The sequence below is a fragment of the Sciurus carolinensis genome, chromosome 9 (assembly GCF_902686445.1).
Source record: "Sciurus carolinensis chromosome 9, mSciCar1.2, whole genome shotgun sequence".
NCBI classification, from domain to species: domain Eukaryota; kingdom Metazoa; phylum Chordata; class Mammalia; order Rodentia; family Sciuridae; genus Sciurus; species Sciurus carolinensis.
This window is the reverse complement of record NC_062221.1, coordinates 25353993-25556258: the sequence shown is the minus strand read 5'-3', so window position 1 is coordinate 25556258 and position 202266 is coordinate 25353993. Positions and strand designations below refer to the sequence as shown.

The window sequence follows — 202266 nt, the reverse complement described above, 5'->3', positions numbered from 1 at the left end:
TTTTTTCCCTTCCATAAAACACTACATGTTGCTGATTTTGGAGACAGCATTTTGGGAAGGAAATGGCAGTTGTTCCATCTTGCTTGGCAGAGCTGCTCATGGTGTGGGTGTGTGTATTCATTTTTTTTTTTTTTTTAGACAGAGTTTCAACTACCTGGGCATTTGGGGGCCACACTATCTATCCACAGGATGGATTTGATTTGAGTTGTGATTATTTTCCACTTCTGACTCCTCATCTGCCCTTCCCTTGTCCAGGAGTTCAGAACACCAAGGCAGAGATTCAATAACAAGAGGACCATTGGGAGGAGGCGTTTAATTGTGTTGGTTGTTGGCGTCCTCGGAACATGTATGAGGTCCAGCTGCAGTTCTCCCTGCATTTCCTAGGTGGTGGTATAACCCTTCCATGCAGCTTCTCTGATTCCCAGCAAAAACTACTCCATAAATCCCGAGGTACAGAGATGATGGACCAAGAGGCAGAAGCAATTATCCATCCCCACTCACAAACACAATTTCTGAAGCACTTTCCCACGTTATCTTACGTACTTACCCACTCCCACCACTAACTCCTAGACGTCTGCCTTGTTCTTATTTCTGGAATGAGGAGACTATCTCAGAGAAGTGGCTTGCCCCTGACATACAACAGAAACTGGCTTTGAACTCCTTTGGATCCTGAGACCCAGGGTCCCCTTTGCTGTACTCCACTCATTGTGAACCATTAGCTGCCACCTGAGAATTTTGAAGGCTAGAACTGCAGAAGTCCCAGGTGTTGTGGGGTGGGAAGGGACCTTTTAGGCAGCTTCACTCTCCTCATTGCCACAGTTCTGACCTGGAAAGAAGCAGGAATGGACTGATAGAGAAGTTGAATTGCATTGCAGGTCAATTTTAACTGCCTTGACTGACTCCATAGGAAGCTGTGGAACTAAAAGGGCTTTTTGGAGTTGCCCCAAGGTGTGCGGAAATGGCTGGGCCAGTGTCCTTTGCCTCCATCAGCCACTGGATATGGAAACCCCAGGAAGGGTACACTGGTGGACGAGGGAGCTCTGCAGCTTGGCCGACTCTGAATGGGGCCTGACTGAAGGGTCTCTGCCCAACACTCTCCTAGCAATGGGGCAACAAACAGGTCCTGCTTGAAGGTAGGTCTGGGTGGCACACACTACATCCCTCACAGTCCATCCACCTGAAATGTCCTTTTGCATGCTGTTTTCAAGTCTTCCCAGCTTCCCACACCCAACAGGACATATTCAAAAAATTTGTGTGTCATTCAAGGCCTCAGAGATCTATCTTTGTGTCAGTGGCTCAGGAGGCTGTGGTAGGAGGATTGTGAGTTCAAAGCCAGCATCAGCAACTTAGTGAGACTCTTTCTCTAAATAAAATATAAAAAAGAGTTGGGGAGTGTGACTCAGTGTTGGTATCAAAAAAAAAAAAAAAAAAAAAAAAAAAAACCCACAACAAAAATACCAAGACAAACAAACAAACAAATAAAAACAAAAGAGATCTGGTCTCTGTCTCTGCATTCATCTCTGGCCTCACTTGTTCTGTCCCTCCAACTGGAGCAATACCAGATAAATCACTCATGGTTTCCTGGAAATGCCATATTCCATCCATCTGTGCTGTTGACATGCCTGTGGGTAACATCTTTATTTCATTTATTTAAAAATACTTAATCGGTACCTGCTGTATTGGTCCACCCTCTGTGTTAAAACCCAGCTCAGTACTCATTGTCTCATTGTCTCTGTGAAAGTGTCCCCAAGCCTCCTACAGGCCACCTTGTACACCCCTCTCTGTTGCTCTTTCCCCACCACATTCACATCATGTCCCCATTAGTCTCCTGATTAGACTGTGAGCCTCCCAGTACAGGGGCTGACACTTGTCCTTTAGTTCTGATTTGCTTCTCTGCCAGTCCTATAGTTTGGATTTGGAATGTCCCCAGAGGCCCGTGTGTTTTACACTATTGGGAAATGGGGGGACCTTTAACACATGGGGCCCAGTGGAAGAAAGTTGGTCACTGGGGTGTGTCCTTGCAGGGAGTATTGCCTCCCAGCTGCTGCCATGTGCGCCCACTGTTGTGTTTTGTCTCCCATAGACCCCAGAGCAGGAGGTTGACTGACTATGGATAGAAACCTCCAAAGCCAGGAACCAAAATAAAACTCTCCTCCTTATAAATTGATTTATCTCAGGTATTTTGCCAGTTTTCAAAGACCGTTAGACACGTCCTTCAACTGTCTTCCATATTTGCTTTCCTTCCCCATCTCTTGCTCTATTGAAACTCTTTGTTTTCCAGATGATGGATTTGTTTTTATTCTGCCTTTATTTCAGACATCAAGGCATCTATTTCCTATCAGCCAAGTGGAAAAAGTTTTATGTGTTTTAAAAGTCTCCTTCAGATCTGTTGCCTCATTATCACCTTGCATTGCTTTGGGGATATTAATTTTTCTGATGAAGGTATTAAGACCCAGAAAGGTCAAGTGACATTGAGTCTCATGCCGTGAGTCAGTTGATAGTCTAAAATTTGAAGTAAAATGTGTTTTGAACTGATTTGGCAATCGGTTTGGTTCACTCTGCAAAGTTTAAGGGTTTTATTCATTATGTGAATTGACGACTTTGCACTTTTGAACATACAGTGGATTTCCTTGATCCTAAGAAATTGGAGAGCTTAGGGCTGCTAGACTCAGAACTTGGTTCCCAGCCATATATCAAAATGTAGAAATAAATCTGAGGATTTTTCCTGCACTCCCTTGAGTGGACATCTTGCTGACCGGGTACTATCCAGGACTTGTTTCTTCTTTGTTTAATTTTTGCCATTTTGTGACCTCTTGCGGTAGACTTTATTCCTTTTCATTATTAAATAACCTTGAAGGTATGCTTGTAATACTGCTGTGGATTCACTGTTGGGATTATGATGTTATGGTGCCTACCAAGGCTGGGGCACCCGAATTCAGCTTCTGGTTCCTTACCTGAATTCCCTAGTGACTTCACCTAAGATACCCCAATTTTCTGACCTTTGGTTATTTTCTGGCTGAGATGCCTGGAGATGACAGAAATCTTTCTCGCCCATTTATATTCTAAGTTCTGCCTTCAAATGAAATTGTTCTTTCTGTAACTCTTCTCTTATCTTAGGAGGCTAAAAGTAGCAAGTTCAGCGGAGGACAAAGGAACCACCCAGCTGAACTCAACCCCAAATTGTGATCCCCCAGAATAATGAGGTAAATAAATGGCTATTAAAAATACTAAGTTTTCTTTCCACACTACCCAGGAGGGATCCATAGGGCGTTGTTCTTGATTCCCGTTGTAACTTAAAGCGAAACTGTCACAATGTCTGGAGCCCTTGATGTCCTGCAAATGAAGGAAGAGGATGTCCTCAAATTCCTTGCAGCAGGAACCCACTTAGGTGGCACCAACCTTGATTTCCAGATGGAATAAGAGATCTACAAAAGAAAAAGTGATGGCACATACATCATAAATCTGAAGAGAACCTGGGAGAAGCTTCTGCTGGCAGCTCGTGCCATTGTTGCCATTGAAAACCCTGCTGATGTCAGTGTCACATCCTCTAGGAATACTGGCCAGCGGGCTGTGCTGAAGTTTGCTGCTGCCACTGGAGCCACTCCCATTGCTGGCCGCTTCACTCCTGGAGCCACGTCTTCTGGTGGTTACTGATCCCAGGGCTGACCACCCGCCTCTTACAGAAGCATCTTAGGTCAATCTGCCTACCATTGCTCTGTGTAACACAGACTCTCCTCTGTGCTATGTGGACATTGCCATTCTGTGCAACAATAAGGGGGCTCATTCTGTGGGTCTGATGTGGTGGATGCTGGTTGGAGAAGTTCTGTGCATGCCTGGCACCATTTCCCGCGAACACCTGTGGGAGGTCATGCCTGATCTCTACTTCTACAGAGATCCTGAAGAGGTTGAAAAGGAAGAGCGGGCTGCTGCCGAAAAAACTGTGACCACGGAGGAATTTCAGGGTGAATGGACTGCTCCAGCTCCTGAGTTCACTGCTACTCAGCCTGAGGCTGCAGACTGGTCTGAGGTGTGCAGGTGCCCTCTGTGACTATCCAGCAGTTCCCTACTGAAGACCGGAGTGCCCAGCCGGCCACTGAAGACTGGTCTGCAGCTCCCACTGCTCAGGCTACTGAGTGGGTAGGAACAACCACGGAGTGGTCTTGAGCTGTTCTGCAGACACTTATTAAGCAAAATGGAAATAAGGTTACGGAAAACAAAGCCAGTTTCTTAAAAAAAAATACTAAGTTTTGGGGGATAATTATTATCTGGCACAAATTGTGGCTAGGATAACTCGTGTCCACAGTTAGCTATCAGTCTGTCAGTTGGCCAGCCTAGGGTCACTTCCTAGTGATAAATAAAATGTATATATTTATATGTATCTAATAATAGAACCTTAAAAGAGATAAACCAACAATGTGATTGGGTCAGATAAAGCATTAGACATATAAGAATTAGAATGGAAGAAGAAGTACAGCCTGCATTTGTAGATTATATGAGTGTCCATCTGGAGAAGTTAAAAACCCTAGGAGAACAGCAGTGCTAGGCGTAGAGCCTATTCCATCAGCCCTGAGCCTGCAGTGATCATGCAACAGCTGTCTGTAATGGACAGCAAATTAGGGTGCTGTCACTCAGCATTACCAAGCCTCTCCCCAGTGATGCAAATAGAGGGCACTAGGAATCCCGAACAGGGCTGCGGAAATTAGAAAACAGTTTGGTGTTTTCTAGTAAAATTGAAAATTCAAATACCCTGAACCAGCCATTCCACTCCCAAGCACACACCCTAAATAAACTCAAGTGTGTGATCTCAAAGGTACACACACATCCCCATGCAGTGTTTACAGTGGCCATTTAAAAAAATTCTTAGGTTGTCAACAAGCTGCGTGTCCATTAAGAATGAAATGAGTAAATATGCTGTGGGGTATTAAAACAAGGTGTACAATAACAAGCATGAATGAATGAAACTGAATTAAGAATCAGCTACACGGCTGAAGCTTTAAAATTTTTTTTTAAATTAAAAAAAATTTTTCAAAGTATTCCAGGGATATTTTACTACTAAGTTACATTTGCAGCCCTTTCTATTATTTATTTTGAGACAGAGTCTCACTAAGTTGCAGAGGCTGGCCTTGAATTTGTGATCCTCCTGCCTCAGCCTCCTGAGTAGCTGGGATGACAGGCATATACCACCATGCCCTGTTACATGGCTGAATCTTAAAAGATACATTTTCGAGAGAAAGAGAAAGACACAGAAGGATATATGCAGTATATATTGAGTGTCTTGCAGCAACAGAGTTTTCTTAGTTTGTTCTCATCGGCTCAGGGCTGATGGAGCAAGCTCTGTATGTGTAACATTGCTGTTTTCCTAAAATTTTTTTATTTCTCTCTCTCTATATATTCATATCCTCTACAAATACAAATTATATTACTTCTTCCTTTCCAATTCTTCTGCTTCTAAATGCTTATCTAAGCTTAAAATCAGGCAAAATTTAATTATATAAATTAAAAACTAGAGATAAATTTATTATATAAATTTATAAATTTAATTATATAAATTTAATTATATAAATTTAATTATATAAATTAAAAACTGTGAGATAAAACTAGAAAAAAAATCCCAAAGATGTGGATAGCATGGAAGTCAGGATGGCAATGTGGCAGAGGCTGTGATGTTCCCTCCAGAATGGAGAAGTTGTTCCTTCCAGTGCTGTGCGTGCTGTTGGGATGACCTTCAGAGACTAGTCCTCACTGGGGATTGTCTCAGCTGATGAGAAATTCACATCCTTCCAGGGACAGATGTATCCAGTAGCAGATCAATACTGAGTTAACATTGCCCCAACCTCACAACTTGGGACAACTCTCAGGGCATCTAGTTCCAGAGGTGCCTCTGGGGTTGGCTGAGGCCTTCATTGGCAGCACAGCTCCGTTCTCTCTGCCTAATTCTTCTTTCTTTCCTTCTCATCCACAAATATTGATCTTCAGGCAATACTTTATAAATGTTCTACATATTAACTTCTGTGTCAAGGACTGCTTTCTGGGGACTCCAGTCTGTAGGAAGGGGAACACAGATGGTTGATATGCTCTATTCTTCTACCAGAGTTGTATATTCATAGGTATTCACTTTATATGTACACATTCAAGTATGCATTTATGTTTTATGCATCTCAATAATCCAGAAATTCCTCAGAAACACAAATTCACAACAAATGAGCTGATGTCATCTTCATATGATGCTTGATTTAGGAAAAAAAAATTCTATGTTGACCTAAGTGAATCTCATTCTTTGGAAGTTTCAGGGAACTCTTCATTATGCATTGGAGTGGACACACGTTAAAAGCATACTGTTTTCATTCATGAGAACACAGTAATTGTATCAGACTTCCTTCTGTTGGGAAAAGAACATCCAAGATTGGTTCCAAGTCTTCACTTCTTAATCACTTTCCTCTGGGAAAACTAAAGACTGATGTCAGAATATTTGATCACATTTTAATCTCAGGATCCTGTGGAAATAGCTTGGTTTTGATTCTTAGAACTGGAAAGAGGCTTAGAGAGAAACTTATAAGGAAGGGTAGCTAGAAGTAATACATATTATTCCTTTGATAAACATGGACTGAGCACCTATATGTAATTTGGTTTTTACTCTGAAAGAATTAGTGGTTGGTTTTTACTCTGAAGGAATCAGCAATCCCTTGCAGGACTTTTATGGGGGAGAGAAATGATTCGATTGATCTATCTATCTATCTATCTATCTATCTATCTATCTATCTAACTAACTATCTATATCTCAGTAGCTTGGGATGACTGTATCAGTGTAGAATAAAGAAAAAATTTCCTGCCTTGTGGAAGATACGTGGAAGATACATGGAAGCGGCAGGGAAAGGAATCCCAGAAATTGGAACATAGTAAATTACCTAACAAATTAGCAGGTAAACGTGCTAGAGAATAAAAAGGAAAGCTCTGCTAACTGCAGTGCTAGGGGAGGTTTGGGTGTGCTGCAGGATTGAAAAGGTGGCCAGGGCATGCCAATGACAGGGGGATATTTGAGTAAAAATTTGAAGGCGGTGAGGGAGATGGCTTTGTAGATATGTAGGACAAAGGTCATTCCAGATAGAGGTAGCAGCTGGCATGAAGACCTTAAGGTGGAAATATACACCTGCTGCCAATATGCACAAAGTGGTGTGAACAAAGTGGGTAGAGAAATGAGGTCAGAGAGGAGAGGGTGGGTTCACACTGCATATGTCCCCTTAAGGAATTATGTTTAAATTATCTATTGCTATTGTAATAAATTATTTCACATTTAACATCCCAAGTCAATGAAATCATTTATTTTTTTCACTATTCTGTAATTTGGGCAGGGCTAGGTGGGCACTCTTTCCCACTTCATTCAGCATTGCTGGTGTGGTGTGAAGACTAGGGCCAGTGTGGTCTCTGAGGCTCCCCATCTCCCCGTTCTGGAGGTTGATGTTGGTTGAAACCTTAACAGAGTCTATGGTCAGATCATCTTTCTGTGCACTTTGCATGCAGTCTGGGCTTCCTTGAGCAAGGTGAGGGAGGTTAGACACCACGTTGTTGTGGGAGGAGAGTCTAGTAGTTTGCAGATATATTTTTAAACTGCCATCGTTTATAAAGTAATTTGGTTTTTACTCTGAAGAAATGAGTGATCCCCTGCAGGATTTTTATGGAAGAGTGAAATGATTTGATCTGTGCTTAAAAGTATTACTCTGCTGCTGTGTTGTGAATAGAATGTAGATTTGCAAGGGTTGGAGCCGAGGAGATGAGGCAGGAGATAATGATGACCTGGGTGAGGTGGTAGCTGTGGTGGTCAGGCAGCGGGTGAGAGTAATCAGATTCTAAAGGTATTGATTTACTGAGAGATTGGATATGGGGGTTAAAGAAAGAGAAGCCAAAGGCAGCTCCAAGGATTTTCATATAATCAGCTGTGAATGAAGCAGGTCTGTGGGTTCTGTTGAAGACCAGCTTTGGGGATGTTGAGTTTGAGACATCTATTGGACATGCCCCTGGGGATGTCAGGCAAGCAGTTGGATATAGGAGTCTGGAATTTGGTGGAAAAGTACATATTTTATGTCATTAAAATAACACAAATACTGTTTAAAGCTATGAGGTTGGATAAGATTCTCAAGTAATTGAGTGTAAAGAGAGAAGGGGACCCAGAGCTGAGTCTTGGAGCACTCCACGAGAGTGGAGGCCAGGGAGAAGAGGAACCAGCAAAAGAGACGGAGATAAAGGACCAAAGCTGTAGGAGCAGCACGAGGTGATGGTGTCCTGGAAGCTCCAGGAGGAGAAGGTACATCAGGGAGAAGGAAGTCTTGGCCAGCTCTGTATTGTTGTTCTCTAAGTATGACAATTGCCTTTTTAGTTTTTTTTTTTTTTTTTTTTTTTTTTTGGCAGGGGGCTATTTTGGTTTCTTTTTCTGTAAACTGCCTATTTGTATCCTTTACATCAAATTTTCTACTGACTTGATCTTTTTCCTTACTAATATGAGGATCTCTTTGCAAAGAAACAAAATTACCTGTCATTTGTAACTGAGATTTTTTCACAATTTGTCATTAGTTTTTAGACTGGCTTAACATGTATGCGTGTATAATGCATGATATATAAAGTACATATGCTATTCCTTTATATATGTGTGTATATATATATACACATACATATTTTAAAATTACTACATCTCTCTGTAGCACCACAAGAAATAAGGGTCAGAGGGCTGGGGACTTACTCTGAGGTTCCCTTCATCTGGTGGGTGAAAACATATATATATATATATATATATATATATATATATATATACACACACACACACATGCACATACGATAGTTTTCAAATTTTATGTAGTCAGTTTATCAGTCCTTTGTGGCTTCTGAGTTTTTTCTTTTACCCTGTATTTAAAAAAATAAAAATCACATGAATAATATTGCAACTATCACTTTCTTTAGCCACAAGAGCCCCCCTCAATTCATACCCTCTTCCAGGAATCCACAACTGGCTGGGGGAGGGACATGTTCCAGCTAAGAGGACAGCTGGCAATGGAGCAGTTTCTATCCCTTGGGGTTTTCCTTCCTTTCTCACTGCCTCATGTCCTTATGGCCACCACCACTGTTTTTGTTTGGGTTTCAACCATTTCAACACCCTCCATTATGATGTCTGGAGATGGGAAAGCTCGACATTCTCAGACTCCACTCTTGCTAGGGAGGCCCTCTGTCTGAGTTAGGGCAAATGGAAAGTAAGTGGGAGCCTGCTGGTGCTGTGTTTCTGCTTCCTCATCCTTTTTTCCTAGCATGTGTACCTGAGGCTGGAGATGTAAGAGCCTTTCCCAAGAATGGCAGAAACCTGGAAAGAATCTAGACTCTTGAGGTCATGGGCCTTAAACCTACTACCCTGAACTGCCTGGTATAGACATTTTGTCTTCTGAGACAAATTCCTTGTTAGATTGAGCCATTATTTATCACGTTTTCCAGAACCTGAAACTAAGCAGGACCCTATTGAATTCATGGTGTTCAAAACCCCTCCTGTACACATCTACTTCAAGTTGTAGAAAAATGTTCTATTCCATTTGCTTTAGTTAAGACTCTTTTGGATGTAAGTGACAGAAGTGAAGCTCAAAATAGTTAAGGCAATAAGAAAACATTGGCTCACCCATCCCTTTTAAGAAATGTGTACAGCGGACTTCTGGAACTAGAGATACAAGTACTGATGAAGCCCCATATTTCTGTCTTCAATTCGATTTATCTTGGTGGGTCAGTTTAAGTTTTTTGGACAAAGTCTCTCTCTAAGCATCATAAACAGCCTTCCCAACAGCTCCTTGGTCTCATCTTTCCAACTAAACCACCAGAAACAAAAGTCAGAAGCCTGGAAACTGACTCTCATGTTCCCTTCATCTGGTAGGTGTTATCCAAAATCCACCAATAAGAAACCTCTTCTTTGACACTGACTGCACAATCAAAATTCAAGTCTACCCTGCATGCCACCTTGGTATTCCCTTCTCAGTCTTGGTCACCTTGGTAGTCCCTTCTCGATCTTGGTTTCCTGACTGAAAGACTTCTACTCTGGAGGACATCTGTAAGAGACCAACCAGTTTTTATCTTGCAATGTTAGGAGCATGTCTTGATGAATACAAGCATTTCCTATAACCATAAGTACATTTCTAGGTAGAAAGATAGGACATTATTTTCTCATGATTGCTATCCCCGCCAACCCTGCTCCCAGTTATGTGAGAATGTACTTTTCTAAAGAAAATCATGAAAGAAAACTCAAAACACTTGATGTGAATTAACCAGTACCCGAGGGAACTGGCCAGAGTTATGTGAGTCATAATGTGGTTTTGGATTCAGGTTGGAATCAGGATAGGGAAGGAATGGTTGGAGTTCTAGAGTTTCTCCACCTTTCATGTAGACAGAATGAGGCCAAAGTAGAAAAATAGAAAGGAATGTTACACTAGAAATCACCATAATTTATGAAATGAGTGAGTATATTGATGCAAAACAAGATGGTAGACTTCCAGTTAAGTATGGCAGGATCGAGATAAACCAACTTTATTCTCCTCTCTGAAACAAAAGAAAAAGAGCAGAGACAATATGAGAAACAAAACACCTCAAAACACAATTGATGCTGTATATATTGCTACCAATTAGATGCTGAGTAGCCATCTCAATTATCAGATTATTTTGCAATGTTGTGTTTCAGAAGGTTGGTAGCAGCTAATGCAATGTCACAATGCCTATGTCTTTCACCTCACAACATATTGTTATAATTGCTTTATTATTAGTTATTAACCTCTTACTATACCTAATTTATAAATTAAACTTTCAACATAGGTATATATAGAGAAGAAAAAATAGTACATATAGAATTTGGGACTATCTCTGGTTTCAGGTATCCACCAGGGATCCTGGAACATATTCCCATTGGATAAGAGGGAATTACAATATTCGAAAGACTTAGAATAGTACCTGGGATTTGGTGACCACTCAATAAATGTTTTGGAAAAAAGTGAATTTGCTTCTTCAGACCCTACCAGTACATAGAACTTTCCAAGAGTAGGTGATTAATGAGGATACAAACCATCAATATCTGATCTTGGTGCAGGTGGTTTTCCAGAATTTCCCTGAGATCCACTTGAATGGAACTGCACTAGACCCCCAAAGAACCAAAGAAATCCCAAGCAAAAAGAACAAAGATGGAGGCATCAGGATTCCTTATTTTAAAACATACTATAAAGCTATAGTAGCCAAAATAGCAAGGTACTGCCATAAAAACAGATGCATAGACCAGTGGAACAGAATAGAGAATCCAGACATAAATTCATGCAACTATATCCAACTGATTTTCAGTTCAGCAACAAGAATATACAAGGAACTCAGTAGTAAAACACCCAAATAATCCCATTAAACAATAGGTAAGTGACTTAAATAGACATTCCTTAAAGGAAGATAGACAAATGATGAATGAGTAAATGAAAACATGCTCAACAACACTAATTATCAGGGAAATGAAAATCAAAACTACAATGAGATTATCCTGATAATACATGGTATTACCAAATACAAAATGAGACAAACAAACAAAGAAATGGGGACAAAAATGCAGAGAAAGGGGAAACCTCCATACATTCTTATATTCTGTTGGTTAGAATGTAAATAGCACATTATGGAGAACAGTATGGAGTGTCCTCAAAACTAGAAATTGAACTACTGTATGATCTAGCAATCCCACTATTGGGTGGACACCACAAGGAAATAAAATCAGCATGTTGAAGAGACATCTGCACTTGTACGTTTATTGCAGCACTGTTCACACTATCTAGGATACGGAATCAACCTAGTTGACAACCTAGTTGTCAATTGAGAGATGAATGGATAAAGAAAACGCAGCACAAGCGAATACTGTTAAGTCACAAAATAATGAATCTCTGTCAATTGCAGCAATGTGGGTGAAACTGGGGAACATTATGTTAAATAAGTCAAGCACAGAAAGACAAATACTATATATTCTCACTTATATGTGGAAACTAAAAAGTTGATCTCATAAAACTAGAGATTAGAATAGTGATTTTCAGAGCTCAAGAACAGAAGGGGATGTAGAGGAGATAGTTAATGGGTATAGGGGTGCAGTTGGACAAAAGGAATAACTTGTAATAACACAGTAGGCTTGCTATATTTGAGAAAAATTAATTGTGCATTTCAAAATAGTAAAGAGGATTTTGAATGTTCTAAACTCAAAGAAAGGACAAATGTTTGAGGTGGTGGATATGCCAATTCCTTGGTTGGATTATCATATGTTGTACGCATGCATTGAAATGCTATAGTGTGCCCCATTGATATGTAAATTATTGTGAATTAAAATTTTAAAATGAACCTTTTAAAAGAAGTGTATTGTTAAATATCCATACATTTGGGGGCTTTCCAGTTATCTTTCTTTTGACATTTTTTAGTATGTTTCCATTGTGGCATTGAGGGCAGATTGTGTAATTTCTATTCTTTTAATTTTGTTATGTTTTGTGGTCCAGAATGTGATTGACCTTGGAGAATGTTCCATGTGAGCTCGAGAAGAATTTGCATTTTACTGTTGTTGAATGAAAGAATTTATAGATGTCAATCATATCTAGCTGATTTCTGCTGTTGTTTAATTCAACTATATCTTTGTGATTTTTTGTCTGATGGATCTGTCATTTCTGATAAAGGATTGTCAAAGTCTCTAGATATGGTAGTGGATTTATCTATTTTTCTTTTCAGTTTCTATCAGTATTGTTTCACATAGTTTGATGTGCCCTTGTTAGGTGCATACATATTTAATGATTATTATTTTTTGAGATTTGACCCTTATGTGGCCTGAATGTTTCTATCTCTCTGTAATTCATTTCTTGTAATTCTGGTCCCCAAGTGATGGGATTAGAAGGTGGGGGGATCCTTGAATGGTGATTAGCTCATGAGGGTGGAAATCTCATCAATAAGATTAGTGCCCTCATACAGGAGGTGCCAGAGGGCACCTTCTGCCTTGTCCCTTCTGCCTTGCCAGGTAAAAGGATTAGATGTTCATCTATGACATGGGCCCTCGTCAGATCTTAGACCTCCCAGCCTTGGGAACTGTTAGAAATAAATTTGTAGTTTATAAGCCACCCAGTCTATGGTATTTTGCTAGAATAGCCTGAATGGATGAAGACAAACTCTTCCTTGTTATGTACTGCCCTTCTTTGTTCCTGAATAATTTTCCTTACTTGGAGTCTGCTCTATCTGAAATTAAGAGAGCTACTTCTTTTTTCTTTCTTTCTTCATTTTGTTTAATTTTTTGTTTTTGTCAGTGCTGGGATTAGATCCAGGGCCTTGTGCATGCTAGGCAAGCTCTCTAAGACTAAACTATACCCCAGCTCTCCCGCTTTCCTATGACTAGTGTTAGCATAGTATATTTTTACCCATTTACTGACTTTTGTTTTCATATTATCAAAAGATTTTTTAGAGAGAAATTTTAGAATGACAGCAAAGTTGAGAGGAAATATAGCCATTTTAACATTAGTAATTCAACCTATCTAAGAACATGGGGTATCCTTCCATCTTCTAGAGTCTTCTTTAAATTCTTTCTTTATGGCCTATAATTTTTGTTGTAGAAGTTTTTGATTTCTGTGGTTATATTTATTCTCAGGAATTTTTTTGAGGCTATTGTGAATGGAATTGTTTTCCTCATTTCTTTTTCATTAGGTTCATTATTGGTGTATAGAAAAGCTATTGATTTTTGTATATTGATTTTTGTATTTTGTATCCCACTACTTTGCTGAATTTTGTTTATCAGCTCTGGAAGTCTTCGGAAGTTTTTTTTTTTTTGGGGGGGGGGAGTCTTTTAGGTATAAGATTGTATCATCTATAATTGATAATTTGATATTCTTTTTTACTGTTTTTATTACTTTTATTTCCTTCTCTTGCCTAACTGTTCTGGCTAAAATTTCAAGTACTATATTGAATAGAAGTGGTGAGAAAGGACATACTTGTTCCATTTTTTAAGGGAATTCTCTAATTTTCTCCCCCATTCAGTATGATGTTGACTTGGGTTTGTCATATATAGCCTTTATGATGTTGAGGTAGTTTCCTTCTATCTCTGGTTTCTTCAGTGTTTTTTTTTTTTTTTAAACTTGGGATTGAACCCAGGGGGGATTAACTACCAAGCTATAACCCCAGACCCTTTTTATATTTTTATTTATTTATTTATTTATTTATTTATTTATTTATTTATTTATTTTTACGTTTACATAGGGTAATGATGTTTATTATATTTTTCCCCTCCCCCCCACCCCTCCCACCCCTCCCACCCCTCTTTTCCCTCTACACAGTCCTTCTTTCCTTCATTCTTACTGCTCTCCTTAGCCTAACTCTAAACCTAACCCTAAACCTAATGCTAGCCCATCCCACCCCCCATTATATGTCCTCATCCGCTTATCAGCGAGATCATTCGTCCTTTAGTTTTTTGAGATTGGCTTATCTCACTTAGCATGATATTCTCCAATTTCGACCATTTGCCTACAAATGCCATAATTTTATCATTCTTCATTGCGGAGTAATATTCCATTGTATAAATATGCCACAGTTTCTTTATCCATTCATCAACCGAAGGACATCTAGGTTGGTTCCACAATCTGGCTATGGTGAATTGAGCAGCAATGAACATTGATGTGGCTGTATCTCTGTAGTATGCTGCTTTTAAGTCCTTTGGGTATAGGCCAAGGAGTGGGATAGCTGGGTCAAATGGTGTTTCCATTCCAAGTTTTCTGAGGAATCTCCACACTGCTTTCCAGAGTGGTTGCACTAATTTGCAACCCCACCAGCAATGTATGAGTGTTCCTTTTTCACCACATCCTCGCCAACACCTATTGTTGCTTGTATTCTTGATAATCGCCATTCTAATTGGGGTGAGATGAAATCTTAGGGTAGTTTTGATTTGCATTTCCCTTATTACTAGGGATGTTGAACATTTTTCATATATCTGGTGATTACTTGTACATCTTCTTCTGTGAAGTGTCTGTTCATTTCCTTAGCCCATTTGTTGATTGGATTATTTGTATTCTTCGTGTAGAGTTTTTTGAGTTCTTTATAGATTCTGGAAATTAGCGCTCTATCTGAGGTATGGTTGGCAAAGATATTCTCCCACTCTGTAGGCTCTCTCTTCACATTTCTGATAGTTTCCTTTGCTGACAGAAAGCTTTTTAGTTTGAATCTATCCCAGTTGTTTATTCTTGCTTTTATTTCTTGTGCTATGGGAGTCCTGTTAAGGAAATCTGATCCTGAGCCAACAAGTTGAAGATTTGGACCTACTTTTTCTTCTATAAGATGCAGGGTCTCTGGTCTGATTCCAAGGTCCTTGATCCATTTTGAGTTGAGTTTTGTGTAGGGTGAGAGATAGGGGTTTAGTTTCATTCTATTGCATATAGTTTTCCAGTTTTCCCAGCACCATTTGTTGAAGAGGCTATCTTTTCTCCATTGCATATTGTTGGAACCTTTGTCTAGTATGAGAAAATTGTATTTATTTGGGTTTGTGTCCATGTCCTCTATTCTGTACCATTGATCTACCTGTCTATTTTGGTACCAATACCATGCCGTTTTTGTTACTATTGCTTTGTAGTAGAGTTGAAGATCTGGTATTGCAATACCCCCTGCTTCGCTCTTGCTACTGAGGATTGCTTTAGCTATTCTAGGTTTTTTATTCTTCCAGATGAATTTCATAATTGCTTGCTCTATTTCTGCGAGGTACATCATTGGGATTTTAATTGGAATTGCATTGAATCTGTATAGGACTTTAGGTAGTATAGCCATTTTGACGATATTAATTCTGCCTATCCAGGAACATGGGAGATCTTTCCATCTTCTAAGGTTTTCTTGAATTTCTTTCTTTAGTGTTCTGTAGTTCTCATTGTAGAGGTCTTTCACCTCTTTTGTGAGATTGATTCCCAAGTATTTTATTTTCTTCGATGCTATTGTGAATGGGGTAGTTTTCCTAATTTCTCTTTCTGAAGATTCATCACTTATGTATAAAAATGCATTGGATTTATGAGCATTGATCTTGTAACCTGCTACTTTACTGAATTCACTTATGAGTTCTAAAAGTTTTCTGGTGGAATTTCCAGGTTCCTCTAAATATATAATCATGTCATCAGCGAACAGGGATAGTTTGAGTTCTTCTTTTCCTATTTGTATCCCTTTAATTTCTTTGGTTTGTCTGATTGCTCTGGCTAGAGTCTCAAGGACGATGTTGAATAGAAGCGGTGAAAGAGGGCATCCCTGCCTTGTTCCAGTTTTTAGGGGGAACGCTTTCAGTTTTTCACCATTTAGAATGATATTAGCCATGGGCTTAGCGTAGATGGCCTTTATAATGTTTAGGAATGTTCCCATTACCCCAATTTTTTCTAGTGTTTTGAGCATGAAGGGATGCTGTATTTTATCAAATGCTTTTTCTGCATCTATTGAAATAATCATGTGATTCTTAACTTTAAGTCTGTTGATATGGTGAATGACATTTATTGATTTCCGAATGTTGAACCAACCTTGCATCCCTGGGATAAAACCCACTTGATCGTGGTGCACTATCTTTTTAATATATATTTGTATGCGATTTGCTAAAATTTTGTTGAGAATTTTTGCATCGATGTTCATTAAGGATATTGGTCTGAAATTTTCTTTCCTTGATGTGTCTCTGTCTGGTTTAGGTATCAGGGTGATATTGGCTTCATAGAACGAGTTTGGTAGGGTTCCCTCCTCTTCTATTTCATGGAATAGTTTGAGGAGTATTGGAATGAGCTCTTCTTTAAAGGTTTTGTAGAACTCGGCTGAGAACCCATCTGGTCCTGGACTTTTCTTTGTTGGTAGGCTTTTGATGACCTCTTCTATTTCATTGCTTGAAATTGGTTTATTTAAGTTGTGTATGTCCTCCTTGTTCAGTTTAGGTAGTTCATGTGTCTCTAGAAATTTGTTGATGTCTTCAAGGTTTTCTGTTTTGTTGGAGTATAGATTTTCGAAATAGCTTCTAATTATGTTTTGTATTTCACTCGTGTCTGTTGTGATGTTTCCTTGTTCATTCCGAATTTTAGTAATTTGAGTTTTCTCCCTCTTTCTCTTTGTTAGTGTGGCTAAGGGTTTATCAATTTTATTTATTTTTTCAAAGAACCAACTATTTATTTTATTAATTTTTCCGATTGTTTCTTTTGTTTCGATTTCGTTGATTTCGGCTCTGATTTTAACTATTTCCTGTCTTCTACTACTTTTGGTATTGGTCTGCTCTTCTTTTTCTAGTGCTTTGAGCTGTAGTGTTAAGTCGTTTATTTGTTGATTTCTACTTCTTTTTTTGAATGCACCCCATGAAATAAATCTTCCTCTAAGTACTGCTTTCATAGTGTCCCAGAGATTTTGATATGATGTGTCTTTGTTCTCGTTTACTTCTAAGAATTTTTTTATTTCCCTCCTGATGTCTTCTGTTATCCATTCATCATATAATAGTGTATTATTTAGTCTCCAGGTATTGGAGAAGTTTCTGTTTTTTATTCTGTCATTTATTTCTAATTTCAATCCATTATGATCTGATAGAGTACAAGGTAGTATCTCTATCTTCTTGTATTTACTAACAGTAGCTTTGTGGCATAAAATATGGTCTATTTTAGAGAAGGATCCATGTGCTGCTGAGAAGAAAGTGTATTCATTCTGTGTTGGATGGTATATTCTATATATGTCCGTTAAGTCTAAATTGCTGATTGTGTTGTTGAGATCTATAGTTTCTTTATTCAATTTTTGTTTGGACGATCTGTCCAGTGGTGAGAGAGGTGTGTTAAAATCGCCTAGTATTATTGTGTTGTGGTCTATTTGATTTCTGGAATTGAGAAGGATTTGTTTGACGTACGTGGATGAGCCAATGTTCGGGGCATAGATATTTATGATTGTTATGTCTTGCTGATTTACGCTTCCCTTAAGCAGCATGTAATGTCCTTCTTTATCCCTTCTGACTAGTTTTGGTTTGAAGTCCACATTATCTGAGATGAGGATGGATACTCCAGCTTTTTTGCTGTGTCCGTGTGCATGGTATGTTTTTCCCCATCCTTTCACCTTTAGTCTATGGGTGTCTCTTTCTATGAGATGAGTCTCTTGCAGGCAGCATATTGTTGGATTTTTCTTTTTAATCCAATCTGCCAGTCTGTGTCTTTTGATTGATGAATTCAGGCCATTAACATTCAGGGTTATTATTGTGATATGATTTGTATTCCCAGTCAATTGACTCATATTTGTTTTTGACATGATTTGGTTTCTCCTTTATTTGGCTATTCCTTTAGGCTAGCGCCTCCTGTTGCTGATTTGCATCGTTGTTTTTCATCTCTTCCTCATGGAATATTTTGCTGAGAATGTTCTGTAATGCTGGCTTTCTTTTTGTAAATTCCTTTAGCTTTTGTTTATCATGGAAGGATCTTATTTCATCGTCAAATTTGAAGGTAAGTTTTGCTGGGTATAAGATTCTTGGTTGGCATCCATTTTCTTTCAGGGCTTGGTATATGTTGTTCCAGGCCCTTCTAGCTTTTAGGGTCTGGATTGAAAAATCTGCTGATATTCTTATTGGTTTCCCTCTGAATGTAATTTGATTCTTTTCTCTCGCGGCCTTTAAAATTCTGTCTTTATTTTGTATGTTAGGTATTTTCATAATAATGTGCCTTGGTGTGGGTCTGTTGTAATTTTGTATGTTTGGAGTTCTATAAGCCTCTTGTACTTGGTTTTCCATTTCGTTCTTCAGATTTGGGAAATTTTCTGTTATTATTTCATTGAATAGATTGTTCATTCCTTTGGTTTGTTTCTCTAAGCCTTCCTCAATCCCAATAATTCTCAAATTTGGCCTTTTCATGATATCCCATAGTTCTTGGAGATTCTGTTCATGATTTCTTACCATCTTTTCTGTTTGTTCCACTTTGTTTTCAAGGTTAAATATTTTGTCTTCAATGTCTGAGGTTCTGTCTTCCAGGTGTTCTATCCTATTGGTTATGCTTTCTATGGAGTTTTTAACTTGGTTTATTGTTTCCTTCATTTCAAGGATTTCAGTTTGGTTTTTTTTCAGTATCTCTAACTCTTTATTGAAATGATCTCTTGCTTCCCGTATTTGGTCTTTTAACTGTTGATTGGTGCGATCATTTAATGCCTGCATTTGCTCTTTCATCTCCTCCTTCAATGCCTGCATTTGCTCTTTCATCTCCTCATTAGCTTCCCTGATCGTTTTAATTACGTACATTCTGAACTCCCTTTCTGACATTTCTTCTGCTGTGCTGTCATTGGGTTTTATTGATGTAGTATCTAGGTTTGTTTGGGACATTTTCTTCCCTTGTTTTCTCATAATGGTCAGTTGTCAGTGGGACCCTGAGATATTGCAGTTTTCCACTATTGGCTTATAGTGTCCCAGTAGATTTCCAGTGTATCACCTCCCAGCCTTCAGTAGCCTGATGTCTTGGAGGAATCTGATAAAGCAGCTCATTCGAAGAATACTGCCCCTAGCCCCCTACTGGTTCCACGTTTTGGAACTGGCTCTGTGCGGAAATGCTCTCACTGTGGGCCTGCACCGTGCAGCTGGCCGTGTGGGAAGAGCCCACTGCCGGAGTGTGGAAGACTACCTTGGGAAGACTCAAGCTGCCCTGCGCAGCTCTGCTAAGCCACCTCTATCTGGGCCTGCCACCCGGGCTGAGCTTTACCCAGTGGGCAGACTCACCCGTGGCTCCACTTCAGTCCGAGTCTCTCAATGCCTCCCCTTCTTAACTCCTGGGTTCTGGAGCGACCGGGGGTGCAGTCTCCCTCTAGGCCGCCATCTTGGATCGCCCCGTGAAGAGAGCCCGCAGCCGGAGTGGGCAGAGCCGCCTGAAGAGGTCTCCGGCTGCCCTGCCCTTATCCCTGAGACTGACTGCAGATCGAGGCTCTCCGCTGGTTCTTTGCAGGAGTACACTGCACTGCAGGGGCTCCGGGACTCGGAGCCTGCTCTGTTCAGACAGGCTCTCACTAGCGGGCCAGTTCCGTTCCGAGAACCTGGAGAAGCTGGCTGTGTGGGCGGGGCCCACCGCCGGAGTGCGCAGGACTGCCTGTGGATGACTCTAGCTGCCCTGCCCGGCTCCGATAAGCCACCTCTATCTGGGACTGCCACCCGGGCCGAGCTTTACCCAGTGGGCAGACTCACCCGTGGCTCCACTTCAGTCCGAGTCTCTCAATGCCTCCCCTTCTTAACTCCTGGGTTGTGGAGCGACCGGAGGTGCAGTCTCCCTCTAGGCCGCCATCTTGGATCGCCCCGTGAAGAGAGCCCGCAGCCGGAGTGGGCAGAGCCGCCTGAAGAGGTCTCCGGCTGCCCTGCCCTTATCCCTGAGGCTGACTGCAGATCGAGGCTCTCCGCTGGTTCTTTGCAGGAGTACACTGCACTGCAGGGGCTCCGGGACTCGGAGCCTGCTCTGTTCAGACAGGCTCTCACTAGCGGGCCAGTTCCGTTCCGAGAACCTGGAGAAGCTGGCTGTGTGGGCGGGGCCCACCGCCGGAGTGCGCAGGACTGCCTGTGGATGACTCTAGCTGCCCTGCCCGGCTCCGATAAGCCACCTCTATCTGGGCCTGCCACCCGGGCCGAGCTTTACCCAGTGGGCAGACTCACCCGTGGCTCCACTTCAGTCCGAGTCTCTCAATGCCTCCCCTTCTTAACTCCTGGGTTGTGGAGCGACCGGGGGTGCAGTCTCCCTCTAGGCCGCCATCTTGGATCGCCTATATTTTTATTTTAAGATAAGGTTTTGCTAAGTTTCTTAGAGCCTTGCTAAGTTGCTGAGGCTAGCTTTGAGCTTGGGATCCTCCTACCTCAGCCTCCTGAGCCTCTGGGATTATAGGTGTACACTACACTGCTTAGCTCTGGTGTTTTTAACATTAGTGGATGCTGAATTTTGCTGAAGGTTTATTCTGTATCTATTGAGATGATCATGTGATTTTGTCTTTAATTCTATTTATGTGATGAATTATGTTTATTGACTTGTATATTTTGAGCAAGGCTTGCATCTCTGGAATGAAACCACTTGATCATGATATGCAATATTAATGTGATTTTGAATGAGGATGGCTAATACTTTATTAAGGATTTTTGCATCTATGTTCATTAAGGATGTTGGTCTAGTTTTTATTCCTTGATGTGTCCTTGTATGCTTTAAAAATCAGGGTGATACTGGCTTCACAGCATGAATTTGAGAATATTCCATTTCCATTTCATAGAACAATTTGAGGAGCAATTGTGTTAACTCTTCCTTAAATATTTTGTATAATTCAGCTGCGAATCTGTCTGGACCTGGGTTTTTCTTTTTTGGGAGGCTTTTTATTATTGCTTCAATCTCATTGCTTGTTATTGGTCTGTTTAGGATTTCTATATCCTCCTTGTTCAATTTTGGTAGGTCATATGTATCTAGAAATTTATTCACTTCTTCTGAAATTTCTAGTTCATTGGAATATCAGTCTTCAAAATAGTTCCTAATGATCCTCTAGATTTCAGTGGTGTCTGTTGCAATATCTCCCTTTTTTGTCTCTAATTTTATTAATTTGGGTCTTCTCTCTATTTTGTTTAGTTTGGTTAAGGATTTGTCAATGTTGGTTTTCTTTTCAAAGAGTCAATGCTTTGTTTCATTGACCCTTTGTATTATTATTTTATTCTCTATTTCATTAATTTTGGCTACTGATTTTGGGCTCAGTTCTTGTTTTTCAAAGACCTTGTGGTATATCATTAGGTTATTTATTTGAGATCTTTTGCAGTATCTAAAAAAAAATAATCTAGGCACTCTTAGCTATAAAGTCCTCTATTAGAACTACCTTTGTTATATACCACAGATTCTGCTATGTTGTGTTTCTATTCGCATTTGAGTCTAAGAATTTAAAAAATTCTCACTGATTTCCTTGATGACTCACTCATCATTCAAAAGTATATTGTTCAGACTGGGCATGGTGGTGCACACCTGTAATCCCAGCGGCTTGGGAGACTGAGGCAGGAAGAAAGTAATTTCAAGGCCAGTCACAGACACTTAGACCCTAAACAACTCAGTGAGATCCTGTCTCTAAAAAAAGGCTGGGGTTGTGACTCAGTGGTGAGCATCCCTGGGTTCAATCCCCAGAACCAAAAAAAAAAAAAAAAAAAAAGTGTGTTGTTCAATCTCCATATGTTTGTACATTTCTGTAGTTTTTCTTGTCCATTTCTAATCTAATTCCATCATGATATGAAATATTCTGTAGATGTGTATTAAGTCCATTTGATCTAAAGCATAATTTAACTTTATAGTATCTTTGTTGAAATTTTTTTTTTTTGTGTGTGTGTGTCTAGCTATTAGGAAGAGCGGGGTGTTGTGTTGGGAGTCTATCTGTCCCTTCATTCTAAGTAGTGTTTGTTTTATACAATTGGTGCACTGATGTTTAGGGTATAAATATATAACATTGTTATAGCATCTTCTTGGATTGTTCCCTTTAGCAATATGTAGTCACTTTGTCTCTTCTGACTAATTTTGGCTTAATATCTGCCTTGTCAGATATGAGTCCCACTTTGCTTTGGATTCCATTTGCATGGAATATCATTTTTCATCAGTTTACCTTTAGTTTGTGAATGTCTTTGATTGTGAAGTGTGTTTCTTGCAGACAACATACAATAGGGTCTTGTTTTTTAATCCTGTCTGCTAGTCCATGTGTTTTACTTGTAGAATTAAGACCGTCTACATTCAGTGATATGGTAGACAGGAATACATTACTTCTTGTAATTTTATTTTATTTCTAAGTTTAATTCATTCCCAATTTTTATTTGATTATTCTCTTAGTGAGATTTATTATCCACTGAATTGTTTTAGTTGTTTTCTTTTTCTTCTGTATGTAGGCTTTCTTTAGTATTTTCTGCAATGATGGCTTAATGGTCATAAATTCCTTTTGTTTTTGTTTATCTTGAATGGTTCTTATTTCCTTGTTGATTCCAAAGGATAGCTTTGCTGGATATAGTAATCTATGTTGGCAGTTACTTTCTTTCAGGGCTTGTAATACATGGTTTTATGACCTCTTATCCTTTAGGGTTTTAACTGAGAAATATGCTACTATTCTGATGAGTTTACCTATATAAGTGATTTGGAATTTCTCTATTGCAACTTTTAAAATTCTTTCTTTGCTCTTTTTGGCATTTTAACTATAACATGTCATAAGGAGTTTCTTTTCTGGTCTTGTCTATTTGAGGTTCTACAATATTTGAATGTTCATCTCATTTCCAATGTTTTAGAAATTTTCTGCTATTTTTTCACTGATTAGGTTATCTATGCTATTGACCTGTGTCTCTACTCCTTCCTCAAGATATATGAGTATTGAATTAGGTCTCTTAATGTTATTCCAGAGTTCTTATATATTCTTCTTATAGTTTTTTATTTTGTCCTTCTTATAGTTCTAGTTCATCCAATTTGTCTTCAAGCCCTGAGTATTTGTCTTCTGCTTGACTTAGTTTAATTGATAGGACTTTTCATTGAGTTTTTAATTTGACTTATAGAACTTTTCATTTCCAGGGTTTGTGTTTGGGATTTTTTTCAGAATCTCTTACCTTTTATTAAATTTCTACTCTTATCCTGTATTGTCTTCCTTAATACATTCAGTTATTTTGTATCTTCTTTGAATTTGTTAATAATTTTCATGATTAATTAAAAAAATCTTTGGTATTTCATCTATTTCAATATCTATGGATTCAGTTACTGAGGAATTATGAACTTTTGGAGGTGTTTTGTTATCTTATTTTTTCATGTTTTCTGTGATTCTATTTTGAAGTTTTCACATCCGTTTGGATGGATTTTTCTTCCAATATCAGTTGAGAGTCATTTTAAGTGAGTCATTATCTCTTTGCAATGTGCTCTGGGCCTGGATATATTCTTAGTATCAAAGCACCCACTCACAGTGATCTAAGTGCTTGGTCTAGCTAACGGTACCACTATTAGAGAAGAGAATAACTATTGTTACAGTAGTAATTTAAAAATAAAACATATTAGCATACAGTAAAAACATTATTTATGTCTCTAGAATTCCACTGACTAAAGAGAAAAGAGGGTGAGTAATAATATAGAATAGGCTGAAAAATTAGGCATTAATGGGAGTATACTTAAGACTGAACTATATAGATATCAAGGAAAAAGGGTGGGGAGGGAAGAAATACAGAAGAAGAAATGGGAGGAAGCATGAAAAAGGGAAAGGAATAAAAATGAGAGAGAAGAAAAGAACTATAGAGAAAAATACAATTAATTTAAAAAATAAATACATAAAATTAGATAGAAATATGAAAATAATTATGGAAAAGAGACTGAAACAACTTTTAAAAAAACCCAAAACACACAACAAAGATTAAGATTTCTTTGCTGTTTTAATTAAAATGGAGACACTTCTTTCCTCCAGAGCCTCAATTTTAGAATTCCCAGCTACAGATAGGTTTGTGGGACACAATTGAAGTTCAATATTTTTCTTATCACTCCCAACCAAACAGGCCAAACTTATTAGGGGAGTTTGTATGCTGAACTCTGCTTCTTGCCCAACAATGAATGCTGAGGGAATGTTGGCCACTGTGGAACTAAATGAACTCTCAGCAATTGTGAATTTTTTGTACCTGGGTATGGTGCCATGGCGTGGCTGCATTAGGGGCCATCAGACAACCTTCTCACCAGTCGAGCCTGTAGACTGATCCAAACTGTCCTGCACCCCATGTTCTTGGTTTGTATGTGACTAGTGTCCAAGTCATGGAGGTGAATCTTCCAAATACCTGTGAGCAGGGGATGTGTGGCTGGCCCATGGGGTCTGAGCTGGCTTGGAGTGTTGCAGGCTACATGTTTTCAGCTAGACCCAACAATGGCACTCCCATACCCTGCCCATCTCACTCTTGTCACAAAGCTCAGGCTACCAGCTTTGAAAGGCTGCACTCTTCACATTCATCTACTTTGTGAATAGGCGTCTTGCCTCCCGCTGTCCTGAGCTCCCAATGGGTCCGTGCTACAATCTGACGCCTGAGTCCTGATTGCCTCTGGGGTGGGTGTCCATTGAGCCAGCAAAAAGAAAAGAAGAAATGGTCATTTGGTCTTAAAGATACAGAAAAAAATTGCGGAGGTTTCTGATTTCCTCAAAGAAGGTCTAGACATTAAAGCCCCTTTTTAGATGTTTTCCCTTCCTGGCTTTCATGGAGTCCACAGGGAAGTGCAAGGAATCTCTTCTCCCAATCTGGCTAGCTTCCCAGGATCCAGGTCTCCTTTTCCTTCAGATCACGTATTTGCCAGATAGTGGAGTCCATATTTCTTGCAGTTGCTAAGAATTTTTCTTTTCATTCCACCAGAGGGGAGCTGAGAAAACTGGATATACACACATAAAAGAAAGAAACTGTACCTTTATCTGACACCACATACAAAAACCAAAGATTAGAGATTTACCTGTAAGACCTGGAACTATAAAACTACTAGAAAATAAACAGGGAATAGTGTCATGCCACTGGGATTGGGAATTCTTTCTTGGATCTGACACCAACAGTTTAGATGACAAAAGCAAAATTTGACAAGTTGGATTACATCCAACTGAAAAGCTTCTGCACAGCAAAAGAGACAATCAACAGAGTGAATGGCAAGCTATAGAATAGGAAAAAAATATTTGCAAACCATTTATCTATAAGATATTAATATCCAAAACAAGGAACTTATACAACTCAACAGTAAAAGCAAAAGAAATAACAACAACAAAACCTAATAACGCAATTAACAAATAACATAATTAAGTTCTATTGTCCCAGATGTATAACACATATAAAAACATAGAGCAGCAACAAATATACCACTTACGGTAACTTTTGAAATAAATATTATGGTTTTAGGGTTCTGTTCTTTGGAAAAAAGTAATCAATGAATGATTAGAGCATTTGAAAACATACTCATATGTAAATATGTACATATGAATATATATTTCACATATATAAAATACATATTTCCATATATATGAAAGTAAATATAAAGGATATGTAAACTCTAGATTATGATTACCAATCTATTTTAATGAATTTGGGTCAATTTCATTGAAAATATTTTCAGAATGTAAAACTCGGGACTGAATGGAAAATAGGCAAGGGCACTGAAAAGACATTCCTGCAAAGAAGACATACAAATGGCCAACAGATAATATGAAAAAAGTTCAATGTCACTAGCAAGGGAAATGCAAACCAAAACCTTAATAAGATCATACATGTTAAGGAGGCAATTATCAAATAAGTAAAAGAGAATAAGTATGTTGGTGAGGATCTGGAGAAACTGGAACACTTGTACACTGTAGGTGGGAATGCAAGATGACTGCATCCACCATGGAACACAGTATGTCATTTCCTCAAAAAATTAAAAATAGAAATATCATATGATCTAGAAATCCAGATGTGTGCCTGTGCGCGCGCACACACACACACACACACACACACACACACACACACACATGCACAGTCCCATGTTAACTGCAGTATTATTTACAATAGTCAAAATATGGAAACAGCTTAGTCAAAACTAAAATGAAATATCTTCTCTCTCTGATTAGAATGGCTATTATCAAAAAACAAAACAAAAAAGAATTATAAATGCTGGCAAGAATGTGGAGAGAAAGGAACTCTCATACCTATTTTCAGGAATGTTAATTAATTCAACCCCTATGGTGTTCTTCAAAAAAAAAAAAAAAACCTGAACATTGATATACTATATGACCCAGTTACTTTTGGGTAAATATTTAAAGGAAATTCACTTTTGGGTAAATATTTAAAGGAAATGAAATTTGCATACCAAAGAGATACCTGTACGTTCATGTTTATTTTGGCACTATTAATAATGGCCAAAATATGGAATCAGCTTAACTGTTCATCAAGGGATAAAGAAAGGAAGTGTGGTATGTATATACAATGAAATGTTATTTAGTACTAAAGAAGAATAAAATTCTATCATTTACAGCAAGATGGATGGGATTGGAAGACATTATACTGAAAGTAAAATAAGCCAGGCACAGAAAGCTAAGTACCACAAATTCTCGCATATGTGGAAGTTAAAAAAAAAAGTTAACTTGAATGTAGAATAGTTATTATCATAAGGGGCTGAGGGTAGAATAAGGAAGGTTGGATTTGGTCAGTGCATACTTTATGCAAGTATTGAAATATTGAATCTCATTATATGGACAATTAAGGTATGTTAATAAAAAATTTAAAACCCAAAATAATAAAATTATCATGACTATTTTAAACTGGGCTGGGAATACGGTCAATTCTCTGAGGGCAATACCATAGAGTGAACAGCTGGGCATAACTCAAACACTGCTAATGAAACAGTGACAAATTTGGATTTTGAGCAGGAAACCAATATTGTCTGTGTTCACCGTCTACTGTGAAATTCACAAAGAGCATGTGAAGTTTGATTGATGTAGAAAAATTTGAAATAGAAGTGGTAAATTCAACACAATAAAAATAGAATAAATACAAGATTTGTCAAATAGCAGCAATGTCCTGTTGAAGTTAGATAGCATTGCTTGAAGGACCTGATCAGCAAGGTCTTGAGAGATTGAATAGTACTCAAGACACTCATTTACAGGTGCTCATATTTGTTGAAGTTTTTACAGTCAGGGGGAAATTCAGGAGTCATATTTTTTCCATGATAAAATTACATTATTTTTCTTCATAGAGAAGGGCTTAGATAAAATTATTCTATTATCTTACTGAATAGAACCAGAAGATTCCTGACAACCCCAAGCACGATGTGGCAAGAATGCAAAAATTTACCTTATTATTGACTCTCACATGAGTATGATGAATGAATAATTCTTAATATGTGGTTTTCCTTGGAAGAGACATTATCAGCACAACCTTGGGTTTTCCACTATGTGGTCACTATATAAGGACAATGGGGTGTCACTTTCTTTATGTAAACCTCCTTGGTTTGGTGATAAGGGGGTAGTGGACAAGTTGTACCTGCCCAGCAGAGAATTGTTTTTCAGTCACTATGAAAGAGTGCTTCAGAATTTTCATTAGGATGTTGAAAATCAAAACAAATTAAAAGGATTTCATCTGTTTGGTTGCATAAAATCTGAAGCTTGAACATGATTTCTAAAATGTTCTTTTTTTTTTTTTAAGTTCTCTTCCAAGCTTTTCTTTTATCTTTTTTTGCAGCGGTGGTGAGTAAATGGCTTATAGTTAGGAACCTCAGACGATGTGAGCATAGATTTCATTTGTGTTCCATCTTTTAAGCACTTAGAGGGATGGGGATATAGCTCAATTGGTAGAGTACTTGCCTCACAAACATAAGGCCCTGGGTTCAATCCCCTGTACCGCAAAAAAAAAAAAAAAAAAAAAAAAAAAAAAAAAAAAAAAAAGAAGAAGAAAAAAACACTTAGACTTGGGAGGCATTTTAGAATCCTTCTACAAAATGCTTTCTAACAAGAACAACAATGATAAAAAATTTCCTATCCACTGAAGAAAACTTGTAGACTTATATGATAGTCAAAACATGAAGATTCATTGGCTTATACGTATTTCTTCTAATTGTTTCTGCCTCACTAAGTTGTAGTATTTCTCTTTTAGATAACTAATGAAGCATAGCATAGAAATTTCAGGTGTATGTACACTGAGTTAGGACCATCCTGCCAGTATATAAGTTGTTTATTGAATATATGCAGTGGAATTAAGATTGAGAATTTAAAACTTCCCATTCTTAACATCCGGTAGGGACATCTTTACACAATTATCATGCTTATGCTTGACAGATGTTTGGTGATTCAGCAATGAATAATGGAGAAATCAGATATGTAAACATAGATCTGAGTTACTCAATAAATCAGATGGGGAATAACTTTCTCAAGAAAATCAAGTAAAATAAGCAGAAAAGGTCCCAAAGCATTTTGCACTCCTTTGAAGCTTTTTTGCTTGCTTACATATAGACCCTTGGGTCTGTATTGATTTCTTTAGATTCTCAACATTCAAGTTAGTATTTATTGTGAAGCAGTCATAATAATAAAAGCTCAGAATATTTTCTTTTCTCCTTCCTTTTCTTTAATGTTTTCTTTTGTTCTTTCTTTCTTTCTTTCTTTCTTTCTTTCTTTCTTTCTTTCTTTCTTTCTTTCTTTCTTTCTATCTTTCTTTCTTTTTTCTGTGTTGCTGAGGATTGAACCCAGGGTCTCACACATGCTACCACTGAGCTACATCCCCAGCCCAGGACACTTTCAAAGGCAGAAGGAGAAGTTACAGAATTCTATAATGGAAACCATTTCAGTAGAATGAGCTCATATTGCAGTATATTTTTGCACAAAAGCCCTAGAAATGACAGAGAACTAAATAAATAAACCAATCAATACATACATCACTTGCAAATAGAAATGGAAACAAAGAACTAGAGTCTATTAAAATTTCCCTAAAGATGGAAACCATAGCCCAGTCCATTTGAAGAATATATTCCACTGAAAGATGAAAGAAGAACTCAGAGTGATCCGTGCTGAAGGAGATAAAGAGCAGAAGTTGTAACCAGTGATAGACTTGGCGGGGTTGGGGAGTGATGACAGAATGATTATTTGGGGGTGTTTTAGGGGGGAAACTGGGGAGAAAGAGGCCTGTGAGTCCTCCTCATCTCAGGCCTGGTGGCAACACTGGGGGGCATTCTTCTGCTTGAGGTGGAAGTTCTGTCTCAGGGATAGTCTTGCATGCTGGATGATGCTCTGAGAGAACACTAAGAAGCATGGCACATTGACGTGCCCCAGTCCTCACCAGCTCTCACTGAGAGCAGTGTGGTGGACCAACAAAAGCATTGACTTTTGTTTATCTCCCCACCCCCCACGTGGACTGTATGACAGGAAATCTCAACTACAAAGATAACTATACCCTAGATGTTCAAATACTCCCAACATCATGCAAGGAGAAATCATATGTGAAAACGGAAGAACAATATGTGAAAAAGGAAACAGAGAAACAAAGACTCCCCTTGGATTTGACCAGACTCTGATTCTGTGTAATTCTCTCACCTCTATTCTTCTGTTCTCATACTGACTTCCCATGTGGAAGCAAAATGGCAACAAGCATTTCAGGCCTATATATCACACCATCTAGAAAAAGAGAATACCTGTCCAGGAATTTCTAGAAAACATCCAGAGAAGCAAACTTCCAGGGCCACTTCTGAACCAATTCATGGGTACAGAGGAAGATAAGACACTGATTAGATTAAACCTGGATAACCAGAGGTAGCAAAGTGGAAGAAACTACCCTGATTTTTTTAAGTTAATCAAAGTCTGTTCCTAGAAATGGAAATTTTTCTTGCTTTTAGACTCCAACTGAAACTTAGATCTTTCTAGATCTCAAGCTTTCTTGTCTTTGAATTGGAACAGAAAAACCAACTCTCTGAGTTCTCAGGCTTTGGACAACATGGAATCTCCTGGGTCCCCAACTTGCCAGTTCACCTTGCAGATCTTGGGGTTGGTCAGCCTTCATAATCACATCAATCAATCAATTCCTTATTTTAAAAAAATCACACACACGCACGCACTATTGGTTCTGTTTCTCTGGAGAACCCTGACAAATACAACTTTTCATAGTATCAATCAAACTCAAGGGTATAAAGAAACAGTTTTCCTACTTATTGAAGGGTTAGTTGAAATCACAAAGCCCACAGTTCAGGACATATGCCTTTCTTGTACCTAAAAGGTAACCTTTAATTTAGTCTTCCATATAGATTATGGAAACTTTGGACTATTGTTCTCATTTCTTCATTCTCTCTGCATCCATGCCTTTTGCCACATGACTTGCTGAGTCCTTTCACTAGAATCTGAGAGTGCTATTTCTCTACCCTATTAATTTTAGGTTTGTCTATGTGAATCCACTGGTCTAAGGAGAATATTGAGATATTAGAAAGACCTGATATCAACCCAAAGCCTAGGTTCAAACCCTTAGTCCTCTCAGACAAACCTTTAGACCCAGGTGTGAAAAAAATAAAGTCTTGATGTAATAAGTCACTGAGCCCTGGAGAGGTTTGTTATGCATAATTATTCTAGTGATACATGAATAGCCATGTGTCATAGAAGTTTTAAGTTTCAAACCAAATTCACAAACAGGAATAAACTGGATGCAAAAGAGAAATATGGTGTGAAAATGTGATGGGTAGTTGTATAGCTATCTTTGTAAATAGAGGGAATCTTTATAATTCTTCTAAATCATTTAATTACAATTTTACTTTAAAAAGTAGTTATTGAGTAGTGCCTGAGCCAGCAAGTCCCTGGATTCCCAGGGATGCAGCAATGTACGAGAACATAGCCTTTGACCTCAGGAGCTTGCTGCCTGGTGAAAGAAATGATAATGAACCAAATAGGCTAACATTTAACTTCCCATGTATATAAAACAAAACAAAACAAAACAAAACAAAAAAGCCCCACAAAACAAAACCTTGGGAATATAATTATTCACTTACGAATGAAAGACACTGCTGTTAGACGCTACAGAATTGTTAGAAATGGTGTTGCTGGCAGCCCTCCAGATGCAATGCCTTCCACCACAGTGTGGGCATCCACAGCTAATGAGGATAAGCCACTTTTCCAAATGAAGTTAGTTGACCTCAAATTTCACTCTTGACAGTTGGTTTATTATAAACATATGCTGGAATGAAGAAGCATATTAATAGTGAAAATAGAAAACAGGAGGGAGATGGTTATTCATGAGTGTACAACAAAGAGATCTTGGTTGTAAGGCTTTAGTCGTTTTTATATTCATCTTCATTTATCCAAAAGAGAAACTATATTGAATACTCCTAAGTTCAGAGAAATGAAGCCTATCATTGGAATTGCCTGACCCTGTAGATGATGATGCTGAGAGGCAGAAAAGTAAAATAATTTGCTCATTCTCATTTACCATAGTGACAATGGGATACTTTATCTGCCTCACACAGACCTGTGTCTTCCTCTGCCTCATGAACTCCTACTCATTCTTCAAAGCCCCATCTGGCATTATCTCCCTCTCTTTGCCTTTCTTGGCGCCTCCCTGTTTCCAATTGGTATGAACTGTTCCTTTCACTGTAATCTCATAGAGTTTTGGCATTTACTTTATCAGGCTGCATCACAATGTATTATGACTGTTTGTTTAGAGAACTTAGTTCCCATTCCTCACCTCATTAAATTATGACCTCCTTCTGGGGGGAATTGCATAAGGCTCTGTTGTCACTGGATAGGCTGCAGAACAGCTTTCTTTGCTCTTGCTTTATTCCTGCAACCACTGTATTTAATAATTTGGCTTCTTAAATCTGGTAGTCAGGAAGGTTAAATTCTGAAGGTCGTTCAAATTTAGGCCAGTGAAAAGGCATAATCATTATAAGGGCAAAATAAATGGGCATCATGATCTGTTAGTCAGGGTTTTGTTTATTTGGGTGTATGAATCAATTCTTAAAGACTAATGGTATTCAACTTCACCAGTAAGACTCTGATCAAAAGAATCAAACCTGGGGCCTTAGGATATTCAACTTCCTGGCACTATTACCCAGGAATTCTTATTCAATATGTCTCTGGTGGAGTTCATATTTATATATATTTAAAATCCTTTATTGACTTTGATAAATAATGAACTTGGAAAAATACGATCTTCAGCCTGATCTCTCTCATAAGGTAATAAAACAAAAGTAGAAAAACCAAGGTCCAGAACCTACCAGAGTCTAGCAGCTCCTCAAAGATTTAGCTTGTCCTGAACTGGTTTTAACCTTTTCTTACTCAAGTCTTAATATCCCACCAGCTTGGTGTTGGGGGCATGTGATTTTTGAAATTTGAACTACCCCTAATAGCACTCTTTGGTGAATTGACCTTCTGGAACTTACCCACTTGCTTAGCAATGGACGTCAGAACCTTGATGTGGTGTGTACCTAAGTATGTGGCTCCACCCACTGAGTGGAATGTAAAATAATATAAAGTTTCCTGTGTTTGGCTCTTTATTTCAAATGGAGACAGAGAACATCACTGTTTATTTTTCCTACTGTGGTCCTCTTTTAATTTTTATGTTACTTCAGGACAGTTCTGAGATACCAAAACAAGTCAGACTTGGTTTCACTTGTCAAACACGACCAAGATTAAGTGGGTGAAATCATCATTATATTAGCCAGGCTTCTTTTTTTGAGCAACACAACTAGGCCAAGAAGGGCTATTTCTTGGCCAATGTGAATCCCTTGTGGGAAGGGCAAAGTCGTACAGATGACCGGAACTTGGGGCTCTAATGCCTCCAAAAGATCGCCCTCTCTTTTTTAGGCAGATTCTTTCACAGTGACTGAAATGTGACTTCCCTCAGAGTTCAGACTCACATGTATTTGCTGAGGAATGGAAACAGCCTCACTGAACCCAGGATCTGGGGATTTACAAGCCACCTTTGGTCAAGGGCCCTCCTCAGATCTATTCTAGGGATGTGGGACCCAGTAAAATGGACATCCCTCTTTGCTTATAGTGTAAGTTAGGAACCTAGACTTGCTTCTAGGTCACTATTGAATTTTCATAACTTGATCTAAGTTTAATTTTGTTTTGTAGTTATTGGGGGACCACTGAGAATTTTTGTTCATTCATTTTTGTTTTAAACATGGTGAGTTTAAAGTCAGATTTCTGTTACAGGAAGATTGTCAAGCAGTCACCAAGTTCATACTCCAATCTGGAAACCGGAAAAAAATTGGCTTTTTGCTCTTTGCTTAACTGCAGTTCAATAGTCTCCCATTCTGTTTGTTCTCCTGTATATGCACTTTACCTTTAATTCCAGGGATATCTGTGAAGGAGGATGCTATGTACCATGGGAAAGCACCTTTATCTTCCTGAAGATCCCTCTGTTTGGCCCCTTATTGAAGGACAACATCTGTGACTCTGTACAGCACTGGAGTATTGGGGGTATGGTATCGAGCAAGAGAAAGCAACTTAAAGATTTCAAAGCACTGATAATGAAACATCAAAGAAAAATTGAGGCTATATAAATATATTGTATGGGGTCTGCCTTGATCTTCTTTGATGAAACTAATTTCATTTGACTTCCAAGTTCATTAACCTTTAAAAAACTGAGACTGTGTATCTCTTTTTAAAATTGTTCGTTCTATTTAGTTATACATGACAGCAGAATACATTTTGATTCATTGTACACAAATGAAGTTCAACTTTTCTCTGGTTGTACACCATGTAGAGTCTATCAGATCACAATGAAATAAAATTAGAAATCAATGATAAAATAAAAAAATAGAAACTACTCCAACACCTGAAGACTAAATAAGATGCTACTGAATGATGCATGGATAGAAAAAGAAATCAGGGAGGAGACAAAAAAAATTCTTAGAGATAAAGGAGAACACTGATACAACATATCAAAATCCCTGGGACACTATGAAAGCAGTACTAAGAGGAAAATTCATTGCACTGAGCTTATTCAATAAAAGAATAAATGACTTAACATTACATCTCAAAGTCCTAGAAAAAATAAGAATGGATCAACACCAAAAGTAGCAGAAGACAGGAAATAATTAAAATCAAAGTTGAAATTCGTGAAATTGAAACAAAAGAAACAATTCAAAAAACTGACAAAACAAAAAGTTGCTTCTTTGAAAAAAGTAAACAAAATTGAAAAACCTTAGCCACACTAACAAAGAAAAGGAGAGAGAAAATTCAAATTACTAAAATTTGTGATGAAAAAGGAAATATCATGACAGACACTATTGAAATACAAAACATAATTAGAAGCTATTTCAAAATCTATACTCTAACAAAATAGAAAATCTCGAAGACATCGACAAATTTCTAGAGACATATCATCCACCCAAACTGAATCAGGAGGACATACACAATTTAACCAGATCAATTTCAAGCAAGGAAATAGAAGAAGACATCACAAGCCTACCAACCAAGAAAAGCCCAGGATCAGACAGATTCTCAGTCGAGTTCTACAAGACATTCAAAGAAGAACTAATACCAATACTCCTCAAAGTATTCTAGGAAATAGAAAAGGAGGGAACCCTTCCAAACTCGTTCTATGAAGCTAGTATCACCCTCATACCCAAAGCAGATAAAGACACATCAAGGAAGGAAAACTTTAGACCAATATCCCTGATGAACATAGATATGTATCTTTTGGGATGAAAACTCTCCTTCTTGCCCACGTTGAATTAGGAGCATAAACCATAATCATTAGGCTCTATCTTCCGTATGTCAGGCTTCCCCTATTCTTCCTTGGTGGTGGGTGTGTGGGGTTTACACATAGCAAACACTGTGTTTTCCTCTGTTGTCCGTGGGAGCTGAAGATGCATGGTCATAGGTTCTAGTGAGTAACAGGCCTGCCTGCCTTCAGTGTTCATGTTACAAGTGATGAGGTGGCATCTGCAATGTGTGCCTTTTCTCTCTGGGGTCATCTGCAACTCCAGTGAACCTCGGGTGTGTATGATCTTTCACTTTCTGCAGAGTCACAGCCTCAACACTTACAGTTTCTCTTTCATTTATTTACTTATTTTATGAGAGCTTTATAGTTATACATAGTAGTTGGGTTCATCCTGACAAACTCGCACATGGTTGGAATTCAGTTTCGGTTCATAATCCCCCTTTTCCCTTCCCTTTTTCCCTCCTGTCCTTCCTCTCCTTTCCCATTCTCCTTCCTCTCCTAGACTTCCTTTCGTTCATCTGTTTACTTATATTTGATTGGTTCTTTCTACTTATTGTGCAGAGGTGAAATTCCCTGTGGTACATTTGTATATGCACTTGATTTGTTAAGAATTCATTCTGCATTGTCTCCCCTTACCTCCACTCTGCCTCTTGATCTCCTTCTTCTATATTACTTATCTTCCCTTTATCTTTATTATAGTTTCTCCTTTAATAACTCCTTGTTCTACATGCTTTTGGCAAAGGCCAGCACAAGCTGAGCCTAGAATTTTGCTTTGTCTAAAATATTTATGTGTTATCCTATACAAAACAAACAAACAAATAAACAAACAAAAAAAAACTTTATGTGCTGTTTGGAAAATAATTACTGCATTCCATGCCTCTTATGAACTGTACCATTCTACCAAGTAGGAAAATGTACTGTACTGAATGACTTTTAGGACAAGATATCAAGTGAGCAAAAAAGAAGAAAGTAATATTTATTGAGCATCTACCACATGCTGCACAGTGTGTTATTACACAGAGGTGTCATATCTATTATTCATTATAATCTGCCATATAAACATTACCCATGATTAGTATATGGGGAATCTGAGACTTAGACACATATCAAGTAACTTTCCCCAGATCACACAGTCAAAAAACCAACCAACCAAACAAACAAAAAAATGCAAACCAAAACAAACAAAAACCAAACTGAAAAAAGTTGCATTTTATATAATAAGAGAGATATTTTACAACTACAGTATATCATAATTATATTTTTGTGTGGCAAACATAATTATCCCCATTTTTCAGATATTGCAAGCAGAAAAGATGGACTTTTCCAAGATTGTCATCTTGCTATTTGTAAAGTGAAAATCATTTAAAGTCATTTCACTATCAAAATTTATATTATAGTTCAAATGATGTCGCATTAATAAGTATACTATATTTCCCACAATAGCTTGGAAATATATGATGGAATGGTTATTCTTATTTAATAAGAGTTTATAAAATATATTTTTCATGTTTTTATTAGGTTTAAAATCAAAGTAGAGAAATAAAGCTGAAATTGGCTTTGGACTATTTAGAAAGACATGACATTACCCTTGCTGGGTGTATTGTGGGGCTTGTGTCTTGAGGTTTTAGCTCCTGCCTACCCTAGGGATCCTTTTTTTTTATTATCTTCATATTCACTTTCCTGTCCAGAACTAAAGTTTCTGCTCACTTTTTTTTTTTTTTTTTTTTCTGAGACTTTCTTGACCATTATAGAAGAAGAGGTTGTGCTTTTTACCAGGAACTCTTGGACTTTCTGCTTCTAATTATTCTTGGAAATGGAAGGTTTCTCCTGATGAGATATGATTCCCCTGTCTTGCAGAGTTGGACTGAGAACTCTCAGAATTTGCTCTCATGTTATACTCTTGTTAAACCTTTATGGGTTCTGTTGCCCCTAACCACCCACATACTGCTGGATTCACTTTCCTCTGTGACGCTGTAGCATGAAATAAAACTTGATTACAGTGGGAAAATTCCCGAGAAGAGCACCAGAACAACTTGTTGATCAGACTTCCTGTAATAAAGGTGAATACCACACAGCAGAGTCTTAGTAACAAATCAAAGGAAGTCAGGGAGGATACCTGGAGGGCCTAGGTTCTGGGCCGGATGAATTATAGATGGGGTTTGCAAGTGAAAGAACTGGTTGGGTTTGTGTAGAGTTTATGCTATGGTTTGGGTGTGAGACAGCCCCCAAAGCCCTGTGTTAATGCAGGAATATTAAGAAGTAAATGATTGGATCATGAAAGCTGCACCCTAATCAGACCATCCTAGTTTGAATGAACTAATTGGGTGGTAACTGTAGGCAGGTGGGTATAGCTGCAGGAGGTGGGTCACTGAGGGTGTGCCCTGAAAGAGGAAGGTCTTCTCTGTAGCCCTTTCCTTTTTCTATCTTTACTTCTGGCTACCACGAGAGGTTTCAATGGTCCTCCACCATAACCTTCTGCCATGATGTTTGTACTCACCTTGGGCAAGAGCAAGGGAGTTGGCTGACCATGGACTGAACCTCTGAAACTATGAGCCAAAATACATGCTCCTCCTCTAAGTTGCTCTTGTCAGATATTTTGGTCACAGCAATGAAAAGTTAACAGTTCATGACATAATACCTTTGGGTCGATGGACACCAGAAGCTGAAGGAGTTGAGGCAAGTCTTCTTAAACAAGCTGGTTAATATTGATAAGTAAACTATTTTGGTTAGTCACAGTCTTGTCTTTTAGGAGCAAGTATTTGCTGGCATAGGTAGCTAAGTTGCTTTTGCTTGTTCTCAGTGGAGCTCAAACATAGAGAAAAGAAAGAATACTAGATTCCAATATTATTTAACACACAGGGAAGGGAAAGTATGTTGGCTTCAGTTATCAGCAACACATTTTAATTATTAATTTTTATCTACTAATAAGAAAAATGTTTCCTGTTCTTTTTAAAAATAATACTGATTGCATCAAAGAGAAAGTCAGTCATATTCCATTCAAATCATCTCTCACCCCAAATCATCTTGTATATTTCTGATATACAAGATGGGTTTAAATGTTCAGAAGTATCAATATTTCCCAATGAGTGTAGAGTAGAGTAGAATTTAATGTTATGAGGCACAACTTAAGAACAGACTGATCACCACTGAGAAGTCCAAATTTGAGAGTCTTTATTAAGCCGGTCGGCTGACTGTCTCATACAATGCCCCAAAAAATGCCTATTGGGAGAACAGCCCCGACCATAGGGTTGTAGGGGTTCTTATACCAAAAATCACATCAATCATAAGTGTCTGTTGTTATGATTTGAAATTACAAACTAACATCATGAGATCATCAACAGAGGGAGAAGTGGGTCAAAATGACCCTTACCTCGGTACAAACTAAAGAATGGTTACTAACATCCACATAATCACTGTTCACATGGTACATTGTTTAGGAGCAATAGGAACCAAAAGATAGCAATTTTCCTTTACATAGGAATTGTCATTCTATATTGTTAAACATGTCACACTAAGTAACTGATGACGGGTACAGAGGCGCGGTGTTCCCATGGGAGAAGCTTATACATAACATGGAGTCTCAGAGCAAAATGGAGGCTGTTTAGTCATTTCCTTTGGAGTCTGGCCTATAACATTCTCAAGGAGTCAGATCTGTCAGCCTATCACATTTAATATTTTTTACTCTAATGTTAGTTCCTTATTTGAAATAATTGCAGAAGACATAGATTATGAAGATTGGGTTAATTAAAAGCAAATATAACTAATGATAAATTCTTGGAAAAAAACTCAATATCCTCTCTACGCTTTGAAGTATTTAAAAAAAATCTTTTATGCAACGCCTTTTCGTTTTCTAGAGAATATGCTAAACAAAACCCAAGTCAGATAAAGTAATGTAAGAATCCACTTGGATTCTTTTCTGTTAGGAAATTGAAATCTTGGTGTTTTAGTGCCTGAATTCCTTCAGATTTTCAGCTCCAAATTCCTACTTTCTTAACTGCATTAAGCTAATACATCCTTAATAAAATAAATACAATTCTCAACAGAGAATAAATTTTGCATTACGATTTCTTTAGGGGAATAATTTGCTTCAATTTTATAAGCAGAAGAAAGGAAAAGGAAATGTTGAATTCTGCAGAAAAGGCTGTAAATCTCCAGAGCCACTTTATTTTGTATTGTAATAGTGAAATTTAAATCACAATCATGTTGAAAGTCAAAATTTCCAGAGACATTCCTGATAAAATTCAGTTCCCTTGAACTCCAGTGCTATTTGAATATTACAGTAATTGTAAAGAAAACACCCCACCCTTCTCCTGCAGTTAGAGGCCTCCTTTCTCTCTGAAGACATTACTCTTGACTGGGAAGAACATCTCAATTAACAAGTCTCTGTACTCTGATGGTGTGTGGACAGAGCGGGAGTCAAGCCTCCACCTGGGCCAGGCATGACTGTGGGGCAAGAAGCCCAGTTAGTCCCCCAGATTCTAATTTCTTAATTTTCTAGGCCTTAGCATCACTCCTCTGTGTTTCACTTTGATGGCCAATGACACATTCTCTGTAAAACCTGGACAGGACTTGAGACTCATTGATAAGGAAGAAAAAGTCTCGGTGTTCAAATCCAGGGTTCTAGGATGTTCTGTACCATAGACCTCATAACCCAAACTGTACTGAGGGGATTCTAAATGGGAGAAATACACTCTCTTGGGAAAAACTGCTTTCCTGCTGCACCATTTTCTCCTTATTAATGAAAGACAAAAAGAAAAAAAGTTATTATTTTACACAATTTGTATTCTCTTTGTAAAAATAAATAAATAAATAAAGGGGAAAAATAAGCCAGATTCAGAAATTCAGGGGTCAAATGTGTTCTCTCATATGTGGAAGCTAGAGAGAGAGATAGAAAGGAATAAAAAATAGAAAGGGGCAGGGGGGAATCTCATGAAAATAGAAGGGAATCCGATAGTGTAGAGGAGGAGATGGAGAAGAAGAGAGGAAGGAGGGCGAGAGAGGAAGGAGGCCATGGGGAAGTACTCAGGAATGGAATCTACCATGGTGTGAATTTACCACAGGGAATCTTGAATACACACACACACACACACACACACACACACACACACATACACACACACACAGACACACATATACATTAGATGGGAGATCAGTAGAATAGAGCCAGCGGATGGGGGAGGAGAGAAAGGGAAGGTGCTAGGGAATGAGACTGATTGAATTATGAACATGAGGCTAAGTGAAATAAGAGACTCAGAAGGTCAAAGGACAAATGTTTTCTCTCATATGTGGAAACTAGAGCAAAATAAGGGAAAAAGGGAGATTCCCTGAAAATAAAAGGGAGATCAATGGAGTAGTGGAAGAGAATGGAATGGGAAGGAGGAGGGATGGAAAAAGGAAGAAACTGTGGAATGAAATTGATCAAATTATGCTATATACATATATAAATATACCACAATGAATTCCACCTTCACCTATAAAGCACCAACTAAAAAGACAATAAATAAATAGAAGGAAAACCAAAAGAAGAGAGGAAGGGGGAGGAAGAAGGGCAGGCAAAGAGGAAGTACTGGGGACTGAAATGGAGCAAATTATAGTCCACACATATATGATTATTTCAACTTGAACCCCACTCTTATGATAATACACTCATACAAATTATGTGCATGATGTATATGATGAATTCCACTATTATGTATATTTACAATGCACCAAAAAAAAAAAAATTCAGACAGTCCTTACTTAACTTTTTCTCCTCATCCTTCTGACCCCATCCATGCTTTCTGAGAGATGCCAGGAAACTTTCTAATTAACTTCTAAAGCAATCCCAGAATTCCGAGGTCTGGTGTTCTGGAGGTCTGCTGAGCTAGGGTGAGCCTCCATCTCTCACGTTTCCTCTTGGTCATTTAATAAACTTTAATCTGTGTAAGTAACTTCAACATGTCTCTTCATGTTCAGTTGGTATACATTCGTGTAATATAAAATCTCAATCTGAGTACATGTCCCTGAGAAACAACCAAGAACACAAAAATAAAAAAGTAAGTGATTCATGTAAGGCTAGCCAATGCTTCCACAGTTCTTCTCTACGCTCCATGTGCTAAAATCGCACCTTAATTTCTGTGGTCCGCTCGGTTTTCCCGCGCAGTCCTTCCTGAAGTTGCCGGATAAAACCCCGGCTGCCTTCTGCACGGGAGTGCCAGTTACTTTCTCCCTTATTCCCGCTTCCCTTAGGACAGTGCCTCTCTTTGAGGATTTTCTCTGGTTCCCTGAAGGCTGGCTCTGAGGAATTGTAAACCTTGCAGTCAAATGGCGAGTCCCCAGCCCAGACAGCAGCCGTGACCTCAGCTCAGCTGCGATAAAGATTGCCCTCCGTTTCTGAGAAACTCTGCCTTCTCAAGCTCATTTGGCAGCTAGTGGCTTCCCTGAAACCGTTTGCTTACACAGTGTAGACAAAGCCAACAAACAGCTGGAAGTCTCTGGACATTCAAAATCGGCAAAGAGTTAAAAGCCCCAGGGAGAATTAGGCCAAGGGCAGGAGTCAGCGAGGGCTTAAAAGAGCCGCTCTGCGCACGCCCCTTGCTCGGGGTACCCACCTGTCCTGCAGCCCGCAGCGCCCGGGGCTTCCTGCCGCCGGTTCGGGACGCACGTGCAGTCGCAGCGCCCAGCCGCTCCCGGCTGCCCCTCCGGAGAGCTGGGGCCGTCTTCCCGGTCCTAAGAGTCCCTAGACCTCGGGAAATCTCGGTGAGTGTTGGGTGCAAGACAGGGGACCTGAGACTGGAGGGCGAGGGAGCTCAGGACAGACGTGGGTGTGAGCAGGAGCTTCTCCTCTGGTGATTTTACCCGGGTTGGTGCCCTAAAATCCAGGTTCTAAGGAACTTTGCAAATGTCTGAGTTCTGAAAGGCTAGACTTTCAGCGGTGTTGTGATTCAAACCACCAGTATCTCCATTCTCTGGAATCATGTTAGAAATTCAGATTCATAGTTCATACCCCAGACCTGCTGATCCAAAATCTCTGGTAATGGGAATTACCATGTGAGATCAACAAATCCTCCAGGGGGTCCTGATGCAGCTAAAGTTTGAGAAACATTGCCCCAGAAGTCATCTCAGTCTAGTACTTGTGTCCCTTACCCCAATACAAGAACCTCCAAATAAATAGCAATGGGTAAGTAAACACTGAGCCATAGGCATTAGACACTGGCATGTATTCCAGTATAACAAAACACTTAGAAACACTCATGGTTTGTTGCTGTTTTGTCTCAAACTGTAAACTGTGATCTGTGAGATTTCCTAAAAACAGTAGTCATGGCTTCAATGAATATTTTGGAATTTCTACTCTGTTTTAAGACACCAAGTGGGTTCTTCCAAACGCTAAGGGAGTTACTTACTCTCAGGCTCTCCTAACTGGAAGGATACTATTTCTTTAACCAGGATCCTTGTAATCTGGTGCAGTTTTATACCTCGGATGGGTTTTGGTATTCAGTTGCTCCTTCTGAAAAAAAAAATTTTTTTTTTTGTTATCCCAGGGTGCTAGGTCAGATATTTTGGAAGAGATACATTTACTCTATGAATTTTGAACAAAAATCCTTTGGAAGAATTTGCTCCAGAAAGACATATTTTCATATTTTCAATATTTAAGTTTATGGTGCTACAACTTACAAGTAGAATCAAAGGGATCCTGAGATTTCTTATGATATGGAGTAGAAAAGAATTCCCTGTGGTTCTGAATCATTCCTTCAGATGAAGCAGGATCATCATCATTGCTGAGAACCTGACTCGTTAGGTATTTGACAATGAAGGTGTAATTACAACTTGTTATGGGTTGTGTTTCTTTTTCTTCTTTGGTATCTTAACTTAAACATTAAGTCTAAATTAATTACTGACTTATTCTGAGTCTCTGGTTCAAATATCTTTGCAGAGACTTTTCAGTTTTCCTCTCTCATCAGTGGGGGATGAAAAATGTAGAGTTTTGATGGCACTTTCCATTATTACTCCAAAGTATTTCCCTAGAGTTTCCTATCTGTCACATGGTTATGACATTAAATCATTATCAATATACTAAAGCAGAGAAAATATTTAAGATGATGATCATATATGTGTGTTTTACATTAAAACATCTAAAAGTCTTGTTCATATATTTCAAAGCTAATCACTGTTTTGTTTGGAAACATATTTGGTAATGCCAGTAAAATTGGGAGCTGTTGCTAGGAATGTTATAAGATTGCAAAAATAGTTTGCCACTATAAATATTCTGAATCAAAGCTACACATAGAGCTTGTTCATAAGTATTCAATGAGCATATGCTCAGCATCATTCTATAATGAAGTGTAAGGTTTACAACATATGTCTTGTTTTCATGGTATTGCATGTTGTGATTTTTCCACACCTTCCAAAAGAGAAGACTTTACAACCCTGAAACATTGCCTAAACGTCTATTTCTGAAAGTGGAGGACACATATTAACTTGGAATGTGTACTTTTCTTGGTATTGCAGTTTGCTTTGAAGAAGCCCCTGTCAATCTTGTAGGATCTCAGATCCAAGTCTATCCCAGGCAGGTGCAAAGGGACTGGAAATGGCACTGGGCAAAGTGGGAACCTAAGGTACAAATGAAAAACAGCTGTGCCCTTCAAGGAAGGGCTGGCTGGTGGCATGTGTGGCTGTTGCCAGCATTTTTGTCACTCCTGTAAATCCCTGGTACTCTATGATACTGCCCTAGATTCCTCTGACCTGTTTGAATTCTCATCCTTCAAGTCATCATTGGGGCCATTTTGTAATCCCAGACTTGGTCTCTGAAAGGCCACTTGATGGTTTCAAGTGACACCTCAAGTCTTCTCCTTTAGCATGGAATAATTCACTTGGTTAGCTAGTTATTATTTTGGAAGATAACAGAAACATTAAAGGACCAGAATGATGGAATTAGAGCTTTAGAAGACAGTATAGTGCAGTGGAAAAGCATCATCTTTGTAGTCAGGGCCTGCAAGCTTTGGGGGAAGCTATGCTACCTGTTTGAGCCTTGGTTCCTTCATTTATAGGGTGGACATAATTATATCTACCTTACAGAGTTGAAGTAAGAATTGAGATTATTGTGTTACTGGTGTTGGGGTCCAGGCTCTTGCATCAGCAACAAAGAATTGAGCAAGATGTGCAGAAGTAAGCAAAGCTCAGATTTATTGAAGGTGATGGTGCAGGTAGCACTCTGTTAAGGTAGAGTGGAGTGGACCAAGTAGCAGATAGAGGTTCAAGGCCCAAATGTCTGGAAATTCTTGTTATATATAATAAGCTGTGAGGTGTTCTCCTCCCAGCCCGGCTGATTGAGGGCCACATCCCATTTGCTCCCGTTGGTTGTCTTATGATACTTGATAGAATACTGCCACATTACCCACATTGGTTACTTTAGAATGCTGAACCTGTGGTGGAAGTTGCCATGGTAATGACTTATTGTAATCAGGGACATGATGACTCATCTCCCTGTCTTATACTCCTGCTGGCATTTTTCTTATACCCTGCCTCCACCACCTTGGTGTCCCTGAACATCCGCCTAACAGTTGTGTGAAATGTTTTCCACATAGTGACTATATATTGAATACAACTAGCCCTTGTTAATATTGTAACTTTACAGCTAATCACCTAGGCTAATCTTTTGTTTAACAGTAGGGAAACTAACCCATAAATATGAGAAAATCATAGTGTAATAATCTAATAATACAAAAAAAGTTGCAAAAGAAGGGTGTTGCCAGATGTCTTCAGTTAACGAGTAAATATAATTTATAACTTCCTCATATTTTATTCACTAATTATTGATATAGGATGAGCATTAAAGAGTTTATGTATTCTTATGCATTCTAAGTACCATTCTCTAGACTTAGAGTATATAAACTATGAATAGGTTGAGCTGCAAAAATGGAAAACCCAAAGAGCAGTGGTTTAGACAAGTCATATATTTTCCTCCTGTAAAATAAGTCCATAGATAGGCAGTATAAATTAATAAAGGGAAGCAATGACTGTTAGTGGCCAAGCTTCTTTTTACCTTTGTTTCTACCTGTTTCAGCATGGAGCTTCCATCTATAAGGTTGCTTCATGTTCACAAGATGGCTGTTGGAGCTCCAGACATTATGTCTGCATTCTATGCAGGAAGAAGGAAGATGCAGCAGATAGGTCTCTTATCTTGCTGAGGTATCCACCTTCTGCTTGTGTTTCATTGGCTAACTGTAGCTACAAGTTCAGAAATGGGTTTTTCTAGCTGAGCACATTGCTCTATCCATCAGTACAGGAGTTCTTTTAATAAAAAAGGAAGGAATAGGGAATATTGGAATATTGAGTAGGCTAGCAGACATCTGCAATATTGATGCAAGAAAAGAATAGTTCTTTGGAGAATGGCGAATGGCATTGGTTGCAGTGGGTAGTTGTGTGTGTGTGTGTATGCATATGTGTGTGTTGGAGAACAAAAGATGATAAGCAAGATTGTGATAATAAGCTGCAGGACAACTGGAAAGCTTGAAAAAATTAGGGGAAAAAAGACAGTTTCTCCCAAAATAGAAATACTCCAGGTGTGAAATTAGAGGAATAGCAATATACTAATCTAGGTCTTGAAGTAGTTTGTGTAAGTGGCTGTATTTAGATTCCATTGTAATCTTGAGAGGTAAAAAGAACAGATTTTTAAATTATCATTTCATTGATGAGAAATCCGGATTGAGGATTGAGGATCCAGACTGATAAACCCTTGCCAAAGACCACATGCCCACTGGGTTCAGAGCTATTCTAGACCTTAGCTCTTCTGATGTCCCAGTACTCATCCTTAATAGAGAGGAGGAAGGCAATAGAAGAAATGAGAGAATGAAGTTTACATACTTCATTTTAACCATGTGATAGGAAAAAAATAGTTGGAAAGAGGGAGACAATCAAATTTTACAAACAGTATAATGATTTAAGAGCCCATGAACATGGGCTCAAATCAGCATTTTACCACTTCAGTAGCTGAGGGTCACTTCTTTTGTCATATGGGAATATAGTAGTACTCACCTCCCAGGGAAGTTGTGAAGTTAAAGAACAAAGAGGAGTAACTGGCACTTAGTAAGAATCCTGTACGTGCTTGCTGTCCCAGATGTATCGTAACTAAGAGAGTCTATTAAAAATAATTAAATCTAAGGACTACATTAGTTAAGAGAGTTGACAGCAAAGTAGTTCTAGGAAAACATCATAACCTTTTAATAAAATGGTGACAAGCAGTTAGAGTGTAAGGAGAGGAAAATTTCTGTTCTCAACAGTAATAAACTATAACATAAGGAGAACTATGACTGGGAAATGAATCCGACTCGCTCCAGCTGGATCCCACCTTCCTAGCTTACTCCCCCTCAGACACATATCCAAGGCTGCACAGAAAACCCAACACACTCGTAGGAACGTTATCCAAAAATATTCCTAACGAAAAGGAAGCATTTGTTACACTTAAAACCAAGATTAGGTATTGTTCCAGTTAATAGAAGACGATTACTCTAAACACAACGTTAGAGAACACAGGCTCTCTTCATCAAGGGCCCCAAGAAAAAGCAAGAGATAAGGAGAGGCAAATCCAGAGAATACAGGAAAAAAAAAAACAAAAAAAACAAAAAAAAACTATTTAAAAACCAACACCTAAGTTAGAAGCAGGAAGCTGTAAGTCAGCCTTTTGGAAAACAGAGGCTAACTTTGGAAAAAAATCACAGCGATTTCAGAGTACAAAGATAAAGGTAGAGAGTATAATAATAATGGAAAACAGACAACAAAAGCCAGCATAGGACTAAATGGACATTCTGGTGGAAAAAAAGAACAAATGAAACTGAATATAAGTATAAAACATTGTATTTTAAAATTTCAAGCTATCATTTCAAGATGCATTATTTTTTTTTTTTAGATTCTTTTTTTTATTTTTTATTTTTTATTTTTTTTTACATTTACATAGGGTAATGATGTTTATTTTATTTTTCCCCTCCCCCCACCCCTCCCACCCCTCTTTTCCCTCTACACAGTCCTTCTTTCCTTCATTCTTGCCGCTGTCCTTAGCCTAACTCTAAACCTAACCCTAAACCTAATGCTAGCCCCTCCCACCCCCCATTATATGTCCTCATCCGCTTATCAGCGAGATCATTCGACCTTTAGTTTTTTGAGATTGGCTTATCTCACTTAGCATGATATTCTCCAATTTCATCCATTTGCCTGCAAATGCCATAATTTTATCATTCTTCATTGCGGAGTAATATTCCATTGTATAAATATGCCACAGTTTCTTTATCCATTCATCAACTGAAGGGCATCTAGGTTGGTTCCACAATCTGGCTATGGTGAATTGAGCAGCAATGAACATTGATGTGGCTGTATCTCTGTAGTATGCTGATTTTAAGTCCTTTGGGTATAGGCCAAGGAGTGGGAAAGCTGGGTCAAATGGTGTTTCCATTCCAAGCTTTCTGAGGAATCTCCACACTGTTTCCCAGAGTGGCTGCACTAATTTGCAACCCCACCAGCAATGTATGAGTGTTCCTTTTTCACCACATCCTCACCAACACCTATTGTTGCTTGTATTCTTGATAATCGCCATTCTAATTGGGGTGAGATGAAATCTTAGGGTAGTTTTGATTTGCATTTCCCTTATTACTAGGGATGTTGAACATTTTTTCATATATCTGTTGATTACTTGTACATCTTCTTCTGTGAAGTGTCTGTTCATTTCCTTAGCCCATTTGTTGATTGGATTATTTGTATTCTTCGTGTAGAGTTTTTTGAGTTCTTTATAGATTCTGGAAATTAGCGCTCTATCTGAGGTATGGTTGGCAAAGATATTCTCCCACTCTGTAGGCTCTCTCTTCACATTGCTGATAGTTTCCTTTGCTGAGAGAAAGCTTTTAAGTTTGAATCTATCCCAGTTGTTGATTCTTGCTTTTATTTCTTGTGCTATGGGTGTCCTGTTAAGGAAATCTGATCCTGAGCCAACAAGTTGAAGATTTGGACCTACTTTTTCTTCTATAAGATGCAGGGTCTCTGGTCTGATTCCAAGGTCCTTGATCCATTTTGAGTTGAGTTTTGTGTAGGGTGAGAGATAGGGGTTTAATTTCATTCTATTGCATATGGTTTTCCAGTTTTCCCAGCACCATTTGTTGAAGAGGCTATCTTTTCTCCATTGCATATTGTTGGAACCTTTGTCTAGTATGAGAAAATTGTATTTATTTGGGTTTGTGTCCATGTCCTCTATTCTGTACCATTGATCTACCTGTCTATTTTGGTACCAATACCATGCCGTTTTTGTTACTATTGCTTTGTAGTAGAGTTGAAGATCTGGTATTGCAATACCCCCTGCTTCGCTCTTGCTACTGAGGATTGCTTTAGCTATTCTAGGTTTTTATTCTTCCAGATGAATTTCATAATTGCTTGCTCTATTTCTGCAAGGTACATCATTGGGATTTTAATTGGAATTGCATTGAATCTGTATAGCACTTTAGGTAGTATAGCCATTTTGACGATATTAATTCTGCCTATCCAGGAACATGGGAGATCTTTCCATCTTCTAAGGTTTTCTTGAATTTCTTTCTTTAGTGTTCTGTAGTTCTCATTGTAGAGGTCTTTCACCTCTTTTGTGAGATTGATTCCCAAGTATTTTATTTTTTTCGATGCTATTGTGAATGGGGTAGTTTTCCTAATTTCTCTTTCTGAAGATTCATCACTTATGTATAAAAATGCATTGGATTTATGAGCATTGATCTTGTAACCTGCTACTTTACTGAATTCACTTATGAGTTCTAAAAGTTTTCTGGTGGAATTTCCAGGTTCCTCTAAATATATAATCATGTCATCAGCGAACAGGGATAGTTTGAGTTCTTCTTTTCCTATTCGTATCCCTTTAATTTCTTTGGTTTGTCTGATTGCTCTGGCTAGAGTCTCAAGGACGATGTTGAATAGAAGCGGTGAAAGAGGGCATCCCTGCCTTGTTCCAGTTTTTAGGGGGAACGCTTTCAGTTTTTCACCATTTAGAATGATATTAGCCATGGGCTTAGCGTAGATTGCCTTTATAATGTTTAGGAATGTTCCCACTACCCCAATTTTTTCTAGTGTTTTGAGCATGAAGGGATGCTGTATTTTATCAAATGCTTTTTCTGCATCTATTGAAATAATCATGTGATTCTTAACTTTAAGTCTGTTGATATGGTGAATGACATTTATTGATTTCCGAATGTTGAACCAACCTTGCATCCCTGGGATAAAACCCACTTGATCGTGGTGCACTATCTTTTTAATATATATTTGTATGCGATTTGCTAAAATTTTGTTGAGAATTTTTGCATCGATATTCATTAAGGATATTGGTCTGAAATTTTCTTTCCTCGATGTGTCTCTGTCTGGTTTAGGTATCAGGGTGATATTGGCTTCATAGAACGAGTTTGGTAGGGTTCCCTCCTCTTCTATTTCATGGAATAGTTTGAGAAGTATTGGAATGAGCTCTTCTTTAAAGGTTTTGTAGAACTCGGCTGAGAACCCATCTGGTCCTGGACTTTTCTTTGTTGGTAGGCTTTTGATGACCTCTTCTATTTCATTGCTTGAAATTGGTTTATTTAAGTTGTGTATGTCCTCCTTGTTCAGTTTAGGTAGTTCATATGTCTCTAGAAATTTGTTGATGTCTTCGAGGTTTTCTGTTTTGTTGGAGTATAGATTTTCGAAATAGCTTCTAATTATGTTTTGTATTTCACTCGTGTCTGTTGTGATGTTTCCTTGTTCATTCCGAATTTTAGTAATTTGAGTTTTCTCCCTCTTTCTCTTTGTTAGTGTGGCTAAGGGTTTATCAATTTTATTTATTTTTTCAAAGAACCAACTATTTATTTTGTTAATTTTTCCAATTGTTTCTTTTGTTTCGATTTCGTTGATTTCGGCTCTGAGTTTAACTATTTCCTGTCTTCTAACTATTTTGGTATTGGTCTGCTCTTCTTTTTCTAGTGCTTTGAGCTGTAGTGTTAAGTCGTTTATTTGTTGATTTCTACTTCTTTTTTTGAATGCACCCCATGAAATAAACCTTCCTCTAAGTACTGCTTTCATAGTGTCCCAGAGATTTTGATATGATGTGTCTTTGTTCTCGTTTACTTCTAAGAATTTTTTTATTTCCCTCCTGATGTCTTCTGTTATCCATTCATCATATAATAGTGTATTATTTAGTCTCCAGGTATTGGAGAAGTTTCTGTTTTTTATTCTGTCATTTATTTCTAATTTCAATCCATTATGATCTGATAGAGTACAAGGTAGTATCTCTATCTTCTTGTATTTGCTAACAGTAGCTTTGTGGCATAAAATATGGTCTATTTTAGAGAAGGATCCATGTGCTGCTGAGAAGAAAGTGTATTCGTTCTTTGTTGGATGGTATATTCTATATATGTCCGTTAAGTCTAAATTGCTGATTGTGTTGTTGAGATCTATAGTTTCTTTATTCAATTTTTGTTTGGACGATCTATCCAGTGGTGAGAGAGGTGTGTTAAAATCGCCTAGTATTATTGTGTTGTGGTCTATTTGAATTCTGGAATTGAGAAGGATTTGTTTGACGTACGTGGATGAGCCAATGTTCGGGGCATAGATATTTATGATTGTTATGTCTTGCTGATTTATGCTTCCCTTAAGCAGCATGTAATGTCCTTCTTTATCCCTTCTGACTAGTTTTGGTTTGAAGTCCACATTATCTGAGATGAGGATGGATACTCCAGCTTTTTTGCTGTGTCCGTGTGCATGGTATGTTTTTCCCCATCCTTTCACCTTTAGTCTATGGGTGTCTCTTTCTATGAGGTGAGTCTCTTGCAGGCAGCATATTGTTGGATTTTTCTTTTTAATCCAATCTGCCAGTCTGTGTCTTTTGATTGATGAATGCAGGCCATTAACATTCAGGGTTATTATTGTGATATGATTTGTATTCCCAGTCAATTGACTCATATTTGTTTTTGACATGATTTGGTTTCTCCTTTATTTGGCTATTCCTTTAGGCTAGCGCCTCCTGTTGCTGATTTGCATCGTTGTTTTTCATCTCTTCCTCATGGAATATTTTGCTGAGAATGTTCTGTAATGCTGGCTTTCTTTTTGTAAATTCCTTTAGCTTTTGTTTATCATGGAAGGATCTTATTTCATCGTCAAATTTGAAGGTAAGTTTTGCTGGGTATAAGATTCTTGGTTGGCATCCGTTTTCTTTCAGGGCTTGGTATATGTTGTTCCAGGCCCTTCTAGCTTTTAGGGTCTGGATTGAAAAATCTGCTGATATTCTTATTGGCTTCCCTCTGAATGTAATTTGATTCTTTTCTCTCGCGGCCTTTAAAATTCTGTCTTTATTTTGTATGTTAGGTATTTTCATAATAATGTGCCTTGGTGTGGGTCTGTTGTAATTTTGTATGTTTGGAGTTCTATAAGCCTCTTGTACTTGGTTTTCCATTTCATTCTTCAGATTTGGGAAATTTTCTGTTATTATTTCATTGAATAGATTGTTCATTCCTTTGGTTTGTTTCTCTAAGCCTTCCTCAATCCCAATAATTCTTAAATTTGGCCTTTTCATGATATCCCATAATTCTTGTAGATTCTGTTCATGATTTCTTACCATCTTTTCTGTTTGGCCAACTTTGCTTTCAAGATTAAATAATTTGTCTTCAATGTCTGAGGTTCTGTCTTCCAGGTGTTCTATCCTATTAGTTATGCTTTCTATGGAGTTTTTAACTTGGTTTATTGTTTCCTTCATTTCAAGTATTTCAGTTTGTTTTTTTTTTCAGTATCTCTAACTCTTTATTGAAATGATCTCTTGCTTCCCGTATTTGCTCTTTTAACTGTTGATTGGTGCGATCATTTAATGCCTGCATTTGCTCTTTCATCTCCTCCTTCAATGCCTGCATTTGCTCTTTCATCTCCTCATTAACTTCCCTGATCGTTTTAATTACGTACATTCTGAACTCCCTTTCTGACATTTCTTCTGCTGTGCTGTCATTGGGTTTTATTGATGTAGTATCTAGGTTTGTTTGGGACATTTTCTTCCCTTGTTTTCTCATATTGGTCAGTTGTCAGTGGGACCCTGAGATATTGCAGTTTTCCGCTACTGGCTTATAGTGTTCCGGTAGATTTCCAGTGTATCACCTCCCAGCCTTCAGTAGCCTGATGTCTTGGAGGAATCTGATAAAGCAGCTCATCCGAAGAAAACTGCCCCTAGCCCCCTACTGGTTCCACGTTTTGGAACTGGCTCTGTGCGGAAATGCTCTCACTGTGGGCCTGCACCGTGCAGCTGGCCGTGTGGGAGGAGCCCACTGCCGGAGTGTGGAAGACTACCTTGGGAAGACTCTAGCTGCCCTGCCCGGCTCCAATAAGCCACCTCTATCTGGGCCTGCCTCCCGGGCCGAGCTTTACCCAGTGGGCAGACTCACCCGTGGCTCTATTTCAGTCCGAGTCTCTCAATGCCTCCCGTTCTTAACTCCAGGGTTCTGGAGCGACTGGGGGTGCAGTCTCCCTCTAGGCCGCCATCTTGGATCGCCCCGTGAAGAGAGCCTGCAGCCGGAGTGGGCCGAGCCGCCTGAAGAGGTCTCTGGCTGCCCTGCCCTAATCCCAGAGGCTGTTTGCAGATCGCGGCTCTCCGCTGGTTCGTTGTCGGAGTACGCTGTGCTGCAGGGGCTCCGGGACTCGGAGCTTGTTCTGGTCAGAAAGGCTCTCACTAGCGGGCCAGTTCCGTTCCGAGAACCCGGAGAAGCTGGCTGTGTGGGCGGGGCCCACCGCCGGAGTGCGCAGGACTGCCTGTGGATGACTCTAGCTGCCCTGCCCGGCTCCGATAAGCCACCTCTATCTGGGCCTGCCACCCAGACCGAGCTTTACCCAGTGGGCAGACTCACCCGTGGCTCTATTTCAGTCCGAGTCTCTCAATGCCTCCCCTTCTTAACTCCTGGGTTCTGGAGCGACTGGAGGTGCAGTCTCCCTCTAGGCCGCCATCTTGGATTGCCTCTCATTCTTCTTATTGCATATGATGGAGGATTACACTAGCCATGTAACCATATATGCACATAGTGTCATAAAGTCCAATTCATTTTATTATCTTTACTACCCCCATGTCCCTTTCCCTCCCTTCATTCCCCTCTGTCTAAGCCAAATTACCTCTATTCTTTCCTAGCCTACAGCCCTTGTTGTGAATTAGCATCTGCATATCAGAAAAAACATTCAGCCTTTGTTTTTTTGGGATTGGCTTAATTTGCTTAGTCTCCATCTCCATCCATTTACCTGCATGTGCCATGATTTCATTCTTCTTTAAGGCTGAGTAACATTCCTTTGTGTACATATACCACATTTTCTTTATCCACTTATCTGTTGAAGGGCAGATAGGAAAATAAAATACTTGAGAATTAATCTAATAAAAGAGGTTAAAGACCTCTACAATTAAAACTATGGAACACTAAAGAAAGAAATTGAAGAAGACCTTAGAAGATGGAAAGATCTCCCATGCTCTTGGGTAGGCATAATTAATATTGTCAAAATGGCCATACTACCAAAAGTGTTATACAGATTCAATGGAATTCCTATTAAAATCCCAATGACATTCTTCATAGAAATAGAAAAAGCCATCATGAAATTCATTTGGAAAAATAAGAGACCCACAATAGTCAAGGCAATTCTTAGCAAGAAGAGTGAAGCAGGAGGCATCACAATACCAGACCTTAAACTATACTACAGAGCAGTAGCAACAAAAAAGGCATGGTATTGGCACCAAAACAGACGTGTAGACCAAAGGTACTGAATAGAAGACATAGAGATAAACCCACATAAATACAGTTACCTCATACTAGACAAAGGAGCCATAAACATACACTAGAGAAAAGATAGCCTCTTCAACAGATGATTCTGGGAAAACTGGAAGTCCATATGTAGCAGAATGAAATTTAACCACTCTCTCTTGCCCTGCATAAAACTAAACTCAAAGTGGATCAAAGACCTAGAAATTAGATGAGAAATCGTATACCTACTAGAAGTAAATATAGGCCCAATACTCTAACATGTCAGCTTAGGAACTGACTTCCTCAACAAGGCTCCTAAGGCACAGGAAGTAAAATAAAAGGTGAATTAATATAAAGGTTAATTAGGGCCCAGCCATAAAGGTTAAGGGGAGAGCAAATAAAGAGGCAAGCACACAGGATGGCAAACAGCAAGAAGCGGCTCCCGTGGGAAAGCCAGTTCAGTTTTATTATCTATTCCAGAGTTATATCAAGTTACATTCGGTTACATAGTGCAGTTAGCTTTGCGCATGTGCAGATCATATAACTAGCTTGCCTCTCAGAGTCCATTAGTACCAAACATTTTTATAATAAGATAATGTCCCCAGACCTCAAGGACAGAGTAATTGCCTAGTGTTTCTAAGCCATTCAGTCAGAAGGCCTTATTGTCCTGAGGAGTTTGCTTAACTCAAGGGACTTTTGCTCCTCTGTACATTGACTGGCCTGAAACCTCTACAAATTAGTGGATTGGAATCAAACTAAAAAGCTTCTTCACAGCAAAGGAAATAATCAAGAGCATGAAGACAGAACCTACAGAATGGAAGAAAATCTTAGCCACCTGCACCTCAGATAAGGTGTTAATTTACAGAATATATGAAGAACTCAAAAAAGCTTAATACCAAAAAGCCAAATCAAAAAACCCAATCAATAAATGGGCAAAAGAACAGAACAGGCACTTCACAGAAGAAGAAATACAATTGATCAACAAATATATGACAAAATGTTCAACATCTCTAGCGATTTGAGAAATGCAAATCAAAACTACACTGATTTTACCTCACTCCAGTCAGAATGGCAACTATCAAGAATACAAGCAACAATAAATATTGGTGAGGGTGTGGGGAGAAAGGTACATTCATACATTCCTGGTGGGACTCAAATTGGTGCAACCACTCTAGAAAGCTGTATGGAGATTCCTCAAAAAACTAGGACTGGAACCACCATTGGACCCACTTATCTCACTCCTTGGTCTATATCCAAAGAAATTAAAATCAGCATACTACAGTTGTACAACCATATCAATGTTTATAGCAGCTCGATTCACAGTAGCTAAACTATGGGACCAACCTAGGTGCCCTTCAACAGATGAATGGATAAAGAAAATGTGGTATATATACTCAAAAATACTGCTCATTCATAAATAAGAATGACTTTATGACATTTGCCAGAAAATGGATTGGTCTGGAGACTATCATGCTAACTAAAATAATAAGCCAATTCCAGAAAACCAAAGGTCAGTGTTCTCTTTGATATGTGGATGCTAACACACAACAAGGTGAGAGAGGGAGAATAGATGTTCAGTAGATCAAAGGGGAATGAAGGCAAGGGTGGGTAGGAAAAGACAAAACAGTGGAATGAATCTGGCATAACTTTCCTATGTATATATATATATATATATGAATACATCACAGTGAATCTCAACATCATGTACATCCACAAGACTGGTATCCCAATTAGACTAAGACATACTCATGCCTATAATGTTGAAATTGACTCTACTGTCATGTATAACTACAACAACAACAAAGAAAAACCCAAAACCAAAATCCAAAAAACAAAACAAAAAACCAAATAGAACAATAAATTAAAAGAAAAAAAAAATTGGGATGTAGTTCAGTGGTAAATTGCACCTGGGCTCAATCCTCAGTACTGAAAACTAAATGAAAGAGTATGTCTAATACACACGCGCACACACACACACACACACACACACACAATACATTGATATTATAATGCCTAGAATGTATATTGAGTCAAGTAAAATTGATTGCTAAATTGATAGCACTTGTTTCTTTTTTGCTTTCACCAATATAACCAATAAAAAATTAAAATTACATATATGGTGTGCATTATATTTCTATTTTTCTATTTGACATTGAAGTTCTGCATTGCTTTAGATGAAAAAAATTGGAATCAAAATAAAAATATTTGGGCTGGGTTGTAGCTCAGTGGTAGAGCACTTGCCTCACATGCATGAGGAACAGGATTTGATTCTCAGCACTGCATATAAGTGAATAAATAAAATAAAAATCCATTGACAACCAAAAAATATTAAAAAAATAAAAATAAAAATACTTAGAATTAATGCAGAGTTTAGTGCACTTTAAATCTATTTGAATCTAAAAATGGAAATAACTGTGGTAATGTGATCATTAAGCAAGAATTATACTTCTTGAAATAAAAGCTATAGCATTAAAAAACTATGAAGTTCAAAAGATAATTTTATGATAGATTGGAAAATTCATTTCACTCCAGTAAAATGGAAACAAAAAATTAGAGAAAGGAAATAGAAGCACACTCATTTTTTAAAAAAAAATTATTAGAGCATTATAGTGATACATAGTAGTTGGGTTCATTTTGACAAAATCATACATGCAAGGAATTTTATTTACTCCATTTTTGTCCCTTTGTTTTCCTTTCTCTACTCTACTGAACTTCTTTCACTCATTTATTTTTTATTGGGGCTTTCTACTTATACATAAACATGGAATCCCCTGTGGAATATTCATATATGTACACAACATGATTTTGTTAAATTTATTCTGCATTTCCTCCCCTTTCCTGTCCCTCCTTCCTACCTCTCATTCTCCTTCTTCTACTCCGCTGATCTTCCCTGCATCTTTATGATATCTCTCTTTTTCCCCCTTATTTTGCTCTGGCTTCTGCATATGAGAGAATCCTTCTTCTGAACCTGGCTGATTTCACTTAGCATGATGTTCTCCATTTCCATTCATTTACTGGGAAATGCTATAATTTTATTCTACTCTATGACTAATACTCCAATGTGTGTATATATACCACATTTTCTTAATCTGTTCATCCTCTGATGGGCATCTGGGCTGGTTCCATGTTTTGGTTCCATATTTTGACTATTGTGAATTGTGCTGCTATACACATTGGTGTGACTGTAATTCTTTTGGTTAAATACCAATGAGTGGGATTACTGGGTCATATGGTGGTTACATTCCTAATTTTTAGAGGCGTATCCAAACTTCTTTCCAATGACTGTACTAATTTACAGTCTTACCAACAAGATGTGAGTGTATCTTTCCCCCCGCATTCTCATCAACCTTTATTATTATTTGTAATCTTGATAATTGTCATAACTAGAATGAGATGAAATCTTAGTGTAATTTTGATTGGCATTTCCCTGATCGCTAGAAATGTTGAACATTTTTTATGATGTATTTGGTGGCCATTTGTGTTTCTTCTTTTGAGAAATGTGAAATGTTTAGTTCTTTTGCCCATTTATTAATTGGTTTATTTATTGATTTTTTGGTGTTAAACTTTTTGAGTTCTTTATATATTCTGAATATTAATCTCCTGTCGGAGGAGTAGCTGTCAAAGATTTTCTCCCATTCTGTGGGCTCTTTCTTCATGCTCTTAGTCATTTCTTTTTCTTTGCATAAGCTTTTTAATTTGATGCCATCCCACTTATTGATTCTTGGTTTTGTTTCTTGAGCTTTAGGGATCTCGTTAAAGAAGTTCGTACCTGCACTAATATGATGGAGTGTTGACCCTATATTTTCTTCTGGCAATTGCAAAATTTCTGGTGTAATTCCTAAGTCTTTGATTCACTTTGATTTGACTTTTGTGCAGGGGAAGAGAGAGGGATCTAGCTTTATTCTTTTACATACATATATCATTTTCTTAGCACCATTTGCTAAAAAGGCTGTCTTTTCTACAACATATCTTTTTGGCATCTTTGTCAAGTATCAGTTGTTTGGAAGTATTTGTCTTTGTCTTTGTGTCTTCTATACCACTGGTATTCATGTTTACTTTGATGCATTTATCATGCTGATTTTGTTAGTACAGCTCTGTGGCATAATCTGAGATCAGGTATGATGATACCTCCTGTATCTCTCTTCTTGCTCAGAATTGCTTTGTCTGTTCTGGGTATCTTATTCTTTCTATTGAATCTTAGGACCATTTTTTCTAGTTCTGTTTGCCATTGATATTTTGTTGGGGATTGTCTTGAATCTGTATGTTGCTTTTGGTAGTATGGCCATTTTGGCAATATTAATTCTGCCTATCCAAAAACATGAGATACTTTTCCATCTTCTCTTTCAGTTTCTTTCTTCAGTGTTCTGCAATTTTCTTTTTCTTTTTTTTTTTTTTTTGCGGTGCTGGGGATCAAACCCAGGGCCCTGTGCTTGCAAGGCAAGCACTCTACCGACTGAGCTATCTCCCCAGCCCTGCAATTTTCTTTGTAGAGATCTTTCATCTCCTTGGTTAGATTAATTCCCAAATATTTTATTTTTTTGAGTTCATTTTGAATTGAATAGTTTTCTTTTTTAAAAATTTATTTATTTTGATTCATTGTACACACATGGGATACAACTGTTGTTTCTCTGGTTGTACACGAAGTAAAGTCACACCATTGTGTAATCATACATGTACATAGGGTAATGATGTTTGTCTCATTCTGTTATTGTTCCTTCCCTCTGCCCCCTCCCCGCCCCTATTTTTCCTCTATACAATTCATCCTTCCTCTACTCTTGCCTCCCTCCCACCCCCCACCTTATGTATCATCATCTACTTATCAGAGAGATCATTCAACCTTTGGTTTTTTGAGATTGGCTTATCTCACTTAGCATGATATTCTACAATTGCATCCATTTGCCTGCAAATGCCATAATTTTATTCTTCTTTATGGCTGAGTAATATTCCATTGTGGATATATAGCACAGTTTATCCATTCATCAATTGAAGGGCATCTAGGTTGGTTCCACAAACTAACTATTGTGAATTGAGCAGCTATGAACATTAATGTGGCTGCATCACTGTAGTATGCTGGCTTTAAGTCCTTTGGGTATAGGCCAAGGAGTGGGATAGCTGGGTCAAATGACAGTTCTGTTCCAAGTTTTCTAAGGAATCTCCACACAGTTTTCCAGAGTGGTTGCACCAATTTGCAACCCCACCAGCAATGTATGAGTGTACCTTTTTCCCCATATCCTTGCCAACACCTACTGTTGCTTGTATTCTTGATAACAGCCATTCTAATTGGGGTGAGATGGAATCTTAGGGTAGTTTTGATTTGCATTTCTCTTATTACTAGAGATGTTGAACATTTTTTTCATATATCTGTTGATTGCTTGTAGATCTTCTTCTGTGAAGTGTCCATATCCTTAGCCCATTTGTTGATTGGGTTATTTGTATTCTTGGTGTAGAGTTTTTTGAGTTCTTTATATATTCTGGAGATTAGTGCCCTATCTGAAGTATGAGTGGCAAAGATTTTCTCCCACTCTGTAGGCTCTTTCTTCACATTGCTGATAGTTTCCTTTGCTGAGAAAAAACTTTTTAGTTTGAATCTATCTCAATTATTGATTTCCTGCTTTTATTTCTTTCTTTTTTTAATTGTAAACAAATGGGATACATGTTGTTTCTCTGTTTGTACATGGCGTAAAGGCATACCATTTGTGTAATCATAAATTTACATAGGGTAATGTTGTTTCATTCATTGTTATTTTTTCCCTTCCCCCCCACCCCTCCCACCCCTCTTTTCCCTCTATACAGTCCTTCCTTCCTCCATTCTTGCCCCCCTCCCTAACCCTAACTCTAACCCTAACACTAACCCCTCCCACCCCCCATTATGTGTCATCATCCACTTATAGCGATATCATTCGACCTTTGGTTTTTTGAGATTGGCTTATCTCACTTAGCATGATATTCTCCAATTTCATCCATTTGCCTGCAAATGCCATAATTTTATCATTCTTTATGGCTGAGTAATATTCCATTGTATATATATACCACAGTTTCTTTATCCATTTATCAATTGAAGGACATCTAGGTTGGTTCCACACTCTGGTTATTTTGAATTGAGCAGCTATGAACATTGATGTGGCTGTATCTCTGTAATATGCTGATTTTAAATCCTTTGGGTATAGGCCAAGGAGTGGGATAGCTGGGTCAAATGGTGGTTCCATTCCAAGTTTTCTAAGGAGTCTCCACACTGCTTTCCAGAGTGGCTGCACTAATTTGCAGCCCCACCAGAAATGTATGAGTGTACTTTTCTTCCCACATCCTCGCCAACACCTGTTGTTGCTTGTATTCTTGATAAGCGCCATTCTAATTGGGGTGAGATGGAATCTTAGGGTGGTTTTGATTTGCATTTCTCTTATTACTAGAGATGTTGAACATTTTTCTATATGTTTGTTGATTGCTTGTAGATCTTCTTCTGTGAAGTGTCTATTCATTTCCTTAGCCCATTTGTCGATTGGATTACTTGCATTCTTGGTGTAGAGTTTTTTGAGTTCTTTATAGATTCTGGAGATTAGTGCTCTATCTGAAGTATGATTGGCAAAGATTTTCTCCCACTCTGTAGGCTCTCTCTTCGCATTGCTGATAGTTTCCTTTGCTGAGAGAAAGCTTTTTAGTTTGAATCTATCCCAGTTATTAATTTTTGCTTTTATTTCTTGTGCTATGGGAGTCCTGTTGAGGAAGTCTGGTCCTAAGCCGACATGTTGAAGCTCTGGACCTACTTTTTCTTCTATAAGATGCAAGGTCTCTGGTCTGATTCCGAGATCCTTAATCCATTTTGAGTTTAGTTTCGTGCATGGTGAGAGATATGGGTTTAGTTTCATTCTGTTGCATATGGATTTCCAATTCTCCCAGCACCATTTGTTGAAGAGGCTATCTTTTCTCCATTGCATATTTTTGGCCCCTTTGTCTAGTATGAGAAAATTGTATTTATTTGGGATTGTGTCCGTGTCCTCTATTCTGTACCATTGATCTACCTTTCTATTTTGGTACCAATACCATGCCATTTTTGTTACTATTGCTTTGTAGTAGAGTTGAAGATCTGGTATTGCGATACCCCCTGCTTCACTCTTTCTGCCAAGGATTGCTTTAGCTATTCTGGGTTTTTTATTCTTCCAGATGAATTTCATAATTGCTTGCTCTATTTCTGTAAGGTACATCATTGGGAATTTAATTGGAATTGCATTGAATCTGTATAGCACTTTTGGTAGTATGGCCATTTTGACAATATTAATTCTTCCTATTGAAGAACATGGGAGATCTTTCCATCTTCTAAGGTGTTCTTTAATTTCTTTCTTTAGTGTTCTGTAGTTCTCATTGTAGAAGTCTTTCACCTCTTTTGTGAGATTGATTCCCAAGTATTTTATTTTTTTCGATGCTATTGTGAATGGGGTAGTTTTCCTAATTTCTCTTTCTGAAGATTCATCACTTATGTATAAAAATGCATTAGATTTATGAGCATTGATCTTATATTCCGCTACTTTACTGATCTCATTCACTTATGAGATCTAAAAGTTTTCTGGTGGAATTTCCTGGTTCTTCTAAGTATATAATCATATCATCAGCAAATAGGGATATTTTGAGTTCTTCTTTTCCTATTCGTATCCCTTTAATTTCTTTGGTCTGTGTAATTGCTCTGGCTAGAATTTCAAGGACGATATTGAAAAGAAGTGGTGAAAGAGGGCATCCCTGCCTTGTTCCAGTTTTTAGGGGGAATGCTTTCAGTTTTTCACCATTGAGAATGATATTAGCCATGGGTTTAGCATAGATGGCCTTTACAATGTTAAGGAATGTTCCCACTATCCCTATTTTTTCTAGTGTTTTGAGCATGAAGGGGTGCTGTATTTTATCAAATGCTTTTTCTGCATCTATTGAAATAATCATGTGATTCTTAACTTTAAGTCTGTTGATATGGTGAATTACATTTATTGATTTCCTGATGTTGAACCAACCTTGCATCCCTGGGATAAAACCCACTTGATCATGGTGCACTATCTTTTTAATATGTTTTTGTATGCGATTTGCTAAAATTTTGTTCAGAATTTTTGCATCGATGTTCATTAAGGATATTGGTCTGAAATTTTCTTTCCTCGATGTGTCTCTGTCTGGTTTAGGTATCAGGGTAATATTGGCTTCATATAATGAGTTTGGGAGGGTTCCCTCCTCTTCTATTTTATGGAATAGTTTGAGAAGTATTGGAATGAGCTCTTCTTTAAAGGTTTTGTAGAACTCGGCTGAGAACCCATGTGGTCCTGGACTTTTCTTTGTTGGTAGGCTTTTGATGACTTCTTCTATTTCATTACTTGAAATTGGTCTATTTAAATTGTGTATGTCCTCCTCGTTCAGTTTAGGCAATTCATATATCTCTAGAAACCTGTTGATGTCTTCAAAATTTTCTGTTTTGTTGGAGTATAGATTTTCAAAATAGCTTCTAATTATGTTTTGTATTTCAGTCGTGTCTGTTGTGATATTTCCTTGTTCATTCTGAATTTTAGTGATTTGGGTTTTCTCTCGTCTTCTCTTTGTTAGTGTGGCTAAAGGTTTATCAATTTTGTTTATTTTTTCGAAGAACCAACTATTTATTTTGTCAATTTTTTGTATTGTTTCTTTTGTTTCAATTTCGTTGATTTCAGCTCTGAGTTTAACTATTTCCTGTCTTCTACTACTTTTGGTGTTGGTCTGTTCTTTTTCTAGGACTTTGAGCTGTAGTGTTAGGTCGTTTATTTGTTGAGTTTTACTTCTTTTATTGAATGCGCTCCATGAAATAAACCTTCCTCTAAGTACTGCTTTCATAGTGTCCCAGAGATTTTGATATGATGTGTCTTTGTTCTCATTGACCTCTAAGAATTTTTTAATTTCCTTCCTAATATCTTCTGTTATCCATTCATCATATAATAGCATATTGTTTAATCTCCAGGTGTTGGAGTAGTTTCTGTTTTTTACTCTTTCATTTATTTCTAACTTCAATCCATTATGGTCTGATAGAATACAAGGTAGTGTCTCTGTCTTCTTGTATTTGCTAACATTAGCTTTGTGGCATAATATATGATCTATTTTAGAGAAGGATCCATGTGCTGCTGAGAAGAAAGTGTATTCATTCTGTGTTGGATGGTATATTCTATATATGTCCGTTAAGTCTAAATTGCTGATTGTGTTGTTGAGATCTATAGTTTCTTTATTCAATTTTTGTTTGGACGATCTATCCAGTGGTGAGAGAGGTGTGTTAAAATCGCCTAGTATTATTGTGTTGTGTTCTATTTGATTTCTGGAATTGAGAAGGATTTGTTTGACGTACATGGATGAGCCACTGTTTGGGGCATAGATGTTAATGATTGTTATATCTTGCTGATTTATGCTTCCCTTAAGCAGTATGAAATGTCCTTCTTTATCCCTTTTGACTAACTTTGGCTTGAAGTCCACATTATCTGAAATGAGGATGGATACTCCAGCTTTTTTGCTGAGTCCATGTGCATGGTATGTTTTTCCCCATCCTTTCACCTTTAGTCTATGGGTAACTCTTTCTATGAGGTGAGTTTCTTCCAGGCAACATATTGTTGGATCTTTCTTTTTAATCCAATCTGCCAGTCTGTGTCTTTTGATTGATGAATGCAGGCCATTAACATTTAGGGTTATTATTGAGATATGATTTGTATTCCCGGTCATTTGGTTCATTTTTAAAATTTTATTTATTTATTTATTTTTGACATGACTTGGTTCCTCCTTTATTTGACAATTCCTTTAGGATAATTTCTCCCTTTGCTGATTTGCTTCTTTGTTTTTCATCTCTTCCTCATGGAATATTTTGCTGAGAATGTTCTGTAATGCTGGTTTTCTTTTTGTAAATTCCTTTAGCTTTTGTTTATCATGGAATGATTTTATTTCATCATCAAATTTGAAGGTAAGTTTTTCTGGGTATAAGATTCTTGGTTGGCATCCATTTTCTTTCAGAGCTTGAAAAATGTTGTTCCAGGCCCTTCTAGCTTTTAGGGTCTGGATTGAAAAATCTGCTGATATCCATATTGGCTTCTCCCTGAATGTAATTTGGTTCTTTTCTCTCACAGCTTTTAAAATTCTGTCTTTATTTTGTATGTTAGGTATTTTCATTATAATGTGCCTTGGTGTGGGTCTGTTGTAATTTTGTATATTTGGAGTCCTATAAGCCTCTTGAACTTGATTTTCCATTTCATTCTTCAGATTTGGGAAATTTTCTGATATTATTTCATTGAATAGATTGTTCATTCCTTTGGTTTGTTTCTCTAAGCCTTCCTCAATCCCAATAATTCTTAAATTTGGCCTTTTCATGATATCCCATAGTTCTTGGAGATTCTGTTCATGATTTCTTACCATCTTCTCTGTTTGTTCAACTTTGTTTTCAAGGTTAAATATTTTGTCTTCAATATCTGAGGTTCTATCTTCTCGCTGTTCTATCCTATTGATTATGCTTTCTATGGAGTTCTTAATTTGGTTTATTGTTTCCTTCATTTCAAGGATTTCTGTTTTTTTTTTCAATATCTCTAACTCTTTATTGAAATGATCTTTTGCTTCCTGTATTTGCTCTTTTAACTGTCGATTGATGTGATCATTCAATGCCTGCATTTGCTCTTTCATCTCATCGTTTGCTTCCCTGATCATTTTAATTATGTACATTCTGAACTCCCTTTCTGTCATTTCTTCTGCCATGCTGTCATTGGATTTTATTGATATAACATCTAGATTTGTTTGGGGCATTTTCTTCCCTTGTTTTCTCATATTGTTCAGGTATCAGTGGATCATTAAGATATTGCAGATTTCCTCTATTGACTTATAATAGAGATTTATAAGATTTCTAGTATATCCCCTCTTAACCTTCAGTAGCCTGAAGTCTTGGAGGAAGTTGATAATATGGTGCTCCACAAGGAAGCTGCCTCTCTAGGGGTGGTGGCCTTCAGGTGGGGTATATTCCCTGCTAGTGGGCAGAGGTGCCTCCACTTGTTGACCAATGGTCATCCAAAGGGGAACTAGGCTGTGGGTTGAGGCAAGGCCTGTTTGTGCCTGTGTCTCTGGTTTTACCGTCCTTGTGGGAAACCCTCACCTGGCAGGGAAGACTCACCCGGTGGGGAGGTCTCGCTGGTCAGTTCCCCTCCTAGAGGTTCCCCTCAATCCACAACTACTGCCTGGGTTGGGCTGCTTTCCTCTGCAACGTTCCCAGGTTCCCGGACCTACCTCTTGGGCCTGGGAGCCTCACCCTTCGCAGGCGAGTCTCCTTAGGCTGCCTCTCCTCAGAGAATCTGCCCGCAGTCCTGTAACCTTCACTCCGCCCCTAAGCGTGTCTCTGTGCGGCTCTTCCACCAAGAAGCCTCCTAGGTCCTGGGACCCTGCTCTGCACCTAATCGCCTGGCTATGTGGCCCCTCCTCTGAGCAGCCACCTGGAGCCCCGTACAGTTGCTCCGAGTCCCAGTGATCCGCCGCACGCCTCTTCCTCTGGGCAGCCACCCAGTGTTTCAGTGCGGTCGCTAGGAGTCCAAGCAACTCACTGCACGCCTCCTCCTCCTGCCAACTGCCCGTAGCCCTGGTGCAGTCACTCTGAGTCCAAGTGACCCACCGCGCTCCTCCTCCTCCTCCGGCCAGCCCCCTGGGTGTTCAGGAGCGGTCACTCTGAGTCCCAGTGACCCACTGCAAGCCTCCTCCTCTGGGCAGCCGCCTGGAGCTCTGGTGCAGCTACTCCAAGACCAAGTGACCCGCCGCGCTCTCCTCCGGGCAGCCCCCCGGTGTTCAGGAGCGGTCACTCTGAGTCCAAACAACTCACTGCTCACCTCCTCCTCTGGGCAGCCACTCAGAGCTCTGGTGCAGTCACTCCAAGTCCAAGCGACCCACTGTGCTCCTCCTCCTCCTCTGGGCAGCCCCCCAGTGTTCAGGAGCAGTTGCTCTGAGTCCAAACAGCTCGCCGCGCAGCTCCTCCTCTGGGCAGCCGCCCGTAGCCCTGGTGTAGTCATTCTGAGTCCAAGCAACCCGCCGTGCTCCTCCTTCTCCTCCGGGCAGCCCCCCAGTGTTCAGCAGCGGTCACTCTGAGACCAAACAGCTTGCTGCACAGCTCCTCCTCTGGGCAGCCACCCAGAGCCCCGGTGGTTGCTCCAAGTCCAAGCGCTGTGCTGCGCGGCCTCCTCTACAATGCTCCCAGTTGTCCGAGTTCACTGCTCCAGCGGGGGGAGGAGTGTCTCGTTGGGCAACTCTACAAAGTTCCCTGCGTTCCGGGACTACTGCCCCATCCGGGACACCTCCCCAACGGGAGAGACTCACCCGGCAGCTTTGAGTTGGTCCCAAGTCTCTCAATATCTCCTCATTTGAATGCTGAGTCCTGGAGCAACGTGAAATGCAGCCACCCTCTAGTCAGCCATCTTGAAATGCCCCTCTGTATTTATTTGGGTTTGTCTCTGTGTCCTCTATTCTATACCTGTCTATTTTGGTGCCAATACCATGCTGTTTTTGTTACTATTGCTCTGTAGTATAGTTGAAGGTCTGGTATTGTGATACCCTGGTTCACTCTTCCTGCTAAGGATTGCTTTAGCTATTCCAGATCTCTTATTCTTCCAAATGAATTTCATGATTTTCTATTTTTTTAGAGTATAGATTTTTGAAATAGCTTCTAATTATTTGTATTTCAATAGTGTCTGTCATGATATTTCCTTTTTCATCACAAATTTTAGTAATTTGAATTTTCTCTCTCCTTTTCATTTGTGTGGAATTTCATTCATTGTTTCATTTTGTTTATTTTTTTCAAAGAACCAACTTTTTATCAATTTTTTTGATTGTTTCAATTTCATTGATTTCATCTCTGATTTTAACTATTTCCTGTCTTCTACTACTTTTGGTGTTGATCTGTTCTTCTTTTTCTAGGGATTTGAGCTGTAATGTTAGGTCATTTATTTGTTGACTTTTTATTCTTTTATTGAATGTGTTCCATGCAATGAATTTTCCTCTTAGTACTGCTTTCATAGTGTTCCAGAGATTTTGATATATCTTTGTTCGCATTCACCTCTAAGAATTTTTTAATTTCTCCCTGATGTCTTCTGTTATCCATGCATCATTCAATAGCATATTATTTAATCTCCAGGTGTTGGAGTAGTTTCTGTTTTTAATTTTGTCATTTATTTCTAATTTCATTCCATTATGATCTGATAGCATACAAGGTAGTGTCTCTATCTTTTTGTATTTGCTAAGAGTAGCTTTGTGGCATAATATATGGTCTATTTTAGAGAAGGATCCATGTGCTTCTGAGAAGAAAGTGTATTCGCTCATTGATGGAATATTTTATATATGTCTGTTAAGTCTAAATTATCAATTGTGTTATTGAGATCTATGGTTTCTTTGTTCAATTTCTGTTTGGAAGATCTGTCCAGTGGTGAGAGAGGTGTGATAAAGTCACCTAGTATTATTGTGTTGTCGTCTATTTGATTCCTGTAATTGAGAAGCATTTGTTTGATGTACCTGGATGAGCCACTGTTTGGGGCATAAATATTTATTATTGTTATGTCTTGCTGCTTTGTGCTTCCCTTAAGCAGTATGAAATGCCCTTGTTTATCCCTTCTAACTAATTTTGGCTTGAAATCTGCTTTATCTGATATGAGGATGAATATCCCGCTTTTTTATGAGTTAATGTGCATGGTAAATTTTTTCCCATTCTTCCACCTTTAGTCTGTGGATATCTTTTTCTGAGATGGGTCTCTTGAAAGCAGCATATTGTTGGGTCTTTCTTTTTAATCCATTCTGCCAGTCTATGTCTTTTGATTGATGAGTTCAGGCCATTAACATTAATGGTTATTATTGAGATATGATTTGTATTTCCTGGTCATTCTGGCTTATTTTTGGTTTTTAATCTGACTTGGTTTGTCCTTTATTTGGCTGTTCCTTTAGGGTAGTTACTTCCTATGCTGACTTACATTGTTGTTTTTCATTTCTGTAGAATGTTCCGTAGTGCTGGCTTTCTATTTGTAAATTCTTTTAACTTTTGTTTATCATGGAAGGATTTTATTTTGTCATCAAATCTGAAGGGAAGTTTTGTTGGATATAAGATTCTTGGTTGGCATCCAGTTTCTTTCAGAGCTTTAAATATGTTGTTTCAGGCCCTTCTAGCTTTCAGGGTCTGGGTTGGGAAATCTGCTGATATCAATATTGGTTTCCCCCTGAATGTAATATTATTTTTTTCTCTTGCAGCCTTTAAAATCCTATCCTTATTTTATATGTTAGGCATTTTCATTATAATGTGTCTTGGTGTGTATCTGTTGTAATTTTGTCCATTTGGTGTCTTGTAAGCCTCTTGAATTTGATTTTTCATTTCATTCTTCAGATTTGGGAAATTTTCTGATATGATTTCATTGAATAGATTGTTCATTCCTTTGGTTTATATCTCTGTGTCTTACTCAATACCAATAATTCTTAAATTTGGTCTTTTCATGATATTCCATAATTCTTGGAGTTTCCATTCATGATTTCTTACCATCTTCTTTGTTTGGTCAACTTCGTTTTCAAGGTTAAATATTTTGTCTTTAATGTCTGAGGTTCTGTCTTCCAGGTGATTTAGCATATTGGTTATGCTTTCTATTGAGTTTTTAATTTGGTTAACTGTTTCCTTCATTTCAAGGATTTCTGTTTTCTTTTTTTTTTTTCTTCAGAATCTCTATTTCTTTATTGAAATGATTTTTTTGCTTCCTGTATTTGCTGTTTTAACTGTTGACTGGTTCAATCATTCAATGCCTGCATTTGCTCTCTTATCTCATCATTTGCCTCTCTGATCATTTTAATTACGTACATTCTGAACTCCCTTTCTGACATTTCTTCTGCCATGATGTCATTGGATTTTTTCATGTAGCATCTGGGTTTGTTTGGGACACGTTGTTTCCTTGTTTTCTCATATTGTTCATGTATCTTCCCCTCTTTGAGTGCAAATCTGAGGTTTTGCAGTTTCCCCCCTTTAGACTTATAGTGTCCCTGCAGGTTTCCAATACCTCACCTTGAAGTGAGAGATATCAGCAGCACACCATACAAACAATATGCATCCTTAACTCAAATAGTCCCCTTTAAGGTATTAACCATATTGTCTTAATAAACAGAGATTAAGAGTTTTATTATTATCTACAACTTAGCCAATAGTTTTGCAATAAGGACCACAATTTCTAATGGTGGACAAAGAGGATGGGGATGGGTGTAGGATATAACACTAATGAGATAAGAAGTGCATCTATAGAGGTACTATGTCATAGAAGTAGTGAAAGCAGAATTAAAAGAAATGGGTTGTTAGTATGTGAAAAGTGAGAAAGAGTCTCCAAGGAGACAGATAGATAAGAGGAAAATAGAGAGGATGAGAAAAATATTAATAAAAGAAAAGAAAAGTAGGAATAAGAGTAGGTATAATAGGAATAATCATAATATTACTACTAATTTTAAAAATCTACCATAAAACTATACAGTACTGTTCAAAACTCCTAGTCTCCAGTAGCCTGATGCCTGGGAGGAACTTGAAAATTCAGTGACCCAAAAAAGGATGCTGCCCCTCTAGGGATGGTGGCCTCCAGGTGGGGTATAATCCCTGCTAGTGGGAAGAGGTGCCTCTATGTGTTGACAGATGGTCAACTGCAGCACTGGCGCTAGACTATGGGCTGGGACCAGGCTGGGCTGTGCCTGGTTCTCTGGGCTGGGACTCCTGGGCATGGAAGTCTCACACAGCTGCAGTAGGCTGGGCCTGATGTCTGTCTCTGGGCCTGCCTTTCCAGTGTGGAAGTCTCACTCAGTGGTGCTGAGCTGGGCCTGAGCCTCAGGGCCAGGCCTCCCAGGCATGCAAGTCTCACGCAGCGGCCTGGAAAAGTTTTCTTGATTTCTTTCTCCTCAGAATCATTGATGGGAATAGAGGAAAGTTATTGATTTATGAGTGTTGATCTTTTATACTATTATTTTGCATATTGTATATTGTTATTTATAAGCAAGTCTGCTGGTAGAGTTTTTTGACCTTTTAGATATAGGATCAAGCTATGAGCAAACAGATGGTTTGACTTCTTCTTTTCCCATTTGTATCCCTTTAATTTCCTTCTCTTGCTTGATTGCTCTGGCTAATGATTCAAGAACTATATTGAATAGAAGTGGTGAGAGTGGACATTCTTGTTTTGTTCCTGATTTTAAAGGAAACACTTTCAGTTTTTCTCTGTTCAATATGATGTTGGCTTTGGGCTTGTCATATATAGTCTTAATAATGTTGAGGTAAATTCCTTCTATCTCTAGTTTCTTGAGCATTTTTAACATAAATGGTGCTGGATTTTATCAAAGGCCTTTTATACATTTATCGAGAAGATCATGATTCTTGTCCTTAATTCTATTCATGTGGGAAATTATTGTTTATTGATTTGTGTATATTAAAACAACATTGCATCCCTGGGATTAAATCCACCTGATCTTGATATATTATCTTCTTGATATGTTTTTGAATGTGGTTTACTAATATTTTGTTAAGGATTTTTGCATCTATGTTCATCAGAAATATTGGTCTGCACTTTTCTAGGTGTGTCTTTATCTGGTTTTGATATCATAGTTATTCATGATTCATAGAATGTATTTGGGAGTGTTCCCTCCCGTTCAATTTCATGGAACAATTTGAGAAAGACTGGTGTTATTTCTTCTTTAAACATCTGGTAGAACTCAGTTGAGAATCCATCTACTGCTAGGTTTTTCTTTATTCAAATTGCTATTTCAATTTCATTACTTGATACTGGTCTGTTTAGGTTTTCTGTATTTTTCTGGTCCAATTTGGGTAGGTCATAGATGTCTAGAAATTTGTAAATGTCTTCTAGATTTTGTAGGTTATTGGAGTATAGACTTGTTGCATTGATCCTGTGTATTGTGTTTTTCTTCTCAATTTCATTAATAAAATTTTAATTATTTCCTGTCTTCTACTGATTTGGAATTTGTTTATTCTTGTTTTTCTAAAACCTGAAGGTAGAGCATAAGCTCTAATTTTAATTATTTCCTGTCTTCTACTGATTTGGAATTTGTTTATTCTTGTTTTTCTAAAACCTGAAGGTAGAGCATAAGCTCTAATTTTTATTATTTCCTGTCTTCTACTGATTTGGAATTTGTTTATTCTTGTTTTTCTAAAACCTGAAGGTAGAGCATAAGCTTATTTATTTGAGATCTATTTTTTTAAAATGTAAGCATTTGGTGATGTTAATTTTTCTCTTAGAACTTCTTTCATATTGTCCAGAAATTTTGATATGTTGTATCTCTGTTCTCATTTGTTTCTATGAATTTCTTGATTTATTCTCTATTTCTTCAATGATCCATTCTTCATTTAAAATACAGTTGTTCAGTCTTCATGTGTTTATATAGTTTCTATTATTTTTCTTGCTGTTGATTTCTAATTTCATTCCATTATGATCTTTTTTGTATTTACTAAGGCTTACATAGTGACCTAGAATATGGTCTATTTTGGAAAAGGACCTATGAACTGAGAAGAAAATATATTCAGCTGTTTTGGGGTGTAATAGTCTATAGATGTCTAGTAAGCCCATTTCATTTCAGTCAGAAATATTTTTATTGATTTTATGTTTGGATGACCTATTGATGGTAAATGTGTGTTGAAATCACCCAGCATTATTGTTTTGTGGTCTATTGGCTAAAACCAATTTTTTGAAAGTTTAATTGCTTTACTATTGTTACATTTTATTGTTGAATTATTCCCTTTACAGGATATAGTGATCTTCTTTGTCTCTTCTGGTTAATTTTTGCTTGATGTCTGCTTTGTCAGAGATGAGAAAAGCTGCTTCTGCTTGTTTTTGAACTCCATTTGCATGGGAATATTTTTTCCCATTCTTTTATTTTCAATATGTGGGTGTCTTTGCCTAAAAGATAAGTCTCTTGCAAACAGAGTATATTTGGATCTTGTTTTGTGATCCATTCTAACAACCTATATTTTTTAACTGGGGAATTGAGACCATTTACATTCAGTTTTATTATGGATATGTGTTTATAGTTTCCTGTCATTTTGGTTTGTGTGCTATATTTAATTGTCTTGATTTTCATTTATTTGTTTGTTCTTCTAGTTGTTTGTTATTCTAGTTATTGTCATCTTTTTGAGAGCTTTGGGGTTTGTTTGGGTTCCTTTGTGTGCAGTATATCTTTGAGTATTATTTGTAGTGCTGTCTTGGCGATCATGAATACTTTTAGTTTTTTCCTTTTCATGGAAAATTTTCATTTTCACATTGATTTCAAGAGAGCTTTGAATAGATCATTTCAGGCCCTCCTTGATTTTAGGGTCTTAGTTGAGAAGTCCAAAGTGAGTCATATTGGTTTGCCTCTAAATGTAACCTGACTTTGTTCTTTTGCAGCTTTTAATATTATTTCCTTATTTTCTGTTAGGCATTTTTATTAATGTGTGTCTTTGGAGAAGTTCTGTTCTGATCAGGTATATTTGGAGTTCTATGTGCCTCCGGTATGTGAATGCCTATCTCATATGAGGAAAACTTCTGTTACTATCTCATTGGAGATGTTCTTAATGCCTTTCACCTGTATGTGCTCTATTCCAGTGACTCTAAGGTTTCTTCTCTTGATACTATCCCAGCATTCTTGTATATTCTGATTGTGATCTCTTTATTTTTTCCCATTTAGTGCATACTGAGTATTTAAGTTCATATACCCTGTCTATAAGGCCTGAAGTTCTACTTTCCATGCAATGTAATCTGGTGGTGATGTTTCCAAGTGAACTTTTAATTTGATTCTTTGTTTTTCATTTCCAGGAATTCTGATTGTTTTCTTTTCATTATCTCTATTTCTTTATTGAAATGGTCTTCATCTCTTATAGTTGCTCTTTTAATTAATTACTTAGATCTTCTTTTAGTTCACTGAACATTTTATAAGCTTTCTCTGAAATTTCTTCCACTTCCATATCTGTGGGATCCTTTGTTGGGGGATTGTGAATTTTGGGGGAGATTTGTTTCCTGGTTTCCTCATGTTTTCAGAGATCTTGGTCTCATGCATCAATTGGGTTGAATTCTCCTTCCTCTTATGTGTGTTCTTTTGCTTGTGGCTATTGTTTTTGTTTGGGGACTTCTTTCTGTTTTTGATATGAGTAGATGTCCAGGAGTCCCTCTCTGATTGTTCCTCCTCGGGGCCTGGTTGTTAGTTTGAGAGTCTTCTTTCCCCAGTTCTATGTTCAAGTATTGTTGAGGTTGAATCATGGTGGGGTGAAATTCACTGTTACTTGGCTGAGTTGTAAGTATTTTTGGCAGGAGGATCTCTGTGCTATGAGTTTGAAGTGTCCCAATCACTTTCACTACCTCTTAGAGGAAAGGGGGAGCCAGGAATAGCACTAATATTATCAATAGATGTACAAAACATCCAATGTCTATTTTGACACTTAAAATACTAATTGTCATCTATATATGAATGATGGGTTCAGCATTTAATATCAGCAACAACAATAAAAATCATAAACTAGAGCAGTCATTAAATAGCAGACATCTACTACTTCATCCACTGTGTTACTAATCACAATATGAAAGGGATAGGAATTATATAAACTATATAATTCTATTATTGGGGTTGCAATTTCTTAAGTGAAGAGAAAATAGGGTAGGAAGACTAGAGAAAGTTTGAAATATATAAAAGTCATCAGAGGAGATGCAGGAGATAGGTAGCAGATTTTTGTTGTAAAGAAGGAGGAATAAAAATTCATGAAAATAATAAACAAAAGAGAAAAGAAGGAATAGAAAAATTTGGCTGTTAGTAGGGAAAGAGTGAAGAAGGGGAAATAAGAGGGTCAAAAGTGGTGCTGAAAGCATACAATGGAGAAAAGATAACCTCTTTAACGAATGGTGCTGGGAAAACTGGAAATCCATATGCAGCAAAATGAATAAAACCCCTATCTCTCACCCTGCACAAAACTCAACTCAAAGTGGATCAAAGACCTAGGAATTAGACCAGAGACCCTGTGCCCAATAGAAGAAAAAGTAGGCCCAAATCTTCATTGTGTCGGCTTGGGATTGACTTCCTTAACAAGACTCCCATAGTGCAAGAAATGAAATAAAGAATCAACAAATAGGATGGATTCAAATTAAAAAGCTTCTTCTCAGCAAAGAAAACAATCAATAACATGAAGAGAGAGCCTGCAGAGTGGGAGAAAATCTTTACTACATGCACTTCAGATAGAGCACTAATCTCCAGGATAAATAAAGAACTCAAAAAACTCAACACCAAAAGTACAAATAATCCAATCAATAAATGGGCTAAGGAACTAAATAGAATCTTCACAGAAGAAAAAATATAATTGATCAACAAACATATGAAAAAATATTCATCATCTCTAGCAATTAGTGAAATGCAAATCAAAACTACTCTAAGATTTAAGAATGGCAATTATCAAAAATAAAAGCAAAAATAAATTTTGGTGAGGATGTGGGGAAAAAGATAAACTCATACATTGCTAGTGGGACTGAAAATTGGTGCAACCACTTTGGAAAACAGTATGAAGATTCCTTAGAAAACTTGGAATGGAACCACCATTTGACCCAGCTATTCCACTCTTCGTTCTACACCCAAAGGACTTAAAATCAGCATACTAAGTGATGCAACCACATCAATGTTTATAGCAGCTCAATTCACAGTAGCTAAACTGTGGAACCAACCTAGATGCCCTTCAATAGATGAATGGATCAAGAAACTGGTATATATCCACAATGTAATATTTCTCAGCCTTAAAGAAGAATAAAATTATGGCATTCGCAGGAAACGGGATGGAGTTGGAGAATATTAAGCTAAGCAAGATAAGCCAATCCTGAAAAACCAATGGCCAAATGTTTTCTCTAATAAGTGGATGCTGATCCATAAATGGTGGGGGCCAAGGAAAGATTAGAGGAACTTTGGATTGGGCATAGGGGAGCGAGGGGAGGGGAGAGGGCATGGGAGTGGGAAAGATGGTGGAATGAGAGGGACATCATTACCCTATGTACATGTATGATTATGAATGGTGTGAATCTACATTGTGTACAGCCAGAGAAATGAAAAGTTTTGCTCCATTTGTGTACAATGAATTGAAATGCATTCTGCTGTCATGTGTAACTAATTAGAACAAATTAAAAAAAAGAGGTACAAAAACCAAGATACCAACCAACTAACATATAATCAAAATAGCTCAAACCCATGTGTAATTATACTCCACCTATGTCAAACCAAGGCTAAATAATAAACAGAAGAAAGCAATTAAAATAAAAGCAAAATAGTAGGAACACACCCATATACATATACGCAGTTTTGCAGAATGGGAAAAAATAAGGATAAAAAAAGAAAAATATTTGAAAAATTAAAAGAAAATAAAAAGAGCAAAAAATGAGTGGATATGAGAAAAAAAAAGAGAAAAGAGAGAGAGAGAGAGAGAGAGAGAGAGAAAGAGAGAGAGAAATCTTAATGAGAAATAAAGGACTTTTCCCCCCTACTGAAGTCATCAAAACTGTTGGCAGGGATGGATTTTCATTCTTTGTATTTATTTTTGGCTCTGTAACCCTTGGGTCAAGGACTGGGGGTTGTTAAGTCCTGTGTCTTTGTGTTCCTCACTTAGCTACTAGGTCTTGTGGCTTGGAGCCAAAGCTGGTTGTAACTCTGAGCTTCCTGTCTCCCAGGACAGGGTAGGAGAGTCTGGGGATTGCTGCCAATTTGGTATTCCTGTAGTGGGAGTGGTGCAGAGTTCTCAACTGAAGTTCTAGTAGTTGGGGTTTAGTCTTGGCTGACCTTTAGAACGCTTGTCGTGGCTGTTTGAGTTTCGATCCATGCCCCCTGTTGCAGGGGAGATGCTGGTTTCTGCTGACTGTTTGGATCTCAGGGGTCTCCTGTAAAATCCACATTTAGGGTGTAGGGACTGAACCTCCACAGGCTTCACACTCACACTGTGGGCGCAAGTGTGAACACTCCTGTTCAGCTTATTGGTGTCTTCCCAATAGCTCTTATGGTGTGCCAGCAACAAATGGAGTTCTCTAATCTTAGTATTTGGAGCTTGGATGCCCCAGGCACGTGTGTGTGTGTGTGTGTGTGTGTGTGTGTGTGTATGTGTCTGTGTGCGCGCATCTATTTTACTCACTCTGGTTCAGGTACACTCTGGAGAGCATAAGGGATGACTGCTGGGTTCATTCCTAATCTGTCTGTTCTCACTGCCAGGCAGCACTTATGAATGGTTCCTGTGCCGCTGACCCCAGTTCCCACCAAACTATCCACCAATGGGCAGAATGGTTTTGATTGGTTTTCATTCAGCCATATCCCCCACTTGACTCTGGGTCTATTAAGATCAGCCTCCCTCTCTATTCCAGTGGTTCTCACCACACTTGTCTCTCTCTGCCTGTGTCCCCCCGCCCCTCAGCTGCCCCAGCAGCCACCACCATCAGCTAAGCTGCCACATCATTAATGTATTATTTCTTATATTATGTTTGAAGTTTTTTTTTTTTAAACAAACAAAAACTTTAAAGACTTTTCGTGTTTCTGTGGTTTCTTTTACTGTCCAGTATTGAATTCCAGTGAGTTTCCTTAGTCACCACCTTGCTGAGGAACAGTTTTCTCACTTTTTAAGTCTGAAGCTAAGGAATGTCTGGTAAGTGCACCCTTCCTCTGATCTGTCATCTTCTCTCCTAGACTAATTTTCTACTCTTTCATAGGTGGGAGTTATAAATGTTATTCATTTTGAAAATTGACAAATTTGGAATTATAAGTTAAAGCCTTTTACTTAAAAATAATTTTACTTTGTTTGGTCCAATAAAAAATTTAATACACATGTGTGTAATCTTCTAAATCACTAACTAATCAGAAGAAATAGAGAAAGAAGAAACAAATGATAAGGTAAAATATTATGAATGGTAGTAAGGAAAATACATGAAATAGAAATAACAGATGTAAACCCAAACATATATTTTATAGCATAAAATAAAAAAAAATTTTAAATCTGTCTTAAAAGAAAAATGAATCACAGATTGAATACAAAAAGATGAATTCATCTGCATACTGTCTATAAGAGATACATCTAAAACAAGAGATTTGATAACAAATTAAAATATTTGTCAGTGATTATCTAAGAGAAAGGAGGTATTATGAAGTTTTATCAGATAATATTAAGGTCAATAAGGAAATATGTTAAATGAGGCATTTGAGGCATAGTGAATGCTTTTTGTTTTTAAACTTTCTTTTTGTATCTTTTTTTTTTTTTTTAACCGAGATTTAATGAGTGCTATTTTTTTGCTATATTTTTACTACTGGGGATTGAATCCAGAGGCACTTTACCACTGAGCTACATCCCCAGACCTTTTAATATTTTTATTTTGAAACAGAGTCTAAGTTACTTAGGCCATCACTAAATTGCTGAGGTTGACCTTGAACTTGCAATCATCCTGCCTCAGTCTCCCAAGCTGTCGGTATTACAGATATGTGCCACCCTGCGCAGCAAGTGCTAAATATTGACCAGGTATGAGTAGAGACTGAGGATACCAATGGGCCAAAAATAGCTGTCTTTTTCTGAGGGAATTTACCATCTAGTCACTGCGCAAACTATAATCAAATATCACATAATAATGGTGAACAATTGATGAACATATCCCACAATGAAGATACAACTGTCATAAACCTTATGAAATAATTAGCATGGTGTAGAAATACGTAAAACAAAAACTACAAGAAATAAAGGAGAACTGATGAAAATATAGAGAAAATACCGATGCACTCATATTAGTCCTCAAGAAACAGGCAAAAATAAACAGATTAATAGTGAACTCTGTGTCATCAGAAGAAAATATATTTTCTTTTCAAGCATCCACTAAACATTTTCCAAACTAAGCATTCTATGTATTAAGTCTCAAGGGAATCCTCAATATATTCTGATAAAGAGAAATATTACGGATCATTTTCTCTCCCCATAATGCATTAAAATAAAAGGTTTTATTATGTTAATAATAAAAACCAGAGCTACACTCCCTGAAAAATAAAACAACCTCAATAAAACAAGAAAATCAAAGCCGAAAATCTCTAGCCACTTGAGAAATTGAAAGCCATCACTGAAGAATATCAGACCTATAATAATTATGAAAATGCTAGTATATGAAAGCCAATGCTGTACTCAGAAAAGCATTGCCTCAAAAAGCTTTCATTATGAAAAAATAAAGTGCAGCAATGAGTGGATTAATGAGTCATTTTTCAATTCAAGAAGTTAAGGGAAAAAGCATGAGGAAGTACTGAAATAAAATCTATCAAATTATGCTGTGTCTATGTGTGAATATACCAAATATGTGTGTGTGTATAATTATAATGAACTAATTAAAATAACAGTTACAATAATAGAAGGGAGATGAGGGGAGGAAGTTGGGGAGGGAGGAGGGGAGGAAAGTCGAAGGTTCTGGGAAATGAAATTATTCAAATTATATTATGTGCATGTACAAGTATGGCATAGTGAATCTCACTATTATGTGTAGTTATAATGCACCAAAAAGAAAGAAGTTAGGGAAAAAACACAAAATGAGCCTAAAGTAGAATGAAGTAAAAAGATTAACATAAAACTGAGAATTAAGACAACAAGAAACAGTGGAATTGATTAACAAATGAAAACATCTTTAGAGAAAATCCACAGTGAAGAGAATATTCTACTGTATTTTGGGAAAGGAGGAAAAAGACATTAGGCACCAGAAATTAGAGATCACCCCAGAGAGTAGAGAAAAATGAAAAAAAAAATCTGACTTTATCAAAAGCAATTTGATACCAGGATGAAATGGAAATGGTAAAAAGAAGTATGAATGATAATTCCAAAATTGAACTAAAGAAGCAACAGAAAAGTGAAGGTGGAGCAAGATGGCGGCTGTGGAAGTTCCTCCTATGATCATCTCCCCAGAGACACACCAAGTTGCATGACTATTCATGCACCAAACTGCCTTTAGCCAGGTTAAAGAAATCTGGTGAGAGACCACAGTGCCTGCTTTTAGTATAACAAAAAGAAAAGAAGTATCAAAGAAGGCAGGAGGGAAGGAGCTGTTAGCATCACCCATTCTTCAACTCCAAGCACCCAGGGTGGAGAGAGATGCCTCTCCCTTGGGGAAAGAGTAGGAATAAAGTCCTGGCCTTAGACTTGAAGCCCAGTTCCAGGCCTGCCATGGTGTTCCCACAAGTGAAGTCCAGTAAAGGGGAAAGCCCCAGTACATACCCCACTAGGGGAAGAGCTTGTGGAACTGTGTTAGGCCAGGTACTGACTGCCTTCACCACCCCTCCAACGTCAGGTGGCAGCGTGGGGAGCAAGACTTCCTCTGCTGGAGAGCTGAGCACAAAAACCAACACAGGGCTTTGTCTTGGAGCTCAGTGCGAGGTCTGCCATGGTGAGACTCCGCACTCAAAGGAAACTGAAAGTGCCTTTTGTAAGTCAGAACTCACAGGTGGAGCCTCTAGACTGGCCCCAGCATTAGGCCTGTGTGTAAGAGAACAGACTCAAGTTTCAGCCTGCATCATTTCCAGTCTTGAAGTGGGCCTGAAGCACACCTGCTGTCCTCCCCAGACTGTGCAGGTCCCTGCATCTGTGAGACAGGGGTGCAGCCCAGCTTAGTGACAGTCTTGGCAGCCAGTAGGCTCTCTACCACTCATTCCTCAACTATAGGCTGCATATCTACCAACAGCTCAGTGCTCAGAGATGGGGCTCTAGAATTGCCTTGGTATCAGACCTCAGAGATCTGCGCTCCTTTGGATGGACTTGTGTTTTAGCCTGCATGACTGCCTGCTGTGGCATGAGCCTCAGTGCACCCCTAGACTGTGCAGGTCCTGTGGCTGTGAGATTTAGGTGCAACCCAGCTTTGTATCAGCCTAGGTGGTCAAGGGACTGTCTTCACCAAGATACCTCAACTTGGGCAGTATACTGTGGTGCAAGTTCCCAGTCACTGGGGCAGGACAGGGTGATAAACACAAGGGTTCTCCCTGGAACTTAGCATTGATCTGGTGAAATGTAATGCTGGGAAGATCCCCACCATTCCCATTCATTCCTGCCTGTGTGGACATAGCTCTAGAACCCAGGGAAAACAGTGTGACCTAGTGGACCCTGGTGCACTGAACATCTGTTACTGCTAGCTTTACCTGTGGTTGGCTGCAGTGGTCTCCGGTCATGAATCTACATCAGCGATTGGCACCCCATGGCAGCTCAATCCTATCCCAGTGTCGCGTTGGTTTGGTGAGCTCTGACACAGCCTGGTGGTTATTGGTGGTCACAGGTATGACATAGGAGCCTGAAGCTAGTCTATCTAACTGTGACTCCTTAGGCACAGTACAGGGCCCCCCAGCATTTTAGGGGACTATGGAATGTTTTAATTTTTTAAAAAATCAAAAAAGAAAGAAAAAGAGGAATCTTTAGGGTCAAAAATGTTTAATTTTTCTCATAACAGAAAAAAGTAATTTTTGGACCTATCAAAGTCTATTAAAATTTTCCCCAAGTTGAAAAACATAAAAATTCTAAGTATCCAAAGTTATATGAAAATAATTTAAAATTTTTTTTATGGTGAGAGGAGCCCATGTGACCAGAGCTCATAAGACCACAGAAGTCATAATGTGGTTCTGTAGTGATGCTTGTTTGTTTACATGCTATTTGTCTTTGGCTGCTTTTAAAGGGCAAAACTGAGTGTATTTATACTGGAGATCATGTGGCCCACAAAAACCTAACCTCGTAGCTTGCTCTCTGTGGAAAACCTTCCCAGCTCTGACTTAGATTGGGTTTTATTTTCAGTTATTTACTTCCATGTAGACCATAAAACTTAAAGAGCTTATTTTTGAATTCTTCATATTTCACGATCTTTCGTAAAATGGGGTATGTCAAACAACAATTCAAAATGTTGAGAGAAGGGAAATCACTTAATAACCAATGTGTGTTAGAGTATCTTCATACCAGATAACACAAAGAATATAAAGAGAATTGAGGGGAAAAAAGATGAAAAAAAAATCTATTCCCATTAACATGCTTTTCCTTGATACCATCTTCAAATGAGTGTCTGCCTAGGGTGGTGTGAATGTCATACGGTGGCCTCAGGAACAATGCAGCAGGTGACAATGTTGAGAATCCAGTTCCTCTTCTCTAATGCCAATTTCAAATAATTTTGTTACTGAAGTTTTAATAAGGTGATAATAGTTGACAAGTATGGATAAAATTTCAGATTCATTCTTGAAGCTCTCAAATTCGTAGTATGGTAGGATGGGGATATTTAACCTAGGTCTTCATTTTGACCATATATTTATTTTAAGATTCAGACAGTTGGCACTCAGTTCATGTGGATTAGGGTTGCTATAACCTCCCTTAACTTTCTGTGCCAGCATGGTACCTTTATTTGTTATAATCAGTAACAAATTTGTGCATCATTATCATCCAAAGTCCATAGGTTACATTAGGGTTCCCTCTTGGTGGTGTACTTTGTAAGAGTTTTGACAAATACATAATGACCTGTATCCATTTTTGCAGTATCATACAGAATAGTTTCAGTGCTTTGAAAATCCTGTATATTCTACCTATTCATCCCTCCCTACCGCCTAACTAACTCCTGGTAATTACTGATTTTTTTTTTTTTTTTTCACAAATGGGATCTCCCCTGTGTTTTCCCAGGGCTGATCTTGAAATCCTGACATCCAGCCACCCGCCCTCCTCAGTCTCCCCACTAGCTGGAACTGTAGGTGTGTACCACCAGGCCTGGCTTCATCTCTTACTGTAGTTTTGCTTTTTGCAGAAGGTCATACTCTTTGAATCATGTGCTATGTAGCCTTTTTAGATTGGCTTCTTTCGCTTGGTATGGTACAGTTAGGGTTTCTCCTGTCTTTTCCTGGTCGGATAACCCATTTCTTTTTGGCTCTGCATAACATTCCATTGTCTGGATATACTATTCTTTCTTTATCCTTTTCATACTGAAGGGCATTTTGGTTGCCTCCAAGTCTTGGCAATTGTGAATAAGCTACAATAAACATCTATATTCAAGCTTTTGTGTGGACACAAGTTTTCAACTTATTTGGATAAATACCAAAGAGTGCAATTGCTGGATTGTGTGGTAGGAATATGTTTAGTTTTGTGAGAAACCTCCAAATTGTCTCCCAAAGTGGCTGTGCTGTTTTGCATTCACACTAGCAGTGAGTGACAGTTCCCGTCACTCCATGTCCTTGCCAGCTTTTGGGGTTTTCACCATTTCAGTGTTTAGTGCTCTCTTGCTGCTTTAGTTTGCAATTCCCTAATGACATATTGTGGAACACCTTTTCATATGCTTATTTGCTGTCTGTATAGCTTTTTTGGTGAGATGTCTGTCCAGGTATTTTGCCCATTTTAAAATCAGATTGTAAATTATCTTATTGTTGAGTTTTAAGAGTTAAAATGGTCCTTTATCAGGACCATGTGTCTTGCAAACACATTTTTTCTCAGACTGTGACTTGTCTGCTCATTTTTTTGGTAAGTTCTTTTGCAGAGCAGAAGCTTTCAATTTTAATGAAGTTCAGTGTATCAGTTATTTCTTTCCTGTGTTTTGTCTTGGAGTTTAATCTAAAAGTCATTGCCAAACTCAAGATATCTAGATTTTTTCTCTTGTGTTATCTCCTAAGAGGTTTTTTTTTTTTTTTTTTTTTTTTTTTTTTTTTTTTGTATAGCTCTCACTTTACATTTAGGTCTGTGATTCATTCTGAGATAATTTTTGTGAAAGGTGTAAGGTTTGTGCCTAGATTTTTTTTTTTTTTTTTTGGCATGTGGATGTCCACTTGTTCCATCATCATTTGTTGAAAAAAATGATCTTTCTCCCCATTTTATTGCCTTTGCTTCTTGTCAAATATTAGTTCATTTCATCTATGTGGGTATTATTTCTGGGCTTTTTATATTTTCCATTGATCTATTTATCTGTTCTTTAGGTGATACATTGCTGTAGCTTTATTAAAAATCTTGAAGTATGGTAGTGTCAATTCTATAGCTTTGTTATTCAAAGTTTATTTTGCTTTTCAGGATCTTTTGCCTTTTTTTAAATTTTTAAAAATTTATTTTATTTTATTTTTGTGGTACTGGGGTTCAAACCCAGGGCCTTGTGCACACAAGGCAAGCACTCTACCAACTGAGCTATCTTCCCAGGCCTATTTTAATTTATTTTTATTGTAAACAAATGGGATACATGTTGTTTCTGTTTGTACATGGAGTAACAGCATACCATTTGTGTAATCATACATTTACATAGGGTAATGATGTTTGGTTCATTCTGTTATTTTTTCCTTCCCCCACCCCTACCACCCCTCTTTTCCCTCTATACAGTCCCTCCTACCTCCATTCTTGCCCCCCTCCCACCCTCCATTATGTGTCATCATCCGCTTATCAGTGAGATCATTCGTCCTTTAGTTTTTTGAGATTGGCTTATCTCACTTAGCATGATATTCTCCAATTTCATCCATTTGCCTGCAAATGCCATAATTTTATCATTCTTTATAACTGAGTAATATTCCATTATATATATATACCACAGTTTCTTTATCCATTCATCAATTGAAGGACATCTAGGTTGGTTCCACACTCTGGCTATTTTGAATTGAGCAGCTATGAACATTGATGTGACTGTATCTCTGTAGTATGCTGATTTTAAGTCCTTTGGGTATAGGCCGAGGAGTGGGATAGCTGGGTCAAATGGTGGGTCCATTCCAAGTTTTCTAAGGAATCTCTACACTGCTTTCCAGAGCGACTGCACTAATTTGCAGCCCTACCAGCAATGTATGAGTGTATCTTTTTCCCACATCCTCTCCAACACCTATTGTTGCTTGTGTTCTTGATAGTCGCCATTCTAATTGGGGTGAGATGGAATCTTAGTGTGGTTTTGATTTGCATTTCTCTTATTACTAAAGATGGTGAACATTTTTTCATATGTTTGTTGATTGCTTGTAGATCTTCTTCTGTGAAGTGTCTGTTCATTTCCTCAGCCCATTTGTTGATTGGGTTATTTGTATTCTTGGTGTAGAGATTTTTGAGTTCTTTATATATTCTGGAAATTAGTGCTCTATCTGAAGTATGAGTGACAAAGATATTCTCCCACTCTGTAGGCTCTCTCTTTGCATTGCTGATAGTTTCCTTTGCTGAGAGAAAGCTATTTAGTTTGAATCTATCCCAGTTATTGATTTTTGCTTTTATTTCTTGTGCTATGTGAGTCCTGTTAAGGAAGTCTGATCCTAAGCCAACAAGTTGAAGATTTGGACCTCCTTTTTCTTCTATAAGATGCAGGGTCTCTGGTCTGATTTCAAGGTCCTTGATCTATTTTGAGTTGATTTTTGTGCAGGGTGAGAGATATGGGTTTAGTTTCATTCTGTTGCATATGGATTTCCATTTTACCCAGCACCATTTGTTGAAGAGGCTATCTTTTCTCCATTGCATATTTTTGGCACCTTTGTCTAGTATTAGAAAATTGTATTTCTTTGGGTTTGTGTCCATGTCCTCTATTCTGTACCATTGATCTACCTGTCTATTTTGGTGCCAATACCATGCTGTTTTTGTTACTGTTGCTTTGTAGTAGAGTTGAAGTTCTAGTATTGCGATACCCCCTGTTTCATTCTTCCTGCTAAGGATTTCTTTAGCTATTCTGGGTTCCTTATTCTTCCAGATGAATTTCATGATTGCTTGCTCTATTTCTGTAAGGTACATCATTGGGATTTTAATTGGAATTGCATTGAATCTGTATAGCACTTTTGGTATGGCCATTTTGACAATATTAATTCTGCCTATCCAAGAACATGGGAGATCTTTCCATCTTCTGAGGTCTTCCTCAATTTCTTTCTTCAATGTTTTGTAGTTTTCATTGTAGAGATCTTTTACCTCTTTGGTTAGATTGATTCCCAAGGATTTTTTTTTTTTTTTGAGGCTATTGCAAATGGAGTTGTTTTCCTCATTTCCCTTTCAGCTGTTCCGTCGCTTGCGTATAAAAATGCTTTAGATTTATGCGTGTTGATTTTATAGCCTACTATTTTGGTGAATTCATTGATGAGGTCTAGAAGTTTTATGGAGGAGTTTTTTGGATCCTCTAAATATAGAATCATGTCATCAGCAAATAGTAACAGCTTAAGTTCCTCTTTTCCTATTCGTATCCCTTTAATTTCTTTGGTCTGCCTAATTGCTCTGGCTAGAGTTTTGAGGACAATGTTGAATAGAAGTGGTGAAAGAGGACATCCCTGTCTTGTTCCCATTTTTAAAGGGAATGATTTCAGTTTTTCTCCATTAAGAATGATGTTGGCCATGGGCTTAGCATAAATAGCCTTTACAATGTTCAGGTATGTTCCTACTATCCCTATTTTTTCTAGTGTTTTGAGCATGAAGGGGTGTTGTATTTTGTCGAATGCTTTTTCTGCGTCAATTGAAATAACCATATGATTCTTGTCCTTAAGTCTATTGACATGATGGATTACGTTTATTGATTTAAAGATGTTAAAACATCCTTGCATTCCAGGGATGAACCCCACTTGATCGTGGTGCACAATTTTCTTAATATGTTTTTGGATACGGTTTGCCAATATTTTGTTAAGGATCTTTGCATCTATATTCATCAAGGATATTGGTCTAAAATTTTCTTTCTTTGATGTGTCTTTTCCTGGTTTGAGTATGAGGGTGATATTAGCTTCATAGAATGAGTTCGGTAGGGTACCCTCCTTTTCTATTTCCTGGAATACTTTGAGAAGTATTGGAATGAGTTCTTCTTTGAAGGTGTTGTAGAACTCGGCTGAGAATCCGTCTGGTTCTGGGCTTTTCTTGGATGGTAGGTTTTTAATGGCTTCTTCTATTTCATTGCTTAATATTGATCTGTTTAAATTGTGTATGTCCTCCTGGTTCAGTTTGGGAGGAGCATATGGCTCTAGAAATTTGTCAATGTCTTTGGTAGTTTCTATTTCATTGGAATACAGATTTTCAAAGTAGCTTCTCATTATGTTCTGTATCTCAGTGGTGTCTGTCATGATATTTCCTTTTTCATCATGAATTTTAGTAATTTGAGTTTTCTCTCTCCTTCTCTTTGTTAGTGTGGCTAAGGGTTTGTCTATTTTGTTTACTTTTTCAAAGAACCAACTTTTTGTTTTGTCAATTTTTGGAATTGTTTCTTTTGTTTCAATTTCATTGATTTCAGCTCTGATTTTAATTATTTCCTGTCTTCTACTACTTTTGCTGTTATTCTGTTCTTCTTTTTCTAGGACTTTGAGATGTAATGTTAGGTCATTTAGTTGTTGACTTTTCATTCTTTTCTGGAATATGCTCCATGCAATGAATTTTCCTCTTAGTACCGCTTTCATAGTGTCCCAGAGATTTTGATATGTTGTGTCGTCCTTCTCATTGACCTCTAAGAATTTTTTTATCTCCTCTGTGATGTTTTTTGTTATCCATGTTTCATTCAATAGCATATTATTTAGTCTCTAGGTGTTAGAGTAATTTCTGTTTTTTATTTTGTCATTGATTTCTACTCTCAGTCCATAATGCTCTGATAGAACACAAGGCAGTATCTTTATTTTTTTGCATTTCCTAAGGGCTGCTTTGTGGCATAACATATGGTCTATTTTTGAGAAGGTTCCATATGCTGCTGAGAAGAAAGTGAATCCGCTTGTTGATGGATGGAATATTCTATATATGTCTATTAAGTCTGGATTATTGATTATGTTATTGAGTTCTATGGTTCCTTTGGTTGGTTTTTGTTTGGAAGATCAATCTAGTGGTGACAGCGGTGCATTAAAGTCACCCAGAATTATTGTGTTGTGGTCTATGTGATTCCTGAAATTGAGAAAGATTTGTTTGATGTACAGGGATGCACCATTGTTTGGGGCATAAATATTTACTATTGTTATGTCTTCCTGATTTGTGGTTCCCTTAAGCAGTATGAAATGTCCTTCTTTATCCCTTGTGACTAACTTTGGCTTGAAGTGCACTTTATCTGATATAAGGATGGAAACCCCCACTTTTTTACTGAGTCCATGCGCGTGGTAGGTTTTTTCCCATCCTTTCACCTTTAGTCTGTGGATGTCTTTTTCTATGAGATGAGTCTCTTGCAGGCAGCATATTGTTGGGTCTTTCTTTTAATCCATTCTGCCAGTCCGTGTCTTTTGATTGATGAGTTTAGGCCATTAACGTTCTGAGTTATTATTGAGATATGATTTGTATTCCCAGTCATTTGGCTTATTTTTGGTTTTTAAGTTGGCTTGGTTTCTCCTTTGAGTGGTTTTTCTCTAAGGTAGTGCCTCCCTTTGCTGACCTACATTGTTGTTTTTCATTTTCTCCTCATGGAATATTTTGTTGAGAACATTCTGTAGCACAGGCTTTCTATTTGTAAATTCTTTAAACTTTTTTTATCATGGAAGGATTTTATTTCATCTTCAAATCTGAAGGTTAGTTTTGCTGGGTATAGGATTCTTGGTTGGCAACCATGTCTGGGTTGAGAAGTCTGCTGCTATCCTTATTGGTTTCCCCTTATATGTAATCTGATGCTTTTCTCTGGCGGCCTTCAAAATCCTATCTTTATTTTGAATGTTAGGCATTTTCATATAATGTGCCTTGGTGTGGATCTGTTGTGATTTCGTGCATTTGGTGTTCTGAAAGCCTCCTGTATTTGATTTTCCATTTCATTCTTCAGGTTTGGGAAATTTTCTGATATTATTTCATTGAATAGGCTGTTCATTCCTTTGGTTTGTATCTCTGTGCCTTCCTCAATCCCAATAATTCTTAAATTTGGTGTTTTCATGATGTCCCATAGTTCTTGGAGATTCTGTTCATGATTTTTTACCGTCTTCTCTGTTTGGGCAACTTTATTTTCAAGATTAAATATTTTGTGTTCATTGTCTGAGGTTCTGTCTTCCAAGTGGTCTAGTCTTTTGGTGATGCTTTCCATTGAGTTTTTTATTTGGTTTATTGTTTCCTTCATTTCAAGGATTTCTGTTTGGTTTTTTTTTTTTTTTTTTGAGAATCTCTATCTCTTTGTTGAAATGATCTTTTGCTTCCTGCAGTTGCTCTTTCAGCTTATTGGTATTATCATTCATTGCCTGCATTTGCTCTCTTATCTCATCCTTTGCTTCATGAATCATCTTAATCATGTATAATCTGAAGTCCTTTCTGACATTTCTTCTACCATACTGTCATTGGATTTTATTAATATAGAATCTAGATTTGTTTGGATCATTTTCTTCCCTTGTTTTTCATGTTGTTCATGTATCTTCCCCTCTAGCAGTGAAGATCTGGGGTATTGCAGATTTCCCCCTATAGGCTTATAGTGGCCCTATAGCTTTCCAAAACCCTTTCTTTAAGGGGAGATCAATATTAGCAGTGCCCAATTCAGACACTATGGAATCCTAGACCAAATAGCCCCATGAGGACAATAATAAAATTGTCTTAATAAACAGAATGAGTTCAAATATTATCTTCAGTTAAAAAACAGATTTGCAATAAGGTCTTCAGTTTCTAATGGAGGACAAAGAGGATGCAGAGGGATGTAGAATGTAGCTGTTAATGGGATAAAAAAGAATATACAGAAGTTCTAGGTAATAGAAAAGGTGAGAGTGTAATCAAAAGAAATTGGATGTTAGCATTCAAAAAAGGGAGAAAGAGACTCTGAGGGAACAGGTAAACAAAAGGAAAAGAGAGCAAGAAAAGTAAAGAAATAAAAACTTAAAATTTTTCAATAAGGAGAAAAAAGAAAATCTACAGTATAATAGTCATATAGTAATGAAACCTCCCAGTGTTCAGTAGCCTGCAGCCTGAGAGGTACCTGACAATGAGCTTCAAGTCTCCAGCAGGCGTTTCAGGATTGAATTTGCCCCACCTAAAGATCGGAGCTATGGTTTCCAGGATTATCCAAGATGGCTCTCTGGCTTCCAAATATGTTGGCAAATGGGGAGCTGTAGTTCAGGGTGTGGACATGGTCAGCTGGAGGTCCTGGAGGCGGGGTGTGGTTGGTCAGGCAGGGGTCCTGGAGGCCGGGCGTGTGTGGTGTGGTTGCGGGATCCTGGAGGCCGGGTGCAGTCGGTCTGGGGTCCCAGTGATAGAATGCAGTCAGTTGGTCTGGGGGTCCTGGTGGCAGGGAGCAGTCAGTCGATGTGAGGGCCCCAGAGGCAGGGAGTGATCAGTCAGGCTGAGGGATCCTGGAGACAGTGCTCAGTCAGTCCAGCCAGGGGTCCTATGGGGTCTGGTTGTTGTCTCAAAATGGTGGCAACCACGGGTAATCAAACCTGCAGGTACCATAACAGTGAACTTCCAGGCAACAGCAGGCAGCTGGTGCTCCACTGGTGGTTGACTATCAGCTTGCTGACTGTTGTCGGATGATCTGGAGGTGAACCTCGTGCGTCCGGTGATGGATAGGTGTAAGGCAGGCAATGGACAAGTGAGAGGCAGGGAAATGGCAGATGATAGGTGCCTGACAGTGAGCAATCTGCACTCAAAAAAGGTGTCGATATGCTGGCAGACTGCAGGTGATCACAGCAGACAAATGAGGTAAACAGCAGGGGATCGATAAGCAGCAAAAACTGTCTCACCAAGAAACAGATATCCTCTGCTTGAAACCGGAGTTACAGAGTGACAAGGAACACAGCCTCCTTCTAGTCCGCCCCTTTTGCCTCTTTATATAAACTTTAGAGTACATTTATCAATATAGAAATTTGCTAATTTTGATTGAGATTACATTGAATCTATAGATCAAGTAGGGAAGAACTGGCGTATTGACAACATGGAGTCATCCTATCCATGAACATGGAATACCTATCTATTTAGTTCTTTGATTTCATCATCATAGTTTTGTAATTTTCCATATATAGATTTTATACATGTTTTGTTGAATTCATACCTAATTATTTTTAATGAGTGAAAATATAAATAATCTATGTTTTTAATTTCAAATTTCAGTTTTTCATTATTAAAATATAGGGCAGTGACTGCATTTTGTATGTTAAATTTGTATTATGTGCCCTTGCTATAATTGTTTATTAGTTCTGGGAGTTTAGTTGTCATTTTTGATTCTCTGGGATTTTCTAAAATCATGTCATCTGTGAACAAAGATAATTTTATTTCCTCCTTCCTAAGCTGTATACACTTTATTTCCTTTATTTAGCTCATTGCATTAGCTAGAACATTTTAACATCATTATTGAATAGAAGGGATGAGAAGGGACATCTTTGTTATCTTTGTTCTGTTCCTTAGGAGGAAATCTTCTAGTGTTTTCAACAGTTAAGTAGAATATGAACTGTTTTTCTTTTTCTTTCTTTTTTTTTTTTTTTAATTCTCTTTCTCTCTTTTCTTTTTGTGGTGTTGGGGTTTGAACCTAGGGCTTCATGTGTGCTAAGTGAGTGCTCTTCCACTGGGCTACAACTTCAGCCCTGCTTTTTATTTTATTTTATTTTTGGTACCAGAGATTGAACCCAGTGTGCTTAACCACTGATCCACATTCCCAGATATTTTTTGTATTTTATTTAAAGACAGGGTCTTACTGAGTTCCTTTAGGACTTCACTAAGTTGCTGAGGCTGGCTTTGGATTCACAATCCTCCTGCCTTAGTCTCCTGAGCTGCTGGGATTACAGGTGTGCTATTTTTTATCTTTTGATAGGCATTGTTTATCAGGTTGAGAAAGTTCCTCTTTGTTTTCTGAGAATTTTTATTATTAATGGAATTTTATTTTTGTCAAATGCTTTTGCTATCTCTATTGATATGTTCATGTGACTTTTTTTTAACCTGTTGAGGTGATGGATTATGTAAATTGATTTTTGAATGTTAAACCAATCTTGCATACCTGAAATAAATTCCACTTAGTCATGATGTATAACTGTTTTTAATGCATTTTGGGATATGATTTGTTAATTTACTTTGAAGATTTTTGTATCTATGTACATGAAAGATATTAACCTGTAATTTTCTTTTCTTGTAATATCTTTGTATGGTGTTGGCAATAGGGTAATGCCAGTCTCATAAAATGAGTAAGGAAGTAATCTCTCTGAGGCTATCTCCTGAAAAAGAGAGGGAGGAATTGGTATAATTTCCTCCATATATGTTTGGTAGAAACCCCCACCTCCAGTGAACCTATGTGAGCATGGTGTTTTCTGATTTGCAAGATTATATGCTAGCTCAATTTCTTCTTTTTTGAGTTTTTGCAGACAATGTATTTCAAGGAATTGGTCTTTTACCTGGTTTGTTAAATTTGTGGATATAGAACTGTTCATATTATTATTATTATTATTAATATTATTATTAATTATTATTATTATTATTAATCTCCATTAGCCCTGTAATGATATTCTCTCTTTCATTTCTTACATTATTAGTAATTTGTGTCCTTGCTCTCTCTTTTTTCTTAGTCTGACTAGGGGATAATCAATGTTATTGATCTTTTCAAAAGACTAGCTTTGAGTTCATTGATTTTAAATTTTGACTTTTTTCTTTCATTTATAGTTTCATTGATCTTTGTTCTTACTTTTAAAAGAATTGAATTTGTTCTAATTAGTTATACATGACAATAGAATGCATTTTGACACATTGTACACAAATGGAGCACAACTTCTTCCTCTGGCTGAACATGGTGCAGAGTCACACTGGTAGTGTAATCATACATGTATATATGGTAATAATGTCAATCTCATTCCTCCATTCTTCCCATCCCCACACCCCCTCTCTTCCCCTCACTCCCCTCTGCCCAGTCCAAAGTTCCTCCATTCTTTCCTACCCCTTCCCCCCATTATGAATTGGCATCCACTTATCAGAGAAAACATTTGGCCTTTGGTTTTTTGGGATTGGCTTATTTCACTTAGCATGATATTCTCGAGCTCCATCCATTTACCTGCAAATGCCATAATTTCATTCTTTTTTAAGCCTGAGTAATATTCCATTGTGTGTATGTACCACATTTTCTTTATCTGTTCATCTATTGAAGGTTCCATAGTTTAGTTATTGTGAATTGAGCTGGTATACACATTGATATGACTGTATTACTGTAATGTGCTGATTTTAATTCATTTGGGTGTAAACCAATGAGTGGGTTAAGTGGGCCAAATGATGGTTCTATTCCAAGTTTTTTGAGGAATCTCCATACTGCCATCCATTGTGGTTGCACCAATCTGCAGTTCCACCAGCAATGTATGAGTGTACCTTTTCCCCCACATCCTTGCCAACATTTATTGTTGCTTATATTCTTGATAATTCTCATTCTGACTAAAGTGAAATGAAATCTTAGAGTAGTTTTGATTTGCATTTCTATAATTGCTAGAGATGATGAACATTTTTTCATTTATTTGTTGATCAATTGTATTTCTTCTTCTGTGAAGTGTCTGTTCAGTTTCTTAGCCCATTTATTGATTGGGTTATTTGTTTTTTTGGTATTAAGTATTCTGATTTCTTTATATATCCTGGAGATTAATGCTCTATCTAAGGTGAGTGTGGTAAAGATTTTTCTCCCACTCTGTAGGCTCTCTTTACACATTGATTGTTTCCTTTGGAAGCACACTATTTTAATACTAATAAATGCTGACTAGGATATTGCAAAAAAGGTATACTCACTCATTATTGTTAGGACTTTAAATTAGTATAACTACTCTGAAAGAAGTACTGAGTTTCCCCCCAAAATTAAGACTGGAACCACCTTATGACTCAGCTGTCCCACTCCTTGTGATTTATCCAAAAGAACTAAAATCAGCATACTATAGCAACACAACCACCTCAGTGTTATAGCAGTACAATTCACAATAACCAAATAATGGAATCAGCCCAGATGCCTGTCAATAGATAGATAGATTAAGAAAATATGGTATATATACACAAAGGAGTTTTACTCAGCCACAAAGAAGAATAAAATTATGGCATTTGCTGGTAAGTGGACAGAAGTGGGGAGCATCATGCTAAGTGAAATAATGAGACTCAGAAAATCAAGGGTTGAATGTTTTCTTTCTTATTAAGAAGCTATAGAAAAGTAAGGGGAAAACGAGGGAGGACTGGATTGGCTATTGTAAAGATAAAGGGAGGATTAGTGGAGTAGAAGAAGGAGATTGAGAGGGAGGGAGGAGGGACAAGAAAGGGGAGGAAATGGGGAATGAATTTAACCAAATCACATTATGTAAATATACCACAGGGAATTTCACCTTTACCTGTCTGTAGAAAGCACCAATCCAGAAAAAAACAAATAAGCAGAAAGAAGATTAGTAGAGGAGGGAGAATAGGGGGAGGGAGGAGAGGAGGGAGGGTGGAGAACAGGGTCCGAAATGAAATAAGTAAAATTCCATGCACGTTTTGATTTTGTCAAAATGAACTATAATGATCTAATAAAAAAGTACATTGTTTAAGCTCTACATATTTTGGAATGTTCCCATTCTCTGTTATTGACTTCTGATTTTATTCCATTGTGGCCCAAGAGCAGACATCATGTTTTTCTATTTCTTTTTGTATTTGTTAAGTTGTGTTTTATGACCCAGAATTTGGCCTGTTTTGGTAAATGTTCCCTGTGAGCTGGAGAAGAAGTGTATCCCTCTATTCTTGGATGAAGTAGTCTATCGATGTCCATTTTTTCCATGATTGATGATATTCTTGTTCAGTTATGGCCTCTTGATTTCTGTCTGCTGAATCTGTCCATTTCTGATACAGGGGTGTTGAAACTCCAGCTGTAATAGTGAATCCATGTATTTTTTCTTGAAGTTCTGTCAGTATTTGTCTCAAACAGTTTGATACTTTTGTTAGGCATTTACTTTGTAAGGACTGACCCTTTTATCATCTTATCGTGCCCTTCTTTATCCCTGATAACTCTCCTTGTTTTGAAGTCTGCCCAGCCTGAGATTGCTACCTCTGCTTTCTTTTGATTAGCATTAGCATGGTGTATCTTTATCCATTTACTTTTTTTTTTTTCATAGTAGGAAACTTTTATTCTTTAAAAACAACTGTTTTAAGAAAAATGAATCAAAATTGTACTTTTGGTAATCACACTGGCCATTATCAGAATAGGACATGCTGTTAGGAGGAAAATTTTTCCTGAGATTCCTCATTGGATAATACCCCTCTATACTATGACAACGTGAACGATACACAAGAGCATGTTCTAGAGAGCAAGACGATTCTCAAATGGAGAAGAGCCTTGGCTTGCTCAGAACACTTTTATTTGTTGCAACAGATGATTAAATAATTTGATTATAATTTTTCAGAGCTTATAAAGGTTAACCACCTAATCATGGCAGAGCTCTTCAGACCAGTATTAATAATCACCAGAAAAAGGCACTTTTAAAAAACATTTGACAAGGAGCCAACACCAGTGCAATGAGAACTGGTCTAAGTCCTGCCCAAAATTTTATCATAGTTCAAATAAATAGTATGTTCTCTTTGTGAGTGTATATTATATAGGTAGTAATTCTGTGTGTATATACATATATATACGAACACCTAGACACCCATATACGTGTGTGTGCATGTGTATATATGTGTATACCATCACCTATACATACATATATATGTGTGTGCACAAGTGTGCATATATATACATGCATGCATGTTGTATAATCCTTAGGTCTCTGGGAAAAACAATTATTTTAACTAAGCATCATATAAAAATTCTAGTCATTTTATTTGGAACAGAGAATAAAAGGATTGGCAAATTAATGCCAAAAAGTACCTACTAAACTTTTCTAATGTACCAAGAAAAAAAAGGAAAAAAAAGAAAAAAAAAAAAAAGGCAGTAAAATGAATACTTGGAACTTTCTCAGGTTGAAAACTATTAGAATAATAGAACCTAGCATTTAAAAAATGCTCATTCTACACTGGGGAATAGAATGGATATTTTTGGTACTATAAATTTCATATATTCACACATTCATATTGCTTATATTGAAGAGAATGGAATGAGCAGAGGAAATTTCTTCCACAAATTCCTTCCCTTTGGTACCCATCAAGTTTTAGCTATATTGTGTTATTCCAGTTAGCTTAAAATGCAAACAAGGTCTTGTACAAATACATTTTCAGGATGCTGAAATTCGATATTTGCAGAGTATTTAGAAATACTCAGAGGATTTTTGTTAAACAAAATTGTCCCATCAATCCACTACTGCATACTTGAGTTTCAGTTTAGACAGATTAAACACATCTGCGTCGGAAGTGGACAAAGGCTATTCCTTCTCCTCAGGAAGGGGTATACAGCCACTTTCTTATTCTCAGAATACGCATACAGACAAAAAAATTAGTTATGACATTTAAAGTTTAAGTTTTAACTGCAGAATGCCTGAGAACAAAAATCAAAGCCATTCTTGAAAAGTTACGAGCCAGACTCTGGGCATTTCTGTCTTTTAGCTGCTGGCTCCCCAGTCTTGTGTGATTCTAAGGTGCTCGCACTGGACTTGAGGCTGGTGTCTGCTCGAAGGTTGTCCAAGACAACAGTGAAGCCTGACAGAAGGTAACCTCCACCTCCACTCATCAGCAGCTTGGGATGACTTCGATCTGGCAAAACCTGATAATTTCTGAGCCAGGTTTCAGACAACCTGAGGTTGATGACACCTCCCCTCTCACGCAGTTTTGTGTAGCATTCCAACAAAGGCTCTTTATACTGACAGTAGACCACGAAAGACCTTGAAGGGGCCACAAAGTCTAGCAAAGACAGCAGCAATGGAGTGGGATGGAAACGACTGGCCACAATTAAACCATCTGTGTTCCTTTCACTCAGCAGAGCAGCAGCATCCAAGTGTCTTTTCCTCTGCTCTTCTTGTCTCCTTTGCTTTTCCTGAATATAATCTTTTTTGCTTCCTCTTTCTTTAGGCTCCTTATATTCTGGATCTTGAGGAACAACCTCCATCGATTCTTGTTCTGGGTTATTGCTCTCTGGGGCCTCGGCCATGCTGTCTTCATTGTCTGGTTTAGAATTCTGCTTTTCCTCAAGTGCGCCATTACTTTCTTCAACTGATGCACTGTCTTTTGGCTCTGCATATAACATCTCAGCAGAAAATGTTCCATTTAGGAGACTGTCCACTTTGTTGAGGGGGAATTCGTAAAGACCACTGAGGAAAGATTTGGGAAATCCAAAACATGCTGTTGCTACCCTAACAGGTCCATCTCCAGGGTAGAGCTGAATAATGGAGCCAAAACCTCCCATTCGTTCCATCATTGCACCCAGCACCAAGCCTGAACATGTTTCCATTACAATCATTTTATTGCCAGCACGGATATTTCCCAAGGTCAGCATCTGGGCTAGTGTATCATATCTCATGTGGTTAATTTTTCCAGGTTCTTTTGCATAATACATAATTGAAAGAATACGGGTAGATGGCTTCAAAATAGTTATGATGGCTTCATATTTCTTTTTCTTCTTTTTAATATATTTATCTTGAGCAAATTCTGTCTTGTCTCGAAATGTTGTACTATTTTCAATTAACTGCTGAACTATTTCTTTTTCCGCTGGACCTGCACTGCTTTGAACACATCTTCCCGTTTCAGCACCACAAAGTCGCCGTCGTGGATGCGGTTATCCCCGGGATACCGGGCCTGTGGGCTCGGATGTTCTCCTGAGCTCTCCATGACGTTCGGCCGGTCTCAGTGCTCCGCCGTGTCCTTGCAGCTTCAGGCCCCTCTCTCTTCCTGCAACACAGTCGCAGCGACCAGCCTCACTCCCCGCGACACCACAGACTCTCTATCCATTTACTTTTAACCTATATGTCTTTATGGTTCAAGTGGGTTTCTTGTAGAGAACATGGTGGGGTCTTGCTATTGTCAGGACAAGATGGCCAGAAGGGACTGGAGTTGGGTATTTCCCTCCCCCACCCGAGGACAGTTTGACTCTGATAAATCCAAGTAGATTTGCCTCTGGTAATAATTTCTTTTGCAGTCAGACTTTGTTAAGAACAGTGTACTATAGTGCATTTCAAAATGATTTTTTTCCCCTTTACCCTGCTGTTGCATAGGGTAGTTTTGCTTTGATCTCACTGTGAGAACTTCTTAGTGTGGTGTCTGCCCTATGTCTGGTTCTCCCTGGAGTTTTTAACTCTCAAACTTGTACATAAATTGCCTCTAGCAATTTGTCAAATACAATTTGGATTTTTTAACCCTAGTACTGATTCCCACCCAAGTTTTAGCTCATAAGCTTCTGCTCTGTTAGTTTGCAATTCTCTGTATCCACCTGTGTAACTCTCAAATTTTGGAGGTAGCAGATTGTCTGCAATTAGGAAGAGTTGTTGATTTTCAGTTTGCTCAGTTTTTAAACATATTTTTAGGGCAGAGTAACGACTTTCAAGTTACCTCATGCCAGACTAGAAATCAAGAAGTTAGGAAACTTTTAAGAGAGAAACAAGGTACCACTAACCATTGTGCTGGGATCACAGTCATTAGATTGGTATTGTTCTAGGAAACTATGTCTTATATTTACGACTTTTCACCTCAATGTTTTATGTTTGCATTACTCAAAAGAATAATTTTAAAAGAATGAATTAAAAATGCCTTCAACTGAAATATGATGGGTCAACATATATATGAAAAAATGTTCAATATCTCTAGCAATTAGAGAAATGCAAATTAAAACTATACTGGGATTTCATCTCACTCCAGTCAGAATGGCAATAATCAAGAATAAAAGTAACAAGCTGGGTGTGGTGGTGCATGCCTGAAATTCCAGAAGCTTGGGAGGCTGAGGCAGGAGGATTGCAAGTTCAAAACCAGACTCAGCAACTTAGCAAGGCACTAAGCAACTCAGCGAGATCCCATTTCTAAATAAAATACAAAGAGGGGATGGTAATGTTGCTTAGGGTCAGAGGTTGAGCACCCCTGGGTTCAATAAAAAAAAAAAAAAAAGAATAAAAAACTAAGTGTTGGTGGTGAGGATGAGGATGTGGGGGAAAATGTATGCTCATACATTGCTGGCGGGACTGAAAATTGGTGCTATCACTCTGGAAAGCAGTATGGAGATTCCTCAGAAAACTTGGAATGGAACCACCATTTGACCTAGTTATCCCACTCCTCAGTATATACCCAAAGGACTTAAAATCAGCATACTATAGTGAGTGAGCCACATCAATGTTTATAGTAGCTCAGTTCACTAAAGCTAAACTATGGAACCAAACTAGTTGCCCTTCCAGCAGATGACTGGATGAAGAAAACATGGCATATATACACAGTGGACTAGTACTTAGCTGTAGAGAGGAATGAAGTTATGGCATTTACTAGTTAACTGATGGAACTGGAGATTATCATGCTAAGTGAAATAAGCCAATCACCCCAAACCAAAAGTCCAATGTTCTCTCTGATATGCAGATGCTAAAACACAATAAGACAGTAGGGGAGGGAAGAGTAGAAGTTCATTGGATTAGACAAAGGGGAATGAAGGGAAGGAAGGGGGGATGGGAATAGGAAAGACAGTAGAATGAATTGGACATTACTTTCTATGTTCATATTTGAATACATGACCAGTGTAACTCCACTTCATGGACAACCACAAGAATGGAAAGTTATACTACATTTATATATAATATGTCAAAATCCACTACTGTCATGTATATCTATAAAGAACAAATAAAAAAATTTAAAAAAGCTTCAGCCTCCAAATTTTAGAAACAAATATATTTGGCATTATAAAATTGAGATCATACTCTATATATTCAACTGTTTATTATCCCAGTATTTCTGCTGAATTCACTGGATTAAATTTAGCACTCATTTACTTGCTTTGTGTTGTATTAGGGCAGCCCCTTAGTAAAAACATGGTCCTTTCTTTCAAAACTTACACTAAAGATGAGACAAAAAAACAGTAAACAGAAACAAACAAGCAATAGATTGATAAAATATATGCTTGAGTTGTTAAAAAATGCTTTAATGTTTGGGAACTGAGTATCTGGATCATGGGAACAATGGAAGGTGGGTGTGGGAGCAGACAGGAAGTTTCTGAAGCATAACTGTGACTTTTATATAAGGACTGTTTAGACTTGGGCAAATGATAGAAAAGTATGGATACCATGGTGTTTGGTCAACTCGTTTGGTCAGACTAGGAATTTAAGAACTCTCTAGTGAGTCTGGATCTACAAAGTTGCACAGGGAAGGAATTATCTTAGAGGCCCCATTGTTGGATATACCACCTGGTATCCAAGCAGCTTCAAAAGTGCATAACAAATGCACCTTTGTTATGACTCTTTTGCTTATGAACTGAAACACAAAGTCCAGGAATTGGTCAGGCTGAGGAAGGTACTGAATTGATGTCATTACAAATACATCTCTTTTCATTTCGAGGTTCTCTTTCATGGTAGCAAGGTGACTCCAGAAGCCGCAGGATTCTGTCCCACCAGTTAAGCCACCTCAGCAGCAAGAGGACTTTTCCTTCCCAATAGGTCTAGTAAAAGCCTGAGCATTGGCTGATGCTTATTGTCTCTGATTTGATGGTCTAGGTCAAGCACTCATAGTTGGATAAATCACAGTGAATGTAGCAATGCTGGCTTAGGTCAAGTGTCCTTTCTGAAATAGGGGTCAGGTCAAGATTCCAGCAACTACATGGATTGAAAGTAGGGAAAGGGATTCTTCAAAATAATGTATTATGAATAATCAGAATTGGGCAAGCAAAATCAATAGATGTCTCCTATAAGACACTTTATATGTATGACCTCGTGTAAACTTCTAGACAACACATTGCTATAGTCATCATTGACCATAATTCCCAGTTAAAGCCATTGAGGACTGTACTGCAGCATTTTTTCTAGAGACCATTCAGGATGACCTAACCCAATAGCTCTCAACCTTGGCTGTACATCAGAATTACCTGGAATACTTAAAAAAACCCCAGTGTTCACTAAGGAAAGAAATTGAAGACTTAGAAGGTAGAAAGATCTTTTATGTCCTTGCATAGGCAGAATTAATATTTTCAAAATGGCCATATCAATGAAAGTAAACTATAGGTTCAGTGTGATCCCCCTCAAAATACCAGTGACATTCCTCACAGAACTAGAAAAACAATTCTAATATTTATTTGGAAGAAAAATAAAAGACCCAGAATAGCCAAAGCAATTCAAAGCCAAAAAGCAATGCTGGAGTCATCACAGTACCTGATCTCAAGTTATACCCAGAGCCATAATAACAAAACAGCATGATATTGGCATAAAAACAGACATGAAAACCAACCGAGTAGAATAGAAGACACAGAGACAAATCCACATATAGTCATCTGATTCTTGACAAAAGGGTCAAAACCATACATTGACAAAAAGACAACCTTTTAAAAAATCGTGCTGGGAAAATTGGATATCCATATATAGAAGATGAAATGTACACCCCTATCTCTCCCTCTGCACAAAAATCAACTCAAAGTGGACCAAAGACATGGGAATTAAACCCAAAACACTGAAATTGCTAGAAGCAAACATAAGGCTAACATTATATAAAGAACTAAAAAAAATTAACAACAACTCCCCACTCCTGCCCAACAATCCTTCCATAAATGGTCAAACATCTAAATGGACATTTCTCAAAAAACGAAATACAAATGACCAACAAATATTTGAAAAAAATGTTCAACATCCTTAGCAATCAGGGGAATGCCAAGTTAGAATGGCAGTCATCAAGAATACAAAGAACAATAATTGCTGGCGAGGATGTTGGGGAAAATGTACATTTATACATTTTTGGTGAGATTGCAAGTTAGTACAACACTATGGAAAGCGCAATATGGAGATTTCTCAAAAGACTAGGAAAGCATCCACTCTGTAACCCAGCTATCTCACTCCTTGGTATTTATCCAAAAGTTCTAAAATCAGCATACTACAGTGATACATGGGTATCCATGTTCATAGCAGCACAATTCACAATGGTCAAGATATGGAAATAGTCTAGGTGACCATCAACAGATGAATGGATAAAGAAAATGTAGTATAGTAGTTCATTTCTTATAATCAATGAACACTATGCTTTTGTATGGATATAACCATAATTTGTCTATTCATTCATCTGTTGAGGGATATCTTTGTTGCTTCCAGTTTGGGGCAATTATAAATAAGGCTATTATAGAAAAATTTAAAAAAAGAAATGTGGCATATATACACAATGGAGTTTTACTCAGACACAAAGAAGAATGAAATTATGTCACTCATGGGTAAATGGATGGAACTGAGAAACATTATGCTGAGTGAAATAAACCACACTCAGTCAAGTTTTGTTTTGTATGGAGGAGCCAGAGATAGGGAGGGAGGGAGAGAATGAGGGAGAGAGAGAGAGAGAGAATATGAGAGATGAGAGGAGGAGGTGATGGGGAAGTATTGGGGAATGAAATATGCCACATTATGCTATGTCTATGTATGAATGTACCACAATGAATCATATATGCATATCATATATATGTGTATATATATAGCTATAATGCACTAATTAAAATAATAATAACAGCAATAGAAGGTAGAAAGTGGATCAGTAGAGTAAGGCAAGCAGACCAGGGGAGGGAGGAAGGGAAGGAAAGGGAAGGTACTGGGGAATGAGATTGATCAAATTATGTTATATGCATATATAAATATGGCATCCCACTATTTTGTATAATTGTATTGCACCAACAGAACAATCCCAGTGCTCAGGCAGATTCCTGATCAGCTGAGTCAGAGACTTTTGGAGTGGGATCATCCATCAGTAGTTTCTAATAGTTCTCCAGTGTGCACCCAAGATTGAGAATCACAAGCCCACAACTTTTTCCTCTTTAAGTAAGATGTAATGAAAACCTAGAATCATGTTCTGTTTTCTCAGCAGCAATTCCAAGAATAAGGCACACATTCAGACCCCAGGGAGATCTAACTGCCACAGGGAGCTGGGCTGCACCCTCAGTGGAAATAAGGCATTGAGGGCGTAGATGGTGATGGTCTTGATTTGGAGGCGTCATGATTTGGAAAGTAGCTATGGTCCAATGTCATTTATTTCCCTGTGATATAACAGGTCACATGATGTTTTGGCAAGTGGAAGTATTAGAAATATAAGCAAGATAGCCTTACTCTGGAAATCTTTGTTTAAAAAATCTGGTGATCCCATAAGAAACTCATGGATTAAGTGGTTGAAAGGTAAGTCATGGTTGTGCCCTCTGACAGAGGAAACTTCTGGATGCATCACTGTAGTTTCTGCCAAATTTCTGGCAAGAAGGGTGAGTTCATGCCCTTCTGAGGGGTCTTCAGTCTGAGAGGCCCAGACCTTCAAGAGATGGAACCCCATTTTATGCCTTTGGCAGAGCCCATGTCCCTAGATGATCTGAACCCTAATTCACAAAGTGAAATTTTGAACTGATGTCTGACCCTCTTTTTTTGTAGATTAGAGAATCAAGTCTCAGAAAGGAGCTTATAATTTTAATTATGAGTTCTAATTCTTTGATATTTTCTGCTACCCTTGATCAAAGTTTTGAAAGCCTTAAGAGTATATCAAGTGCTTTTGCTTGTTGCTTTTCGGTACATTTTCATATAACGGACTCTGAAATGTTATGTTCTATTTTTAAACTGCATTGTGATTCAGTTCTTTTCAATATATTCTGAAACAACAGGTTCATCCATTCTTTCAACAAATACTCACTATACATCTACTGTGTGCCTGGCACCAAAGTAGGTGCCACCCATATTGTATGATTGGATTTTCAGTGACATTTTAGTAAAAACTAATGGGCTTGTGACATTTCCTGACCTTACATAGGACTTAGCATTTGGTATTGTCTGTATTTTATATTTTAGCAAAATTGTCTTAATTCCCCAGATAGACTGACTGTATGCTCTTGGAGGGAATATTTTATGTATTTCACTCTTTGTGTCCAAGAACCTATAGTAAGTAGTTCCATGAAGTAGCTATAAATGGCAGAGTTGGACGTGACAGTTGGTAGATTTGTTAATTAAGCCGCAGTCTATGTTTCTCATGTGCCTTATCTGTCTTAATTTTAGAAGATGGGGGCACAGCATTCCTGCCTTCAGTTCTAATATGATTTATTTGGACGAACATGTCCTTAGAAGAAGATAGCAGACATTGCCCCAGAAAGAAAATCATGAGAGACTGTTTGATTCTACTGATGAGCTGTGTACTCTAATTGTAGGCACCTCTCTATTTTGGATCCTTGATATCTCCTCTTCCCCTTTATGCCTAAGATAGCCTGAGTTTTGGGAAGTGCAGTTAGAGTCTTTCTAGCAAAGGTCCACCTGATGCAAAGAATCAGCCCTTTCACAGCATCCCTGGGCCCTCTCAATCCACCCTCCAGCCAAACCAGAACTCAACATTCTTGCTTCTCATGTGCTTTATCCTGCATTATAGGACAAACTGGTCTTGGTACTGCTGCCAAAACTCCCTTCCCCATCTGGGCTGACCCTGGGGGATTTGAAAAGTCTTTGCTTTTTGCAAAGGTGGAACTAGGACTATCCCAAAGCCTTCCCTACTAGAGCAGGCTCCCCCCAACCCCCACCTCCATCAGAACTTGTTTAGAATGGTCCAATACAGTAGTATGACTTGTTACATAATTGTTAAAACTGGTGGAGTTTGCTTCCTATTTATAGACCATCGCTTTTTCAATCTCAGGATACTCCAGACACGATCTTTTGCTCTAGAAATGCCTGGAATTGCTGCTGTGTGAGGTTTGAAAGGCAGTTGATTGGCAGTGGCTGTATTGATGAAGCTTCTTATTACCTCCTAAGTAATTAACTTGAGTCAACAAATATTTCTTGAGAACCCACTCTAGAGCATGCACTGAGCTAGGAAGGTGGAACATTTACTATAGTGAGAGATGAGGGTTCAGTCCTGCTTTCAACAAGCTGGAGGTTGCAGGTCCTGAAGTTGTACCCTTCCCCCTCTGCTGGAACTCCATATTCTGGCCAGAGCAGGGTCTTGACCTGTTTGTACTGCCTTTATGCTGAATGAGGGATTATTAACCAGGAAAAGAGGAGGGCGAGCCCTGCAGGAAGGACAGAAGAGATGACCTGACCTTTAATTTTTACTGTACTTAGGATCTCTTGCTTCTTTAGCTGTATAGCTGCAAAAGGAAAGAAAAAGAAATTAAGCCTGGTGGCTTCAGAATGCTATTTATGTTGTTTCTGAGTTGAGATTTAGCAGTGTTAACCTCCAATTAACTGTTTACATATGTATTTCCAATCCAGTGGGCTCAAGACTTACACTAACACCTTGCTGTGTTATTAAAACTTACTAAGTAATTTCCATGTTCCTTTAGTGTCAGAACCTGCCAGAAGGTTGCAAGCTTTATCGTGTGCTTTTTTATTTTGCTAAACTAAGCTTTTTTTTTTATCCTCTTTAAGACTTCATGCCATGTGTTACAAAACGGACTGCCCCATAGGAAGCATGGCTTACCATTAAGCATGTGTGATATTTGTCTTTACAGATATTTATTCCTTTGGTCAAAGGAATGTAATCAGAAAAAGGGAGGTGATTAATCATTATTTCATCATGACCTTCTATTTGTATCCTGGAAAGTTTTGTTCCCCAATGCTCTGTGATTTGCATGTGATGAATATCCCCACAGGAAACAGCAGGGCCAGCTGGTTGCTGCCCAGCATTCAGTGTGTGGAGACTTCTCTCTAGATCAGTTTGGCTGTTATTCCCCCTGCAGTGGGCTCAAAGCTAATGCTAGTTGTGTGGGTTGTTTTTTTTTTTTTTTTTTCCCATACTGGGGATTGAACCCCGGGGCGCTTAACCACCAAACCACATCTCCAGCCGTTTTTGTATTTTATTTAGAGACAGGGTCTCACTGAGTTGCTTAGGGCCTCGTTAAGTTGCTGAGGCTGACTTTGAACTCATGGTCCTCCTACCTCAGCTTCCCTAGTCTCTGGGATTATAGGCGTGTGCCACTGCACCTGGCCTGATGTTAGTTTTAAGTTCCCAATTCGTCTCTGAGAGTTTGAGCCCTGGAAATTGTGAAAATGAGTGAGTTGGTGCACTTGGTAGTTTTTTAAGCTTGGAGTTTCTAGAACCTCAAAATCTATTTGGGGGACTTATCTACCTGAAAATGGCAAATTAACTTCTAAAAAGTATCACTTGTTTATGACACCCTCTGCCAATGATAGCATCAAAGAATCAGAGAATTTTAGTCAGGAGAAGCCTTAGAGATGTGTGTGATTCAATCCTTTCTAAGTACTAGGATCCCCACTCTGGTGTCTTGGGACCTCTGTGATCAGCAATTTCAAAAGAACTGCTAGAAAAATCAACTCTAGAATAAAAATCAGCCCTTATATCTTTAGTATCTCATTTAAGGCAGATGTATTTTTTAGTATTGGTCATTTTAATCTATTTTTTTAAATAAAGAATGACTTTGATTTGATGGAATTTCTATGATATTCTAATTTTTCATGAAGATTTCTGATTGATTGTGAACTATGTGGAGAAAGATGATGAACTGGATTGGTAAGACTGCTTATAACTGTGAGAGAACAGTTCTCACAAGCATTTAATGAAGAAAACACAAGTAACTGCTGACTTTTTGAACTGCTATACACATATACCAGAGTCCTGGTCAGCATAATGATAGGGGGCAAAAAATCATGACTGCATACCTTGTGTGAAGTTGTGGATTTTATATAAGGATTGAGGCATAGCCGCTGAGGGCATGGGTGTGGCAATCACCTTGTCTGGGGTAGTGTCCTAGATCCACCACTTTTCAAGTCACCTGGTGCCTCAGTTTCCCTATCATGTGCTATAATAATTGCATCTCTTTGTTTTTTGAATTTTTAAAAAAATTTGTTTTTTAGTTGCAGGTGGACATAATACCTTTATTTTATTTTCATGTAGTGCTGAGGATCGAACCCAGGGTCTTACACATGCTAGGCGAGCGCTCTACCACGGAGCCATAACCCCAGCCCAATTGCACCTCTTTCTAAGATTGTTATGAGGATGAATTTAGATGATACTTGTTAAACACTGAGAAAGGTACTTGAGTCATGTTAAGGGCTTAGCAAGCATAAGCATTATCTATTTTCAAAAATAAGCTTGATAAAAGAGGTTGGGACTTCTTGATAAAGACTTGTTTACAGTGTATTCATGCCCTCCAACTATTCCAACAGTGTTCATTAAGATTTATCATATTGCAAATATATATATGCATATATGTATATATATATATGTATATATGAAAAATTTTTACATATACATATATAATTTTTTTTTTCAGAATAAAAGCAAGAAAACTCCACTAACGAAATGAAGATCCACCTAATCATAGTTGCCCTAATCCTTTGGACTGAAGTGTTGGCAGATCAGAGCCCAGGTACTAGTATTTTTATGTTTATTGTTGTTTGGGAAAATAAATATTTTTTAGATCTTATCAAACTTTATTTTAACAAACAGAGAAATAAAGAATTTACAAAACATCAATGTACCTGGCATTAATTTCTCAAAGATGGTACAATACCGGGGAGCGGGGTCATCAACCACATACTCGTGGCTTGAAAAACTTTGATTGTTCGTTGGCTTGCTTAAGTCTCGGTGTTCCACATCTTTGTGAATAGAGTCAATCCTTAATGTTTATAGGCCAGTTTGAATTGTGGCCTAAAATGGAAGAAAAGAGACCCCACAGAAAAAACATTCTAAGTATTTTTGGGGCTAAACCATTGCCTGCCTTTTTTTCTCCCTCACAAACATGAAAGATACAGGTTGGGCATCCCTAATCCTGAAGTCCTTAATCTGAAATGATTCAAAATCCAAAATGTTTTGAGCTCTGACATGACACCTAAGTGGAAAATTCCATACCGGACTTTATGTGGCAGGTTGCAGTCAAAATATTGTGTAAAAACTCCTCCAGACTATATGTTATGAGGTGTATATGAAACATAAATTTCATGTTTAGACTTGAATTGCAGCTATCCCCTCCAAATATCATTATATACTTACAACTATTCCAAAATTTCAAAAAACCTTCAGAATCTGAAACACTCTGGTCCCCAGCATTTCCACTAAGAGATATTCAACATTTGTGTGTATGGAGTGTGAAAGCGAGGTTTTCCTTCTTTCCTCTCAACAGTTGAAAGTATTTGCAACCCTGCACTGTGCCACCATAGGATTTCATGATGAGTTTCTGAGTTACTTTGAAAGAGCCCATTGTTGGACCTTTTCCATCAGATCATTAATTTTGGGAGTGGAGGTGACTGACAGAGATAGCTGACATGAACACTATTGGTGCCTCCCCATGCCCAGATTCAATCAGGCGGGTGCACCCTTCCCCAGCTGCTGTCAATATTACCTGAAACAGCCCCAGCTGCCATTCATTTCTGGTTTTCCCAGAGCCTCCTTACCTAAGGGGTGATGCCTATCACCTCTGCTCCTTCCCTCCAATTTCTGGGGATGGCCTGCAGCTGATGACTGTTAGGGGCATACAAAAAACTGGTCCTCTTCCTCAAAGAGGGGAAACTGCAGTAATTTGTGCATCAGAGTCACTTGAAGACCAGACCAAAGCTAGACTTCACCTGGTGATATGTTCCTTTGCTCCATTCCTGTCTGGTTGTGCTCCTCCACTACTTGCCCCTACCGAGCCCATCTACCTGAAGTCCCTGCCTCAGACTCTGCTTCCAGGCTGTCCAGCCCAAGACAGCTGCTTACTCTATGCTCTTTCCAAAAATTGCTGTTAGTCCTCAGACCACTTTGGAACTTTCTGGGGCTGGTATCATATTTTTTATCCATTAGTACAGTTTTAGAGTTTGGTGCTTTTTTTTTTTCTGAAAAAGAAAAAAAATGTTGTCTTTGGTATAGAGTTGAGTAAGAAAAATCTGTTGGTTAGGTTTACTAAAGTCCTTTTACATGACAATTATTTTTTTTTAATTAAAATCATTTTTGTTTTTACAGACTGCCTTTTGATTCATTGTATGCAAATGGGGTACAACTTTTCATTTCTATGGTTGTACACAATGTAGATTCACACCATTCATGTAATCATACATATACATAGGGTAATACTGTCTGTTTCATTCTACTATCTTTCTGTCCCCTAGCCCCTCCCACCCCTTTTTCCTCTACACCACCCAAAGTTCCTTCATTCTTCTCTTCCCCCTGCCACCCTCCCTCATTATATATTGTCATGCACTTATCAGAGAAAACATTCGGCCTTTGGTTTTTTGGGCTTGGCCTATTTCACTTAGCATCACTTACCAGCAAATGCCATAATTTTACTCTTCTTTATGGTTTAGTAATATTCCACTGTGTATATATACCACAGTTTCTTTATCCATTCGTCAATTGAAGGGCATCTAGGTTGGTTCCACAATCTAGCTATTGTGAATTGAGCTGCTGTGAACATTGATGTGGCTGTATCACTGTAGTATGCTGATTTTAAGTCCTTTGGGTATAAACTGAGGAGTGGGATAGCTGGGTCAAATGGTGGTTCCATTCCAGGTTTTCCGAGGAATTTCCATACTGCTTCCCAGAGTGGCTGCACCAATTTGGAACTCCTCCAGCAATGGATGAGTGTATCTTTTCCCCCACATCCTCGCCAACAATTATTATTGCTTGTGTTCTTGATAATAGCCATTCTAATTGGAGTTAAATGAAATCTTAGGGTGGTTTTAATTTGCATTTCTCTAATTACTAGGGATGATGAGCACTTTTTCATGTATTTGTTGATCACCTGTATATGTTCTTCTGTGAAGTGTCTGCCCATTTCCTTAGCCCATTTATTGATTGGGTCCTTTGTATTTTGGGTATAAAGTTTTTTAAGTTCTTTATAAACTTTGGAGATGAGTGCTCTGTCTGAAGTGTGTGTGGAAAAGATTTTCTCCCATTCTGTAGGCTTTCTTTTCACATTATTGATTGTTTCCTGTGCTGAGAAAAAATTTTTTTAGTTTGACTCTATCCCATTTATTGACTCTAACTTTTATTTATTGCACTATGGGGGTCTTGTTAAGGAAGTCTGGTCCAAGCCAACATGATGGAGATTCGGGCCTACTTTGTCTTCTATTTTGTGAAGGGTCTCAAGCCTAATTCCCAGATCCACGGAATTCTTTGTTTGACTTCTGGAAGACACTTGGGATTTTGCTCGACCTATAACATGAGGACATGATCTCAAATGACTACAGTGGTCTAAAATGTAAAGACTGAACAATAACTTTCTTTTCATTGTCTTTTGATTTTGACAGGGCCAGGCCCTGAGTATGCAGATGTCGTGTTCCTGGTGGACAGCTCTGATCACCTGGGAGTTAAGTCCTTCCCATTTGTGAGAACGTTCATCAATAAAATGATCAACAGTCTCCCCATAGAGGCCAACAAGTACCGTGTGGCCCTGGCCCAGTACAGCGACATGCTCCACAATGAATTCAACCTGAGTGCCTTCAGGAGCAGGAACCCCATGCTGAACCACCTCAAGAGGAACTTCGGGTTCATTGGCGGGTCCCTGAGGATAGGAAACGCTCTTCGGGAGGCTCACAAGACCTACTTCTCTGCACCTACAAATGGAAGAGACAGGAAACTGTTTCCTCCTATTTTGGTGGTCCTGGCTTCAGCCGAATCGGAGGATGATGTGGAAGAGGCTTCAAAGGCCCTGCGGAAAGATGGGGTGAGGATCATCTCTGTGGGGATGCAGAAGGCTTCCGAGGAAAACCTGAGGGCCATGGCCACGTCTCAGTTTCATTTCAACCTACGGACGGTCAGAGACCTTAGCATGTTCTCCTCAAACATGACGCAGATCATCAAGGATGCAACCAAGTACAGAGAAGGAGCAGTGGATGCTGATATAAAAGGTGAGGAAGCCACATTGAAGTGTTGGAAGTTTCAGCACATCATCCTCTTGTTCTGCCTCTGCTCAGGCTGTTTTCTCTGGCAGGCATCCTACTGTACACCTTTCCTTCTTACAGACCAATAACTCTGGTGTCATTTAAATCTCAACCCTATACTCTTGTCCTCTCATTTCTTTTAGGGTCTGACAGTTTCTTCCTGTGGACATCTTATGACAGCCGTAATTTCTATAATCATCCATTTCTGTTTGCTCCCTTCCCCAGCAACGAACTGGTAGCACCACAAGGGCAGAGCTGGCCACGTGTTCTCATCTCTGTATTCTCTGGGTCTAGAGAATGAGCTGGTGTTCTGTTTCTTAATGAATGAACACATGAGAATCTTACAGGTACAGAAATAAGATCCTTGTCTATCTTCTTTTCCTCACAGTCCTGGTTCAAATGAGGCACACAATAAATAGTAAATGCCCATCAACGAGTGTATAGCAACATCCAGTGGGAATGATAGCCTTAGAAAGAGACTCATTAGCCCATGTTTTGCATTCATCTGAGCAGAAAAGAGGTACCCTCAAGCTGTGTAGTAGTGTGATACTGTGGACCACAATCTTGAGCCTGTGTGTGCTGTGTGGCTCATCCCTCTCTGTGCCATTTTCCCCTTGGAGGTCAAATTTCTCTAATAAGTATCAATATCTGATAGAATTTTGACTCATGATCTCTCCCAGTGATATAATCATCTTATGCTGATATCTTCACTTTTAAGATACATTTTTCCACATTTTTACATTTTTAAAAATTGTAAACAAATGGAGTACAACTTGTTTCTCTGGTTGTACATGAAGTAGAGGCATACCATTTGTGTAATCATACACTTACATAGGGTAATGATGTTTGATTCATTCTGTTATTTTTCCTTCCCCCCACCCCACCGACCCCTCTTTTTTCTCTATAAAGTCCTTCCTTCCTCCATTCTTGCCTCCCTCCCATCCCCACATTACATATCATCATCTGCTTATCAGTGAGATCATTTGTCCTTTGGTTTTTAGGGATTGGCTTATCTTACTTAGCATGATATTCTCCGACTTCATCCATTTGCCTGCAAATGCCATAATTTTATTCTTCTTTATGACTGAGTAATATTCCATTGTATATATACCACAGTTTCTTTATCCATTCATCAATTGAAGGGCATCTAGGTTGGTTCCACAGTCTGGCTATTGTGAATTGAACAGCTATGAACATTGATGTGGTTGTATCTCAGTAGTATGCTGAGTTAAGTCCTTTGGGTATTGGCCGAGGAGTGGGATAACTGGGTCAAATGGTGGGTCCATTCCAAGTTTTCTAAGGAATCTCCACACTGCTTTCCAGAGTGGCTGCACTAATTTGCAGCCCTACCAGCAATGTATGAGTGTACCTTTCTCCCCACATTCTCGCCAACACTTATTGTTACTTGTATTCTTGATAATCGCCATTCTAATTGGGGTGAGATGGAATCTTAGGGTAGTTTTGATTTGCATTTCTCTTATTACTAGAGATGTTGAACATTTTTTCATATGTTTGTTGATTGCTTGTAGATCTTCGGTGAAGTGTCTGTTCATTTCCTTAGCTCATTTGTTGACTGGGTTATTTATATTCTTGGTGTAAAGTTTTTTGAGTTCTTTATATATTCTGGATTAGGATGTATCTTTCAGTGCTTTCTTTTTAAAAAAAATTTGAAGTACTGGAGATATATCTCACAAGCTTATGGATATGAATGAAGTTGTTTAGAAACAGTGCAAATTAAACTTACTCAGTACCCTTCCTCACTCAAATAATTCAAGACTTGACCTGTCATACCTCCAACATGAAATTCTTCCCAACTTATTTTCTGAGAATCCCCACGAGTGTCCCATGGGATGCCACACACCCTTTCTCTAAGGCTCCACCATCCATGTGATGTCTGTTGGCTGCAAAGCTACTTGAGATCAGCACTTACCCCAGCATTGCAGTGGGTTTCCTTTGGGGGGAATAATGATTGCCAGGCCAGAAAGCCATCCTGTTATGCCTAAGCTGCCACCCAGCAGATGCCAGAGCTGCCTTCTCTTCTACTCCTGGGAAGTCCCTGTACTTCATGCAGAGATTCAGAACATAAAGATGAGAACATATATCTTCATTCTTGATGCCCTAGGCCACAAAGGAGTCTGCCTTTGCCCCCAACTCACTTTCTTACTTGAACAATGCTTTGTGTCTTAGATGAATTTTCCATGAAGACTTCAAAATAGAAGGCCCTTAAGTACAAATAGTTTACTAGGGAGGTGTTCCCAGAAAGCACTAGAAAGGAATGAGGAAAATGGGATGGGAAGCCAAACACAGTCTTGGGCAAGCAAAACAGGCCAATTCACAGTTCCTTGGAGGTGTTCAATGCGTGCCATATGGATGAGAAGATTCAGCCATTCTCTCCGGAGGAAGACAGAAAGAATCTCCAGTATACTGGGCTTCCCTGGTTGCCTCTGTATTCAATTGGTGATGATGGCGGGTCATTCTGGACAGTGCTGTCTAGTTCTAAAGCCCTAGAAGTCAACTGGTGTAGTACAAGGTAGCCTGAACTCAAAGTTAAAAGATCAGGACAGTGCCATTCGCTGGCTATCTGATCTTGGATAAGTGATGCCATCTATCTTGCTTTTCATCAGCATCCTCATTTGTAAGATGCATGAGTTGGTATGCTTGAAGCTTCCTTCCTGCTGTACCATTCATTGTCCTGTTTCATAGTGACAGCTATGGGCTGATTCTTCCCCGCCCCCAGTCAGACCACATAGACTTTAATAATAAATAGCCTTCATGAAAAATAGATTTATTTCCCTTGTAATATTATATGGCCCATGCTTAGGATACCAGTTGTCTTCCTTTGTTTGGATATCTAGGTTGGTGATGACTTTTCCACCTTCAAATATGACTTCCAATGTGTCCTGAGAATTGACATACAGCTGGTGGAAGGGAAAAAAAGATGGAAGATCACCCTTGGGAGTGTTTTATGGACTGAGCCTGGAAGAGGCTGACATTATTGCTCATATTTCACTAGTCTTAGTTGCATGGCCATGGCTAACTGCAAGAAAGGCTTGAAAATCAGGTCTAACTCTCTGCTCAAGAAGAGGAAATGGGGTTTGGTAAGCATCTAGAAGACTCTCTTCACAGTATTGCCCCTGAGGCATTGGGGAGTCCATTTTCCTTCACTCTTTGCCTGCCTTGGGGAAAAAAATGTAGATGCCATAGCACGTCCTTAGGGATATGGAAGAAACATCCTGTGGCCCTCCACCCTGGGGACACTGGAGGTCCTCCAACCCTCTAGGTGTCTGCTTAGCCTGAGCTCTCTGGGGCAATGGGGCTCTACCTTCTTAGAGGGCTCTGTGTGCAGATCATGTTTCTATCACTACTTCTAACTTACCTCACAGCAGGGTAGTATAACAAGATATTCCTTGGCAGGACCCCGTCCTTACCTTTTAGAGATTAAGAACAAGGGCTTTATAGTCAGGAAAATCTGGGTTCAGACACTGTCTTGGCTGCTTCAGACCTTGAGTAAGCTCCTTAACCCCTGTGCTTCAGTGTCTACCTTGTAACATGAGTGAGGTGACTTGTATGGCATTTGGCACAGGTTTATTAGTATCAATAGTAACCACTGTTTGCAAATAAATACTAACCCAAGGAGGTCATACTGGGAGTTCGTTTTAGTTCACTGTGTGGGATTCAGAGTAAATTGAAAGACTTATAAGATTATTTTAAGTTCCACAAATATTCTTGATCTCCCACCAGGTGCCAGGCACTGAAGGGATAGAGATAGTAAGACATGCCTTATGATTGCTAAGATCAGAGGAGCTAACGGGCAATTCTTAGTGAGATGAAGCTTACCTCTTGGCTACAGTTTCCACATTTGAGGTATGTCTGTGCTTGGAGTGGCTATATGTGAATATGGCCTACTCTTCTTTAGAATCCAGATTCATATAATTCATTGCTTAGGGGGCATCTCCTCTTGGATGCTCAGTGGCATCTGAAACTGAGTATGTCTGAAATAGAACTCTTGAATTCACTCTATAACCCGTTCCTCCCACTGTCTTCCCTATCTTACGAAAAGACACCCCCACCATCCACTCAGTTGTTTAGGTCAAAAGCCCAGGAAATTTCCATTTCTGTGTATGCTATCAATACTTGAATTCAATTTATCAAGCATTTTGTTCTCCCTCTAAATCATGTATCAAAATGACCCTGGTTGCTCCATCTTAGCTGCTTTATCCTTTCTAGAACCATTATCTCTTTCTAGGGACATTGTTTTAAAATTGTTATCCCTGAATTCATTAGTTCCCTTCAGTAACTGGAGTGATACTTAAAACATTTAAACTGAATCACGTGACACTCCCAGATAATCTGGGACCTACCTCCCTCTGACCTCATCCACCATTGTTTCTCTTCATCCACTGACTCCAGTCACTCTGGGCTTCTTGCTGGTTCTCACCACTTGGTTTTCTTTCTACCAGAATTCCTCTTTCTTCAGAATTCCACATGATGGAATCTTCATTCAGATTTCAACCCAAATGTGATCCTCTCAGAGAAGCGTTTCTTGACTTCTTCGTGTTTGAGTTAAGTTAGAGTCCCCCACCATTCCACTTCCTTCCACAGCATCGTTACTCAATAAAATCACCTGTTTTATTTCCTTTCTAGCACTTATTACTGTTTGAAATAATATAATCTAGTTATCTGCCCTCCCCTTAGAATGTGAGTTCCCTGAGGTCAGAGATGTTGCTGGTAACTCTTTTCTGCATCCCAGCTCTTGGGAATGGTATTGGTAAAGAAGGTGGTGATCCTCTTGGTGGTGGTGATTGTACTGGTAGTGAAGATGGTGATCTAAATGCAGTTGAGTATAGCAGTGCTGGTAGTGAAGCTGGTCACCCCAGTGGGGGTGGTGATAATGTTGTTGGTGGCAATTGTACTGGTAATGGAGGTGGTTATGGTGGTGGTGTCCGTAGAGATGATGATGGTAGTAGGGTGTGGTAGCAAAATTGGTAAGTAGAATTCTTCAGAAAGAGGGAAGAGCATATGCAAAGCCTCTGAAGTCAATGACCTTGAAAGTCATGTTCAGAATTTTGACCTTTTGTTTGCTAAGATAAAATATTGCTCTGTATCTGTCATGACTACCTCTGTTTTCACTCATGCCTTTTGGAAACCAGTGAAGTACCTGTCTTACTCTGGGTTAGTGTTTATCCTAATCTTCATACTTTTTCTCTCTCCATAGTTCCCGTCCCTACAGCCTGTCAGAAAGATTCACTTGCAGACCTTGTGTTCCTGGTGGATGGGTCATTTGGGACCCAACAAAATTTAAGAAGCCTGCAGAAGTTCCTGGAGAACATGACTAACTCCTTAGATGTGAATTCTGATTGCCTGCGACTTGGACTGATGAGCTACAGCACGAGGGCTGAGACGATTTCTTTTCTGAAATCAAGCACAACCGGATCTGAATTTCAGCAGCAAATCAGGAAGCTTTCCCTTCGGGCTGGGAAATCCAATGCTGGGGCTGCCATGGAGCAGTTGAGGAAAGAAGGTTTCTCAGAGTCGAGTGGCAGCAGAAGGGCACAGGGGGTCCCTCAGATTGCAGTCCTGGTCACCCACAGATCATCAGATGACGAGGTGCGTGAGGCTGCATTGAACCTTCGGCTGGAGGGCGTAACTGTGTTTGTTATGAACATCGAAGGGGCTAACAGTACTCAGTTAGAAGAAATAGCATCTTACCCTACAGAACAGACAGTTACCACCTTGAACTCCTATGCAGACTTGGAATCTTATAGTAGGAAGTTCCTAAAGAAGCTCCAGAATGAAATATGGACTCAAATTTCTACTCATGCTGAACAAATGAACCTCGACAAAACTGGTATGTTTTCAAAATATGTATTTCTTATTTTATGGTAAACTGAATGGTTGCCTAGTGTTGGGGCAGGGGTGAGGATTGAACACAATTGGATAAGGGTACTTTTGGGAATGGGGGGATTTTAGTCATGGTTGCCCAACTTTGTAAACTTACCAGAAATCATTGAACGATATACTCATAACAGATCAACTGCATAGCATGTAAATCATGCCTCAATAAAATGTAAAAAAGTTGTATGTGTTAACTCTAAAATATTTTAATTGTATGGATGGATATAAAGAGGAAAGTAAAACCACCTGTATTCCTAGCTTCAGATAAAACTATTAACAATTATTTCTCGTCTTTTAGTCTCTTTCCTGCCTTTGTCTCTCTCTCTCCACGCACTCTGCTCATGTAAGCCCAGGCCCATATACACCCAGTTGTAAAATTATGTATCCGTGCTCCAATAGAATGTTCTGTGAGATGCCGATGTAGGTGCACTGTCCAATAAGGCAACTGCAGCCATCTGTGACTTGTGAACACTTGAAATGTGATGGAGGAACTGAATTAAAAAAAATTTAAATGTCATTTAATTTTGATTCATTTTTTATTAGCCATTTAGGTCTAGGGTCTGTTTACTGGACAGTGCAAACATACATAGTTTGGTAACTTGTATCAGTTGCAATCACTTTTGGGTATGACTAAGAAAGAAATCAGACTAAATGTGATTGAAACAGGACAAAATTATGTTTACTGCTTCACAAATAAGTCCAGAAGTAGGCAGATGAGTCATCATGGTACATCACAGTGTTGGGGATCCTTTCTCTTCCTGATATTTTTTTTTTTTTTTTTTTTTTTTTTTTTTTGCTGTTGGTGGCTTTTATTCCGAGGATCATAGTCCAGGATGACAGCTTCAGGCATCACGTTCACATTCAGCAAACACTTAATGCAAAAGGGGAAGAAAAGGGAGGTGCCCCTGCCATTTTTCAAAGAAGTCACACACACATTTCTGCTCATGTCCCCTTGATCAGAAGTTGGTTACATGCCACACTTAGTTGTAACTAAGTGAGTTGTAATGGGAACTGGGAAATGTAGTAGTCAAGTATCCAAGTAAAAAATTGGAATTCAGTTAACATAGAGGGAATGGTTATTGTATTTTCTGCCTTACTTGCTTTTTTTTTTTTTTTTTTTTGGTCTCAGGGATTGAACTCAGGTGCACTTAACCATCAAGCCACATCCCTAGCCCTTTTTATATTTTATGTAGAGACCAGGTCTCACTGAGTTGTTTAGGGCCTTGCTATGTTGCTGAGGCTGGCTTTGTACTTGGAATCCTCCTGCCTCAGCCTCCCAAGCTGCTGGGATTACAGGGGTGCCCCACTGCACCCGGCTCCACTTTTTAAATCAAATTTACATCATAAACTTTTGTCTATTTCCTTAGATGTTATTTTGCAAGATACTTTTTAGGTTGGCTGTAATATTCTGTTGTATGGATTTATCATACTTTGTGCAACATATTTTGAATTGTTGAGTATAAGGGTCAATGACAATGTTTTGCTCTTTTAAAAATCTTATAGCTATGTCTTTATGCACAACCATGAGTGCTTCTTCACATTTTGATTTTTAAATTTTTTCTGTCATCATTCTAGTCAAGGACATCCTAGTTAAGATGTTTTATGAATCTGCTCTGGTTTACTGAGCTCTTTTCAAAGGTACATGCCCAGAGATATTTGATAAGACTGAGCATATCTAATTCTGAGATATCTCCTGCCTTCACACATTTTCTCTACAGATAAAATGTTTTTAAGTAATTGAAACTAGTATTTGACAGCACTCACATGGAAAGGAATTGCCATCTTCAAATGATATTAAAAGGGCTAAATTTAAAATTCAGGCCTGTCAATTGAAGACCGGTTTGAAGATACACACAGGGCCAACCCTGGTATTCTGGCATGTATGTACAGCAAGGCAGCAACAAGAAACAAATCCTCTGTTACTTCCTGAGCAACATGTAGGGGAGTCCCTCAGAGTGGCAGCTGCCTTATTTTTATATTAGTTATTAGGCACAGGAGGGATATATAGTGTGGTCCCTCTTAGGAAGTTTGCAATGATGTGATAAAACCGATTACTGTCATTATAGAAATTCTAAGTGGGAAGCCATGGGACCAATGCTAGGGTATGAGCCATCCAAGGAGGATAGCTGTCTTTCACAAGGCCTCACCAGGTGGCCTCTAATTCATTCAGTTGCTCTCAAATGTTGGTACCTGACTTAAGTTGGATTCCCTAGATGCCAGTCAGGGATTCACATGAAATTGATATATTAAGGAAGTGCTCCCAGGAAAGACTTGAGATTGGTAGGTGAGGATGTGGGGTCAGGAAGGGAAGAATGATAAAAGTCCCTTTGGACTGGAAGGTTATGTTGGCTGAATTCCATGGTGCCATTCTAGAGGCAGTGTCCATCAAAACTTAGAGTTGTCCTAGTCAGGGGACAGTGTAATTAGAGAATTGACATTCCAGCGCATGGGGTAATGTGAGTTTCCTGATACTTCTGGCTCAGGTGCCAGGCAAAGAAGATTCTAGCAACCCAGGAACAGCCCTCCCACAGGACTGCTATTGAGAATCAAAATAAGGCAGTAGGTACCAGTGTGCACAAAAGTGACCAGAGATTTCAGGGTAGGCAGGCAAATCACTATAATCTGCTATAAACTTATCAGGCTGCCAAGGAGCTTATTAATTTAGTAGCCCTTGACACCCTAAGCCTAATGAATCCACCTCTGAGGGTAGGGCTTGAGCACCTGTATTTATGTGTATGTATGTGTGTGTATGTGTGTGTGTGTGTGTGTGTGTGTGTGAGAGAGACTTGGGTTCAACCCAGGTGTATTTTACCACCGAGCTACATCTCCAGACCTTCTTGTTTATTCTTTAAAAATTTTGAAACAGGGTCTCACTAAGTTGCCCAGGCTGGCCTTGATCTTGCTATTCTACTGCCTTAGCCTCAGGAATTGCTGATTTTACAGGAGTGTGATACTGCACTCAGCTGGGCAGCTGTATTTTTGTAAGCTCCCTTGAAAACTCACACTAGAGATTAAAAACAAAACAAAATGAAACAAAACAAAACAAGAACCTTAGTGAATTTGCCATGGTCCAGAAAGTGTTGACCAGTTTTCCAGTTTCAGAGTGATCGAATCACAGAGAAATAACCTTGTCTCACGTAGTCATGCTTTATCCACTACATTTGGCACACTGAAGATATTCAATATGTTAAATAGAATGCATTAAACCAAGGGGACACTCACATTAACCAAACTCAAGAGGCTGATGTATAGAGAAAGAAGGGCAATTTTCTTTATAACACCAAGAACGATCAATGCCCAGGAGCCTAGATGTTCATGTTCTGTAAATGGAACATTCTCTTCCTTGAGACATGCCACATTTGAATCTAAATTATAATCAAAAGACCACTTGGGATTGTGGAATCTGAGCAAGAGAGTTAGTTTTCTGATTGAAATGTTTAGTGGCATCTAGTTGGGCAGATATCTTTATTTCAAAATCAAATATATACATTGATAGCTTTCTATATCTAGAACTCTCTCAGTCTGTATATGTAATTGTATAGGTGAGGCCTTGAGCCAAAGGACCCATTCTTCTTTAGTCCAATCAAAATTTGTAATGATGGAAATGTTCCATATCTGCCATCCAATATGGTAGCCACTAGCTGCATGGAGCTGTTAAGAATTTGCAATGTGCAAATGAGGAGCTGACTTTTAATTTTATTTAATTTTAAGTAGTTTAAACTTACATTTTAATAGCAACATATGACTAGAAGCTAGTGTCTTAGCACAGTTCTAAAGAGGGATGGAAGGTTTGGAATGTCATAGTTACTCACTGTGATTGATAAATTTTCTTTTGGTTATTGCCAACCTCCATCACCCTGCTGAGGAAACTCAATTCTTCTTTATTAAACTCAAATCAATTCATTTTGCTTACTTTCAAGTTTTACAAGCCTCAGACCAACTCTGTCTTTTGCAGATAACTGCTTATCTTTGCCCTAATATTTTATGTATTGATTTCATAGTTTAATTATCAGGGTCCAACTTATTTCAAGTATTTCTGATTTCTTTAGGAACAACTTCTCAAAGCCTGAAGTAGCGTCAGTAGCCATAAATTTCTGAAATCTGCCAAGAAATAAAATAATTTTGAAATGACTAAATCATTTTGTACTTAAAGTTTGGTTCATGTTCTTAAATCAGATAAGGGCATAAATAACCTAAACCTTTGAAAATATGCTCTTCTTCCTTCCCAGTTTTGATGAATGATCACTTAGAGAAACAAGTAGGCTATTAAGAAAGTTAAAGTACTTTCAAAATAGATTCAGCTTAACAAAGGAAGGAATAAAGAGAGGTATTTTACTCAAAATTAAAAATTTTTTTTCTTTGATGTGCCATAGGCAGAAGCAAAGGCAAAATCTGTTTTCATAGAGCTGACATTCTATGGTAGGTAGCAGACTGGATTCATGAACAAATGAAAAAGGTTAATTCCAAGAAATGTCATAAAGAAAATAAACAAGTTAATAGGCTAGAAAATGACTGATCTGCTTCAACTAGAGGGAAGTAAAGGCCTTTTTCAAGAACAGACATTGGACTTCAATGAGAAGCACTAACCATCTGAATATTTGGCGTTGGGTAAAAGTTTTCCAAGAAGAGAAGAGGGCAAGCAAAGACCCTGGGCATAGTCAAAGAACAGGAAGAAGTTTAATATGGTTAAAACAGATGAAGAATAGCTGGAAATAGGGTCAGAGAGAAAGGTAGGAAGCAAGATAAAGCCAATTTTTGTTTTTGATGAATTCTAAATACACTGATAAATCATTTAAGTAGAAGAATAATATGATCTGATTTTAACTTTAAATATATTGTGGTTGTCCTGGGAAGAAGCAATTACTAGGGAAGTAAGAATAGAAGGTCATCAATCCCATGCCATTTCTCAAAAAATGTGATACAGCATAAGTGTCCGAGAGGGCAGGTGTCAATACTGGAAAAACTATTTAACTTGGAACCCAGAGGTTTGGGAACCTGGTCCTTACTGTGACCTTGGTTAAACAACTCTGCCTTGCTTTGTTTCAATTTTCTCCCCAGATGGTTGTAAATTTCAGTGAAGAAAATGGACATGAAGAGTTTGATTCTAACAGGCACAGCCTCATGATCCTCCAAAGTTGTAAAGTTCTCTTGCAAAGCTTGTTCCAGTTTCTCTGTCATTAACAGAGAATGCCGTGTTCACTGTTCATTTTTTCCCCTTGTAGGCTGTGTGGATACAAAGGCGGCTGATATCTATTTCCTCATTGATGGCTCCGGCAGCATCCAGAACAAGCAGTTTGAACAAATCAAGGCATTCATGTTGTCAGTGGTAGACATGTTTAGCATTGGCCCAAACAAAGTTCGAGTTGGAGTCGTGCAGTATTCAACAAAGACCCAAGAGGAATTTCCTATCTCTCGCTATCAGAATGATATTGACTTAAAAAAGGCTATTTTTAACATCAATCAACTTGGAGGTGGCACTTTGACTGGAAAAGCTCTGGATTTCATACAGCCAATAATAAAGGAGGGAAAGAAGGAGAGGACAGGTGAAGTGCCCTGTTACCTCATCGTGCTGACCGATGGCAAGTCTGAGGATGGTGTTGTGCAACCTGCCGAGAGACTAAGGGCTGAACAGATCACCATCCATGCAATTGGCATTGGAGAGGCTAATAGAACACAGCTGCAGCAAATTGCTGGGGAAAAAGAAAGGGTCAACTTTGGACAGAACTTCGATGCCTTAAAAAGCATAAAAACTCAAGTTGTTCACAGCATCTGCACTGAAAAAGGTAAGCAAAACAAAGACAAAAGGCTCTATTTTCCTTGTCATCAATTACTTCAGGCAGGTGAGTGGCCAGGCTGAGTCAAGGTGCCCTGTGACCTGTTGTCTGACTCACAGTTTGCTAACTTCCTTTATCACCATGGAGGGATTCAGTTCCTCATTTTAAACCAACTGCTGAGACCTGGAGAATCTCTCTATAGAGAGCTGCTCTGAAGCTATCTTGCAGGCAGTAGGTAGAAGGTTGCTAAGAATGTTGTGGCCTTATGGAATCCCATCACTGTGGTGTGAAAGAGACTCTGTTGTACATGTGAATTGTGTGCATGCTGCACATAGGCAGATGAATACAATGGACAGAGAATAGGCTTTGTAGATTAGGGTTCAACTCTTCTTGAGTCTGATACATCCTCATCCATAAAATGTAGATAATATCTACATTCACAGACTCTTCATGGGTTGAGCATCATAAATATCAATCATTATTTTATATTATGGGTACACATCTAGTACACATGGAAATGTTGTTCATTTTTGTTTATGACAGAAATACATCTTGGTGTGGGGAGTGGGGAATAGGAACACCAAGGAGCCTACGCATGAGGGACTAAAATGCTAGCAAGTCTCAGAGCAGGTTCAGATGGAGTGGGGCACATGTATCAGCAGGGGCAGATGAAGCTGCTCTATTGAAAAGACTCCAAACTGAAGTTTGGACTGCAAAGTAAAGAGGCTGTTATATCCCAAATGCAGCTCCCATCTTTAGCAAAACTGAAACTCCAGTTCTGGAGCCTACGATGCTCAGTCATTTTAGTGGTAAGACCCAGAAGTGGCCAGTTCACTGTTATTCATAGCTATTGGCTCAAACTTAGTCACAGGGTCATGTCTAGTTTCAAGGAAGGCTGGGAAAGATAGTCTTTAGCAGATGGGTAACCATCTGCCTGGCTGAAATTTGGCTGACATAGAAGAAAGGGAAAATATTAGGGAATGAGAAGCGGTCTCTGTCACCAATAGAAATAAGAAGGTAGATCCTGTGAATACTAAACCTCATCTTGAAGCCTTTTCCTTTGCCCTTCCACGTCACATGGAAGAGCATCTTATGCAAACTCACCAAAGTGGGACTTTGCCAAGGCCACAGACATCTCAGAGACCTCACCACTTAGGGCTTTCAAGATGTTTCCAGGGCAGCTTGGGTCTTGAGTGTCAATCCTCCTGGTGGATCTGAGTGTTGGCTTTAAAAAATATTTGTCTTTTCATTTTCCCACATATGGCTGATGCTAAGTGTTTTCAACACTCCCTGAATTTAGAGAGAGACTGGTAGGAGGATGGCAGAGTTTACAGATGGACAGGTGTACAGGCAAAAGGGATGACAGTGAAGACAATGTTAAATATGTGTACCAGGGATTGATAATCTTTTATCAATACTTTATAGAAATTGGTCTTAGATGTGTGTGTATGTACATATACATATCTATATATGTGTGTGTGTATGCACATACACAGATTTCCAATCCATAAGTCATCAAATTTCATGTGTAAAAGAACAGCCTGTGGTGAATAGGTATGTACTTATTAAAGCACTTATTATCCCTACTAAAAACTTTTCAATTCAGTTTCTAATGTTGACTTGCAGTATTTATCAAATTGCTTAAAATTATCCCAGAAAATAGTGTTTTTCAAGAAAATACATAAAACTCTAGAAGATTGGTTGGTCCTATGAATGCTGGGACTTGATTACTTTGGCTAAGATTATTTTTATTTGATCACCATTGGATTCCTTAACACATAGTCTGAGGTTTGGTATTTTTTACACCTCAAGAATTATGAATGAATGAATTATGGATACGTGGATTATGAATAAATGAGTGATCTATGTATGAATGAATGAACATGTACTTTGAGAAGTTGCATTTCCTTTTTAAAACTCCTTGGATCATCTCCCATGAATTTCTGGTTCAGGGTTCTAGTCTGTGGTCTTCTAAAGATGCAAATAAAATTCTCAAAACACAACAGCAGTTGCTGGAGTTTAATTTCAATGTTTCTCATTAATGCATTTATTACTGCTATACTGTTTTTACCTATTCTGAGAACCATGCCAATTTATGGTCTTTTCTGTAACATACAGGATGTGAAGACATGAAGGCTGATGTCATGTTTCTGGTGGACAGTTCTGGAAGTATAGGACATACAAATTTTGATACAATGAAAAACTTCATGAAAAACCTGTTGGCTAAGATTCAGATTGGTGTAGACAAAACCCAAATTGGTGTCGTTCAATTCAGTGGTTATAACAAGGAAGAGTTCCAGCTTAACAAATACTTTACACAAAAAGAAATTTCTGATGCAATAGACAGAATGTCTCTCATTGGTGAAAACACTTTGACTGGAAGTGCACTGGCCTTTGTAGATCAATACTTCACCCTCCCCAAGGGGGCCCGTCCTCACGTCAGAAAGTTTCTCATCCTCATCACTGATGGAGAAGCACAGGATGATGTGAGAGAGCCTGCTATTGCTCTGCGGGACAAAGGGGTGATCATTTTCTCTGTGGGGGTATTTGGTGCCAACAGGACTCAGCTGGAGGAGATCAGTGGGGATGGCAGCCTAGTTTTCCATGTTGAGAACTTCGATCATCTAAAGGCAATAGAAAGTAAACTCATCTTTCGTGTGTGCACTCTGCATGGTAAGTGACCCCGTTATCTTTCACGACTCAAGAATGTGAGCTGCTGACTTTATAGGGGAGGCACTGTAGACTCTGGACTTGCCCATGTCTGGACTGGTCTTTGCTTTGGTTTTGGTTTTATTGATATTATATTAAAATAGCCTACACCTCAATGGATATTCCAGTTTAATAATTTAGCAACTATTTTGACTCCAAGTAGTCTTGCTTTTGATGACTTCAACTATATTCCAAGAAGTTCCAAGAATTCTTCTAAGCTTTCACTCCTTAATATCCACCTACCTGGGTTTTCCAGAGCCAAATTTTGTTTCCAAATGATTTCTTAGAATTGTTTCTTGACTGCCCATAATCACTGTTAAACAGAAAATGATTAGAAACACAAATACATCTTCCTTATAGTTATATTAAATCCAGCATCTTAAACAGTATTGCTCCACCAAAAAAAAATCTTTCATATTTTAAAGATAGAGTGTACATTTCATTACTTCACATTACTCTTAACTTGTGGGTATTTTATATTTGCTCATTCACATGCTGCCCCTTTGGAAAAATTTAATTTGTGATTTTTTTTTCTGATTGCTTGGAGTGACTGTTTTTATCTCACAAATTGTAGTGCTTTTCAAATTATAGTGCGCAATCTTTAGTTTGAAACTATCAATTTTTTTTTAAAAACTCAGTAACTTGTTAAATGGAATTCACTTTTATTGACCTGGAGTGGGGGAAAATCTTGACCTCCAAATCAAAATAAGAAGGAAAATGGACCCCGCCCCCATCTTTGGTGAAACTATCAATTTTAATGCCTTTTGAATGAGAACTTGCTGTAAATCCACACATAGACTGAAACTGCTTTTGCTCTTAAATCTATCAACCACTAGTATCTGTTTTGGATACAACTAAGAGAATAAAGCAAAGCGTTAGTACATTTGTTTTGTGGTTCCCCTGGCAACATAAAGACACTGGTTGGACTTCATTCTTCAAAATTAAGTATGTGATTTTTTTTCCAGAAAGTTAACAAATAAAATATCACATTATAAACTCTGAGTTTTAAGTGATAGCTCTAAGCCTTCCTTGGGAACACTTAATTGGAGTTTTTCTTCCTCTAAGAGTGGCAGTGATTTCCCAACTCTTGGTAGTGTGGACAGCTATACCCAGAGGCCATAGCCTTGACTTTGCAACCTTCAGGGTTCTTGCTAGCATTTTTTTGTTTTGATAAATATAATGATTGTGGAGACCCTGTGTGTGGCATAAGGCAAAATTTCTGCCTATTCATCCATAAGATGGACTTGTACATATTTATTAAGTCATAACTAGTCACCAAATCTCAGTGAACCATTGCCCCAGGTTTTTACCATTATTGCCTAAGCTCCTTCACATTGTGGGAGACTTGGAAATTTGAGACTTCATTGCCAGAAATAAGGATTGGAGGAAAGACAGACAGGTGGAAAGTAGAAAAAAATGAACTTTTGGAAGGCAGGTGCTTATGCTATTAAGGGAAGGAAACGAGAGGGTGAGAGTCTATATTTTGATTGGAGTGGTTGCTTGCCTTCTAATGTGTAGGAGCGTTGGAGACTAGGGAGGAGGACATAGGAGCCTCAGCGCTTCCTCTACTTAGGGCCACTTACTGAGTTCTAATTTAGGAGGTCAGTGGAAGGAGCACAAATAACCAGGGAGAGGCATGCTGCACATGGGAAGTTTTGCCTCTTGAAATCTCAGAAGACAGCTGGAGCCTGAGAGAGTAGGATAGAAACCTCACTTTGTACAACGAGCTCCAGAACTCTTTAAAATAGCAGGTCAGTTTGACAATCCTCAATCTGTCTCACCATTAGATTGGCATTAAACTAGCTTTTGACATTGACTTCCAGTTGCAAGCCTGCTTACCAAAAGGTATTACTCCTCCTAATGGCAGAACAGAGCGGTGTGGCTTAAGAATCGCCAATTGTGGAGTCACACATCATCATTCACGCATCTGAAGGCTTAAATGTCCCTGGAATCATCATCTGGGCAAGTGGCCCTTCTCTGACCCTTTGTTTTTTTTTCTCTGTAAAATGGCAAAAAGCCACCTCTGAGGACTAAGTGAGGTGGCGTGTTTAGCGCCTAGTAGGCTCATGGCAAAGGTTAGATTGCTTTCCTTCTCAGTGAACTGTACAGGATGCACTACAGAAAGTTTGGAATCCCCTCTTCTTCTTCTTTTTTTCTTTTTTCAGATTGTAAAAGGATTGAACTGTTAGATGTTGTGTTCGTGCTGGATCATTCAGGCAGCATCAATCCAGACCAGCAAGACAGCATGATTAACCTTACCGTCCATTTGGTGAAGAAAGCAGATGTTGGCAGGGACCGAGTTCAGTTTGGAGCCCTCAAATACTCGGACAGTCCTGAGATTCTTTTCTACCTTAACACGTACTCAAACAGTTCGGCGATCATCGAGAACCTGAGGAGGCGCCGGGACACTTCCGGGAGGACCTACACTGCCAGGGCTCTAGAGCACTCAAACACCCTGTTCAGGGAAGAACATGGAAGCCGCATCAAGCAAAATGTGAGGCAGATGCTGATTGTCATCACCGACGGGGTGTCCCACGACCGGGATCGGCTCGGGGACACTGCACTGAAGTTAAGAAACAAAGGCATCACCATCTTTGCAGTGGGTGTGGGACAGGCCAACCAAGATGAACTTGAGGCTATGGCAGGCAATAAAAATAATACCATCCATGTAGATAATTTTGACAAACTGAAAGATGTTTACTTGCCTCTACAAGAAAGTGTGTGTGACAATGCAGGAGAGGGTAAGTTGCCATTTTTAAAGCTTCTTGGGATGTCGCAACAAAAGTTCAAACAAAAGCATAAATCATAAACTTGTATACATCCTGGCTTGCTGGTACTTGGGTATCATGGGTTGACCATTTTTCTCCTTGAGCTGAATATAGTTTTCTTATCTCTAAAAGAAATGAGTTGTTTGAGCAAGATCCCAGAGTTTCCTCCCACCGCTGCATGCAATGAAGAGATGATACAAGGAAGTTTCAGAGGCATTCCTTGCTGTCTTGTCACCCTGTTGCCTTTTTTTTTTTTTTTTTTTTGCCAGACAGATGACCCTCCTCTTAGGGACATGGTCACCTTACCCCATTTAATAGGTACTGCTCCATTGCTTTCTGGTCTCAATGCAACTGACCACTGGTGGTCAGTTTTAGCCAGACTCAAGTAGAGAGTTTCATGATTTCTACAGATAGACTTTTGTCTTCAAAGATCCAAGGCCCTCTGAATGGTATCGTAAGCATTCTCTTGGCCCTAAGAGGTTTTCCTGGTCTGTGTTCTTTTCCGGATGAGAACCACTAATGCAGAGGGAGGGATGGGGAAGTCAAACATGGAGTAATGAAGACAGGCTGCTGGGGGCAGGAGGGAAGGGGACTAAGCTGATCACATGAGCTATCACTGGGCTGTGTTGGCCACACCTGTCACATTCCATGAGGAAAAGGTGAGACTTGCCACCTGGTCTCAGAAGCAGTAGAGATTGACAAGTCATCTATGGAGGGCCTGTGCCTCTGAATGCATATGTATGTATTGGCCCAGACCCTCAAACATGGCCAACGAATCAACCAACCTACCTTCCTTTCCTCTTTCCTCTTCCCTTCCTTCTTCCCTCCCTCTATCTCCTTTTCCTTTCTTTCTTCTTTCCTCTTTACCAATCTGGAATCTGCTTTTGTAGCCAACAAAAGTCATACTTCTAAGACTAATGTTTACCTGCTCCCATCTCTGTACCCAGTCCAACCCCAAACAAGCTTCCCCTAAATCCTGCATCAGATCTGTGTTTTCTTTGCTGAGTGAAACTGTCTGACCATCACAGAGTTACCTTATTTAAATATGAAATAATTCATCTTTTTGGCTTCAGATCTTATCTTTATGTAAGAAACACATGATTTACCCACCGCACAGCAGAAGGATCATCTCAGTTCTGCCTGTTCTTTCTGGTCTGTAGGCTCCCACCCTGAAACCTGGTCTCTCCATCTCTCCTGCCATCATGCAATCCAATCTCAACACTGATGATCTTTCTCACACACACTGGACTGTGTCACTCCTCTGCCTACAGGTTTTTGGAAGTTTTTCTCTGTCATTGGGGTCATTTCCAAACTCCCAGGCTCCATCTAATCCCTACCACTTCTCCAAACTGTTGATGGCCTCTCCCTTCTTTATAATTCACCTTGTTGTTTTGAAATTTCTCAAATCTTTGTGCACATTATTCTACCCACCATGAGCACCAAGCCCATCACTGCAATTGCTACATCTAATGTGTCAAGTTTTAGCTTTGTTTGTTAATATCCTGGCCTGACATCTGACCCCATGTCCTCATTGTGTCTCCCAACTCTTGCACCTTCTATCTTCTGGTGGTAGCACTTAACATGCACTTTCTGCTATTTTATTACCTCTATCTGACATAAGACAATGAATTCCCTGGGCAGGCTTGGTCTCTTGTTCCTTGTTGGGTCTCACCAAATCAGGTATAGTTCTAAGACTGCAGTCTTATCTTAGGAATATGGGAGCTGCTTTGTTCTTATCTTGTATGCTTACATTTTGGAGGTAGATGCTGAGATGGAATTTGGGATACAAGATGTTTATTAGGGACACACATCTGTGAAATAAAGGGGGAAAGCAAGACAGGCAGAAGAAATCAAGCAGTGACACACACTCAACAAAGCTTTAAACCTAGCAGACAGCTCTGAAGCAAGTATTGCCCATGAGAGTTGTCCAGCATTGGACTAAGACATCTGGGAACCCCCTTCTCACTGAGTCCCCTAATGTGAGCTACCCTAGGAAGGGCATGACCTTTGGCAAGGGATCTCTCCGTGGTGAGGCAAATCTGAAGGAACTGACAGCAGGAGGCTTTTTGCTACCACACGAAGGTCCAACTTCCTTGAAGGTTTATCTGGGCAGCCCATCTGCACCTACTACACTGCCGTCCCAAGGAGTTGTGTGATGGTGGGCAACTCTGGTCTCAGTTGCCATTAGTGACCACTATAGTGCTGCTCCTATCCCAGCCATTGAGTTTGTTTGGAACCAAGTGTAGAAAGTCATTCCTTGGTTTTGGGACATTTCATATTAGACTTCTTGAAGATGACCCCATGCCCAGTTCATTACCCATTAGACCTCATTTCATGATGATTTAATATTTGGGTTATGATAGTTAAAAAACATTGCCGTAAAAACAAACATGCTGAATTTATGGGTAAAAAAGATTTAGATGTCCAGATACTAACTTCACTCCATAGTAATTATATGTTTTTAGGTCACCTAACCTCTGAATTTCATTTCTATATGTGTAAAATTAAAATAATTCTTTATAAGGTGGTTGTATTATCTATGTTATGATATGCCAAAAGTGTTTTAGAAATGACACTTCTCAATACACAAGGGCAATAGTAGCCTTGATGGGAGTAGGAGTACTAAACACAGTGTAACAGTACTGTTACCTTGATTTGGGTGAATGTTCCAATCAGAGTCTGTTGAAGAGACTTCTAGCTTTGTAATCCTCTCTTAATGAATGCATTCAATCTATGCCTGTTTCCTACTTTCTTTCTGAGTAGCTTGCAGTGTCTTTTCCAATGGATTATGCAAATAATTACAACTCATGAAACCCCTGCTAATATTTCTCTTCCTGCTATTTGTCGGTCTCTTTGAGTGCCAATCAGTGATTTTGCTGCTAACTTATCTCAATTTACTTATCTCAATGTAAAGCAATTTAAGTGGTTGGTAAAGTAATTTAAATATTAGAATAAAGAAAATAATTAGAATGACTCATGAGGAAAATAATTTATTCTTTTTTCTTACTGCAGTCTGTAACCTTCAGGAAGCCGATGTGATTTTCCTCTGTGATGGCTCTAACATGGTGTCTGATTCGGAGTTTGTTACCATGACAACCTTCTTGTCAGACTTAATTGACAGTTTTGATACTCTGTCTCAAAGAATGAAAATTGGGATGGCTCAATATGGGAGCCGCTATCAGGAAATTATTGAGTTGGGAAACACTCTGACGAAAGCCCAGTGGAAATCACGAATTCGGAATGTCTCCAAGAGCAATGGGCAGTCACGAATTGATTTTGCCCTTAAACACGTGAGCTCCATGTTTCACCCATCTTTTGGTGGGAGGAGAAATGCTGGTGTCCCTCAAACTTTGGTTGTTATCACATCTGAGTCTCCCCGCTACAATGTGGTAGATGCAGTGAAAAACCTGAAAGACCTTGGAATCTGCATCCTGGTTTTGGGCATAGGAGATGTTCGTAAGGAACAGCTTCTACCAATAACAGGCAATTCTGAAAAAATAATCACTTTTCAAGACTTCGATAGATTAAAGAACGTGGATGTGAAAAAAAGAATGGTCCGTGAAATCTGCCAGAGCTGCGGGAAAACCAGTAAGTGTGCTTTGTCCAGTTTTATTCAATTATAACTTCCCATTTCTTTATTTCCCAAGGGTCTGGCATGGGCCAACTCTAGCAGAACATATATTTAGAACAATGTGCAGTGAGAAGAGAGCTCTCCTCTGCTTCCAGGAAGTATGGAATCAGTCACCCTCTCTCAGGGACAAGGAGAGGCTGCAGAGCCGGAAGGGACCCTGCTATTTATACTCTTCTCAAAACCTGACTCTCAATCGCTTATTTCCACTGTCTCCATTGCCAGAAGTCCTAGGACAACCTTGCTTCCAGTAGGAAGCAAGAAAAATGAACAGACTGAAATTTACAGACTGAAAGTTTTACTATTTTAACTTTGTAAAACCATCTTGTGAGGGACTCCGTGTGTGTGTGTGTGTGTGTGTGTTGTGTGTGTGCAGCTATGTACATGCATACAGTGTGTTATTTGAATAATGCTGTCCTTATCATCATAACACAGTAAAGATTTGAATTGTCCTTAGAAATTATTTAATCCAGAGGTCACCAATATAAATGCTGCAAAGTCCAGGTGGGTAATGTAGATGGGCAAGGGGGCAGGGTGTGAGGACAATGAAATGGAGAGCAATGTCCCATCTAGTGGGGGTGTCACTATTTGGTTGCAGCTGATAGCAGCCGTGCAGGACTCAGGTCCTGTCCATTTGGGGTGGAGATTGGGAGGGCAGCATGTCAGGAAACAGTCCACATTTTGTGGAGTCTGCACAACTTGCAGGAATTTCTCGGAGTGTTTGTTTCTAGTCTTGTGATGGAAGCATCCTTCAAAAAATGTGTTTTTTTTTTTTTTTTTTCCTCAAGTACCTCGGATCTTTTATGTCTCATTCAAGTGGAGGCAGATGACAGAGGTAGCGAGAGTCCTGGGCCTGGAGCCACAAAGTCAGAGTTCTAACTCTGGAGCAGGAGCGATAGCCTCCATGAATTGCTGTCCCCTCATCTGGAAAATGAGCAACCAGACAGGGTCAGAGGTGACCAGATGGCCACTTGCACCAGTTTGCTTCTCCTGTCCAGAGCTGACCGACTACTTGTTAAATTCACCGACAGCATGAACAAAGTGGAAATTTTACATTCAAAAAATGTGGATTCAGATTCCTCTTTGAAAAAGCAGAAGATTTAACAAGGGTGGGCTCCATTTCCCTTGTGGGTACTCTCTGCTGGAGCTGAACAGTGAGCAGATGCAGGGGTGGGTCTTGCTCTCCAGTCCATTGTCCTCATGTTCTGCTCACCTGACTCATCTGCATTATCCACCGAGCTTTTGCAACCTTTTGCATTTGTGACCTCTGGAAATTAAGATCTCTAGAAGAGTTAAAATGTTTATTATGTCATGATTACATGAATTAGAATATGTCATCATTAAAGAACGAAAGTGCATACACACACCCAAAGCCACTGCGAATGAGACTATGCTATGGTTTGAACTTAAACAGCTACGGGAATGTCTGATATCCGAAAGGGGACAGAGGAGACACCTGTGTTATATGGTGGTCTTTCTTCTTCTATACTTTTTGGGTACCAGAGACCCTCTAGACTCCAACTCTGGGGCATGACAGCTGTTCCTTTTCCTGCCCTTCCTTATTCCTGACTACTCATTAATCTAGCCTCGTTTCCCTTGATCTCCAGATTGCTTTGTGGACATCGTGGTCGGGTTCGACATTTCCACTCACCTGCAGGGGCAGCCTTTGTTCCAGGGCCATCCCCAGTTGGAATCATACCTCCCAAGCATCTTAAAGGACATCACCTCCATCAGGGGGGTGAGCTGTGGGGCAGGTGCAGAGGCACAGGTGAGCCTGGCCTTTAAGGTGAACAGTGACCACGAATTCCCTACCAGGTTCCAAATCTACCAGAAAGCAATATTTGACAGCTTGCTCCAAGTCACCGTCAGGGGGCCAACTCATCTGAATGCACAGTTCTTACAGTCGCTGTGGGATACGTTTGAGGATAAATCTGCATCCCGGGGTCAGGTATTGTGTTTCCTTCTGTGTCCCATCCCTTCCTGTTATATCTCTAGCTTTCACATCATCCCATTCTTCGCTTTCCTCTTTCTCCAGGTGCTGCTCATCTTTTCAGATGGTCTTCAGGGAGAGAGCACCATGATGCTTGAAAATAAATCGGACAGGCTCAGAGAAGCAGGTATTGAGTTGAAAATTTAAACAGTGAAGTATGGAATATGCTGAGCAAGTCTCTGCTCTCCCTAGGGTGCTCTAGATCTTTGGCCATTTGCAGCAGATACTGTTGGTTCCTTGTCCAAAGGCACTTGATAAGCCCCACACTCTTCCCCCAAATGCTGCAAATCGTATGGCCAAGTACTTACATCTGCGTTCTACAGGAGGGTGCCCTTGACTGACCTGAATCGTGTGTGGATATGCTTGGAGAGAGGGTAGGGTTATACCATTTCCTGTCTTGGTAACTGGGGCTATCAATCATACATATAGGGCTACAAAGGACCAGTACCCTGGCCTCAAATGAGTCAACTCTGGTACAGTTTACATTCTGGAGTTCCTCGTGAATCAGGTCAAGGGTAAGACTTTGCTGAGAAGTATCCCTGTTTACACCTTCCACTTCTTTTCAAAGCTTTTCTGTCTTATTAACCACACTTGCACAAATTCCCTTCTCAGATTCTGCTTCCAGGAAGCCTGACCTAAGTCACCTCCTATTGTTTCTGATTGTCCATGTAGAAGATAGCAACTTGGACTGGGAAAAGCACTTCCTACCCTACACCTTGTGTCCATGTCATAGTTCTGGATGGAACTGGAAACTAAGTGCAGAAGTTGAGAGGAACATGCAGTGAAGTGGAGATGTCACTCATTGTCAAATGGGAAGCATCATTGGAGACTTCCTTAGTAGAGCCCCAGATTGGTTTCTTGGACTCAGCTGGCACAGGCAACCTCCCTAGAGGCCACAGAACTTCCTGTTTTGATGTTGTTGTTGTTTGTGGTGCTGGAAATTGAACCCAGGGCCTTGTGCATGCTCTGCATGCTAGGCAAACATTCTACCAACTGAACTATATTCCCAGCCCCTCTGTTTCATTTCTGGGGTGTGTTACCTTCTCTGCTCTGATCCTTTCAACACCTTCTCACTGGTCTTAGAATAGGTATAAACTTCCTTAATGTGGCCAAGAGACTCTGCAGAGTCTAACCTCTGCCCCACACCCAACCTTAACTCACTCCTCACACTCAGGTTTCCAGGCACAGGAAACATGTCCACCTCCTCCCCCAGGGTACTTCACAACTTCATTCCCTTCTGTCTTATGTAGAGCTCTTCCCAACTCCTTTCCTCCCCAGTTCTCTCCATCTTCCATCTCTGGTTCTTTTCCCTTGTCCAACTTCCATTCATCCTTTTGAATTAGCCTAAGCATCAGTTTCTCCAAGAACCTCCCATGACCCTCCAAGACTAAGGAGTCCCTCAAGGCTTCCTAGCACCCTGATACTCCTCAGAGCACTTACCTCTGGAGCACCTGATTCTTGTCTACCTCCTTGTCCACAAACTTCGACAGGACGGGGCATTCCTGACCTACTCATCTTGCATCCTTGATACAATGACTGGGACATAACAGGCTCCTAAGAAATAAATATTTGCTTAAGAGTAGTTAGAGTAAACAAACTATTAGATGCATTAATAAGTGAGTGAATGAATGCATGAACTGTCCATGATCAGAAGTTCAGTTGAGACTGGAATCACCCTTCATGGGCTTCATGCTCTCAGGGCCTGGGCTCCAGGAGTGTTTGGAAATGGAGATAACTTAAGAACTGTCATTAACTTACACACAGGAAATTTCAGAAAAATGCTTGGAAGATGAAAAATACCCTTTTTATTTTTTTATTTGTTCAAATTAGTTATATTTGACAATAGAATGCATTTTGACCCATCATATATTAAAAGAGTATGACTTCCCATTCTTTTGGTTGTACATGATATAGAATCACACCAGCTGTGTAATCATACATGCACAAAGGGTAATAATGTCCAATTCATTCTACTATCATTCCTACCCTTTTACTCCCTCCCCTCCCTTCACTCCCTTCTAAAGTACCTCTATTCTTTCCTAGTCCCACCCCCACATTGTGAATTAGAATCCACATATCAGAGAAAACATTTGACCTGTTGTTCTTTAGGATTGGCTTATTTCACTTAGCATGATATTCTCCAGCTCCATCCATTTACCGGCAAATGACACAATTTGGTTCTTCTTTAAGACTGAGTAATTTACCATTTTGTATATATACCACATTTTCTTTATCCATTCATCTGTTGAAGGGCACCTAGGTTGGTTCCATAGTTTAGCTATTGTGAATTGAGCTGCTATAAACATTGATGTTGCTGTGTCACTGTAGTATGCTGATTTTAAGTCCTTTGGGTATATGCCAAGAAGTGGGATAGCTGGGTCAAATGGTAGTTCCATTCCAAGTTTCCTGAGGAATCTCCATACTGCTTTCCATAGTGACTGCACCAATTTGCAGTCCCATCAGCAGTGTATGAGTGTACCTTTTCCCCCACATCCTCACCAACAGTTATTGTTGCTTGTATTCTTGATAATTGCCATTCTGACTAGAGTGAGATGAAATCTTAGTGTAGTTTTGATTTGCATTTCACTAATTGCTAGAGATGTTGAACATTTTTTCACATATTTGTTGATCAGTTTCTTCTTTTGTGAGGTGCCTGTTCAGTTCCTTATCCCATTTAATGATTGGGTTATTGAATAAATGTCCTTTTAAAAAAATCACTTTTGAATGCCCAAGAGTTGCATCTAAATTGGTGGTGAGATGATGATTACAGTTTCCCACTAGCGTTCTTCACTAGACTTGTAAATAGTTTCTCTTGAATTCCTTTTCTCAGGGAGATTTCATGCTAAAGTCAGAGACCAGAATCTGTTGCATATTCAGAAATGCAGGTGAATCTTCTGCTGGATTCTTCATATGTTGGGAATCCCACTTCTGCTAATGTTTTTTTCCCCTTTTGGATGATGTTACTGAGTGGAAATTCTTTTTTCATGTACAACTCTTTGGTTTTATATCTGCTATTTTTACTAAATAGGACTTGATGCTCTGCTGGTGGTGTCCCTGAACACGGTTGCTTATGACGAGTTTTCCAGCTTTGAATTTGGGAAAGGATTTGATTATAGGACTCACTTGACCATTGGAATGACAGAACTAGGTAGCACGCTATCACAGTACCTGGTGAGTTGTTGAAAAATCTAGTTATTCCAAATGCTATGAGAACTAAATTGAAATCTTGCTGTTTCCAAAGGCTACTTTTGCTTGCTCCAGTAGATTAAGCACATTGTGTTTAGTAAGTAAAAACGTGTGAAAGACCAGAGCATCCTGTTTTATATTTTGCATATCCTTTCATTCTTTGTCATCTCACTAAATGGATACATGGAGAACCGAAGACCAACCAACTCCTACTCCAATTAAAAAGCTCCCAACAATTTATACTCTAGAAATTCCTGTTTTAGGATATTGTTAACTAGGAGCCAAAAGTCTTGGGCAGACTTGGCCTGTGCCCTTCCAATAACAGCGGTCATTTCCTTTGCAGGGGGATTGTTGTCAAATATTTCATCACTTAAGTATTCAGCCCTAGACACTGCCCTCTCTGCACTATGAAGTTCAAAAGCAGCTCTTATGCTCTGCAACCCCTCGTTCAGAGGCAGAAGATGGGGTTGCAGGTGGTGGATTGATTTGTGTAAATATGATTCATAGGTAACAAAATTCCTGATGATTGTTGCACATCTGCTTTTTTTGTTTCTTCCCAGGGAAACATTGCAGAGAGAGCTTGCTGCTGTACATTTTGCAAATGTCCAGGGGTTTTGGGACCTCAGGGGAGCAGAGGACTACAAGGCTTGAAGGTACTATTCAGTTGTGATACTGTTGTCTCTAGTGTGCCTTGCTTTGGTGTGGGTGAGACTGAGACTGAGTGGTTGAATTCATGACCTTGCCTTCATACTAATGTAATTGATTTGGGTATTTCATGTGACCTGTTTTTGTAGGAGTCAGTTCAAGGACTCATTTTTGATAATGCTGTTAAGAATGGTTCCCCTTTTGCTCAGACATTCTTAGCGATGTTACTTGTTGGTTTTGCAATTTACACTTTTGTATTTGCTATAGACAGTCTGAAAGGTATTAAAAATTGTGGAGAGAGTTGTGCTTTATCAGCAATGGAACACGATTGAACTGCAAAAAAATCAGAGCATTATAGATTAATAGACCTTTCAAGCAACAAATTATGAAAGATCAATTACACAACAGAAAGGATAAATATATCCTGGCACTTTTCAGTGAAATACTCTATAATACCCAATGTAAACGAATGAACTACAACTGCACACAAGAATGTGAATAAATTTTACCAACTTAGTAATGACCAAAGGAAGCAAAGCCTAGAAGAATACATATGGCATGTATTATAAATGGTATGATATCATTTATAAAAATTTTGAAAACAGAAGAAACTAAGTATAGTGTCTAGGGATGAATACTTAAGTGGTGAAATATTTGAAAACACACCAGGAGTGCACCCCTGGGGTGGAGTGAGGGAGAGTGGCAGAATTCAGTAGCTTGTGATCAGAGTGGGCACTCTGCCTGGGACTGGTGATGTTCTAATTCTCACCCTTGGTGATGGCGGCACACAGTTCACATAGGATAATTGTAAAATTGTTGTATAAAGTTCATCTCATAAAAATTAAGCTGTTCCTTTATATTTTATTCATTGTGTGTGCATTTTCAAATGTATTTTGGACATCATAATAAAAAAGGGCTGTTACAAAAAGAGATAAACTACACTTTTGCTCATGATTTCTGCATTAGCCTTCCCTTTGGAATGATCCTTTATATTGAACTTTTCTACCGCATTGTGATATGTTGTTTAACAAAGTCTCCTCTCTTGGGTCAATAGTAGATTTATATTCTAGGAGCACAGCCTTCCTACTAGACTGAGCAAAGGGTGGGGACCTGTGTTAGAGGTGGGGAAAGCAAACCTCAAAAGAAATCTTTGCCACAAATAAGCCCTGAAGCAGTGAAACCAGGTGTGACTGAGGGAGAGAGGACTGTAATGTGAGTATATGCACTCATGTTGTTGGAAATGCTTGTTCTAATCTGAGCTCTTGAAAAAGCGGAGGAAAATAAAATGATCCCTTTGGAAATGTTACTGATTTACCTGCTAAAAGAATTATGGCAGTCACAGATGTACTCCCTGCAAATCCCTCAGACACGGGAGTGGGCCTGTGACCCCCATCTCCAAGGGTCAGCCTCCTGCTGGCCATGGGAGGGTCCGCCTTCTGCAGAGGGGCTTCAGAGATGAGTGCAAGGATGGAAGCCACTTCCAGGCACTGGCAGCCACATCTGCAAAACCCAGATCATGTTGAAGGGAGGAGCTTGCTTGGAATGCCCCAGAACTTCGCAAGTTTGAATTGATGGAGAATGACTAAAATTTACTTTTCTTTCCCCCCCCAGGGCTTTTCAGGTCTAAAAGGCAGCAGAGGTCACAGGGGAGAAGATGGAGACCCTGTAAGTTTTTGTGTCTTCTCTTCCCACCACCCACACATATTTTGTTTTCCATGAAAAGCTTTTTGTTCATACAGAAGGGGTATGTGGTTTTTTTTTTTTAATTTATTTTTTATATATAGCATCTTGGGGGAAAGGTTTGTTTTTCGTTTCTTTTTTCCTTGTCTGAATCATGAGGAATTCACTAAATCTAAGCTTGGGGACAGAGAGGGAACAGATTCTCATACATGTAGCCTGGCATGTTTTTAATCTGTGATCGGAAGCTGGGCTTCTTCCTCTTTACCCTCAGCAGGATGCAGCAGGTTATCTGCCAGGGAGCTGTTTTTAGACCTGAAACCCAGTACTTATTAGAATGTGGCCATCAGCCAGAGCTGGTGCATATGTTCCTCCAAGAAAAGGAAGTGGCCAGGCATCGCTCACGGTGTGGCTTCATGATTAAATGCTACAGAGGTTTGTGAACCTCAGTATTGGACATACAACCAGAACTCTCACTTTGTTCCTCAACCAAATTATGAGTGGAATTTGAAGGAACCAAAAGCAGTTGGGTGGGTCCATTTGGGATGGGGAAAGTTCAAAAAGCATCGTGATTGGATCTCCATCCCCTTAGAATCAAGGCCAGCTCCTCGTCCGGGCAGCAAGTTTATAATGTTTAAAAGGTCAGACTCTGGAGTGATACCTCAGTGTGAAACATTGAACGAGACCCTTAACTTCTTGAGCCTTGGTTTCCTCATCTGTAAACATATATGAATTTTTCTAGGACTCTAAGGCTGACCTACCTTACAAAATGACCACCAAGAGGAGTTTTTTCAGCCTCTCACCTTGTGCCCAAGGGGTTCTCAGAGACCACAAAGCATCTTTGGAGTGCTTTGAGTGTGGGAAATAGTGTGACCCACTTGCCTAACTGAGAGCGCACAGCTGGCTTAAAGCCCAGGCAATGGGAAGTTATAAGACTTCAGCAACCTGTGGTCATGAGCAAGACCTTGTGCTTTGCTCATGAAATAAATAAAGAAAGTGAAGCAGGGAAAAGGAGAATCACTTGTCACCTCTCTTATCAGGAAGGAAAGAATTAAGCTCATTGCTTCACAATTATACTTACATTGCAAACTGTGAGCACCTGTTATGCACCCAGACCTGAGCCAGCCACAAGAGATAGCAGGGGGCCCTGCCCTCAAGGAGCATGTAATTGTCCTTCTCTTGAAATTCATTTTACTCTGGCATTTATCATACTTAAATATTCCTTAGGAGAATCAGGGTTAGTGGTGGACATGCAGTGCACATCTTTGACCTTGAGAACTCTTTCCCTTTTGACTGGTTTGACTTTGGGCATCTTTAACTGGTGACTCTACCCACCAGGATTGCTCTTCTGCCTCTGTGCTCTTGTTCTTGCCATAGTGTCACTTCCTGTGCACGGTTTCTGCTCAGCTCCAGTCTCCTAGCACTGGACTTGCTCTTCTGGGTCAGCAGTGTTGACTTTCCCAGTACAGCCTTAGGGAACTGGGCAAGAGGTTAGGGCCAACATCTTACCAAAGTAGTAGGAATGTGGCTAGAAAGTGAAGCTACTTCCAAACCTTTGGCTGCACTGTCTGATGAGAGAGTGAAGTGACTGAGCTCATTCTGCACCTATTTGTGACCTTGGGTCTGTTTGGAAGTCCTGTAGATTGACAGGGAAAATAAGTGAACCGAGGAGAAAAAGATAGATTTAAATGAACAAGTTGCGGGAGGAATTGCTTTGCCTAAAACTTGGCATGCTCATGGACTCTCTCAACACTCTAAAAGCAAACTGCTAGCAGCAGTGTCACTCTGAATATCTGTTTGGATTCCTTTTCTTAGGGAAGACGGGGAGAAACCGGACTCCAAGGAGATAGAGGGATTGTAGGATGTCCAGGGAAACAGGGTCAAAAGGTAAGGTTCTGCTGGAGTTGCTGTTTTCACTTCATGTAACATCTTCTCCCTCTCCTCCATTCCTATCCTCCCTCCTTTTCTATACCCCTTCCTTTTCCCTTTCTCCAGTTATATCTGTTGGTTTCCTTGTCTGCAGATTAATTCTATTCTTAATAATCCCAAGGAATCTTGAGCATTAATTATATTCCATCTATAACCCCTTTGCAGATATATAGCCAGAAGTGACTAAGGAGCTACATAGTCCCTCTAGTTAGCAAGGCAGCCCCTTCCTGCTGCAGTCTGTAAATCCACACTGTGTCTTTGATTCATTAGTGACAGATATTTAATCTTTTGCAGGGAGCCAAAGGGTTTTCTGGATATAAGGTACTGTCATTTCTCCTCAGTCAAGTTTGATTTCCTAATGGGATGAGTTTCCCAGTAAGTGCATGGCAGAGACCTCCCTTTACCTGACTGCTGTCCGTCCTTGTCTCTCAGGGAGAGCATGGAGAGGACGGGATTGATGGGCTCGATGGCGAAGAGGTAAGCCATTTTTCTTCAAGTTATCGTAACACTGTCATGAGGTTGACATATTTTTTAAATGGGAATTGTTTTCTTCTTTTAGGGCTTTCATGGGCTTCCTGGAGAGAAAGGAGAAAAGGGTGATCCAGGATCTCAGGTAACACTTTTCAGTACATCAAGGAAGGAGCATTTGGTGACAGGGACAGTCCTAATTGTGATAGGTCAGTGACTGTTGGGATAATATTGACAGCTGACTCAACTGCATAACAAAAGCCAAGGAATAAATGCCATATTCCTGTTTGGGGTAAGTGTGTAACTGTGTGATTTTTAAGAATTTTCAGCAAGAAGAATTCAAAGCATGTGAGGTCCTTCTATGGGCATGTTTTTCAGAAGTCTGGAAATGAATGTTTTTGTCCATCAGTAACATCTGTGTTCTCTTTATGGCATCAGAGAAAAAGAAAAGCAAGAGAAAATTATTTTGCTGGCCTTGGTGTAACAAATCACAGTGAAACATTTTTTATTTGAAATTCATTTCAACACCCATTAATATCTGCCTACTTGATTCCAAGCAGCTCTACTTTTATGTTCTGATCCATTTATTTATCAAATAGTCTTGAGCACCTGTCATATGCCAGACACTGAGTTATGTGCTAAAGAATCAGAGGTGAGCCACATAGTCCTTGTCCTCAAGGATCCCACAGTGTGGTGGGGAGACAGATATGTCATTAGGATGTGACTGGGGCCACACTGTAGGCATCTGTATAGGAGTCCAGAGAAGGGCACCTAACTCGGCCTGGGGGTTGGGGGTATCCAGGAGTCTTCTTGGAGGAAAGGATTCTGGAACTGAAGATCAACAGCAATTAGCAAGGCCAATATGAGGAGGAAAGGCACTCCAGATGGAGGAGCAGCATGGACGAAGACCTCAGTTGGAGCACTGCATGTTGTCCTCATCAGGAGGGAGCATTGGAGCATAGGCAGGAGGTGCAGGCTGGGGTGCAGCAAGGGGGCCCCTTGGGGTAGAGAAGGCACTCTGTCAGGGTTAGGCAGAGTGAGTTCCCCCTCATTTTTGCACCCAGGAGCCTCTCTTGGCTCACCCTAACCCTGGGTCTGGGACATAAGATCTCTAGATTGAGGTGACCAGAGGAGCAGGAAATGAGGAGTCCATTTAAATGCCTGGAAGGACCCTGGCTTGAGCAAGTTTAGTCGGGAACAGTTAGTTTCAGGTGAAAATGGAACATCCCTGTGGAAGTTTTCAGTGGGAAATTTGATGACAGATGTCAGAAGTTGCTAGATGGATTAGGATATCCAATATAGTAGCCACCAGCCCCATGTGATTAAATTTAAATTAAATAAAATTTAAAATTCTACTTTTGCCACATTTCAGGTGTTCAATAGCCACACATGGCTAGTGGCTACCATAATGGACAGCGTAGATGCAGAACATTTCTTGCACTGCAGAAAGTCTTATTAGACAGTCCTATGTTAGTCTTCTTGATGTTTTTCAGTTTCACAGCCTCACAACAAATATCCTGACCATAGGCTTAAAACTGAACTTGAGAAACCTGCAGGAACCTGGCTGAAATAGAAGAACATGGAACATTTTATCTGACTGATGACCCTCCCTACCCCTACCCCACACACTGCTTGACATTTAACATCATTATAAAAGTCTCCTACAAGCTAACACAAAAGCTGGTTTTATTTTATTTTGTTTTATTTTTCAGGGTAGCCCAGGTTCCAGAGGTCCCCCTGGGGAAGATGGAGCAAAGGGCTTCCCAGGGGATTCCGTAAGTTCCTAGAGTCCAGTGGCTTCTGAATTGTTCACTTCCTCCACAGTCCCATCTCCTTTCCCTTCGTGTCTTCTGCTAACCTATAGGCAAATGCTTATCTTAGGAGTTGGGTGGTAGGTGTTGACTCAGGTTTCTCTGGGAAAAATTTGTCCTTGTCTGATCTGGCCTGATTATTTGAAAGGTTCAGAACTGGAAACTGCATTTTTATCTTAGGTACCCTTATGGTATGTCAAGACTTTCAATTTCCTTTGGAGAGAAGTTTCCATAGTTTTGTTTATTGGACTAATAGTCTTGCAGGCCTGTAGTCTCCCTATTTGTGGATTCAATTATAGGGGATCTTATTATGCTTTTGAGGGAATGGTCTAAGAATGGACCAGTACATCAGTGAGGCTACCATTACAGGGAAATCACTATATAGGAAGCACTCTTAGGATTCTTCATTTATCACTAAGTTTTCTTCAAATTGGGGAAATGTGGTTTACATACTTTCAAAAATCCTAAGTTTCAAATTGGAGAATTTTCTCACACTTCTCATTCCTTCACCCAAATAAGCTTAGTAGTTGAACATCATACCTTTTGGGGTGGGTGGAGCTTATATTTTTGGATTCTACATTACTTTTAAAATCTTCTTCTAGGGTAATCCAGGACGAAATAGTAACATCAAAGGAAGAAAGGGCTCCAAAGGAGAACAAGGAAGACAAGTAACTGGATCTATTTTACATATATGAGTTGATTAATTCCATTATTGAGCTAAGTAAATTTAGTAAAATACCTAACCCTTCTATAATCGAACAAACATATCTATGCTTAAAAGGGCCTTATTCTGTTAAAATAAGTCATGTTCATGGTAGGTTACATTATTATGGGAATTATTAAGTTTCTGGCAAGTGATGTCATTTGGGAAAACTTGGAGGAGCAGGGTGTGTCCCTGTACCTTTGTCTTCCTTAATGGATATCTAACCAGCAGCATTAATACACAGAATGATTCTAGCATGGCACTTTTATTTTGTTGTTTTTATAATATTTGATATTTGTTGTTGATGCCTTTAATTACTCAGTATCTTTTGCCTTATGATCTTGGGGGAAAAGTTTGTCCTTGTCTGATCTGGCCTGATTATTTGATTGTGTTTTTAGGGTACAACTGGGCAGAAGGGGGCACAAGGCAGTCCTAGTTCCAGAGGAAGCAGGGTAAGTATCTGCAGATGTTTATTTCCTCTCCTTATCCCTTGGAGAGGACACAGAGGCATTTGCATTATTCATTGCTACAGAGTCAGCTGATCCAGGGACCATACATTTACTGGGTTTCTAACTCTTGGCACTGTTGACACTTGGGACCAGACAATGCTTTGTGGTGGCCCTGACATTGAAGGTGTTTTGCAGCATTCCTGACCACGCCAGACCCCTGCCTGTTTGTGACATCCAGAAATTTCTTCACCTATTGTCAAATGTCTGTAGAGATTTCGTGGGGGTGGGAATGGGAGGCAAAAATCACCCCAGGTGAGAACCACTGTGGTGTAGTCTGCCTTTCCCCTTCTGTCCTTCCAGAGACTTTTGAATGTCTTTGAAGAAAGTGGCTGACTTGAGTATAAATGCCCTCCCCTAGTGTCTGAGCATCTGTGCGCTGTGTCAGAATAGTGTGAACTTGGTAGATTACACACATTCTCATTACATGTTGCTGATGGGAAAGAGGAGTCACAAATAAATTCTTATTGAATGGACCAAAACGCTGGCAATTAGGGTCAACTCTGGGGCCACCTTGAGGTCCTAGGGTAATTTTATAGCATCCATGTGATATCAAGCCTATCATAGCAAAAACAGGGGCCTTAGTTTTCCTCATACTTGAAAGGAAAACCAAGAAATCACCTTTCCCTTTGTGAACTACTGAAGTTGGAGATGGTATTTGACATGTTAGAAACTCCTGTATCTCGTGCTCAGCGTGGACATCATGAAAAGAGAATAATGTGCAAAGTCCGAATAATGTGCAAAGTCCTTGGTTTTGGCAGAGTTTTGTGCAAGAGGGAACTGAACACATTTGGCTTTCTTTTCTATTACAAATCTTTTCATCCTTTGAAGGCTGCCTGCCCTTCTCTCTGGGATACATTGTGGAGAGAGTTTTCTGATGCCTCTTGCCTTTGTTGATCTTGAATCACATTGCTGAAGGGAAAGGATCTGCAGTGCAATGACTGAGGCTTCCCAGTGCTTCTGGGGACATTCTTTGGGACTTTGCCCTCTTTTCCATTCATGGGAATTCAAATCTAATAAGAGGAAGCAGTAAAGCAGCAAGATGAGCTAAATGTTATAAATTTTAAAGACAAATATGTATTATTGACTTGAGGGAAAATACTTTCAGTTTGAAGGAGCTTTTCAACTGTCACATTAGTCAGGCACTTTCCAAAAAAGAGGTGCCGGGGTAGGGTAGGGGTAATCCTTGGATACACTAGTCAGTGACTTTTAAGTCCCTCTAAGGACTGAGGTTCTCAGCCCCCTTTTCTTCTTTTACCCACTTTCCTCTGATCTCCTCCTTTATACTTTCTCTTCTGAATTAAACAAGGCAATGTTGATATAGAACTACCGGAAGCTTTTCTTCCTGCTCCACCACCTTTCCAATGAAGGACAGACTTCTCCATGAGGGTCAGAGCCCCTTAAGTGATGTCAAATTCTGGACTGCACAACCAGACCCTAGACATTGCCTCCCGCATGACAGAATTTCAACTTGCATAAATTAAATGTAGCATCAGCTGTCATGAAAACTGTGGATCAGCACACTGGAAACTACCCTTGAAAAAAAAAGAAAGAAGAAAATGCACTTGAATCAGTGTTTTAGTCCTGGTACCTTTTGCCTGCCACAATAAAGAATCCTTACAAATAATATTTATATTTCTACTCTATCTATTTTGTACCAGGTCTCAATTACATCACTTTCAAATATGCCTCATACCATATCTGTGAGGTAGATACTATTATTCTATCCATATTACAGATGAGAATATCAAGGAGCTTTAGGCAATTTGTCCAAGGTCACAACAGCTAATAAGTGGCAGAGCTGGAATTTGCACTCAGATATCTTACTTCAGAGACTGGCTCTCCGCCACCCTGGGTGAGGTTTATTGTGCACACAGGCTTAAAGAGCAGAGCTGAGCTCAAGACCACCTGACATTTAGGGCTGTGTCTCTAACTCAGGATAGCAGCATGAGCGTTGTCTGTTACATGCAATAAACATTTTTTTATTCTTGCTTTTTAATGGAGTCAGAATTGAGAAATCATAGAAAGAGTAGCCTCCATCTTTGCTTACTCTCTTTTTTCTATTTTCATGTGGAGAATGTAACCAGTCACATTCAGCTACCAACAGCTGATAAGTTACCATGGGCAACTTCCCTAAAGTGCATTTGCATTTTAAAAGGAGAGTACCTTGAATCAAAGGGCAGAACCTTAATGGAAAAATTCTAACCATCTGTCAAGCTGGTGGAGCTGGTATTTGGTCAGGGTGTTTATTCGAAGGAACTTCAGGTAGTGGGCAGTTGAAAGAAAATGGCAATTTTGAAATAAAATTTCCATGCAGCAAGTGAATTAATAGAGTTGTTTTGAGTATTTGTTTTGTACCTAAAGTAATCATACGTTTGTTTATCTTAGCAAAAAGCGAATTGATGGTTAAGAAGTTTCCACAATTCTCTCAAAGGAGTGGGGATTGTGGTGGTGTGAGTGTGCAGATTTTTATTGTAGTTTAAGGGAAAAGAAGTAGGCATTCGGGGCCTGAATCATCTGGCTTGGTCACCTTTGGGAAGGAGAGGGCAATGATGCCCCTAGGTGGCCACTTCTGCTTAGGAGCAGACAGGTGGGACTTGAGGGATCAGCCTGGCTGTTCTCTGGTGAAGGTAACATCTGGACCATCTCAGAGTACAATGGATGCTGTCAGCCATTTTCTCCCTGTAGAATCCCATAGAGGCAAACTTCAGGGGCCCATAGGAAACACTGTGTCCAACAATTTCACTCTTTCCTGAGGTACTCTCAGAAGCCCAGGGCAGAGAGATGGATGTGACACTGCTTGCTCTTGTGGGGAGCTTGGTATAGAGTGCTTTGTGGGTTTGTCTGAGAGGGAATATTAGAAGACAGGTTCTTTGGGGGTGTCATGAAAACTGTGGATCAGCACACTATTCTGTTCCAGGGAATGGAAGGCCGAAGGGGGCCCCCAGGTGCTTTGGTAAGTTCCCTTTATTTCCTGTCTTCTATGGTAGAGGGAACCAAGAGCATTTCTCCTGAGCAGATGGTTCTGGGATAAATGAGCTTTTGACAAGGATGCTGTAGAAATTGCCCAACACTGGATGCGATCCTCACTGACAAGCAACCATCAATTCAACTTCCAGAAACAGGATAGGCCTGGCCCAGGGCAAAGCCTCCTTCACAGATGCCTTGCAGAGAAGAACTCACACAATTCCAAGTGCTGTGCATTTGACTGCTTTGCATGTGCATTGGGAATTAATGTGAAGGAGAGTGAAATTCTCTATAAAAATAAGAAATCAGTTTGTGTTCATTCCTTAGGCAATCTGGAAGAGTAAAATCCTAGGCGAAGTAGGGGGTGAGCCACAAATCAAATAGTACCTATGTCCCACATACATATCATAAAGAAAAAAATCTATATGGAAACTATATGGAAACTTAATTCTGGAAACTCTCATTCATCAGGGGCAACCAGGAAATCCTGGACCTCAAGGTATACAGGGAGCTGAAGGATTACAAGGTTCACAGGTATGTTGGACTATTCCATTAATATTGGTAGATTATGTGGAGTTATTCTGATGGGAAGAAGTTAGGTATCTCTGTAAAAATAAGTAACTGAGAAATTTTTAATCTGACTCCCCACCATATTCTGCATTTCTCATCATGGGGGTGATTTTGTGATACTGGATCATCAAATCTGCTCCAACATTTGCAGTTCACTCATAAGTTTTTTATAGATGAAAGGTGTGCTCACATGGTATTGTGTCAGGGTGTTTGTAATAATTAACATCCAATACCTTAATATTATATTGGCACTTAATATTGACATTAATCAATTGGTTTTCTGTAATTGAGGTGACTCCAGTGGACTCCAATATATAAAAGTTAGTTAGAAGTTGGAAACTATTATTCAGAGTACTTAAAGTTAAATACACAGGGAATATCACTTCTAGAATATGGCTGAGCTTTATGTGATCCATTTGCATTTTATCATGGTCTGATCATTAGTAATAAGGGTGTCAGAAGTTGGAGCTACTGTTTTGTTCTTTTCCATGCCCAAAAGAAACCGTGGTCATCCATAGAGTATTTGTAACATATGGGTATTCAGTTATCTTATGGAGTCCAATCTGAAAAGGACCCACTTTAAGCCTGGACAGATCTGGGTAGATGTTCTTATTGTAAGGTCTTCCCAAGAACTCGTTTTCCTTCCAGAAAGTTCCAGATTGCTAGTACCAAGCTGGAAATTGGTATTCTCTTGAGTCTCTGAAACAAGCATGAGCCAGCAGGTTTTCTGAATTGAGTGACCATGGAATCAGCCTAAACCCATTCACGGGCTTTAGGGTGCAGGAGTTGGGTGACAATTACCTGCAGCTTTGATCCTCACCCAGTGGCTCCTGGGCAGCCAGGGGCTGCTTCACAGCTGGTACTTTGATAATGAGGAACATTATTTCTGGTTTCTTTTACTATGTGAGAGAACTATATGAGAGCCATGCATTTGATGGCAAATAGGGCAGAAAAATATACCTTGATTCCTCTGACAGGCATTTGCTGCTAAAATGTCATTTAGTGCTAACCTCAAAAAACTTTGCTCTCTGTTTAACACATTGATAAGCACTTAGACCCAGGGATCCATCAGAGGAGCCATTTGTTGCTCCTATCTTCCTTTTTATATGGGTTTTCTCTCTCCCCTTTGGTCTATTTTTGTTTCTCCCGACAGGAGAAGGATGAGGGTCTTATGCCCAGGGAGGGAATTCCATCTGTACCTGGGTCTGTCCTCAGTTACTCTCCTAATACAGGCTTAATCTCATAGTTAGAAACCTTCTTGGAGGGCTGGATCATTGCTATTCCTCTGTGGGGATGTTTAAAAAGCACCAATCAAGAAAATGAGTTTTGGGGCTGGGGTTCTGGCTCAGTGGTAGAGCACTTGCCTAGCACATATGAGGCACCGGGTTTGATCCTCAGCACCATGTAAGAATAAATAAGTAAAATAAAGGTATCATGCCATCTACAACTAAAAAAAAATTTTTTTAAAGTGAGTTTTATTGATATCATTATTGCCTTGTATTTCTTCTGTTACCACAAAAGGGGTCAAGTGGAAGTCCTGGCAGGAAAGGAGAAAAAGGAAGCCAGGGGCACAAAGGACCTCAGGTGAGTGACTGAGACATTATGGCCAATAGTTCCAACCTTTTCCTCTTACTGCAAAACATCTTCATGTATTGTTTATTTTTAAATTATCTACATAGGGATTATTTCACTTTTGCATTACTGTGGGTCAGATTTTTAGCACAGCTCAGATTACGTACACCTGAGTCAGGTACCCCTCTTTTTCCTTCTTGGGGTTTAAACAGCACAGACCCACTTCATCAGCCGAAAGAAAGCATTTGGCAGAATACAAATCTGCTGAATCATGAACATTTCCTCTCAAACCTGATGCATTATTCTACTACCTTATTTTACTTTTTCTAACTTTAAAAAAATCGTCTGTGCCATGTACATGTATCTCCTTTGAGAACAGATATTTATACTTGACAGCAAGTGATCCCTTGCTGCTCCAATCTCTCTGATTCCTAAATCCAGCTCTTGAAGTTATGCACTGAATCTGCTTTGTTTCCTGAGTAACAAGAGTTTAGATAGTGAAGAGTGTGTATGGAACGTTTTCTGAATCTATCCAGTTCTTAAGCTCAGACAGCAAGAGTTCAAAGGGCAAGGGCTGCCTGTATGTGCTCAGTCATCTTCCTGGAGGATGTGTGAAAGATGATTTTGCCCATTTTTAGATTGGAAAACTGAAGTATGCATAAAGGTGGCAGCAAAGTGCTCTGTTCTGACAACATCAGTGCATTGCAGCGTCTCCCACATTGGAAATAATGTTTGTTGAGTCAGTGGTGACTTTTCCCTTTCTCTCTAAGACCTCATGTGGACTAGTGATGTCTCAGCAGATGCAGACCTGTGGTCCTCTAAGTGGGACTCGGCCCTGAGGCATCTGGTTCAGCCCAGACGCCTCCCTCCCCTGGGTGGCCGCATCTCTTGTTGAGGAGGCCTTGAGGGGCTGTTGGCAATGACGGAAGAAAAGTGAAACATTTCTAATGGGTTTTCTAAGAATGACTGTGGTGTTAACTTTTGCATCTCTCCTTTTTTCTTTTCAGGGTTCTTTTGGGTTAGTGGGACCTAAAGGGAACATGGGAAGACCTGGACTTACGGGGAGAAAGGTGAATGCTATTTCTTATGGATTTCTAGTACTAAGAGCAAAAGTACCTGCATCCTTTCTCTGATTTTATGTTCATTCCCCACATGAGGAATCCAAGCACACTAGCACTCTGCTAATCTGTTCTCTTCTTTCTAACTGCTCACTTCTGCCTTTACTAGGAGAGACAGTCATCTCACCCATCTTGAAACAAGGCTGAGAACTCTTCTCATCTCCCTGATTTCCTGAAAGCAGGCTGTGCTTGGTGGCCGAGTGGGTCGGGTAGGGGACTTCAGAACTCAAGTCCGTTACTGGGCTGTTCTCTAAACTCACACCAGCCTTGGTGACTGTGTTGGAGATTGTCAGAGAAAACTATTTACCTCATCAGAATCTCACTCCCCTACTTAAAACCATTCATCTGCTCCCTCCCTGAGTCACTTCAGGAGTCCAGGTCTGTGCAGTTACACAGGGCCTCTCTGAGATAGCCCCTGCTTGATTTAAGGATGTGTTCAATCTTGGAAATGCTTAATTTCTGAACAAAGGGCCTGTTTTCCTTTTACACTGAGTCCAGCAAACTATGTGGTCAGGTTTCTGTTCCCCATGGCCCTTAGGAAAATCTTCAAACTTTAAGGTAGTAACAAGGTAAGTAAGTTCCGGAGAGCCGACATATAGCATGGTGACTATAGTTCATGATACTGTATTGTATAATTGAAATTTTGCTAAGAGAGTAGATCTTAAATGTTCTCACCCTGAATAAAGAAAGAGTGGTAATGTTACTGGATGAGGGGAACTCAACTCAGGACAAATGGGATCCTTTACTATGAAGGAAAAGAATTTCAGCAGGTGTGGGCAGAGGCACAGTGATGTATTAAGTAAAGCAAGGAAGACACATTCAAGGGAGAATGCAGGCCATCTTGAGGGTGAGAGATGTGCTTAGGGTTTTCTGGTACTTTTATTAAAAGACACTTGGTGAAGTGTGGGCGTGGGAAGTTGTGTGAGGATGACATTCTCAGGATCCTTAGGCTGACGTGATCTCCATGATCCGATGGGTAGATAATACTATAAAGTCCCCTAAATTATTGTTTTCTTAAAATAGCCTCTCTCTTAACTTACTCTATTTATTGGTGGACTCATTAACAGCAGGCAAAGCAAATATCACAGCTGAGTGAACCTAGAGTTTAAGATTTATAGACTTCCCTGATATTTGGGTGTAAAAAGTCTGGAAAAGTTTGTGGTACCTTAAATTAAAATTGTATTTCCTTGTTCTTCCTTTTTGTTTTTTTTTTTCCACCTAATTTCTTTATCTCTGCTATCGTAGCTCAGTAATGAGGAGGCAGTAGATGTGCTAACTAATTTGATTGTGCTAACCATTTCATAATATATGTGTGTATCATAGCATCGTATTGTACACCTTAAACCCACACAATTTTATTTGTCAATAACACCTCAATGAAGCTGCAGGGGTGAGGAACTCAGGAGGCCCTTTGCTGTTTAGCTGTTTAATTGAAGGCTGCTTGGCACATCTTCCTCTGTGAGCTGGCCCTGGCCTATCTCGCCCTCCCTTCATCTTCCCCCAGTTCACACAACATACTTTGGCTCAGCTTCCTTGTTCTTGTCCTTAGGGAGCTTCCCAAGGCTCACAAATCTGGCTTGGACTTCCCTCTTTCTGCTTCCATAGCACCCCAAGTTAAACTCTTAAAAATTTTTATTAGTGCATAATAATTATGCACAAAAGTGGAATTCATTATAACACATTCATACTTGCACATAATATCATTTGATTAATTTCCTTCCCCAGTCTGGACATCCCCTTGCCTGCTTCTCCTCCCTCTTCCAATCCCCTTTCTCTCCCAGTTGGTCTCCCTTCTATTTTTATGAGCTCCCTTTCTTCCTTTTTTCTATCTAGTTTCTGTTTATGAGAGAAAACATTTGACCCTTAACTTTCTGAGTCTGGCTTATTTAGTTCCATATGATGTTCTCTGGTTCCATCCGTTTTTCTGAAAATGACAGAATTTCATTCTTTTTTGACTGAATGAAACTCCATTGTGTATACATACCACATTTTCTTTATCCATCTGTTGACAGACACCAAGACTGGTTTCGTAACTTGGCTATTGTGAGTTGTCTTGCTATAAACATTGGGTATGCATGTATCACTGTTTCTGAAAACTTGGTCCTTGTCCCCATGCCAATCCAATAATGAGGACATGGTCTTGAGAAAAAGGAAAAAGAAGGTTTATGACTTTGCTAACAAAGGAGAAACAGGGGACTCCCACAGGAAAGCGTGCAATTATGTACATCAGCAGGAACAGGGGACTTTTAAAGAGGTGACTCGAAGGCTATATTCCATGTGTTCCCTGTCTGGAATTGTAAAGCACTGTTACTTTGGGAGACAGTTATTTCTGAGATCCTCTGGTACCATCCCCAAAGTCTGATTACTTCATTCCTATGGTGGGTGTGTACTCAGACACAGATAACTCTGCTTAGACTAGGGGAGAAAGGTAATCCTGTTTCTCCCGAGATTAGGGAGCAGGAGAGATTAGGGAGGAGCAGGGAGAGAGGAAGAGAAGAAACATGTTCATTTAAAAAATAAGTTGCAATGGCAGAGCAGCAAGGTTTGTATTCCAAGTATAAAGTGGAGCACTGTTACACTTTGTCTAGTTTAAATTTCCTATTTCTTTTTTTTTTTATTGTAAACAAATGGGATACATGTTGTTTCTCTGTTTGTACATGGCATAAAGGCATACCATTTGTGTAATCATAAATTTACATAGGGTAATGTTGTTTGATTCATTCTGTTATTTTTTCCCCTTCCCCCCCCACCCCTCCCACCCCTCTTTTCCCTCTATACGTCCTTCCTTCCTCCATTCTTGCCCCCCTCCCTAACCCTAACTCTAACCTTAACACTAACCCCTCCCCCCCCATTATGTGTCATCATCCACTTATTAGCGATATCATTCGTCCATTGGTTTTTTGAGATTGGCTTATCTCACTTAGCATGATATTCTCCAGTTTCATCCATTTGCCTGCAAATGCCATAATTTTATCATTCTTTATGGCTGAGTAATATTCCATTGTGTATATATATATATATATATATATATATATATATATATATACCACATTTTCTTTATCCATTCATCAATTGAAGGACATCTAGGTTGGTTCCACAATCTGGCTATTGTGAACTGAGCAGCTATGAACATTGATGTGGCTGTATCTCTGTAATATGCTGATTTTAAGTCCTTTGGGTATAGGCCAAGGAGTGGGATAGCTGGGTCAAATGGTGGTTAAACTTCCTATTTCTTTAATTTCAGCTCTGATCTTTATTATTTCTTTCCTTCTATTGCTTTTGGAATTTGTGTTTTCTTGTTTTTCTGAGTTGAGATACACCATTAGGTTATTTATTTGGAATTTCTCTGATTTTTTTTTAACATATACACTCATAGTTATATAAACTTCCCACATAAAACCACCTTTGCTGTGTCCTAGAGATTCTGAAATGTTATGTTTCTATTCTAACTTGATTCTCAGAATTTTTAAATTTCTCACCTGTTTTCCTCAATGACCTACTCATCATCCAATTGCACCCCAAGCTTTATCAGACAATATTTTACTTGCCTAATTCTCTTTTCAACCAGACTGTGCTTGGTGAGGGTGGGACCATATCTATCATGTTTAATGGTTTATTTTCCAGGACATTAAGCAATTGTTGGATGAGCAAATGCCTCAGCAAACAAATCAACTTTCCCTGGAGTTAATTTCCTACTCTTTGCTTCTCCTTTCACGAACACTGGGAAAGCAGTAACTTGAGTCCAGCTCTGGTCTGTGCTTGATATTTTCTGCTTTCCTTTGGGAAGATCATTATTTGTGCCTTACACCCTGTCCCCCTCCTGAGCACTGAGCCCCTCACTGGGCACCTTGAGTCCCCACATCCCGGGGAGAGAACATCCTGTGGTGGAAGCCAGGTTTGATTTTACTAATTCAAAGCTCTTCCTGTCTCATTTACTAGGGAGAACCTGGAGTTCTTGGAGGTCCAGGGCCAGGAGGGCCAGCTGGACAGCGGGGAAAACAGGTATGAAGTTTGAAACCCTTCCCCTCTTACTTGGGGCGCTCGGTTCTGAGGGAAGGGGAAGGGGAAGGGGGCTGACCCTGTTGGCACATGCTTCTGCCTCTGTAGTATGGAAGGTACTTCAGCATCCAGAGAGATGTGGGGACATTTCTATCCTACAGCTCTCCCTCCCTCTGAGGCTGGTCTGTCAAAGTGAGGGAGAATAATAAGGCGGAGGCAGAGAGGATAATGAACCAGTTAAACAGTCAGTAAGGCCATGTAGATACACGTTGCTGAAAAACAAAACTGCCCATTTCTCTCCTTGCAAAGCTCCAGGGTGACCACAAGAGAGAGTGGAGTAGGGTCAAGAAATAGGGCAAAGTCTTTTCAGACTTGCACTCTCTCCTAGTGGCTCTGGCTGTACCCAAATTTCAGCCCTCAGAATGCCAAATATAGGGACGACTATTTCACTCCTTTTTAAAAAGAACATTTTTATTATAAACATTATATGTACGTATTACAGAAAATTTGCAAAGTGTAAGTATTAATGACAATAGCTGAGATTTAGAATCAACTTAAGTGTCCAAGTGAATGGATAAAGAAACATGATATATATATATAGTAGTACAGAGTATACTATTCCACCTTAATAAAACAAGAATGAACTTGTTTTTTGTGCATGAAAACATGGATGAACTTGGATGACGTTGTGAGAGGTGTAATAAGCCAGGCACAAAAAGGAAAATACTATACCCCATAATCTGACTTATATGTGAAATGTGAAAAAGTCAAACTCAGAAACGGTAAACTGATGCTTTCAGAGGCAGAGGGTTGGGGGACTGAGATGATGTTGGTCAAAGGAGACCACATTTCAGACATGAGGAATGCGTTCAAGAGGTTTGTTGTATATCATGACAACTACGGCTAATCATAATGCATTGTGTTTTTGAAAATAGGAAGGAAGGAAAGGAGGAAGGGAGGGGGAGGATTTAACAAATAACTAAAGAGCCAGGAGCTCACGGAAAATGAATGTAAGGACCCAGCAGGTTCCTGACCTACAGCCCTGCCCCACAGTCACAGTCTCCGCAAAGGTTTCCAATCTCCCTTCATGGCAGTTTTTATCTATAAAATTAAATCCAAATGCTTGTAGAAATGGTCCAGCTCCTTCACAGTCTTCAAAGTGCCTTTTTGTGATCTAATCTGAAAACATTAATATTCAAAAAGAAAAAAAAAAGAGAGAGAAAAGAAAAAAAGAAATTTACCAAGCTTAAAAATGGGCAAGGGATATGGAAAGAAAAACTATCAATCCCACCATTTTGAGATTTTTATTAATATCCTGGATATAGCAAAAAATAGAAAGAAAAAAGAAAAAAGAATCACTCTATTTTCCCTTCTTAACAATGTATCATGAGTATTTCTTCCTAGTTGTTACAAATCATTACCTTGTTCTCTCAAAGATACTTAATAGTTCTAAAATATTCTACCTTGTTTATTTGCCCAGTCTCTTACTATTAGAGATTTGATTTTATTTCAGTTTTTGACCATCCTAAACAACACACCAATGAACATTCTTATACCTAACGTTCTTATACCTGGACAAAAACACTATGTGAGGGCTGGGGATGTAGCTCAGTTGGTAGGGTGCTTGCCATGCATGCACAGAGCCCTGGGTTCAAGTCCCAGCACCACAGAAAACAAAACAACAACAACAACAAAAACTGTGTGTGTGTGTGTGTGTGTGTGTGTGTGTGTGTGTGTGTATTTTTTTTTTTTTTTTTTTTTTTTTTTTTGGCCTGGCTGGGGATTGAACCCAGGGTCTAGTGCTTACTAGTCAAGTGCTCTACCACTGAACTATATCCCTGCCCCATAACTAACTCCTGCGTAGAAGTTTCTGGAATTTGCATAGCTGGGTCAAAGAGTATGTACATGTTCAATTAAGTTTTGAATTCTACTTGGATATGCCATTAGGAAAATTCAAACAATATATAGGTCCATGTGCAGAAGAATGCTTGGTTTAGGGCCCCCACACCAATGATGGATATTTAACTTTGTTTTCTTTACCATTGACACAAATGCTAGCTTCAACTGTTAAATTGCATTTCTTTGGTTACCAGTGAGGATAGACATGTTTCCCCTGTGTATCTCTTTGCCATTTAGCATTATTCTTTGGCGAATTCCTCACCCGTATTCATTGGCCAACTCCTAAGTTTCCAGGCAAGGAACTGGCACTGATTGAGTCCTAGACAACCATCCTTCTGTTTCCTGCACTGGTTAGCATGGAGGTGGCCAAAGAAGTACCAGGGCCTGCATAAGGAAGTGAGGGAAACCCAGCAACACACGTTCCCGGGGTTCAGGGGCACCAAGCAGGCTCCCTCCACCTGGAAGTCCACCCAGCTCCTCTCCTGGTATTGGGTATAGTTAGGTTGTTTTCACCTTTGAGAAACTGAAATGATTTGGTGTGTTTATAGGGAGATTATGGCATCCCAGGCTATGGTCGTAAAGGACAAAAAGGAGTAAAGGTAAGGATGGAAAACAATTCTTTTTTAAAATTGATATACCAGCAGAAATAACCATAGTGTGTATTGATTTATTTATGTTTTCTGCTGAAAATTATAGGGCCCAAGAGGATTCCCTGGGGATATGGGGCCGAAGGTACTGTGCACACGAATTTCTTTTGTAGTTACCATGATCTTCACCTTCTCGAGAGCTGAGATAAGGCTGTGGTCTCAATGCAGTGGGAAGGGGGCTGGGTGGGAGCAGGCAGTTGTTCCCCTGGAGCTTTATGACCCCGATGAAGCTCTGTATTGGAAGAGCGTCCTGTCCCTCCTTGATGTCCCACACCTTGAAACCCCACCTCCAGGTATCCTCTGTGCTTTAGTTCTTTGTTTTCTTCTTGATATCTCTGCCTTGGTAATCTTTTTCACCACCTTGGCTATTACTACTTGTCCTTTGTTATTGCAACCTTTGTTTTCTCTTACCTGAAAGATTACAAAAGCCTTCTCACTGATCTATTTCCATCTTCTCCCTGCTTCTGTTGGTCCCCAATACTGCCATCACTGGATTTTTCCCAAAGCATAGCCTCTCTATGCTACTTTTCTTTTCTTTTTCTTTTCTTTTCTTTTCTTTTCTTTTCTTTTTTCTTTTCTTTTCTTTTTTCTTTTCTTTTCTTTCTTTCTTTCCTTCCTTCCTTCCTTCCTTCCTTCCTTCCTTCCTTCCTTCCCTCCCTCCTTCCCTCCCTTCCTTCCTTCTTTCTCTCTCTCCCTCTTCTTTCTTCCTTCTTTCCTTTCATCCTTCCTTCCTTCCTTCCTTCCTTCCTTCTTCTTTTCTTTTCTGTACCAGGGGTTGAACCCAGGGGCACTCAACTACTGAGCCACATCCTCAGCATTTTTATTTTTTTATTTTGAGACAGGGTCTCACTAAGTTACTTAGGGTCTTGCTAAGTTGCTGAGGCTGACTTTGAACTTGTGATCCTCCTGCCTCAGCCTCCTGAGCTGCTGGAATTACAGGCATGTGCCACCGAACCTGGCTTATTATGTTACTTTCTTGATCCGACCTCTTCCAGATTCCTCCTTTCCTATTAGATTGAAATCCATTTCCATGCTATAGAACCAGACAGTTCTATTTCAACGGGAGTCTCTCACATTATATCTATATGCACAAGGATTCTGTATTAAGATTTTCTATTTCAAAAAAGTGTTCAGAACACTGTCTTCCACATATTTGATGCTCAAATCAAAATGCAAAAAATAGGTTAAAAATAGAATAATGTCTAATCAAATTCTCTATAGGAAAGCAGCCAGTTTTTGGATCCTCTTAAAAGTATTTTTAACTGGTGAATTACCAAAATATTCTTTCCTTAGGCAGAAAAGGATATAAGGGAGATGATTACAGAAAAGGAAGGGGATTGGATGAGAGGGGATGGAGATGTTCAAAGTATTTTATGTGCATGTATGAATAAACCACAATTAAACCCATCATCTATTTAATTAAAATGCACTAGTAAATAAAAAAAGACAAATCCAAATCAAAAAGAAAAAAAAAGGATACAAGAAGAGACTATATGAAAAACTATTAGAACAAGAGTTCTCCTTGCTATAGAGGGTAATTTACTGATAATGGGAGAAAATTAGCATATTTTAATTTGCTGACAAACATGAAATAAGCATATTGATACATAACTGTTAAAATTAGTTTCCCACCAACGTCCGAAATTTTTTTTAACCTTTAACCTTCAAAAATAATTCATGCATTTAGGAAGTAACTCATTATTTTGTATTTTATATGGTCAGTACTTCATATATTTTCCATGGTTTTCAAGCATTTTCTTTGGATAGTTTCAATAACTGGAAGTCATTGAGTTGGTATTTATATACAAATATTTTGCATTGTTAGAATATTAAAAATAGTTTAGGGACTATCTAAGTGAACCTAATCACTTTGTTCTAATGGCAGGAAGAGATTACATTTAATGTTGTATTAGCTTATATTATATAGTATAATTCTTATAATAGAAATTCAGTTTTGGTTTGGAGACAATTTTTTTTATTCTCTCATAGCAAATATATTAACATCTTGTTTTTTTTTCTCTCTGAATCTTCAGGGTAATGTTGGTGATCCTGGAATTCCTGGGGACCCTGGACCCAAAGGGTTTAGAGGACGATCAGTAAGTGCTCTGTGATTTCAGAAATAATGAATGTTTCTTTTGCAGATTCTGACTTTCGTGTTATAATATTAAATGTGGATTATAGTTCTATCCCAAGGGCATCTGAAATGCCATTTGCTAGCTATTTGACCTTCCACACACCTTTTCAGAGCCTCTATTTCTATAACCTAAGAACTGAACTATGTGACCTCTAAGGTCACTTTCAGCTCTAAATGTCTGTGGTTCCATAAATTTGGACCATTGTACAGATTTACAAGTTGATGACTGGCTGTTGTAGAAATATCAGTGCCTTGCAGTCTTTTCTAAGGCACATGTATTCCCAGAATATTAACACTGTGATTGGAAATGAAACTGACATCTTCCCTTAGGATTCCTGAGGTTTTTCTGATGATTCTACTACCCATGAGAAGGTCATATAGGGTACTTGTTTGGGGTAAGAATATTGAGATCTCCTAATTAGCAAAATATAGCATAGATTATTGTGCTAATTTAAATACAAAATGCTGAGACAAGCACCCTTTTCATTTTAAGGTCTGAATACAGTTACCATGGTCCCCCTCAGTATGATAGAGATACAATTCAACAGAAACTTCTCATCTGCCTGGTTACATTTCAGTAGTATTTATATTCATTACCTTGAGGTGTGGGAGTAATATGTCACTCATGTCCTGTTATCTGTATGGGGAATTGTTTTTCTTATTTTTTACAGATGAGAAGCTTTTTAAAAAACTACATCCCTGTGCACCCCAGTATATTTGTTTTTCCTATTAGTACCAGTTTATGACCAATTTAGATTTAAATGCACAGTTGGTGCCAGAGCAAAGTATATCATTAAATGCAGGGCTAAGAGGTAAATGGATGTTTACCAATGATTAAGAATGGATAGCTTATATTACAAGTAAGCAATTCACCTGACTTGTATTAGTAGCTACTTTCTTTTAAAAACAATCTTAAAAGTTATAAACTTTGATTAAAACTGAAGTAACTCCCATGAATAGAAAATGTTGAATCGAATGTATGTTTCTGTCTGCAGCTCACTGTAGGCGAGAAAGGCGAGAGTGGACTTCCAGGATCCCCAGGTCTTCCAGGACGGAGAGTGAGTACATGCATGAGAACTAGGTAGTTGTGCTGGTTTCTAGTAGATTCCATAGAAAGGGCACAGAACTTAAAGTCAGAAGCCCCAGGTTCAAATCCAGATTCTTCTTCTTCGTAGTTATATGCCCTTGTGCTAGTCACTGGATCTCCCAGTTTATTTCTAAAATGGGGATGACATATCCTCTCTTGACCACCTCAAAAAGTAGATGTGAGGATCAGATAATCAAATGCAAATACTCTGAAAACTTTATATAGTGCAAATATTAGGTGTTGCTGTGACTTATTACTGAAGGCTTTCAAAAAGGAATGGGATTTCATACAGTTCTCAAAGGTGTCCTGGCAAAAGTGTCTATCATGTGAGACAGTTGGTAGTTTGCCAAAACTATGACTTTTGCCTTTCTATCCTCAAAATTAAGACTTTGGAGAAAGCTGGAAATAGAACTGTGACTTCCCACTCTGCTTCTATTGCAAGAGAAATGTCACCTCTGGAAGCATTCCCAGGCAGTCAGGCACATCTCCCCCTACCAAATACCCATAATTTCTACTTTAGTTCCTCTCAGGTGGTTGTAGTGATTTAGTTACATCTCTCTCCCATCACAGGCAGTCAGGTAAGAACTAAATATTGCCAGCACCTGTGGTGTGTGGAGGAGCCCCAGGCAGCCTTACGTAAGGAGTGATAAACCTCTTCTCTTGCTTTATGCATCAAGGAGTTCTTGAACTTGGACTGTATAATGAAAAAGCATGCATGGTCTTATGATAAAATGAATCCATAGAATGAGGATCAAATAACCATAGAATAATACAATATTTTCTTCCTTTTGCATCAAGGAATGGGTGAATATTCTTAATCATTTGGGTGAGCATCGAATCCCTGCCAATCTGGTCTGCTCTGGATTGGTCTCCTTTCCAGATTCTGGGGCTGTCTTTGCCTCCTCCCCCACCCACCCTCACCCCCCACCATCTTCCTGGTCTTGCACTTGGCCTGGCTGATCTGGATTGGAATGTGGCTTCTTCATTTCAGGCCTTTGATCCTCAGATTTGCTTCAGAACATTCTCAAAGTTATTATTAAGCTCACTTTTTCAGGACACACTCTCCATTGGTCTGACCCTCTGTAAGATATGGGCTGCTTACTCCACTTATTAGCCAGAAATGGTTGTTCTCTCTGTTTAAAGTGTCATGTATTCTTTTTCCATTTTTTGCGATAACTTGAAAAAGGATGGTCAGAACTCTACCTTTTAGTGATTTGGATCAGACAGATAACATGCTCCTATGAGTAGAATCCTGGATGCCACACAGTTCTGGTCAATACCAGAGGCATACCACAGGCCACCCCAGACTTTGGCAAACATTTAACTGGTTATTGGATGCATAGATGGATGGATGGATGGATGGAGAGATGCAGTTGTCATTGAGAATACAGATGCTTGCACTCACATCCATGAATGAGCTTCTGGAAGGCAGGTGTCCATAAAATTGTGCAAGTGTGATCATGTAATAGCATTTTTCTGAAGTGAACATACTAACATTGGTTAGTTGCCTAAAAAGATCTATACATGAAAATATATTAAGGACCACTGCTAAAAAGAAATATGATCCTGATAAAAAGGAAATAAGAAGAGGAAAAGAGAAAAGTTCAAGATGCTGAGAAGTTAAGAGTAACCTCTTTCCAGAAACCTTCCTGGATTCATCTCATCCATGATCTCTTGGCCTTTAGAGCTTAGTGTATGTGCCCTTCTTTTGTGTAATGTCCATTTGCTATGCAGTTGTCTTTGGTTCTTTCTCATATGTTGGGGTTGCATTTTAAAATCCCTGATTTGCAACATAACTATACCCCTTCTTAGCACCACCCTTTGTAAAGTTTGCTCTTTACAGTTTTGAGCATTCTTAGGAGAAATGCCTTAAGTGTTGCATCTTTCATACAAATATCTTTAAGAGATGCTTTTGTTTCTTCTTACCACCCTAGAAAATAATTCAGTTCATTTGGGGTAGACATTAGATCACCTAATCCAATACTGAAATAAAAAATATTTGCAGCCTTGTTGTGAATGGGGTAAGTGCTTGAAATTAGCCCACCGAAGGGAGTACTTCAACTGCTTTCTGTTAGTTGTGCTGTTGCAGAAAGAAGAGTTTTTTGTTTCTCTTATTTTGTCACTAAAGACTCCAGTCCACAAACAAATAACTTGCTCTGTTTTTGTTTTCCTAGGGTCCTAAAGGCATGGCAGGACAGTCTGTATATTCTGTACGTATCTTAATCCTGAAAAAAAAAAAAGGAAGAAAATCCTAACCAGTTCACCAGGAAATAAACACAACCACTGGGCAATCAACTGTACTCATGCTTATTCTTTTCTCTTTTTCTCTTAAAATTTACAGCAATGTGATCTGATCAAGTTCATGCGGGACCACAGTCGTGAGTATTTATGTCATGAACAAGTGTGTCAGTGGTTCTGGGCACTTGGGATTGAACCCCACTTAGTACAGGTCTGTGGAATCAGAAGGCTGAACTGATGGTGGAGAAGCCTCTGTAGCAGGATTTCCTCAAGTACCTACTGTGGGGACATCTCACATCAAAGGTGGGAGGAAAAGGGTATTAGTAAAATCATGTGAGCTCATGAGGGGCGATGTGTACTACAGGAAGAGAAGATATGCACGTGGGAGACAATTAGAGACCAACTCAAAAGATGTGTGAACTTGCTCACATTAGTAATATTAAAATTATGTGCAAAAGGACTGAGAGGGCATTGTATTAAGGGAATGAACGTAGGGGTTTAGGGTTAGTTACTTACTCAGACTTCATGTCACTCAACTTCTGGTGGTTCTTAAAACCGATAATGAAGTTCCCAAGTCTGTGAAACCAGGGAGTCAGAAACTCAAGAGATGAACCCAGAAAGATGTCTTGGCAAAAGAACAAGGGACAGAAAGGATGACTTTCCAGAGATGGGAAGGGCCTGCCAAATGGTGGCTTAAAAGAAGACATGAGGAAGCCCATGGAGAAGATCCAAAGAGAGGGGACAGTGTGAAAGGCCTTGACTTGCGAGGTAGCAGGGCTCTTTTGGCTCAGGAGAGGAGGTGAGAACTAGGGCCTGGGACACTGGGAAGAAAGGGAAGAGCCGTTGTAGGGGGAAGGAGTGTGGTGATCAAGCTCCTTCCAGGCCTTGCCAGTCTTCTCAGTGAAATCAAATATCTTCCCAAGGGAGACCCAGGATAGGTGGAGAGTGCCAGGGAGGTGAAGACCAGTTGTGGGAGGCTTTGGGATTTGAAGGAGAAGTTTTCCAACACTGAATGAAAGAAATCAGCCAGTAATTAGAGGGTTGAGGAAAAAAGAGTTTCTGTTTTATAGTCCTGTAACCACACTAGGTGCTGATTGGACTCGCCTGGGACTCCAGAATGCAAAATGGAGATAAGGCTTTGAGTGACAGGCCCTGAGGGCTTTGTGAATGCATCACCAAGGCAGACTGGACACCTAGTCCAATATCCTTTGATCTCCAGTCTTGTAGCAGCTCTTTGCCACCCAGGGATAAGGGCCAGATACTGATCTGATGACCCTCCCCTGAGAATAAAATAGATCCAAAAGTCTTGGGGCAATGGGGAGAGAAGGTGGTTGGTCAGCAATAAAACAGGAGGGCCCAAATGGTTTGTGCTTTGAAGGAAGACATGTAAGTAGAAGATGTTTTGGATATCTAAATAGATAGATAGATAGATAGATAGATAGATAGATAGATAAAAGTCACACACTAAAAGAGGTAAAGTATTTCCCCCAGAGTCAACCAGGTTCGACAGACTCAATACTAGTAGGTGTGTCTAGATCCATTTGCCTATAACCTTGCTGCTGCGTTTGAAGTTAGCACATGGAAGTTCTCTGTCAGACAAAAGGGATCTGTTTTAGACTTTGCACTGTAGAGGAGGCTGTGGGTTATGCGTGCTGACCCATGACCATCAGCATCTCAGTGGCCGCAGGACTAAGACAAACACAATAGGGTTGAGGAAAGGGGAACCCTTGCTGGGACAGCAGGATAGATGACCGGCTTGTCGCCTTTATTATTATATTAACTCTTTTTATTAAATTAGAGGAGCTCAATTACTTCCTAAGAATTGAATAAACTGAACATGGAAATTTTCAGGACAGTGATTTCTTAAAGATTTACCCTCATGTGGCTCAGGTTTACAGAGTAAATCAGAGACACCAGATGCTGTTTTGCTCAGAGAAACCCTTGGGTTTTTTTTTTTTTTTTCTCCTTTCTTCTTTCTGAATGTGGGTATCAAGCAAACAGAGGAGCTATATTTTTTACTCTGAGGCAAAGTTCATTTGAAAATCCCCTCATTGTTCTACAGGAAAATAGAAGTTCCCAAGGTGTTCATCAGGGAAGAAAACAAGACCCCATATTTCAGTCTTACATTGCCAGATGACTCTCTGAAGGCTGTAAGAAGAGAGACAAAACAAATTGAATTTCATCTATCTTGTCATTTAATCTGAGCCTCATCTATTCTAAGACAAGTGATCAGTGTTTCTACTTCACCCAAAATTCTGCTCAGGTCAGCTGGCCCTGGCTCACAGAGGCAAAAGGTTAGGAAGTTTCACAAGTTAAGAAAATTCTGTGACGTCTTCTTAATCCTTTAACCTTGAATTCCTATGATGTAGAAATTAGCCTCATTTTCAATTAGAGTCAAAGAAAATCTTTGTTTTGGATTATTTTTGGTTTGTGTTCCCAAAATGTAACAGTCTATTTTTTTCTCTTTTTTATAGCTTGTTGGAAAGGTAAGTGTTCTTACATACTATTTCTTGCTGAAATAATATTGCATCTGGATAAAACCAATTTGAAAGAAACCCTTACCTCCCTGGGAAAACGGACTTCTTCCTTCTATGCAGATACTTGTCTTGTTTTCTTATAATTGTCAATGTCATGTGTGACCCCATTGTAACCTGAAGTGCCCTGCCCCACTTATATTATTGTCCTTTCTAGGTTCCATCATGGTTTTCAATTTGGTCTCTTCACAGAGTAGTCCTGTGTTGCTGGGGGAGCCAGGGAACAGGGCTCTGACTGATGCATACTCCATTGCTCTGTCTGCTCCTGTCTTTGTTGAAATTGTCACCGTCTTAAACATGCTATGTGACCTTTCCTCCCTCAACCCACCTTAGCACCTGTCACCTCACCAAGTGCCCACCACTTATAAACCCTGCCCTGCCTGTGGATGGTATATCTAAGGCCTAGACTCCAGTTAGTGTTGCATGACTCCTTAGATCCCTTGGATAACATGGTCCCTTGGATAGCTAGGTCAACTTTGAGACCTTCTGGAGGCTTGCTAAAGTAGACTCTCAGGATCTTTGAGCTCATCCCAAAGTCTGGAACCTTTCACTTTAATTCTGTAAAAAATACCTTGCAAGTGATAAATGCTCAATCACACTTCATGGATTTGAATAAAATGCATCAGGTACTGTACAGGGCACTGGGAGGAGGGAGAAAATACAAACAGAAATCAATTCCACCTTCTAGGAGGTCCTGTGAATATGTGGGTTTTAAAAATGCTTTTCAACAACTTTGCCAATCATTTTTAGCACAGAGTTGAAAAATAAGGAATACTTCAATTTTCTTATTCTATTTTTAGTATCAGTTTTCATATTTAAAAAATTCTCTATGGTAAAGTTCCTTGATTCAAAATACATCTCTAAATTAATACTTTTCTATTATATTATCCAAGAATAGTGGTTGAGATGCAGAATCCTTTGAGTTTAATGTGCTTTGGGAATTAGCCAGATTGGGGAACAGCCTAAGTAAAGTTGATTTTTTTTTGTTTGTTTGTTTTTGGTAATCTTTTTTCAGACTTTAACAAGAACATCTAAAAATTAGGTTCGATGCATAGGGAAGACTCTCTAGGAAATTCCTAAAGTTCAGTTATCCTAAATCTATTAGTATTGAGTTGGGAATCACAAACCATACCATTTTAATAATAGCTCATTGCTAACCCTCCTTGACCCAAGCTGTTCCCTCTGTCCTCCCATCCTGGCCTTCATTCAAAGACCATCTTCCACGAAGCCCTTGATATAGCCCCTCTTGAGGAATAGCCCCTGTCCTCTGAACTCTCATTGAGAATAATCACTCTGTACTTTACAGTGTGAGGATACATTCCAATCTACATTTCTTGAGGGCAGAGCTATGTTTGACTCCTGCATGTACACGTTTCAGAACTTGTTGCCTAAGTGGATAAATATCTGCCAAATGACTTCATCATTTATAAATCATTTTGCAGGTGTTTTATAGGAGAAGAGATTTTCAAAATCCCCCCAAAACCATAATTTCCTCTTACACATTTAAAAATTTTGTGTACAGTAAAATTCAGTTTTTGGTGTGCATGCAGTTGTAATTCCTGCATAGATTCATATAAACACCACTTCAACCAGAACACAGAACGCACTCCCCCCATCTCCTCATAAGTGAAGTCTGAACAATATATAGCAAAATATTAATGCTCTACACTTACATAACACCTTCAAGTTGACAAAGCAGGCTCCATATTTTCCGGGCGACACCCCCACACCTAGAGCTGAAATTCTCCTGTGTGCACCAGCTGCCCTGGGGTAAAGAGCATGGGAAAGACTTTGATCAGTGAAATAATGAAACACTTGTGCTTCTCATTTTTGTAGAAAAGTGTCCAGCATATCCAACAGAGCTGGTGTTTGCCCTGGACCAATCCTCTGATGTCACTGAACAAAGATTTAATGAAATAAAGGACATCATCACTTCCATTGTCAATGACCTTCACATCAGGGAAAATAATTGTCTGGTGGGAGCAAGAGTTGTTGTGGTTTCCTACGACTCAGACACCAGCTATCTCATCCGTTCATCTGACTACCGCAGCAAGAAGCAGCTCCTCCAGCTTCTTTCCGAAGTAAAATACCAAGCCCCTATGGAGGCCCGGGACATTGGGAATGCAATGAGGTTTGTGGCCCGCAATGTTTTCAAGCGGACGTATGCAGGAGCCAATGTGGAGAGAGTTGCTGTGTTTTTCAGCAACGGTCAAGCCGTCAGTAGGTCATCCATCCTCGCAGCGACCATGGAGTTCAGTGCCCTGGATATCAGTCCTGTGGTCTTTGCTTTTAATGAAAGAGTTTTCCTTGATGAAGCTTTTGGGGTAAGACTTTCCCTTGGCTCCGTCTTTATTTTTAAGGTAGGGGCATGTAACAGCAGCATGGAAGGGATGGGGAGCCAGGGGAGATATATGCCTCTGGTCCCCTTTGCAGTTTTTGTGACTGTTTTGTTGTCAGTGTCCATGAAATCCAAAACCTGACAATAACAACAGTCAAGAACAGTGCAGATGTGTTTGCCCAGCTCCTGTGGCCTGCCAGGTCCTGGCATCCACGGTCACGCATTCTCACAGTGCTCTGAAGGGAATGCGGCTGTTGTCTCTGTGTTAAAAATGAGAAAGCGCTTCTCTTATTACTAAAGATGGTGGACATTTTCTCATATGTTTGTTGACTGCTTGAAGATCGTCTTCTGTGAAGTGTCTGTTCATATCCTTAGCCCATTTGTTGATTGGGTTATTTGTATTCTTGGTGTAGAAATGCAAATCAAAACAACCCTAAGATTCCATCTCACCCCAATTAGAATGGCGATTATCAAGAATACAAGCAACAATAGGTGTTGGAGAGGATGTGGGGAAAAAGGTACACTTATACATTGCTGGTAGGGTTGCAGATTGGTGCAACCACTCTGGAAAGCAGTGTGGAGATTCCTCAGAAAAGTTGGAATGGACCCACCATTTGACCCAGCTATCCCACTCCTCAGCCTATACCCAAAGGACTTAAAATCAGCATACTACAGAGATACAGCCACATCAATGTTCATAGCTGCTCAATTCACAATAGCTAGTTTGTGAAACCAACCTAGATGTCCTTCAATTGATGAATGGATAAAGAAACTGTGGTATAAATATATATACCATGGAATATTACTCAGCCATAAAGAATAATAAAATTATGGCATTTGCAGGCAAATGGATGCAGTTGGAGAATGTCATGCTAAGTGAGATAAGCCAATCTCAAAAAACCAAAGGACGAATGATCTCACTGATAAGCGGATGATGACATATATAGGGGGTGGGAAGGGGGCAGGAATGGAGGAAGGAGGGACTCTATAGAGGGATAAGAGGGATGGGAGGGGTGGGGGGGAGAAAAAAATAACAGAATGAATAAAAAACTATTACCCTAGATAAATGTATGATTACACAAATGGTATGCCTCTACTTCATGTGCAAACAGAGAAACAAGATGTATCCCATTTGTTTACAATAAAAATGAATTTTAAAAAAAAATGAGAAAGCACAGGCCCAGAGTGTTCTGGTGACTTATCCACTTCTGTCCAGCTGCTGAGAAGCTAAATCAAGAATCAAATTGAACTCTGTCTGAAATAAAGGGCCACGATCATGTTGCTCTATGGGCATCTGCGGGCCGGTGTTTCTCAGCTTTGTCATCGGCTCACTGAATCTTATTAAGAAGTTGATCTTAACCTGTGATAGATAAAGTTCAGGGAATCTCTGATCCCCTAAAATGGTTCAAAACATTTGATATGTGTGAACGTAAGAGTTTCTGTCACTTTCAGATCAACAGATTTTGGAGGATTAATGCTCCCCTCCACTTTCCCCTAAGAACCTCTCCATTTAAGGTCCAGTGGCATTTATAGGTATTCAGATGATCCACGGAGTACTTGTTTCTGGAGCTGGATGAAACCATCATGTTGTTAAATACACACACACACACACACACACACACACATATACATATATATATATATACACATATACACATATTTCTACAGTGAAAATACAGAAAAGCTCTCTATAACATGGAGAGAATCAATCTCCTAACACACCTAGGAATTTTCTGGAAGTAAGAGCCACAGAAAGAGTCCCAATAGATTCTGACAAAAAGGATTATTGAAGTTGAGGTCCTGTGGTTTTCAGTCTTCCTGCTGCCTGAATTTTTCTCTCTGGGGGAAATAAGTGACATTTCTGCTTTTAGAACTGCATCACCTTCTAGAAAAAGAGAAATCTGAAGATGAATATCAAATTCAGTCTTATCCTGTGATAGGACCAAGCCCAAACCCCATGGAATCCCCAGCAGAAAAAGGACTCCAGCCACTCTTGTTAGCAAGTCCCTCGTAATTCATAATTCTACAGAACTGACCCAGAAAGTTAGTATCACTGTTCTTACCAGATGATAACCTCACATGTGAATTCTGTGTATGTGTCACGCCTGAGCAAAGCTTCATTCAGTGATGGCATGAACATCCCTGCCTCTCCACTCTTCTCCACTCAGAGTACCCCTGACCCTCTGCCCTCACCCTCCTTGACACGCTACCTCATTCTGAAGGCACTGAACTGTTACCCTTCTGTCTAAGGGTGTCTGTTTCTCCATATATCTAGCAACACTGAATTATATCTATCAGGTTTTAAAAATTATTGCCAATATGATAGGTTACAAAGAGTATCCCATTGGTGTTGCTTTGATCAATATTTTTGGTGCAACATTGAACATTTTTTTGTAAGTTTATTGACTATTTTCATTGTCCTGCAGAAATACCACCTCACATTTCTTGTATCGCTTATGTTTTATGGTATTTCTTTTGACGAGTCTTCTCTAAAACACTTCGCCTCACCATTTTTATATCTCTACTCTAAGTGGAATTTAGACTTGCAATGTCCCCCTGATGTTCTAGAAAATTCTTAAAGAAAATTACTGAAGTTTTGGTAGATGAAATCTTTATAAACCTTATTTTCTCTATGGAATATGTATTTGTAGTCAGCCCATGATTTTTCATCATATGAAGTTGGAAAAAATATGATCAGAGTTTTTAGGGACTCACTTCCCCTAAAGTGTAAGAGTTTATTATTGCTGGAAGAGATTCGCTGTCTAATGGACAACAAAATTTCCCTGTCATTCTAATCAGAAGGAAAAAAACTCAACTTTGTCAGCCCAACTTCTCACTTCAGCTACTACTCTATGTGCTGGCTTCCCATACAGCAATATCTTTAGGAAAAAACATTGTCTACATTTAGTGTCTCCAGTGCATCTCCTTGCATTCTCTTTTGACCTAACCCTAGTCATGGTTTCTTCCCTATTACTCTCCTAAAACTCCTCTTGTCAAAGTCAACAATGATCTCCGTGTTCCTGCTCCAGAGGCTGGTTCCAAGTCCGCCGCTCATTTGACTTACTAGCAGTACATGACATCATCCTTCTTCCCACCTTCTCTTGGAAACATTTTTCTCCCCACTGGCTTTCAGTATCCTTCATTTTTCTGGTTTTTCTCAGACCTCATTAGTTTCCCCTACTTGGTCTAGTTTTCTGACGCCTTTTCACTTTCCTGACTTGGAAATGTTGGAGTTCCCAACATTCATTCCTCAGCCCTCTTCCCTATCTGCTCTTGGTCTCTTGAAGTTTTCACCCGTACTCATAGCTTTAAATATCCTCAATAGTAGAAATTTATATTTCCCATCCAAACCATGATCCTTAACTCTAGATCCACATGTACAGCAGCCAACTCAGCACTTCCACTTGCACGCCTAATGGATATTTCAAACGTACCAGGTACAATGTGAAACTCTGGCTTTCCCCCCAATATTTGCTCCATATTCAGCATCTCAACTAATAAAAATTCCATCCTTCTACCTACAGTTATTCATAACTCCTCATCTTTTCTTACATTTAACATCCTTAATTTTAGTATGTGTAAATATTAAAAGTCTTAATTTTAGTGTATGTAAAAACACACACCCATATATATGTGTGTGTGTGGGGCGTGCTTAATTTTAGTGTATATATATATATATATATATATATGATGTGTGTGCATATATTAAGTGTATATAGGTACACACACTTGAGTATATTGGTATTCATAAGTAAATACCTAGAATTTAGTACTCGTGTAAATACTTGTGTTAAGTAATTGTATAAGTACTAATATTGGTATTAGTAAAATTATAATCCAGAGTTGGGCCACTGCCTAGCACCTACACCTTTGATATTGATGCAAACACCCATCACCTCTTGCCTGGACTTTGCAATCACCTTTTCATTAGTGTCTTTACACCTAGTCTTGCTCTGTTATAATCTGTCTCAATGCAAAAGCCAGAGTAATCCTGTTAAACACTAGGTTGTTCCTCTGTTCAGAATACCCCAGGGTCTCCTCAGTTCTGAGTTAAAGCTAAGACCTTTACAATGACCAGCACTGTAAACTCCAAGTGATCTGCCCCAGGCCCTCTTCTAATCTCTCTGACCTCACTTTCTTCTTCCCTTGCTCTCAATTTCTCCATCCCCCGTGACAGTCCTTGGCACTGACCCTCAAGTGAGCCAAGCACACTCCCTGCTTCCCAGGAGCCTTCCCATGACTGTTCTCTGTGTCCCAAATTCTCTTCTCCCAGATATGATTACTCCCCCTCTTTTGAATTTTTGCCTAAATGTTACTTTTCCAGTGAATTCTATTTAAATGTCACTTCAACAGCTCTCATCCCTCTTACTCTGCTTTTTTTTCTATAAATATTATTATACCAAACATATGAGGCAATTTACTAATTTATCATGTATCTCACCCCAGTAGAATTTAGAGTGGAGATTTTATCTGGGATGTCTATGTCCCCAGCCACAGAACTGTACGTAAAACATTGTAGGCGTTCAATAAGCATTTGGCTCACCCCTGTGAATAAATTTCCTTGGTTCATCAAGTCAGCATTTAGTCTTTGCATATGGGACCGAGAGGGCCAAATACAAAATAATACCCCAAAGATCCAGTTTCATAAAAGTAATTGTATAATGTAGAAACGTAGTAAATACTTTCTAGCCATAAGGCCAGAATACTTATTAAAATGTCGTAATGCTCAGAATTTTACAGAAAAGGAAGGCGTGACTTTTCTAACCCTTTAATTTTCTGAGGGAGAAAGAAAACAAGAATGAATGTCTGTGTGGATTGAGAATTACCCTCATTACCACCTGGGAATGACTGATAGATTACGTCCATTGTGATAAAAGTATTTGTCTTTCCTGGGGCCTCACACAAAATAAATGTCCCCCAAACACATATTGGCTCACTGAATGAATGAATGCTGTATATTGCCCATTTCAGTGAGCATTAAGACAAAAAATTAACCAGAAACAAGTGAAATTAGTGTATGACCAAGAATTTTAAGTAAACTTAGTGTCTTCTGTCTACTGCCTTTTGAGATAGACTTTTAATTGGAATCTATGACTGAAAAGTTCCACTTAACATCTTCTAAACAGAGTGGAGCAGGAGTAGTTGGTATCACTACTTAGAGAAGCTAAAGGCAACTTGTAAGTTTTCTGGAGGGCCCAACTTCAGAAGCTAGGGTTTAATCAGAAGCATGTAAAAATTTGGTCCAGATTTGCAGGTATAAGAAGAAGAGATTTTGACTTGCCCTTGTGAAACCTGAATCGGGTCAGGTTATCTTATAGAAGCTTTTTTTTTTTTTTAAATCATAAAATAGGGATGCCAATACTTGTTCTGGGCATGCTTTTGGGGGATTATGCTTAGGATAAAAGGGAGAGAGAGTGTGCTTGCATGTTTGATGTGTGAAAATGTACTAAATAAAGCAAGGGATGGTAATGCAAAGTGATAGTGATTAATTGGGTGTTTTTCAAAGTGATCCTTATAGTGAGTACATAATGTTTCCTTCTAATGACTAAAAAAATGGGTGAACAAGCATTTATTTCCTTTTCCATGCAGTTTGACAACACTGGAACATTTCAGGTGATTCCAGTTCCTCCAGATGGGGACTATGAACCGTTGGAAAGGCTGCGTCGCTGCACACTTTGCTATGGTAAGACCAATGAAAGGAATTTACTGTGCTGAAAGCTTAAATGCCTTCTGGGTAAGTCACTGGATCTGATTTTGTCAGATTTCTATTTTTTGATTATAGGGTCTATTTTCAATTTTTCCTGTTTTGGAAAACACCATATGTCAGGATTTCAATCACTGTAGTGTTTGGAGTTTCCATAGAATGTGAAAATTGGTTTAGAAAATTATCCCAGCTGATGTAGCATGTCTGGAAGACAAGTTGGTAGTTATTAATTCAAAACCTCTAAAAGATCAAAAATATTTTCTGAACAAGTTTAGGAAGGATTGTGGACTTCAGGTATACTTGCTACCTAAATCTTTTTCAACACAGACCCCAAATTGTCTGCTAGTGGTCACAGAAATACTGGGATGTTGAAAACTCATTAGTTTGAATGATGTGAAATTTGAGATGCATTGATCAGATGATTAATTTTTGGTAATTAGTCATCACTGAATCCCTCGACAAAGATCTTAAGTGTTTAGTGCTAAAATCCAACTCACGATGCATATTTCTGTGTATTTTCAGATAAATGCTTTCCAAATACTTGTGCCGAAGAGATTTTTTTACCTGAGGATTCCTACATGGATGTAGCCTTCCTCTTAGATAATTCTCAACAAGTAGCAAATGATGACTTTAAGGCCATGAAAACCTTGATGAGCTCAGCAATCGACAACTTTGACATTTCTTCAAACCCTTCCATCTCAGACTCTGGGGATAGAATTGCCTTGCTGAGCTATTCTCCTTGGGATAGTTCCAGGAGAAAGAAGGGTACAGTAAAGGCAGAGTTTGACTTTACAACTTATGACAGCCAAGTCCTCATAAAGAGTCACATTCAGACTTCCCTTCAACAGCTAGATGGAGGAGCCACCCTTGGTCATGCCCTGCAATGGGCCATGGAAAACCTCTTCCCAGGAACACCCAACTTACGCAAACACAAGGTCATCTTTGTGATCTCAGCTGGAGAAAATCATGAGAGAAAGGAATATGTGAAGAAGATGGCTTTGAGAGCCAAGTGTCAAGGCTATGTCTTATTTGTGATTTCTCTGGGCCCTACATATAAAGACAACATGGAAGAATTAGCCAGCTACCCACTTGATCACCATCTGATACAGCTTGGGAAAATGCATAAACCAGATGTGAATTATGTCATAAAGTTCTTAAAGCCATTTGTATATTCGGTCAGACGTAAGTCATTATTTGGTGGTTTTCCTTTGTTTTAATAAGCTAGTATTTGCTCATAGTATTGATAACCTAATGTTATCCTTGTATCTACTGCTAATCCATATATATGAATCAGATGATGAGATGGGGGCAGGGGTGGGTCATATCCTGGTTTTATCCTATTTATGACCCTGGTCACACAATGATGAGAACTTTTCCACAACAGAGTTTCTTTTAGCCAAAATCAGACCAGTAGAAAGCACAAAGTGACTAGAGGTTTCCTGAGTCACACTTGTTTGATTTGAAGGGGTTCCAGCAGTTCTTAGATGGTCTCCAGTATAGGCACTCAAATACAAGTTTTATCTGCTGTACCTGGTTTATTTACAACTTCGGCATACCCTGGAGTCCTGTGTGGGGAAGTAGAGATGGCACAGTCGTGTGCTCCTCTCAAAGTGTGAACATAGAAATCACACAGAAATTCTGTTAAAAATGCAAGTTCTGTTTTTGTATGTCTAAAAATTCAGGGTAAGCATCTATAAACTTTTAAAACAATTTGACATTGATTGCTGTAGCATGCAAGTGCATCGATCAGTGGACTGGTCTTATCGAAAAGGAATTAGAGAAAAAATATCAGTCTCCCAAGAATTAGAAATAAAAATACCTTGTCATCTACCACAAATGATTTGAGAAAACCTTCTCTTAGAGAAACAGTTCTCAGAATGTGAGTTGGTTGTTTTGCCCCAGGCGACAACTGGAAATGTCTGGAAATATTTTTTAATTATTACAACTTGGGAATGCTACTACCTTCAAACTGATAGAGGTTAAGGATGCTGCTAAACCTCCTACAATTCACAGGGCAGATTCCTCCTGCACACACACATACCAATAAGAAACAACTCAACCCCAATTGTCAATAGCATTATGTGTGAGAACTCCTTCTATTATTTTGTTTTCCATTACTATAATGAAATATCTGAGGTAAATAACTTATAAAGAGCAAAGGTTTATTTTTGGTTATGATTCTGAAGTTTACAGTCCAAGGTCAAGAGGTCCCATCGCTTTGGGCCTCTAGCAAGAGTAGCGCATCATGTGAAGTAGTTGGCAGAGCAAACAGGCTTACATCATGAGCCAGAAAGCAAGAGAGCCAGGAAGGGACTGAGTGCCACAAACCCCTTCGAAGGCACACCCTCAGTGACCTAAGGACCTCTCACCAATCCCCGCCTTCTAAAGATCCACTGAACCTCCTTCCCCACCCTTGGGATCAAACTTTTAACTCATGAACCTCTAGGGGACATTCATCTAAACCATAGCACTGCCTTCTAGAAGATCCCACAGTATGGGAGCTGAGCCTGTTCTTTCTAGGAACCCAACAGGTTTGGAGCTAGATTCTTCTGGAACCAATCCCAACCAGTCCACAATTTAAAGTGTCTCTTGGATTCAAGCAATGTCCCAGCACCACTGCAGTGAGAATGTCTTGCAAGGTCACTCTTGATTGCAGAGAAAGCTCCACTTTCTCCTGTGACTCATACTCAATCGGAGAATCCATTTCTGCCTTCTTGGGAAGCTACGTTATTTCCTGGAACCTTATATGTCCTCAATTGTATCATGTAAAGAGGAAGAAAAAACATGCTTCCAATTAAATTTTGACACCAACTCTCCTTTAAAAAAATTTTATTTTATTTTAAAGTAATTGGAATTTCTTTTAGATGTGTACTACCATATATCACTCCTATGCATGCATTAAAAGGAAATATGTGTGAAATAGACTGGTTATGGCATTCCTAAAACTTCTTCTCATTCAGAATTTGACTCTTCTGAATGTCAAAAATTCAGCATTCAGAATTTTTGTTGATACTGTCATTTATATCCAACTTTCCCCATGCAGTGTTGTTCTTTGTGCCATTAATATAGATGATAATGCAGCATTTTTTTTAAAAGTTCATAAAATAACTCAAAGCAGTTGGTGCTGGGCTCTTGAGTGGCTTCGCAGTTATGCAGAGGTGACTTACTTTTGACTTCCACCTATGCATTGTTACTAAATACATCTAATTCACTGCCTTCCCAGAAACAGTGCTTTTGTAGCAGTTAAAAAACTGGTCTACCAACGCTTCTGGGGATTTTTTTTCCAAAGTGCTGTCGTTGATTCTACAAGGTTTGGTGTTGACACATGTGCTGTTCCCACACTCACAGACAATGAAAACTCCATCATGTTTCCTGCCTGACCACCAACAAGAGTCAGATGCAATTGACCAGAAGACATATTCTCGTTTTAGACACATAGAAAAAAGAAAAAAAATGTTCATCTTAGAATCAGAGAAATGTGACATTCTCTGAGATATTTTCATGGAGTCATGGATCAGTCAATGATCAAAAGCCTCCTTTAATTTATTAACTTTCCTGAATGAGGAGAAAAATCATGAACTTCTCAATATTCTACAACCTGTAGAACAACATCAGGACAAGTATAAAGGAACATGTAATTTTGGCCAGTAAGTGAAAATTTTTTCATAGGAAATTAGTGTTCATTGGTGCAGAAGCACAGCAATAGCATCATGTAATAAAACATGATCTTTCTGAGGTTTGATTCAGTAGCATAAGTCTGAGAGGAAAAGCTTTGCACAATCAGAATAGAATGTCTCTGAGATTTTGTTCACCTGGACTTGTGGGAAGCCTGTATCTCTGCATGACAATTAACCCTCAGATAAACAACTCGAGATCTTTCCCCATGATCCTGTAATTCTTTAGCTGCTAAAACATTCTGAAATCAACTATTTCTAGTTGTTCCTATTTTCTGTTTTCACTGTAGCCAAATTCTGTTGTGACAGGTTATTTGACATTTATTGCTTCAAGGGGATTCCTTTTGATTCCTCTTTACCTAGCAAACCCAACTCCTAATTCAAAAATCTAACTATAACTTTGTTCTCTCAATAGGAGGATTCAATCAGTACCCACCGCCAATGCTGGAGAATGCCTGCAGGCTCATCAGTTTCGGGGAGGATGGTCAGACCAGTGGTTTCCAGTGAGTTGGAAAGCTGTTATATTTACAAGTGGCTCATAATTGACTGATGGGTGTCTTGCTGGCTGCTGACAGGTTATTAGACTGAGAAAACCTGCAAGGTCTCTGAAGTAAAGGCTCATTGTATATTCCATTGTCTATAGCAGAAGTTACATAATGAGCACACTTTCTGCTTTGATGTTTTTGTGAGCTTTATGACAATCTTGCCTTTAATAAATTCATGGTTTCCTCAGGAATTTCTGTACTGAAATTCACCCCAGAATAGAACCCATAATTTATCATGAACCTTGCTTAACCTCACTTCCCAGTTCTCCCCATCCTGAGGCTCTGGGTTCTTGCTGAATGGACTGCTGTCTTTCTGGTATGAACTAAGCCCCACGGGTCTCTGTTCAACCACTTGGGACCCTGTTCCTTCCCATGAAATCCTACCCATCTTTCATGGCTCAGAAGGAAGCTGTCTCCTCTTTGAAACTGATCTTTACTCCCATTCGAAATCCATAGGCCTCTTTTTTGTACCTTTTTATACCTCTGCCAAGGTATTTATGATGTATTCCCCAATGTATTATCTTGTTAAAACCTGGGGCTGCATATAATTTATTGTTTCATCCCCCCAAAATTGCATTAAAAACCTCACAACATAATTGCACATGCAGATAATTTTACCTAACATTATGTCCTAAATGAAAATATAAATAATTAATCTGGGTGCATCTTGACCCTCAGATTGGGTGAGAGTGACCCATCTTGATTGCTCTTTGCTTCTTAGGAACTTCCCCAAGTTTGGATCCTTGCGTGAAGCCTTGTGGAAATCCAGGTCTAGACCTATAATTGCCATCTCCTCGATTAAGTAAATGAGCTTCTCTGAAGAGAGAAGTCCTCTTATATACATCCAGAAGCAAAATAGCCAGGGTCCCCCACAGTCTATGCAAGTTCACATTTCTCTAACAGCCAACTTCATGTCCTTGGTAGTTCAATGGAGAAGTATCCAGCGGCCAGCACTTGCTGAAGGACAGTATGGCCCTATTGTCATGTAAAAGCAGTGTTTTCCAAACCTGAGTAAACCATAAATTTATTTAAAAGAAAGCAATCCTCACAGGACTGCAGATAAAATATTATGTTATTTAGACATGTACAAACATAAATCTAGCTGTAAATACTATATGTTTATAGTTTTTATGTAGCTATTAAACACAAAACAAGTTTAAACATCAAATCCAAACAAACTCAGTAAGACAAAAAGTTTCAACCCTAATTTTCAAGTCAGGGGTGATTCTGCTTTACCAAAACTAATAGAAAATTTAAAATACGGTATATTTTAGTAAATATGTAAAATATGGTACATGCTGCAGTGGTGTCTATGCTGGTCACCTTTACTAATGAATTAATTTCTTATCACTTATGCTCACCTGCATGACAGTTAAGTATCCACACAGTGTGTTACAATGTCATTTGATTTTTGTTTGGTGTAAATGTATTATTCATGTATGTCTGACTATTTTTTTTCTTTCATCATTAATTCCCCACAGTTAAAGTAGAACTTCTGGGTGCCAAATACTGGTATCAAACATAAATGCAACATGGACATTGAAATTACATAAAATTACATGATCAAGAGCAAACTTACATAAAATGTTTTATCATCTAAATAGAAACATTCTTAAATTATAACAGACAACTCTTAAACTGCCAAGAATTAAATGTCTTCACCATTTTAAGAGGCACTGATATCAACAGGATATCTTTATGTAGTCTCACTCTTCTTAGAGAAGTGCTTAGTAAATTAAATGACTATTTTCTGTGGTGATTGGTATTAATCTGAGACATAATAAGGTTATTCCAGATAACCTATGGTTGAGTTTCTCGTCATTTATCTGTAATTCTATGCAAATCAGACTGACTTAGTCTAAGAAATATTTCATAAGTTATAAGCATATATGGGAAAAAGAAGAATAAACAGAAAAAATTTATCAGTTTTTTAAAAAAAGTAATGTGCATAGCAAGTCTATTATTTGATTAAAAAGAACTTAGATTTTTAAAAGTTTTTACTGATACATTATAATTATACATAAAAGTGGGATTCATGAGACATATTTGCACAAAATCTACTCAATTTCCTTCCCTGGTGCTTCCCCTTTCTCTTCCCTTCCCCCTCCCCAGAGTCCCTTCCTTTGCTCTACTATGAGCTTAGATTTTTTTACCACCCAAATACTTTCCCTTTAAGAAATAATTAAAGAGTTATATTAAATTGCTGGGATGTCTTATTTGAGTTCTTTAAAGTCATCTTGACTCACCTAAAACTTGCCTGTTTTCTTTTTTTTGTCTAGATTTACTGCTGAGCTACATGAAGTCCCTTCAGATACGAACAGCCTCATTGGGCAGGAATTCAATGCTGGGAGAGACTCATCTTTTGTGCTGGAGGTCAATGGAGGTGACCATTTAGTTTACATCCCAAGTAAAATAATAGAGCCACAAAAATTAGTGATTAACTATGAGAAAGACCAGGAAGCTGCAGAAACTACAAGTTTCACTTCTGGTAAGGAAATTTTAAAAGTTGGGAAATTTTAAATGGCCTGGATCCTCATGTTTTAATACTAGTAGAGAATCAAATTGATTAAGGCTGGTATGTAAAGCAACTATTTCTTCAAATTCAAGGTGGTGACTACTTCTGCTTTTATCCAAATTGAAGTAAATGGTGACAGGTACCACTAAGGAGATTGCTGATAAAAGTACTCAGTAATGTCCCTGATATTCTCAACAAAAGATATCTCTAGAATCCATAACTTAGAAGGAGGCAGTGTAGAGGATATTAGAACAAAGGAGGTGTTAAAATGACTTTTTAAAATTAACCTGCCAATGTCCCAGAATTTGTGATTACATGAGAAGGTACAAATTTAATTTTTGAGATACCCAAAATGATGGAGCAGAAAACTCCACCACTACTTACTCTCTACATTTTAAAGGCAAAGTAGTAACTATTGTCAGAATTTAATAGTTTCAAATAAAATTGATATATAAGATTATGTCTCTATTTTTATTAAAAAGTGTGAAATTACATACAATTCAGCCATTCAACCTATGCATCTGGAATCTCCCAAAATGCTCATTTGACCAGAATGCCAGCATTTTAAGCATCGTATCAAAAATATCATGTGTAGTTAAAATATGCAAGCAGGAAAGAAAAAGCAGTCAATTTCTTACTATAATATTCATTCTTACAGTTTTTTGGATACATTTCATTTTTCCTGGATTCAACACATATGTCCCCATAACTATTTCTGAAATATAGTGTTTGAATTTTATCTTTAAAACAGTAAATCTTGCTTTTAGAAAAGCTACGATGAAGAATTAAAAAGTCAATAATCAACCTTTCATTAAGAAATAAGGCATCTTAGCTTTAGAAAGAAGTGATACATTAAAATTAGATGTGTGTAGTATAAGGCATTCAAGTGTATGTTTTCAAGTTAAAATGATTTTTATATATCATATAGATAGAGCCTAAACAAAAGAATTCCATGTTTGTTCTTTTTTATGGATGTTATTAATCTTGGTTATTCATTTTAATGACATGGAAATTATAATAGCCCTCCAGGCACAGGTATTTATGTTGGTTTGGTTTATGAAGTAGAATGAAAAGCATCCTGGCAATGTTAGAATAGCAAATTGTTATTCGCGATAGCTTTGTCAGAGGTAAGCATTTTAAAGTCTAGTCATTCGAGCATATGAATTATTTCAGGAAAGACAGATATGACCAAGTGGGGGGTTGATAACTCATCTCTGAAGCCATCATTAAATATCATTGTTCACTAGTAAATGAAAAACTTTTCAGTCCGTTTTCCAGATGTCTGAGAATCAAGATATTTATAGCCAGTGTAAGGTTCAATTTTGGGGAAGAAATAATTGTGCATGACTCTAGCAAGGAGGAAAAATATAAATCCACCCTTCCCAACTTCTCCTGCAGTGGGCTTTAAAGTATTCTGGGAGTTCAATGGGAGCTTATGTCAGGTTGGGAGACCTGGAAACAGAGTGTCCCAGACCTAAGGGTAATGTGTTTATTTTTATCCTTCAAAATATTTCCTGAAACTCAAATCATGTTTTCTAGGGATTTTGTGCTTTCTTTTTCTTTCTCTTAAAATTATCTTCAGCCAGTTATCAAAAACTGCTGAGAATTTTCTGTATAATGTGTTATCCTTCTTGAGAGTAATTTGTTGTTCAGATACCCTTTTCAGTTATCAGGAGATGAGATTTGATAAGTTTCAGAAGTATTGCACAAATAAAAGGTTGATAACTTTCATAAGCACCTCCAATTGCTGTCTTTATTACTCATTTATAATACAATTCTTACAAGGTGATGGTTGAGCTTTCTACCCTTGAACTGAGAGAGTCTTGGGGAGAGTCAGTAATCCTAACCATTTAAGAAATTTAGAGTTCCCAGCATCCTGTGGGCTGGTGGTGAGCTGTATAGACCCTCTTTCACCAGAAACTCAATCACTGACTCCCTCCTCACCTCTACCTCTCCTGCTTCTTCCCACCTGCTCTGATTTGCTTTGCTTTCATCTTCAATTCTATCACTTTCTGGTCCTCTCCATTCCTTAGAGCATCCCAAGGGCAACCTGAATCAGAATGATCTGGAAGTTCACCATAAACAGATTCCTAATCCCTCCTCAGAACTACTGCTTCATACTTAGGGGTGTGAACAGAGAAGAGAAAGCTACAAGTTCTATAGCCACCAGAGGTGATTTTTGTATGCCCTCAAGTTTGCCCTTAGCTATCTCTGTGGTTCTCAAAGTGTGGTCCCTACCCTGGCAGTTGCAGAATCACCTGGGAAACCACTGTAAAGGCACATTCTTAGCACTCATCTCAGACCTACTGCATGAGAAATTCTGGGTGTGGGGCTCAGCCATCTGTGGTTTAACAAGCATTGCTAGTGATTCTGATGTAAGCTAAAGAACGACTGCATGTCTTACCACTTTGGTGTGCCAAATTTGGTGTGTGTTTTCAATGGAGTTGAAAGAAACTGGGTACCGAGGATCACAGGAAAGAAATTAGAATCCATACTTCCAAAGGATTCCCGTTAAACTAGGTTATAATTTTATTTTACTCATCCAAGAACATCCATCCATCTATCCATCCATCCAATATCTATCTAACAAAAACTTTCAAGATCCAGCTGCAGAGATGACCTTAGAGATTCTAGTAGGCATTTAGACCATGATATCTGCAATATAAAAATACTTTGAAAAATGCAGCCCCACCCAATTACTTAACCAAAGGAATGTATTTTGTTCTTTGGAAATATGTAAGAAGAATGGATGGTTTACTTCTAAATAAATTGCAACTCAACCCAGTGATGAGCCTGGTGCTTTCTTCAAAGATACTGCATTAGCCAATGTTTAAGTTATAGTTAGTCTACTTACAAGATTAAAGAATAGAATAATATTTAATAAATGTTAAATGCCAACCCAAACTCAGCCTAAGTTTTTTTCCTGGCTTTCAACAATTCCAGATCTTAGGATAACTTCAGCTGATGCTGTTTTCAATAAATTCATTATGAAATGAAAAGCAACACTTCCCCCTTCAGACTAAGCTGCCATTGTGCTCAAGAATTTGTGTGGGGACTGGGGATGGGGCTTAGTGATAGAGCACTTACCTAGCATGCTCATGGCCCTAAGCATGATACCCAGTACTACAAACAAAAACCAAACCAAAAACAAACATTGAGGGAATTTGCATGGGTTTTGCTTTATTTATTTTTCTAACTTGAAGCTTATTCTGAACTATAGATCAACTTTTTTAAAAAGTCCAGTACTTTTTTCTGATTTTGAATCAATCATTGGATAATAGAGCTGGAAGGATATTTAGTGATCTCCTGGTACAAACCCACCTGGGAGCAATTCTACTCTTCCTCACCCCAAGGGGCATATTGTAATGTCTGGAGACTTTTAAATTGTCATAACTGGAGGGTGCAACTTGCATCTAGCAGGTGGAACCCATAGATGCTGCTAAACGTCCTATTGTGCACAGGATAGCCCCACAACAAATAATTATCAGGCCAAACTATCAATAGTGGAGGCATCCTGCTTTAGGAGAAACCTCATGTCCCCAAGGTCATGGGACAGATGCACTATTCCTCTATTACGCTTCCAGGATCTTGCCAATGCTTTTAAAAACATTATCATACCATATAAAATTTGAGTACAAAGTCTCAAACAATTTAACATAATGAGCTATTTTTAGTGTGGAATATGTTCTTTGGTTTTTCCACAGGGATTTTGTTTTTCATAGTTTTATTCAATTGCATATCTTACTTTTCATATAATATGTCATAACATTTTCCATATTGCTGTAAACCTCATACTGATTTTTCTGAATGTCCTCATGATGTTCTTTTCAATGAATGAATATATTTAACCATTTACTCTTTTGAACACATAGTTTGCTTCCAATTTTTGCTGTCATATATTAAACTTGAGTATATATCTTTACTCCATCTAAATTTAAATCTGTACTGGAATTAAACACTGCAGAATTGTCTTCTGAGTCATTCATGAAATATTAACTGAAGCTCTACTTTCATATCAGTCCACTTTCTAAAGAAGAGATCAGTAGGAGAATTGTGGTCATGCTGGAATTTTAATGACATGTTTCATAAAATCCTTAGGAAATTTCAACCATCTTGGTGCTCTTTAGTAAATAAACTGAATCTCCTCTTCATTTTAAATTGTACATCAAAGCTGTTGCATTGACTTCTGCTTGGGAATTTATTGTACATGTCATCACTATCATTTTAGTTGTCTTCTTTGAAGGTTTCACATATGGACAAGACTACTGTAAATGGAGAGTTCCAGGGTATGTGAACTGTCTGAATTCAAATGTGTGCTGAGATTGCTTTTCTATAACTTGTGCAACCACTAGTTGCAACTAATACAGCAATGCTCTATAGTATTGGTGGTATTTTTTTCATGAGGTCCCCTTTCTAATGGAATAAGACTTGGATATTTGAAGTAGTAATTGGGTGATGGAGGTGGTGGCCATGGTGCTGGCGGTAATAAAACTGCTGGTGCAGGTCATGGTAGTAGTGAAGTCAATGGTGGTAAAGATGTTTGCTGTTGATGGTGGGTGGTGGTGATGATACTGTCGTTGGTGGAGCTGGCAGTGATGGAGGTAGAAGATGAGGGTTGGGTGGTGGTGAGGGTGGTAGTGAGGAAGTGATAGTGCTGGCAGGTGGTCTTGGTGAAGAGGGTACAGGTATGAAGGTGAGGAATAGTGGTGGTGGTGGTAGTGGTGGTGGTGGTTAGTTATGGGGGGGAGGCAAAGCCCTCAAAAAGGCTTACTCCAGAAAGAACTCTGTTAAGCATTTACATGAATTTTCCCATGATTATCCAGACATTTTTCATGTGACAAATGTGTATTTGACTCCCATTCTGAGTTAAGCCCTGAGCTAGACTTTTTTGAAGAGTTAGGGAGATTAAAAACAAAACAAAACAAAACCAAACAAAATAAAAGAAACAGAGACACAGGTCATGTCTTCAAGAAGCTTGTCGCCTGATAAGGCTATTCAGTGTGCAGGAAAAGTGACTCATAGAAGTTGGAAAGAATTCAGTTCAACAAAAAATTCAAATGGAATGATTCAGAGACCAATATTTCTTCCATTAAGAATAACTCTCAAAGCATTGCCATACACTGACTTGACTACTGAACAATGTATGAGAAATAATAGTAACCACAGAAGGTGCTGCTTATTGAGTTCAATCATGAACCAGACACCATGAAAACACTTTATATACATGATTTAATTTAATCATTAACACATTATTGTTATATTCCTTACTATTCCATTTTATAGATAAGGATACTCATGTGAGCTCTATATGTATGTATTCATTTAATATGAATATATTTAATATGTATATATGTATATTCATTTAATCTCTACAAAAATCTATTATTATATTATTCAGTTTTACAGTTGAGGACAAGATTCAAACCAATGACCATCTGCACATGAAAAAACTGATTTAATTTTGTTTGCTTGTTACTTGGTGATGGCACTTTCTGCATTTACAGATGAGGAAATGTATCCAACTTTGGAAATATGTTAATTATGTGCTTATAGGGGAGAGTTATTTTCAAAATAATTTTGATGGCACAATTTTAGTATTTAAAAATTTTAAATCACCTGTTTATAAACTGAAGAGACATGGAACACAGAATAGCTCCATTAAAATTAAAGTGCCAGACCCAGGGGTCTTGGGGGCAGTGGTTCCCTAGGCATGCAGCACGTTTCCTCAGTATGCTGGTATCTTTCTGCAGTATTCTTAGATGTTCTAAGAGTTTTCTAGGTTTCAGAGCATGGGATGGTCCACAAGACTTGTTCTTGTCATCTAAGAGCCACCTAGAAAAGTCCAGGCCCAAAAAAGACATTTATTCTGCCTTGGGGAAAAGGATGAAATCTATTTTAAACAGTTTGCTTGTTCAGGCAAAAAAGGGAAGAGGATTTCATAGGCAAAATAGGAAGATTTTAAATGTCTGTATTTCTCTTTGGCGTAAAATCAATATACACAGTCAGAATCACACACTTGTGCCTGCCTCCTTGCTGCCCCAGCCTGAGAACTTGACCAGTGACCTCGCCAAAGAGAAGGGAGGATGGACCTTTGTTGGCAGTGTTAAATGAAGGGGTATGTAAAGTACTGCCAACTCCTCTGAAGATAAGCATGCATAAACACAACAGAATTATCCTCATTTCTAAGAGCATGTGTGTACATTGTGTGTGTGTGTGTGTGTGTGTGTGTGTTTGTGTGGGTGTGTATGTGTGTAAGTTACACCACTGACTTTGCATTTATTTCCTCATGGAAACTGCAGAATCTATTATCTTGGGAAGCATTTTTAAATGTCTAAGATTTTTTTTCTATTTGTTTTCTCTTAACTAAGTTTGTGGAATATGTAGGTCAGGTTAGGCACTGTGAAAACTAATTTTCTCAAAAATCTCGTAAGTTGTAGTTTATTCTTAGGATGTTTTAGATAGTAAAACTTAGGCAGGGAGAAGACTTAGGTACACAGAGTTAATACTGAGCAGAGATGGGACTCAAACACCAAAAGTTTTGTTCATAACTACTGCTCTACAATGCTTAGAGAAGAAGAGGATGCAAATTTTATTTAAGTTAAATAATTCCTTACTTTTAGAAGAAAACAGTCTCTAGTGGCTTCAGTCAGAAGAAAATCAATTGACTGAAAATCACATTCTTCAAATCAGGGCCCTGGGTCCTTAGTGAGCTGGTTAACATGTGCTTTAATGTTTCTGCTCCACCCTCATATGCAATATCTACTGAAAGACAGTTAGGTTCAAATCCCATCACTTAGAGGCTACCATTTCCTGGCCAACTCATTTACACTCTCCAAGCCTGAGTTTTCTCATTTGTGAAATGGAAATGATGGTGATTCTACCCTCCTGGTGCCATAAGGAAGATTCGATGAAAGAATACATGTATGGAATTGAGCACAAGACCTGAAGCAAACCAAATTTAGTACTCAGAAAGCAGAAGTGCAAAAAGAAAGCCTTGGCAACCACATGAGAAGTCATAATGTAAAAGGTTAACTTGAAAAACATCAGCTATAGTTTACGTGGATGGAAACTTACACATTGAAGTAGCCTCAATGGCACATGTGGCTTGCCTTGGGAGGACACATGGCTAATTTGGCTCCTAGACAAATTCCAAGATAGACCACTGGGTAACTCGTGCATAGGTTTAGATCTCCCACAAATTCCATGAAGGGAGCATAAGCTGCCTCACAGCACACTAAATCCCAATCCAAATGACTCAGGTCCTTTATAGATTGTCTCTCCTTGTTTAAATTTCCTTTCCATGCCCAATTCTCCCTAAAGTTAAAGGAGCGTACTTGGCATTGTCGCGTAAATCCTTGGCCAATGTTAGGCTGATCTCTGGGGGTGCTTCCCTGGAAATCCAGCCAGATTCTTCTTTCCATCCAAGTCTTGTCCATAATACAGTGAGCCAGCTCTTCCTCCCCTGTCATTCCAAGGAAATTCCTCCACAGAACCGAAGGCGGAAATTTGGCTCAGTTGACATTTCTAGAGGATACGCAGCATTGCTGTGAGTGCTGAGTATATTATACTCACACTTTTGCCAGGTTTTCTTGAAGGAAAACATTTTTGAAGTTACCATTCCTCTAAGTAAAATGAATTTAGATTCAAAATAGAATAATCACACCTTACGAAATCTCTGAGTTTTCAAGGCACAATCATTTACGTTTAACTTCTTTGATTCTCATGCTGGTTTTATAAAGTAAGGAGGAAACCTATTTTTACAAATCTTTGTAGATCTTGAAAATTGTTTTGCTGGGCATTTTAGGAAAGAATTGAAATTTTGCTCATTTATAAAAAGAAAATTGAAAAAAATAGTCATTTTTTCCTGCTGTGGGCATGTATGAAAAAATATTTCACTGCCATCGTAAGCCAATACTTCTTATATCATAACATATATGAAATTCTTTCCCCTATGTTTTTACAAAGAAGCCGAAATACCATAGAAGGAAAACAGAGATCTTGGTGGCAAAGCAGGTAATGGTTATTCAAGTCCAGAATTGTAAATTCCAAAAGGCAGAATTGTTCATTTAATTGATCTGCATGATTCCTAACACACTGAGAATTCTAGAGATGTTTTGGTGGTGATGTACATTATATAGTGTACACAGCAAAGAAGAATGCAAGCCGTGTACTGTTGTCTTTACTTTTTGTATTGTACTTAGTCGTTTTAACAGGGGCCTAACGTCTCCATCAGAAATTCTAGGAAGAGTTTGAAACTGGGTTTTGTGGAGAGGAATGGGAGGCTGGTAAACTTCAAAACATGCTTGTGAAATGCAAAATACTACTTGGTGCTATAAATGCATTAATGAAGGAAGCATCTGGTGCATAAAGACCATTTCTTAGTCTTCTGGGAGAAGGAGGAGAACATGGAGCATCTCAAACGAGATGGTTAATTTCCACTTACTAGAACTGCCCAAGATGGAATAAAAAAAACTGGATTTACCTCTCAATTGAAATAACCAACTGGGAAAAATATAGATGAAACAACAGTTTCTGAGACACTGGCAATTGGGAAATGAAAAACAGTGATTCTGAGAGATGGGAAACAAATGAGTGAATGCTACAACTGCTCTAGTTTATTGCCTTGAGAGAGTTTCCAAGCCATGGTGCAGGAAGGGGGAATGCTGGTAGAGCCCATTGAACTCCCAGAGTTGAGGAGGCATAGCTGGGAGTCCAACTAGACAAAGGGGCTAAGTTGCACACGGAGTCTCCAGGAGATCTGCAGGTGGTCTCCTGGATGGTTCAGCCAAACTCTGATAGCATGAGCATGTGAGGAAATCACCCAAGCCTGGGGAAAGATCCATTTGCAAGGCATATAGTGCCAATCACTCACACAGGGCCAGCAACAGTGCCTTTCCCACCTGCAAGGCTGGAAAAGCCCATAATCCATAGATACTTAAAAGAAACCTCAGGAAGGCATTGGTTTATTTATGTCTTACCCTAAATTAAACACTGCTCCGAATTTGCCTAACAAATCACAACAGCAAAACCCAAAAGGATCACACTCGCTCCATGTAGCTTAACTTTCTCTGAATCAAGCACATGAATGTTTATGAGAATCCAAAGGTATCCCGCAACCTAACAAGGAACATTACAACCTAAGAATAAAAAAATACAGAAAGACATGGCCAGTAGCGCAGAATGGAATCCCTCAAAACCAAACCAGAAATGGCATAGATGTTAAAATTAGCAGGAAAAGATATTAAAACAGTTATTATAAGCATACTCCATGTTACAAAGTCAAGTAGAAACATGGGAGATACAAAAAGAAAATTTATATAGAATTTGTAAATATGAAAACTGTAAACTCTAGGATGAAAAGTACCCTGGTTGGAAGATTAGTGACAGATTAGATTTGGCCAAAGAAAGAGTGAACTCAAAAATGTAGCAATAGAAATTATTAAAAATGAAACACAGGAAAAAAAGATAAAAAAATAGAATGAACATCTGTGAGTTTCAATATTTTTCCAATAATTGATAGAAAAGGTAGAGAAAAATTCAGCAGAATATAGATTTGAACAGCACCATCACCTAATTTGACCTAGTTCACATTATAGAACACTCCACCCAACAGCAGAATACACATTTTTTTCAAGAGCACATTAAACATTTGTCAAAATAGGCCATGTTGTGGGCCATCAAACAAAACTTAAGATTTTAAAAGATTCAGGTCATACCAAGTATATTCTCTGATCAAAGCAGAACTAAATTAAAAATCAACAGTAGAAGAATCTTTGAAAAAAAAACCTCCAAGTATTTGGAAACTAAATAAAGTACTTTTAAACAATTCATGCTCAAACACAGGAAATCAAAAGGGAATTAGAACAAATTTTTAAGTGAATGAAAATCAAATCAATATACAGAATTTGTGAGATTCCACTAAAGCAGGACTTATAAGGAAGTTTACAACATTTATACCTGCATTGATAAAGAAGAACGGTTTCAAATCAATGACTTCAATTTCCATTTTAAAAACCCAGAGAAGAAAAAGGAAGTTAATCCCAAGGTAAGCAGAAGAAAACAATAAAGTTTAAGTGGAACTCAATGAAATAGAAGAAAACCAACAGAGAAAAATCAATAAACCCAAAAGTTGTGTCTTTGAGAAGATCAATAAAATTGATAAACCTATAATCAAATTCACCAAGTGGAGGAAAAAGACACAAGTATCAGGAATGAGAGAGGAGGTATATTCAGATATTAAAGAGATTAAAATTATGAATAATTTTTGTATATAAACAGCTTATGTGAAAAACCTCTTATGATGCAAAATGTACCAAATCTCACTCAAAAGAAATAAACCAAATAGCATAAACATATTATCATTACATATTACACATGTTGAATGGTAATAGCTCTCTGTGCACTCTGTGAAGATGGATTTGGAGAATTCCTTTGGGGACAAGTACTGTGATCGATTAGTGATGTCTGTCATGGGTATAGAAATGAGGCATGGTGATACCCGAGGCCATGTATTTTACATCCATGGCTAGGAATTTCAAGCTTATCCTTCTACTGAGTGACTTGAGTTAATTGTGTTGCAGGACTTGAAAATCATGGCAGAAAAGAAGAATTAGGTCTTACTTCTGAACCTGGAGATGCCTTTCTTCAAGAATATTACATGGATGTGGCTTTCCTCATTGATACTTCCCAAAGAGTAGGAAATAATGAATTTAAGGAAGTGAAAGGTTTTATAGCCTCAGTGCTTGATTACTTTCATATCACCCCAGATCCACTGACCTCCACCTTAGGAGACAGAGTGGCTGTCCTGAGCTACTCTCCCCCAGGCTATCTGCCCAACACTGAAGAATGCCCTGTCTACCTGGAATTTGATTTGGTAACTTACAACAGTATATACCAAATGAAACACCATCTCCAAGACTCTATTCACCAGCTCAATGGAGATGTTTTTATTGGTCATGCCCTGCAGTGGACAATTGACAATGTTTTTGTAGGAATCCCTAATCTGAGGAAAAACAAAGTTATCTTCATAATATCTGCTGGTGAAACCAACCCTTTAGACAAGGAAGTCTTAAGGAATGTATCTCTGAGAGCCAAGTGTCAAGGCTTCTCTATATTTGTATTTTCCTTTGGTCCTGTACACAATGACAAAGAATTAGAAGAATTAGCCAGCCACCCCCTGGATCAACACCTGGTCCAGCTTGGCCGGATCCACAAGCCAGATTTGAACTATATCATCAAGTTTATCAAGCCCTTTGTCCACTTAATCAGACGTAAGTCATTCAAGTTTTTTCTCTTATATTGCTTTGCCCCCCCCCCATGTTTTTATTGGTGCATTATACTTGTATGTAATGGTGGGATTTGTTGTTACATATTCATTTTCTTCTATTCCTTTTACGATAGATTTTACTCTTTGTGTACAATCCATCAGCAGATTTAGTCAAACAATCCTCACCTCAGTTTGGAGAGGAGGGATATAAGTGAATAAGGAGTAGTGAAAAATCTCAGAGAAAAATCCCAGGTCTTCATGACCTTGAACATGGTTGCTGCACTCTCAAAGTTTTTGCCAGGAAATCCTCACAAGGTGGAAAAATTTCCTTTAACCTTAATCTGTGAGTATTTACTACATGCCAGGCTCTTTGAATGGATTATGTCATTTAATCTTCATAATCCCTTTTGATGAGGAAAAATGTTGAGGTTCAGAGACATTAAATGCATTGCTTAAAAGTTTAGAATTAATAATTGGTAAATTCTAGACTTGCCCCCCCCCCACATCCCTGACCCCTTTTGTTCGTCAAACTATACTTCAATTACTAAACTCTTAACAAGGTTTACTGCTATAATAAATAATATTCCACTGCTGCTATCCTCCACCTGATCCAAGGGCTCGTATTTTATTCTGTCATCATAAATGATTTTTGGCTCTGACTTGAATTCTTATGAGCCGTAGGCACAAATGTTTTCTGGAATCTTGTCCCAGAAAGCTAGCTCAGGCATAGTCATGCAAGGGTTTTTCATGGTGTCTTTACACGGTGGGGCTCTAAGAGTGTGTCCTGCCCCTGTCCTCATGTTTTAATTTTGGAGTAACACACTCAAGATCTTAATGTATTAAACAAGTGCTGGGAATCAGGGATGGGACGGAGGTCACACTGAAGGGTTGTCTGTAGCTGCTGGAAGTTTGCTATGGTTTTGCAGGGAAGCGAACTTTCTGGTATTCACAGAGTCCCAGGACTCACATAGTCCCCAGGAATTCTGGGATTAGGAGTTACATTTAGTAGCAGGCAAAAAAAAAAAAAAAAAAAAAAAATTTAAAAAGTAAACAATTTCAATAGTAAATGAGTTTTCTAGAAAGATCCTCCATTTCCAGGAAGAAAAACAAATGTTAGGAGGAATTAAGGGATGTCCCTGAATTATATCAGAAGTTTGTGACATACACAGCATAGGAATTTTTTTTAACCCATTTACTTCTGAATCTTGTGGACTTGGCCAACAATAAGGTATTTTAATGTCAGAGTGCACCTCGTTTGCCTAGTCCCTAATAAAGTTAACTTGTTCTTGAAAACACTGCCAGCTACAGGAAAAGATGAATTGACCTTGGGTGATAGTCATAATGTGGAAAGGGAAAGTTTAACTAGCTCACTGTCTCTTTCCAGGTGGTATCAACAAATATCCCACCAAAGATCTGAGAGCTAAGTGTGTGAACATCACCTATCCCAGTCTGGAGGATGCTGGCCTGGAAGACACTGTATTGTGAGTTGAGAAATCCCAAGTTTGGGAAATATTGTAACTGGAAACAGTTCTTAAGAAAATAATGTGAAGCAAATGCATTTTAGTTTTCAGGAAGCAAGTTTTGGGGTGTGTGAGTAGGTTTTAAGTGCTATGGATTGTGATAACAACACAGGTCTGCAGTTAGAAGCAGGTAGAAATGACCTGAATTAGAAAGAACTATGTTTCCATTTTCCTTCCTTTTATCAAGAAACAAACAAACGAACCTCTTCTTTGGACCTTATTAGCAGTTAAATAAAAAACTCGAATGTTGGGTAGTGCCAAAACAGAAAACTTAAGATATCAAAAGTTGGAGCTGAAGAAAAACATGAAAAATAAAATAAAACAAAACATTGCCATTTAGAAAAGAAAACACACGTGAAGATTGACAGGAAGGATTCTTTCAAGTTTGACTTTGCAAAGTCCAACCCTAAGTACTCAATAAAAATTCAGTGATGAACACAGTGTTGTCTTGGAGTTCTGAGATGGTGAGACAAATAAATGCCTAATTTCCCTTCAGAATTTTAGAAAATTGCCCCTGAATCAAATTCCTTCCAGAAATTACATTGGACTATTCCAGTCACATACATAAAATGGATTCCTCTTATATTATCTCGATGTATTTACATTTAATCTTGCAAGAGACTTGACTAACCAATTTTTCATCTCTTTTTCTCTATCACTTCAGACTTATTCCTGAAGTCTATGAAATAGAGACAGAAAACAGTGAGCTGTTTGGTGAATTTGGTTCCCAGGAGCAGCATCTCTTAGTACTGGGGAATGATCATAGTAATGATTCTGGGACCACTAGTGATCTGATCCAGAAGTTGTACTTGCTCTTTTCACCTGGGGAATCGATGGTAAATGACCAAGAAGAGGCACATTCAGAAGAAACTACAGCTACAGTCAATGACAGACAGCAAGGCGAAAAAGGTAATGTTGGGTACCATTGTTGAAGACCCTGACGTAGTTTGGTTATTTGGATTTTCCCCTGGTGGAAGATGAGCAGTGAGACTGTATTCAGGCAAGTGGAGATGATGGGACAAAAAAGGGGCTCACCATCCAGGGCTCCAAGGGGGGTCCCCCAAATAAGGAAGCAATACAACTCTGGAAAATCAAAAAGGGAATCAGTTGTGTTCAAAGCAACCAGAACTGGAAGAGTGTAAAGGCTTGGTTTAGAGTCAGGGACCCAAGAAATGAGAGGAACACAAGAAAGGACAGAAGGTCCTGAATAAGAGGAACCCAGTCCATTGGGGCAGAATGGGGTGAGGAGCCAGCACTTGAGGTCTTCCTTCTCCCCGTTCAGCTAGGGCTGTCTTGGTTTGAGACGTCGGTTCCTCGCTGAGCCCTGGTTTTGGTGGGGCTTTGAGAAGAGAAGGTGTCTGTGGTTGTGAGATCCATGTGGAGGCCAAGGACAGCTTCTTGGGCTGGATGGGGAAATGGTCATGTCCCTGCAGCTTAAGGGAAAACAGGGGATGGAGAATGGGGAGCCAGAATGGGCTCCAGGGAAGTCACCCACAAGACCTTGCTGTGTACTGGCATCTTGTGGGAAATTATTTTAAAATAAACATTCCTGGGTCTGTACTAAAGGTGAAAATATGCATATCCAGTGACCCAGCAATTTTTCTCCGTTATGAAAACCCAACAGAAATAAATACATATAGCACCCAAAGTCACGTACTATAATATATACAGAAGCACTATTTGTAGTGGCCCTTAGTGGTAACAAAAGTATTCAACAGCATAGATGAAAAATAAATGTTGGTATATTTATGCCATTAAATACTATATAGTATGTATATATAATTCAGAAAAAGCTAAAGTTACAAAATAGTTATATTTAAAGACTACATACATACATATATATTTTAGATATGGGCATAATTATAGATATATAGCAAGATGTGACAAAATTAACAAAATGATGAAAAAGGAAACAAAGATAGGGAAATATGAAAATATAGATAGAAAAGGAGAAAGATGTATGAAAATGAAAATTAAATATGGTATTAGTCAAATTTTTGTTACCATGACTGAAATGCCTGACAAGAATAACTTGGAGGAGGAAAGAATTACTTTGGCTCATGGTTTCAGAGGCCTCAGCCCCTGGTCGGCCGGCTCCATTGCTCTGGGTCTGAAGAGAGAAGGAGAGAAGGGTGTGGCTGAGGAACGTTGTCAGCTCACGGCAGCCAAGAGAGGAAGAGAGCAGGAAGGGACGAGGGACAGGTAGAATCCTCAAGGCCACGGCCCAGTGACCCACTTCCTCTAGCCATGCCCCACCTGCCTATAGTCACCACCCAGCAGTTCACTCAGATTCCTAATTCATGAAATGGATTAATCCACTGATGAGGTTAGAACCCACATGAGCCAATCTTTCCACACATGACTTTTTTGTGGGGGGGAAGAGGAGCTACCAGACCCAACCATAACAAATATAAATATGATGAAATATCTGGTTCTGTCCCAAATGGAGTAAGTCCGTTTTATCCTAAATGTGGAGTGAGGACATAGTATCCATCCTTCCTACCGATGACAACTGAAAATTTTGGATGAAATACAAAAAGCAACTACCTGAGGACTCTGAAAAATGAATACAAGCAGGTGTATTGTGAAGAGGCATTTTTTCTCATTTCCTTTTCTCTTTTGTGACTGCATGCTGAGGGCTGCCCCAAGTACCAGGACTCTGTGGTGACATGGGGCAGGTGGCTAAAACACAATAGAAACCCAGCTTCACGGAAAGAATACCCAGGAAAAGGAGCCCATGTGTCAAAGACAGTAGAAGAAACCCTTGTTTCCCCCTTTTTCTCTCGTGGTTTTGCTCAGAAGGTAGGCAGGTGGGAGCTGAGTAGACAGCTAGTCAACTAAGTTAAAGAAGAACCCTATCTTCCTGACCAGAGGAACTGCATCGAGAGACCTTGTGGCCAAGCTCATGTGGACAGGCCAGCTTTGGAATGGAAACTGGGATTGGTACCACTGCCCACAAAAGGCAGCACAATACTGACATTCTGAATCCCTGTTGAGGTTGATTTCCCGCTAAACCCAGCAAATGGTACTAAATTTCCACAGAGACCATAATCAGGCTTGGAATTTATACAACATAATTTTCAAAATGTTCAAGATACAATCCAAAATTTATGCAATTTACAGAGAACCAGGAGTGTGAATAATTCTTGAAGGAGAAGATAATCAACAGATGCCAACCTCAAGCTGACTCCGATGTTGCAATTATCAGATAAAGACATTAAAGCAGCTATTATAACCATACTCCATGAGGTAAAGAAAAACACTTGGAAATGAATAGAAACAGATATTTGAGCAGGGAAATTGAGACTGCACAAAACAACCTAAAGGAGACTGTAGAACTGTGAAACATGACAGGTGAAATTAAAAAAATTCTTTGGATGGACTCAATAGCAGAGTGAAGATGATAGAGAAAAGAGTTAGTGAACTGGAAGAAAGATTAATTATACACCCTGAAGAGAGGAAAGAGACTGAGAAAAATGAAGAGAACTGTGGAGACTTGAACAGTATCAAAGAGTAGAAAGAGATTTATGCAGAAAAAAAAAAACTTGAAGAAATAATGACCCCAAATTTCCCAAATTGGTAAAAGCTATAAATTTACAGATTTTAAAAGCACAGTGAGAACCTGACTCAGGCACATCATAATCTGACTGAGACAAACAAAGTATGTAAGAAAAACATCTGAAGCAGCTGGAAAAAAAAACTACATGTTCCTAATTGGAATATGAGGGAACAACTATTCAAATAATCATAGATTTCTCACCAGAAACTGCACAGGTCCTGGAACAACTTTTGTTTTCTTTGAAGTGCTGCAAGAGAAGAAGTATAAACACAGAATTCTGTACCAGTGAAAATATTCCTCTGGAATGAGGGTGAGACAATGTTCACATTCTGAAATTAAAGACAATCTCAGATGAAGAAAACACAGTATTTGCTGCCAGTAGACCTGTTCTAAGGGAGAAATAGGGTGTGACATTCGGGAACTGGACTGATGTCAAACAGCTGAGTGGGTGGGCAGAGACGTGCTGGGCAGGCAAAGCACAAAAAGAGGCACAAAAGGAGAAGTTAAGGGAGTGTATTAGTCAGCTTCGTGTTGCTGTGACCAAAAGGACTGACAAGAACAATTAGAGGAGGAAAAATTTATTTGGCACATGGTTTCAGAGGTCTCAGTTCATAGATGGCTGACTTTATAGCTCTGGGCCCAAGGTGAGGCAGAACATCATGGTGGAAGGGTATGACACCAGGAAGCAGAGAGAGCTCCATCCACCAGGGACAAAAATATAAACTCCAAAGGTACACCCCTAGTGACCTACCTCCTCCAGCCACACCCTACCTGCTTATAGTCACCACCCAGTTAATCCATATGAGTGGATTAATATACACTGATTATGATATCTCTCGTAATCAAATTGTTTCACCTCTGAACATTCCTGCATTGTCTCACACATGAGCTTTTGGAGGCCGCTGCACATCTAAACCATAGCAGTATGTGACTGGAGGGGAAGCTGGCCGAGGCTGAGAAAGTGGTTTCAGGCACAGCTTATCCATGTAAAGGGCTCATAAAGATAATTTTGTACATATGAGCTCACTGGATTCTCTCCAAAACCTGTACAGGAGACGGGAATCAATATTCCTACTCTCCAGGTGGAGAAACAGAGGCTCAAAGAAGCTTAGTGCTTTGCTGGAGCAAAACAGTGACTCCATCACTTCCGATGTCTGGAGGAAGGAATTTTGGGTAGATCAGAGACAGAAGGAGTAGGCAAAAGAGGGGGTGTCTTATTCTGCTAAGACAGCCATCACACATACCATATGCTCGGTGGCTTACACAAGACTAATCTATTTTCTCTCAGTTTGGGGGACTGAATGTCCAAAATCAAGGTGCTGCCTATGGCTTATTTTTTATTTTTTGGTACCAGGGATTGAACCCAGGGGCACTTAAAACACTGAGCCACATCCCCAGCCCTTTTTATGTTTTATTTTGAGACAAGGTTTCACTAAGTTGCTTAGGGCCTTGCTAAGTTGCTGAGGCTGGCTTTGACCTTGTGATCCTCCTACCTCAGCCTCCCAAGCAGCTGGCATACATGTGTGTCCCATTGCTTCCCTACTGCCTATATGGCTCTTGATGGGGGCTCTTTTTCTGGCTTACAAAAAGTCACCTCCTTACTGTCCTCACATAGTAAAGGAGAATCCTGGTGTCCCTTCCTCCTCTAATAAGGTCACTAGTACTATACCATCTGGGTTCCACTCTTCTGACCTCATTTAATTTTACCTCCTTAAAGGCTCTATCTCCAGTGTTGTCAAATGTCCTCTTAGGCATCAAAATATAAAATATTTTCAAAATATGAATGGGGCAGGGCACAATTCAGTCCATATCAGAGATATACTTAGCAATGTAATCACAGAAAAGAGCCCTGTAAATCCAGTGATTCTTAAACTTATTACTTTAGTACCACCTGGATATTTTTTGAAGTCTAAAGTCCAGGCCATGCCCTACATCAATTAAATTATATGTTCTGGGGGAGAGACATAGGCATTAGCAATCTTTGGAAGCTCTCCAGGTGATTTCAATGTACAATCAAGTTTGGAAAAAACTGCTATAAATTCTGATTAAATCAGTCCAACTGGATATATCAAGGGGATTGTTGCCAAAGATGATAAGGTTGGTAAAATCAAAAGGATTATCATTAAGTGATCACCACTGCCCTTCTTATTATCATACTTCATCATTTCTTTCTTGCAAAAGTTTTCTAGATTTTTCTATTGTAAATAGACCATACATCTAGGTATAGATGGTGTCTTTAATCCTTTTCCTCAGAGCTCTCTGGTCAACAGCTTGGTTTGGTGACATCTGGCTGGGCCTGCTCTGTGAAGCCAATGACTCTTCAAAACATATCAGTTTAGAGTTTTTTTATTTTTCTTGGATTCATGGAAGCTTAGAATTTGAAAATCAGAGTGACTTTGGAAATCACTGACTTCTTACAGATAAGGAAATGGAAGCTACAGACATCTAAAGTGTCTCCCTTAAGAATATCCTGAAATGGAAAAGAACCAATGTAACGCCATTTTGTTCTGATCTGACTCCATTGTATGCTTGCTTGTAATGTTTTCCTTTCAGCTTTCTGAAGCTGTATCTATGCTGCCAGTACAGTAGGACCTTCCTGCTTCCCTGACTATGGCCCTGTTGTGTAACAAAAGATTCTGAAATTGTAATCAAAACAATTCTCTCATGTAATCAAACTATATGCCTCAACAGGGTCCTTCTGACCTACTTGTGCCTCAATTGTTCTTGTGGTTTTTGCCTTTATAAACTCTGTACTTCCAAAATTCAGGGGCTGGGTGTTCTTTGAGGTGTTAACCTGCTCCCAGCCACCACTTGCCGGGCATGCCATTAAAGGACCTTTTTTTCTCTTTCAATTTGGTATGTGTGGTGGTTTGTAATTCTTGCACACTCCGTAATTCTTGCACAGTCCCTAGCACCCAATCAGTGGTGTTTGTCATAATGATTTGCACTCTTTAGTTATGCTTATATACACTCTATAGTTATGCTTACATAATAAATTTCACCTTAAAGTCAGGCCATGGCAAGGAAAGTATATCTCTCAGTTATGGAAAGTTGGAGATGATACATAGAAAACTCAAAGCACACAGTGCCCAGCACATATAATAATCTAGTATTATCCCTGTATGAGTTACTGAAGTCTGATAATATATTGACAACTGAAGAAAAAAAGTTCCTTGTGCAAAATTATCAGACTTCGTATTTGCTCATCTTTTGTTTTCCCAAAGAAGAGTTGTCTTTTCTTTTTACCTGCCCTTTTTGCTGACATTTTAATTTTATATATCTACCTAACAGATTTTCTGTTTGCTCATTAACATGTACATTTGCAAGATTTTAGTGTATCTTGTTAAAGCATAACTGTGTCCCTTTTCCCCTTATGCCAATCCAGGACTTGTTTCTTAGTCTTTATTTCCCAATCATTAAATGCAGTGTTTCTCTAGTGTGATCATTAGACCAGCAACACAGCATCATCTTGGAACTCATTAGAAATGCAAATTTCTGGATTCCTCCTCCAGATCTACTGAATTAGAAACTCTGGAGATGGGTCCCTCCAGGTGACTCTGGTGCAGATTAGAATCTGAGAACTCTGACTTTGTGTTATAGATGTTGCGCTTGAATCAGCCTTTTTAAATTGGAGTCCTTTCACTAGATATTAATAGGTATTGGGGATGGGCATCCTGTCCTCCGGACATCACTGATAAGTATGTGTCCTCTTTGCAGGACTTTTCATTGTCTTTAAGGGGTTGATAGTTATTATGACTCTGAGAGAGCAGCTACAGTCAAAACAATTTGACTACAGAATCTTTATTAGGGAGCATAATATGGGGCCAGTGTTTGTAGCAACCACTTTGGGAAAGAATTGAAAGAATTGAAATTGCATCCTGTTTCCACAATTACTGATTATGGGATCTTGAGCCTGTCACTTTGACTCTCTGAGCCTCTGTTTCCTCATTCCTCATGAGGATAATAATAAACCTTATGCCATAGGCTAATGAGAGCAGTAAGTGGGTGTAAAGTGTATCAAACAGTACTCAGCCTAGAGTAAAAGCTTCATAAATGTTATCTGTTATTTCAAATTATGATGACGATGATAGTAGTGATGATGACAAAAATGGCATTAGAGCCGATGGCCTTGGTGGAGAGAACACCAGATTGGGAGTGAGGTGACCAGGTGCTAGTTTGGGTCTATCATTTACTAAATTTGTGGTCTCTAAAGGCCACCTGATTGATGTAGTTCTCAACTTTCTTACTGTATGTTGAGGAGTATGGGTAAGGCCAGTGTTTTTCACACCAGAGTACATATATCAGCGTGTGCAGGGGGACACACAAAGATTTTCCAGTGCATGGATTTCTGAAAGCAAGACTTAAAGGCGCTCTACCTGAGAGTGTATTTGTGTCTGAGGAATCATGGAAGACCTTATTTCCTTTTACAAATGCCTCCAACCTCACACACACGGAGTGGCACATCTCCTCAAACTGATTGTGGTGTTTTGGCCCAGATGTAATCCACCCCCCTCAGGGAGACATTGGAGACGGGGTGGGAGTTGTCACACCAGGAGTCAAAATAATACTGAAAAACTATCCATCTAATTCATAAATGCATTTCCAATAAAAATGTTTACTTTCTGCCTCGGTTGAATTACCAAAACTTAAATATTTGTGCTGTTGTAAATGATTCCAATGATAATCCAGCTAGATTAAATTTTAACGCAGAAGCTTATAGGAAAAATTTAAAACACACACATGTATACATGTTATATATACATTTCCCCTTGCAGAGAATTATGACTAGGTAAACAGTAAAAGATTTTAAAGCATATACATATGCTACAGTTAGAATGAAATTCTATGGGAGGAGTTAAATGGAAATACAAGTTTAAGGAGAGAAATGAGCACTATAAAATATCCGACTTTTAAACTGAACATGTTTACATACATGTTAATGGATAATGGTGATATCAAATCACTGTGAATTTAGATTTCATTGAATATGTTAAAAGAGAGATGTGAAAGTTTTATTTTTACATGTCAGTTTTTATAATATGTCACAAGATTACACATTTTCAGATGAGATCTGGCGCATTCAGGGTGGTATGGTTGTGGAGAGATTACACATTTTCAACTGTTTAAACTTATAATGAAAAATAATCAGCTGTTAACTTTAAAATGTGCAAGAAGTACATAACTGCTTTTCCTTTGGAGTGGCTATGTAAGCAAAAATGGCTAGAACCTCTCTAAGATTCTTAGGCCAGTTTCCCCTGAAGCCCACCCTGAACTGAGAATCTGTGTGCATGTGATCTGTTGAGGAGGTGATGGCAGGAGAGCCAGGAAGCAATGCAGGAAGCAAGACAGGGCAGGAACCGAAGCCCAGCAAGGGTGTCATCTCAGCAAAGTCCCATAGAGGGCAGCTGAAGCCTGGTCCTTCCAGGGAACTCAGGTGTCTGCGGTAGGCTGCAGTGATGTCCTCAGGAGGCAAGGAAATTGGATTTCTTACTCCCTCCTAGATCAGTGATTGGTCAGAAGTGGCTATAGGGAGAGACACAAATTCCAGGAGGGTTTTAAGCCCCAGGCACTCAAGGGGCAGGTAGTCAGGTCAGCTCCAGGAGCCGAACAGCAGTCCTCCGAAGAAAGGCCGGTGCTGGTGCTGGAATTTGGTAGTGGTTGGGGGTCAGGGAAGAAGAAGGGGAGGAAAAGGGGGAAGTTGATGGGAAAGGGATGTTGTCTCATAATTAATGCAACAAAAAGGTCAAGAGATTCTGAGCTGAGCCCTGACATTGCCTATACTGCACATTCTTCCAAAGACCTATCTAATGATGCCAGATACTAAATTTGCTGAGCAGAGAATTTCCAATCACTAAGAAGTATACCTACAGTTCTATTTATATATTGCTCATTTATGTCTGTTAACACATCAGAATTTTATTTTAACTATTGAAAATGGCAAAACTACTTGTGTTTGTTTTGTATGTGGCTTATAAAGGAAGAGTTGGCTCTACAGGGAACATTTAAGTAAATACAGTAACATTAAGAGCAGTGTATATTTTTCTGTTTTGCAGATGGTGAGGACACAAAATGATTATAAGCAGATAAGAAGATAGCTCCTTGGGCATGTGTAATCTCACGTGGTTCTAACCAAAAAGTATGAATAATCTTTTAGAAGTGGTGTTAAGAATTTTCCTCAAAACAACTGGATAAGTGTGCTAAATTTTGTTCTTGTTCTCAAATTTGAGAAAGACTTTTCTGAATAAAGACATCAATGACCAGACCTAAGAAATCAGGAATGATGTCATTTTTCCTGAGAACTGGGAAAACTGAATTTGAAAAGAGTTAACTGAACCTTTTCTTTGAGAGCTTTGTTCATTAGTTTTGATCCATTGGATGATGTAGCTATCTAAAGATGATATTTGCAATAATTTTAATCATATCTATATCTCAAATTGAACTCTGGAGTAAAAAGAATTTAGAATGTCCTAGAACATCTTTTACCCATCTAAGAAGTGGGAGCCCATGCCCGTGTCTTCAGTTACCATATAGCCCTAATTTTGCATCTGGCAAAAGCCTTCTTCAAACTGCTATGAGTATGGATGTCCTTCACTAGGACATTTCAAAAAAAATGGAATTCAAGAGAAATAAAAATTGAGAAGAAGGTAATCTCATGAATTGCTATTTTGTGCTGTGATCAGTTTGTTATGTTTTAGCATGCTTTGCTTTGTGTGTACTTAATTTTTGATGAAAAAAAAAAAAACTTGGAAATGCATGAATACTAAATATGACCAGAGCTGTTCTTAAAAATTACAATGCAGCAGAAGACAATTTCTCAAATAAAACCAAGTCTGACAGAAACTTGTTCTGTTCATTTTATTTTATTTAACTATAGACCCATAGTTAGAATTAACTCAGACTCATCAGAATACAAATGAAGGAATAAACATATTTGGAAAATACATGTAAAATATAAAATAAACCAGTAGTCTTAAAAATCATTACATTTGGCCAAGGCAACACATAATAACCAATCAGTGAGTATGTATTATATAAAAAACAAGATCTCTGTGTTTTTCACATAATTTTCCTAAAAGTTGTTTACATAATTTAAAAATAACCCAATCAATTAATTCTAGATTGTCATATTTTTAAAGTACCATTTATGGCTGTATGGAAACA

General features: G+C 38.9%; 2 protein-coding genes and 1 pseudogene across 2 annotated transcripts; 2 read left to right on the top strand and 1 right to left on the bottom strand.

Annotated features, from left to right (window-relative positions):
* Positions 1-3272: 3272 nt before the first annotated feature.
* On the top strand, positions 3273-4213 carry LOC124993203 (40S ribosomal protein SA-like; annotated as a pseudogene).
* Positions 4214-41629: 37416 nt separating this feature from the next.
* Col6a5 (collagen type VI alpha 5 chain) lies at positions 41630-201900 on the top strand. Its single transcript, XM_047564445.1, has 41 exons — positions 41630-41878; positions 105945-106040; positions 108898-109497; positions 114746-115378; positions 120648-121208; positions 123318-123872; positions 126074-126649; positions 129689-130264; positions 131912-132252; positions 132340-132421; positions 135323-135465; positions 136041-136133; positions 137737-137790; positions 139618-139689; positions 140026-140052; positions 140164-140208; positions 140291-140344; positions 141912-141974; positions 142613-142678; positions 143112-143165; positions 146140-146175; positions 146658-146720; positions 148278-148340; positions 149336-149398; positions 153386-153448; positions 155893-155943; positions 156041-156076; positions 158025-158087; positions 159121-159183; positions 161387-161422; positions 161554-161590; positions 163925-163936; positions 165821-166308; positions 171912-172005; positions 172549-173208; positions 176116-176203; positions 178525-178733; positions 189341-190030; positions 191411-191507; positions 192211-192455; positions 201159-201900. The coding sequence occupies exons 2-41, from the start codon at positions 105974-105976 to the stop codon at positions 201176-201178; spliced, it is 7839 nt and encodes a 2612-aa protein (XP_047420401.1). The 5' UTR covers positions 41630-41878; positions 105945-105973; the 3' UTR covers positions 201179-201900.
* On the bottom strand, positions 94913-96230 carry LOC124992987 (tRNA (adenine(58)-N(1))-methyltransferase non-catalytic subunit TRM6-like). Its single transcript, XM_047564446.1, has one exon. It carries the CDS (start codon positions 96102-96104, stop codon positions 95124-95126), a length of 981 nt encoding a protein of 326 aa, XP_047420402.1. The 5' UTR covers positions 96105-96230; the 3' UTR covers positions 94913-95123.
* Positions 201901-202266: the final 366 nt, after the last annotated feature.

Bases quoted from the DNA above. Each gene is read 5' to 3' on its own strand.
- LOC124992987 (XM_047564446.1), bottom strand. From the start codon at position 96,104: ATGTATTATGCAAAAGAACCTGGAAAAATTAACCACATGAGATATGAT.
- Col6a5 (XM_047564445.1), top strand. From the start codon at position 105,974: ATGAAGATCCACCTAATCATAGTTGCCCTAATCCTTTGGACTGAAGTG. The intron at 161,423-161,553 runs GTACGTATCTTA...TAAAATTTACAG, and splicing joins CAGGACAGTCTGTATATTCT to CAATGTGATCTGATCAAGTT. The intron at 191,508-192,210 runs GTGAGTTGAGAA...CTATCACTTCAG, and splicing joins GGCCTGGAAGACACTGTATT to ACTTATTCCTGAAGTCTATG.